This window comes from Rhopilema esculentum, chromosome 12 (assembly GCF_057945365.1).
Source record: "Rhopilema esculentum isolate cy_ngs chromosome 12, ASM5794536v1, whole genome shotgun sequence".
Taxonomy (NCBI): domain Eukaryota; kingdom Metazoa; phylum Cnidaria; class Scyphozoa; order Rhizostomeae; family Rhizostomatidae; genus Rhopilema; species Rhopilema esculentum.
The window spans coordinates 791,365-1,035,157 of NC_142826.1; the positions used below are offsets into that span (position 1 = coordinate 791,365).

Consider the following 243,793-nt stretch of genomic DNA (forward strand, 5'->3'; position numbering starts at 1 on the left):
AAATTCACCTGTGCATTTCATGTTTTTTACAGGGGTCAGAATCCAGCCGCCAAGAAGCTTTAAGGTATAAACGAAATCAAATTACAGTCAAGCCAAGGCTAGGATGTTGGTAACATAAAAAATCAGGGAAAATGGATTCTAGGAAAATACGAGTCTCATTAACTTCATTAGTCTGCTTCACTCTTCAAGCATTTTCTAAAAACTATAGCAGAACTTGGAAATTGCGTTGATTGAAACACTCATTTTTTTCAGTGTAATAGGAAACAGTGCTTTTGCCTTCCAAGAAAGAAAGAACGAAAGAAAGATATGTTCATTGCATCTTCTTTATCATAAGGCTAGCTTATAGTACAACAGAGGTATGCAAAGATTTGGACAGAAAATATTGATCTAGCTTTTCACGCAAACATGACCATTTCCTGACACTAGGTTTCTTCATCTTTACTGATAACGTTTTAAGAACAAACATACAGAGACGAGACAAACAGAAACGAAGCAAAGAAGGCAAGGCCAGCGTTACAAATGTTGACGTGTATGCCCAGTTCATAAACTGGATCGTTGTTAGAAATGACGACGTTGAACTCTTGATTGCTTGTCGATTGTTTCGTTAGTTCAAGACTTAACGACTAATTCCATTTTCATTGGTTTTTAGGGTTAATTTGTGAAATTTTTCATGTTTTTTTTAATTCATCGGATTTCCTTAACAAACTGTCAATAATTTTCCTATTTCAAAAGGTGAGGCAAGGATGTTTGACTTCCAATTCTTTTAAATTCGACATCTGGGACTCTTTCACACAACTCAAACAGAAGTGCAAACGACCCTTATTCACTCTGCCATTTACATTTTTAATCATCATTGTCCTACTGAGCCGAATTTCAAGCCAGCAAGTTCAATATTAGCAGAGAACTGATCAAAGACTTTGAAATCCCCAGCTCGAAACTTGTCAAGAGATAAATCCAAATGCTAAACTCTGAATTCTAGACAAAGGTGTGTTTGCTGTTGATAAGAGCGACGTCAATAGCAGATTCTAATATCGTGTATAAACAGGCAGAGGGCTTTTCCATACCCAAAGGCAGACACGAATGCATAAAGTCAAGATTTTAGCGTGAAGTGAAAGAAAAACTGACGGCACTCCTTAGTCAGTCTGCTATCAGGGCCCTTATCGACGAAAGCATTTCTAGCAGTTTTGTGTTGACCCTGTCTTTGGCACGTACAAATGAACGGCTACATGATTGCATTTAACTTGATTTTGGCAGTGCAAAAAACTGATAATACGACATCTGACTGCAATCAAAATCTACATTCGCCATCTGACTGCAATCAAAATCTACCACAGAAAAAATTAAGAAAAAGTGGCAATCACATTTCAGGAAATTAGAAGATTGACTTTCAAAAGAATCTTTGCAGATAGACTGATGAAACTTTAAATTCATACCTATCTTCTTAAGTTAACCAATGGCTTTTTCTCAATTTCAAACCCACAAAAAATACATAAAAATAGAACTAACTAAAAAGTGGGGCTTACAAAATAAAAAAAAGTGCAAGCAGACTCCCAAGAAATATCGGCCCAAAAAGAATTTTCCAAAGAATCATATATATTGATAAAAGATAAATGTTGACTCGTTGAATTAATCACTGAAATGTTGACTCATCTTCAAAAGAAGAACGAAAGGGTTGGAGGATTAAGAGCAAACATTTAGTTTTTCAGTTTAGGTCGTTTTCATTCTCATAATTACATCACGTTTTGCATTTATACTGTAACATAGTCTGTAAAATAAATGACAAATTTAAAAAGAAAATTAAGCTTTTTAAATGATGCTTTAATGCACTGTTGATTAGTTCAAGAAAAAATAAAGAAGGAATAATTTCTTCCTGCTATAATGTTCCCATTTGAAAATTAAGTGATTGCTTCCTCTGAAAAATACCACATCATTATAAGAAATCTTAAGGTCTTAAAGGCAGTTGAGTGTGATATGGTTTTCGCATGAAGAGGCCTAATCCGATTGAGAAGTTGCTGAACACTAGCTAGCGCCTCGATTGCGTTTCCTGATTACGAGATCAAAGAGTTGCAGGAGAGCGTGCCAGGAAGTTAATTTATTTGAAGCTGTTGCGATACCGGCAGTCTTTGCACCATCAAATGCTTTTTGAATGCCTTTTTTAGTGGTTTGAAAATAGCTGCCAAATTAAAAACAACCGAACGCAAAACACACGCATCTGCTAATGCTGGTTTTCGCATTTTTCTCAGTAAAAGCTGATAAGGACCGGGTCGTGATCTGTCATTATCAAATTTAAGACTTTTCTGGATCAAAACTTTTATTCAGTGGCCTTGAATAATAAATCTTGAAAAGATCTATCTCTCCAATATGTAGAAACAGAATGAAATCTAATCAACAAGGTTACCTAGAAAACTGGCGTCAGCTCAAAAAAACTGAATGACGGGGCCATGTGCGTGAGTCAATTTGTACGTTCATTGTGACAGTTTTAGATCCACGGTACTCCTAAAATAGAATGATATCATGTCACGCATAAAAAGAGTGGAACATGCTGCATATGAGGGCTAAACACAGTGTGTGGTCTTCGAAGTCATCTTTATAACGATATTGACATCGAAGTGTAAAACCGAGAAGATGACGACGACAACGAAGATAATGATGCTGATGATGCTGAAAATGATTACGATAATGACACTGATTGATGATATAACGATGGTTGATGATAACGATCGATGATTAATGACGCTGGTTCTGATGATGATATGAGGGTTGCCTATGGTCGATTAATAACGATTGACGATGTACGATTATCATTATGATCTATGATTCGTGATTGCGATCTATGAATAAAATTCTTTGATAATGATTTATGATGATGATGATGACGATAAATACGAAAGCAGATGAATATGTAGTCTGACAATTCAAACTGATCTGCGTTTGTCCACAATAACTACCATATTAACAATATAAAATATTAAACTGTTTTCAAAAACTTGCATTTGATTTAAATCGACATGTTTGATTAGCTGCAAAAAAATCGAAAAATTCTGAACAATAAACAAACATAGGACAATATGGAATTTAGTTAGAACGGTTATGGGTAAAGTCTCTTCATTTTCTGTGTCTTTGATCTTTGATAGCAGTTTACACAGCTGCAAACACGTTCAAAGCAAATTAATTCTACATATAAGAAGAAATTTGATGGCAATTTCGATTGAGTATAACTGAGTAGTGAACTGCTCTTTTTGATTATTTCTCATGGCCAACGCAAATAAATTTCACGACCGTAATAAACATCTGCTTGGACCTGAATTAAGCAAAATTAGCACGATGCAAGAGTTGCTGCATGCGATTCCTTGAAAAAAATGCCGTTTAATTTTAGTGGCACTTGGTCTAGCTGAATGAAAGCTCATATTAAACTCATTTAGAAATTAGACGATGACATTAGGGTCTTTGTAAGTCCAACTTTTTCTGTAGTTTGAAATGGAAGTGGTAGCTACCATGCCTGACTTTTTCAAGCCTTAACAAAGAAACTGGGGATCCTGATAATCTTTAATGACCCTTTTAAGAGTCTCAGAAACAGCATTTTAAGAAAATAAATGTATGTTAAGACAATTTTTTGGCAGTATTTCCTTGATGAACAATGGAGCTATGTTATACGATGACAACGAAGATAGGAAAGGAATGAAAAGGAGAATATAGCCGTGTTTTAGAACACCAATATTTTGAGCTGCAACGTGAAATGCTTATGTCATTTATACATCACTGACCAATCTTGCACAATACCCAATACTTTTGCTATTGATAAGAACCGGACATTGTAATGGTCAGACGCTGGACACACTTCATCCAGGTTTATCCACTCTGGCAACTGAGTTTACAGTCCAAAGGAAAGAATTTCAATAATTATCCAGATGGTTCTTTGACTATAACACAGTTATTGCCGTTAATGTGCAAACACGCAAAAGTACCCTTTACCCTTCGTTCGTAACATTTGGGTCTAATCTACATGTATACTTTTACTTTTGCGACTCCATTCATCTCTAAACATCTACTCGCCCTGTCCACACATAAACAAAGTTTCAGTCTACAATAACAGTACACCTTTGAAAACTTTCTCCAAAGATTTCGTAATAAATGATGCTTTTGTCAACTATGACATCATAGCCCCTTACATATTTGTAATAAGAGGCTACAATAACAGGGGGCATCAAGATAAACATATCATCTCGCTGGGCTTAATTCCTACTTCAACTTCAGCATCCAAACCAACATTTCCCTGATAGGCTTGCACAGGGACAATGTGTGAAAAAGAATTATTTCTTTCAGAAAATGTTTGCCTCAAGAAGCAAAAAAACCACTGAAATGACTTGGATGCCTCTAAGACCTTTGTTACGAATGATGATGCAGATTTTGTCTGATTTAAACAACCTGTCGATTGAATTGACTACATCAGATGAAAAAGGAAAAAAACGCAAAAAGGAGCCTAGAGATGCAGATCACAATATGTCACTTGCTCGTTTGCACTCTTTTTTAAGCTTAGACAGACTTTCTTACTCAGTTGAGTAAAGGTTTTTGCCAATTAAACCTCCACAGGGTTTGGCAAAATTGTGGCCAAAATGACAAATCATATTTTTCAACTGAAATGCTTAAATAAATTTCTATTTTGTTTACAGATCCCAGAATTATAAAGCAATCACCAGAAAAAAGAAAACTTATGTGGAGAAAAAGTATTTTTTTTATTACAAGGAACAGAATTATTTTCGAGAAGTATGCTTCCGGTTTTCTCTGGAACTAGAGTTCAAACAGTGTAAAAAGTTTATAACTCAAACAGACACAGTTCATCGATATTCTAGAAGAAGGAAAAAAGCTTTCTATTAAAGATTAACTAAGGGTACCAAGCAAACTAAAAACACAAACAGTACCGTAAAGAAATCACAGGCAGACACAAGAGTAATCCAACTAGATCTTTATCGCAAGGCATCTATGCGCCTCCGCAGTGACGAGAGAGAACTCTGAAACTTGAAGCTACAGAATGCGAATTCTTCTTCTATTTGTCTGCTCGATATAAAGCTTTTATAGTTATCATCGTGGTGTGCGCAGAAATGAAATGAAAGGTGATCCCGTTATCAAAGGATTTTCTTTATTAAGAAATTTTTCGCCCTGGTTGCAATGTTTGAATGGCTCTGGGAAAATCATGGCACGGTGTTCCTTTGATATTGAGATGAATCATCCTGGGATCACTGAGGAAACTCGCAAACATTGCCATCCCTAAGCCACCAAGATCTAGTCTTTCATATCGTAGGAGTGCGCCATTTTGTTCGTCAAAGCCACAGGATTACAAATTGTCCGAGTGAGCTAAATTTGAAGAAACCCTGAGTAAACACAATATTAATTCAGATTTTGGGGATTTCAGGATTAAATTATCAGCTGTATACTCCTGAGCATTAGATTAGCCCAAAATATGCGACTTCGGATTGGAGAAGCTCTCTTTCTTGGCTAATCTAACACTCACTTTGCTAGATTCCTCAGTCAACACAATCCACCTTATCTTTTCCAAACATTCTTAAGACCTCAAACAATCAAACCAGAGATGTGCCATTAAAACTTTACACCTTCTTATTCTATATTGAGACAGACCATTGAACCAACACTAACAGCAACTGTCATTTTCACGACCATACTCTAAAATGAGACCACGAGAAAGTGCTCTCGGAAGTAATTCTCCATACACCACCTTTGCTACGTTTTAATGGCTATATTAGACAAAGATTAACAACACACCTGGATTAGCAAAAATAATTGTAAATGTCATACAGCTTAAGTTGAAAATGCGCATGATTTAATAAGCAAACAGGGTGAAGGTAGAAACATGCTAAAATTACGAGCCGTTGAAAACAAGGTCAAACATAAATCTAACAGAGAATATCTATCAAAATCTTTTTCGAAATCATATCTATGGATAACTTCTTGACTCAAATCTTTGTATAAATTTAGAGACAATTTCGAAAAGGTACCTCATTTTGCCAAATTTTAGCAAATGCAAGAAAATCTCAGGAAACTTATTCTTTCTACACTCCATATTCTTATCATATCTCTTCTTCGGTTGTCAAAGTGTATTTTTAACAATGAAATTGTTTAACTCCACTTTTACGTGTGCAATTGGTTACAAGCAATGGTGAAATAGGAAACATGGAGCTTAAAAAGAATCACCAGGATTTTGATTGCATCGAAAATATTTCGAGGAATTATTAATATAATTCTGTATACAATGAGGGATCAAAGAGATTCGGGACAAAAACAAAGCGGATTTGACTCTTCAAAAGTTAAAAAGATTTGTTGAGATTGGCCATAACAAGTACCAATTCATAATTTGGATTCCGAAGCATTTAACATTCTAGGCATCAAAACCAAACACCGACTAGCAACCTTCCTACCCTTCAGAACATGACATAAACAGAATTTTAAAATGCGATGAACATCTTTAAAAGACAGCAAAACAATTGTCCTAAAATTTCTTTGCAGTCAAAGCCTTATCAGAAACTTCCATGTGCCCATTATGCGAAGGCTCGACTTCGTAAAACAGCAGTTTATATATTCCTTTCTTGTTTACAAAACGAACCAGATATCAGAGCCACAAAATCAGGGCAACAAAATCAGAGCCACAAAATCAGAGCCACAAAATCTGAGCCGGTACCAACTGACCTCATTTGGCGAATAATGTCCCAATTTGGAACAGCCATGCCATTGCTGTTCCAAATTGGGACATTGGCTCCAGCTGCTATCGCTACCCCAAAAAAGAACTTTTGTGCTAACTTCCACATCTGTCCCAGTAAGGACCATAGACCTATATTGCCACTGTGAAGCAGGCATCCTTGCTCATACCAGTATAATCAGATACAAAGACTGTGAAAAGCGAAATTTGGTGTGACAAATAAATTACCATACAGCACAATTCCGAACCATACCATACCATACCATACCATACCATACCATACCATACCATACCATACCATACCATACCATACCATACCATACCATACCATACCATACCATACCATACCATACCATACCATACCACACCACACCACACCACAGCAAAGCAGAGCAAAGCAGAGCACAACACAGAACACACTGTTACAGCAATGAAATTCAAACTGATAGTGTTGTGTTCAATGAATTTATCATGCAAGAGAACAAGAACTTACTCGGCTCTTTGATTATCTGATGATTTTCTTTCGTTTACTTAGAAAAAGCCAAAGACAGAAAATCTCAGTAGAAAGAAATAGAAGAAAAATACCGCAATAAATAAACCATTTTATATCGAAAACATTGAACTCGAGATGATGCAACATTGTCTGATAAAATATTCACTGTTCCAGTATCTTTGATTGTACAGAATACGAAGTGTTGAAATTGCCCTGGTCTGATGGATTTGAATTACACTTCACATCAAAGGGTATTGAGAAGTGGAGGCTTAGCTGGCAAGTTTGATGCACGTGACATAACCATCAACCCAAACCAAACCCTTAAAGGCCTAAACCAAATGTCACCTTCACCGCAGTGATTACGGCCGTTTCCAATATGTAAGAATACGATAAAGCACAATAAGTTCACTCTAATAAGTTTCTTCTCAACAATGAAAACAAATTTTAGCTATAACGTGGGAATGGGGAAAATAGACGAACCAAACCTAGGCAATCGCATGGAATTTCACGATAGGAAGAAATTGGTAAACAAAGATGAACAAATCCCCCAACAGCCTAAAATGGCAGCAACCTGAGCCATCAGGTTAACTAAAAGAATTACAGAAAAATTTTGCACAAGAGGCGACTTATGAGGGTATCAAAAGGATGACGCATGGTTGACCGTTGTCCCCAAGATACGATTCTCAATCGATATGATGGATGGCGTGGAGCTCTGTTTCGTCAGGAAAGATTATTGGGACTGGATTAAGGTTATGGTGTAGATTAAGAAAGGAATCTTGGGATAGAAATAGGAGAATGTTTGACGAAGATAATCACTGCCGTTACTCTGATTTAGCAGTGTAATCAAAGGGTTTTGTTATCGAGCCTCGGAAAGAAAGCATATTCATAACATAAAAATATCTAATCACAGATGAAGAAAGAAACGAAATTTGATCATAAGCTCCGGTTAAACATTAATTTGCTAATCTGCAGACTTTTGAAACATTTGCTAATTGACCTTGCAAAGGCTATGCATTTAGTAACTGAGACATAGCAAAGTCCTTAATGAGAGTTATTTCGGGAATGACGAAACTGATCAAGACTAAGAGACAGAAATCTATACTAGGCGAATATAGGAAACAATTCTTATGTTCACGAAATAACGGTATTTAATCATTTAAGGGTGGAGAGAGGGAAATAAATTTTGCAGGTAATACACAGCTACGTGAAGTCACTCACAAAAAGCTTTTCTAGGTGGATTTCAAGACCGCTAAGGCCGAAGTCGAAGCAATTTAGTTCAATTCCTAAGGGAATGAAATAAGCCTTTGAAAAGATTATCGGAGATTTTACGGCTAAAGACAACTGATATGGAATGAGGGAGAAAAATAATGAAACATCCAATAACTTCCTATGGATTTGTCACGTGATTTCGAGGTCTTTTATATAAAAAAGCAATTTCGCATGGACATGTGCAAGATGTGAAAAGATTCTCCGCCATTATGTCGGTATCATAAAGACAGCGGATTTCAATTAAAAAGGGTGATACACGGTTAATGAAGGCCATTGACTGGTGCTGTATCAGGTTTCTCAAAAATAGATAGCAATTATGCAGAAACAAATCAGAGTTTAAAAACATGGGGAGCCTTAGGGAAGAGCTTTCTTTTTAAGTTTGTTCAATAATGCTGGCTAAAAAAGAATCTGCCAAACATTTGCCCCGAAGGAACAAATTGATTCTTCCGTTTCTCATATATGATTATAGCAGGAGATAGCCTGAATTTCTATATACTACTATAAACACTTTGGAATTCAGAGTATGGACCCCGAGGTAACATGTGCGTCTTAGCAGTACTTGTATCGTCAAATACAATATGGTTTGCTGGCCAGAAAAGGGAAAAACTAAACACAACAAAATAGCCATATCTCAACTACAAGTCATTGAAACAGATTCACTTAAATCTTCCGAAATACGTCTGATGCAAAAAGTAATCAAATTTTCTGTTTTCATTCATTTTCTCAAAACGACATTAAAATCATTAGACAAGCAAGTTTCTATGAAGACAAGCAAATGGTCTAGTGACGAAGTATGCGAGTTTCTAAATTCTCGGACGTCCTTTCTGACACTCACCGTTGGCTCTGGCTGAGGGAATGTTCCAACCTGGAACCGCTCGGCTCCCAGTCTAGAGCTTCACCAAATGAATCATTGGGTCCAGATGATACATAATATTCTGCAGAGGAAGGCATAATATGTTATTGCTTGGCACTTTATGTTACGGTATGTTACATGATGTTATGGTATGTTACGGTATGGTTTTGTATGTTGCACTTTGTTACGGTATGATGCGGTATGTTATTTTATGGTATGGTATGGTATGGTATGGTATGGTATGGTATGGTATGGTATGGTATGGTATGGTGTGGTGTGGTGTGGTGTGGTGTGGTGTGGTGTGGTGTGGTGTGGTGTGGTGTGGTGTGGTGTGGTGAGGTATGGTGTGGTATGGCGTGGCGTGGTGTTGTGAGGTATGGTATGGTATAGTGTGGTGTGGTGAGGTATGGTATGGTGTGGTATGATGTGGTGTGGTGTGGTATGGTGTGGTGAGGTATGGTATGGCGTGGTGTGGTATTGTATCGTAAGGTATGGTATTGTATGGTATGGTATTGTATATGATATGGTATGGTATATGATATGGTATGGTATATGATATGGTATGATATGGTATGGTTTTGTATAGTATAATATGATATGGTTTGGTATTGCAGTGGCGGAAATTTTGCAGAGTTTAGGAAATTCTCCTCCCCCAAATCAATATGGCTTGGAAAATCATGACATTGGATATGCGACCCAGAAATTCACCGCCTTTTCCCCAATCAAAGCCAAATTTCTGCTGTTGAAGTATGGTATAACTTTAAAGCTGTTTAATTAGATTGAATGGTACTATACATTTTTGTGTGATTTTATGATTGTTTGGCATTGAATGGTATTGCATGGAATGTTATATGGTATGGTGAATGGTATCGTATGTTGTATGGTGTTGCAAGATATGGTATGTTATTAAATAGTTTCTGTATTGTACGTCACAGTACATGGGCATTTTTTTCAGTCCTACTGGAACAAACTTGGCACAAAAGTATCATTTCTATCTTTTGTTTTTATTATGAAAGTATGCCCACTCCCTTCTTTCGAAACTTTGGAGTAGGTCTGTCCTTTCAAGGCCCATTAACACCTTTTGCAATACATTAGACTAGAGCTGTCTCAAACACACGAATCACACGAACAATTCGACAATCAACGTGCTTTGGTGCTTTCGTTTGTATTGCGTCAAATCAATAGTAAGTCATCCATTCATGCAGTTACAACAAAACATATTTTCTAATAAATTGCGACAAAACCCAAAACTAATTTATTTGCAAGAAAAAATAATTCAGTAAGATTCGTCGGGTATCCCTTTAAGAATTAGGCGGGATTTGACACAACGCTACAGTAACCCTGCAATAGAATTAATTCACTCATGAAAAAGATTATTAGACTCCTTGTTTATGAGAAAAGTTTGATGAAATCCCTGGAAGAAATTTAAAGGGAAGAAGGAAGAAAACGTAGGTGTGAGAAGCTTATCCTAACAGATATTTAATTACGATCAAAAATTGGAAGCTACCAAAGTACAACTTCTAAGACCCGTTTGAATAAAAAGTCACAAAAATTGTTAGATGCTCTACTAACTTCCACAAACAAGCACAAAAAAGCACGACAGAAAAAGATTACAGGCGCAAAGCACTATCTGTCATTGAGTAGGGATTATGCTAAAAAACATATCAAAAGTGCAATCTATGTTGGTTATAGCTCTGTTTTTAACACAAAACTTTGTGATACCCATTAAAAGAGAGGTATTGTGCAATGTTAGTCTGAGAGATTTTGTTATTTCTAAGGTGGTTCTGTGGCTTTTGGAGCAGGGCGGTAAATGGCCTACATTCGTTAGGCAAGACACTGTAGCATCTCCAGTGACGTAATACGACAGCGGTGAAAATCTGGCTATTTTAGTTTCTGGTGCTGATGGTTTTGTACGAAAAAGTATGAAGAAGGAGCACAGATTGGAACAAAACTCTTCTTATATCAGGGATTTAATGGTTCCGAACAAAAAAAATGCAAATCACAGTCTATTAGAAGGAGAATATAGCATTGCACCGCTGTAAGAATACAAGGGACAAACATGGTACCAAATGAGGAGCAAATCACTTCTTAAAACAGTGTATTACGAGCTTTTGTGATTTAAAAATCAAATGATTTCTTCTGTGATTTTTTTGCGATTTAGTTGATGTGATTTCACTGGCTTTTTGTGAATGTTAGACTTTCTATGATAATTAAATTGATCGTAGGCTCCAGGCTTTCCCATCCACAACCGCAAACTTTGGGTTTTTCTGAGCCTTGGTGAAAAAATTAAGATTCTTGTTTGTAAGCCATAAAATATAAGAGAATTTTAAAAATGATGGCAACAAAGGAATTTGGACTTAAAATATTTGATTTCATATAACATCATATGGTTTCTTTGACACGTTTTGACTTGCATTATTTTCCAAAAACTTTTGCGATCTACTGATTTCGTGGTTTCCTGTCCTTTACAATTAGTCCATTATTTCTTTTATGATTTCGAAGAGAGTGTTGCGAAGAAATTAGCTTTTTGGGTACAGTTTAGAAATGAAAAATGTTTCATATGTGCTGTTGTAGTTCTGCTTTTTGATAGCTTGCTAGCTTTTGTTGCATCTTCCAATGAGCAAGTACTTGGTAAAACTTTATGCTCAAAGTTCTATCCAAATAATTGAATTACTTAGTATCGATGATGTTTTAATCACCCTAAAAATAAAATATACTGTCTTATGCAAGCCTATTCCCTCTTCCGCAAAAATATAAAACCATCTCAACCCCACTCGAGTTAGATGTCCAATGTCCCCAACTGACCGACTACCACCACGAAGGCTTCATATTCAAAACTTCGTCACTTGAAAAAAAGGTAGCATACCCTAAAAATTGTATCAGATTAAACGCGAGTAATAATTCTTCCTAATGTGCGAAGCTTTTAAAGTTTGTGCCGCTTTATCACACATCAAGTCGTTAAAAAACGTTCCTCCCTATTTTCATAAGAAAGAAAATCATTTTAATATTGCATAATATATATATAATTGATCGCCAAGGTAAAACTAGACGATAAATCTTGTCTAAACAATCTTTACTGCAAAAAGTTACCAAAGCCGATTTAGGATTAGAATTTTCACGCGCAATTATAGAAATATTCACGATGGAAGTTTTAAATACATTTCGCAAGATGTTAAAGAGAGGGCGGGCTGAATAGTGCGGCGGCAGTTGAAAGAATTCAGTAATATAAGAAAGCTTCGTTGGGGAGCTTCTTCTGAGGCCGGCCACAGGCTTAGGCTGGACGAAAAACGCATTTCAACCATTTCCTTTAGCGGATTTGGTTTTTGAGTAATGCGAATTCAATACAGACAAGTTTAATCTGCCTTTAGGAAAAAACAACTATGCTGTGCGTCAATTGCAGTTTAAAATGCCTAAAAGATATCACCATTTAACGGGGATTGTTTATCGCCAGTATCTGCATACAATCACGGCGAAAGAATAATTTCAAAAGCACGTTAGATAAAAATCTTCAAAAAAGGTTTTAAAACCAAACAGGGAATATTCACAGTGAAGACACATCAGTGTTATATATGAGGACTCGCAAAGCCCTGTTTAGAAAAGAAATTAGACGACAAGGGATAAAATACCTAAGTGTTTTCAATTTACGTGAACAGTTTGGCAAAAATACTCACGAAGGGTACAAGAAAATGGGAAGATTTTGGTCCAACTCTCGTCATTGTGATAAATAGATGAATAATACAAGGTGACGGAAAATGACAAATTCAAACCCAGGAATAGATAGAAAGAAGCAGATAGGACACAGGACGTGTCAGGCTGACTTGGTCTCCCTTACTTTAGTACGTCATTTGAAGTAACAAGCGAAACAAAAACACCACACCAACACTAAATAATAAATACTAAAACACTAAATAAGTAACAAGTGATAAAAGATCACTTAAAATACCAAAAACACTAAATGTGTAAGAAGTGATAAAACGTCACTTGCCTGGATGAGGACATTTCGATGGTGTACCCGGAGCTAAGGTTTCAGAGGCCGCGAAATTGGGGATGGCCTAAGGGGGCTTTTGCCCCCAAAAAAGTTTAAAAATAGACTTAAAACCATACAAAAATTACTATGCTCTTGATTTTTAGCATTTTTAGCCTCCCCCCAAAAAAACGTTTTAGCCCCCTCAATCTGTAATATGGTCCGCGGTCCTTCAAGATTTGACTTGGGTTTTTCTAAAAAGAGTTCGTTATTCCATTTTTTACCATTTAATACTTTTTACCCTTTTGATAATTTTCTCTACTCCCTATTTCGTCGATATTTTGGCTGGCAAAAAGGCTGATATATCAAACCTTTATTAAATTGAAAAAAGGTTTTTACCCTTTTAAATACACCAATAAGCATGATATGCATTGCATGCGATTGCTGAAAAGATGAGCCTTGGTTTTATTCAGTTCAGGATCTTGTTAGTGGAACAGAACGTAATAAATTTTGAGGTTTTATCAAAATATTTATTAGTACAGCTCGTACTTTAGGCCTTGGGCGGTCAACTAAGTCAAAAGTTTCCGGAATCAAAAGTCATTCATAGTGCTGTAGTTATTTTTACATCAGAAGTTTCCAAATAGAACAACTACAAATTAATAGCCTAAATTTATTCATCTTCTCTCAATTCCGACTGCAAACTTAGATATTTCGTCTGAACCATGACTATTGTTAAAAATGGCGACATATAAAAAATATTCCAGTTAGGAGTACAAACAAATGAACTGCCTTATGAAAAAATCAAAACCCCTGTTTAAGTGTACTGCTTACTTAGGAAAAGCAAACTAGCACTCTCCTCAGAATAAATAACAAGCCCCGGGCAATATCAAATACAAATAATTTACATAGAATGGAAGGACTTGCCAAGGTGCAGCGTTACAGATGGAAAAGGACTGTCGCACCGGAGGAGCCGAGCCTTCCTGAAGCCATTGGATGGCATTTTGACACATCCGTTACTGAAAAATGCGATTTTATAGTAAACACGGTATTTGTTTGTTTTTATTCAATATTAGATGTTTAGTTTGGAATATGCAGCAGGAAAGCGTATTTTCATTGAAGCTTTTGATTTCTCCGTTTATCTCGAATGTGTAAGCTGTGTCGCGCCCAAATTCAAACATCAACCACATACGAACTTGATGTAAATACGCGCTGAATGAGTAAATAACGGTGCCAATGTAATCAAACTTACCTTTGAGGGACCGGGACGGATTTCTTGCATCTAAAAAAAAGATATAAAACACGATTTAAAGAAAGGCGCGGGCTCTACGCATACTAATCAATAACGTACATGTTGTATAACTATTAATTTGACGGTGGTGTAAACACAAGCATAACGATAACACTTGCATTTGGTATCTTGTTAAATCTTAATCCTCCACCAATTGACTTTGCAAACATGTTAAAAGCGATTGAAACCAAGCTTTATCTAAGTTAATAAAGTTCAAACTTTGCGGGATCCCTGACTGAACAGATTTTTCCAAATAAAATCAACATTGTAGCTCTTATCTCTTCAAGGTAAATCGCTTTAATTTGCCCAAATTCTAAACTTCATCAATTGGACTGAATATCTCCCCCATTAAGGATGTTAATCTTTCATGTTTTTGCTTATCATTCAGTGTGTACAAAGCATAATCCGAAAATCAATTTCTTGAGATAGTTAGTCTTTAATCTCATTCATAAATTCGATAGGATTGCTGTTTTGCGTAAAGTTTCTTTGAAAACTGATTTTCCGTTCAAATGTAATGGGGTTGCTAGCAAAAAATGGCACGGTCCGACAGTGCCTGACGATCAAGAAAGCTGCCTTTAAAGATCGATTCGAGATCAATGGGTCTCTGCAAGACCAATGGGCAACGGTCTAGGACAAAGGTGTGGGGCAAGGGTCGTTGATAGGGCCTGGAGAAAGTGCCTTGAAAATGGCTTGGAGAACGTGCCTTGAAATGTTCCTGGAAAGTGCCCGGAGCAAGGGCCTTAGTCAAGAGCTTTGGGCAAGGGCCTGAGTCGAGGGCTTTGGGAAAGGACCCGAGGCATGGGCTTGTGTTTAGCTTTGCTCTGATGCACCAACCCTTATTATTGCAACCCAAAATACGTACTACCAGTCCTAGAAATTTGATATACCCCTAACGCTCTAGCGGCTGCCAGCCATTGATCTAATATCTGCTCGAAAGAAAACGAATCACTGTATTATTCGAAAGGAAAAAAGGGAAAATAATAAGTTTCATAACAATAGGAATTTTCACAATTTTCACATTTACCAAGGGAGCTGATCAATAAACGAAACCCCATTCACCTCAAACCAAAGCTAACCCCTTGCATGGCCACGAAAGGAGACCTCTCGCACAGCAAAAAAGGACCCCCCTTGTACTCCCAACAAAAAAGAGACCATGCAAAGCCAGTAAAGGAGGGCTGTTGCATCGTAACCATGTCAGATTACTCGCAGTACGCCAAGAAAAGACTTTCATTCAATGCAATAATGGCGATAAATACACTGTCACAGAAAACTGTCATATTGCATGGTAGAAACATCAGTGCATCTATAGCCAATGAAGTTGTGCGTGTTGTGCGTCGAAAATGAACAAAATTTGGTACAATAAAATAACGGCGTAGAACATATAAACCGTATATATAATCTATTTGTACAGTTGTATTAATCAAATAAAATTGAATTGAATGCATATAGTGAAAGAAGGAGCAACGTCTCCGCCTACTAGTCCTCTTTTTAACCAGGGGTAGATATATGAAATCTGGTTAACAGAAAGATTTAGAAAAGTATCGAGAAAGATTTGGTTTGAAAATGATATGTGTGTTCCTGACGCTGTAGTTTATAACACATATAGAAACATTACTTAGCAACAAAGAAGGTAGTAGCTATGAATTCGTCTGGGGCAATTTTTGAGAAAATATCAGACGAAATAGACGAATGATGGAGACGACACGTTCGTAATTCATTGTAGGTAAACTGTATTAATATAGGACATACAACTTGCAAATTTATAGGAGAACACAAGGAGTCAAGTATAGATGCAGAAAACCCGTAATTGCTGCCACTGAGGTATTGCCACTACCACCACAAAAGGGCCTAGAGAAAATCACTTTTGAATATTGTGCTTTTCTCTAGTTAAGCGAAGAAATGTAAGATAAATACAAAGCTGGTTTGAAATTTGAATTGATTCGTTTGGCATTGATACAACGATACAAAACGTTATCCCACAGCAGATTGCTTAAATGGCAGGTGCCCTTCTGCCATTGGAAAAAAGAAAGAAGGCGGGAAATGGCTTGTACAAATCTATCACCAATAAGATTATCGAGAAAAGGTTTCTTGGTGCATCTAACAATCAGCACTTCAATAGTAACAAAACCAATGGTGAATAGTTTGCTTCCGAGTTGCCCCTCTCTTACAACTGATGTTGAAACAATATATAACGAACTGTGTGATACATTGTGCAAACTCTCTGTTGTCTTCCAGCATTTACATTAACGACAATTTTCTTCATTTAAACAAAAGCAACCTATGCAGCTATGCAGATGACAATACAATTTGCCTGTCAAGTACTGTAATAAATGAACTAACTGATGACTTAGAATCAAAAGCAGCTTTAACTTAGGAATGGATTTGTGAAAATATTCTGATACTCAACGGGGATAAAAGGAAGCTAATAACTTTAAAACCAACCGATCCAGTTAACAAGGAGCTAAAGTTCAAATCGATTGTTATATCAAAGAAAGTAAGAATGTTAAATTATTGGGAGTAGCGTTGGATCATCAACTTAGATTGGAAGAGCATATTAAAGATTTTGCAAAGTAGCTGGAAAAAGGAAAACACCGAAGCCAGGATTGCTTCGTATAAAGATAATTATTTTCCACTGAATAGGCGAATAAACAGGATTCATAATGAATATCCATCAACTTTTGAAAAACTTTTAATAAAGAATAAAACAATAACTTATAAGAAAAACTTCCCAAAAGAAATAATAAAAAAATGTCAGGGTTAAGATCCAAATTTTATGGATGAAATATTTTCCATACATGATTGCCCATAAATAGATGTAGCCAAATATGGAACTTGATCCCAGGCAAAACAAAATACTCCCCAACTTTAGAAATATTATAGAAAAAAGTAACACAGTTTCATCATGCAACTGTACGTGTGACCTTAGCAAGAAAAATATATGCAGCATTGGCTATAGATGATGTATATCATGCCATGGCTACTTAAATTAAATCGTTATAATTAGATGTAATTAGCTAGAATTTGTACCAACTTCAAATGAATACAGAAAAAAGATGTGCTTTTCCATTATGGTTGGCTTAGCATGTAGTTAATTAGCTTTTTTGTTCTTTGAAATTGCTTGTTTTTAATGATTTAAGGAAAAAAGGGGAAAATTAAGGCTCATATCTTTTAAAATAGTATCTTAGCTGTATAACAGTAGATTATAGCTTTTTGTTCGTAATTTAATTCCTTGATTGGCAGCACCAGGGCTCATTAACAATATTTTGCGCCTGCGAGGGCAAAGCCGAGTAAAAATGTGCCTCCAAGTAAAGTAGGGTGCAATTTATAGTCAGATACTGATAAATCGAGAACCTATGTTATGCTAAATTCTGTTACACCAACTTGCCTTTGTCAAAAGCAGATACCATATCAATATCATCATGAACTACATTTCATTTCATCTAAGGTATGTGAATTTTAGGATTTTGCTTTCGCTTCTTTGGCAAAGGTTGCAAGAATTTCGACATTACACTGGGCTTTTCTCATTTCTAGGAAAGATTCTATTCCCAATTAATTTCGTTGAAATGTCTTATTACAAAAAGTATCTTTTAAGGATACTCCGTTTTTTAGCTTTGAGTTTCTCATGCTTGTAAGATTTGATTATTTTAATTTGAAAATGCTTTTACTCCATAAATTGAAGACATAGAGGCTTGTTTGGTTATAATAATAATAATAAACGAATATTTCAACAGGACGAAAGCTTCAACAAAAATATTGCCGATTTCAATGCCTGTCCTGCTTAAAAGAAAAGAAAAGAAATGTTAAAAACCTAACTTACAATTTTATAACTATGAAAAAATATTACGATAAAATTCCTTGATTATTATTAAAAAGCCTAATTTATCACAACTATTCCGTTTTTAAAATTAAGTCCAGTTTTTCTTTAAAATCCTTTTTATTTTCGGCATTTCTTACGTCTATAGGCAAATCCTTGTATAACTTAGCCCCCATGTAATTAAATCCCTTTCGCGCATATTCAGTTTTAGCGTGGCAAATAGAGATGCGTGGCAAGTGGCTAAGCATTTGTTGTTCCTTGTGGTCTTGATGTGTTCATGTGTAGCGAAGTGACTCTGCAAGGCATCACATATATCATTGTTTAAAATGTTATGCAACAGGACACAAGCTCGTTTTATATTTGATTTTTCAGGTGACAGTACACTGCATTCCTTTGAGCTCATGCAAATTATTCTTATAGCACGCTGATGAAGATCAGCTAACTTTCTCGACTGACCAGTAGTTGGTTTCAGGTTTAAAATTCCACAATATTTAAAAGCAGGTACAATCATAGAGTGATAAAATTTTTCATGCTGTTGTGCTGTCCAAGAAACGCCTTAACTTCGATAGTAGACGTAATCTGCCAGAAGCTCGTTTATAACATAGTGCAAAGTTGGTGTTTAGATTCAAAGTTGAATCGATTTCCACTCCCAGATATCTATATGAAGTAGTAGTATTGATTTTTGTCCCTTTGTATTGAACACATATTTCCCCACTCTGTCGCTTTAGACGCTGGGCAGTCCCAGAAACCAACACCTCTGTTTTTCCTTTTTTTGCATTTAGAATGAGTTCATTCTAATCCATCCATTTTTCAAGCTTTGTCATTTCATTCGTAAGGATTTTGCTCAGATTTGTAACATCCTTATCTGCCCAATAAATAACCGTATCATCAGCATATTTGACAATGTTTGTCTCAGTTACATCGGTTATGTCGTTAAAGAATAGCACAAACAGAAGAGGTCCAAGGATTGAACCTTGTGGAACTCCAGATTTTAACTGCTGAGCTTCCGATAGGACGTCATTGTAGCTCACTTGTGCTGACCGATTAAACAAGTAGTCCTCAAACCAGGTAAGTTCTTTGCCGTCAATACCGTATGATGGTAGCTTGGTCAACAATTTGGAATGGCTGATAGTGTCAAAGGCCTTACTAAGATCAACAAACACAGCACCGACTAGTTGCCCTTTGTCCATGCTTCTCCTGATATCATCTAACAGCAGTGTTGCTGCTAGTTCTGTTGATATTTTTGCTCTGAAGCCAAACTGCCTAGTAGAAAGTAGTTTGTTTTCATCTAAAAAATTCATCAACTGTTTGTGTACAATCTTCTCTATTACCTTTGACACTTTAGGTAGTACGGATATCGGCCTATAGTTATCAAAGTTAGTTGTCGATCCTGACTTGTGCAAAGGAATGATTTTAGCCTCTTTCCATTCCTGTGGAAATTGGCCTGTGTCAAGAGACAAATTTATTATATGAGAAAGTGGCACTGAAAGCACGTCAGCAGCATCTTTGATGAGACCTGGGGGGAGATCATCAATTCCAGTGGCTTTTGGCGGTTGTCACAAATTGTCGAACATTTTGTTTTTGATTAATTATTTGGAAGTGCGGCATGAAATTTCAGAAATCGATAGCTACCAGATTCAAAAGCTTGAAGACGAAGTAAAGAAAGCTTGAGAAGTGTCCTTTCTTCAGCCTACTATGCACGAATGAGATTAACAAGTTATAACATAATACTCTGAAAAAAATGATACAATAATTGCAAATGATCTCTTCCACCAAGATATAATAGAGGAAAAGAGACAAACAGCCAACTTGATTTCGAGAATCAAATGGCACCTTTAGAGTAAGGACCTTCTGTCATTTTGGTAATAAAGACTTGCAACTACTACCTTTTATATTCTATTTGACCGTTCAGTTTCAATACCAAGAAAGATGTTTGAAAAAGCATGACTCTAATACAACGAAGGTAAATAAAAATAAATTTAGAAATGTGCCTGCAGAAATTCCTGAGAATGAGCTTTTGTGCCTGTGAGCGCCGCTCACGCAGATTAATGAGGTCTGGGCAGCACCCTGACAGAAAAGTGGAAACTTAAAAAAAAAACAAAACAACTAAGCGGTTTTTGCAATGAAGTGCCTCTGTAAAAAGAAGATAAAGGAAGGACTGTTTGGTAGTAGACAAAAATAGACTTTAGGAAAGTCTAGTTGGGTAGGTTTGTGATAAGCAATCAAGTTTTAAATACTGACTCCTTTGGTTACGTCAGGACGTAAACTAACAAATTCAGGGTGAGAGAGGTGTACAAGATTTCTGACTGACAAATTTCAATTGTAATTTCTACTAAATTGTACCAAGTGTTCACGAAATTAGTGCTATTCTATGTTATTGTCTGATGCATAAAAGCATTGAAATTATGAATTTTTTAAAATTTTCAAAATAGATTTTCAGATTGTTCTCAAATTGGCTGACTAATTTAAAAGAATTTCAAACAATGGGGTGTGAAACACCCCGTTTTTGACTTTTATCGTTAGAAACGTTTTATTCAATGGCCTTTGAAACTTGTGACATGGCCTTTGAAACAAAGAAAGGTGGCAAAGCAAAAAATGACTAGGCATGGATTCTCCAGTTCAGAAAAACTCTTCTTTGAAGCAAAATAATGTTAATCTTTTGTGAAACTCGTGAGCACTGGGTATATAAGAGGTGAAGTGGAATTTCAAGTAGGCCAAAGGATATCAGCCAGTTTATGTGCAAGAGTATACCTGGATGGTGAATCAATTGAAGTTGTTCAAAAGTTGTGCTACCTTGCTGATAACAATATTGTAGCAGGATATACTGATGCTAGTATAATAGATAGATTTAGAAGTAGATGGAGTGAGTTTAGGGACCATTTACCATTACTAACCAGCATGTTGTTATAGCTGCTGAGTTTCGCCCATGTCTTCTTCAGCCTATTCATATTGCTCCCACTTTTGGCTATTCATATTGGCCGCTATTAAAAACTTGTGCAATGGCATTATTCATAATAATTCTTCTGTTTAAAATGCGTTCATGTTTGTCAAAGACTGCCAAATTTCAAATACAAGAATTTGAAATGTAATTCAAGTACAATCATTCATTAGCAGAAAACTGAAGATGAAATGAGATCCAAAGAGGAAGAATTCAGTGGATCCATCAACCCATCTTGTCAAATAACTCCTAGAAGCTGGTTGTTTATCGATTGAATGGGTGACTCCTTGCCTGCACGAGCTTGTAACTAACCTGGCAGCTAACTAACAAGCGAAATCGCATAACTGACAAGCAGGTCCTAAGCTACCAAAGTGTGTCTCAGATTTTTTAAATTCCTCCTCTTCTTGAAACTATACCCTGTTAAAAATTGGCAAATAATTTGGGTATAAAAGACGGACCAGAGAAAATAAAAAAATTTTGAGACACACTTTGTTTGCCCAACGTCTGCCCTGGCCGTGTGAAAATTTTCGAGCCATTTGATTGGTTCCTTGGGTACATAATAGCTTTTCGTTCCTGCATGTAGAGGAATTTTGAGTCCGGAGAAAACGGGATTTTACTGATCGCACTTGCAAGATACACTCGTAAACCACAGTGTAATCCGGGTCAAGTCACTTGAAGATTTAAGATCAATAAGCCGGTTTAAATAAACATGGCCGGCCCTACATTGGATATATGGATGTGCCATGCGATATTGTAAATGAGACATGCGACCACAACCGCAAAGCAACGATAATCGGCTTAAGAGGTCAAGAGATTTTCAGGCCTCAACTAAAAGTTTTGATAAAGAAATTATGGAAACCTTCGTTTACATGGGATTTTTTCCACTTTCAAAATTTCTGTTTGTTTCAAATTTGGTATCATTGTGTGCCTTGAAAGTTCAGCTACTTGAATGTGAAAAAATCGAAAAAATGATGTTTTCATCCAGAAAACGTTTACCGTAACCTTAACTAGCGTCTTTGTATTTAGCAATTTGAACACTACAGAAATTATCTCATAGCGACTGAAGGCCTTTCATAAGATTGTGCAGTGTGAACACAGCCTAATAGATTTGTCAAGTGATGACGTCACACAAATCTATTTTTAGAACTTTTGAAATTTGTTTCCCATATCCTGAAAGAGCATCATGAAATACCTCAAAATCTACAAAATCAGTTAAAGTTATTACAAAATAGCTGAGGTATGTCCAGATGAGCACAAGCTCTGGCCCCATCAAAGCTCTATAATTTGGTCTCAGTTAACAACTTTATGAACTGAGCACAAATAACAGTAATCTGTTAGCAAACTCCAGATCTTCTATTGGCCATAGCTCACTGGATTTTTGACAAATTTAACCGATTTTGCATAAATAAGAGAACTTTATGGTGTTTGGTCAAAATTTGAAACTTCTAAAAAATTTTTTTGTAACGTCACACTTGAGAACTCTATTAAGACCCACAACAATGGCCTTTATGTTGAACGTAGGAGCAGCAAGGAGATAACCTGCAATTGCAGGGAAAAGGATCAATGCCTCAATGGAGCTTGCCAGACTAACAGCATCTTACAATACTTTTTTGGTCTTAGTAAAAATACATTTTTAACCAGTGTTATTAAGTATAATGATGATATAACATGGGCATCTACTGCAGAACATCAAATATGTCATATAAAAAATACCGTTCCTATTAAACTTGAAGAAAGAAGCCTACAACTAATTGAATCTAAAACGGAAGAATATAACATCAAACTAAAAAGAAACGAAGGATGGAAAAATTCAAAAAGTTTACTCGGTTCAGGAAAAGGTATCAACAGAGGAAAGATTTTGGCAACTAATGCTTATAAAAGCTCAACAGAATTTTCAGCAGAAAGAACAACTCTGTTAAGATCAAACTTCTTAATGCCTATGTTGCAAGTGAAATGCCTATGTTGCATACAGTGGTGGATTTAAGGGGGGGGGGCAGCTAAGAGCAGTTGCCCATCCCTAGGCTAGGGACCCTAGCCAATTTGAAGCAAGTCTGGCGTCCTTTTTTGGAAATTGTGCGCCTCTTTCGAAGAATGAAAATCAGGTGACAAAGGTTTCTGAGACTTGAAGGTTAATTTACTTCAATGATTACCTCAAAGTATGTAACAATTATTGTGAAAATTTCCTTTCAAAGGTAATAGAGAGCCTTCTGTCAGTAGAAAGGGTCTGAAAATGTTGCATACAACCTACGCTCGTCACCAATTCTCGAAAATTGCCCCTGGTTGCATATGAGGAAGCATTGAATCAATAATATTGACTGGATCAATAACTGCATTCGGCTTTAAAACCGGGCTCAGTTTCCATTTATAAAATCACAAATGGTTAGACTATATATGACCACAATTTCCCTACCTGAGCCAGTTCCATATTTGACCCCAAACAAAATGAATAGGCATGTTTTGCAAGCTGGTCTGCAAAGAAACGTCTTCGTTAGAAGTTCATATACTTACATTCTTAACAGTCCCTGGAAAACTGAGCGGCATATTGGATTCCGTTCACACTTTAGCAAATAAAATAAGCGAAAAATCGGCCCTAATGCTCTAGTGAACACTACACTGATCTCGAACACTGAAATTGTCACGAACAGATTATTACCGTTTCAGCCATTTTGAAGAGTTATTCAACTCGAGGCTGAAATCGTGGTTCAAACGCGAGGCTATCGACATCAAGAGCCATTTTGGTGTCTTGGCGGAGTTTTAGTAGTAGCTTGCGTTAAAAAAGTATTGGGGCAAACTTCGAGATTTCGAAGCATTTTAAGCAAAAAAATTAGCAAGGCACTTTTAAAAAGGCACTGCAGCTATTTCCATACAATTTTCGCAAGGCATTGATGATGTTTCGAAGTTTTTTCCGTACGCCGAACAATTCAAAAAATGTCAACCATGAAATTGTTGGCTGCTCAATAAGTGCAGCTTTTTGGTGTGCAAAAAAGCAATGAGATTCTATACACCTCGTTGGTGAAAAGTCTTTCCGTACAAGTAGAGCAAAAAATTTACCAAAAGTTGGCAGATTGAAGAAGTTTATGACGAGAGACGAAAGGTACTTTGATCAACCTTACGAGAGAGGTATACTAAATCTTGGGACCAAAGCAAAAACGTGGCTTTAAAAATCATAAGAAATACCAATTTTCTTTGAAGGAAATGCTTTCTTGAAGCAAAAGTTTATCGTCGCCGACGAGTACTGTGGCTTTCCTTTTAGTGTTATGCAGTTCTAAAAGTAGCTTGAGTAAATCCAATAATTTCATAAAATTGTACCGTTTTTGTTGATCCAGTAAACTTTATTTGAAACTTTCTAGTTTGATCTTGTAATTTTCTTTGTAAAGTTCTTTGTTGTGCAAATGTAAATCTAAAAATTGAATTCGTTTGGACATCTCTAAATTTAGACATATCTAAATCATTGCCAAGGCCGATAACAAAAGTTGAACTGCTTCCCCAACTTTCAACCACATTTTGGTGATAAATAGACCTAGATTATTTGTAAAAAAGATTGTTCATATCTGAACAAGCTTCCGTTGCCAAAGTGAATCCAACGGAACGCCATAGTTCTTTCATCGAAAGTGTTCAAAAGCACTACCTTTTGACCAGGGTTGCCAGGTTGTCTGGGTACTATGTAGCCAAACTCTTTATGAAAACAGGCGAAATCACGTCAAAATAGGCCAAATTTACCCTAAAATAATGACGTTATATTGCGCAAGCGCAGTAAAAATATTCTTATATTCCTTACTACATGGTGGATAAAAAAATAAATTTAGAACCGTTACATGCAAAATCACCTCTAAACAATGCATAAACATAAAAAGTTTCCAAAAATTAACAAATGTATTCCAAACTCTATTGACGAAATCGATTAATAACTTTACATTTGAATGACATATTGTATGGGTTACACCAAATATTAGTAGAAAGAAGTTATCAATAAAAGAGAGCATGGCTTATACTACATTTAAAAAAAGCAAATCAGCTAAGGTATTCAGAAATAGTAATGTCCTCTGATAGGGTCTGTGTGCCCTTCTTTCGCTGCCTACATTTTAATTTCATCCATAGATCAAAAACTCGAGAAAAATAAAGGCTTGCTCACTATCTATTTTAACTTGTTACACATGTGTAGATCAATCTCTGCTGTTACTTACGCGAGTTATTGATTACTGATATATTGCTAATTCTTTTTCAATAGGCTATTCAAAGAAAATACTAAAAACGTTAGTCAATCAAGTGTTGAAAAATATGCTATAGCGATTACTTCACTACCCAGGGTATCAGACCCTCTTTTTTTTCATATAGAGTAAGTCTGGTACCCAGGGCAAGACTTCACGTCATTGCATAAGCAAATCAGACGTTCATTACACTTAGATTAAATCAATACCACCTCAAGTGTCTGTTTGGCTCATAGGCAGTGTCCCTCGACAAAAACTGTTATGTTCCAAGATAAATTATTTTTTAATAAAGGGTATATACATGTTATGGCCATCTATTTTTTTGATTTCATTTGAGGTTTTAATCTCATTTTTTCTCAATCTCATATGCTTTAAAAGGCCACAAAAAAGCCAAAATGAGGCCGAAGGCCAACGGTGAAATTACGTAGCCAAACATTCTTGAAAAAGGCCGGATCTCTCAAATTTGGCCTCCCAGTAGGCAGTTGGCAACCATGTTTTTGACAGTAAGTGTATTTGATGCAACTTTGAGAGAGGTATAGTGATTGCCTACTGATGCATTAAGTGGTTGTTCTGTGCTCATCAGTTAGCTTATCATAGTTATGAATGTTGAACATAAGTCTTCAAATTCAAAGCATCTATACCTATGTTTGTCGAAAGCAAGAAATTTGGCTTCGTAAAAATTTGGTAGATGCTGCATTCGAATAACCTTGCACTTGCATTTGCCGATTAGTCGTTTGGAGATTTTGGTTGTAGCAGAATACAATTTTTGGCATATGATAAGATATTTTTTTCTATTAAGTTGCATTCAACAGAGTTTAAGAAAATTCTGTCTATGAACATGGGCTTTGCATTACCTTGAAATTGTCTTGGCTGGGTAATGTGATGTTTAAAGAAGTTTAAGTTTTTTTAAACATTCAGTACCTGTCATTCTTTAAATAACCGATTAATTAGGCTGTTTTCTTATTCTTTTTATCTAACGAAGACTGCATTTGATAAATAGTTAGAATACGCTTTCTTCCCTTTTCATTAAAAATTTTGTGAAGTTCTGCAACTAGATAGCCTTTCCTTGATGACATTCCTAACTCTATCTTATTTTCTTCAAACTCACAACCCTTTTAGGAAAGAAGAAATTTAGGGCGGGTCAAGATGAAAATTTAAGGCTATTTGTGACAAAAAACGACAATAATTCTTTAAACTAAGGCGTGCAGCACCATGGCATTATGATACCAAGAGAGATTTTGAAAATAAATGATAAATTTGTCATTTCTGGTAACCCATGTTGTTGTAACGGCCCTGCTCTTGTAACATATATTTATCGACAATAAGTCTGATTTTTTCGAGACTTTTATTGAATTAACAAACTTTTGCATGTACAGTTTATCTTGTTCTTTACAAATAGCCAAATCATGTTTTGATTAGAATTCAAAAATTGTCTTATGAGCTGTTTAATTTGATTTTGTTTATTTCGTTTTTGGCGACAACTAAGATTTGCTTCATCAGTTCTAGCACAGAGAAAATTGAAAACGAATCTATTTGTCAAGCAAAAAAAGTTCAAAACAACTTTTTGTACTTTTGGAGAAAAAATAGAGCCCAACAGTTTTCAGCTTCTATAATAAATAACTTTTTTGATTAGCAAATTTTATTAACAATTTTTATAGCTATGAAAAAGTTCTAATACTTGGAGACATAATATGGAACCCTGTTCTTTTCATAAAAAGCACTTCATGGAAGTTTATAATCAAGAATATCTGGTGAAGGAACCAACATGCCACTAACGTAACCCACTAGAATGTTATCACTTGATCTTAGTAAAAGAGAAACACATCCACTTAAACAGCGGTTTTTATCAGACCACCATAAACTAGCTTATACCGTACAAAAAGTTGGGTTTAACTTGACCGATTGAAGTGCTTCGATAAAAATTTAGATAATTAGTATAAGGACAAAGAAACATTTAACAAATTTCCTAAAGCTAACTTTAAAAATTTAACTCTCGAAGATATAAGAGGAATCATTTGCTACCTTGAAGAAGACAACAGAAGACAAAAACATTCCGACGAAAGGTCTCAGAATGGCAATAGAGATCGTCTCTGCGACACTAGCTGATATATTTAATCGACTTTTTTCCGATAAAACGCTTCCTTTTCTTACGAGAAGGGCTAGTTTATTCCCTGTTTTTAAGAAATGACACATCATAAGTAAACAGAATTATGGACCAATACTTTTGCTCCCATCAGCTTCAAATATATTTGAGAGAATCATGTTTAATGCAACTGTTCCCTCTGCTTTGAGCATCAAGCACACCCTATAACGACGTACTGAAGATTCGAAAAACTGCCCGAATCAAAGGGATGAGCTGGCGCAGTGCTTGTGGACTTATCAAAAGCAAAAGCATGGACTGTTTATCTCATATACTGCTACCGTCGAAATGAAAATTTTTGGTTTCAGCAAAATCACAATTAAATAAATGCCTAGAAATCTAGATAAAAGAGTACAACGAGTTAAATAAACTTTGAGTCTAGTGATTTGATGGAAACAAAGCAGGGAGTATCTCAAGGATCATTATTAGGTCCATTGCTTTCTGAAATCTACATCAGCAACATACTTCTTCATTTCAACAAAAACAACCTATGCAACTCTGCGGACGAGACTTCAGTTTGGCTGTCAAGTACTGATACAAATGAGCTAACTGCCAGGGGAGAGGTAACTTTAACAGGCAGAGAACAGGGGTGTGCCATTTTGGAAATATGAAGACATATCCTAAAATTCATGATCTTTTCAATAACCCTACCCGAAAACATAGATACAATATGAAATGCAAACCCTTAAATTTAATTCAAATTTGCAAAAATCTAACAACTCAATCGAGTAAATGAAGATATATTACTTTTCTATAAAAATGATACCCCGAAATTTAATGTCATGGTGAAAATCAATCCCAAATTTATGACCATGTTTCGTATTGCCAAAATCGATACCCTAAGATTTACTTTAGTTTATTAAATCCACCTTTATTTTTTTGAGATTAATTTTTACTTTAAAAAAGGTTTCTCAAAAAATGGCAAATCCCGTGGATTTTTTGCGATAGAAATGTCTAAAGTTTAACGGTTTAAATCCACCTTTTATAGATGGAATATTTTCCATGAGTGATTGGCCATTTTATTAAAAAAATCCCCATTTTATAACAACGGACCCATACTGGAAAATATATCGATTTGATAACGTTTCTTATAGATGAAGCCAAATATAGAACTCAAGACAAAATTATAGTTCAAATGATGACTCTCTTTTTAACTTCATTTATTGTGTTGAGAACAAGATGTTCTCAACAAGAAACGACCGAAGAAGTCGTATCGTGTTCAAAAGAACAAGATACGACCGAAGAAGGTTTTAAAAATATAACTTTCCTTCCAATTAGATATTTAGTTGCATAAACATTGTATTTTTTGCTTCTTGGTTCCTTGACGCATAGCTAAAAATCATATTTTTTTAGGAAAAATATTCGCTTCCAAATTTAGGCTGGACAAAACTTTCAGCGGAAAAAATTTTGCTTTCCTTAAAGAATATCGATATATTTCAAGATAAAATTCAAGCATCATGCCTAAATATAAGTTATCTGGCATTATTGGCAGATTAGCAAAAAATGTTGACAAAATTTTTCTATAGCTTTAAAAAAAACATGAAAAATCTTACTTCTACAGGATTTTCTGCTACAACGCCCTGAATCGTCTAACAGATGAAGCCCTTGTCACCATCAGTCGTTCCAATTGTTTCACGGTTTAATTGGTGTCCTTCTTCAACAATTCGTCGTAAAGGTCGACCAGAAACTGAGATCCACGACAACCAATCGATTCGTCTCATTTCTTATACACATAAATAATTGCAGAGGTTCCAAGTCTCTGGTATAGAACTCCAAAGACTACACGGTTAAAAAATGTGCACCGTGGCCGTGGGTAAATACAATTGTCGACTGAAGGTTTCTGGACATCTAAGTTCAGAATTCAGCTTCTTCAAATAACCAGCAAAAAGTCCTTCAATACCGCCCCAAGGCATAACACGGCTCTCGGCATTAAGGCTCCTCCGAGTGCGATATCCAACACAACCTTTCGCTTCATAACTAATAACATAGTCAGCGCTGGTTTTGTGCCTTTTAACACAACGAATCAAATACAGCACGATCAAAAGTTCGAAAAAGAACGCTTGCATTACCCTGGGAATAGATTGATGCTTCAAAATTACATTAATGCCACGCCAATCTCCCAGAAGACGTTTTGCATGTCTACACGACGAAAAGAAACTTCCCAAGGGAGGAATATCTCTTTATGGCTCAGGTTGAGGTGGGGCACAGCGAATTTATTGGCATTATTGAGGAGTGAGCCGTTCTTGATTGGGTGCTTGTACAATAGCGCCCATTTTTTTCCGGAAAGGTAACTCGGAAAAAGGCTTCCAAAATGAGCACCAGGAAATTGAGACGAACAAAAGGAAAAACTCTGATAAGCGATGGCAATACTTTTTTTATCCCCATACGTATAAAAGTTGGAGACCTTTTCGCATCGATGAAAAAATAATAATTCTCATCCACATGTCTTACAGTTACGAGAATCACTCTAAATGAACATAGATCAAAATGGGAGATCAAGTGAATAAAAATCGTCGTATTATCAACGCCTTTCAAATATTTTCAACAAATGAATCGCATTTCTAACCTATAAACACTCTGATCAAATCCAGGTTGCTAATTGACTTTTGAACAACAAATATAATTGTGGATACAGGACTTATACTAATAGCAATCTTTATATATTACCTAAGGTGTCTATATTACCTAAGATTACATCCACAGCTTGCAAGGCCAACATAGAATTACATTTTAGTTTATACTGATATTTGAAAATGAAGTTGATTTCTCAAATCAGAAAAGTAAAGGTTAATATATCAACAACTTTAAAACACGAGAACTATTTACATTACATGTAGATTGAAGCAAAGCTTCTCCACGGTAAAAGAATCGAATGATTTCTTCAGACATGTCTTCGCAAATTTTTGTAAAATTAACTTTTATAGACGTGAAAGTACGATAATTTGACTGCCTTACAATTTATCCAAATTTGAACCAAATCAGAACTAAAATTTTCTATTAGTATGAACTTAAGATTATAACAAAAATTTTTGCTTTTCTTTGACTTTAAAAATTATCAGTAGTTGACGTTGACTATGTTATAACCATTTTCGGATCAGTTTAATTTAGTGCTTGGACAAAGGGAATAGAGATCTGGCCATTTTCTTAAGGGGATATTTTCTGGCAATTTCTGTAATAACCTGCTTAATTATACAATTATATTAAGAAAAAAGTATTTCAATGAACAGCTTAATAATTTTATAGAATCTTCTTTCACACTTACAAAGATATCTATATACGGACGAGAATTATAAAGGGCCTGAAAAGTTTCCTCTAGAAAAAGCAAGCGAGACCATGGTCGTTTTCATAAGCCAGTCAGGCTTGAATATTTAAAAGCTTAAATCGATCAAACAGCCTAAAGTGGTAATCTATGTAATCAGAGGAATGGTAGTCTGCACGATCTCTCGTTACTTGTGCAAGAATGTAGAATGGTGTGCTACTGAAAGGAAATACGATGGGGATAATTAATACCAGTAGAATGTAAAGCAGGGTGTAACCTATTATCGGAAACTTTCATAAGTAGCAAAAATCTCATACGGTCAGAAAATGACAAGAAAACAAAATGAGTTTTTTATCATTTGTTTGAGGATTTTTTCAAGATAATGAAAAGTCAAAAACATGAAACCATAAAAACAGTATGCTTGTCATCTTTCTGTCTCTATGAATTTTACCGGTATGCTTGTTTAAAAAACCTTCATTTTGATTTGTGAACAGCTCATGTGACTGCAAAGGACGTAAAGCTAAGATCTATGACTGTAACATGATGTTAAGCAGTTGCATTCTAATATAAAAGTTTACCTAAAATGTACTAGTTCTTACCTATAATGACGTCATATCACTGTCTCTCGGTCTATGTCTGTATCATTGTGACTATCGAGCCTTGACTCAATGAAGTCATCAATAAGCGGGATTTCCTCGTGATGTGGTGTAGAGAAGAGCTTCACTGCTTTGTGAATGCCAACGCCAATGCTTGTAAATTCAGTGCGAGACTGTCTCAGTAACGGTGTATTATCGTGTGCTTGAGCACTAGGGGTCAAGCAGTTTTCAAAAAGACTATCAGTGTCTTGCGTAGCGCAGCTCCTTCTTAAAACCATATCTGTAAACGGATTGGACGTTTTCATCAAAATTATTTCGGACGTGTGCAGTCAGTTACAATTTACATTTACAAAAGACTACTCGATCAGCTACATCTTCAACTTCATTTCTTACGGTATGGCGAAACTTGATTTCTGACCATGTTGCTCACTCCCAGATAACAAAACAAGTCATATCCTCAACAAATTCGGCGCTACAGCTTTGACCAGCAACTTGGTACATATGTATTCTAGCTTAACATTCTCGATTATTATTCTGACCTTTTGAAAGTGTCAGAAGATAAGCTTTGGAATGTCTAAAACGGTTTGCCTTTTTTGCAAAGCCATGCCCAATTTTATGGCCTAGCCATTATACAGACACAACTTCGGGCGATGTATTCTCTAAATGTAGTTCTACTTAACTTTCTACCATTTTTGAACAAATCAAAATAAAACTATTAACAACATGATCAACTTATGTGGGAAAAAGGGAAAAAACCGTGGCAAGGGAAAGAACGAAATTACTGTATTTTAATGAGTTCTGGTAACAAAAAATTAGCAAAAAGTAAGAGCCCAAATTATTAATGACATGGCCAAATACAATATAAGACCTACAGATAAAGAAACCCAAAGAACAAAAAAATCGAAAAAAGGTAGGAGAAAATTAGTGAAAAACTTTCTATTTGAGGTCAGAAGGCAAACAATTTATTGTTGTGAAGGATGCACGGTTGTGAAGCAGGTAAAATTTTTTCAACCTTGTTATTTTTTAACGAGGCTGTACTAAACCACGAATCTCTAACGAGGACAACAATAGAAGATATCTGACAAGTCTGGTCAACAGAAAAACATTCTATCTCTTGAAAATTTTCTGTTGTAGAGCATCATCCATTATCAAATTTGGAAAAAAAATTTATTTAGTTTCAATGGAAACACAAGTTATGATCTTTGCTCGTCAATAAGGTTACAAATTTCGCATGCACCCAAGCCACGTTTTTCACAAAAATTCTGCTTGCATCATGGCTGCTATTTTATTGTATTGATAGACAAATATCTTGAGGCCGTCAAGGTTTCCCTAACAGACATTGCTACAATAGAAGTCAAAACATGTCTCTTGTTTTATTGGCCATTTCCAAGTACAATCATCGCCAAACTTAGGGACAGCAGGATCTTTTTCAGCACTGAATTAAATTACCCCATTTTCCGCTTGAATCAAGTTTGCAAACCCTACGCTTTATTGAAATCATAAGTTGTATGATGCTTATCTATACAACATTGAATAAAATCACTGTGTACCGGCCTGTCATTAAGTGCACGATGCCATATAGGCAAAGCTTTTTGTGTTATTTTCAACGTGAAACTCAGATTAGCATGCTAGAGCCGTCCTGTTCTATACACCAAAAGCATTTATAACATTCACTACATATTTGGGGAAAAAGATAGGAGAGATATAAATCAGTATCAGATTAACAATCAAGAAAATAAAAAAAATATAAAATATATGAAAATATATGATGATCAAGATAATTTTGGCAAGCATTGCGTTGGCAAGCAAGGCATAAACAATAACTGAAGCTTGGAAATGTAGATTTGTTGTAAGCTAAGTGCTTAGGCATGCGTATTTGCTTTGCAAAGTAAATTATGATAATTTCAAGGGGATACTGTCGCAAATCTTTAATAGCCTTAAAAAAATTGGATTTATGTTCAGAATGGTTGCTAACTTCAGCAAGTCTCCTTTACTCTGGCAGTGGTATGGTGCAAAACTGTAAACTGTAAAGTGAATATGGCAAACATGTCTTTATAAATAAGAAAAGGTAATAAAATGTTACAGGCAACTTACGTCCATTAGACGCACTGGCACTTTTCTCTAGATGAACTTGGTGGAGATACAAAACTGAGCCAACAGGGTCATGTGAAAATCCTGTCCTCTTGGTAAGAGACATTAATTTCTTGGTGACATCTTGACAAATTATTGAATTAAAAACAGTCCTTAAGAACTTGTCCTTTTTCAACAGCTTATTTAGGACTTCAAATTTCCATTCAACAAACAGAATGTCACCGTGAGCAACCAATGTTACCTGTCAGAAACAAAAATACATTCAATATCTATAGGAAAGTCGTACGTGTGAAAGACACTACAACAAAGACCACACTTACAAGCATTGTCTTCTTCTCTTCTCTTCTTGGCCCTACTTTTGCTTGCTTATCGAAAATTAAGATACAGCACTAGACCAGGCGGTGAAAGGGGGGTATCGTCTCTAAGTACGAAAATTTGGAGACCCCTGACTAGGTCACTTTAAGGGCGCTGATTCTGTATATCGATGTTATACGGGCAATATCCGGAAATATTAACCTCGTTTAAGCAACTGAAATCTTGCTTGCAATTATTTGGAAAGCAGCAGCTCAGTGCATAGCTCAGTGAACTACAATGGATAAATATAGTGTCCCACAGTACAATAAAACTAGATTATATAAAAACAGCTACTTCCAAGCTATTTATGTCAAAGGAGCTCTAAATCTCTAAATTTAATAGCGGTTTATAGAGAAGTCGAGATTTAGCACACTAACGACTATAATGTGCTTTGTAGCCATTTACTGGCTGGATAAGGTTCATCAAGGTCTTAGATGACAGAACCTTAATCACAATAAGTTACAAGTTTAGAAGATGTACCAGTACAATAAATCTTACAAGTGAACAGCAAGAGCTGAATGGAAATTTCACAGTTACGAAAAAAGTTAGAAGAAATCATCGTCGAGATGCTCTGTAACATCCCTTTCAACTTCCTTATCCTCCTCTGTGTTATCTTCAGCCTCGTTTTCTTCATTGAGATCAATAAGTAACTCTGTGATGACTTCCGGGTAGCGAAGACCGCTCCACACGATGCTTCCATTTCGTCCTAAAGAGTTCTTGGTATAATTATCACGTTCAAGTATTAAACAACTTGCTCTGCGAAAATTACAGGCATCATAATTTGCCCACATTGGGTGCAGCTGTAGATTAGCTTTGCAAGGTGGTAGGAGACAAAGGGCGAGAATTTTCCCTTTCTTTTAAAACTTTTCAACAAACATCTATTTTAGAGGAATCACCGATCCCATTCTTTGGTTGCCGTACAGGTACAGAAACTAATTGCTCAACCAGTCAGAAGGGTCAGCTATACAACATAACTCGTGAAACATTTATGCGTGATCAGCTCGCTTCAGCGTTGCATTCCAAACAGGCACCTTTCCCATTCTGACAAAGCTCTAAACTATGGAGACCTAGTCCAACAAGGGCTTGTATGGCAGTAAGGAACTTTCCTTTCGTAACAGCAGCAGCAACGTCTAACCCAATTGACTCTGCCAGTCTGCTGACGCTACCGAAAAGCTTTATGATGCCATTTTGGTGCAGACAGTAAGTTGATAAATAATCACTTCAAAATCCCAGGCATTTTGTTCTGCTGCTAGTCAAGCACTTGACAGTCGGCCGCCACGGAATATCTGATACTTCTGGAATTTGATCAAAGAATCTCACAAAATCTGGCCTGCCTTTTTGACAGTGTTTTCCCTTAAAAATTAAAGCGACTTGGATCGTGTCTGAGATTCACTGCTAATTGCAGGATTTGGAGAGTGTGATACTCCTGAGTAAGGAGGATAAACTTGTGCCCAAATGATTTGCGCAATCATTCCGACAACTGACGCCTGCTCTATCGGGACCCGACACCAACGCAATACGCAGTCTGCAAGGTCTCTATAGACATACACTGTTGGCCAACCAAAACGTTTTCATTCAGGATGACTCCACCAAAATTTGCTTCATCGCCACTCCCTTCTTCATCGGTTCCTTTACGCACGATCCAACTGCGCTCTCGTAGGCACATCTCATGTTTCTGTAATCCTTTGGCGATCAAGTCTGCGTCTGTAACTTCAATTAGCAGTTCAGCATCAGTTCTACATTTGGCAGCTTCCTTATCGCTTAGTGCTGCCGTCTCTGTTGTGATTTTTGCAAGTGGTTGGCCTTTCTGCTTTACTTTTAGGGTCTTCTTCTTGCATATCATGCATATATCAGGAACAGTCCCCTGGTATTTGATGTGCAGGATAAGGAGACAGATCCTCTAGTAGCCTTGCTAACATTGTTTTTGCAACTTCCCCGTCTTTCATGCTACCATTTATGTCCGTTTCCTTTTCATCAATGCTCTGGCAAAAGTAAACTTTTGGTAGTATTTTCGTCTTCTCTTCCACTGGACTCCACGGAAACTTTCCCCATCTATGCTTTTTCGTTTGTTCTTGCACTCGATGAGAGTGTCCAGGCTTTTTTGGTGAGGTTTCGCTAAATGATCGGAGAAAACAATCGAGGCGTATTGAATCAAGCAGGTATTGACATTGCTTACTCGTACAAAATGATCGTTTCGTATCTATGTCAGCTTCAAAGACAAAATTGTGATGTAATCAGCGATGCTTGTTTCAAGAAGGATCATGGTGATCTTGTCTATAATTACCGAGACCAACTTAAGCATGGAACGAGCATTATGAGAGACTTCTCAATGAAAGGTTTATTTGGAACAGCAATCACTTAGACCCGATTGATCCTAAAGACGATCCCTCTCCATGTATTTCGAAAAAAAGTATTAAGACAGCTCTTTCAAAGCTAAGTGATGGTAAAGCACCTAAGGCCTCCGGCATTGTAGCTGAAATGCTGAAAGCTTCCGGAGAAAGTGGTCTGGTACTTCACACTGATCTCTTCAATAATATCATTAGCCAAAACAAAATACGTTCTGACTGGGAACTTAGTGTTATCACAAATCTTTTTAAAGGCAAAGGAGATGCTAAAGAACATGTTAACTAGAGGGGTCAGAAGTTATTAGAACACGCAATGAAGGTGCTTGAAAAGGTCATTGAAAATCACATCAGAGAGTAAGTTGAGATTGACTCAATGCAATATGATTTTAGGCTTAGAAGAGGAACTGTCAATGCAATTTTAATTGCTCGGTAAGTGCAAGAACGTAATACGGAGAATAAGGAGGAGTTGTACTCTGCATTTGTGGATCTTGAAAAAGCGATTGACAGGGTACCTCGAAAGGTTCTGTCGTGGGCATTAAGAGTAGTAGGTGTGGATGAAGCTATGTATGCTGATTCTAAAAGCGTAGCTGATATAAATGGCAAACTTGGTAAGGCATTTCCTGTCAAGGTTGGGGTTCACCAGGGTTCAGTGCCTAGTCCTCTGCTATTCATAATAGTTTTAGAGGCTCTGTCACGTGGATTTAGGAAGGGGTTGCCATGAAAATTACTGGAGGCTTCCGTGTAAATGCTGCCAAAACAAAGGTTGTGATCTCCTGCTACGGCTGTGATACTTAAAATAAACCGGTCATCACCCGTGCGGAGTATGTAATAAAGGTGTCCGCAGCAATTCGATTTTCTGAACCTCTTGTAAACGATGGGTCCATGCTAACTTTAGTGGCGTCAGAGGTCAACAATCTAAAACAAAAGATTTCCGATGAAAAAGTTGTACTACTGATTTAGAGGCTAGATATGCTCTGACTGAGGTTCAACTTGGAAACTGCAATCTCGAGGTCGTTGACAAATTCTGTCACCTTGGCCAGTTCCTAGATTCTAGTGGTGGAGCAAAATCTGCGGCAGCGCAGCGGCTGGAAGAAATTCCGCGAGTGGCTGCCTCTTCTGACATCTAAAGCAGTTTTTTCTGAAAGTTAGAGGGCAGTTATATAAAACCTGCGTCCGATCTGCCCTACTCCATGGCTGTGAAACATGTCAAACTAAAGCTGACAATATACAGGAGCTTGACCGCAATTAAATGGCAATGGTCCGTTGGATATGTGGTTTTTCTCTCTGCAAACGAAAATCATGCAATGAATTGTGAGCGAATTTCGGTGTTGACTCAATCAAATCAGAAGTACCATTTAGACGCCTTCGCTGGTTTGGTCATGTAGAGAGACAGGATAAAGTTGCTGGCTGAAATGTGTTCAACGACTTGAAGTGAATGGCACCACCTTCAAATGAATGGCACCAGAGGACACAGTCGTCCATGAAAAACATGGTTACAATCTGTAGAGTGAGATCTACAATGCAGACGACTTACATGAATCTGGAGCAAGACCGAGTGGGATGGATGGACAATGATGATTATGATGATGACTCTGTCAAATTTAACATGATATTGACATTGTTTCCTAACAACAAGATTTCTAACAATGATCCAAGTTCGTGATCTCTGTAAAATCTTTGTATTGCTTGTAGGTATGCATTCAACACTTCAATAACCAAAAATCCCTGGATATCTATAGTATAAATTCAATGTCAAGAATCAGCTTCCTAAAATTGACCAGAATCAGGTGGTCTCAGAAATTCAACACTTGGCAGATGATACCCTCTTTTTCACCATCTGGTATATGCTAGTTTATGACCAGTTGTCTCCCTATTGTTTCTGGCCAGTGCACTTATTAACAGACTGTTTCTGCTAATCAAATAAACCCATTGGAAAATAAGAACCTGGACATTAAACAACATATGACAGCTATTGATAATATTCAGCATGTGTCTGTTATTAAATCTAATATAGCTAAATTTTCCTATTATCAAAGCTGATATAATGTCTGTGTTTTAGAATGTGGCCTACTGTATAACCATATTTCAAAAAATCTACTGCCTGAGAATTATTGTGTTCTTTAAAATAACATGTACCTACATCTGAACCCTTCGACTTACTTTCAAAATTGTAAAGAAACAAGAAAACCCTTTTTGAAAGAGAAAAAATATAGCTTGAAGTTCTAATACTGTAAATTCTCTTTTAAGCCGCCCTCTCAATTAAGCCCCTCTTTCTTACTAGCCCCCTTTTCAGAAGGAAACATTTAATTAGCCCCCTCTCAATTTAGCCCCCCCCCAAATTTTCACTGATGCCAAAATAAGTTAACTTGACAAAAATCAGATCTGTTATTCATTGGTCATTCAATACTTCACATCAAATCACACCATGCCTCTTCCAGTCATGACAGATCGGAAGACAAAGATTTAATATGCATTACTCTGAGGGATGAAGTCGACCTTTTCAAATGCTCGATTTCAGAAGGCGACATGGCCAAAGAAGATATTTTAGAATTGATAATTGATGACAATGACAATATTATTGATATTGAAGGCTGATTTTATGTTATTTATTTTGCAAATAACAAAAAAAAAGTTTACCGGTATAAATGGTTGTTTATTACAAAACACTTATTAAGCCCCATCTCTCTTATAAGCCCCCTTTAAAGTGCTGAAAAACAATAAGCCCCCGGGGCTGAAAATTTGTGGTAGATAAAACAAAAATTTAAATTCTTGAATTATTGTCGCAAAATTGATGATGAAAAGGAAAATTAAAAACATTTGTAAAAAGGTTTAACAAAAACCCTTGAGTGACTATCAGTCACTGTGCACCAAAATATAACGATAAATGTATGATTAATGTACAATGTATGACTACATTGTAATGAACCATAATGAAAACTTACTGCGAATTCAGCAAGCTCATCTTGTTTACTTGAAGCCCATTCTGGTGAGTCCAAAAATTCATAAGGTTCTGTGATGTGCACAGCACAGTTTTCATTTTTTACTTCAACACTGTAAGAAATTTCATGAAAGAAAAGCTAAGATAAAATCCTGGATGATCACAAACATGCATTTATAAAAATGTAAAAGGCAACAATGTTATTGAAGTTCTAAGCATATACTTTTTTATGATACTCAATCAGCTGTGTATTTCCTAAACTTATAGGTAGTCAGACTTATTGTGTGATTTCTCTTTATTAGCAACCTGCGGCCCACAGGACAAAGCTTGCCTGTAGCAAATTTTGGCATTCAAAGTAATAACACTGAAAAGATTTTTTGTAGGAACATATTTTGCCCATCCTTTCCTGGCTCCATCTGTTCCTCTAGGGTATGAAAAATTGGAAATTTCTTTGGTCCTTTGGTCTATAAAAATTCCCCATCCCGGGCAGCAAAAAAAATTATTCATGTTGATGTCTCTCCTCAGAATGACAATCAGTTAAAAACAGCCGTAGAAATCCTATTTGAAACCAAGAGATCCATGGTAGTCACAACAAAGACATTCAATGGGAATTAATGCTGAATCCAATTAAGACATAATTGACCAGCACAAGATTTGTTGACAATTACAAAAGCTGAAATCACCTGGAACCAAAAGCAATCACCTGGAACCAAAAGCAATCACCTAAAATCACCAGCAAATTATCTGTAAATCTCCTGAAAGTTGGCTAGAGACTTGGTTGGGAGGTTGGTTGAGGAAAATGGTTGAGAGGAAAATCACTCCAGCCAAAGCTTTTTGTCTGAAAACTCCTTTAAATCCTTTGATTTAAAAGATCAATTAGCAAGAGTGAATTGTCCCTGGACAAAAAAGAGTGAATTGTCCCTGGACAAAAAAAATACTCACAAATATTGATGTCCCCTGTAGTCTTAAGTGAAAGTTTTGGTCAGTTTCCAGTTATGTTCCTGTCTAAGGCATCATTTGTGAACGTAATCATGTCTTTCATTGTATCATTGTAATTAACATCTTCCATTTTCTACTTATCCACAAATGTAATCAACAACAATTTTGTAGCATTCCCTTGTTTTATTGTTTCATGTGTATACACACTGCATTGTAATTTAGTCAGTAGAAATCATCTTACAAACTGCACAAAAAGTTTGCATCTCTCTGGCTCTGTGTCCTCTGCACGTTTAATAATATCGCACTGGTTGGAAACAGCACATTTTTCATTTAATGGACATTTTAGACAATCATTGATCGATGTTGTGATGAACACTAAAATGGTAACCATGATGTGACTACCTGGTTAATTCTTTACTGTCATTTCTACTCTTTTACACGTTAAGCATACTCTTCCTACACCCAGGGGCAAAAATAGCAGGGGGGTGTTTCCTTTAATCTTCTAGCAGTCACATCATGGTTACCATTTTAGTGTTCATCACAACATGGATCAATGATTGTCTAAAATGTCCATTAAATGAAAAATGTGCTGTTTCCAACCAGTGCGATATTATTTAACGTGCAGAGGACACAGAGCCAGAGAGATGCAAACTTTTTGTGCAGTTTGTAAGATGATTTCTACTGACTAAATTACAATGCAGTGTGTATACACATGAAACAATCTCCTGTAAATAATGATACAATGGAAGGCATGATTACCTTTGACAACCATCACTACAAGTTCAGGTCTTGTGTGAACAGAATGCCTAAGTGAACTATTTTGGAAGCGGTCTCGTGTAAATAGGAGGAAGTGAACTCAACTGGATGAAGATCTTTTTTTAACTGGTCTTATGTAAAACAGTGTCTAAGTCAGCAAGGTGTGAAATATTTAAAGCAATTTGAGAATTTTGGATAATTCCAGGTGATTCCAGATAGTTGTAGGTCAGGTGATTTGCTGATGGTTTTGGTTGATTTGCATGCAATTTCAGGTGATTTCAGGTGATTTTAACATTTGACACATCGAAACACTGTTGGTTCTCTTTGCACTTTTTTCTCTTAAAATTGTCAAACTTCAATGTATTGTAGTGGCAGAGTATTTGGTTTAAACTTTTTATAGGTATTTTAAGGAATAAGAAGAAACTGTGTAATCAATGCCAAGGTGGAATCCATGTGAAGCTCATGCCAGACATATGCCAAAAAACAATAGAAAGATAATGTGAAATTGTTAGTCTATGCCGGATATCTCTGGCGTAAGCTACATGGATTCCACACTGGAATAAATGCACAGATAGAATTAAGAACCACTTCTGTGTTTTCTGTGCACTTTTGTGGTCAATTATATCAGTGAACAAGAGGTTCCATTTAACAGAATTCTGAAAATGCAAAATGATTTCATTCATACCGTCCTTGTAAAAGTATAGATATCCGCTCTGCCTTTTCTCCTATAGCTCCATAAATTTTTCCGTCTTTTAAAGTTCTAACAGAACAATTATCAGCAAGAACTTGAAACTGAAATCTTTGAATCCCCATTGGCTTGAAAAATTTTTCATAAACAGTCTCGACATGTTCCAGAAATTTTCGTGGTCTTTTGATATGAATAAACATGTACAAAGCATGCACAAAGTTCCCAATCATAAACACAACATTCCACGCTAGTGTGTCAGGAGCACATATGTTCCACCATGCCCAAAGAGTAAAGAAGAGGCCAGCCGATCCCAAGAAAAAACGAAGCATGAAAAGTCCATTGAGGGTATCGGGAACGACATAAGTTAAGCAAAGCATTAAATTTGCAAGCTGGAACAAAAAACCGTTCAATGGAAGCCAATTGCAGTCATATGGATTAAAATGGTATTCCATGTCTTTTTGATTTTTTCACTGCATCTATCCGTTCATTGTTCATTCGAATTTAGGCCAACGCACGTCACGAAACATATCGAATTAAAAAGCAACTACCTCATTTAAATACTCACAAATGACATAGGTTTATGACATGTAAATGGCATGTAAATACGCACTATTGTATCAAAGACAGGACGGTAAAGCCTGGTACTCACTGGACGATTATCACGATTATCACGTTTATAACGACAAAATATTTCTTGACAGTAGGATGTTCAGCTAAACTCACTGATGCGTTGATCGTATACTCAAAATGACTGTTCACAGGAATAAAGCTCCTTGCAACGATGAGCGTTGTATTGTATACATCTTAAGAAAACGTAGACAGATAAGAGAAAAAGAAGAGAAGGTTGTAGGTCAGAGATATTTTCAAAAATAAAACTTACAGCGAATATCATGAATTGGCTCGAGAACAACGACTGGACGACCGGGAATTTCATTACATAGCTTCAGAAAGTTTCTTGTCGAATTGCAAGTTCTCACTCTCCATTATGAAATCAGAATGTTTGATAAGATATCCTAAACATAACGCACACCGAATGACTAAAATGAAACTTTATTAAAATTTCATTTGCCTTCATAAATTCTTCACATTATTTTGAACAAAAGGACTGGCGTCATCGGCTCACGATTAGAGGGCTTAAAACGATTAAATTTCATGTACTCACTGTGGATAAACACGATTACGGCCAACCGTTATCGTGAAATTCGTGATAATCGTCTAGTACCAGATAGCACATAAAGCCTAATGCGGCATCTTTTTTGATACTGTATTCCACATTGGGAGATTTATCGTGTCATCAGCCACAACGTCTTTGTTCTTGGGAAATTTCGGAAGTTATAGTCCATAGACCATACACTATTTAAATGTGATTGTCTGAACAGGGAGTAAAGGAACACAAGAATGTCCATCTATAATCACTATCATACGATATTCCCGTGTTCTACAGATCTTTCCTCCTCACCCTTACATATAAGTTCTGACATATGGTATATATAGTTGCCTGCTACACTATTTCATTCCCTTTCTTTCAAAAACATGATAAAAAATTTCTGCTTGGTTTCTTTAAGTATGTATAAAGCAGTTTATGAATGTCTTTATTCTGTAAGCGTATTATTCAGCAAAGTAAAATACAGTTTGTGGTCTATGGCATTAGGAGTATCTTTTTCAGTTGTTCTGATTATAGCAATGGAAGTCAAGATTGATGCCTCAAGCGCTTTAATCCCATTTGTAACAAAATTTGTAGATGATCGCTTGCTTTGTTGAGCCAAAAACCATAGACATAGAATTTCAAAAGAATAGAGCCCTACGCTGATCCTTGGGGTACTCCTGATATAATTATCAGAAAGGACGTACAAGCTCCAATGCAAAATGCAATGACATAAAATCCGAGACCTGTTGCTTCCAGGAGACTGCCTTCGACATTGGACGGAAATAGTTTTGAAGGATGTTCAATGAGAAGCACGGTAGATTATGATGGCATCTCTCGTCCAATCGATATTCTGGCACCTTGCCAAATCTACACAAAATTTCAAAAATAATTTCAAGAAAAGAAGCTAAAAGGAAAGTGCCATCCGGAGATGTGTTGCCATGAAAGAAAATTTTTCAAAAAACTATAGCAAAAGTAGAAAAGGGCTTATTTTTGGATTCCACTGTTTTGTCAGGTAAAACTATTTCAAGCATTTCTGAATGACTGTGACTCAAGTTATGACGTAATGGCTCAAATATGATTGGTTGTGAGATTGATTGATTGTTTTCAATATATGTTGAAGATTTTCCATCTTGTACAGCTCAAGGTGAAATAGATTTGTATGCCGATGATACAACAGCCTACTGCATGGGCAATTCCATTGATGAGGTGCATGAGTCCTTAGAGAAAATGTTTAAAGATATACAAAGTTGGTGCTCCAGACATAAAATAACGATACACACTGGCAAGACAAAAGTATTACTAATAAACAGACAAAAGTTTATTAGCCCCTTGAATGAATTAAAGATTGGAAACACATAAATAGAATAAGTAGCTGAAGCTAAATGCCTTGGTGTAAAACTAGATCAGAAGCTCTCTTGGCGACCTCAGATCAACTTTATCACCAAATCATTTAATGCAGAAGAGTGTAAAAACTAAACGTCACCATTGCAGTGGTACAAAGTTGAATGTCCCCGAGTACAGAACTAAAGCAGGGAGAAACTCTATTCGCTATTGATGACCATTACTATGTAATGCCCTGGGCGAGGATCAAAAGGAAAATTTTATGTATTTTTAACGTTTTATTTTTTTTCTTAAATTGTATTAGCATAAATTGTATTCGTAGACAACAGGTACCCATCAGCTGCAAGCTGCCATTAGTTTAATCTGAATGCATGTATGTACGTATGTATGTATGTATGTATGTATGTATGTATGTATGTATGTATGTATGTATGTATGTATGTATGTATGTATGTATGTATGTATGTATGTATGTATGTATGTATGTATGTATGTATGTATGTATGTATGTATGTATGTATGTATGTATGTATGTATGTATGTATGTATGTATGTATGTATGTATGTATGTGTGTGTGTATGTGTCTATGTATGCATTTATGTACACTTACGTGACAAAACTATTAGGACGATGAATAACAAAATGGCGTCTCCAAAACTTGGGTCTAGCGTGTCATTTGTTTGCTGAAACTGCAAGAGACTGGCATGTTATTTACAAGAACAATAAGTTAACAAGGCCGGTTAAATTTCAAAGAATGGTAGACCAGTACAGGCAGACTATTGGTTGGGCCTAATGGCATCGGCAAGCTGGTGTTGTGGGCGAAGTCAATAAATGCTGAATAATATGTCCAATTATTCTTGGAAAGCCCCCGGTACAGAAACAAGTAATGATTCTTTGCAATGATCATTTATGTTTAAGCAAGACAAGAAATCTAGTTATGTTGCAATTGTGACATAAATATTCAAAATCAATAACACAATGGTCTTTCAATAACCCCGTCAAAGTTGAAGCCTTGGTGTAATTGAAAACAACTGTTTTCCATTAAAAAAATTGAATCTTCTAAGACCAAAAACAGGCTCTTTTAAAATTTTGTTTACTTTCTCTTCTGTATTCGAAGATATTTCGTTGGAAAATTATTTCAGTGAGTTTCAATGCAAATGGCGGCTGCCGAGATTCTTGGAGGTCATCTGACAAAATATAAAATAAACCAAATGCTACTTGTCTAAAAAGTTTACTTTTTTACACTTTATCAAGTCCGTTCTTATAAAACTCACAAATCGTTACCCAGATTTGTCAGAAATGTATAGAAGTATTCAAGAAGTTCTGGCAACAACAAAGATGGCTCTAGTTAAAGTCGCTGACTACAGACCCAAGGCCCTGCGGCTTGAGTTTCTAGCATAACACTTTCTCTCGGAGGGAGGAGAGTCGCCAACTCTCTTGTATTCCAGGCGTAGGAATCACAAGGTGTAGCCAAGCCTTAGGAAGAACAAGGGCACTACTCGCACAGCTTCTCAGTGTTCCAGAAACTACCTTCTGATGTAAGGTAATAACAAATACCAATAAAAACCGACAAAGACATAAAAGAGTTAATCTCCTTCCTCAGAAGAAACTGAATTCTGCTTTTTAAAGTTTCGAGTAGGATCGTCAAAGTGAAATTACTTGATTTTGCTACAGGGAAGATTGTAGCATGACATAATCAGCACAGTTATATACATATGAAGGTTGACAAAAATAGAAGCATGGTATTACGCGCACAAGTAAAATGAACCAACGCAAAAGACACCCCTAATTTCAATATTATTTCAACATTTATGAACCAAAACTTGTTATCGCTTGCGGATTTTCAAAAATGGCTAATAAAAATAAAAAAGAAGTTAAAAATAGCTTGAAAATATCTTGTCCATTAAGAAGTACAAAATGTTTATTGAAGTCAGTCACTAATTCGAAGGTAAGCTATTGCAAATTTTTAGATTTAAAAAAACTTAAACGCAACTAATCGAAGAATTTCAGACCGATTCGGTGTTGTGATTGCCTGATGATCGCCCACGTGGTACAGAATCAGATGACTTAACACCCAGCAAAGGCACCTTCTCCATAGTGCCATCGAAGTTTCCAACGTTTTCAGGGTTTCCTTGTTGGGGCTCGGAGAATGCTGCGAAAAAAAGAGAAATGCTTGTCAAATCAAACTAAACCCTCTCTTACAAACGATCTAATTTACGTAGGCTCAAAATTATGAAGGGTTCTTGGTACTCGGGCTCTTTTCTGTGGACCTGTGCTATTTCCAGAAGCTGTTAAATGCAGGCATCATGTTTTCAATGGGTCAGTATTTCAGATTGTCTATCAAAATGGTATTTAAGGTGGTGGGTAGTGGGGTGGAACATCGCCACCAACAAGAGAAAGTAAGGCATCTCCTTCCCTCCACAGCCAGTGGGAGACCCTTGGGCAAGGTCGAGTACCCACTAAGCCCCCCTGATCAGGGTGCGTGAAGTCACGGCAGGCAGGTGACAGACGGACTGTTGAGCAGCCGGATAGTTCGGGAACTGGTCAGCTTTCCAATGTGTTAGGCAGATAATACTATTGACAGTGAAATGGCACCCGCTCTGCATGAGCACTGCCCCTATAGCAAGTAACTGCAACCTACTATGGGTATTTACTGTAAAAAGAATATCATGGTGAAGCAGAATACTCGGAATTCAGTCAACAGCGTTAAGAGGGTTTCCAGTTCCTCTGGAGATCCCTTGCTCGGTAGGGTGGAGCAGTATGTGCGGCAGGTTTCCCAAGACTGTCATCCAGCGACTGTCCGCAACGGAGAGAAAATGAAGATCGGAACATGGAACGTACAAACCCTTCTCCAAAAAGGAAAAATAGATAATATAAAACAAGAAATTAAAAGAATGAGACTTAACATACTCGGACTCTAAGATGTGAGATTGAAGGGATAAGGTTGAATAACATCGGACGATTAGACAGTTCTTTATTCAGGAGGAGATAAACATCACTATGAAGAAGGAATTATCTTAGTTACCGAAACACCGAGAGCCTTAAAAGGTTTCTGGACTATTAATGACAGAGCCATAACAGCAAAGCTCAAAGGTACACCATTTGACATCGGAATTATACAAGCATACGCACCAACAGCTGACAAAGAAGATAAAAAAGTCAAAGAGTTCTACGAAACCATCGAAAAGGCAATGAAACAAATGAGATCTCAAGACATTAGAATTGTTTTGGGTGACTCCAATTCAAAAGTTGGAAAGAAAGGGAGGAAACTACAGTAGGCCCATTCGGAATAGGAGAGAGAAATAAAAGAGAAATATAAGATCTCTATAGAAAATCATGCAAAGGAGAGAACATTTAACAAGTTGAAAATTTCAAATACCTCGGCCACACTATTACACCAAATGGGAAGAATGACACCGAAGTCAAGAACAGAATTGGTATCACAAACAGAATTAGAAGCCTCTACACGAAAATCCGTACCCTGAGTATTTATGTCTGGTCCGTCTTTCTCTATGGTAGGGAATGTTGGATTTTAACAAAAGACACAGAACGTCGGCTAAAAGAAGTGAAGATGTGGTATAATCGAAGAACCCTGAGGGTCTCATGGACAGGGAGAAAAACCAAGGAAGTAGTAATGAGAATGGCTAAATACAAGAGATCACTACTCAACACCATCAGAAAAAGACAGTTGAAATTCTTAGGACATATAATGAGGGTGAACGGACTAGAAAAAAGCTTATTACTGGGAGAAATCAACGGCAAGAAAAGCAGAGGAAGACAGCGAATAAAATTCATGGACAGCCTGAGCAAGTATACATGCGCGAGGAACCACCAATACACGACACATGAACCCATAAGGTTGACTGAATGCAGAGAGGGATGGAGAGTCATGATTGTCGATGTCTGCAAGTCCCAATAAGACACTTGAAGAAGAAGATCTTAAATGAGTTTGTTGTGGAAATAGAAAAATTTCGTATTTTCCAGAAAAGTGATCATCGTTTCTCCGGACAATTTAATTAAGCCCTGAGAATCCTCCTAAAAAAAGAAAACGGGCATTGGGAATGTTGTTTTGGTTTTTTTAATTTTTGTTGGCCTTCCTCACGAATTTTATAACCTCAAAATAACATTTGTAGCATTTATAACAAAATAAAAAATAACATACTGTATAACATTTATGTAAAAGTGTTTATATAATGAATACCCAATAAAAAGGAAGCGGATCACCAGAGTAGGAATCAGAACACAATTAAGGGTAGAAATTTGGCAAAAGCATTTCAACTATTGTGCTATTACCTATCATGTTCCATATATCTTCATAGATATGAGCCATAGGAAAATGTCCTTGATTACACGAGTTCTAATCCATTCTTGAATCCAGTTATTAAGATACATCGACAGCGTGATTATATTGCGTATATTTATTATGTTAATCATGCTAAGACATTATACTACCATCGCAGCAAAAGTGAGCTGCCCTTACCTTAGGTGAATAATTTGCTGGTAAGGTAGCAAATTTGATCAGCCCCCCCCCCCTCACTCCACCCTTTCCCAAGAAAAAACCATCACGAATCTTTAGTGACAAACTGTAAGACAACACAATTATTGCTTTGATAAGACCAAATTTGCTGAGTGTTCATAAACATATTACCGTGTAAGTATCCTCCAATATAATCTTGATTGCCGTAGATCTTTGCAACAGCTGATGGCGAGCTGGGGATCTCGTAACTGTGATCCAAGCAAAGTAGCTTCTGTGTCACGTCCTGACCAATCAAAGAATTGAAAACGTTTTTCATAAGTGGGTCCATCTGAAGCTTTCTCCGCAGATCAGTGCTTTTCCATGTGAGAAATTTGCAATCTTCTTTCGCAATAAGAGTTACCTGAAAAACAGCAACAAAAACTTTCATCGTTTGTGCTGCCCAAAAAAATAAACAAAAAATCAAGGCAACAGATATCTCTCTCAATGTAGAGAAAGAAAATGCGAAATGGGGGTAAATAGGGAGTGAGGTGCGTAATGGAAATTGGAGGTGAAAATGTGGAAGGAAAGCAAAAGAAATTGCACACAATTAAGAGGAAAATGTCACAATTTGGCTTGTGTTTTATAAAGTCTATCCAAAAAGGTTTTTTAAGAAAGTCTATATTGTCTTCCATTGAAGGTTTTTAATAGAGACCCTCTGTCGATCACAACAAACGACTTAAGGCCGAAATACACGATCAGTTTTTTCTGTCAGTGTTTCCCAAAAATTTTTTACATCCGCTTTTTCATCAGTTTAGCGGAAGAAGCACATGCTTACACGATCAGTCAAAATTCTTCAGTTTTTCAGTTTTGCAATGCGACACAGAACGTGCTGCAGCTGTAATTATTATTGCCACAATTTCAAAACTAAAAAGAAGGAGAAACAGGGATTCACATGGGTAAAACCATGGCTACAAAAACGTTCGCAGCCTGGAATGTTCGACACATGGTTGAGAGAATTTCGCCAACAGGAGAAGGATGAATACAAGAAGTTTTTAAAGATAAAACCAGTTTCCGATTCGGATAAAATTTTGACTGATCAGTTTGACTAAAAAGTTGTGCACGTCAGACTTTTAGAAAACTGACAGTTTTGCCTTGTCAGTCGAAAAAACGTCACATAATTTGACTGGTGAGAAAAGCATACGAAAAAACGGATCGTGTATTTCAGCCAGTCCGGTGGAGGAAAAGACGAACTTGTTCGTTCGCAGGGATTACATTATCATTGTATGTCAAATTCAAATGGCAACAAATGCATAATTTTGTTGATTATTCTTGTTGTCGCTGCAACTACGAGATAAAGTAACTGTGTTACAGTGTGTCATGTGGTATATAAACGAAATTATGTTGCCTTACCCCATACCGAGATATCTCCCCAGCTCTGAAAACAGCCCACTCAGGGGAATCAAGAAATTCATACTCCCGGATTGCATGTAGCAGCTTTCCGCCTTTCTTTGCTTCAACCCTAAAAAGAATCAAGAGTTTTTCTCAAAAAGGTTGCCCATAAGAATCAAAGTAGCTGCAAAAAACAAAGCCAAGTAGCTGCATTGTATGAAGTGTTGGATTCATGGTTTATGAAAATGGCACAGAGCTATTGCGGACAAAAGAAAATGTATCGAAATCGTTATAGCGTAAAACGTATCAAGTTATTTATGATATGAATCTAAGTTGAATGTTGTGTAAATCCAACTTGGGATGGACAAAGGTTCAATCAATCTTTAGCGCATGCACTCTAATTAGTTAAAGCGTCTACTGACTTTGTTTGTCGTAAAAACATATACATTGTACAAGCCTTTTTGTTGCTTGTTTTCTTTCTCTGAAAATTTGTACGTAGTTTGGATTCGTAAAACTGAGAAATCAGCATTGACTTTTGATCTCTGGTAGCAAATTTTCACTTTTCATTTTGTCCTATTCCTTACAATACAACGTTTGGTTTGAATGCAGAAAGACCAAGGTCTGTATGTAAAATCCCATGATTGTCTCCTCAATTCTCAATACAAACAAATGCGGATACACAGGCTGTTATCAATATGGGCTCTCTTCAGTTTGGACTTACACGAGAGAAACTATTTTTCCAGCTAGATATGGATTCAACCTAGAATGAGGCCAGTTAATTATTGAGGCCAGGTTCCTATCCAGGATTACTTTGACACAGGCAATTCTATGGCGCTGATTAATAAAATCTTGATTAAGTTTTCGAAAAAAAACCTGTGAGACAACAAAATTTCAACTTTAAAATTCAGAATTGGAGACTAAAAGTGATACCAGGGTTGAGCGACAAGTTGTCTTGAATCAATGGTAAATCAAATTCTTTACTTTTCTGTTCCATGACAATTTAGAGTATTTCATGACAGAAACTTTCACCGACACGAGCCTGACCTACTGGCCTAAAGCAAATGGTAGACTAGGCCTGATAAACAGGCCTTAGCTACTGTAGGCTTTCACTCAGAGTGCTTTCACTAGACTAACGAACTCTATTTCAATAAAATTTCTGCCGAGAAGTAAACGAGACGCATAACAAGCTCACATCTGATGGTTTCACAAACAGGCATGAATAACTGTGTAACAGAAAACAACCCCTTTAATGCTCTTGTTCACGAAGAGATTCTCCTTGCCGGCTTATATTTCAAGGACAAGAACAAGGCAGTACGAACTGCTCTCACTTGTGCAATGAAGACAACAGTTGCTATTGTATCAGGAAGTTCCTTCACAAGAAACTAACACCTCTTCAGAAAAATCAAGCAATAGGCCGGGCCCAGGGGCAGCCCAATGCTTGGAATCCAACCTAAAATACATTTGATATCGACTTTAAATCCATAGAATTTTCTTTATGTACTTGAGATTTATATTCCTAAAGCATTTTTAAATTTTCTCAATGCAAATTACCATGATATTGAAATAGAATAATTTTTATTGCACAATGAGTAAATGGTTTTCTAGAACAATCTTATTTTCATGCTTTGCAGTTTTTGAGAATTTTTCTCCCAAGCTCCATACTGAAGTCATTTGCAACTGGTTTATAAAAAACCCGTTAAAACCTTGAATCAAGTACACATATGTTGGGCTATGTGCTATTTCAAGACATAGTGGGGACTGCGTCATATCTTTTTGGCAACCAAATCATGTACTTGCAGCACGATGCATGCTTTTATTGTGTTTTGAAACTGATTTTGGAAAAAATCCTTAAAGCCTGGGATCAAGTACCCCGGTCTAAAAATAGTTCAAGGGGTAATTTATGATTTTGGGAGAACTTCCTATAATTTACAGCGTAACAAACTATGTATGTTCCCCAGTTTCATGTTTTAGCATGTTTTGCGGCTGATTTATTGAAAGGCCTCCCAGTCTAAATATAGTTCGAGGGGGCATTTGCCAGTTAGGGTCTGCACCCTATCTTTTTCAGCGTATCAAACTTTGTAATTTGACAAAGTTTCGTGCTTTTATCTTCTTCTGCAAGATTTTCTATTAACGTCAATTACAAAGGTTCCAATGGATATAGAAGGAACGTGTCAAACCTATTACATCACAGCGTCGATCTGTCTGGGTTCGAATGGCATCACTTTTGAAGGTCCCTTTTTCGGGCTTTCGGGCGCCATATCTAGATAGGTTCAAACGTAGAAAAAAACGGAAAATAGTATCATGACAAGCAAAAAAGCTCTACAAAGTATGTGAAAATTGTTTTTCGCTTCATAAGACCTTTAAAGGTTGAAGAAAGATTGTTTTGGGTTTCCCACAGAAATGTGAAAGACCATACCTTTTGAAATGAAAAATGACAGAATACCGTATTAGTATAAATGGGGAATCTTAACTACCTCCATACATGTCTCTCAGTTACCTGACGGCCCCCTTGCTATCTACTTTGAAAACACCATGAGTAGGGGCGCTGTCGCTAGTAGTCACTTTTGACATCATTTTATGATAAGCCACTCTGCCATAATTTTCTGGAGCAGTGGCTCTTTTGGTTCTCTTGCAATACCCACTAGTTCTCCGACTCCTATGGTCCTGATGTACGGGGTCCAAAGCGTAAATATATCATATATTTGCATGTTGTATTCTTCCGCGCTGCGGAACTGGTAATCGCCTTACCCAAAGTTAAAACTATACAATGATGATGATTGATAAATTGAAAAGAACACGAATATAGAAACTTGGTTGAAGATGAACAGTGGGTTGCGTCACAGACCATAATCGAAGTTACATATTCTTCAAACGAGACGTAAGCGCTTCCTTTAATCAACTTTCTTCGAACTGCAAAACTCACAGTGACGCGCGCATTCCAGACAGACCCTAGCTCCTCCTCAGCTATGGTCTGTGACCCAGGATAGATGAATGGATGCTTTTCTGGGGCCTCCCCCTGGTGAATTTCATTTGCAAGGCTACAAACTATACATCAGTCGCGTGCAATTCAAATCATTAGGCAGGAGCGGATCCAACAATTCCTTTTGGGAGAGGTAGAGATATGATTTTGGCCGACAAAAAGGGTCTATTTCACTTTTTAAGGTGTTGACACAAGATAAATAATATCATATGTTGCATTAAGGCTGCGTTTACACGTATCGGATTACTTTTCATATCGGATAGGGGTCGTTTACATGGCCCCGCATCAATCCAATACATCCCGTACCGCTGTGTAAGTGGTATGAAAAGTGATCCGATACGACCCGTACCACATTCCATCTCGTGTAAACGGGTGAATCCGATACGCTTTCACTCCGGAACCTCGTTCTGAATCTCAAGGAAAGTTCTCATCAACGGATTCCGGGAGGTCCGGGAGACCATGGCTTCCAACTTTTTCGCAAAACAATAGAGTTTTTTCAAAATCTTTTGTTATGAGTGTTAAATTCTTCCTTGGCTCCCTCCCCCACTTTTCAACCTATGTCGGATCTCATCCCATGTTCAGCATTCGAAAAATTAAATTTCAAGTATCTTTAGTGCCATGCTAGAGCTACTACAGAAATGCTACAGGTTGAAAAATTCGTCTTTTGCCCGAAAAACAAATTATTAGGGGCAGGAACGTAAATTGGCACATATTTTTTTTTGGGGGGGGGGAAGGGCTCAAAAATTCCGACTGACAAAGGTCAATTCTAATTTTGTATGAGGGTCTAAACCCCCCCCCTCCAAAAAAAACACCCCCAGTATTTACGTGCCTGATTAGGGGTAAGGCGTCTCCCCCTGGCTGTATTAGGGGGTCCCCATACCCCTTTTCTTGGCGACCATCTTGTCAGTAGGAATCCACTGATAACAGTAGGACAAAGTGATAATTAGGCGTTTATCACTGGCAGAACAAGAAAGGCTGAATTCACCGTTCATTCGAAAGAAGAGATAGAATTTAACCTCGGGAAAGAGGGCAAAAATCCCAACCCTGTGGTAACAACTCTCGTGAAATCAGGCCCCTAAAAGGCTTCTATTCTTAAATTCCTCGACGATATAAGCATGTTTAACCACGCCTTAGGAGGAGATTAATCACAGTTGCAAAAAGAAATGAAAACAAAATTACCCTCCGGAGAGAAGTATTGAAACCCTCTCCACCGGTGTTTTCTCCCTGCCATAACATTCTCCTGCCTGAATGGTAGAAGCTGAGCTAAGGTTTGCAATTTTCTGAAACTGGTAGCGTTCCACTCCAAGTGGCTCAAAAAGATGTATATAAACTGATTCAGCTTCACTAGAGAATCGCCGCGGCCTCTTCACTTTGTAAATCAAGTATGCTAAATGTCCGAAGTTGAAAACCATGAATAAGACATTCCAAACGAAAGTGTCCGGCGCACAGAGAATCCACCATCCCCAGAGTGCAAAGAACAAACCTCCTAGGCCAAGAGCCCCTCGCAACATAAACAAACCATTGAGGCTATCGGGGGCTAAGTACGATGCAGCCAGACAGACATTCGCAATTTGAAAAAGAAAGTGATTCGCAGAAAGCCACTTGCAATCCGTGAAATGATACTCCGACATCTCACCGTAGTCCTAGAACAACCCTTATATTTGTTTCACTTTCCTAAATAACCTTTCTTCTCGTTTAGATTCATACCAATAACGACTGTGAATGTATTGTTTCGCCTAACTGTTAACAATGCATTCCACAGCGATTCACAAAGGCACTCATCCCATTAAGGCTGCATGCACTAATATCTGGACTGAAAAGGTTGGTTCAAGGTCAGAGGCCATAGGCCAGTATGGGAATTTCAACTTCGCGCAATAGTCGTAAATTTCCATGCTGCGTTGCGTGCGCTGAGGGTTGAAGGGAAAATCTTTGGCTGCTATTCTGTAATGCTTTGAAAATTTTATGACCAAAGTTTATTGAAAGATTCCTTGATAACGAGGGAAAGGTGAGGACAATATCACATCCGAAGTAGCTCTTAAACATTTTTGCATGCGTGCTTGACTTGACTTTTGTTCGCACCTTTGCAATTTCCGTTACTTCCTGTTGCTCTTAATTCTGCAGTCACACCAATCATTGGCATATTTCACAACTGGGTATATATACAGGGGCGCTTGTGCAAGATTAAGGTAGGAGGGGCAGTGCTGGTACTGAGGGCAAAAACTGGAAGTTTTTCCACTATCAAAATCGATTATTTGTGACGGGAGGGGTGGTGAAATTTTCAATTATCAAAGACCGACATCAAAAAGGAGGGATTTTTGATATTTTCTTGAATTTATAATTGAAATTAAAACAATGAGAGTGGCTAAACTAGTCATCAAATCTACGAGATTCTAAAATCTTTTCTTGGCAGTTGATATTTTAAGGCACTTCTTGCCCCTTCTGTCCCCTCTTGAAGAAGGCAAGATAGGAGCTGCCCCTACAGCCCCTACAGCCCCTCCAGGGTAGGTGCACCTGTATATATATTACCTAGCGTAGAGTTCTCGATCTATGTTCTTACGTTTTCTACTCTGAAAAGTGTCCGACAAAAAGCTTTAGTATGTTTGACAATGATTGCTTTTTTTCAGAGCCATTTTTGAAAAACAAAATACAACCTTTATAGAAATTAAAAAGAAAAAAGCCTAATAAAAGTTCTCAAGGTAGTCCATGGATTTAAGATCTTTATACAAAAAATCAATGCACTAGATGTTCTGGTTTTCGAGACCGCTAACGCCAATGCAAAAAGCAGTGATGGAAACTCAAGCTTTTTGCTTTCAGAAAATTGCCTCCGACTTTGGACGCAAATAATTTAACTGAAAGTGGGGGCAAGTTACACTCTACAAGCAATGAAAATGGTAAGTCTTTGAAGAAGTAGAGAAAGTATATTTAAAGAGAGTTTTATGTATTGCTGAATGATATGAAACAAAGAATTTTAAAAGAAACTTCAGGATGGAAAGGTTTTTGTTAACATCTTTTGTCAGCGAAGATGTTAAAACCAAGCACATGTATGGGATGAAGGTAAACGTCAAACAAGAGGATAGTAAAATAGATTTAGAACAAAAGGTAGCAAAACAGAAATACAGGACTCGCGGTAAAAATCTCACATTTTCAAGGCCAATAAATACAAAATTGCATTTCCACTTACAAAAATATTAAAAGCCTCCGAAAAATTTAAAATTGCTCATTATGAAAAAGCATTAACTCAAAAACCATACTTCAAAATATATGAGCCAAAATACTGAAAATTAATCTGACACCCTCTAAACTTTTTCAAGTTCTGACGTTTCGCAATTAATTGTGATATCTCCCATTTCAGTACCAGAGTTGACAGGGAAAGCGGCATTATGCTTCTCAGGTTCTTCTGAAGAGAAAAAAAAATATTTCAATTTAGGCTGAAATATCGAATTACTGTATAAATAATCATTACATTAGAACTTACTTTATAAGGAACAATGAAAAAATGAACAAAGTTTGAGAATGTAAAACCTTCCTTTATTAAATTGATTTTAAATATTTTCTGGCGTCGCAATGCAGCTCATAAAATTTTTGCTAAAATATCAGTAATGGTAAGAAAGTTTGTGGAGACGAGCCCTTTTGCCTGAGAAGAAGTAGAAAGCTATAACGGGGTTTTCATATAGCTAAGTAATTATCTACAAATCCGTCAGTTTTAGCTCATGAAAGCAGTGGAAATGATTTGTAAGCAGCCTAAAAAGTTGTAAAAATGGTAAAAATGTGCTTCAGGGAACTTTGCAAAAGATAAAAAAGAATACATTGCTAACGAATATCCGAAGATAGGGAAGGGTAATAAAGAACGATAGGAACTAAATCTCCTAAAATCTGCATTCAAAGCGATTAATGATAAGTCCTGGTCAAGATACTTGCTTCTTGACAAGAAAAGAATTACCAGAGAGCTACGATCAAGCAGAGCCAAATCACTAATTATACCGAAAGAAACCGGAACCCTCCAGCAAGACTCTTCAATTCTTTGCCAGAAAACATAAGGAATTGTAGTGTATATAGTAAATTTGTATCATTATCGAAGGACTCTTTAAAGAATAAAATCGCAAAGATTTTAATAAATTGAATAAACCGTTTTTAATTGTACAATGTATTAAGTTAGCTTAGGAAATTGATTTTCCTTTTTTTTAACGTATTTAATAGACACTTTTTAACACCTTTTCAGGACAATATCTTTCTTACTATTTAACAAAGAATAGCCATGTTATGTAGATCTGTTAACATCCGCTATTATTATTATTATAATTATTATTATTATTATTATATCTGGAACATATCTGGAACAAGGCCGATACACCTGGCGACATAACTCTATCCTAAACTTTCTAGCTACGTCACTAAAAGCTGTCAATGAATCTACCATCTACGCTGATATACCTGGCTTTCTTTCACCATCAATCATAACTGGAGAAAACCTTCGCCCTGATCTTCTCTTGAGGACTAACAACCTCTACATTTTAGAGCTAACTGTTGGCTTCGAATCCAATCTTGAGACAAATGCTACAAGAAAACACAGCATGTATGCTCCTCTCTTATCTGGTTTACAGCGGCAGTTCAAATGTGTCTCCTTTGTTAATCTTTCTATGAGCTCTCTTGGCATCTTCGGCAGTTCCTGCAATTCATTCTTCAAAATGTGTGACTCTCTCTCCATCGATCAGCAACAAAAACAGTATCTCATTTCTAAACTTTCCAACAATGCCATCCGTACTACGTACTACATATTTTGTTGCAAAAATAAGCCATGGACAAATCCGGAATTACATCCTTTTTAACTTTAGTTGTTTTATTTTATTTTTCTCAGTTTTTCCTTTTACCTTACGATTGTTATAGTTTTTTCTTGTAAAACCAGGCTAGCCAATTGCAAATCACATTTGTAATAGTGAAATTTGTAATTGTAGTTTTAATTGAATTGAAAATGAAATGTTTCCATTATTATTATTATTATTAATCATTGTTATTATTATTGTTGTTGTTGTTGTTTTATTATTATTATCATCATTATTAGTGTATTCCAAAACTTACTATTCAACGAGCTTGCAGCGTGATGTTGCTTTTCGTACACAAGAGCACTGCTTTCTTGCACATTATTCCCTTCAAAGTTACGATCTAGGTGTAGAAGCTTGCTTGTTACGTCTTGTCCAATCAGCGAATTGAATACGTTTTTCAAGAACTGATCTCTTCTCAACGAATTTCTCAATGCTGATGCATCCCAACTCAGAAAAGTGCATTCTTCGCATGCAACCAACGAAACCTGCAAAACGAGACAACTTTTTGTCAGTCGAAGGCACCTCTGTCGTAATTTTTTAAACCAATTCTTAAAAGAATCTAAATTTACCTTACCCCATAACGCGATATCATTCCAGGTCGAAAAGTCGCCCATTCTGGGGAGTCGACGAATTCAAACACTTTCATGACATGCAGAAGTCTATCTCCTTTCCTGGCTTCGATTCTAAATTAAAAAGAGAATGAATATAGAATTCTAAAGGTATGATCAGAACTATATAGATATTAAAAGGAAAAATCATAAAATAAGGAAATATATGATAATTGCCTACAAAAAACCAATTCTGAATTTTCGCCACACTTAAGGAGACTTGAGATTTATTACGTTCAAAATAGTGACCTAGTACTTGAATGTTGGGGGTCATTGCCCCTTAGTACCTAACTTTCAGCGGATTCACCACACTTTCAAGGAAGCTTTTCTGAGAAAAAATTCCTTCAAACTTTAAGAAAAATGAAGAAATGCAGCCCAAAGACAACTCTTCATCGGTTCTGGTGGGCAATAGTACCTTTTTGCATTGAAAATGGATGCATGAACAACTTTTCTATGATGTCTTAAGGGTTATTAAAAAAAGACAGGACGGAGAATGAGGAGTTAGTGACATTGCAAAACGCGAAAAAGCATGACATATTTTCATGGATGGAGGGGGGGGGAGTTGTTCGTTCATGACGAAATGCTTTCTACTGATATTGTAAATAAACATGGGACTGTTTTTTTAAAGAAAAGTGGAGGTTTTGTTTAAAAGAAGGTTTATATGATTTCAAAAAGCATTAAGGCTGTTGAGCATAATCTTAAATTAGAAAAAAGTTGTTTAGAGAAAGAGAGCTGCTGTGTTCGATTAACAAACGAGACCGGCGGAGACCCTTTGCAAAGTTAAAAAACGAGAAAAAACCTTAATTAATGACACAATATTTAACAAGCTCTAAAAGTACTTACAATTTCGATGTTTAGACGAAGCCCTTATAGAGGGCAGGGCCACAGAGGGGCAAGAGGAGCTAATTGTCCCATGGCATCGAGGCGAAGGTGGCCTCATTCGATTTTGTCACAAAACCTCCAGCACCTGGAGACGAGGGGCAATTCACTCTTGCAAATAGCGTACGAGATTTTCCCTAAAACAATAGGATTTCTGGGGATTTTCAGATGAAACAATAGGACTTTCACAAAAGGGGTACGAGATTTTCTTGGAGAAATTTGCCCCTCGCCTGGAGGTATCGAGGAGGAGGTGGAGTAATTTGTTGACAATACATAACACGTGATGTTTTTCTTACGTTAAGAAACAATGGCTAAATCAGATTACACATTCCACTACGAAAGATAATTATACAGAACAAGTGGCGGTTGCACACCCGACAGTCTTGTTTTCTCTGGGTTTAGCCAGCTTTCGTGAAAGCCCTCCACAATGAATTTTTAAAGAAAATACGGTTGCCTCTTTAAACCCATCGGTTGGCATCTCAGTATCCATACAAATAAACATCGATAACAGGAACGCTAGAGCAGGGGCGCTGAACGGAAGTATGAAGAATCAAAGATAATGGGCGAAAAACTAACATAAAAATTGCCAACTTGTCTAGAGCCAACCCCATCACCTAAATCAAAATGTGCTGTTATTCAATAATTTACCCGCCAGTCAGCAATATGGAAACACGATCAGCAGGGGTGTCTTCTTTTCCGTAAATTTCACCAGATGAAAGCTTTATCACCGAGCTGAGATTCGCAAGTTTCTGGAACTGGTAGCGTTGTACTCCCAAAGGGCCAAAAAGGTGTATATAAACTGATTCAGCTTCACTAGAGAATCGCCGCGGCCTCTTCACTTTGTAAATCAAGTATGCTAAATGTCCGAAGTTGAAAACCATGAATAAGACATTCCAAACGAAAGTGTCCGGCGCACAGAGAATCCACCATCCCCAGAGTGCAAAGAACAAACCTCCTAGGCCAAGAGCCCCTCGCAACATAAACAAACCATTGAGGCTATCGGGGACTAAGTACGATGCAGCCAGACAGACATTCGCAATTTGAAAAAGAAAGTGATTCGCAGAAAGCCACTTGCAATCCGTGAAATGATACTCTGACATGTTCGCTACTTAAAAGAGATTGTTGTCCTCACGTCTTTACACCCTTGCCTTCGAAATGCTCCATGACTTGATTACTTGACAATACACAAAACAGCAACACAATTTCTGATTTCAGTAATAAAATCCGGACCAGATGCCTTATGCCCTCGAAGAAGATCACAAACAGAACCACAGACATGGCGAGGACGAGAAGCGGAGGTATTATTTTCTATAGAGCAATGCAAAGGGAGTTTTTTTTATAAAAATGGGATCTTTTCATTAATAGAAAGGGCTGTATACTGTTGCTGGAAAATCCTGGGCTCATTCCCGAAAGGCCTCTAGCTGGGCTCCTGAAGGCCAAGGCCCTAGGGCCTTTAGCTTCATTTAAATCGTACAATTGAATCTAATTGCTTACAGAAAACACCAACAAACCAAATTTTAAGGCTATTAAACCGAGACAAAAGTCAAAAGAAGTGTCTTCCTCTGTCATTTTAGCGTCCGACACGACAAAAAATGCCGAATCCTGATATCATGGAAATTGACTTGGACGTTGACACCAAACAAAATTCACAGCAACTCGCCCAGTGAGAATGCGTTATGGCTGTTTTGTATATCTATTACGTTGAATTCACACTGGACGCGGCGCGTCATGACGCTGACCAAATATGGTTAGCATTTTCGGCAGCTATGCGCACGCAGCGCGTTTTTCAGCACGTATATCCGCACGAATTTGAGAGCGGATATCGGAACAAGATTAGTTCACCTAGTAAAGTGAATTAAATTAGTTCGGATAGATATGTGGTACAGTGTTAACGGTTTTATCCGGATAAATTTTACCCACATCGTATCTTGCTCGAAAGCGATTGGCTATTTCTTCCTATTTAGTTTTCACTGTCTCCCAATCAAGACCTTTCGCCATCTTGGCTGCCTTGTAGTCGCTAAATACTCTTGTTAAAAGTGCAATATCTTCATCAGTCCATGTAAAACTGGCATCCTTGTCAGCTTTTCCCACTTTCTTCGCTATTTCAGCCTCATTTTGTTTCAGAGAATGAATTATTAAAACTAACTTTGACCAATGTGTTTGACAACATCTTCGGACTATGTCTGAAAGAGAAGCAGATGATTCTGAAGAGAGAATTAAAAGTCTTTTTACGTTGGCGGGAATTTAGTTGTTATTTTGTTGCCCAGAGATGACTTTGTTTTGGACGTTCTGTGCGCGACTTAAATCACGTGACTGCAGTTATCCGGCACAGTGTAAACGGGAGAGCAAAGTGGACAAAATTTGTGTGGCACAGTGTAAACGCAAATCAATCCGAACAAGTTTTATGTGGATAAAATTTATCCGGCACAGTGTAAACGTCTTCGGCACAGTGTATCCGGTCTTAGGGAACTTCTTCGCTCCATAAATTAGAACCATAAATTAGAACCAGCTTGGTACGAACATTTATAACAACCTCTGGTGTAAAATTATGGAACGATTAAAACCACAAAACATTTAAAAAAGCTCCTTTAAAAAAGATTATTTAAAAACGCTCCAAGCAAATGCTAATAAAAAGTAACTATACTATCTAAACCCATTTGCATTTACTACAATGCCTGCCAAAAGTGCTTGGAACACCCAGCAATTTGCATTGCATTTGATATCTTTCATTCCTTTCCCGAAAAAATTACTTCTCCCATCCCCTTCTCCCTAAAACAATGTTGATAATTTAGAGTAATATCGTAAGAGAAGCGCAAAAGAAAGTGCTTCCTAAAATCCTAATCCGTTTGATAGTAAACCAACATTGTTCTGTAGGGGAGAGGTAGCCTGTGAACCAGACCCAGGCAAGGGACAAGGGGATGAGTGATGTTGACTCTAGAAATTGACGTCAGTGTTCCAAGACTTTTGGCAGGCATTGTACCCCCTTCTGCGTTCTTCTCCCCTTTTGTTTCTTATCCTTTCTCTATATGTGCTTTCTCTCTTCTCCATAGCTATTACGTATTCAGCTGCATAGATCACAAACGTAATCAGTTATTAGATCACACCCAAGCCACGCCCATTTTCTATTGTTTTGTGAGGAAGATTTGCCCTTTGGGGTGTTTTTGTCTGGAGGAAAGTTAACAACTTTTCTGGACTCTGCTTGGAAGTAATATCTTTTTGCATTCACTATTATTATGTAAATATGTAGCTATGTAGTATGGCAATTAGTTCTTAGTTTTGTTATATTTTCGGCGTTTTACTTTAGTATCAGTTCAGTTATGGAAAAGTACGATAATATGATAATCGTTTAAAGGTATAGATCGTCGGCATGAAGTATAGATTTATAGAACACCTATTTGGATTTAGATAATTATTGAGTATGATTCCGAGAATAGTACTTGTGAAAGAGTGGACTGACATGTCGGCAACATTTCGACGTAGTTACAGGACAACAGTAGGACCGTAGAAATAGGACGTTTTTGTAACCTTTTTCAATGAAAGAACCTTTGATAGAAGATACCTGTTGGAACATTATGGGTTTCATCTCTTATCGAAGGATATATCTCAACGATGCATTCATTTAAGCACCCCCTATGACATTCCTAAAATTCGTTTAACCTTAATGTATCTTGCAATTCAAATAAAACTGAAAAAGTTGAAGATGGCACGACGAAATAGCGCAAACATAGCAAACTGAATACTTTGTATTCGTCACTCTTCTGAGTATAAATATTGAATATGGCCTGGCTGGGGGCCCTGGTTCACAACAATCCATCTAGCATTTCTGATCTGATCGATAGACATATTTTTGTAGAATCTTATCTATAACGAATAGCTTTTACATAAAAAGCACAGTTTAAAGAATCTCCATTGCAAAAAAATCTATACGTAACTCTGATTCCAATTTAAGACATTCAAATTTAAAAACAAAAATTGGCCTAACTGCTTCTTCTACGGAGAAAAATCAATTTGGATTATTTACCTAGAGAAATAAAACCTTCTAGAAGGTTTGACTCATTTATTAGAAAATTGAAAAATTTGCTTCCCAAAATATTTATTCTTCTATTTTTATCATAGTTGTTTATTTTTCATTCTCAAGTATTTTTATCATGCTTATCATTAGCATGTTTATTTTTGGAGTGATAAAATCAATAAAAAAACTTTGAAGAGAAGTGGGCTTATAATAAAAGGCAGGTGAAAAAAACTGACTGGTATAGCAACATTTTTATTCAAATTTGAAGTCATGCAATGATGTACAAGGCTTTTAAGCAAAATCTTGCTAGAAACATGTATAAACACTTGGCTAATATTTATTTGCGAAATTTTCTATCGTATGATTACCTCGTAGCAATTTGTAAGGTCATCTACATATATCTTATCAGACTGTGTGGTACAAAATACATTAAAATCGTTTATAAATTGAACGACATTCAAAAGCAAAGAAAAACTTCAAAGCTACCTGAAATTATTTTCAACTCTTTATCTGAATTGGTGAGCAACGTCAAATAATATTATCTTTTACCAGTCTGAAGATCTTCTTCATGACCAGCTCAAATCTGAATGCTAAAATAAAAACTTGCAGCGGAAAAAAGCTCTGAACTAAAAAACATCAAGCTCTAATCTTTAGAGCAAAAGTGTTTCGACTTTCCAAGCTGATGTTGTTGATCGCTCAAAATGAGCATTGATGATGACAGCAGACGTTATAATGTCAGCATCTGGCTTATAATGACTGGGAATCAGGTCGCTGCCGATGCCTTGGGCTTGCAGCACTGATACCTGTCATCCACGGCGTGGGGACATTTCCCAGGCACAGTCTCATATCCTTCGATGCATGGATTCTCTTTTGGTAAGCACATTGTACCAGGACCAGCACATATTGAGCGGCAACACTTTAGGCCCCTTGCATGGCAGATATTTTCTTTGTCAAATACGTCATCATGGTTAGCAGGACAGTGAGGAGTTGCCTCTGCGCACATTGAAAGAGCCCCTACGATGTCGCATTCTGGCATGGTGCACCCTGCCAAAATTCAAAATAAAATTAGAAATTAGGTAACGAAACATAAAATATGTTACTGAAAATGGTAATAAAATTATTACTGCACTGAAGTCAAGATAGAAAAAAAGCGGAAAAAAGACGTACTTTTACTTCGTCGATGACACGGGGTTGACGAGATCAAACCAATTCCTAAAATCATAAATTACAAATTAGTTTGCTATAATAGTTTGGGGATTTATCTCAGCTGAATAACAGTGCACATCATTTTATGGCTGAGACGTGCAAGAAATCCATTCAAGAAATTGTAAGAGAAAATTAGATCAGTACTTACCTAGAATGATTGTTGAGAACAAAAGCAAATCATTTCTCATTTTAGCTTGATTTGTTTCTAAATGGAAGCAAATGAAAGTTTGAAATATAAATTTCGCATCAAAGGCAAAATGATTCGTAATTCTAAGAGAAAAGGCTTAGCGATATTAATGACTATCTTACTATAAGCCATTAAACATTTCCTTATACAAGCCAATGTTTGTTCATTCGACATTTCCTATGCAAATTTTATAATAAGAAAACTGAAAAAATCGTTTTTCTTACACATTAGTCCGCATAAGGAAAAAATTAACACATAACTTAAATACGGATTACATCAAATCAAGTTGCACATGGCTAGATATTGGATAAAAGCTTGTTTGTTAGCCATGGATGCTTGTAAAGAGTTTCAAAAAGTTCAATACCTATATTTTGCCGTATTATGGTGAGTGTAGGTTGTTTCCAAAAAACCCAAGGCTTCCCCAACAATCTCAAAGAATCTCTTTATCAAATTCTTAATTCAGATATTATTAATTCACGGACTTGATACACGAATAGATATACAAACTTAACATAGTACCAACTTACGATAAACGGTCGTATTCATTAACAAGAACGAAAGATGGCCTACGTACCTTTAAGTGAACAACAAAACCTGTCGAATACCTATTTAATTCTCTGGCTAACTTCGAAGAGCCAAACGATGAAACTATTAAAGGAAACACCGATTATCTAGACCTGCATTTCAAGACACATCTTTGCTCAACAACATGTGGTTTGTTCAATTGATCGTGTTCATAAACAAAAGAGGAGCTTAAAGATCACGAAAGACAAATGACGACCCGTCATATCCTTCGGTCTTTCGTGGTCTTCATCAGTTCATGTACCTTCATATTCGCCCATCTAATTATGCTGTCCATGTACATTAATTAATCATTTACATTAATGTCCGACTGGATTTTTGCCATATTTTACTTTGAAGACCCACTTGCACCCGATAGCGTTGCGGTCTTTTGCTGGTTTCACCAGCTCTCAATTTTGGTTCTCTATGAGTGACTGATACTCTGAATCCGTAGCTTCTTTCCACTGTGCGGAGTATTTACTATTGAAGGCTTCTTGGATGGTAGCTGGTTCTTCAATGGTTGATGGGAACACAACATGTCTTGCTTCTTTGACGTCAGCATACTCATCCAAGCCAAATCGAGTTGGCGGTACCCCTTTTGTGGATCTTTGAGATCGTTGAGGATGACATCCGTGCCCCTTTCCGTAGGCTCTGTTTGCCGTTTATTTTCCTTTGCTGGTTCTGGAACCATCTTCAAATAACGTTTTCGAGATCAAATATCATTTCCATTGAAGTTAACGTCTCTTCTAATCACTACTTTCTTGCTCTGCATATCAAAAAGTTGGTATCCTTTCTGATTTGCACTGTAGCCCAAGAATCGAAGTCTGTTGGCTTTCTTGTCCAACTTTCTTCGCTGAGCGTAGGCTGCGCAGCCGAACACATGGAAATTTTTTTTCTTTCTTTCTTAATCTAAAGTTGGTATAATTTCTAGCTATGAATACTCAAGCTAATTGAAACCAACTAACTTAAATTACCAACGTTAAATATAATGTAAATAAAATGTAACTGATGTTGCTAACGTATTCCTTGCAAAGATTACAAGTACAATTAAACGATGTAAATTCTGAGATTTTTTCTGGAATATTTTTAAAGTAGGGAGTACTTTACCTCGTTTGGAACTAACTTCCACAATTGGCTTCATCTGTATGAAGCGGTATTAAATCCATATATTTTGTAATGTGACTTCGCTGTTTTCAATTGGGAGTTTCTTGAGTAATATGGGCATTCATTTATGGAAAATATTTCATCCAAAAAAGGTGGATTCAAACCGTTAAATGTTTTATAATTTCTATCGCAAGATATTGTAAGTGGAAGACATCAGGAAGTTTTCTATACCATCTTACCTACGGTGTCTGACCTGATGCACTGGCTATAACACGATTCTTTGTGTAGGCTGCGATGTTGACTGATTCTGCCCATAAGGTATTGCTGAGTCTGGCATGGTTTATCGTCGCTTTTCCGGATTCAACGAGCGTCTCCAACAATTTTGTTTATTACCATAGCTGGAGTTTCTTTATCTATAAAGTAAAGAATTTTATTCCTTTTTTTCTTTTTTATAAGGTTAGTCTTTAGCAGCAAATATAGCAGTCTTTACGTATGGCCGGTAATTGGGGGGGAAGCAAACTTACAAGGGTATGAAACTTTCTGAGGATAATTTTTGTGGGAATAGAAATTTGGGAAAAATTGGGTTAAGAAACCAAATTAAATTTTTCGAAGAATACTGATAGCTCTCGGCTTTGAGTGTTTTTCCCTTCATGTCGGCAGTCTTCAAAGACATGGCAGTTAAATTTGGAAACGCCTTTCATTAACTTCAAGAATAATACATGCAGTTCTGATCATTTATTTTTTTTATTTCAATTTCCTAATATTTATTTCAACATGATATCTCATCAGAAACCTAAGTACAAGTTATGGTAAGTTAAAAAAAACTAATAATGGATGACAAAAATAAAAGAAATTATCCTGTCTGATTATCCTGGGAATCGTGTTTTAATTCGGATTTCATGAGCTCTTCAAGTGAGCTTTTAATTTTCGTTTGAATTGATAGAGCTAGAGGATCTCCCCTAGTTCTTTGGGTATTTCGTTCTAAGCTTTAAGCCCAAGTTTTTATCTTGCGTAATCACTTAAAAACAATCGATGTAAATTAAATTTTATCGCCACAATTTGATATTGTCTAACAAGCAGAGAAGGAAGCCTCCATTTGCCAGGCAACCATGATAACCCTAGTTTATGTCTTTGTCATTGACAAAACTTTCTGATGACATTTGAAGGTTTTTAAAAACAAAAGCATTTCAGTTAAAAAACAATCTAAGTTGCCGCTATCAACAAAATATCGTTCTTTAATAAATTATTTTAACTTTTTTGCTTATGGGCGGCAGTAATATAATATATTTGATTAAGGGAAGGTAAAAATTCTGATTCCTTCTGCGCTTGAGGGTTTTGTTCAGTTTTATTTCTCTCAATCAATGAATGAATGTAGATTGCTTGAAGATATTGCAGTCGGGATTCGATAGCTTGCTTGATGCACAATGTCGAATTCAAATTTAAAGATAACCTTAAGGTTTACGGATTTCGAGCAGATTTTGCAAAATATCTAGCGCTGTCAAATTGCGGTCGGGACGACTTTCTGCAGCGCTAATTTCCGGGCAAAAGCTTCGCAAAAACCTAAAGATTTGTTGCTTGGTACATTCTGCTGTATTTTCCAGGATTTGTTTGATGATTTGAGCAAAGATCGTTGAGTAATAAAAGAGCTTTGTCCAGTCGCCGTAAGGCATAGTCAGATGTTCGCGGGTTAAACTGCAAGTACCATAATGCATTGCGCCATGACGTAATAAAGGAAAAGGTCTATTTAAAATCAATAGAAATTATGAATTGATATTGATGAAGACAAATTTTACCGAGTACAGCTAAACTAAGTTTAAACGTTGACTTGGAAAAGGTATACCAACACCATGGTCTCAACAAGTAGAAGCCCGAGGTTGAACTATGATAAGAGTGACACTGTCGTCCTATTTAAATCAGCTAGTATCAAATGAATGAGATAACAGAACAATTGGCAATGAATTGTGTATGTAATGAATGTACACGCGCGAGAAATCGAATGCAAATGCGCGGGAAATCGAGAATCAAATTGCGCATCCTTCCTCCAGCTGGTTGTCGCATTGATCTGCTGATGATCTTATGAGCCCGACCTGCATCGCCTAGTAATTAGCAGAAGAGCAAGATGAAGGCCCTTAAAATTTAAAAAAATATATAAATTTGTGCTTCAAACCATAGAAATGTGATCATGAAATTCAAAACAGATTTTAAATTTTGGAAAATTCTAGTTCTTCTCTCTCTGCTGGCTGGAGAAATCTATGGTGAGTGCTTGGTAGTTTTGCAATGTTAGAAGCTGTGTACATTTAAGTCCTAGAAATTATATCTAAAACATTGTAAGGTAAACTTTTTTTGTTATGAATTAACGACCCAGTTTCGTCGCCGAGCCTTTGATAAATGTCTCAAGCCACGGAATAGCTATCAAACGTGCGGTTCTCTTCCTTTTCAATTAAAGTTGTCGTACAAATCACTGCAAAAAAACTGTGCAAGGACTAAACATTTGACTTTAAACGCTTCATTAAATTTAGCTGAAATTATGTTCAAATCACATTCGTTTAATTATCATTTCAGGACGCCCACATCGATATTACAACAGGAGAAATAGTAAAATTGTAAAGAGGGTTGAAATAAGTGGAGCCGGGACGCCATTTAGATCCCAAGTGGCCAGTAGAAGGCAAAATGTCATACATGCAGGGACGGACTACGGTTCAGAGGACAATAGCAAGCCTGAAGTAGATGAACTTGAGAACCTAGGCAAAATTGTTGACTATGACGGGAAAGTTATCGAAAATGATAAAGGAAACGGAGCAAAGTGGAAAGATACAGCTGCTATAAGCAAAGATGTGATAGAAAGAATTAAAGAAATTCAAGATAGCTTGATGAAAAGGAGTGGCGGTAAAAATCTAGCAGAAAAACTGAAACTGTTGCAACCTGAGAAGAATATAACAGTTGCATCAACAGACAGTAACGGTGTTACAAGCCGGAAGATAATACCAGAGGATGTTGTAAACAAGATAATATCGAAGTTCCAAGAACTAAGAAGCCAAGCGAGTGAATTGGCGAAGCTTGATGAGCGTGCCAAACAGGAGGTAGGCGAAAAGGGAGAAAAAGAGGTGAAGAAAGAAGATTCAAAGGAGGAAGAGAAACCAAAGCAAGATTCAAAGGCAGAGGTGAAAGCAAAAGAAGCAAAAGAAGAGAAGCCTTCATCAGCATACGAATCGATAGGGCCTGCAAAGGAAAATGAAGAAGTTCGGAATATAACACAGCATTCGGTGGCTGAGTCAGAGACAAACCTAGAGGGGAATCAGGCAATGCTTAAAGCACCACGAGGTCCACAAGAAGTGCCAATGATGCAACCAAAAAACAATGCCATGTTCCAGCAGAATATGATGCCACAAAACATGCAAGGCAATATGATGATGCCAATGATGCCTGGAAAAGTGCCTATGATGTTCATCAAATCGGGCCAAATGCTTGTGCCAGTCTTTGGAGGACAGAATGGTCCAATGTTTGGAAATCCACAAAGCGGACCTGAGTACCCTGAAAGGAGGGGCATTGACGAGAGACCAATGGAACCATACGCACCAGCTGGACCAATGATGCCACAATTAATGCCACAACAGTCAGCAATGGAAACTGGACAATCTAGATCAGGGCCACAGCTTGAAAGCAGAGGGCCAAGTGGAGGTGTGCAAATACCCTCTGTTCCTTATTCAATGATAATGTCACTTATGTCTGCCCCAGGAATGATGACAAATTTACCTGCTTTGCCGCCTCAGATGAATGGTGTCATGAACATGCCGCAGAACCCAGGGATCAATACAGCAGCTATGATGCAACCGCCTCCTGCAATGAATGAGCCACTAAGTGGAGAACAGACAGGGGTATCCCGTAGCTTCAGATTTCCTGGTCAAAATTCAATGCCAGGAGGTGATCAGGCAGCAGCATTTTATGGAGGGGCTCCTAGCCAGGGACAACCTATGTCAGCGGAACCTATGGGAGGAGCCCCTATGATGGGAGGAGCGCCAATGGCGGGAGGAGCTCCGATGGCTGGAGAAAGAGGCCCCTTGGCCATGGACATGTCTGGCAGACTATCCATGCTTAGTCCAATGAGTTCTGCATTTCAACAGCAGCCAAGTTCCGGACCCGGGCCATTGGCAGCCAATCCGTTTCAGGCAACGCACTCTGATCCACAAAATGGTATGGAGCTTTTTAACAAAGAACAACAGATGTTGAATCCAGTCATGGCCAACCCAGTAAACGACCTTTCTGATCCAATGGAAGGACAGGCTAATCTACGTAACATCAATCCAGATTCATTACTTGAACTGGCGAAAATGCGAAGCACAGAAACAGAAAATCCGGCCATTGGCGATCCGAGAACGCTTCCGAGAAATCCGGACACCTTGCTGGATACATTGCACATGAGGCAACTCAACAGAGGACTGACTGGTCCTGGCGATCCGGAAAAGTTCGGTATGCTGGTTTTAACCTTGATTAAAATGTTTTGATTTAAATAGTCAGCTAAATAATTACGAATTAAGGCCTAATGTTAAACAACAAATGTGATTGAATCTGATCAGAATCATTTCATCAGAGAACTAGCTTTTTAAAAATATTTTCTTAGAATTTTAAATAGTATCACTGAAACTTTTACAAATATCTTGTTGAATTGCAGCCATGGGAAACAGCGGCACAATGCACAGTCCGTTTGATGGAACGAACCCAGAATCGCTTCTAGACATGCTGAGTAAGCGCAAAACAAACGACATGAGTAACCGGGATGTAATGGATTGGGAACGAGCGCAAGAGAATCAAGCATTGAGCGGCATCAAAGCAGACAATAGTGCATTTGCACGCGGGATTTCGGAAATTGGAACAAACGGGATGCAATCTATATCCTCACTTCCTACACCAAGTATAAGAGGTGTAGACCCCAGTTTTGCAGATGTTGTCGGAAACCAAGCGTTTGACATTGCCAATCGGAATTCTGCAGGGGATAATCCGGTCGAAAGTTCTTTTTTCCAGCCCGGAAGACACAGCTATAATGGCGCTGGACGAAACTCGATTTCAGTTGTATCCCATGATGACTTGCGGTACGAGCAAAGTAAAAATGCTATTGATTCGGGTGACAATGCGAGTCCGTTAAACCAAGCGGACGTGTACGTAAGACACAAGATATTTAACCCAGATATAAGTGGGACTAAACGGTCCAAGATGGCATCACTACAAGACGACAACATTGAAGTTAAAGTTAACGGAAAACCACTTGCAGAAAGAGGGAGTTTGAGGAGCAAAATTGTTAACGGCAAAGTAAAGGAGGGACATGGAAAGACTTTAAGCTCCAAGAAGCCAGTTCGGATTGAGTTATCACATTTGAACGATGCTAAGAGAACGAAAGTTGTAAACATTATCACTACAGGAAAGTACAATGTGACAGAATCAAGACGCGACAAGATAACAAAAAAGACAGATAAAGGAAAGAAAAACATCTTGACTAAATTCTACCGAAATTCATAAAGGGGAAGAAGCCGGGCTTGCGTAATTAAATACATGTATCTCACGATATAAAGATTTCTTGATGCAATCCCAAAGGCATCCCAGCCAGAGTAGGGCTTTTAAGAAAATGTCGTTTGGTTTTAAAAAGTCATAAACTGGCCGAACGACTTCTTACCAAAAGATTTACAGACATAATTCATACCGCCTTGGAAGATCCCGAGGTGCTGGAAGCATTTATAAAAAGGAATTGGAGACATTTGAAAAAAATGTTTGAGATACTTCTGAAAAGCTGCTACTCAGCATCAGTTTTATGATGCTGAAGAAAAAATCTTATTTGATTTTGGAATTCACAAACATTACAACAATTTAACTGATGATCTGCTTTGTAGCCTTGAAATTTGTTTAAAATGCTACAGTTAACTCGAATATTTCATGCAATGCTTCGTAAATGTCAAATAACCGTATAGTTGTCGAATCTGGTGGAGGTATGACATAAATTCTTTTGGTCTCTTTCAAATTCCCTTTGAAATTGAAGCAGTACGCGCAATATTTGTTTGTATGTCGCAAAATTTGTAAAATTGTCTTTATATTAGTCCCTGAATATGCAATAAACCTGAAAAATTACATATAAAATTCAGTGTTTACAAATAAAGCAGACATCAAAACTTGGACAAATGTAAATTTTATATTTTTGACAAATAATTTTGTGTGTACATTACGTATGAATTTGTAGTATCCATTCAATTTTTTCCAGAAACGTGTACATAATTATATTCAAACAGAAAACACTCATCTTCTAATGCAGTTCTCTCTAAGTTTATCTGCTGAGCTTCTTCACGTTATCGTAAGTGTATCAAAACTGGATTGGTGTCAATATTCCAAAAGGTCGTGCTCAATCTTACGAGAAACGTTCGCTGGGTAACACCATTTAAAAACGAATGATGCGTTTTGAAGCAAGTGGCAGAAAATTGATAGTTCTACACTGATTGATGATCATCTACAAATACATTGATAAAATATTAAATTTTGATAAAAAATTAAACAAATTTAAGCTCCTTTGACAAATGTGACAAAACATCACCAAAAACATTTTCTTTACATTTCAAATTATCAAACGATAGAATGTGGAAAAGAAGGAGAGCTACTCATGTTCTTTGGTTGAAAGGTGAATTCTTATCCTTGTTCTCTTTCAAGACAAAATTAATTAAAAGGCATGTCAAGACGAACTTCATTTCAATGTCTCCGTTTAGGTATGCATATAGAAAATGCCAATGCCAGAAATCAATAGGCCAATTTTCAAAAGTGGAATTTTGCATCAAAATTGCCACATCAAAATATCTCTTGCTCATAAAAAGCATTTTCAGGCATCGTTTCTTCATTTAACTCGTTTAAAAATGAAAGTCAAAAGACGTGCCAAAAAATGTACCACTCTGCAATTAGCCTTCGTTGATTTCAAGGGCAGAAGAGGCAGTACATGCATCGGAATGAAATGTTAATGGTTTTAATTGAGGTGATGTAACATGACGGAGCTCTAGAATTCCAATGTCCTTGACAGAAGGAATAACAAACGTTGCCTTTTTATAAGCCTGAGTTAGTTTCTTTACATAATCACAGTATAAGTTCGATTTTCAAATACTTTTCGTCGATGTTGCTTTTGAATCATAGCAGCAGGTTCCAGCCAATGAATGGCTTGATTTAACGACAGAGCCGCCGATGGTAGTCACATGTATCAAAGGGATTTCGAAATAAAGGTAGGCCTAGGTTCGCGTAAAGTGAGCAATTTCTCAGTGTTAAAAGCGTTTTAGTTAGGTACAGAGGTAAAGAATCATGTTTCCAGGTATACTTTGTACCTTCCGAAGTCAAAGCTATTTTTGCAAATCGGTGCAACTGGAGACATGAAGTGCAGACACAAGGATGAGTTAAGAACCTTTTGGCAATTTTTCCCTAGTGACAAGAATGCTGATTAGGTAGTTGATGGCAAGGTTTTAAACATTTTTGGAAAATTTTGTTGCTGATGAATGTTAAAACTGTTAATGCAACCGTATTCTGTTGATGTGTTGTGCAGTGAGCAAATTTAAGCGGATCGACAATAGGTTTACCTGGGGACTCAATTATAACGAAAGCGAATTTTACTACAACATTGGTTATGCCAAGTTTAGCTGTTAATACAGTAAGGTTTAGTTTTCGAGGGCTTGGTTGACTTCGAAACACAAAAGCAAAAGCTATCACGCCCTTTAACTATCTTTGCGACAAAGATAACTACTCGAGCTTATTCTGAATTTTCTAAAAAACTGTGCAAGAAATTCAATATTATATTATATAATTTATGTTATCTCTCCAAATTTTATTTGTGTAGTTTTTGTGTAGCCGACATTTCATCGTAATTGTGTAATTCTGCTGAGTTCAATACGTTTCCTAGCAATCTGAAAATAGTTGCCTATAATATCAGGATCATCAGCTGTTGCATTCTCAAGATTTAATTTTCTACAATAGTTCAGGCAATCAGGGTATATAAGGGAAACCGACATTGCAAAAACCGACATTGCAAAAACCGACATGGCAAAAACCGACATTGCAAAAACCGACATTGCAAAAACCGACAGGGCAAAAACCGACATTGCAAAAACCGAAATTGCAAAAACTGACATGGCAAAAACCGACATGGCAAAACATGGCGTCTTAAAACAATGATACTTGTGATGGGTAGTGATGTGGTATACGCAGTCAAACGATCCTGATTAACTGCTTCTACTATTTTTAACAGGTAAAAGGTTATGTTTTAAACTGAAAACAGCAAGGAAAAGCAGGAACATAACATACTAAAGCACTTCTAGTCATTTTGATCCTTATAGTAGAAGCAACGTTAAGATAAATTTAAAGTAAAAGCGTCTAATAATGACCAAAAGGTGAGCAGAAAATTATACCTAGGTGCGGGTCGAAAATATCAATAGAGGGAGATTGGTGCGTTTGGATCGCTTGAACCAATCAAACGCCACTTTATTCCTCTCACGTTACTTTCCATCCACACCTGGATTTAAGTTTTCTTCTTACCCTTGGCCATAACCCGAGGTTTATGCTGTTACGACAATCAGACGAAAACTACTTCGTATGTTTCATATGTGTTAAATTACTTCGTATTTTTCTGCTATTTCTGGCCAACTTCAAATTTATCACGCTTAATTATGTACATTGCACCCGGAAGTACGCTCACCCTTCGGTATAAAAACTTGTTACCGTAGACACGTGAATTATTTATCAATAAGCTCCTTGTTTAAGGTTGGCTACGCAGCGAGTTCTAAGGTCACTGACTCCGTGTGCAGCCACTTGCATCGAACCGAATGACAAATGAGGCTGGCGAAGACTAGGCACCTCTGCTGTAGCTAGTGAAAATATTTAGCTAATCGCAGATAAAAAAATATATGGTTCTATCATTGGCATAAGAAAAATTCAAAACAGCTGCTGAAAGACTGCACAGTTGTGATGGAATCTGAATGAAGGCAGAAAGGAGGAAATAAAGAAAACCACGATGAAACTGATAGTATCACTTCTGTTGGCAACGATGGCAATGGCCAGTAGCAAAGGTAACGATCGCACGGGAAATGATTTGCTCTTATTTCGTTAGAAATGAAAGATCGCGGATCACCTTTATTGCATTTCATGAATATATTTGAAAATAGTCTTTAAAGTAAAAAAAATTTATGCGAAATCGCACGAAAGCCAAGAAATAGGTCACAATGCTTTTGGCAATAAAACTTTTCGTCTCTTGAAAACGTAAAAGTGTGAACTTTTCTATCAGGCAAATTTGATTCATCTATTTGAAACGCGAACAGTTTGTTTAAAAAAGCTGCCAAAATGACTTTGGTTTAAGCAAAATGCCCTTAGGTAAATGTAGCATAGTGAAGATCCATCAAAAGACATTAGTTAGATTAGATTAGGCTCTCATCCATCACTGGAAGCAGTTGATACATTGCTCTACTAAACTATGAAAAGAATAAGCAGGGAATAAATGTTGCTTTTCATTGCAGGCAAGCTACAAAAGAAGGGATTTGTAGTTGAAGTGCAGAGTCACCAGCAAGCCATAAAGCTAGCAAATCCAATCGCAGACTTGGAGCAAACTATAAGCAGAGGTATGAATGACCCATACACAGACCCGCACTTCGTGATGAATCAAATCAACGCGGAATTCTTCGGTAACTCAATGAAGAGCATTAACGCTGGGACAGCAACAGGAGAAAACGAATCCCATAGCAAAGAGCTAATGGCGTTTAGAAACCTCCCTATGAATTCCATGGGAATCAACAGTGTGCCAGAAAACCTTTTACCAAGCAATCCCATAATGCAACACGCTGTTAAGGACAACAATGTGCCTTTGCGCCAACCTGCCGTGTCCATCAATGAAGCTTTGAGCAAAATAATGAAAATCCGCAATTCTCTGACAGCAAAGAAGCATATTGGTAAAAGCAAGCCGCAGCCATTCAATTCTCCATTCGATCTCCAAAAAATGGCATCGTACCCTACTTTGCCATCGAACATGAAAATTGCCCACGTGTCAAGTGACGTAATACACCCGTCTTTGTCGAAATCCGAAAAAGGGAATGCACGTAGTTTCGATTCTGCAGTCGAAACAGGGCTGGCTGACATGGATGAAAATCAACCAACAGAAGCAGCAGTACAGAGTCTCGTAAACTCACCAGATAAATCAAACTACCCGATTAATATCGGAGAAGATTCGCAAAATATTGGCGATACGTTGAGCTCAGTGATTGAGAAAAATGGTCCGAAGTCAAACGATATATTATCAACAAATCCTGGTTCAATTAGTAACAAAGAAATGGAAGAAAATTTTTCTTCAATAAGAGCATTTCTTGATGCTGATAGTGTTTTGAGAACGAAGAAGGTGATGGAGCCCGAGAAGAGTTCATTGGAAGACCTGTTACACTCAAAACACAAAAAACATACGGTACCAAAGGCGAAAAGAACACTCAGAAAAATGGTGAGGCCTCACATAAGGACAACACGTGACGCAGTCAGTCAACAGTAACATTATTACAAGCCTGGATAAACTGAAAAGAAAGTATAAACTTCCTTGTCCTTTATGGATATTATGAGGACAGTACCTTGATCATGTTATTTCCAGGCGAAATATGCAAAAAACTATTGAAATGACCTTTGGAAGTCGCAATAACCTTTTATCATATAGTTTTTTGACGTTGCAACTGTGGAATAAGTGAAGTCGTCTGCGATCAGGAGATCTATGAAGATTTAAAGAGGGAACTAATGACAGATAGTTAATTGACTAGAACACTGACACGTTTTGAAGTAGCTTTGAATGTAAACTTTGTATATTTGACATGATTGATTTAGGTTCCTATATATGTAGACGAATCCAAAACACGTTTAAATTAATTGTTTTGAAAGGATGAAATAAGAAGGAGCGCCACGGGTGGCACATTGGGAGAGATAGGGGGGTTTACGGGGGCTAAAGGGGTGCTGAAAGTATCGTTCGTCAAAACGTAATGAAAAAAGTATCGTTCGGTCTTGCGGTACAGTTGCTGAAGCTTCTCAGAATAAGCTCATGACAAAGTTTAGAATCGCTGTTCAAAATGGTATGTACTCGATTTCTTGGCCTAATTCCTTATCTTGGCCTAATTCCTTATCACTGATTGTTTGGTTACTTATCACCAAGTGTGATATACTAATCAACCAGGAATTGCGTGGGAATCAGCGATCGAGCATTTCAAATCACCGATTCGCTTTTCCAATATCATTCCTCCTTTTACTTACTAGAAAGTTATTGCATTGCTGTTATTCATATGACTATTCAGATATATCGAGAAGACTAGTTTAAAAAAAATGAATATTGGATTACTATCTCCAAGAAGATGAGATAAGAGTAATAATGGTTTGTGATTCTTGCTATTTTATTGTTAATAACTAATCAAAATAATGAGTTATTCGTAGAAGCAATTATTTTTACTTGACTTTTAATATGTGATTATTTATGTGATCTTATCCAATAGCTATGCATATTGTTACGCAATTGGTATGTTGTAATATTTAACTGTAGTATTGTCATTATCAAACTAGAGCCCAGACTTTGTTTGGTTACTTTGCATCCCTGGTTGTAGTAAGTGTATTAAGAATGCTGCTCTGCATCCTCTCTATGCGGATAAAACAATAATAGTTTGAATTGAAAAATTTACTTGAATTGTTGAATTGCATGCTGTACTTTATGTTGGCCTCCCAATCTTCGGTTAATGACAACCCTGGTCCTCTTTTTCATTTAAACAGTGTAATTATAGTAAAGTGTTGTCATTCTGGCTTGTTTTAGCGCCAAAAAATCAAGATGTCATTTGTCTGATGTAGATGATGAAACGAAAAAGAGTTTCAGACTCAGCTATCCACTAGCATTGATGTTTCCTTTGTGATGCTTTGCGTAGGCAGCACACACATAAATAAAACTCGTGAATCACAGGCACGAAGAAAAAATCAGTGATCGTCAAGGGGGGCCAATCAGACTAAAGGCTGCATCGATAGCAAACAAGCGACACCTATAGCTTAAAAATGTACTTACAAATGAAATTCATACCCCCACGGTTGAAGGTGAAGATTCTGAAGAATAAAATATTTTAAAAATGCAATTGGAAGCATATTTGATATTTCATTTAATGTTAGCTTTCATATATATTTAAGTACAACTGCTTTTTGCAAGTTTATTACAATAACATCATGAGCGTTTAAGAAAGTTGAAAGAAACTCAATTGAGAAAGAATGAAAAAATTGGAGCTGATTGAAACAGAGGATCATATAAGGACCAAAATCAAAATGTGAAAGTAGCCATCTTGACTCTTTACATGTATAGCCAATTTGTGCACAATATAGATTGAGAATCGAAAGAGAAAGAACATAATTAGATGTGCCAGGGTAGCTTACTTGTAAAATATAATTTGTTATTTATAACCTTTGATGAATTAAACCGAGACCAATGACCCGAAGAGCCTATCAATACACGACCACCTGCAAAAATTGTTCTTGCTACTTTCCTGACGAAAGAAAAACATGGACTCTTTCAAAAGTAAATACGAAGATAAAAATTGATAACATTATGCGATTGTGGCATGGCTTAGCTGGCTGACTTACATTTGGGGAAAATGTTGCTGAGAAAAAGAAAATGGAGACAATCTATTCTAGTCTTGTTGCTCGTTGCATGGTTTTCAAGAGGATTCTGCAAGGCAACAGGTATCAAAGTCTTGTTTGAAATATGTTTAGATTCGAGCATAAAAGTATTTATTTAAATGTTCTCGTAATCATATAGCAGTAGAAAATCATTAGAGCTATGAAGAAAGAAGAATAATAAAATCATCATCTGTGCTATAGTTACCAAATAAAATTACAAGGGCAGCCCCGATAGGCTTTCATAGGCCAATCCAACTCTAAACACTGCATAAGACGTGTAAAAAGGAAGAACTGTGGGATAGGCTGTCCACCGGATTCTGTGAATCTTGCAATGAGTATTCAAGCGAAAGATATTCAGGAACAAAGCAACACAACGACGAGAATCCCATGTAATGAAATAAATTTAAATTAAATAACAAAATATTCTATGAAACCTTTGTAATAAATTTGACTGTACACTGCAACGCAGAGTGACATGTATTTTCCTTGCTTAATCCATTACAGCTTGTTAATTTAATACCTTTCTTTTATGTCATATTCTTCATATCATACATACATCATGTGTAACTTCAAAAATTTATGCTAACACCGATGCGATAATTTCTTAGCTTCAAAATGTTTTATAAATAATAATAAGTGATGTTAACTGAGCATTTTCTATAAGAGAGGTTAAGTCTTATGCTGCCTGTAAAAAACGTTCGCACTAGTAGATTGAATTCAATTTGATATTGCAGACAATGATAATGATGATCTTGGTAAAAAGATTGAAGAAGAGGGGCAGTCAATAGACAAAGTTAGCTCAATGATTGAGCATTCGACTGAAAACATGGAGGATGAGATCGAGAAGGCAGGTGAAAAAATTGATTCGCCAGATGCAGAGAAACGAATAATGGTGGCCGGAAAAAAGGTCGACGATTTAGCTGAAGAAATGGAAAAAGAGACCGAGCTAAAAGGTAATGAATGACATTTAGAGCCAAGTTGCAACAAGCTCGAATTTGCATCTTATCCATCGCATTTAAAAAACCCAGAAAAAAAATTAAAAAACCCAGCTCAAAATCAAAGATTTGAGATCATTGACATCAGATAAGATTACATTTTGTAAAACAAAACACTGTCACTATAATCAAATCAGTTTGACATAGGTCCAAGATCTTGTCACTATATCTGTTATTACTTCACTTTCAACCAGGCCAAATGATAGAGAGGTTCATGCAGTCAACAGAAAAAGAATCTGGGGACAAGTTGACCAAAGAAGTTGAAAAAGGAGCCAAACACGAAGAAATTGGAAACAACAAGAAAGAAAAAGAAGAAACCGCTCCTGATAGAAGAACATTTGAAATGCAAGAAAATCTGAGACAAAAACTGGAAGATCTTGTAGAAATTCAAGGTAAGATCAATTTGCACTTCTGATCAATTTTCACGCATGAAGGTCATCGAGAACACGCATGACGCATTATGAAATGACCCCAATGTTATCATCATCAATATAAATTCGTTTAGAGGGGTAGATTCAAGTTGATGTGATTTCCTCATTCATTTTTTAATTGCTTATGAGGGATTTGATTCATGTTTGAAGGAAAGAAAGTTGAAGCGATTGGCAATGAAATGGAAAAGAGTAGAAGAAATCTTATACGAAATGATAAAAGGAAACAGTCGCGTAGCAAAGTTCAACAGCGGACGGCCAGAAATCAAAGGTCACATGAAAAGGTCAAAGTTCGGCTGCAGGATAAAGTGCGGAAATTTAAGAATCACGGTTTGAAGTACGTTAATAAGAATGCAACGAAAAGGAGAGTTATTATTCCCGTGAACCGAGGTAAACTCAAAAAGCTAATGCTTTATTATTATATAAACGACAAAATAAAAAATGGTGAACTGAATTCGCATAATCTAGCAAAATTCTTTGACCATATAAAACAGCTATCGCTAGATGACAAAGAAAGTCAGAACAAAGGAAAAGGTTCTGACAAACTTGAATTTACTAAAGACGAAGAAGAAAAGAAAGCAAATCAACATGGTTTAGAAAAAGATACTTCAGATTTAAAGGATATATTGAGCAAATTCTTGAGCGCTAAGAACAAAGAAGATGAAAGTAACCATTCGGATGAGCAAAATGAAAAGGAACCAAGTTTTAAATCAATAATTGAATTATTAGAAAGTAAGGGTGAAGCAAAAGGAAGCATGCCAGTCTCCACTGCTGATGACGACACTCCAGATATCGAGAGTTTGAAAAATACAGTTTCAAAGAAAGAGGCAGATAACAAAAGTGACGTCAACGGAAATATATTTACGAACGATCAGGTGCACAAAATGCTTGATAAAATCAAAATGATTAACGCAACGATATTTCAAATGGAGAAGAAGAAAAAGAAAGAGAAAGAAAAATCGTCTAAAAAGAAATGTCTAGATTCGAACTGCGTCGGGCGTGCATTGATAACAATGCTCGATGACGCGTTGCATGCAGTGAAGCAAGAAAAAACAGAAAAAGTTGGCGGTGACTTGAATCTTCCGGTTGTTCCTAAAGCTATAAAGGAAATGGGTCAAACACGGTCAAAGTCTGATCCGTATGCGGGAATTGGTTTTGCAGAGACACAAGAAAAGACAGGAGAAGCTGATGGAGAGTCAACTGGTTCTGAAAGGCACTTATCGCCACATGGTGTTGACGTCATCGGCACTAGTCATCCAGTTGGGATGCTGTCAGAACGGGCGCATTTGCGATATAATCACCATGACGATGATGACGACGACAATGATGATGACGATGAAGACGACGACTACCATCACGGGGGCTATCATCATTTGCCAATGATTGGCTCTCATTTCCCGCTACAAATGCCACATTCGATGCACCATGTGCATCACCACGTGCATCATCTTGTACATGATGATGATCACCATGGAGATGATCACCGTGGCTACTTTGGTGGCTCCCGTGGCTACCATGGTCACACGATGCCAATTCGAACCAACCACCATCATGACGAACATGGGTACGTGGAACCCTTGAATGTGGATACGGCCCCCATGCCCCATTATCCAGATAGGCATGTACACGATCACCTTGATGTGGATACGCTTCTACGAGGCCACCCATTCAACTACCATCATCACACACCAGACGTCGCACTGGAAGGGCCAATCTCTACGTCATCAGTGTATGACGACATGCATCACATGCTCAACGGCCCAGGAATCCATGATCAACCTGATGTGCACTATGAGGTTGAAATGCACGCACACCCATACCACCACGAGACACACCATGAAGATGACCACGAGGACAATGACGAACATGGTGACCATGGCGACGACGAGTACCATGAGGATGATTATCATGAAGGCCATAATGGAAACGACCATGAAAACAACTTACATGGGGACAAAAGTGAGCCGATTTCTTAGTTACTCCTTTCGGGAATTTTAATTTTGAGCTTCACGAATCAGTTCACGAATCAGTTCACGAATCAGTTCACGAATCTGAGTTCTCTCCTTTCGTCAAGTTGCAGCAATTTTTATCTATTTTCAACCTTAGTTTGGCAAAAGTGCAAGGTGTTATAATGAAATATTACAATGAAAGGCTAACTTGCATTATCTTACGTACATAATAAAAATGGATTATCTTTTGACATTTTGAGTCGAATTAAGAATTATGCTACTTAGCCTAATATATATTTTTTTCTTCCAAAACTTTGCAGAACACACAATAGAAAAAGCAAAAAAGAAAACACAGTTTAAAAGGAAAACAGCAAAAAAGGCACACAAAGTCAACAAAATGAAGAAGAAAAAACGAGAAAGACGGCATGAGAATGAGGACGAAGACGATGACGACGATGATGACGTAAGAGTAGAGAAGGTTCCAAGAAACGGACACGGTGTGGCAAGATTAAGCTATTTGACCCAGAAGAATGGTGAAGATATGGAGCATGAAATAAATGAAGGAATACTTGACGTTGAAGATGTAGGCAGAAGCATTGAAGAAAAAGGTGAGTGAGATGACTACTCAACTTCCTGATGCTACCTTCAACTGTCTTTTTTCGCATCAACTTGCCATTTTCTTATTATTTAAATTTTAATAACAAAAGTTTTGGTCATTCAATGAAGCTTCCCTATTTTAAAGAAAAATTCTAGCAGGTTGTTTTGGGTATTCTTGCTCCTGTTCTTCGCCATACGTAGGAACAAAAATTCACATTATTTTTGATGTGATCATGACAAAAACATGTCGTATTACAAAATATCGTATGAATGAATGAAAGCAAATCAAAGATAAACATTACGGATAGAAATTTCTGAAGAATCTAATCTCTGTTCTTTTTTCATTCCTTAAGACATGTACAAAGGGATTTTGGTATATTATTTATGAGTAAAATTAAATGTAATTTCTCTTGTATTTTTAGTACAACGAGGAGTCAATCGAGTGACTGAAATCAGCAATCATGACGTCGAAGCTCCTGATTACGACAGTGAAGGTCATATGGAGCCAACAATACACAGAGAAGATATTGAAGAAAGCGGGGATGACTAAGAACTATAGCCAAAGGACAAAATTCACGAGTATAATGAAGAATGATGACAATAATTTTGAAAATAAATATAAATATATATTGACGAAGAAGATTATAGAAGAAAAGTCAAAACTAGAAAGATAAGAAAAGAAGTCTAAGGTGATACAGCATATTAAAGATGAAAAAAATTGGCTACAGAACGATGGAATAAATGGTTGCCTTGAATTGGGAAAAAAAGAAATGACTAGAAAACATTCTTTATCTGACGACTATGAAATAGAAGAATCGGAGGGAAGATAAAAACAAATAAGATTACATAGGAAACCGAAGATGACGTGGAACATTAGATGAGATGGCAGGATTAAGAAAATTTTTTAGAAAATAAAAAATGTCTACAAGGTAGATTTCCATGAGCTGAAAAACTCACTGCAATGAAAATTTTAACAGCAAAATTACCCTTTGCTTTCCACGATGATGTGAACATTAAGATCACTAAACATAAGCAGTCTTTTGCTCGTCAGGAAGATTTGCATTCTTGTAGGCGAAGCATTATTGAAGGCGAAGAATTATAAGTCACGAAGAAGAAGGAGCAGCTTCAATGTTCCCGGAAAAAATATATCATTAACAGGAGTAAACAATTAAACTTTCCAACCTTGTATATAATTAAGTGCCAAAAATTCCCTGATTGAAATCTGCCTTTACGAGCCATAAATAAGTAAAATCCAGCAGATATGATCGAAATAAGCACAAAGTACGCCAAAGATCTTTGAGATTTGGTTAATAAGAGTGCCATGTTTACTTTTTGATAGTATTAATAGTTTCAAATAATTGTTCTAGAATTTAAAATTGACATTTAAAGTATATTGAATCATTCAAACATTTTGTGTAATACGTATTGATTTTGTAAAAAGAAATTTGGTAGAAATTGAGAAGAAAAATGAAAAATTGCAAACCAATGACTGAGATTTGTTGCAAATTCCTTACAATTAAAAGTTGACATAGTACAACAATTCCTTTCATATGAGCGTACATTTCGTATTCCTTTCATATTTCGAAAGTACATCTGCCTGAGGCAGCTATTCTGGGGAGAACCTTAAAAAACCAATCAACTTAAACTTTGACAATAATGGATGCTGGACTAGCATCACCAATTAGCATCATACATTTTTTCATTTTATCAAAACATCCAAAATATAGAGAAAATAACAAAATACAAAGCTTTCATAACTTAGTTATGAACAATATAGTATGCATCAGAGAGCAAGTATTAGGTAAGTGTGGGATTAATATAAAGTAAAATAAAAAATCAAGGATTATCTAAATTGTAAAACCATTGAAAAACAAAGATTATCAATCAAAATTATCAATGAAAAGCAAGAAGAAGATCATAAAATGTCTTTACCACGAAGTCTTGATTCCATCAGTTCAGTTTTCCGACGGCCTCGTTTCCCGACAGTCTCGTTTTCCATCAGCCTTCTTTCATGCAATTATGATTGTTGCCGGCGAATGCCAGGCTCCCACTATTGCATTTTTCATATCTTTGGCAGCTGAGAAGACTTTCGTATAACTCGAACTGACTTTTGCTAATAAACCCACAGCAGTCATCGATATCACAGTAAAAATTAGGTCCTTTCTCTTTACATTCATGAACAGCATACGTCCTGTTCTCCTTTCTTTTACCACTGCCTCCATCCACAAATTTAATACCGGCTGAAATCTCCAAAAATAACTCGTCCTTATCTTTCCTTTGTTTACTTGTCAGTTTATCAAGTTCCTTCAAGAACTGATAAGCGTCTTTATTTTTGTAAATGACACCTTTCTTCAAATACTTTTGCAACTCTTTCTTTTGTGGAGCCATCGCAGCACGGATATAAAAGTCGAGGGCATACTTGTCGTTATTCGTTTGCAGAGTCCTCTGAACACTTGACCACATCTCCATGTAAAACTCACCACTAGGCATGGGCACGGGTTGAGCCCAATATTCTTCCCATTTTTCAAATTCCTTTTTTCGATTTTCAGTGACGTAGGCAATGTCGTAAATATGCCCATTGAATTTTTTTAACTGACCAAACTTCTTTTTCAGCGCAGCAAAATACGGATTAACGTAATGAAGAACACGAGCGACTGTAGTTGAAACAAATATTTTCACCTTTTCTGAAGAAATACACCGTTGGCGCTTACCAGGATCTTTGTTTATCAGCGTTACATTATCTGGTTGCCAAGAACTCAGTGCGAACGAGCAAAGATTTTCTGGCATTATAGGAATGCCTTCTCCCACAATTTGCTTCCACAATTCAACATTTATACCTCCCTTTCCACACATATAACCTAAGAAAAATGCCGCGCCTTTGGACCTCTCGTAATGTTGCACAAGTTCATTATCTTCAGGCTTATCCAACGCCATTACGTTTCTCTTAAAATGCATTCTTTGGTGAAAAGGGTCCTTCTTTCTATTTTTGAAATCCAACTCAGCCGTTAACGGAATCATTTCGTCGTTTATCAACGCCAGATGTGTTATTTTGCGGTTATGCAATTGTTTGAAAAACGACCGCGCTATGCCAGATTTGAGCCGCTCGATCCAAAATAATTCATCGGCATCCATGTGCAATAGCCAGTTGACGCCGTCCGCTTTTGCCATCACGCCCGCGCGGACAACATTGAGCTGCTGACGAGATGAGTGATCTGTTTTTAAATAAACCCCAAGCCTTGGTAAAAGTAATTGTTCCGGATCTTTGGACTTTCTACTCTCGTCCGGGGTCCAAAACCGTTTCCGATAGGCATTATCGACTTTGATAATAGTGAGGAAAGGCTTGTACTCAGATGCTGTGCTAAGGCTCTTGATCAAATCCTTGTCTGCCACAGGGTCGTCGAAAAACAAATAAAACCGAGAGAATCCGATGCCAATGTGGTACCGAAGCCACGAGTTTGCCCAAGAATCAGAATGTCCACGCCACGTGGAAACAATCGCTAATATCATTTCAGATTCATTTTTCGCCCCTTTCACTTCAATAGGTTTTTGGCCGACATTAACAAAGCCTTCATCAGCTATAACTCTTTCTAGAAATAAAAATGAAACGATTCCTACAAACCCAACAACACCCATTTGGAATCTGATGATATTTCTCGTGATGTGTACTGGTGATTCTTCAAATTTCTTTTTGCCTGCAAAAAAGAGAGGGAAAAGTGTTTTTTCATCGATATTTACTTTAGTGTATTTTTTCATTAACTTTTACAATAATAAACCAAGCTAGAAAAAAGTTAAATGTTGATTATGAAAATACAAATACACGCTTCATCCTTGCACAAACACTTTTCGGACCACTAGTCGCCAAGATTGGGATGGTGGCGTTGTAATACCAAATTACTAAATTTGGACGATTTTCTAAACTGTTGGTTTTTAAATTATACCGTTGATAGTTGGGCACAATTCTAGATGACAGCCTTAACTTCTTCTTTGTAAGTCGATGCTCTAAACAGGGAAATTCAGCTTCGACACAGGTAACTTAATCTAAGATATTTTTTCTTGCTCAGTAATTTAACGTACGAAAACTTAAATCGTAGCAAAAAACAAAAAGTAACAAAACTTAAACATCATTCTTTAACTGGCTTTTCAACAAAATTATGATTAAATGGAAACAGCTTTGAGTCTTGTCACTTTAAAAATATTTTCCAGCACTTTAATGAGAATGTCAATCTCCCAAATTCAAAATTGGTTTCACGATCTTTAGAAATTTCTGTAGTAAACACATACAAGCTAAAAAAGTTTTCCTTGATTTATTCTTGCTTTGAAAAATACATGCGTTTTTATCAAAAAACTAAACTCAAGATTAGCACTCAATTTCTTAATTTCCTTATTGATAACCAAGTTAAAGTTTTCTAAAGTTTTCGTTAATACCCAATGCTAAATAGCTACTTTTTAGAATCACAAAATACGTAAAATAAAATGCAACAACCGATGAGTCACAAAGAGTTTTTCCTTTTATTGTAAGTTAAATTGGAAACAGGTTCCCAATTGTCGAAAAATGCAATTTCAACCCCACCTTTGAAAGAAGGATTTCCAAGTAGTTTCTTAAAGGGGAATTCCGGGGTCAGAACAATATTGGCCAATATAAAAGTAGACTAACCAGTAATAACAAAATGGAAGTTGTTTTTTTCAAAAACAAAAAAGTGGCAAATCATTGCCGTTCCGTGTCTGTTATGGAAGACGCCCTGTTTCCTTCCTCGTTGCCAAATCCTCGTTATCGGGGTTAGGCCTGACATCATCGATGTAGGTTGACTATATGGTACTGAAGGGACAGCCAATCTGATTTCATTTCTCGGCATTCCCATTGCAGTTTTCTGATGCCCACCACAAATGGTTTGTGACAAAGTTTATCCAAGGACCAATAGCAGCACACTCTTTCTTCTTAATCCTTTTAGACAAATTTTTTAGATTTTGTAACATGCCACAGATCATATTCATACTCCTCCTTACCCCTTTCATTCATAACTTTTGTTATTCCTGGGTGCCTGTCTACTGCCAGTAAGTCGATCTGGATGTTCTCCGATTCTAGTTCTGCTGAGCATCTCTTGAATCCTTACTTTTCACAGGCATTGGAGCTTTCAGCCTCTTTCACATGAACAAGCTGAGTTGTGACAACATTTTTGGATTTTTGGTCCATCAAGCTGCAAAGATGGAGCCATACTTTGCAGAATATCCGGGACACTCAATCCTGGCATCACCACTGACCAATGTTGCATTACCAGTTGATTCTTCTTTAACTTTCTTTTTTTGAGCTTCAAAAGTGTCACTGATTGCAGGGACAGGAATGTCTCTTTGAATTTCATAAAATTGGCTGTGTCCTATAAACTCCAATTTTTAGAAATATAGCCCAGTTTGCAATGTGAGAACATGTTTCTTCTGAATACAATTCTGTAGCACTGCATAACAAGTTCCCAGCTGCGATTTTCCTCAGAAATGTCTGGGATTTTCAGTCAAGCATTAAATGTCCTTCTAGGCATTCTGTCTGAATGTGAATCGCTGTTCCATTGACATTTATTCGAACTTTATACGCTCTCAAGCCACATAATGGACATCTCAATTCCATGATCAAATTATCCAGAGCGCTTTCAAATACTATGACTTTTTTCTCATCTACCCCTCTGTTAGGTAAGTCCTTTTCATCATCAGGTTTCGACTCTGACTCTGTGTAATCTGACACATGGAAGCTACTGTCAAATATATCAGTGTCATTTGCCATGGACTGTTCTAAATCCTCCTTTGCACTTTCTTTTGGTAACATTGGTGATGCTCCTGTATTTGTTTGGGATAAATCATCAACGGAAACTTCATTCCCATTGTTGGTTTTTTCTGGCGATTCTCTGTTTTGTTACCTTTAAAGTCACATTGATCCACTTTTTCCTCTACAAAAATATTTTCTTGCCGAATTTTCAGTTTTTATATGATAGATTGTTTATGTGGAGACAGGGAATAAGTGTGATCATGATTTGCAGAGGCAAGAAAGTGTCTAGGTCGGTAAAAAAGATCTTCTCTAGGTTCTGTCTGTGTTCCAGCTTCGACCATGTCGTATTTTGGCTCTTCATCTGTCTTACAGAGATATTCATCGATGTTGTTGTTGCATATGTCTGTATTTGTATTTCACTTTCTTTCAATTGAGAATTGTTATAAGAGTTTTGTTTCTGGAACAAATTTTAAAAGAATCTTATCATTTTGAAGAATTGAAAACGAAGTAAAGGGGATAAATAATAAGATGATAGAGCTATGGCAACCATACCCAACAGCCCTGTTATCTATAAGATGAACAATTGTGCATTGCAAACACACTTACAATAATGGCAAAAGGCCATCAGGAGCGAAGCTAAAGAGAATCATTTGGGGGTGCACATCCAAAAATTTGCAGACAAACATAAGGTTTTCCTGGGGGTATGGACACCCTGCATACAGAGCCATAGCAAAAGATTAAAAAGAAAACACCATTATATTACATCAACTTGCCAACAAACTGAATGTGCTGCACCCCTCCGCACCCCCTTTGGCTACACCCTTGGTAATCGTCAATACATGTTAGGTAATTGTCCTCCTGAAATTAAATAGCAGAAAATAATCAACATTTTTACCTCTTTGAAATACATACAAGGGTTATTCACCCTCTCCCTCCCAGCGACGCTGGTCCAGCATATGTTTTGTGCCTTTTTGAAAATGTTGATGATTATGGATGACCCCTTAATCATTGCTCATCAACAGCTTGAATATTGATTTATCAAGGTTATGATTTATAAATATCTGCTAAGTCAAGAAGAAGCCAATTTTGTCTCTACCTTTTGCTTCTTAGAGGATTGTTTTGAAATCTTCTTGGTCTTGTTGGTTTAAGGTGACTGCAGTAGCTGGCTGATGAGCTGAAATTAAAAATATTTTTGAGAATTTGAATGTTTGATTGTCTGAAAATAAATAAATAAAGTAAATAAATAAATAAACAAATAAGAGAGTTGGACAGAAAAGAGAAAGCCTTGGAGGCCTTGGAGAGACAGAAAAGAGAAAGCCTAAGCAAACATACCTGTTTTCTGTCACGTTTCATTGCTCTTTTAGTACTAAAAGTTCTTGGGTCAGTGGGCTTTTTGCAATGAGGAAATTGAGTAGGCACTGCAGTTGGCTTGAGTGTTTTACAGGATGGCTCATATCCTAAAAATTTGGCTTGAAGGTCTTCTCCAAACATTTAAGGCTTGAAATGCTTCTCACATAGTCTTCTGTCCTTTGTAAACTTCAAAGTACCTACAGCAAATCCACTCTTTAGGCAGCGCAACCATTTCTGGGCCCTTTCCTTTTCATTTTTAAATTATTTGCTGTTTCTGTCCTAAAATCTGAAAGGATCAGGAATCTTGAATGTCGACATGTTCGGGTGTACACCAGTCTTAGTACTGCAGCCAAAAACCATAGGCATCTAGGAGATCGGATGTCAAATCGCTTTTACAGTGCCTGGCCTAACCCACGATGAGGTGATGTTGTGGTGTTGAAATCCTAAAACCATGTAAACGAACAAATCCGATCTCAATGAACGAGTAGTCACAGATTTACCGCCAAAAATTCAAAGTTGCAAGACGATGACGTCAAAATCCGTTTCACAAAAACGAGGCCAACCGTCGAACCAGCGGGTATTCAGCAAAATGGCGTCCGGCATAAAAGGCAGAATTTGGTAACTTTGTTTGTCGATGGATTATTACCAGAGAAGTCTTGAAGAAAAAGGATGCCCATTCCGCTATTACTGGTATGTGTACTTTTTAAAGGGCATAGATTGTTCTGACCCCGGAATTCCCCTTTAAGGTTGAGGCTTTTGAGTATTATGGTAGGCCTGACACACCATATGCTCAAAAGACATGTATGTTTAGTTAGAGTGACGAGATGCAATTGCAAGAGTATTCGGTAGGAATATGGATACTCTTTCCTCTCCATTTCGTCATCATTAATTAGTCATATAACCAGTAAGGTTCTTATCTATCGAAAATAACAACTGAAGATCACAAAATAAAATAGCACCCAACGTTGGGCATGACAGAGGAAAACGAGAAAAAGATATATTTGAAGGAATGTGCTTCGACAGTAACAAGTTTAGAAAACAAAAACTTGCAATTATTCAAAGCTCGGACTGCAAAGGTAATGATAAAAAATCATTGGGAAACTATTGAAGGAAAAAATGTGTGCACTAACAATAAACGTTAGTAACATTTGATATGTGAATTCTGGAAAGTATCGTTGTTAGCAGCATTGAAACAGAGGTTTTTTGCATGATGAACTGGCAATAAAAATTAGTGTAGAAAATTGAGTGCAGCCTCGCTTTAATCTTGTGTATTATTTCTATTCTTTGCTTTTGCTGTTTTTCTGTTCTGTTGAGCCCTGGCCGCTATAGTGAGGTCGAGGGTCGAGGGCTGGTTGTGTGACGCTTTTCAGTCTGGGATTCGAAGTGAAGGGGAAGTCGTTGGAAGAAGAAGGAAAGTTGGTGGGAGAACGAAGAGGTTTCTAGCGGACAAAGAAGAAGAAATTCTAATGAGACATTGAACTATGAAGAACATCGAGGTGAAATTGTTTGCGTTGTAAATGGTTTATGGTATTCTTTCTTGTGTTGGTTTTAGATTTACTTCGTTCGCTGTTAATTATAATCCCCTTATACAGTCCTATTCTATGCTGAAATAACTATACAGTCCTATTCTAGATCTTAATCTTCAGAACTATATTTGCGAATACCTATTTTAGGTATGTCTAACCTGTTACCCTAAAGTGGGAAATACACCTAGAATTCCTTTCCTTAGGCTAGAAATTTGAGTCTATGCAGGAAAATTCACTATAATTAGATCGTAATTGGCAAAATAAATATATTACTTGTTAGGAAAGATGTCGAAAACACGGATGCTGAAACAAGTTGTTTTATTTTGATTCTGAAAGATTACGGAGGCGGAAACTAGACTCGTAAGCCAAAGGTCAATCTTCATCGATTAAATGGAGATGTTCCAAATATCATAACTCGTTATTAGGTCATATTTAACAGCACAGTACATCGATACGATGAACTCTGGAATGTATAATGGAATTCAGATACAATTTGGTAGGAAGATTTCCATCTGTTTCCCCTACTGTTTCATCTGTTTATATGGAATCAACGCCTGTAAATTTACCGCAGAAAAGCATGTCCTTGATTCATCATGTAAAATGTTTTTGTACCTTCTTGTAAAAATCCTTAAAAACTTTTTCAATAATTGTAACAAAAAGGACTTTCCCCTAATTCTCTCGAGACAAAAGCGCGTAGCATTGTGAATCACTCCTGGGCCCGAGCTGGCTCTCGTGGGCCCTGCTGACTGCTGTTCATTTCGAAAATCTGAGGCTGGATTGTGCTAATTCGTTCTTAAAGGAGAACTGACACGCAAAAATAAGTTTGGCTAAATCGGTAGTTTGTGACAAGCAAATTCCGGGATCGAAAAAAGTTTTTAAATCATAGTTACCGTTTTTAAAATACAGGCGTTTTAAGTTGAGAAACGACAATTGTTCCGACAACTTGAGACTCGAGGCGAAAATCGTCACGAGTGGGCGATCATCTTTGACGTCACAAGTGACATGTTCTCAGCACGTATTGTGTTTCTCTATAGAAACCTTTAACAAAATGCTGCGGACAAATGTTTATTTTGTGCATGTGAGAGGTGCTAATTTTGCATTTTTAACACATAATTGACTTTTTCAATGGTTTGGGACTCTGAATCGGAGTTTTATTACACTGATTTCGAAACAAATGGAGAGTTTCAGCCGTCTGAGTTTTTGCTACCAACCAGCGCTGCCGCTTGGGCAGACAGTCGTCCCATGGCTCAACAGTGACGATGTTATGAACAAAGAACAGACTGGAAGTACAAACTGATATGGAATTTCTATTAAAAACAATGCTATTGCTACCATCTAAATGATATCAGGTATCGTAAAACTGGAATTTCATTTCAGATTGAGGCGTCTTTGTCCAGACTGCTTTGTCTGTATGGCCTAATTCGCTGAAATGCCTATGATGCTCTAAACGGAAGTGCAAGTTATTCATTATTAATGTAACATTCTATGATTGTTTTTCAATGTTTCAAACGCGTTAACTGTATTGTGATATTAAATAGTAAAGGCGGGTTAAAAGTCGACTTGTGCGGATTTTATGCCATTTTCACCCGGCGTGAAGGGTTTCGGGAACTGATAAGTTACCTGGCAGTCGAAAGATCTGGATTTACGAAATAGGCTCTTAGCTCGTAGTCAAAGAACTTGATTTCTTAGTCGAAGAAAATGCTGTTTAGCTGTCATAGGAATATCAACTGGCGCATTATATTCTTTTGCAAGCAACTTTGACTTGGGTGGGGGATGGGCTTTTTGCAAGACTAGGTTATTCCCTAGTATCTCAACCTCTGTTAAAATACAATAATCAAGTTCAGTGAAATTATTTTTTAGTCACACTCGCAGCTCCCATCAACCAAGGTTTTTTCTTGAATTCATATTTCTGCACCCAAAGCAGGTTGCAGGATCGCTTTTACCGCCGTCTCCACTAGATTTCATTTGTTATTTGGCTATTGCTTCAACCCCCCCCCTCCCCCATGTTGTGATTTTATTTGTAATTATAAAAGTAAAAACTTTTAAGAAACGGTATCAGTTTTCAAACAAAGTCGACTCCTTTTTTCTCAAGCTTAGAGGTTCTTTCAATGTTTCAAAGCATGCTGGTTCGAAGATATCATGGCATAAAAATAAATTTTATGTGGATATTAGCGTCTTAGCAGACAGGTAGCTAGGATTTTCTAGCTTCTATATACTTATAAATAAAATGCCTGACAATTTTTTGTCTTTTCACCGCGGACTATTTTCAATAAAACACGAAACTTCATTTCTACTTTCACCGTTGCGGTGAAAGCCTTTACAACGGCATTGTTAACATGTCACTTGTGACGTCAACCGAGAATTTAATAACTCCTGGCGATAATCTTGTTTCCGCTTCGGGAAATTCCCGAGTCCTGGCTGTGACGTATTTGACGGATAAAAGTGCAAATATCAGAAAAACGGCGAATCTAAGAAGAAAACTTTTTCCAGATTTGAAGTCAGCGACAAATTTTGCATCGAATAAGCCAAAGTTATTTTTGCGTGTCAGTTCTCCTTTAAATTAACAGGGCAGGGCCGTAAATCCCGGGGGGACGGGGGGGACTGGACCCCCCAAAAAATCTGGAGCAAAACGATTTTTTTGGAGAAATTAACATCATTTTCCTTACAAGAAAGATTTCCCTGGTAGCCGGGTTAGAACCAAACTACGTTTTCTGTGTTATTGCAACAAACCTCAGCCACCAAGGTTATCTTTGTAAGCAGAGTGGTTTTTATAATTTTAACAAGATAAAAACTTACCGTTTTTTTACCGTTTTCTACTGTTTTCCGCCGTTTTACTTTTGAAAACAGAGTATGAAATAAAATGAGAGCAATCTGTCAATTTATTTGACCTATTTAGTAACTTATTCACGTACATTTCTATTATTTGTCTATTATTTACTTTTATTTAGTAAATCACTTTTTGTATCATTAAAATGTATTCATTTTTGATGTGTAAACATGACCTACTAAAATCAGTCAAAATAAGGAAGACGCACATTTCTGTTCAGAAAGTAAATTTCTACCAGTCAATACAACAGCGTCCCATATTTCCCCAAAGTCTGTCACTAAGTTTTAAGCATGATTCTTCCCCTCCAAAATTTCACCCAATAAACAATAATCTGTGTTCTTCTGAAAAACGCCGAACTTTCTATCCTGAGCGATTCTAGTATTTTATTAAATTTAGTCTGGGGGATGCTTTTTTAGCCTTTCTAGAAATTTCAAAAATTTTCTTCCGCAGACAGTACCTTGATTCTTAGCTCCCAAGGTTCAATTTCCTGGGGCCGTCTCTGAAAAATGTTATCCATCCAATTATCAACACAAGTCAATGTACTAAGGAATTCTGTAAATACCTTCTATAGAGCAGAAAGAACAGAAATCCAAAAATATTGACTTTTTTTTTAAAGTAATTTGCCCCTCAACTGTTTCCATAACACATACTATAAATCCCTTGTGGTGCCATGACCCACTGCATACTTTATATTCATTCGCTCTGTTGACCCCCCCCCCCCCCCCCCTCCCCCCAATTCACATGACAGATTAACGGCCTTGTAACAGGGTGTAAAACGTGCGATTGCTAGCTTTTTTGCTACAGGGAATGTCCAAGCCTCATTTGACAACAAAATGACTGAGACAACTTTCATTTTCTTACAAGTTTGAAAATTCATCGAAAAAGAACCCACAAATGGCTAAAAATCCCCTTTGCTTAAAATTATATTTTACAATAGCTCTGCTTCAGCTTGATCTTAATTTGTTTTTAACTTTTGACTCGTGTTCTTATAAAATTGTTCTTATAAAAGAGTGTGTACGAAAAAGCATATGAAATAAAATCGAAAACTCGAAAAAACACAACTTACGTGTTATCGTGACAGAAAGCGAGCCAATAGCATCGAGAGATTTAATGTAATTCTGAAACGCGAAGCAAAGACACAGTCGTTAAAAGATCTGTCCAAGGCTTCTCGGCGATGGCTGGTTACAAGAATTCGTGAGTCAAAAAGAGTTCCCTTGCTTCTCTAATCCAGATTATTTATTACCGTCATAAACGTGATCCCGCAGAGTATCTCTATGTCTGACGTGATTCCTTCGATCACACCAGAAGTTGCTCAATCCTAACAACAAGCAACTACAATGCCTGCCAAAAGTACTTGGAACACCCACCAATTTACGCTGCATTTGATATCTTTCATTCCTTTCATGAAAAAAATTTGCTACTTCCGCCCCCTTCCCCCTCAAACAATGTTGATGATTTAGAGAAATATCATAAAAGAAGCGCAAAAGAAAGTGCTTCCTAAAATCCTAATCCGTTTGATAGTAAACCAACATTGTTCCGTGGGGGAGAGGGGGATGATTGGTTTTGACCTTGGAAATTGATGTCAGTGTTCCAAGACTTTTGGCAGGCATTGTCTGAAAATTTTCTCGAAAACAGCAATCTGCGATATCAAAACATTGTGCTACCCTAGGGTTTTCGATGGTGCTGATCTCACTGCTACTAATTAAAATTCGAAATTTTCACTCTTTACACAGTTAAAAGGGGGGGAGGGGGTTGGGACTCTGAACGATTGATATAGTAGATATCCGAGTATTGTTATTTGTTACAAAAAACATTCTACTGATTTTTTCCGTCAATATCATTTAAATCATTATTGAAAACAAGTATTTTGTGCAGAATTCGATCATCGGTTTAAGAAATTTATCAATTTTCAAAGGAAAAACAGTACAGTTTAGTACCTTTGAAAAAGTGTTTTTTCTGAAAAGTCCCCTTATTTATGGTTTAATTATTGATGAAAAAACAAAAAAATTCATGAGAATGTCTACAAACCATACATGATCTAAATAATTGCGAACAACATGCTGGTGAGAAACTGTTCAAATGGCTCAATTTTATCCACCATAACCCTCCCAAAACCATCTACGAATTTAATAAATTTGCTTAGGCTATGCTCCTTCGCATTCACATGTGGCAACATGGTAGCGCTCATAGACACCCCATTCCCTATTATTTTCTATCTTCCCTTGTCCCAATAATTGGAAAATGGTTTGTGCCAATTATAATTGTTCGTTTTCCATTGTTAAAGTATGCTAGGAATTGAAAGAACGCTCCTTTCCTAATGGGCACGTGATGTAGTATGAAAATGCCTATTGCCAATGGTTACCAACGGTCTACAGCCACGGTCTACACATTTAAAATGTTCATAAAAATCGTATTTTTCAAAGAAAGTAGACGAAACCTCGTCAGTAGGTGTGCATGGCTAGTATAAAAAATATTGTAGGTTTTCAGATCGATACAAGTTGTAAAACTGAAGAAATTCAGGAAAGTGTGAACGGTCTACACTTTCTGAGAATTGAATTTGAAGTACTCTAGATCTTATTCTCCTTTTGAGTGTAGACCGTGGGATTTTCGTCATATTTTGCCGTTTTCTTCATGGAATTCATACAAAGGTTAATTTTATCTTTGAGGGGTATTATTATACACCTTTTGGGTGATTTTGGGGGCAAACCTCCCCCTGACAAGTCAGAAAATTGCGAAGAAACAGCCACGGTCTACACAACGGTCTACAAGCGTTCATTTCCGAGGGTGAGAGTTGCCTTGCGGGGCCTTGTCCTTCACATCGACGCGCGCTACATTCGATGAAATAAGATATTTTGTTATGGCAAATGTCAAGCAAACATATACAGCAATCAATTAACGATGAAATAATCTGCCTTGCGCTTTATGAAGATAAATATAGCAGGTAGAGTCTAACTTAAAGGCCATTTTGGCAATGCAGTAACAGTAGGGAAGAGGGCTTTCTTTGTAGTGCTTCTGGGCCAAGCATTTAGGAGCGCAGGAAGGCGAGTGGATGTCAGTTTTATTTCAGTTCCCTTACCAACCAACATGGAATAGTAGATCAATCAGTTGGGAACTCTGATGTGGGAAACACGGGGTTCCTTTCTACAATTTAGGTAAACACTCTGAAATTTGTCATTTGGGCACTGAATTGCACAACAAGGGCCTATATGAATGGCAACTTGTAAATCCGTGATAAAAGGAGAGCAACTACCCGACATAATTCTCAAATACGACCTTATCTATAATTAGAAACATGAAACAGAGGAATCGATGTCACTTTTATAAAATTGCATCCTTTCCATTTTTAGATTATTTTCTAGCTGCCACTCATATTTGTCTCCTTCATCTATCCCATTATTTCTTAGACAGCCATCTAGCTACGAGCCTTTGAAAAGATTCAAAATACAATCTTGATCCTATTTATTGGAAATCGATTTTGATTTTAACAATTTTAACCTTAATTGAAATATGGCATTTAGTTTTATGGGGGTAGCTTACCCCCACCCCCGAAAAAAGACAATACCCCCATATCTCCTTATCGGTAACACGTACGATGTTGAAAATGGCAGAAATGGAATCAGCACCATCAAAAACCTATAGGAGGATATTGGTTTTGGTGGTATATCTAATAAGCTTCAAAATGAAATTCAGACAATGCCTGCCAAAAGTACTTGGAACACCCACCAATTTACGCTGCATTTGATATCTTTCATTCCTTTCATGAAAAAAATTTGCTACTTCCGCCCCCTTCCCCCTCAAACAATGTTGATGATTTAGAGAAATATCATAAAAGAAGCGCAAATCATCTTGTGCAACAGTTAGATAAATGGGCCTAGCAGGGCCGTAAATCTGCCATGTGAATTGGGGGGGGGGGGGGGTCAGCAGAGCGAATGAATATAAAGTATGCAGTGGGTCATGGCACCACAAGGGTATGTGTTATGTTTTATGGAAACAGTTGAGGGGCAAAGTACTTTAAAAACAAAAGTCAATATTTTTGGATTTCTCAAGACTTTCTGCTCTATAGAAGGTATTTACAGATATTCCTTAGTACATTGACTTGTGTTGATAATTGGGTGGATAACATTTTTCAGAGATGGCCCCAAGAAAATGAACCTTGGGAGCTAAGAATCAAGTTAACTGTCGTAGGAGGACCCACCATGGTTGGGTCCGACGCGGAAGAAAGTTTTTGAAATTTTATCTTCTAGAAAGGCATCCCCCAGACTAAATTTAATAAAATACTAGAATCGCTCAGGATAGAAAGTTCGGCGTTTTTCAGAAGAACACAGATTATTGTTTATTGGGTGAAATTTTGGAGGGGAAGAATCATGCTTAAAACTTAGTGACAGACTTTGGGGAAATATGGGACGCTGTTGTATTGATTGGTAGAAATTTACTTTCTGAACAGAAATGTGCGTCTTCCTTATTTTGAGTGCTTTCAGTAGGCCATGTTTACACATCAAAAATGAATACATTTTAATGATACAAAAAGTGATTTACTGAATAAAAGCAAATAATAGACAAATAATAGAAATGTACGTAAATAAGTTAGTAAATAGGTCAAATAAAATGACAGATTGCTCTCTTTTTATTTTGTACTTTGTTTTCAAAAATAAAACGGTAAAAAACGGTAGAAAACGGTAAGTTTTTATCTTGTAAAAATTATAAAAAACCACTCTGCTTACAAAAATAACCTTATTGGCTAAGGTTTGTTGCAATAACACAGAAAAACGTAGTTTGGTTCTAACCCGGCAACCAGGGATTTCTTTCTTTCAAGGAAAATGATGTTAATTTCTCCAAAAAAATCGTTTTGCTCCAGATTTTTGGGGGGGTCCAGTCCCCCCCGTTCCCCCGGGATTTACGGCCCTGGGGCCTAGTAAAAGTATTCAAATTATAAAATGTTTTGAAAACTTATTCTACTCAAGCAACAGATGAAGCAAGCATTAGCTCATAAGAAAAACGAAAGCTCCTTACGATTAGCAGGTGAAGAAATGTGGTCAAACGCAGTTTTCGGAGAACAGTGTCAAAAATAGATTTTAACAATGCCTTTGAAAAAAGCAAATATTTTACAACATCCACTGATTGCACTGATTGGCCAACCTTAACAGTCATGTGCTCGCGTTTCTGATAGGCCCATTTTGATCCACAACTGGGTATATATATTTCCTAGCGTAGAGTTTTCGATCTATGTTCTGGCGTTTTAAACTCTGAAGTGTGACAAACGAAAAGCTTTAGTTTACCTAAATGTTTGCTTTTTTCAAAGCCATTTTCATATTTTAGATGACCCAGTTTGTACCAAACTCTATAATGACGACATGTTTCAAATGATTGTCAGAGCCCGGTCGTCTTTTTATCTATCAGTTTTGGAATCAATCTACATGCAAACGAAAAAGCTGTCGTTGTGTAGACAGAAAGAGTTTGTTTTCTCTCTATGAATCCAGTGGTAATTTTTCTATAGGCACGCAGCACTGATTGGAAAACTATATCAATCACGTGCTTGCATTTTTCCTGATTGGCCCATTTCGATATTGGTATATGTTTTCCATCTTGTGCTCTCGGACCCTTATTCTGACGTTTTATACTCCGAGAAGTGTCAGACGAAAAAGCTTTGAGCATGTTGCAAAATGCTTGCTTTCTTCAAAGCTATTGTTAAAATGATCTACAGCCAAAGAAATGTTCACAAATTTTACCAACAAAATGAGCAACAATCAAACGAAAAAAGACGCGCGACCTACTTTGGTGGACCATTCACGACCAACCTTCACGACAAATAAATTGACAAGCGTATGTACCTCTAGGTCCATTGTCAGCTGGATTTTCTTTTCCAGTTCAATGTCTCCATTCAGTTTTACCTGAAAACAGTAGAATTTCATTTACTTGATTCTACAAACGACTTTACAATTCGACCTAGAAAGTGACTCAACAGCCCTGACTACCTCGGTGCTGGATCCAGAAAAGAGCTGGCCGCCCATCAAATCGATACTGTCTAGTCAACGGCAACCTGTCTAACAAAATCTTTCATAACTGTGGTCATTAAAGCTACAAGAATCTTAGTTTACATTAGTTTCAATCTGATTATTCAGTTTCTCACGGGTGTTAATCTTGCTTTACAAGCTACAAATTTTGTGTAAATAACTTAGATACACGGCAAACAACAATTTCGGACAAAACTGTTGAGAAAAATGCAATTTTCTACATTTGAATTCGAATCCCTCTTCCTATTGGATCAATATTGCATTAGAAGCCATGTTGTTTGAGCTCCAAACATGTATTAAACAGTGAATCGGGGAGGGGAAAGTTATTTTTCAAAGGGAGGATGAAACAACCATTCTTGAAAATTGTCAGCTTTTTGTCCAGGATTGTAGGTAGCTAGCTGCAGAATGTGCTTTACTAGAAGCATCTCCAAAGCATTGAAGCGAATAATTCAAATCCCTTATCAGAAAATTATATGGGATTACCTAATTCCACTACTTACTTTAAAATTTTTGACCATTTTTGTCATATACTCAATTTTACCTTTATCAAAATAACACATTGCTTGAGAAATTACCTTAGAACAAAGAAGTACTTGCCTTACTAATTTAAGTGTATCGAATATAAAGAGAATAGTGCTCAAAGTTGCCTTTCTGTTGCTAAATCTGAATTGCAATCAATATCACTCACCTTATTCAAGTTTATTTAAACAAACGGTTTCTCTTTCTATACCCCAACCATACACGGAATCCTTCTCTGAAGAATCTGCGCCTGCTACAAAGAAGCTTTCTGACATCACAGAAACAAATTCAGTATCAGTGCCTCCAATGACTCCATGCGGTGTCGTGAACAGCACTAAGGATAAAAGAAGACCAGTTCTCCCCCCCCCCCAAACACTTTATATTCGAAAACATGAGTTTCTGTGTCGTAGACATGCATATCACTGATGCAGAGAAACCTTCACAATCACTCTTATCGATGGATAGAATCCGCAAGGACCCCGGGGCATATAACAGATGGAGAACCAAGAGCAGGGAAATTTTTTGTATGGTGTTAAGTACATTTTGGAAATAATTTGGGAACTAAATTCCCCGTAGCCCTCCCGCTTCCACGGTCCTTGAGGTTCAGTAAAGGCTGCTGATCAGGTACTGGCTCAATGTCAGATTGTCTACAGGCGGAGCTACTTAAAGTTTAAACACAAAATTTTTCTTTTGAGATTTTACACCTGTCATTTTCTTTATAAATACCAAGCCTTTGTCCCATGTTCAAACAGTAAAAGCATTTTGCACTTGCGTTCTTTGCAGTTTTTGAACTTTTCACACAGCTCTGGTGCAAGTCCCTTATACAAGAGAACCCGCAACACTTTTCTTGTTTGATGCTTTGGCACTAGAACTACTACTTCCATCAACTGTGGCGATGCCTGACTACTGCGATTGGCGATGCATCCATTGATCTTTTTAATTCATTCTAATAGAACTTTGTCCGTAAAAGTAAGGGGCTGTACCCTAAAAATCTATCAAATGTTGACATTCCAACATGCTTACTGATGTTTTCCAGACAGCCTAAACTCAAATGTCTAGAACACAACAACAAATTGGGAAAACAGCACTTCCTACAGATATAAACATTTAAAGCGCGCAAATTTTTTTTAAAGAATTGTGCACAATAATACGAAAAAGTAAAACATTTTTGAAACACGACAGTTCTTGAAAATGAATTTAGATCATCTGTACAACTACTATCTGATCGAGGCTCCATGGAATTCGAGATTAAGCGAATTCACTTGCAGTGCTTTATATGTAAACAGCTGAAGATGTGAAAATATAGAACTGAATATCAATGACTTTGGGCCAGCAACGATCACAGACTCTCTGATCGCATTACGATTTAATGGAAAACAAGCTTTAGGGTATTTGCACCACATCTTCCACGTTTACGCTTAGCCTTGCACCAACTTAGTGAATAAAACTGATCCTTAAAAACTTAGATGCATGTGCAATCAGGTAAAAATCCTTCATTATTGGAATATTCTACTTTGCAGTATCTAATGGGATATTATGTTCGTTTTGAATTTTAAGTCTACAGCAAGAAGCAAATTTTTAGCCAGCAGCTGTTTAATTCGTAAACTCGCGAGCATAATTGTCATCTAGAGTTCCCTTTGCTCAAATAGACCAGGATAAAAAATTGGCAGGAATCCGGGTTGACTACCGTATTAAGCAAATGCAGTTTTCAGTATCTTCAAAATGAAATATTTTTCTGTTTTTATATTGGATTCTTGAACTGATTCCCTGAATCCGACGTCATCCATAAAGCTATAGTACGTTTTTAAATGCTAGCAATCTTCAAAGCCATTTTGTAAATTTTGCCACTAAAAAATTATTTTCAACATCAAATATCAAAAATAAAAAAAAGCAAAGATTCTCTGTACTACATTTTATTGATTTTGGAAAAGCAATTTGGTAGAAAACAGAACGAAATGGAAAATTGGCAAACCGCTCGAGGCAGCAATTCAAGTAACAACCTTATTTACACCAATTTGCTAAACAAAATGTTAGCGTTTGATGCCCAATTTTTCTAGCTGTTTTCGGGCCATTTCTATGAGTAAGGATGACTGAAAATTAAGAGCACTGGGCCAGCATCAGCAATTAGTATCATACTGCGCCATTGCACCAAGTACATCCAAAATATTGAAAAATAACAAAGTGAAAAGCTTTGACATACTAGTTTTTAAAAATTGTCTACATTAAGTGGCAAAAATTTTGGTGGGATTCATTTTCGATGAAGCAGGGCAACCAGAAATAAATATCCATGTACACTGGTAAGAGATGTGCCATTATTGGAACACAATTTTCTTGGAGCATGGACATGACCTTAATTTTGGGGTATAATTGTTGAAGAAAGGTAATATGTTTTCCTTTACTTTATTGAGTTGTTGGATGTTTGCAAATTTGAATTAATTTCAAGGATATGTATTTCATATTGTATCTAGGTTTTGGGGTAGGGTTTTTTGAAAAATTTATAAATTTTAGGGTATGTTTCATATTAAAAAATGGCGCACCTCCGTCCTCTGCCTATTGTAGTCCCAACTCCTCCGGGCGCCCTCTACATCCAAGAAATTTGAGTTTTCTATGAGCTGAGCGGATGCTTCTACTGGCTGTTTACAATTTCTCTCAATTTTTTTGAGAGACGCTCCAGCAGTTTCAATTGTAGGACGCTGCAATTTTTAGCACACAACCGATTAGAATTTTTAAAATATTGCGAACAGTAAACGCTTCCAATTAATTTTCCTCCATAGGTAATAAATATGGAAATAAAAAAGACCTTCTCTAAATAAGAAATTTTGACATTCTTGCCTGCCCTTCAGTTCCTTTCATTAGGCTGCCATTAAAAAATTCGTTTTTTGTTCCATTATGACTGCGTTCTAGATAATATTACGTTGAAGATAAAAATAACGTAGAAGTGCTTCATTTCTTTATTCCTCGAAACCTTTTCTTTCCACCGAAATTTTTTTAGTTCTCACCGAAATTTACACCGAAATTTTAAAAAGAAGACTGAAAGTTTTTCCATCGAAAATTAATCCACCGAAACTTTCGGCACCGGATTTTTTGCTACTCAATATGAAATTTTACGATATAAATAAGTGTATGATGAAATTGTGAATATTAATCTAAAACTAGAAAAGCAAAACATTGCAAAACAAGAATAAAGGCAAAAATATATATTCATACTAAGAATAAAATGAAACCTGAGGATGACCCTTCGCCGAGTACATTGGTATGTCACGTGAGAGGTTGTTCATTATCCTGAGGGTTATATTGACTGTTCTCAACATGTGTATAAGAAAGAAATATTTCGAGAAAAAAATTTGCTGCTGAATTTCTGGACGATATGGTAAGTTGGTTGCGACTCTTTTGAGTTAGGTGCGGTTTAGCTCTGTTCTAGAATCGATCATTTACGTCGGACGAATGGGAAATAATCAACTAAGATCGAAAGTTTTTTGTTGTTTACAGGGAGAATGTTTTCAAAAATAGTATTTAAAGCAATGTGGAATGATAAGAATTCTACTTTACTTGTGTTGATTTTCTAAAAAGTTGCATCTTTGCATATCTGCTCCTGACAATCGTGTTTAGAAAAAAGAGAATTCTTTATACCGATGTCATGTTGGGATACATGATTAACGCAATTCACAACTCGCAATTCACAACGGTCCATACCAAGCAGATTTAAGATTCACATTTAACTGACTGCAACTTTTGTCAACATTAATTAAAATTTGAGTGGATATTTCATTGCATAAGCAGAAGTTCAATTTCAATTAAGATAATGTCTTAATAATCATTTCACATATCCATTAAGCCTCGTTTTCCACAAGCCTCGTTTCTCGTCAGCCTCGTTTCTCGTCACCCTCGTTTCTCGTCATCCTCGTTTTATGCTAGCCTCATTGTGGCCAGCGAATGCCAGGCTTCCACCATTGCATCCTTTCATATCTTACGTAGCCAAGCAGACGCTTCATAAATGTGAATTGAGGTTTACTAACAAACCCACAGCAATCATCGATATCACAGAAAAAATGAGGTCCTTTCTCTTTACATTCATGAACAGCATACGTCCTGTTCTCCTTTCTTTTGCCACTGCCTCCATCCACAAATTTAATACCGGCTGAAATCTCCAAAAATAACTCGTCCTTATCTTTCCTTTGTTTACTTGTCAGTTTATCAAGTTCCTTCAAGAACTGATAAGCGTCTTTATTTTTGTAAATGACACCTTTCTTCAAATACTTTTGCAACTCTTTCTTTTGTGGAGCCATCGCAGCACGGATATAAAAGTCGAGGGCATACTTGTCGTTATTCGTTTGCAGAGTCCTCTGAACACTTGACCACATCTCCATGTAAAACTCACCACTAGGCATGGATTCAGCTGGGGCCCAATATTCTTTCCATTTTTCAAATTCCTTTTTCCGCTTTTCGGGGACGATGGCGATGTCGTAAATATACCTATTGAACTTTTTTAACTGGCCAAACTTCTTTTTCAGTGCAGCAAAATACGGATTAACGTAATGAAGAACACGAGCGACTGTAGTTGAAACAAATATTTTCACCTTTTCTGAAGAAATATACGGTTGAGGCTTACCAGGATCTTTGTTTATCAGCGTAACATTCCCTGGTTGCCAAGAACTCAGTGCGAATGCAACCACATCTAGTGGCATGATAGGCATACTCTCTCCCATAATTCGCCTCCACAATTCAACATTTATACCTCCCTTTCCGCACATATAACCTAAGAAAAATGCCGCGCCTTTGGACCTCTCGTAATGTTGCGCAAGGTCATTTTCTTCGGGCTTATTCAATGCCATGAGATTTCTCTTAAAATGCATTCTTTGGTGAAAAGGGTCCTTCTTCCTATTTTTAAAATCAAACTCGGGTGTTAACGGGATCATTTCGTCGTTTATCAACGTCAAATGTGTTATTTTGCGGTTATGCAATTGTTTGAAAAACGACCGCGCTATGCCAGATTTGAGCCGCTCGATCCAAAATAATTCATCCGCATCCATGTGCAAAAGCCAGTTGACGCCGTCCGCTTTTGCCATCACGCCCGCGCGGGCAACATTGAGCTGCTGACGAGATGTGTGATCTGTTTTTAAATAAACCCCAAGCCTTGGTAAAAGTAATTGTTCCGGATCTTTGGATTTCTTACTCTCGTCCGGGGTCCAAAACCGTTTCCGATAGGCATTATCGACTTTGATAATAGTGAGGAATGGCTTGTACTCAGACGCTGTGCTCAGACTCTTGATCAAATCCTTGTCTGCCACAGGGCCATCGAAAAACAAATAAAACCGAGAGAATCCAATGCCAATGTGGTACCGAAGCCACGAGTTTGCCCAGGAATCAGAATGTCCACGCCACGTGGAAACAATCGCTAATATCATTTCAGATTCATTTTTTGCCCCTTTCACTTCAATAGGTTTTTGGCCAACATTAACAAAGCCTTCATCAGCTAGCACTCTTTCTAGAAATAAAAATGAAACGATTCCTACAAACCCAACAACACCCATTTGGAATCTGATGATATTTTTCATGTGGCGCACTGATGATTCTTTAAATTTCTTTTTGCCTGCAAAGTAAAGTGGAGCTAATCATCGAATTTTCGATATTACTTATAACTAATGAATAACTTTCTACGAACTATCGTTTAACAAAAACAATACAAATATCATAGACAGGGAAATTTGTAGAAAAAACTAGCAAACTGACTAACCTCAAATTTTATTTCACATTATTACTAAATCGACCATGGAGATTCCAAATCCAAGATGGGCCAAAAAATATTATCACCGGAAGCTACTTTTTTTGATGACGTCATCAAAAAAATGATAAAAAATCTTTAAAAATCGGCCAAGGACTCGAACTCAACTTTTTTGCATTTTTGCACTAAATTAACTATGCAGATTTCAAATCTGAGATGAAATGAAAAATATCTCAAACGGAAGTCAAATTTTGTGATGACGTCATCAACTTGGAGAAAATTCACTTTGAACCTTTTTAATTGTTTTCTCGCAACTATCATTGTCAAATATGTTCCATATTCGAATTGCACACATTCAGTGCTTTTAAAAGATGTATTGAATTTCTATTATACTTACTTTTAAACGTTCTTTCATGACGTCATCATCGTTTTATGACGTCATCGCCTTTTAAAGGTAATTGAATAACGCGTGAAAGGATGCCTAGAAATCTTTAGCTAGTTAAAAAAGTCATTCAAAATTGAAATTTCGTTGTATAGAAAATGATATGGATCCATTCATCCTTCATCACTGTCTCCTTTGCTGGAACTCCAGAAGAAAATGTAGTTCCACTCATCATCGTCTGCTTTAAGCTGATCACCTCACCATAATTTTTCCCATGGCCTAGTCCTCATTGGTTACGGAATTTTCTTCGATTTCATCACTAGAGCGCTGCAGATCTTACAGCTTTTTAGTGGAGGGTGTGCGGGGCCCTGCACAAGATGAACATAATTTGTGTGAAAAAAATTTTGGAATTATTTTGCTGACTCCAGTATTTTCTGCAGATATTCACAGCTTTTTTAACGTTGACGATCGGATATTTTTGTCTTCAAGCCGTTAAGAAACGTTTTTCTCTGTATATCCTCTTCGTGCTATTTCTTATTTATTTATCAAATGTATTTTCAAAATTAGAATATGTAAAGAAATTTTTTTCCTATAAACCACACTAATACCACCTGTAGGCCAGATCATTCTTTCCATCGTATGTCTAACCAAAGCTTAAAGGCAATTTCTCTTACAATCTTCTTTTGATAATGTAACCAGTAGTAAATGCTTGTGTCAACCAGTATGGGTCTGGTTGTAGAGCTTCTGGTTATCTGTTTTTCATTGCCTTGCGAATTCTTACTCTTATCTGCACAAGTGTTTCATCACATTTCCCTTTGTATGATTATTTTTGCACAAATTTCATCGCTTTCGTGAGAATGTCTTTGCAGATTTCCTGTCTCATCGTAACTCTCTCGAGCAATTTTCCCTTTCCAGAACACTCCTAAAGCTTTTTAAAATGTTAGCTTTCCTTACAACAACATTACCGGTGTTGTTTCGCAGCCAATAACTGCATGAACAGCCGGTAGATTTTTGGAACTATCTAAACCCAGGTAAGATACGACGTTCCAAAATTAACGTACTTCTCGTTGTCAATCTTTAAGGAATATTTCCTTGAAGGCTTTTCACACAATAAGCAGTAAAAACTACATTAGTGTCCTTTCGACAACTAATATATTTTATCGATGAGGAAAGGATGGAATATCAAGTGGATGTCAGCCTCTTCATAGCTGCAATTAAGCAAGTATGCCGTGGAATCTTTGATTATTTTTAAGGTTTGTTATTTATTGGTAAACATGAGTGCTTTCAAAATTAACTGCTTTCCTTCTTAGCCCTGGTAGAGCCTTGAACTAGCTTTAGAAAGTAAGTTTGATACAACAAGAACCAGACCAGATAATACAAAATGTTCTTGACAAGTTATCAAGTAGGAACCGAGTTCTGCAATGGGTTATCGCAGAGATAAAGTGTTATACCCGCACTAAACCTATCTTATATTCCATTTCAAGGTTTTTGTTGCTGTTAGTGATGCTTGGCAGTCTTCTGCATTGCAAAGATCAAGATAATCCAAAGGCTTCACCAGGGCTAAGAAGGAAAGCAGTTAATTTTGAAAGCATTCGTGTTTACCAATAAATAACAAACCTTAAAGATAATCAAAGATTCCACGACATACTTGCTTAATTGCAGCTATGAAGAGGCTGACATCCACTTGATATTTCATTCTTTCCTCATCGATAAAATTTATTAGTTGTCGAAAGGACACTAATGTAGTTTTTACTGCTTATTGTGTGAAAAGCCTTCAAGGAAATATTCCTTAAAGATTGACAACGAGAAGTACGTTAATTTTGGAACGTCGTATCTTACCTGGGTTTAGATAGTTCCGAAAATCTACCGGCTGTTCATGCAGTTATTGGCTGCGAAACAACACCGGTAATGTTGTTGTAAGGAAAGCTAACATTTTAAAAAGCTTTAGGAGTGTTCTGGAAAGGGAAAATTGCTCGAGAGAGTTACGATGAGACAGGAAATCTGCAAAGGCATTCTCACGAAAGCGATGAAATTTGTGCAAAAATAATCATACAAAGGGAAATGTGATGAAACACTTGTGCAGATAAGAGTAAGAATTCGCAAGGCCATGAAAAACAGATAATCAGAAGCTCTACAACCAGATCCATACTGGTTGACACAAGCATTTACTACTGGTTACATTATCAAAAGAAGATTGTAAGAGAAATTGCCTTTAAGCTTTGGTTAGACATACGATGGAAAGAATGATCTGGCCCACAGGTGGTATTAGTGTGGTTTATAGGAAAAAAATTTCTTTACATATTCTAATTTTGAAAATACATTTGATAAATAAATAAGAAATGGCACGAAGAGGATATACAGAGAAAAACGTTTCTTAACGGCTTGAAGACAAAAATATCCGATCGTCAACGTTAAAAAAGCTGTGAATATCTGCAGAAAATACTGGAGTCAGCAAAATAATTCCAAATTTTTTTCACACAAATTATGTTCATCTTGTGCAGGGCCCCGCACACCCTCCGCTAAAAAACTGCAAGATCTGCAGCGCTCTAGTGATGAAATCGAAGAAAATTCCGTAACCAATGAGGACTAGGCCATGGGAAAAATTATGGTGAGGTGATCAGCTTAAAGCAGACGATGATGAGTGGGCCTACATTTTCTTCTGGAGTTTCTGGAGCAAAGGAGACAGTGATGAAGGATGAATGGATCCATATCATTTTCTATACAACGAAATTTCAATTTTGAATGACTTTTTTAACTAGCTAAAGATTTCTAGGCATCCTTTCACGCGTTATTCAATTACCTTTAAAAGGCGATGACGTCATAAAATGATGATGACGTCATGAAAGAACGTTTAAAAATAAGTATAATAGAAATTCAATACATCTTTTAAAAGCACTGAATGTGTGCAATTCGAATATGGAACATATTTGACAATGATAGTTGCGAGAAAACAATTAAAAAGGTTCAAAGTGAATTTTCTCCAAGTTGATGACGTCATCACAAAATTTGACTTCCGTTTGAGATATTTTTCATTTCATCTCAGATTTGAAATCTGCATAGTTAATTTAGTGCAGAAATGCAAAAAAAGTTGAGTTCGAGTCCTTGGCCGATTTTTAAAGATTTTTTTATCATTTTTTTGATGACGTCATCAAAAAAAGTAGCTTCCCGTGATAATTTTTTTTGGCCCATCTTGGATTTGGAATCTCCATGGTCGATTTAGTAAGAATGTGAAATAAAATTTGAGGTTAGGCAGTTTGCTAGTTTTTTCTACAAAATTCCCTGTCTATCATAGTTTATTAAAAACAAAAAAACTACAAAAAACATGTTTGCAGGTTTACAGTCAGTTGAGTGGCCTGTTCGTTAACCAGCACCTCTAAAAGAGGGGCTTCTTTGCCTGTTCAAGGAGTTTGTTTTATACAACCTTAGGTCATTGGTCGTAGTTCAAAGTTATCGTAGACCAAATTGGAAGTTTACCAGCATTTCGCTACTCCATGAAGGGGCTACTCCGTCAAGGGAATTAAACACCAGTCTTTTTATTCAAAAGCAGTTAACTATCTTTCGACCCAAGGTAAGTACCTTGCCCGTGGCATTAAAATTGTGGTCACTTATTACTCATGCAAACACCAATAATCTCACTGCAGCAGATGAAAGGATGGAATGTTCCATATTTTATCTTACATTATCAGCAGTTCCAGCTACATTACAGTATATTCATCGGTAATTCACATGTCCAGAACTAGCAAAAACTTTTTAGGACATTGATAATACCAGTTGCTTAGCAACTGGGTATCCGTTACTAAGCTCAACACCCTATAACACAGGATTGCGTCTGCACAAATGAAATACATTAAGAACTGCCTGCAAGATTCTCTGGGAAATATTGTGTGCACAAACGAAATCTGTATTGAAAAATAAAGGTTGAATATTTCAGCTAGTTCTGAAAAAATACGACCATAGAGGCATGACACAGAGAAAATGATACAGAGAGTGCTTTAAATGGCGGCCAAGTTGTGCCTCGATGTGCAGAGAAAATCAGTGCGAACAGAACAGCCACCCGCTCGGTGAAGAATCAGTAAACAAGATAACGGACCATTGCGCAAGGGTCAAACAGGTCACTGACGCAAACTTCAGAATTTTGAAACGAAATCCTTCGCATCTGCTAAAGGAAAAGGCTAAATTTAAATATTTAAAGACATTATTTCGTCTTTTCGGGATTTTCTCTTGCTCAAGGTATGTACTTTACAAGATTTGTTTCGATTTTTCAAAGGTTTTGAGAAAGGCATTCAGTCATTATCATGCCATGCCCGTTTACTTAATGATCATGAAAGATAACCATTATAATAAACTAAAATGAACGCGGATGAAAATAATAGTAACACCGTGTCCGTTGATCTCTGGCAAGCAAAGACGGTGCACAAGACAGTGAAATCGGCTTGACTACTACAAATAAGCTTGCTATCTTCTGGCTTGAATTGCTACAGTGCATTCCCAAGCTGCTCAGTATCACTATTAAGACCAGTGGGAAATGTATCTAGTGAAATATTGCCAGGAAATAGCTACACAGATTTATTTCTTATTTTGTTCCTTTGCTTGTCTGTCAAGAATAGGCTATGTGGGTGAGCAGATGAGTATATTTAAACTAAGTGATATTCAACGAAGGACATATGCAGAACAAACTTGCATTATAAGCAGATTGATCAAATACTTTATTCCTTGCATTAACCGTTAAAATAAACAAAAAAACACAACTCAAAATAGGTACTGCTGCAAACAATACAAATGCAATTTTATAAAAATGTTTCATATTAAAATCAAGTATCATTTTCTCGGCTGTATCAAATTAATAGATTAAAGTAGTAATTGGTTTAATTTTTAACAGGCAGAATTTTCAATTTCAACCTAATGACATTGCATTCTTTAAATCTCCTATAAGCATCGAACTTATTCAAAAATATTTTTAGGGATGATAGTGGAAAAGACGTTGGAAAATGTGTGTTGATGCGAAATGATATGCAGAAAGATGAATCTGTTTCTGTGGCTCATTTTTTGCAGCCTCGTAATTCAAGGTAAATATTCTTTATCCATAATATGTTTTAATACACCTACAAAAAAATCTATTTAGTTTCACTACAAATATGAAATAATATATATTTTACTTCAAGAAATATTGAGCGGTTTTTAGTATTCAAGCTATATTTATTTTTTATCAAAACTCAAAGCTTTGCCACGTATCGTGTCCTGTTTTAACAATATTTACTTAGAATGCATTATTCTGGATTTTAGAGTCTCATCAACAACTGGAAAAAAAGCAATTCGTCAACTTAGGAGACGCATTTGATTTCGAAGGAAATGGTGGAACAGAGGAAGGTTTCTCAAGAGCTCTCAATGATGCATCATTAGGAGGCGAACTTGGAGCCGAGGACAATGCCAATGCCCAAATGCATATATCTGAGAACAATCAAGGAGGCATAAGTTTGGGACAAGGGGGTGATGACCTTGGGTCCCTAGGTTCTCTGTTAGGAGGCAATAACTTGAATCCATTTCAGTCACTGTCTTCTTACAACGGTCTTGGAGGGGGAGACGACAGGGGAGACGACCTTGGGCTTGGGGCAGGGAAGGAAAGCGAGGGATTCGATAGTTTAGGGGGGATTAAAAGTTTATTAGGCACGGGAGACCAACTTGGAAATTTTGGAGGCGGTGGAAAACCAGAAGGAGGAGACGATTCGAACAGCTTGCTAGAAGCACTTGGGTTAACAGGAAACAATGGAGAAAAAACTAGTGAAAGTTCATTGGACAGTTTGCTTGGAGGAAACAAAGACCAATCATCTTTGATGTCAATTTTGAAGCTTGGAGAAGAAACTGGAAAAGCAAAAAGTGAAGGGCATTCCTTGCTGGACGGATTAAATCTCGATGAGGGTAACAACAACAACAACATTGAAAATTCCGCAAACCTTGCAGACACACTAAACACTGGCGGAAATACGGATTTATTAGGGCTGAATAAAAACGATCTGGCGAGTTTACTTGGTAACGCAGGGGGTAATATGCAAGGGAATTCAAATGCTGGGGCCACATCGAAAGGCGGCAAGCAAGAAACTGAAACATCGGATGGATCACTAGGGTTGTTGCAAAGTCTCATCAATGGACAGGAGACTTCTGGAGGAGACAGGCAAGGAATTGGTGAATTTGGAGGTAAGAAAAATGCGTCCTTAACATGAGAAAATGCAGTTGTAATTGGGTTGCTAAACTAAGTGAATCTAGAAATAATATGTGCAAAGAGAATTACGACGATGAATTTTCTTTACAGCACTGTAAGTGCGTTGGATTAAATACACCGTGTGACAATGGCGATATTCCTTTGACCCAAAACACAAGAAAGAAGCACCAAACTTGTTAGCTTCTAAAGTTGCGTGCATATAATCGTCAAATGCTTTCCCAACTATCGTCATAACATTTATTAATGACTTTGCAAAGATTCATATTCTATGTACATATTTCAAAGATTCATATTCAGCAGATTAGAGCTTATGGGAAACGTTCAGGATTTTATCGTGAGAAACGGTTATGAAGGCGAGGATTGGTATTAAGTAAAAATGTCTAAAAGAAAGATTTTTTTGCAGGCGGCGGCTTATCAAATGAACTGAGCCAATTGGATACGACTGATGAAAAGCTCGAGAAGATGTTGGAGGGCTTAGGGAAAGTGGATTCTGGAGCAACCCAGTCTCCGAATTATGGCGATGCAGTAAGCAGGCTAATATATTTGAATTACGAAAATATAATCAGCATTTTTCATGAACTATATTTTGCATGAACATTTGTTATCAGAAGTTAAGTGTAGATAATAAGACGCCAAAAAGCAAATGTTATGAGCACCTATCACTGCTAAAGCGTTTTTACTGATCGACATCTATGGCTTATCAAAAACAAGACTGATTTGGACAAGATTTATTAGGAAGAGCATGTGTATATCATATATAATCGTTAAACAAATCTGAACTTAAAAGAAACTGACGTTAGGCTGTCTCTTCACAGTCTGAGATGGATGCACAGCCTTCTGAAGCCGTGGACGAAATGCCTTCAATGGGTTACCATGGTCACCAAAGTGGTATGCAGTCGATGCCATCTCTGCTGGGAGGAGACCTCAGTGGGCTGGATGGTCTGTCTGGGATGATGAATGGAGGTGGAGGAATGGGAGGACTGATGCAAGGTATGGGAGGGGGTCAAATCAACCCCATGCATATACAGCCAGGTGTGACAGTGCATGCGCACGCAAGCGACAAACCAGGCAGTTCGAGTCCCGTCTCGCCAGCAGAAGCATCGAAGACGGCAAAACAAGCTCAGCGAGTTAACGAACAAGAGCATCAGAAGAAGCTCAAAAGACTGAAAACGAGACTGCAAACTTTGAGGAAGAAACTTGAAGAACTACAAGAAGAACAGTCAAAGAAGTCACACAGTGTAAATTCACCGACTGGAAGAAGAAAAGAAGCAATCAAGAAGCTGCTGATTAAAAACCTTAAATTGGCTGCATTGATAGCATCAAAAGAAATTCAGCTGGAGGAAGCAAAAGAAAGTGGTGAGAATTTTAATCGTTTATGCCAGCTTTTGTGTAGAATTTTCAAACCTGGAAAGATATTTGAAAGACATGCTTATCACGGAATTGCCTATAAAAATAAGAAACAATTATTTACCTTATTGCAACGCAAAACAAATACCAAGTTTAAGAAGACTCTTTGGTAACTACAGATTAGTGAGACAAACTTTGATTTCAATTTCATTTGCTCTATTGCAGCTTTCACGGGGAAGAAAGAATCGGATGACCTCGGCCTTGTCGATGTTCCCACGAATATGAAGGAAACGCCAAAGGAGCCTGAGAATGAACTCGCATTTTCGAAAACAAAAGCAAAGCCTTTGACAGATCTGAGCAAAAAAGCGGAAGAAGAAGTAAACCATTTGATAAAAGCACAGGGAAACTCTAAAACGAGGAGAGACAAGTCAGCAACGGCAGCAAACGCAAGCAAGACAATTGAAAGCAAAGTTCTGAGCAACGCAACCATCATCAAACAGATAAATGCTACGTTGGCGAAGCTTAGCGCCGAGTCGCCAAACAACGTAACAGTTACGCCGAAGGCGTACAAAAAGTTAGTGCAACGAATAACGCAACTATCTCCGAAGAAGTCAGAGGCAGTTCAAGAAGCAGGTGAGAATTAACGGTAGAAAATAACGCACACGAATAAGACTGGCTATAAAAGGAAAGTATTAAGCTGGATCCAAGGTGAAAAAACTTAGGACTTAGGTTAACTGCTTCGAATCGCGGCGTATTGACAGAACTTCAAGTAATATAGCAGGTCAGCATATAGCAGGTTATAAGTAATATAGCAAGGTATATAACAAGTAATATATGTCAGATAATACGTAATATACGTAATATACCAAAAACTCAGCATGCTCCTCCCGTAACCTCCGGAACACTGAGACTGATTTAAGGATGCCAAAGAAAAGGTCAGCAATCCTCCCTGGGTGGTGTCAAAAAATCAATACAGGGTTGACTAGTTCCTTTTTTACTGTATAATACCATATAATTGTAAATATGTTTTTAATATTATGGTTATTTATTTGAAAAACAAACGAAAGCGTCAAAAGCCTCTCATAAACCAGCTTAATGTAGGCAGCCAGAATAGTTCGTGGTTAACTTCATACGCACCTAAATGAGCACTGTCTTCTTTTTTAGCATTGAGCTCGTTGTACAAAGCGCTGATGAAAACGAAGCCTACGAAAAAAGGAGGCAAGTAAATTCAAAACGACTTCACATTTAATGCAATGCATGTTAAACAACTTTCATCAGTAACAAGGACTTTAAATTAAACCAGAAATGAAACAGTCTAATAGTTTTTATAGAAAATCATCATTGTTAATATCTTTACTTGTTGATTTGGGAACTATTGCAACTTTAAACATTGAAATTTTGTCTTCTTTTCAGGAAACGCAAAAAAGCTGGAAATAAGTAAGTAGCGTTTAGCAAATAAAATCTTTAAAATAAAAAAAATTGAAAAATAAAGTATTCTCTCCAATTAACGGACACTCTAAAAAGCGGACACCTCTGATTAACGGACAAACCTTTTTCCCCGATCGTTTTTTGGTCAAAGTCTCATAAAAAACTTTCTAAAAAGCGGACACTTAATTAGCGGACACTCTAATTAACGGACAATGTTTTTTGCACAAATAGACAATTTGGCTTTTTTTTCTTTCCAATTAGCGGACATTACAAAAAAGTTAGGAGCCAGCAAACAAAAACTTTGACGAATGAATATTTGTTCAAATATATATTTCAAACACTTTGACATTGGACAATCTAGTTGGTTTTTTACTGTTTTGAGCTTCTTTAAAGCCCATTTTACTATCTTTACTTGTCCATAAAAGTGGAAAATTACTGGAATATCCAGACCATAGCCACCTCCACGATTCAACCTCTTTCCAATAACTTTCTCCGATGGGGGGCTAGATGCTTCCGACGGAGCGGCTGTATCCCTCCCCTGGCGCCACCACTGATTACACCTTTAAAAATACAAAACTCAGGTCTATTTTCCAATTTGGGACTTACATTGCAAAACTTTCCAAAAGGCGGACATTTCCAATTAGCGGACACCTTGCTCGAGCCCCGACGGTGTCCGCTAATTGGAGAGAATACTGTACAAAGGCAGCCAAGTCTCCATTTTGAAGGAGTTACTTTTTCGATCAGGCAACTGCTTACATTAGGATGGACGTTAGGTCTTCGGAATACTTAAACATTTGTTCAACATTTGAAGTGAGCTTGAACAGAAATTATAAACTTGGACTGAAAAAGAGGCATTTGCAAAAGAGGCACAATGGACTTGAACATTCCATTCAAAAACAAGTGTTAGCAAATAATCTTTATCGTTATCTCTTATGATGATTTATTTATTTTTGTGATTTTCAGCGGTCTTTTGGGGCCATCAACAAAGGAGAGAATATCTTTTAGCGTGCACGACAGAAGATAAAATTTACCTTCATACCCTATCCAACCACGTTTTTTTTTCAATAAAAAAAAAGTCAACTCTCATTTTTCATGTTTTAGAGTATGCTGATATGGGCTGTTTTAAAGACACTGACAAAAGAGTTTTGGCGAGCCTCGAGAGTTCATTCAAATCACCCTTGGATAGGAACTACAAAACAAGATTAAATTCATTGTACAAATGCGCGAGAATCGCAAAACTGAAAGGATTTCCTGGATTCGCAATGGAAAACGGAGGACAATGCTTTGGAGAACAAGACATTTTGAAAAAATATAAATCATACGGAGCAAGTCCAATGTGTGGAAACAAAGGGAAAGGCGGGGTTTGGTCACTAAATGTGTACAAATTTGTGTAAATTAGAATTAGCAGAATGTATTTGAAACAAATCACACACAATCAGTTTTGGTTTTAAAAAGCAATAAACCGGTGAAGAAAAGTAGCTGCTTTTCTAAACAGAAAAGCGAAAAAAGAATGTATTTACAAATAAAAGCAATGGGCAGTGAAGTTAGATTGCAAAAGTTGATCGGTAACTCTACGTGAGTAGACGGATATCAGTCTGTGTCTGTGGGCAGAAATATAATGAAATATAAAACACTCTATAAAGGGTATAATACACAGAGTTAGTTAGTTGCTAGCTTCTTAAGATTAACAAAAAACTCCTTGAGAGAGTAAGCAAAAACAAACAAATGAACTTCAAGGGCGACATAAAAACGAAATTTCAATTGCATTGAAATCGTTATTTCTGTTTATGTTTGATTTCGACAACAAAATTGCGACACATTCGATCTAATAAGAAAATAGCAAAATCATAAGATGTCAAAGTATGTTAGAAAATCATTTTACAATTTTGCATTAGATACTTAGACTTTTATATTTGATGACAAAAAATAATTTTACTGTTCTTAGATAAATGTGTGGCTAACAACCAATTTTTTATAAACGACATAAGAATTAATGTAAATAGGTTGACGATCGATTTATATGCTTATATTTTCTTCTGTGCTAAATTCTGCAACAGATTCTAAATCGAGCGAAAACTTAAGAACTATTTTGTTGAAAATGTAATTTATTTTAATCATTAATATTTGTCTTATTACCTTAATTGTCCTTGATATGAAATATGAACTGAAATAACAATAAAAAGGTTTATTGCTCAACCTGATCTAAACTGTAACTTTGAAAAATCATGGTATAAAATTTGCAAATCATGCTGAGTGAACTTTACACAAACGAATAAAGGTAATAGGATACTAAGGAATCTCCAAAGAAAAGAAAGCTTAGATGATGAATCATATTAATTCAGTATTTGATTTATGTTTCTCATTAAGCCATAAAGGCGCGTACAGAAAAAGGTTGAATCAAACTCCGATCAAAACGAATCATACTCAATCAGTCAATCAGTATCATAAATCATCCAGATGCATAAAGTCAATATGAAGTGTTCAACTTTTCACATATTATCAAATTATCAAACTATTATCACCAATGGCTGGTAACTATACTTCAGCCATTCCGCGGTAATTTTCATATGATTTTAAGTCTAAGAATTTGTGTGCGAGGGTAGCTGTTTAAACATGTATGTACAAGAAATACAAAATATTATTAAATAGGAACTCTTACTAAGTTATACAGATCGTAATAGTCGACCATTAATAATCTATATCACTGCAATAGCACTTATGACAAATCCATTTTTAAGCGAAAGGGCATTAATAACATGTTTGCCAGGCTTGAGGTTCGTGGAGACAATTTCCATCAAAGTTCCCATATGGTAGTCATCCGTGCTAATGCATATTGGAGTCTGATTGTCCACCCAAACCTGCGCAGAACCACTATCTGCGTGTGAAACGACAACAAGACGCGAGAAAGCGCGAGGCAGGTAAATTGCAAATTGAATCAATTGTTCAGCTACATCAGTCTTCATGCCGCATAGTTTATCTGCCCTGATTTTAAATTGCTTGTATATATTGTACCTGAAATTGTCTTGACGTGTAACTCGCGCTGTCAGAGTGTTATTTGGTTCATACGAGTTATGTCTCATATATGTAAAGCAAAGTGGCTTCTCAGTTAATGTTTCCTGGTACAAAACTCCAGGAATATTGTAAAATTCAAAGTTAAGTACTCTGGAAAGATTCTCTGCATTGGTTGCCTGTCCCGCGGGGCCTCGAAGGGCTCGCAGAAAAGCATTACGTAGGTAATTGATGACAATAAACGCCATCTGAGCGTGTCCTAAGATACTAGGGTGAAAGCAGTCAGTAGAAAAGGCCTTTTCTTTTCCAAACTGGACCGAGTTTTGCTTGATATAATCACAAATAAAATCTCGCCAGCTCAGTGATGTAACGTTATAATGAACAGCCACATCGAGGCCACCCTCGTCTTCGTAGTTGTTACAGTAGCCTTGAGCGATATCTGCACCTCTGAAAAAGTTGATGAATAGCAAACCGGGCCTAGAGAAACGCTGCAAAATGTTTCTAGTCAATTGCTCGAAAGGGCAGCCAGGAGGGAATGGTTTGTCTTTATAGCGACCTTTGTCATTGGCTGAGAGTTCCCAAATGATAAGTTCCGGTGAAAATTGTTGGTTCAAATGAGGATCGAGACAATATGCGAAATAGTCCGATCCGACGCCACCAAGAGCGATGTTTTGAGGCTCAAGCTTGGATCCTGTAATATCTTCAAAAATGGTATTCCACCAGTTTGCAACTGCGTTAAAGTAAATTCGGTGGCCTAGTCCATTTTCTGCAAAAGGTGCACCACGAGATATAGATCCTCCTATAATTGGCATCCAGACCTTTTCCCCCTTCAAGGCATTTAGCAATAATCTTCTAAGCCGAACTTCATCACCTAGGTTGGCGACAGACCTCTGAATAAGTCGCGGAGTCGCCCCGATCGAACTTGGGCTGAAGTAAAGATCTTTATACGACCAAAAGCTGGTGAAGTCTCTTGTCAAAAAGTCTTTCAGATAGCTTATCTTGTTCTGAAAAGAGAGTCGAGGAGATCCTGTTTGTGCAACCGTGTATCTGAGAAGCACCATTTGGATAAGCCAGAACAGATGATATCCACATGATGCCATCTTGCTATTAAACCCAGTAAAGCGGTAGGTCGGGCAAAATGGTTATACGAAAATAACTTGAAAAACTCGCATTTACTTTAAAGTTTCTTATTTACATGTCAATCGAATTTCCATAAGGTGAAAACCAGTGAGTTGCAGCTGCAGTATCCCATTGCATTCTGTTTGAAACAAACAACCTGTCAGCCGGGTTCTGGAGCAAAGACGTGGTCACGGATGAAGGATTTCATGCTCCACCACGCGCAAGTGCCTTTCTTGCCATGGCAACCGTATGTGCATCGTTTAACCACGTGAATAATAATCTCTAGGGTGAACGAGCTTAGCTCTCCTTGGACTTGCTACAAGTCTCTCTCTTTAAAGAAAGGGAAAAAATAAAAAATGGGAGGGAACGAGAGAGACTTGTAGCAAGTCCAAGCTCTCCTTACAGCATGACGAATGTGGAATAACGATTCTACAACTTTCCCAGACTTGCCAAGTTACTGGGCTCTCTCTTTTCCAATTGAACTTCCCAAAGCCACTCTTCAACTGTCACATAACTTGCTTATATCTAATTTGATTTTCCAATTGTTCTCAATATTATGTTCACCTTCTATAGTAAACCATTTGTTTTTTAGTGATTTTTGTTTCCACTACTTCTTCGTGCTACAAAAAACTGGTTTTTTTTCTTTCCAATTTTCACTAAAAACCCTCTTGAAGAAAATTATATCTAACGTTTACTACAGAATTTGAGTTTTTCAGGAACTTACATCGCCTTGAAAAAGCAGCTGGCGTGCAAACTGTAAAAATTATTTGCGATAGTTGAAAGCACCCTCCAAAAGATATGTCATTAACCATCTGTGTCATGATAAAATTAATTTGCTGCAAAAATGTGCCAAAAACACATTTTTACTTGATGAAAACATGCTAGATATCTCCTAGATTTCACTCTCTATCAATCCGATAACTTTTCTTAACCGTTCATATCTTGTTTTAGTATTTTTATTAAGAATTCTAGGATATCACTCTAGATGCACAATTGATAGGTTAACCCTATCGCACTACTAGCCAAAATACGTCTATTTCTATGAATTTGAGTGCTATCATAAGGTTTATATCTTATCTTATTTATAAACGTTGTCTGGTCACCGTATAACTTCTTTCCTCATTCACAAAGTGTAAAATAGCTTTACTTTCACAGATCTTTGCTAACCGATAGCTTGATGCTTTCGTAACGTTGTGATGATCAATTCACAGATATCAAATTAGAGGTGAACAGCTAGCTAACAGGCCAATCAATACTACTTTGCTAGAAAATGTAACGAAAGCTCTGCCTTTGGCATGACGCACTTGCGCATATGACACAAGACGGTATGATAAGATGAATATTGAAACAACAAAACTGCCTCCTAATCAAATGAGGGGAAGCATCGAAGGAGGCGAACCTTAACGAGGCTGCAAAAGAGCCTAAAAAAACATCATGACATCACCAGGCACTGTCTCCTTCACAGCAATTTCATTATTGCCATGATTCATCAAAAAGCTTGCTTTCTATCAAGTCAGCAACAACCAAACTAACAATGATACTTAACGGTTGGTTACTAGCCCGCTCCGAAAGAAACATGTGAAGGAATTTAAAGGACAACAAACAACAGATTTTAATCGGGATTTGATCCTTCAAAATCATAATATTACTGCTTCTTGCACCCAGACCTCCCCCACCCTTCCTCCCACCCTAAAATGAGCACATGGAAATTTCTGGGATAAAAAGGCTTCGCAGATCAGCATTACATTATCCAGAGAACACAGCCAATCAAATATTTAAGTCAAGGTACCATGAAACAATAATAAATTATGATGAGGTCTTACGTTACTTCCAGGGCAAGTTTCCAGTCAGTAAACACAGACATGGAAGTGATAAGACTTACTCGAACAATCAAAATGTTCTTTGAAAAACAGTAAACGTATGCAGGTACTTGTGTCTGCTGTTGCCATTGCTTCTCGACCCGTAGGACTTTGAAGATCACACGCTCGACTTAACACAACCGTCGCACAACAGCAAAGAGAAGTTATCTTTTATACTTAATGTTTACAAGCCGCCGCTTAAATGATATCAAAATTTGAAGCAGTGGCCTGACTCAACAGGAGTTTGGTTGACAGTGAGTTTGCAGCTTATTCGAATCTTATTTGATGCTTTGCTTCATATGTTCATTCTTTATATACAAAGCAAATATTACTTTGAATATACGTCCTTACAAATAAACGAATTCAAGAAGCATCAAACAGTAAAACAACATTTCTTTTCTCAAATTGCAAAATCACGAGATTGATTCATTCCTTGCAGAATCAGAACATGAAATGTTTAGTTCAATCAAAATTTCTGTTAGGGATTTGCAAAAACACCTGATCAATTAAACTAACGGAAATCGATGTGTGAAAATGAATAAAACGACAGCTCTTTTCGATGTATTATGTCTGCATATTGCACATAAACATTGTTCAAGAGGGGTACCATTCTTGTTTAGTACTAAACATTTTATCATAAAATTTTCTTTAAGATTGTTTATTTTATGATCCTGATTCATTGTGATCATGAATGTTTTTTGAAAACTCACTCAAAACCTAAAGTTAGGCCTACAAAGTTTAAGCACAATTAGTAGCAAAAAGTTCCCCACTGCGGACAGTAAGAGTCTACAGTCCTTCATGTATACTATGTTAACAGTTCAAAAGTATCGGGAATTGACCCATTGGTTCATATAAATACTTGAAAACCATTCCAAATATATTTTTTCAAGGTAATATGGTGAACGAAAGATATCACAAATCTATCACATGAAACTATAATTGATGATACTTTTTCAATCTAGTATACTCTCCTTTACTTCAAGAACTTTATCTTAATATCGATCAAAATGTTAACGCAAACAACAAATAAGATCCTTACTTCAATTAAATCAATAAAGAAATGCAACCCAAGGACATTTGTGGTAGAAAGAAAAACAATCTTGGTGGTACAAAATAAAAAGCCCTTTCGTCTAACAATCTTCAAAGTATAAAGCGTCAGAACATAGATCAGAAACTCTAAGCTAGGAGGAATAAAAAATCAACCTTATCAAAATGCTGGCTCATAGGACACAAAAGACTTGTGCAAAGCCAAAACTCAACTCGGGACTTTACCAACTAAAAAGATCTTTCTGGAGAACAGCAATCCAGAGGATGTCATTGCTACTTATGTTAAGGAGGAATTTGCAAGCTTTTCGGCTGAAATAGAATTTGGTTCGGAAAAGAGCTCGGTTTATCTGAAAAAACCATGGGTCGGAACATTCTTTGAGTTTTGAAAGTCCGATCAAATGAGCCATAATTACAAAATGCTTCCTTGCTCTTAATCCTCGTGTAGTTTGCAGCAAAAAAAGGCAATCTCAACAGCCATGTGTTCGCGTTTTCTGATTGGCCTATTTCGATCCACAACTGGGTATATACATTTCCAAGCTTGATCCACTTTCTGATAATTTATGTTCAGATAAGTATCAAGTGAAAAACTTAAATAAAAACATAAATTCATTCAATCAAAACTAATTATCTATTAAAAATTTGGCTTTTATTTAAAATGAGTATTATTTTACTCTATGACATTTATTACGTCTCTTCTTGACAGAACAACCACTCAATGAGACAGCTAGCATGGCTAAGCATCACTGTAGTCATTATAATACTCGTCTATATACACCGAATTCTTAACAGTTTGGTGCCGGATTACCCCAACAACCTCCTAGCTAAACCCCCAAAGCCTGTATTTGACACAAGCCATCAAGAACAATCAAACTGCAAAAATATGCTTCAGACATTATTACAAGGTCAATGGAGACTAAAGGAGGATGTAACTTTTAAAGACTTTCTTTTTCATCGACGAACAGATATGCAAATGCGAACAAAGAAAGGGTGGCCTCCTTTATTGTATCATGGGGATCTTCGATGTGGGACAAAGTTTCCTTTACCAAGAGTGACATATACAAACAGGACAGAAGGATATTACCTAGACATACCTTCACAATGCGACACAGTTAGTGACTCACCCTGTTGCAGAGATGACGTAGGGTGGTGTGGCAATGGAAAGACATTTTGTGAGTGTGAAAGTTGCATTGATTACAGGCAGTACATACCTGCAGAGCTTGCTGTATGGGAGACTGATAGTGGCTGTAATGTGAGAAATGTAGACACCATCGAAGCTTGCCATGAATTACAAAAACATTTCACCTCAGTTACTTTTATTGGTGATTCCTTAGTCCGCCATCTTTTTTCATCATTACTTATATTAATGACAGCTGACCCAGAAAAAGGTGCTTTAAAAACTGAAACAAGTCAAGTTGATAAAGAAATTTGTGCTGGAGAAAACCAGTTTGTGGATAGTGCATGCCATAAATGGTTGTCAATGACATGGGATGATGTTGAAAAAAATGGCAATTACTGTGTTGGCATGCCTGAGGGACACAGGCCAAGAATAGGTTTTATTGAAGCATACAATATAAAGCAATTGCATAAAGCAAAACAAGAATTAAAAACTAGACTTAAAGAGAAGCGGCCGCTTGTAGTTATAGGGATAGGGGTACATGAAAATTTCAATTACTCGAGAGTTATTGGAGAATACTTGAAACCAATAATTGAAATGAAAAACAAATCAAACAGCAAAACAGAATTGTTGTGGCTCAATACACACTCATCTGGACCACTGAAACCCAATCAATTCAGGGAGATTCAAGGGAATACAAGAATTAAAATATTTAACAATATAATGAGTGAATATTGTAAGAAAAACGATATCTTGGTGATGGATACATTCAATTTCACAAGAGGAGTAGACAGTTTTGATGGAACTCATTATGGCTACAAAATTAACCAAGTAAAGACGCAAATATTGCTAAATAGTTTAACCGAAATCAGCCAACGACCAAACAGCCTTGATTAGCCTTGTTGAACCTATAAGACTGGCAAGTTGTCATCTTTTGTAAAATTGACTATTTTGTATGTAATTCATGTTTCTTACAAAGAAGCAGTTGAGGCCAAAAATTGACACCTACTTGTTTTTGAAAGCCACTTGCTGAAAAGAAGCATTTAAGTACAGTTGACTCTGCTTAAAGTCACACTGCTGGCTACAGTAACATCAAACTTAGGCCTAAACATGAAAAAACTGTTCAATTCATTTCAGTTTAAAGTAAAAATTTGGTTGCCTGGCCGTTGCCCTGAGTTACAATAAGCGGTCTCCTGCTTATAAAAAACAGCCGTGCCAGGTGTGGGAAAGGCCGAATTGCCTACCCCTGTTACTCTCCAAACTTTTCAAGCAACAATTGGTGTGACTATAAATGGAGTCAACTGTAAATTATTAGAATTTTGTAACAGGTAACTTTTTATACAAACATGACATTGACTTTACATTTATAGCGATAGTTTGTTAGCAAACAATTAACATCCTAAAAAATATTATCATTGCACATATATTGAAGAGTCCTTGTTTGCATTCTGAAAATTCAAAAGTCTTGGCACAGACTTGGTGGCATGTTACCAGCTTGAAAAAGGTAAAAACTCTAGCCTTTAACATGTGGCATTACTTTTCGTCTTTATCGGAAAAATGACAGTCAAATATTCATTGGTCACACCATTTTATTTTCTCCCAACAGTGCTTGCCAATCAGCACACATCAAGATTCTGACAAAAAACCCTTTTGAATTTTTCAGTGTTTTTTGCCAGACTATCTACAAAAACATAGATCCCAAGGAATCTGGAGATGCCCTCCAAAAAAATTCCCCAGTTTTTATGGCCAAAATAGTTCAAAAGCCAACAGTAAAATTATATGAAAAGGGAGGTGATTTGTAGACATTTAGAGCTTTCATATAAGAAAACGCTTATGATCAAAAGCTACATTTTTTAATTCCATTTCAAAGGTTGTTAGGCTTTTTTATAGAATCATCTTATCAACCTTTACCTAAAAGAGTCTCACACAAAGTTAACTAAAACTTAAAGCAAAGACTTGCTGACATACAAAAAAGTTATTTTTTGTTAACTGGTTGTATTCCAAATCACATTGGCTAACCTTTACTTGCAAAAAATCCTGCAAATATCCTCTTTTAACAACTTACATCATTATTTGAAAAACTGCATTATTTGGATGTGTAGCACTGGAAAGGATTAATAGGAATTATTTTCTAAAAACGGCACATTTCCAGTGCCATCAGAACAAAATTCATATTGGGGGCTGCCCATTGCTTTGCTTCCCATTCAGTTAACTGTTAAAATGATGGAGATAAAAATTTGAGGGGTGCTCAGTTTTTGGTGAGCTTTGGGCATTGAGGGGTGGGCTTTTGGGCATTCAGAAATTAAAAAAATGCCCAGTTTATCCTGATTTGTCTATCTTTGAACCTCAAACAGTTGAAATTTTAGCAAGAGCTGTCAATAATTGTTTGAAATAATTGATTTGCAATTAAAAACAATTACTTGTTAACTTCTGGTAATGTGCCATTTAAAATGAAACCAATCCATAAAATAACTGCAATACAACAAAAATGATAATAAGAAAAAATTATAAACTGCTTTTCTCTTAGTTGAAACAACTAGTTTGTTCCTACTATAGGTATGATAGGTGTTAATGAAAGGAAAATTTGATTTTTTCTTTCATCATTCAGACAATTATATCAACCTTTGTAAAATACAGCTACTTCCAAAAGATGAAATAAATATCATTAATGTTTTTGTCAGTTTATGTACTAATATCTGGTTTATGATTTTGGGAAAATAGCAATATTCTATAGGCAAACAATAGGTCTGTAAAGACTGAGTTCTTGGCTGTTTACTTAATCAAGAATCGTTGGCACTTGAAGTCTCGTAATCAAGTCTCAGAATCACTAAAATATTTTGTGGATTACACCAATCAGAAATGTTTTCCAAATCCTTTATGAAAACAAAGTTGGAAAGTTGCATTCGAGAGATCTATGGACAAAATAACCATTTTTTTATTTAAAAAATGTTTTAATGCATCTAAGATTGAAATTATTTACCATGCTTGGCTTAAAAAAGGCAAAGAAAATCAGGATGCTCACAAAATATATGTTTTGAAAATTTCTGTTAATAATTTGAACCCTATTTAAATCTTAGAAAGTTAAAGTAAAATTGTTCTATCAGTCCCCATCCTGACCTCTTACTAAACCCCTCACTAATACCTGCTCAATTACTTTGGAAATGCTCATTAAAAACTTTTGGAATTCGAAATAACACCAATATCAAAATCATATATTTAAGAATCAAGAAATGGTAAGGTGTATGAAATGATAGAAATGGTAAGGTGTATGTAAGAAATGGTAGAAATGGTAGACTTGACAAGCAGTTCAGTTTCTATATTTTTAAGAATTCAAGCATTTCAGCACTTTAGTAACATTCTATTTTACAGGGATTGTCTAAAGAATGTGAAGATCTTTTCAATATAAGACTTAAAAAAAATGTAAAAATGAGAGGAACTGAGAAAGCTCCAAATAGGGACAGAAACAGCTCCTCTGTGAGCAAAGTGAGCAAAAATATTTGTGGCCAGAACTTTTAGATTAACTTGAAATAAAATTCGGAATATTTCCTTAGTTGCTTTCTTGCAGAAAAGAAAACGTTTTACTTTTCCCCAAAATGTCAGATATTGCCCAAATTAGGGTTTGTCCCTCTTGCATGTTACATGTGAGGGTGTAGTCAGCACCACAAAATGAGGGCATTTGTGCATACAAACTCCTTAGCCTGATGCAAGATCTGCTAAATGGCAACATATGGCCTGGTTTGGGAATTATGTCCAGCATCTAGGCTTCCAGGCACAAAAGTTCATGCTCCCAATTTCTGCAGGCACTTTTCTGAATCGAATTTTATTCACCTTTTTTAATTTACAATCATGCTTTTTCTTAACATCCTTCTTGGTATCAATTGAAAGGTCAAATAGACTTTCAAAGGATAAAGTTGTAAGTCTTTTTTACCCAAAATCATTACTCTAATTGCACAAGTTTGCATGTCCTATTGTCTATCTGTCCCTTTCTTTCTATTTTCTCTTGCTGAAAGAGACCACTCACAGTTATCTGATCTTTCTATTTCCGAACATAACGTATGCCTTCAAGGGGCATATCACTTCTTGAAAATCTCATACACCTTTGGCAAAACCCCTTTGTTTTCAAGAAAAAAACTTCAAAAAATTCTGCTCAAAATCCTAGAAACTTCTTGGAAAAGGTGACACACCCCTCGCGCTCCTTTAAGCTAAAGGTGTCGAGTATAGCATCTAGCAATTAACGCGTTTGTGGGAGTAAGGGAAAGAAAGTAAAAGGCAGCGTTGGCATGTAGAGCAAAATTACAAGGTACACCTCTAATACAAGGTATACCAATACCATGAATCCTCGAATAAGCCCCTATGCTCAAATAAGCCCCCTCTCTCCAATAAGCCCCCATGCTCAAATAAGCCCCCCTCGAATCAGTTTATATCACTCACAGAAATTATTATTTATTAAGTTTTACATGCAGTTAGGGGTGTGGCTTTCGGGGGCTTATTGTGATCGGTAATCACAATAATAAGGGGATTAGAGATTCTGATCGAGCTTGAGTTGAAAATTGAGGTGTCCAACTGGAACCGCTCGGATGTTAGAAAGAAATAAATGATGGGAATTATTTTTTTTTACAATAAGGCTTGGAGGCAAAAATGGCCCATCGCCAACACAATTACTATACCTATAAGTTAAAATAATTACAAATTAACAATAAATCTCAGAAAACAGTAAAGAGCCAGTAGAAGCATTATTTCAGGCCATATGGATCTAAAGTTTCTTGGATGTAGAGGGTGAAAGGGTAAGAGGTAAAGATGAGCTGGATATCTAATTTGTTGATGACAAAGGAAAACAACCGGTCTGCAGAGTATGGCACTTTTCGACGAGATCTCCGGTGTGCACGAGCAAAAAGCCTGGTGTGCCGGTGTGCACCACCAAAAATGTCTGGTGTGCTGGTGTGCACCAACTATTTTCCCCTGTTGTGGTTAAAATTTGTGAATTTGCATTTCACCGTAAAAATGCGTGTGAAGTATATTGTTGAAGATAGCGCAAGTTTTTATTTGTATATTTGTCAAGTAAGATTCATGATACCTCAAATTTTTCATACAAAACTGTGCTTGTTTTTATCAGCTGACATTTTCTATGGGACTACACCAAGCCACACCCATCTTAGTTGCCACACCCAAAAATACCCGGTGTGCAACAGATTTTGCACAAAAATATCTCCGGTGTGCACATGCCATACTCTGCAGACTGGGAAAACAATAAGCTGGAAACTGATACGTATTGCATGTAAAGAAAAACTAAGATAATATCAAGGAATATGTTTCTTGCTTTTTTGAAATTCCATTGGTGAAAAACAAGAATTTTCAAGCGTTTGAGTAAGAAAAAACTCGGTGGCATTGATTTAAGTTGGTGTAACATTACCGAGTGGGACTCAGTAGAGAGGAAGATTCGCAATTTATCAATACCTGACCATACGTTGCACCCTATTTTACTTGCAGGCACATTTTTTACTCAGCTTTCCGCTCGCAGGCACAAAATATTTTTAATGAGCCCTGAAAGTGGGCGCTTATGGACGACATATTATATAAATTATTAACATAAATAAGACTGCAGAAAATGTACCTTACCTAACAGAACCGAATCTGTTCTCTGGCCACTCGCTCTTGTTCTCGAGGCAGTGCGTTCCAGATAGCATTTTCGGCATGACTGCGTCTATTTGAATTTGAAGCAAGGGGGCGGAAAAACAACAATTGCAACAACAACAACAACAACAACAGCAACAATGAAAAGCGTCGGTAGCCTCGATAACATTTATCTTACATTTCATTTTATTTTATCATAAACCATTGCCAAATACAATTTAAATATGTATAATTTGCATGCAAAGTAACTCTACATTAGATAACTCTACAAAACACTAGTTACACTACATTAACCTATCTGGTATCTGGTTAGGCACTCATGCAACAGGGGCAGTTGACCCCCCCCCTTCTCTGGTGTTCCTGACTACAAGCAGAGGGTACTCGTAGCAAGGACTATCCTGTTTACTCCGGTTTAAATGCTTGCAGCTAACCCTTAATTGCTGGAAGAAACGTAAAAAAATTGAAGAAGTTTGTTAAATTTGAGGCAAATGTTACACTAATATTCGTTCAAATTTTTTTAGGATACTCGTGTTTTATAATATTGTTTGATACAAATGGGTGTTTTAGCAGAATCGCCACTTAAAACTGGTTTTTTGGCTTCCAATCTGGCTTAGGCCGCACAACCCGTTGAAGCGTGTGGGTTTACCTGTTGCAGAAATTCGAATCATTTCAAATTCATTGACAATATTATTGAAAACTGTTAGGCTAGTTTTGGCAAAAAGGACATCAAATCACGCGGTATACACAGTAATGAAAAGTCTGTAGCGGAAAAGAAACCACGGAAATTCAATTGCAGAAATGTGAGTATTTTTTCTCTTAAGAGCAGTGATATGTTTGTAAACAAATGAATAAACCTGTCACTATTAATTTGTAAGCTTTTTACACCATCTCCTTTCGGCTCTTGCCAGGAATAATTGATTGTAATAATTCCTTCTTGGCAACATAGAATAAACTTTTATCTTATCGTTATATTTCAATTTTACGTGATAGTCGGACCAATTCCAACACTTTTGTTTAGATCCTACGCTCAATGGGCATGTCTCCTTAAATATTATAAGCACAATTTTTACCACAATTCTTGTGATACTTGAGAAAACCCAGAAACATTGGAAAATAAAGACAATTGTAGGAAACAAACAGATATCCTTAAGTATGGTCTTTTCGGATTTCCAGTTGCTTACATTGTTTCAGCTTCAAAAAACTTTCATTTTCTTTCAGAGTCCAAAAATGAATACCTATCTTGCTCATGTGCTAGCACTTACATTGTGCGTCGGTGAGTTTATTTAACCCAATTCATATTTCCATGTCTAACGCAAACTTTTCAATTTTGCATTCCTTAAGAAGAGTCCTGGCTCCATCAGTGCTCCATAATGTTTGATTTTCATTACACAGATCAAAGAGCGAAAGTTGTCTTGCCTATTTCCTGACGAGTGAAGAGTCAGCAACAATGGAATTATTTGAGTCTAAAGGCGAATTTTATTAATCGTAAAAACTTTGCTTTCAACTCTTTCGGTTCATAATAAATTCGTAATAGCGGGAGTTCGTTATACCGTAGGAAGATACTCTTGAAGAAGTCTAGACAAATGAGCAAGTTTACCTCTTCAATAAGGCTTGATTGGTGCACTGCATCTTGAATTTTATCCCTCGTAAATGTTTGATTACGAAACATGACTTAGTGAACATCAATGATCGGTTGGACGTATTTTGAAGAAATCAGCAATGTATCTGTCGTTTCTTGCTTATTGAATTCCCATACAACCTCGACTGGGAGTTATTCATTTTTTATCCCATTTCACTCCACCCCCCCCCCCCCCTCCAATCAGCGCAAAAGAAGCTGTATAATTGAAGTACATTCAGGCTTTTTGCCTTTCACAATTTGATTCTCCGTATGTGGGCCGGAGACTTGCATGCACGTGCGGCAGGGTAAATGAGGGATATTCAAGTAGCTATTTAGACACACTAAAAGTTATGCATAAATGGTTGATTAGACAGGTGTGTTGATTGGAGTCATGTGATTGATAGTAGAATAAGAAACTAAAAGTGACGCCAAAATGGTGCGGCCTTTTCAAAGCATTTCGATTCCATTATGAAACCTCTCAATTAACGAAACAGTATGATTGTGTACAAGGACGTGTTCATCTATCCGTTGATTTGATACGTAGGTAAAATATTGTGCTCAATTTGTAAGAACCTTGAGCTCATATATTTCTTTCTTAAAAGAAGAAAGGTCGATTCATTATTAGCAACTACATTTTCAAAGCAGATTTCATCAGTACCTTATACACAATGAAACATCCACTGTCATTCGACGACAGGTTTCGTTGCATCCAGAACATGCGACCGTTTCGGAGCCATATCTGGATGTTCAACTAACTGCAACACCGGAACAGAAGACGTTGAAGACGGTGGTGTATGCGGATCACGACGATGTTGCAGGACGAACTGTGCAGGACCACGAACATTTTGCATTGGAATTCGACAGTCGTGTGAGAGCACCGGTGAAGGCTTCGATGAGGTCGATGGCACATGCCCGGACGACGACAACTTCATTTGCTGTGCCCCAAGAGACGCAGCGCCGGTAGCACAAGGGCCAGCGCCTTATCCACAATACGAGACAACACCCCCTCCACTCCCAGTTCAATACACTACTACTCCAGCACCACCTCCTCCAGCTCCCGAAACTCCACCACCACCACCGCCGGCCCCAGAAACCACCCCAAGCCCACCGGAAACGGAAGCACCAAACCCGGAGCCAGACAATCCTCCAAAACAGCCCCCAACCCCACCTAAACAGCCTCCTACGCCAGCCCCACCACCAACTCAAGATGATCAGGACAACCCTAGCCAGGCTCAAACGCCACCCGGAAAATCAACAAAATATCACAAAAGCAAGAAAGAAAAGAGAAAAGGAAAGAAAAAGAACATGAAGAAAGCAAAGAAGGCAAAGGTTGGGAAGGGAAAGAAGAAAAGCGGCTGAACTAATTCTCAGAACACAAGATACTTTACACAAACGCCATTTGTAAATTTGCTTTTCTAATACTTTCCTTCTTTGACGCATACAAAAGATTATGGCCCCGTTTAAACAAGAGTAAAATGTACAGATCCAAATAAGTCGGTACTTTTTGGGTACAACTATGTTACATTGACACGGGAACCGATCCTATTTTGTGACATTGTTTGGTGCATGCGCAAATAGCATACTAAATTTTGACGCGCAAGTGCAAAGCGTAGGTAGAAGCTACTTTGCAATGATGGTAAGAATATAATTACCGTTCATGCAAGCTCCAAAATATTTCATTTATCCTGATTTGAATTACATTTTGTGAGATTTGCTGTCAGCTTTAAATTTACAGAACAAAAGTGCCACATTGAGAATGCCTCTTAATGTCAAATAATATGCCTCGTTTAACTATCGTGCCCATCTGATCCATTCCCAATTATTATACGGCGCACTTAGGGGTACAGATCCAAGCGAACCCTTGTAAATGCAGAGGCTTTTGTCGTCTGTTGGATCCGTTCCTGTGCAAGCGGGCCTACATTGTTTCGGGAGGAAGCCTGCGCGGGCTCGGCCCCGCGATTTAATAACGACATCGACCTTGTGCAGCTGTTCACCCAATGCCGTTGAAATGTAAAGTAAATTCATACATATATATATATATAAATAAATGTATTTTTAAAATTACATGTTATTGGAATATTGGTTCTTCAGCGGTAATCATTACACAGATGATAGCTCAAAAAAGCAAATAAATAATAGCATATCTTTTTATCACTGAAAATCTTGAATATTACACAATACCTTGAATGAAGCTATAAATGATCCAACTAATGCTGGTAAAATACCCATAATGACATACATATCAAATTCCTTTATGAAACAGTCTTGCTGAAGTGCCGTCGAAAAGCCACAGAATTTACATGTTTTGTTAACGAGTAACTATCAAAGTAATCTGGGTTCGAGTTGCGAACTCCTGCAACGTCGTAATACAAAAACTGCTGCATTTCAAAGCAAATGAAACATTTCAACATTATTTCAAAATCTTACTAAGTTCTGTGGTTTTTTCAACGACAAATACTCGCAGCATCAAAAAATTATCGAAAAATTAAAATATCTCTACAAATCATCGTTTAAAAATCGAACATATTGTCTCGATACGAAAATACATTTATCCGACTGGAAACCTGATTATCTGAATATCCAATAGTTTTTTATCAAATTTACATCAAAAGGGTGCTTCGAAAAGTTATCGTTTTGAGCTGCAATGATTTTGCAATTATGCGGGCATTACAACACAGCACAATTTGCCTTAAAGGATCACAGCACATCATTCAATGCTGGCTATAAATTCCCTCAAAAGATCTGAAAGTAACTAACGAGGTTTTGGAAACTTGAAATAGAAGTGTCTGACGAAAATTTAGCAACTTTAGAAAACGAAATGACTATTTTAGTAGGGCTCCAAAGTTTTCCGGCTGAATAATACAAAATGATACAGCTTGTAATACTCCAGAAATTGCTATGCAAGTGTAAATTAGAAAAGCAAGTTGGATCAATTTGGCTGAAAGGGTGTCTCAAATTGATCATACATCGACATTTGCCTTAATTGAAATCGCTGTTACCTGTTTACAAAAGTAGACAATTCATTAAGTTGATTCTCATTTGCTTATACGCCGTTTCCAATACTTTTGCCAATCGTGCAAAGAAATGTCCTTCAAGTCCCATTATCTGGGTTAAATTCAAGCAATGACTTTTTACATTTTAATTCCAAGCAAGCTGTCAATAAATTCGACAAACAACAAACATTTACATCTAGCAAACCGTTCCTATAGACAATTATTTTATAAATTCGACGCTACTCATTAACTGTATACTTCCCCTTCCAAAATATTTTTTTGCTAAATTTGTCCTTTGATTTGCCCTCCTTTTTAGAGTCCCTCTGTTTTCCATCGCTGTTAGCTTTAAATTCCTTGATTTTTCTCTTAATCAGATCTCTATGATTCCCGTTCAGTACGCCAAGATCCTTGAAAACAATGACACAGATCGTGAGATGATCAAAGCATAACAAACAGCACTTAAGTGGGTCATGATTATTAAAGGCATTCACGGCGGTAACAAAACTAGTTGCTTGAGTGCTGTCAGAGGTAATTCATCTTTCCTCGGACATGAACTCAAAGCCTGGTTCAAGTGCACGTTGCTACACGACGACTAGTTCATTGCTCGCTCCGCCAACCCCTGCAATTACATAACTTACATTCCTTTACAGCAGACTTAAGCGCAACAACTCTTGTCTTTTAGCAACAAGACCTACAGCTGACTTATGTTTTTGTGATCGGCGTTTTCAGAAACTTCTGCTTAAATCAGTAAAACAGATCTGGCCTGATTTTTTAAAACAAAGTAAATTCATTTCAAGAAAGGACGAACGACGAAAGGAAACAGCAAACAAATCTGTTGCAATGTTGTAGGAACTTATGAAAAATGATATACTCACATGCAGAAAGTAATGGCAACAATGTTGATGACGATCGTGAAATAAATATATTGGTTAGAATAGGCTTGCTTTTAACTATATAAGCCAAGTTGGGCCTAGTCTATAATTATTCAACAGAAAATTACCAAAAAAGAAGTGCTCCTGTTTCCTTTAAATGAAATTTTCCTTCAAAGGTTACTTTCTGTGACTTCATAGGTTGCTTTCTGCAACTTCAAAAGCTACTTTTTGTAACTTCAACTTTTACTTTCAGTAACTTCAAAGGTTACTTTCTGTGACTTCAAAGGTTACGTTCTGAGACTTCAAAGGTTACTTTCTGTGACTTCAAAGGTTACTTTCTGTGACTTCATAGGTTGCTTTCTGCAACTTCAAAAGCTACTTTTTGTAACTTCAACTTTTACTTTCAGTAACTTCAAAGGTTACTTTCTGTGACTTCAAAGGTTACTTTCTGTGACTTCAAAGGTTACTTTCTGTAACTTCAGTGGTTACAGAAACTTCATTGATGTTAAAACCATACCTCGTTTGTTCAAACTGAAAAAAGTTAATTTTGCAAAAAGTTTTCCTCTTATTCTATTACGTATATACAAAGAATTCCCTTTTCTAAAAGTTCTTACCTTTAGCCTTGCGCCATTCAAACCAAGCAATTCTTGACCATCGATGTTCTTTTCTTGGAATGCTTTTGAGTACTCTTCCATTCCCATTCCGATCAGCCAAAGCCCAACCTATCACAAACAAGAAGCCGATCTTCTGTGCACACAATTTCATGAACATAACACAGGGAGCACGGTTGGCTGAATTTAACAAAAATTACAAAAACAGCCATACTTGAAGTTACATTTTCCAATAAACATTGCAAAATTGCCGACACCGAAGACACGGTTTGATCATGATGATGATTTATTACAAAATGTTTATGCTGACAAATTTCCATGAAAAACGCACCTGTCTAACATCCCACTCCATTACTGGTCTTTGAGCCCAGTTTAAGGATTCATCTCTAGGCCCATCTTCAAGATCCTTTGCTGTAGATGAGGAATAACGGACACATTTTATAATTGTATATATAGCGCATGAAACATCACAAGAAAAAATTTATGTTAATGAAATTATCATTTCAGTTTAAAACTTGCACAATTTTGTTGATTAACACTCAGAATAAAGAAAAAGAACATCGTAATTTTACCAGCTGAAATGTTTTCATTTGAATCCTCCATTGCATGTGAAATTACGGGCGAGGCCAGAGTCGATGATGGAGCTGAGTCAGATGCATCAGAGGAAACCTTCAAAGGAATGCCATTAGAATGTTAAAGGGAATTCAAACGTTGGATTATGAAAAAAGCATCGATTTTAAACCAAACAAAACGACAATCATGTTATGTTATCAATAGCACTTACTCCGTTGACGACATGTGTGTCTACACCTGAATCGGCGCTTATCCGAACTGTAAAGGAAAAACCAGACATCAAAAGATTTTATCAACTTTGAGAGAGCAACTCTTTGAGCATGGAAAATTGTACCGACTTTCATACAAAGAATTTCATAAAACATCTAGCTTCTGTGATGCTACAAATTCAAAGAAAAGATAAAAATTCATTAGTAAATACGATAGAAAACCCTACCAACATCAAGGCTTGCATGCATGTCAAGAGGCACTACACCCTCCTCCACATCCGCAGAATCTCGCTCCCCTCCCCTTTCTTTTTCCAGTGGCACGTCCTTCGCATGGGCAGGGTTCATTTCTTCTGGTGCTAATAGGTTTTCCATACTTTTCTTATGCTTCTTCTTTTTGCCGAACATTCCTTTTGGGAAAAAGTTGAAGTGTGATTTGCGCTTCTCTTTTTTCGAGTAATCAATTTCAATGGCCAGGTTTTCTGTCGATGCAGAGACGGCACCTTGATAAGGAGCAGCATGTTCTGCGTTTCGTGGCCTCTCAGGAGGATTTTCCGTGACTGGCGTCTCTTCCTGATTGGTCTGGAATACAATCGCCGAATATTTTCAAATAAATTTTGTGAAAACAGTTAAAAAGTTGCGGTTGATTAATTTACAAGCCTTTTCCTTTCCAACGTAGAAAAAGGCTGCTAAATTTGTAATCATTGGTGCATTTTCGTTTAAAAACGTAATGATTTTTTTGATAATAAACGATTGACAGAAATTCCGGAAAATGACGAGGGACAATCCAATATGAAGAAATCTTATTTGTTCCTTAGATTTCAATTTAGAGCTGTGGTAACGTTTCGTTAGACCTTTGCTTACCAAATAACTGTAATAAAATAGATAATATCGAGGAATAACAACCCAGCCATGGTCACGATGCTATCAACAGATATTGAGATGGTTCTTACTTTTTGTTTTGACTTGGGTGATTTCCTTGGAATAGCGCTGGCTAATTTCAATTTGTCTCGTTGGGCGCCACTTGGCAAAACAGTAGTTGCGGGCAAATCATCAAAGTTTGTCGACAGAGGACGCTGAGCACCTGAAAGAGACGGTTCAATAACGAACAGTGAGAAAAGCTTGGCAAACAAATGCCACAATCCCGAGGTAGAAAGTACGTGTAGGTTTAATTGATCGATTCTCCTCCTGGAAATTTTATCAGCTGCTAGATACAGGGAAGGGGATTCAGTCACCTCCAGCGGCAATTTACTGCAGAATTGCATTTGTTTGCAACAGAAAAATGTTGTAAATATACGAATATGACAAAATATGACCCCTCCCCCAACATTTTCTCATCAGATTTAGACGAAATGCAAAACTGATCCTACCAAGAACTGGGGGGGACGTGTCCCCCCCCAGTCCCCCCTCCCCCCTTGTGGCGCCGCTACTGATGAAAACGCATCAATAACATTTATGAATCCCCTTGTTAACAATATTTTAAAGTTGAACATTGAGACAACCCTGGCAAAATTAAAAGCTTGGCTAACAAATTGCCTGATCAAAGTGTAGCAGCAAATTGTTACTGAATGAGCTCGAACCTTGGTTTAGCGTCAGTTCATCCATTTTCGCCTGCTCTTCCAAAGGAGACTCCACAGCAACCGACTCGAGTCTGTTAAGTGGCGAATCAGTCTCGTCTAAATCAGCCTGCACTTGTGAAGATTGCAGATAGGACTCATCCAGCTTTAGGCTTGTGTTCAATTCGTTCTTGGTGTGCTCTGAACCTGCACTCGATGAAGACGAAGATGACAACGCCCTCTCTTTACCTTCCACAACCTTTCGAATGAATAATTGATATCTCCGATTATTATATTGCTATTAAATTTGCAATTTCTTGTCCCAAAACACTTATTTAAGGTTGCCAACCTCTAACAAAATGAAACGAAACAATAATGAAACAAAAGAAATACAAAGACCAAAATCAAAGTTCTGTAGGCCTCTTTGCAGAGCTTCAAAAAAAGGCTTCCCAAAAACAACCAGCCCACATTTTTTGTAGTTTAGGATGGATGTCGCTTTTGAGTGACTGAATTAAGAAAGAGTACCCGTTCTGCAAGTGTAGGGCCTTATTTCAGGAAATCTAAAAACAAGGCTGCAATTAGAACACAATAAGCGATTAAAATATTAATCAATAGTTGATTAAGTAATAAAACGATTGTTAAATGACTTTGACAACTGCTAAAAGCCAGCAATTCTGATTTTTATTGCGATATTGAAGAAACATTTGTCATCAATGCTGCCCAAAATGATGTGGATATTGACGGCTGAGTGATCAACAGAAAACCACATTAAAAAGGAATGCATTATGGCCTGGAAAATTAAACAGCAAACAATTTCCGTATTTTTGGGGAACTGACCAAGAAGCACGGTAAAACAATATCCTAACCACTGCCTATCTTAAAAGAAATATAAAAAATGAGGAAGGCAAATAGGTCGTCGTGGAAAAAATAACAAACCAGATTCAATTTGCCAGTTCAAGAATCAATTTTGACGGAAAACTTTGAAAGAGAAGCAACACACCCAGTACAGCATCGTTAGGAAAATATGTCGGAACTGTGTGAGTGTTCATCGAGTCGTGATATGTTAGTTTGGGTCTAAAAAAATGAGCTAAGCCAAATACCTTTGAGGCTATTTCGTCCGCTTGTTCATCTTTCTTCTCCTGTTCTATAATCGTGAATTCTCCGTTGAACCAGCTTCCAAATGCTGGGTTCTTGCTAAAAGCCTCTAAGAAGCTCGACCTGTCCTGCTCAGCTACGCTTTGCACGTCTTCATTAATCTGAGAAGGCACTCCTTCGGTCGCTTTAGTGTCTGCATTGTCAATATTCTCAGAACTAACAACCTCTGTATCTACTGCGGCAACAACAGTAGGCTGATCAGATGCTGTTCCTTCCATATTTGGCTTGGACCCTGCCCCTCCTTCCCCTTGATTCGTGCCCCCAAGTATTTCACTATCACTGTCAACTGATGACTCCGGCAAATCCTTTAATATTTCTTCATCAAACGGCTTTTGCTCAAACTCCTCAACTAAACTGCTCTGTATAATGACATTGTAATTAGATGAGCGTTTTACTTTAATATTCTTGCTAACATCTATGAACTCATCCACTTTCTCGTGTTCGGGAACAACTGTTTCTTGTAATTTACCATTCAAAGAATACGATCGCAAGTGAATATCTTGGCCAACCTGCGCAACATCGCTGTACGTTCTCGGTGGCTTTTGCACAGGGTTCACGATACTCTTGATTTCGTTCACACCATCATCAAGACCTCCTGAAATGTCAGTATTGTTAGGCTCAGAGACATCTTTGACAACTATTGGGACGGGGGCGTCCATTTGTTTTTCAGCATCGTCTATAGGAACAGTTTCCTCACTATCAATTCCCTCAGCCTCTTTGTCCACTTCAGGTACCTCTGATCCACCTTTAGCAACAGCCAAAACAGTTTCCTCGATTTCAATTTTCTCAGCCTCTTTGTCTTCTTCCGCCTCTTTTGTATGAATAGTCTCCTGTTCATCCTTCTCAGAACTCGAGCTGCTGGAGCTGCTGGAGTCGCTATCCTTTCTGCTTCGTCCTTCTGTCACAGACTCTACGCTTGCAGTCACTACAGCAGTATGTTTTTCAGCTTCAGCGGTATGGTCAACCTCATAATCACGAGGAGGTAAGACGTACGGTTTTCTTCTTTCTGTAGAAGTTTCGTCCGTTATTGCAACATCATTCACACCGTATGCGTTTTCAGCCACAGCCTCACTTTGAACTTCAACCGTTCTTTCAACTACTACTTCTTGTTCAATTTCAGGAAACAATTTCCGTTTAGGCTTTTCTTGTTGCAGCCCTTTCAAAGAATTAATCTGCAAAAAAAGAAACTCCGAATACAGGTTTGAATTGCTTACACGTTACCGGTTAAAAGACTGACTGGAAGAAGAATTAAAGGGGCAGTAGCATTTTCAAAGGCATACTAACGGGAGGGTCCGCGCTTTTAGCGACATAGCGTTTCATAACAGCGTTTTGAGCAATCTGCGTTTGTACCTGTGTCCAAAAAATTGACAGAGCAAATAAATCACTGATAAAATTACTAGCATCGTTGTTATCATTTTGTAAAACATTGTTATAATGCCAAGCAATACTTTCAAAAAACAAATACGTGTTTTGGTGTTTTGGTGCAGGAGCGAAACATCGGCCTTGCTTTTCCTGTGCGTAAACCCAAGCTACAGCCCTTTGAAAAATGTTGCAGACAATGAAAGTCATATACTAAATTTCAGGTTATGGCAAATTTGTTAGTGATCATCAGGCCAAAGGAAGGAAGTCGAACACAGCAAAGGAAGGCACTAGGCAGACTCAGCGATTCGATACTCAAAACACCACTATTTATCAGTGACATAAGGCAATGGCGTTGGCAATTTAATATTAGTTACATAAAAGACGAGAGAGATAAAACTTCACTATATTCGGCACCTTTAGCAAAAAAAGGCCCACGGCAAGGAAAAGAGTCAGTTTGTTCGCTTGTTAGGGAAATGCTATCGTCGCTATTAGGTCGTGGAACGATGATACTGTTTCGTTGTCAATTGATTAACCAGAGAGTTTGTTCAAAAACGGGACAATTTAGACATCACCTTGAAAAGCTGGGGCGTTCACAGTTAATTACACAAAATGCCTCCCTGGCTAAATGTAACGCGATCCATTTTAATCAAGAGATAGTTCGCCATAATTGAAGTAAACCAAACAAAACAAGATAAGATAGCGATAAGATATAAAAAACTAGGCCAGAACATCACGTGGAAAGAGAACCATTGAACTCACTGTTTGTTCAAGATCCTTAATCTTGTTTTCGTATGACATCATCTTTACTGCATACTCAATTTCCCTCTTTTCAAAGTTTTCATTTTGGCTCTCGCAGCTACAAAACAAACAGTCGTGATGAATTTCGATCTTCAGAAAATCAAATACTATGGTTCTACTGATAAGGAGACGGCAATGCAGGCTCTACTGTTGATTAGGACACATCCCAAACATGGTCACGACGGTACTACATGAATTCAACATTTTATCATAACCTAAATTTGAAGTGAACAGACACAAAATATGATTAGAAAACTTACGAATCCTCAAGGCTTCCTACAAGCTCTTTCAGCGTGTCTCTTTCAGCCACAATTATACTTGCAAACTGGTTCCTTAACTCTATTTCTTCGGACAAACGATCAAGTTCTTTTTGCAGCTTTTCCGCACGTGAGTTTGCAACCATAACTTCAGCAGCGTAGCTTTCCTCCACAACACTAGAAGAATCTGCAACTTCCTTCCTTTTCTCAATGTCTTCTAGCAGCATTTTGGCATCTCTGGAATTCTCTACTTCTATTTCCAACAATTTACATCTTTCTTTGAGCTCCTGTATCTCTTCAATCCTGACTTCCTGATCCTTATTTGCAGTAGCAAGACATTCTTCAAGCTCGCTAAGTTTTTCTGCATTTTGTCTCTGCAATGAAACGAGTTCGCTATTTTCATTTTGCAGATTTTCAAAATCGTTCTCTTTCTCTGCAAGCGCGATTTGTAGCTCTTCAATCTTGTTATCACTTTCGCGTTGAACTTTGTCAAGGTTCTCCTCTGAGAAACTCAACTGTGTCGTTAACTTCGACAAAGACTTCTCTAGGGTATCAATCTTTTCACTGCTCTTCTTCTCGTGTTTCTAAAATAAAAAGGTTAAATAAGCCAAGATTTTTATTAAAATATCCCAAAATATGCAATCATGAAGCACACTTCGATTATAAGACGAGAAAATGGAGAGATGATAAAGCGGAATGTTTTTAAACTTGGTTTGACGGAATCTCAGGTACAGGTTTAACAATTTACCCAGGTTTAGTTTAGTGCAACTTTTAAATATAAAGAAGGAACTGAAATGAGGACTGGTTTATTAAAAATATTAACCATGGCTTATAACAGAATGTACCAGTGGCTGCCAGAATGCAACACTTTTTCCAGTTTGACTAAGACTTGGTTTATGAAATCAAAGAAAGTTGTGACTCTTACAGGTTTCTTTATCTCGTTCTTCAGACTCTTATGTAGATAAAACGGTGACTGTGCAGAAAAGAAATAGAGACATTTGGAAACAGCTGATAGACTGAAAGAAATTTTTTTTAATCCAGTAATCCTTTTCTGGCCTTGATAAACTGGCCTTTCGATTTACAGAATTTGCAATCTGAGTTATCAATAGTAGATACATTAAGCGATAACCAGCGATAGCTTTTGTATGAGCTTGTTCTCTTGTCAAGATATGTTTCAAAACGTTTCATGTTTCAAGATTATATGCTGTAAAGTGCTTTTTAGTTCAATTACGATAATTTAGCAATGTTTCTACAACTTTCTACTGCACAAAAAGACACTAATGATCACTAAATAAAACAACACTGAAAAAATCCTAAATTCGAGAGAGCTAAGTTCTATGTTTTCCTCTGCTATTGAGATCTGATTGTCCAAATTAACATGCCTCCCCCCCCCCTTCCTTCAATATTGAGGATCAAGGTTAAAATATGTAAAAATTTCAATATAATGGTCACAGAGAAGTATCTAAATTTTATTTTTCAAGGTTAAATAAATCAACAAGAGATGCTAATTTAATTTTGATTTCAGTTAGAGCATCAATGCCCGCGCAAAGTGCGACAGTTGGTTTTATCGATTAAAAAGAACTAGCGTTTTGAAAAAAAAGCAACAAAAACCTAAGCATCTTTATCAAACCAATGTGCTTCATTTGAAAAAGAGAAAACTTTTAATTTTTCTAAAAACCACCGTAGTAGGTCGCATTGCAATTTATAATTAAAATGCAAACACTGATAGAGGAATGCGGCGCCTAAAAAACCACGTAATTTAAAACATCACTGTCTTTCGGATCGAGTGCATGGAATTTTCGGGCGCCTACTAACTCTAACAGCAAGAAATTCTTGAGCAGCATTAAGTTAATTGACACCGTAAACAGTCAGATATAGACCGATTTCCTCGAATATCAGGGCCTGGTCAGTAAAGCTAAACTGAAGATTAAAGCTGACCCAGGGTGAGCAATTAGGATGTCAGTGCCAATGAGAGGTAGTGTAGAAAAGAAGAGAACGCATGAGACTCGACAAACTTGATATCCTCTTTAAGGAAATAAAAACGAAATTAAAGGCCGAATGAAAAATCAGAAACAGCAAAAATAATATTTAAAGATGAAGCTAGATGTAAAATAAAATAATTTGCCAAGCATACCTCTTTCATATAATCTATCTCATTCCTGGCTTTTTCAAGTTCTTCTTCTAAAATTTGTCGTCTTTCCTCCTCCTTTAAAAAAAATTTCTTCTTTCAACATAAACATTTAGAACACTGCAATTGACTTTTTTACTTTTTTACACTTCCATTTGCTATTAAACATACACAGTTAACAGATCATGAACCATTATGCCAACAGGTTTCAGCTTACTGAAATTAACATAAATTATAAATCTCAAAAGTTTTAGATTCAAACTTTTGTAGCTGACAAGGGTAGAATTTTATTAGCAATATTAAAACAAGGTTATAGATGTATCAAATACCTCCAAGAAATCATGACGGCATACAACGGACTACACTTTTGTTTTAAAAAACAGAAAATTACAATAGATAGTATAGTATATACCTCAAGTAACGACTGCCTGACTTCTTCGAGATTGTGCTCAGCAATGGCAGCTCTATGCTCAGCCTAATTATAAACAAAAAAAAAAAAATAAGTGATAATTATAACCATCCTAACAACATTTGGAGGCGACCACCAACAAACTCATAAGCAAAAAGGCCATATTGCTCATGTCCTTAAGCTTAAGGCAGTCGTACCCTACTATTTACAAACTACTAGAAACTAAGAACTTTGATTGTGCAGTCATTGAAAATTGTTGGACACCACATAGAAAAGGATGCAGACAATCCTTGTGACTAAGATAATATCTGTAATTTTTTACTGAAAAGATTAAAAAGCTGTTTCTGTTGATGGTATGCCATTCGATACGAGTGAAGTACTCTATTCAGGATAACTTAATTTCTGCTTTATCAATTTTTTTGTGTGGCCCCGCCTAAGTTTACATCGTTTTTTCTGATCGTGTAATAACATATTTTCAGTTTTTTCATCTTTAGTTTAAATTTGTGTATTATACAAATACATTGATACATTGATGCAAGCAGATTCTGACAAAGAATAAAAATCGGTTTCATATGGCGGTTTTGATACATCGTTTACTTGTAACAAACAGTTTGAGACCTCCCTAAGCCCCGTCCTCTTCTATACCCTAGAAGGGTGTACAGCTTTGCTACCAGATGTCTATAAATAAATATGTCATCGAACACTCTGCAATAGGCCGGCAAACAATTGCCTTTATCAAAACCGATAAATAATAAAAGCCGAGGGCCAATTCATTCATTCTTGGAGACAGCGCAAGAGATTTCCACGAAAAAAAGGATTTCCAGTAACTTTCAAATAAAAGTAGAGTTCTATCAAAGGTTTACGAGATTTTCATGGCGTAATTAGTCCCTAGATTACAACTAATGAATTAATATCTACTTGGAAAAATTTTCTTATAAAAGGCATCCATGACAATCATCGAAAGATTTTCGATGTGCATTAGAATTTTTCGAGCATGCTGTACCCCTTACCTTTCGGATTTTAACGTGGATTTCTTCCAACTCCACATTGTGCTTCCTTTCCAAATCCTGAAATCAAATCAATTAGTGCATCACAGAATACTGCATTGTACCGGTCACAAAAGCAAGTTTACCAACAAACAAATCAAAACAAACATTCCCTAAAGTCGACGATTCTTTCCATTTAATCTCTCGCTGACCAGCCATAAAGAAAAAAGGTCGGAGAAAGATGATACTTTGCAAATAGAGCACAGCCAGATGGGGTGAAGGTGAAGGATCCGGTTCGGATAATCCAATTAACCTCGTGTCATACACGTCAAGGAGTTTTTTGACTGCATCAACGGATCACAGGTCGCCTAGGGTCAGGGAACGCTCTCCTAGAAATATGACATCAAACAAAACATGGTAGCTCTCCGGATTGTTCATGTCCGCCCCCAGTTTGAATAATAATAAATATTAGCTTGAACCCATTCGAAACTCAGAGCTCAATCCTGGGCAATTTTATGGCATAGAGGTTTCGTCAAGTTGCATCTCAAAATGGATTCGTTTTTTTTCGGTTAGAAAAACTCGTTTATTCGAAAAAGGTTATTCCCGTGAAAACCTTTAGCCTTTATATCTCACCTTTCATCATTAGGCGTCCATGATGTGCTTAAATGACGAGGGAATTGTTTGTTGCGGGCCTAAATCTTTAACTCACAACCCTTACATGAAGTAAAATACAGTTTAAAGATTAATTGCAAATTATCCATTGATCTCTTATAAAACCCGACTGAGTAGGAAATGCAGGATATAATAAAATCGGATTGAAGACAGCACCAGGCCTAAAACAGTCATGTTTTAACAATTGGCTTCTCATTACTTGTAACATGTATAACTGGCAGACATGGCATATTTTTGTTTAGTAAGCAAAAACACCTCCAATAAACACATCATGAATAAACATGTTTCTTCAAATTATTTAAGAAAAGAAAGAAATAAAGGTAAGTTTACCGCATGATCCATGGCTCTCGTGAATTGTTTAAAAAAGATTACAAATCAGTGCTTCTAAACACGGAAGTAGTAGATACCTGCAGTGTTGGATCAGCTCCAGTGGCAGGGGCCTGGTAATGCCTCTTTGTTTTGTCTCTTCCCATCAAAAATCTGGAATACAAAGAAATGACGGCTATCAGCTGATGGCTCCAGGGTTGGCGTTGATGGCAGCACGCGTAAACCAGAACATGAAACAATGGAAGGCAGGAACAGAGCAAAAGGACGACGAGAAACCGATGTGTTGTAATATCATTTTACTTTGTTTCAGCCTATTACCTTTATCTTTACTCATTGTAAGATTCACAGAATCAGGCGTACAGCCTATACTGCGTGTCTTCCTTCTACCACATGAAACAGATCTTATAAGGATTTATAAGTGAGAAATGAATACAAAAATTTACAATATTTACTTCCAGGTAGGGGGCCTATTCGAAAAGAGGAGGCTTCAACGAAAGAATGAGGGGGCAATTCGAGGGTTAAAAGAATGTTCTCGAATGAGGTTTTTCTCAGAGTGGAGTTCCTCTCGGAAACAGACACGTGAAAAGGACTGTGCATTTTGTAGCAGTTTAGGAGACTGGACCAACCTGACTTTTCCTGACGTATTTCTAAGCGTGTGGGCGGCAAAATCCTGAGTCACCCCAACGAGTGAGATTCCATTGACTTCGAGAATTTGATCCTGCACTTGTATCCTATATTGAGAGGAAAATTTGATGAGAAGTAATAAGGATATAAGAGTACTGTGTTTACTATCAAAATCGTATAATTATACTTTCTTTATTACAATTACATATAAATTTGTCAAAACAAATTTTTCAGCAAAGCAGATTAATTATAGTAAACAAATTGTTTTAAGTGAGAGACATGCCATACTTCCTCTAAAGAGCGCTGCGGCATTTATCACAAAATCTAAATTTACCCTTGTCTCCGTCAGAGTCTTCGTCCCAGTGACATAACTTTCATAGCCTTCGAACAGTAAGCGTACAAACTACTCGTTACTTCATGTTTGGTGTGTTTTCTTATGAACGCCACTTTTCAAGATGCGGCGTTCAATAGAGAGCGGCGTTTATCAGAGTGCGGCGTTTATCAGCGAGCGGCGTTTCTTACGAATGGTTGGTTGAAGGTGCGGTGTTCAATGGAGGGAGGCGTTTATCAGAGTGCGGCGTTTATCAGCGAGCGGCGTTTTTTACGAATGGTTGGTTGAAGGTGCAGTGTTCAATAGAGGGCGGCGTTAATCAGAGAGCGGCGTTTATCAGAGGGCGGCGTTCTTTACGAATGGTTGATTGGAGGTGCGGTGTTCAATAGAGGGAGGCGTTTATCAGAGTGCGGCGTTTATCAGCGAGCGGCGCTTTTTACGAATGGTTGGTTGAAGGTGCAGTGTTCAATAGAGGGCGGCGTTAATCAGAGAGCGGCATTTATCAGAGGGCGGCTTTTTTTACGAATGGTTGGTTGAAGGTGCGGTGTTCAATAGAGGGCGGCGTTTATCAGAGGGTGGTGTTCATTAGAGGAAATACGGTACCTATTTTAAATTTCATCAAAAACCGCGTGGTTTCAAACGACATTAAAAGGACATTTTGCTAGCGAGACGAACCAATAGACCTTCTTTACCTCCTGTCTTTATAGGCAGCTCCATTTGGAGTGAGAGATTTCACAAATATTCCGAGCTTTTCGACTCCTGAATCTGTTCCTACGCCGAGGCCGATGATACTTAACCCAAGGCCACCATCTCCTGCAAGAAATGACAAAAAGGAATGAAATCTTCGACATCCAGGCGCTATGACATGATCTGTGAGCAACCTTTAGGTTTGAGCAGATGCTAGATTGATAAAATATATCAAACTGGCATTGGGAGGTTTCTAGTTCGGTTCGAGGGTATCACATCCCACATTCAAAAACAAGGCATAAAGCAGGGACGCCGAAGTAAATTTTGGTGTGAGGAAGCTCTAGACAAACTGGCAAACTTTTAATATTTCGCAAATATTTGGCGAAATATTTCGCAGCGGTAAAATGAGAATTCTTTTCGAAGTCAAAAATCAAAACTGCGCCCCCTCCCCCTCAATATCTTTACCAGCGATTTGGCTGCAAAACTCGCCTCATGGAAATTTAACCCGCGCAGTGTGTGCTGTATGGGCGGGGAAGTTAAAGAAATGAGGAACTTTTTAATGGAAGACTACTGTTTTGCCCTGAATTCTAGTGCTCTGCAGCTGCACCCGGCTCTGCTCCATGCTCTGCCCACATTGTCCATTAGGATTGGTGTGTCTGTCATGTGATAAAAGGCATGGCTCTGGGGGAGCCGCAAATCATGAAGTAGTTTAAGGGTCCTTTTTGGTTCTTCGTAGTTGATGGTCTTAAGGGTCATAGGGGTCCTAGGATCATATGGTCTGGTTTTTCCAGTATGCCGCTTTTCTTTGGTAGACACCGATTGAATATTAGATTTAACACTTCAGACGTGTTCATAAGGTTCTAATGAAGCCCTAAAGCGTCTATCCACAACTGAAACAAAAAACTTTTCTTTAATCATTTCGCGAAACCCCCTCCCCCCCCCCCCCCCAATTAAGGATAGCTTTGCCTTTTGAATCAGTTACATTTAGGTCTATGGGACTCGTGTGTACCGTTTGAGATTTTCAAGACCTTTTTTCAAAAAGGGGAGGGGGGGGATACTTTTTCAAAATTGCCAAGCGAACATAATCAATGAAATGCATATACAATTAGAGTTAGCTTCTCACATTGTTCGAAATATTATCATAGAAGTAAAATGTATTGTTGGTTAGAATGAAAGGATTGTTGTTGCGAATCCTAGACGTACAGACGGAGAACAATGAATTATGTTAGTTTCAGGCTTTGATCCTTATTACCTTTTCATTGAAGAAATTTTTATCTTTTCATACTTTGACAAATGAAAGCTGGTTTCAGTCGACCACAGAGTTACTCGCTGCCATAAATACAATTTAAACCGACGACTAGACAGATCATTTGCATTTTCCTTTATAATTTATGTAAAGAAACTTTTGAAAAAACCAACTCTTTACTATTTCAAAAAAGAACAAATGAAATATTTCTGCATCAATGCATATAATCAATTAAAAGTAACGATCACTGCTTCATTGTTTATTCAATACCGGAGTTTGTTTACATAAACCGTTCAAAACCACAATGTGTAGCATAAGGGATCTGAACAGTGGCAAGAATCTGAACAGTGGCAAGACATAGTACTGTTATGTTAGATGTGGCAATTTTAATAAACCATTTAAAATTACGACGTTTGGTTTTGCTATAATAGATTAAGGGCCATTTTGGCCAATACATCTATTATCATATATAGTTATTCGTTGATAAGACTAGGCCTGACCATTTGCAGGAATTTCAAAAACCCCAGAAATATTTCCTTGTCTAGAAATAAGGCTGGGTTTCTTATAAAATCTAAGATTGACATCGATAGACGTGGAACACAATATGTTTTCCCGTTGGCATAAATCTTCATCTGAAAAGGAGGGGGACCATCACACTCATAATACTGCAAAGACGTTGACTGACAAAAAACCAAGTAAACTTCGGACAAATTCACACTAGGGCCTCTGTTCGCAACAATTTTTTGAATATTCTGAATTTCTAACCCAAGGGAAAAACTCTTATTAAAAAAGTATCCATGTCCTGTACTTTATCAACGTAGAGATTTTTGAAAAAGAAATTAAAGAAACCAAAATCCGTCTTCAAAAATTCAACAAAAACATGTAAGATCTGCGGTTCTTAAACAGATTAGCCAAACATTCATGAGCCATTCTTCAAAGGATATACACCATCTTATACTGAGCAATTAGAACATGCATTAGCATGACGTCTTCTTGCAACAAAAGAAAAAAGTAGATATTATCAGGTTTGCTCTAAATTGTTTTAGGCAAATGAAAAGAAAAATTCAATACTAATTTCAATCAAACCAAGTTTTGTTATCAAGTAACCAAACAAATGTTTATAGAAAACTTTAGATTGATTTCATATCAGTCTGTTTTAAGTATACCTGCTTTTTGAAGCAATCTACAAACAAAAGTTTTCAGCAAACCAATTCAAAGAAGAATCAACAAACGTGACTTGAAATTCAGCACCAAACTTGTTGCTAAGCAAGTTGGCTTGTTTTTTGTATATTCAGGAGGGCCAATACTGTCCCAATATTTATCAAAGGGCCCTAATATAGCAAATAAAATCATTGGCCCTCCGGAATAGCTAAAACAGGCTATACTTAACTTCTGCACAGGTTTTAGAGTGGATACTGCGCACAGAAACAAGCAGGACCTTTGTAAGACAGGTTAGTGAAACTGAGACTAAGCATTGAGCTTTTAATTATGACTCTTGTCAAGAGCAAGATTGAGATAGCACGTTTTTAAGAACTTTTAATGGTTTATGAATGATTGCTTAAGACTTTAGCCCAATAGCTGTTGCTGGGATTTAAAGCAATTAGACTCCACTATTTGTCTCATAACTTTGTTAAAATTGGGCAGCTAAAGTTATTTGATAGCCTAGATTGGTAATTCCTTACATTTTAGTGGCTTACTTATAATCAGCTGAAATCTTAGTGCAGAAATCTGATACAAGCTTAATGCCTAGCATGTTTAAAACTTTGCTAGACCACAAATTCTTAACATAGCAATAATCAATTAAGTGTGTGCATAATTGAAATGGAAAGTACAAATATTTGGCCACAAAATGAATGGCATTGGATCAAAGACATTGCTTATGAGTACTACAAAAAAACAAAAATATTTACTCCAGATACAAAAATAAAATTGAAAGCTAACTCACTTTTGTCAAGATCCACTGTAAACATGTCCTTTTCTTCAACTCTCTTTTCTAATTCCCATTCTGCAGAAGCTGTCAATGCATCAATTTCTCTGTTGCTTCGATTGTACTCTTCAGCACTGTATGTGTAGATGATACTTCCCTTATCATTATCAAAGTAAACTTTTCTCTTCTTCTTATCAGCTCCTTTTCCTGAAGACAAACATGAATGAGAAGGAGCAGGTGGCAACATCAATGGATCTTCAGCTTCAACAACTGTGCTTTCATCTTCTTCATCATACTCATGATCATCCTCTGCTCCATCTTCTTCATGTTCCTCTTGTTCATTTTCCTCAATACTTTCTTCCAGTTCCTCTGGTGTTTCATTGACTGAACTATACAGTAACTGACTGTCACCTTCCACAGCTGAATCATCATCAACACCAGTGTCACTGTCATAATACTCATCATCTAATTCAACTGTATTTGGTGTAGAATTATCCAAAGCTTCTGTAACACTATCCTCTAACTTCTCCTCTACATCATCATCTTTTGTCAAACCCGAAACAGAAGCAATGATTGACATTTGAGAAACTGGAACTGACTCTTCTTCGTTGGGATTCATTTCTTTATCTGCATCTTCAAAATCTTGCTCTGAATCTGAAGAAACCGTATGACTGACCTCTTTCTCTTCAATATTTTCAGCATGCACTATTTCATCTTCATCAGCAACCAATGAAGAATCTGTATCATCCTTTATATCCAAATCTACAATTGATTGATCTGCAACCTCCTCTACATTTTCATTGAAATCATCCTGCATCTGTTCATCTACAGTACAAACAACCACATTTTCACCAATTTTTACATCTTCATTGGCATTTTCAGAAATCTCGGCATCAATGTTGTCCTTTTTACTTCTAACATTCAAGGCAAATGAGTCAAAGCTGTCATATCCTGGCATAACATAGTCACTCTGGTCATAACTATCTGTCAAATTATCAAGTGCATTGAAATCTAACCCTGCTTCGGCATCGCACTCTTCCTGAGCCATTATGATATCTTCATCCACAGCCAAACTATCATTTCCATTTATCTGTAATTCTTGATCAACAGAAAATGGCTTCTCTTCACTAGAAACCTGTTCTTTTGAATAAATTTCTTCAACTATTGTTTCTTTGTTTCTCTCCCTAGGAGCATCAACATCAAAATGTTCAGTTTTATTCGCTAATGCATCTTGTTCACAATCATTATCATCTACAATCGTGGCAGCCTTTCTATTTGTCTGTGCAGAATTATCAATTGATCTCTCACTGATCTGTTGGTCTAATGGCTCAACAACTGCATCACATCTTATCTCACCAAGTGATAATGATTCTATAGCACCATCTGTTCTTTGTGTGTCATCTTTAGGAGTTTCACTTTCCTCCTCTTTTGATTCAGCTACTGGGTCTTCTTTTGTTGTTTCTAAACCAAGTATCATATTAATATCAATTTTATTTTCTCCAATAACTTCAACATTATCCTCTAGGCCTTCAAACTCAAATGAAGAAGAACGTTTCTTAGGTAAAGATCTCCGTCGTCTATGCATCTCCTCAAATTCATCTGTTGGTGGAGGTGAATGCGTAACATGAAAAGCTCTTTCCTTTGTATCAACTTTGTCCTTATTCTGTCCATGTTCCAGTGGATAAGACCTTCTAAATTTTGGGATCTTTTCTTCAGAGCTTCTTGGGGATTCTCTTTTTAAGAGATCATCTAATTTAACAGGGGCAGGTGGTGCAAATAATTTTTTCTTTTTTTCTGCTTCAATCTTCTCAAATTTTGGCCTTTTTGTTTCTAGCTCATGCTTTCTTTCCTTACTTACATCTACAAGACTTCCTCCATGTCTACCATTTTGACCCAAAACTGAGCCTGGCAGGGTTGTCTTATTAGCAGACGAACTTTTTGGAACCACAGGGGCAGCATTTCCATGATCAAACAGTGATCTTAAGCGACTGACAGCATTAAATTTTTCATCGACAGACTTAGTGGGTGGCGATGATAATTCCACATAAAGTGCCCTTGTTTCAGCAGAGTCTGAAAACTTTCTAGACCTAAGGCCATCTTCTCCTTTCTCACTATTTCTTCTCACCTAGAATTAAAAGAATCATCCCAGATATATACCTTGCAAACAAGAAAGATGTCAGCTTAATTTGGCACATATATCAACACTCTTGACAGATATTTATTGATATTCCAGACTATTAGACCCAAAAATATCAGTTTCATCTATATACTGTCCCAAAAACATCACAAATTGCAAATAGGATAAAATAGTTTACAAAGCAAACTTATTTGACATTTAAAAAACAGTTCTTTGATAAAGATAGTGATTTCTGTCACAAACAGAATTGTATCTATTATTTTCAGATCCAAAAATATCATTTACTTAAACACCTTAAGAAAAAATTTCAAAGAAAAACATGACTGACTCCCTTGTATGGCTTTGTGCCAAATAACCCCCCCCCCCCCTTCCCCTCTCTTGGTACTAAGTGTGAAGCTGATAATAACTTATACTAAGAAAGAACCCTTGAACCATCTTGACTGGACTTTAGCCACCTTCCAAATTTATGGCATTTATAAAGAAATTTTGTAAACATTTTGAGAAAATGTTACATGCTCGCAGATCTATGATTTAACAACTTCCTCTGCAAATCCTCTGGGTTACTGGATGGTCTAAAATTTTCTAAACTGTGTGAATAGACGGGCAATATTGAAAAACTTCATTGAAAATTGGAAGGCAGTGACAGGGAATGATTTGCGAGATCACTTAGGCCATTTCAATGACTGTTATATTCAAAACAAGAAAAGATAATACTTTTTGTGGTTTTTGACAAGATTAACATGTCCATTTAGTACCAACATCATTTAAGCGGCTGCAAATGGCACTAAAACGTTGAGTAACAGAAAATGTAAACCATAAAATTCTTGTAGTGTATCAGTTACAGACACCACATTTTACGTGCTTTTGAAACGGGAACCTAGGCCCGTCGAAGCTGCAGTCCGAGGTTACGCAGTTCAGCTTTTAAATAACCGTATTAACAGAAAACTAAGATGAAAATGAGATGAAGTCCAAACCTTTTCCTTGTTCATATCATCGGTTTTTTCACCTCCACTCGAAGACGCAAACAGTTTATTATCGTCAGGCCTCGTTGGCGATGTGGAATTCTGCCTTGAAGTTGAAAAATCCTTGCTGAGGCTCTCATAAAGACTCAACGGGCGTCTTGGTTTGCTTTCAATATTTTCTTCACTCGTTCCTGTGTCTCTTATTCCCCCTGAACGTCTGTCATAAGCAAACTCGAAGCTTCCACCGCCAACAAACGAGCGGGGCCTTTGCCTCTGTCCTCCTTCCTTCTGCATATTTTAAGTGCAGCAAACGAGCAAGTGATTTCCTTAGCGCTTTTCAAAACAGCATGAGTGTGATAATATAAATTGTCTCATTGAAAAAACGTACATGAATACCTAAAACAATGCTTTAAAAGCACAGCAACGAAATTATAATCTGCTTTCCCAGTTGAGATTTCAACTACACTGCTCGAATCGTATTACAAACTGCGAGGGCACGGCGATATGAGAAAAATTCAGGGATGATTTGCATTCGGCGTTGACACACACCGCAATCATATCATAACAAACGATACAAAGAAACAATGTCTGATTCAGAACCAAAGAATTCAGCAAACAAGTTGAGTTCCGGGATTTGTTCACCGGTTAACTGCTCTTTTCATGTTATTTAGGTAAACTTGACAAATCATGCCCCACGGCGTTTACAGTTCAAGATAAGAATGATTTTCCATCAATGTCTGCCCGAGGAACTCCATTCACACTTCCAATCAAGTTCAAAACGCATTCAGAAAGGTACACGTTTTTTTATAAGAATCCTAGCTAAAGCTTCACTGTTGAAAGTTTCTTAATTTTAGGGCATTCTTGGACACATTTTGCCAGCAAAAGTTTATTAATTGGATATTGGAAAAAAACGCACACATAGAATTAAAACATCAGAAGGCAAGTGAAAACAAAATGAGGTTAGTCTGGAAAATCGATTTAATATAATTGTAAGTCTAACGTTTATCATTGAGCTGAGCCTCATATCTACTCTATTGATATCGGCATGAGTAAGATAAAGAATTCACTTTTGTCTTGAAACAAAACTCTGTATTCCTCAATCTTAGTGTTGAACCACTTTATCTCTCCAGTATGCCATTTGTCATGAAATACAGATATTTTGCGTTTGATGATATCTTGTTCATAAAACTGGTTGTTCACCTCAGCGTAAAACCACACACAGTTGTTGTCTTCCGTATTTCGAACAAGAATAAAAAATTGTTTGGTCTTTAAAAGAATAAAAAGTTTCTTAGCTATTTTTCATTTCCAAGTGGAAGTTTCTTAAATTGTTTGGCCTTTTACAAGTGAGTTTCTTATGAAGCGGTTTCTTATAAAAAACGTGTGTATGGAAACCACTATGGCGTTGCGTTTTGTTTCCGAAAAATTAAAATGATAAAAGTTCTACCGTAATGCCTCGAATAAGCGCCCGGGGTGTATTTAATTGTTCAAGCTCCAGGGTGGGCGCTTATTCGAAGAAGGTGCTTAATCGAGGGGGCGCTTATTTAAAAAGTAGATTTGGGTGCAAATTGTGTTGTTCATTAATCTTTCTTGTTGAATTGCCTTCCAATTATGTTTTCGTTGTAAATTCGATTGAGCGCCGTTTCTGAAGGTTGAAGGATGGGCGCTTATTCAAGGGAGGCGCTTATTCAATAACTCCACCTCTTGGGTGGGCACTTATTCGAGGGGGGGCTCTTATTTGAGGGGGGCGCTTGTTGGGGGCATTACGGTACTTGGTAAACTGAAGTGACGGGGCGGAGAACAGTGTAGCAATACCCCATTTCCCCACCCCACTCCATTAAGTATAGAGGAGCCCCGTGCCCCCGCTTCCAACGATCTGAAGCAGGGGCGTCAAGGAAGTGGGAGTACCTGTTGTAATAACCTTAGGGTCAGTAAAAATTTGCTTTATTAGGCTTTATTAGATGTTAGCACATGTAATGTCCACCTCACGGGCTGAAAAAGAGGCGAGCTGGCTCCCAACGGCTCTGAAAGTCCTAGAGGATGATGTCATAAAATAATCTTTTTTAGCATTTTCACATTGACCATATAAACTAAAAACATAATGAAATGTCTAAAAATATGGAAAATCGGTCATGTTTGTCTGTAACCGGGTGAAATATCGCCTATATAAGATTTAGGTTTGATAACGGAAAACTGTTATTTGGCTTGCTTTTCGTTCCGTTGTGTGCAACAATGTGCTGTAATTGCACAGATGAGCTCAAAAATGCTCTGGGTACAAAAACAATCAGTTTAAAACCTACCTAAGCAAATGTTTGTTTTAGAATATTTTCAAAGCGAGCTGTGTGTTCCTTGTGCCTTAGCTATAGATTTTCTATAGAATCGTCACCGCCTTGGACGTATATCCAGGGCCCATGCAACAAATTTGAAAATGGGGGGCCCAAAGCTAGCAAAAGTAGAGGGCGAAGGCTTCTTTTTCCTTACAGCAACTTCAAAACTACTTGCGTCGCAAACAGGATTATGATAGACTTATTAAATGTTTATTTTATAAAATCAAGCTACGGACAGCAAGAAAAAATAAACTGAGATTAACATAATTGATAAAAAGTTATTAAACAGCAACAACAACAAATACAATCTTTACATCAATGGATAAGAAAGTCGTTTTTGACACCTGCAAAAGCTGATTTACAAAGTGAGCGATATTAGCCCAGCTTTTACTATTGTTTGTTGTTGTCATCGAAATCCTGAATTAATTTTAATTGTGCCGTGCTCTTAAAAGAGTGTCATTTATGTGGTAGAATTTCCAAATTGGATGGGACCCTCTTAAAAAATGGGTAAAAAACTTTGCTCCAAAACTTGAAGTAGGGTTTTCAAAGATTCTCATTTCCGCTCGACAAAGCATTAGACCTTCCTCGGCAAAGCCTTCTAGTCTAAAACCTTCCAGTGTGTTTTCAGCCGGCAAAAAATCAACATTTTGGGTGATTGATCACGAGTATTTAAAAACCGATTCCAAAAACACATTAAGGTTCTTTGATCGAATTCTCTAGATTGCAGAAGTGTTTTCTTAAAAATCAAAATAAGTCTTTTTTCAGATTAATTAACGAAAGATTAATTATTTTTTCTAGGGTAATCATACCCTGGGTGCCAGAGCCTCAGAGAGTCAAAGGATGAAGAACGGGGGAAAGGAAATGCGAAGGAGAATGGAAGAGGAAAGGGGAGAGCCTCGTTGGGGGACGACTGAAGGCAAGACAAATAATCATTTATCGAGTACCACTTTTCTAAATTTTTGGACATTCCTTTTGTATTCCTCTACCACCCCAATCCCTCCCTCCACACAGTGCTGTTTCATGCAATGTCAACAGGCTCGCGTGGTTAAATGGATTCCTTTAAATGGATAGCTGTGATGTTCAATTTGAAAACCAACATTGTTTTTGCCGAGCTTTTTTGTGGTTTCGTACATTTTTTGCCGGAAGAAGTTTATTTTTTAAAACAAAACTAGTTCCAAGAGCTTGTACCAGAGATTGTGCTTGAAGTAAATCATGTAAAACATATCTTTTGACAATTCAATAATGTTTCATATATAAAATTTGAAAAAGTCTAATTGCGAAACACTCAAGCGAACGTAAAATTGATTCTTTTTCTAGCAATCTCGATAAAATTGATTCTTTTTCTAAAAATAAGGGTTGTCAGTTGTCCCCTCGTGGCCTTGCTTTCCTGACTGCTGCAACCCATTTCCTACCCTTGGTACCAGACTCACTTGGTATTCATTTTCAATATCCGAAAACCTGCCTTAAAAAAGAAAACCGAGAAGGACACTTATGGTATTGCTTAAGTTTCACTAATGGTTAATGCTCACTAGACTCTGCAATAGGGTTATCCGCCTTATGTTTCTGATAAATGAATGCAAGAGAGGTCGGGGGAGATAGGGCAAGAGAGACAGGTCATGGGAGATAGGTCAAAGAAGATAGGTCAAGAGTCACGCTACAATATACTACCTCAGAAATTATAAGTTTTCGCTTATTACAGTGATGCAACGCATTATGAAACAACAAAACGATATCATATGACAAGCATAACATGTTTTATCGTGTATAACACGTTTGAACTTCTGTACAATTAAAACATTGAGCACAATGGTGCAGAAAAATACACAGCAAACCTTATAGACATATAATAAAGGTTACACATATCACTAAGATATAGAGAAACGAAGCTAATATTTGAAATCTGTTTCAGAATAACTAATTTCATTTTTACATAAAATGAAATATCATAATTATTTGTTGAAATAGTGCTATGTAAAAACAAGGTTCTAACGCAGGAACAAAAACAGTGTCAGTGTTCCTGTAAACAGTCAAATGAGATTTCTCCACCCCCCCCCCTCTCATCCCCAAAAGCATGCGAACCTGGGAGCTGCACCCAAAGAATGATACTTTACAACCTATTGAGGTTACAGTTCGTTTGATATACTTTTAAGTCGAATTAGATTTCATAGTTAATCAAAGATCTGAACCAAACAACCATTTTTTGTCAGACAGGGCTTCCTGAGTTGAGGTAAAAACTCCAAACCAAACGAGGATCATTGTAGGCAAGCTTGAGCTGCATGCCACAACTTCTTTGGTAGGGGAGATTTATCTACCAAAAATTGAAAACCTAGCTGCTTCTTCAAAACTTACAGCTCCAGGCCCCCCAAAAAACAATGTACGTTTAAACATGACACGGTTCAAGGATCTACGAATTGCTTTCTTTGATACAACTCTGTAATCAATGTGAATGCCAAAGACCAGAAAGAATTTAACATTTTTTGTCCGATTGTGAAGTTCAATATCAGCTACATGAAAGCAAAAGCCAGGCTGATATTTTACTAGGGTTCGGAGACTAGATCATAATCATGGCGACCAAAGCCTACGATAGGCCCAAACAATTTCAATGACATACAGCTATGCTTATACAACTAAGATCTAAAGCGATGAAATTGTTAATGGCTGCCCTATTTTATCAGGGCAAGTTGGTGTTAGCATTTTACTAGCCCTTGTAATGCATTTCCTTTTTCCTTAATTTAATTTCGCATACATTGAGTTATACTGATAAAAATGTGCATCCCGCTCGAGCTAAATCTAATTCTTTGACCAACAACCAACCATATCTAACTTTTGCAAACTGTATTCTCCAAGTGCCAAAAATAAGATCCATATTGCAAAAAGGGCAAGGGAAGGTTAATTAAAGAATATACTGCTTTCTGTAACGAAATCTTGCTTACTTTCTGCATCGACAGAAGGCTTTTCTGTGATATGGAGAATTCATTGCTTGATGACTGCGGTTAAAACTGTCCACTGTTCAAAACGTAATATGCGCCTTTCTTTTCCATGAGCTCAGCATGGCTTCCAGCTTCGATGATTTTCCCATTCTCCACAACAGCAATGACGTCAGCATTTTGAACCGTCGATAAGCGATGGGCAATGATAATCGAGGTTCGTCCTTCCATTGCAACATCAAGGGCATCTTGCACGACCTTCAAAAGAAAAGAAATTTGCGATGTTATGGATTGATTACAACGCACGTCAGTATAGAAGTAAACAACCCAGTTGCACTGTTGTTAACATTTGAGTTGATTCAATACACGATTCCTTGAAAGGGGGGCAAAGAAAAGAAACAGTAATACGTCAAAGTGGTCAGCAATATGTTACAGTTTTGCATTTGGCATTGTTAGAAATGATTCAAAAACGACGAATTCAAGCAATGTGAAGAAAAACAAATTTCTCGGTTTGGCAAAAACTAGATCAACTGCAAGAAAATGCTTTCACGGATCAATCATCAAACGGTGTAGCACGAGGGCCGTACCTTTTCACTTTCCGAATCCAAAGCTGACGTTGCTTCGTCCAGTAATAGAAGTTTTGGGTTTCTGATCAACGCACGTGCAATAGCAATTCTCTGTTTTTGTCCTCCTGATATCAAAGTGCCCTTCTCGCCAACTAAGGTGTCATAACCCTTTAAATATTAACAAAGAAGAAAAATTTAAAAATATTCTTAGAATTTTTACAGAAATAAAATAAAGATTCCAACTACCAATATTAAAAAAGAAAAGCAATTATAAAGATTGAAAGAGTTAGAAAAATACGATGGTACAATGTATTGACCAACGACACTACTTTCATCATAAATCTTCGTAAAAACTAATCGCCATACCGCTTAAAGAATAGAAATGTGAATGAAAACAAATCTAAATGCCTCTTAGTAATTATGAAATCTTGGCAAAAATGGATCTTAAAAACAAAACCGACCCTCTTAATCAACTTACGTTGGGAAGAGACGCAATAAAATGGTGTATGTTTGCTGACATGGCAACAGCCTCGATTTCAGCTTGCTCGATACTTTTCCGCTCCTCGTCATTAAGACCATACGCTATGTTGTCACGTATGCTGCAGTTGAACAAGACAGGCTCTTGAGCTACGTAGCCAATTTGGGAGCGCAGCCAACCAAGGTTCAAATTTCGCACATCTAGCCCACCCAGTTTCTGTATAAAAAAAGATTTTCAGACCGAGGAAAATCATGAGGTTTAATTTAATTAGATGAAAAAAAGTTTAATTTTGAAAAAGCTACTCGTTGGACCTCGATACTATGAATAAAAAAGCCAGAAAGATTATTAGAATAAAATCTAAAGAAAAATAAGTCTAAAGAAAAATGCTGGTATATTTTGGAATTCCTGTTATTGTTATCTGGCGTGAATAAAACATTGACTTACAACTGCGCCCGTTGCAACATCGTAAAATCTTTCGATCAGCGAAACAGTGGTGCTTTTACCACATCCACTTGGACCAACCAGAGCCAAAGTCTCACCAGGCATTACTTCAACAGAAAGAGACTTCAATACGGTAACATTCGGTCTACTTGGGTAGCTGAACTGAACTTCACTGAAGCTAACGCTTCCGTCCATTGTATCCTAACAAGAAATTATTGGACATTCAGAGAAAAGAAAACTGATTATTGTTAACCGTTATAGCAATAACCCTTTGGTGCTAAAAACATCAACAAATCTTCCACCAATATTAGTTTGCTAGGAAAAACGTTGTTACACCGTGTATGACCAAAGCCTGAAATTGGGCTACGACAGCACTCGTGGAATAATAGAAGCAAAGCAGAGTTTCTTTTATTACTTTTGGATTAACTCGTCTCTGAGCATAAAACCGACTTTACGTTTAATATCAATATGATTCAGCAGTTAATAACTTAATACCAGGAACTATCCAAAGAAAAAAAGGCTTGCTATATGGATATTTTGCAATATACCCTCAACTCAGGGCTAGTTACTTACGGGTTTCTCGCCACTTTCACTGTAACTGTCAATAGGCGGGACAAGGTCAAGAAGCTTGAAAATCCTTGCAGCCGAGACTTTAGCCTTCAGATAATTTGGCGCAAACGAGGCTACTTGTCCAGCAAACATGGCGGCAAAAACCAAGGCAAATACAACCCTTTGAGAAATGTGATAACATGACATTGGGAGTGATTATTCTATTACAGCTAAAACAGTTCACTATATCTCGATTAAACAAAAAGTAGCTGTAATTCTTACTATTGGCGATATAAAATCTGCGGGGCGATTTTTCCAAGAAACATTATGTAAAAAAAGCTGGCATCGACGTTAGTAAAGTTAGCAAGTAAAGCATGCTTGTTTTGAAATAAATTAACCAATCTGGCTGAAGTTGCTTTTTCGCTAATCGTTGTAGTGATTAAAGAAAAGATAAGTGACTTAACAAGATGAAAAAAATTAATCTAAAAGGCAGTTCCGTTAAAAAATCATTATTCTCGATCTCATATAAACACCAACGTGTCGCTATCGACTGTGTTTTACTCACTTGAACATGTCCGCAAAATCGACTTCATTTCTCACAACCAAGTGTCCACCTAGGCGAAATGCGGCTGCATTGACTAAAAACCATATGGCATATGACATTCCAAAAGAAACGCCAAAGAAATGCGAATTGTATTGTGCTTTCCTAGAAACAACATAAAGTAACAGCTTGAAATGCTCAAATTGCTCTAAAAAGAATCATTGGCTCGTTGATTATTGAATTAACTTTATGCAGTCATTTATTCATTCACTAGATGTGCCTATCAGTTTGTAATCTATGAAAGTCAAAGCAAAACCATCATATTTACTTGTAAGGTTGGCTCAGCAGCGTCACGTAGCGATCGAAAAAGAATTCTTCAACGCCTAAAGATGCAACCGTGCGGATATTTGTAGTTGTTTCGCTGGCAACCTAAAACAGCAGAGTATTCTCATTTCATTATATCAAAAAAGGCTATGAAAAAATATAGGCCAAGCTAGTTGAAAAGTAAGAGGCATCGAAAGACGAACCTTCACCAAAGACCCTGAAGTCCAGCCATATATTTGCTTTAAATGTAGGTCAACTCTTTAAAAGAAACACTGTCAAACCCACTCTTCAACTATCAGAAACTGGGTTCGGCTTACAGTGTTATTAGTGTTTTTAGTCTAATAACAGTTTTCCAAAGCTATAGGCTTGTAATGGCCGTCATTGTTTATTTTCATACACAATGATTTGGACTCGTGCTCAAGGCTCCGCATGTCAATAGACTTTTATTGTGAATGTGACGTATTCGTCATAGAAAACAGGGCGTAAAGCCATTGTAGTTTACTCGCACGTTATTAGCCTCCTCGGTCTAATAACGCATTCCGGGATATCGGGCGCTTACTCCCCCTTACTTCGTAAAACAAGATCGCAAACAAAATAACTACCATAATTCAAATTGGTTTTGTGCACTCGTTTGTTTCTCAATATTTTCCCCGTAATTTCAGCAGTCAAAAGTCTAACGATGAACAACTTTTTCGCTTATAAACGATGGCCTACCCAAAGACTTCGATTCTCTAATAAAGATCGTTACAGTGTTAACGAGACATTCCCATGGATTTGAGGGAAAGAAACAAAAAAAACTTATTTTCGTTGCCCAGGTCTTGTGATGGGATATTTTCAGAAGGTGAAATTATAAAGTCTTTTTAAAAGAATTGTTTAGAGCTCTGTTATATCTAGAATGGTCTGTTTTTTCTGTCTTCAATGGCCCCGTTATTAGAAAGCCACTTCTAATAACGCAGTAGCCGAAATGTTGCTGAGGGCGCATTGATAAAACACATGAGGCATCGAAGGTCAGCCATGCCCTTAAAATGCATTTCTGTAGTTTCTAGAGTTTCTGGTCGACTTTTCTGCCTAACAAGAGGCAATAAGATAAAGAATACAGATGACGATAAGATAAAATATAAATGCGAATCAACAAATTTTGCGAACCAACAAATTTCGCGAACCAACAAATTTTGCGAACCAACAAATTTCGCGAACCAACACATACCGCGGAAGCCTGTACCAATGTCTCTTTCTCCTTTGCTGCAAAACTCGTGTTTATTGATGTGTACATGGCACCAGCCAGCAGGAGGAAGGGAATAAACGCGAATATAAGCAGTGTCAACTTCCAAGAGTATACAAATGAAACTATTATGGCAGAAAGACCCATGACAACTACTTGAACCAGTGTTGACAGCCGGATACTCGTGGCCTAAATGAGAACACAAAACTACAGATGGTAAAGTATTGAAACGAGCTCAGTCACTTGCACTTCATATAACAACATAAAATAACAGCACAGAATAGATTTCCTTAAAAGCACAATTTTCCTTAAAGGTAGCCTAGCATTTCTTATGAATTTAAACTAGGTGCAAACAGTGCAATCAAATTTGTATAAATACTTCCAAGACTAGAAAGATATTTTTGCTATCATTCATATTCACAGTCTTACTGTTTTGCTCAGAAATATGTGCTTTGGTAGCAGACTATTCCACTGAAAGCAAGACAAGTTGAAACTCCTATAAAATAATCAAATTTCATTGTTCAAGGATATATTGGTATTTCTTACATACTAAATAATAAAGTTCAATAATCCAAATATAAGAAATTTCTTCATAACATATAAGAAAACGAGCTCCTTTTGTCGGATCTAAATTTTTTCTGCCTCAAGACATAAAAAAAGACAGTCTCGGCAAACATTGCTATAAACTGATCAGGAAGCAGAAGGGAATTATACAATTAAATCAAGAGTAAATCTTAATTTCAGATTACCCCCTGAACGCCCGAGGCATCGGAAGCCAATCGTGCACTCAGAGCTCCTGTTGAATGAGTAGGCTCGTCGAAAAAAGATATATCCTGAAAGAAAATTGCGATAATATTGATATATTGTAGATGAAAAGCACTGCACCTACGTACACAGATTAGAGCATTGATAGAATATAATCAAACAGGCTCAAATGGTCTAACACTTGTTTGCCTTTTCTGAAGAATTGCTAATGTTCAGCCAATGGCCTAGCATGGGATTATTAGACTTAACATTCAACGTGTCTTTGAGCATTTACGTTGAACTAAGAAACCAGCCTGTGACCTAATAAGATTAATTTTACATGGTTAAACGTCTTGAAAAATTATAGTAAAATGAAAATGACATGCAGAACGACACGATTTGCATTCAAAGACCTTGCAACCAGTTTCAATGCCACTGCAAGTTGTGAAAAAGATAACAGTTGCTAATAATATAAATTAAAAAAAGGAATATGACTCCAACTTGTGTTTCATGAAAGGGAGTATTGAATATAACAGGCTGTTATTGGATAAACCGCGCTTCAACAGTCAAAGCTGACAAAATCATAAACGTAGGGCATTTTGACTTTAGGATCAATGTTATCTGAGAGATATCAAAACATTTTTAAAAAACTCTGAGCCACTCTGAGAGTTCAATAAGATAGCTTAGTACCATAATGCAGGTATTGCAGATTTTATACACGCTATTGCAGCTGTTATACATTCCATCCACCCAAGTCTTGGGAAAATAACTCCATACTAGTTTTGGGAAACTAAAAACCCTAAGTTGACGTTCAAAGTGGAAAAGGAAGTGTATTTCTAGAAAAAAACAATCAAGCGGGGAGGTCATACTAAAAACCATAAAGGGCCAAGGTACAGAATAGGAATTAGGCAGAAGGGGAACTCCTGCCCATCAGGTGAAGCCTGAAAATTCTAGCGCATGAGTTAATTTATACGAGGCTTTGCATGTAACTGTCGGGGAAATTAAAAAAAATGATAGTAGACAATTTTATTGAGATGAAATGCCCCATGATACTAAACAAGTACAGTTGTGTATCAAAATTAATTTACTGTCTGATAAATGAACGACAATTTGCCATGGCTAAGTTTTTCTGATGAAATCGAGGTTAAAGGGGAATTCGAAAATTCTATATTCACTCAGGTTTTAAAAAAACAATAAAGGAACCGACGAGAGTTACCCTTGTGCCTATTTCCTATTCTGTGGCCAAGTTACTGATCACAATGTCAAACAGCATACCTTATAAGCACTAGAAATAAAGGGAAAATAAAAAAGTGATATTTTAAAAGATAATAATGTTATCCTACCTGACGTAATATTGCTTGGAACAAAAGCTCTCGCAATCGCCTTGTTAATATTTCTCCAGCGACAGAGAAGAGGTAACTCTTAAAGAGGAAAACATATGGTGAAAAATTATAAAAAATGTGGGATAAATGTCAATAAGGAATCAAACACACTAATGATTTGAAGCGGTTTAGTAAACATAAAGCGGTACATTAGGGCACGTGAGCATGTTCAAGCTTTGAAAATACATCATAATTATCATTTAATAAGATCTCCAAATTCTAATTAAAATAATGATGGATATCAGTATGTTCTAAATCAAATGTATTTAACAAATGCATTTTGTACAGTCTTCACAAACTGAGAAAATTGTGAAAAGCACAGGCAGGCATAAGTCCTTTGAATGCATAATGAGGAGCTAAAAGAAGAAACCTAATTTATTTATTCATTAATCATAGAGGATCATTTAGAATTATAATCATGTAACAACGATTCAATTGATCTTACAGAAACAAGGATGGCAACACCAGAGCCAACTCCGAGGACAACAAACATCAGGGACCAGAACTCAGCCTTGCTTCTCATTTCTTTGACATTGCTTTTGAAGGAGAAGATCTGCAAGACAAAATTACTCATTTCTCTGCATTGTTATTTGATTTCTTAGCACTCTTATTAAAATACCATAGCAGTTATCCATATGGCATAAAACATTTAGAGCATCGATCGCTTATTTTATGGAAAATTAGGACTCAAGCTCCAGCTATAGTTGTTTACTCAAAAGCTGTCGACTTATAAAACAAAGCTTGGTCATATTTAAAAGAAGCTAATTTCTATTGGAACAAATGTTGTCTAGAGAAATTCCGATCGCCAACTAGGAGAACGCTGATCCTTGCCTTGATAATTTCGCTGATAATGACAGCAAATCCAACAGGAAATGCACCAGCCATTCCAGCAAATACACTGCCCAGTGCCAAATATGGCCACTCGGTTATACTGAGTTTCATAATTCTTGAAAGCGGGGGAATTTCTACTTCCTCTTCTATCTCTTCTTCAGGTTCCTCTTTCTTCTTCGTCTAGAATGATGGAATGAGTTTCACAATAATGAAATTAAATAAATCAGCAAAATATACATAATAATGACTTGACTGTTCTCAGATTAGAATATTAATTGTATATAAACTTTATAAAACAAAAAATTACGAGCCTAGGCCAATGATTAAGTTGAAGCGACACTAACAGTAAGCCTCGTTAGAAATACGTGCCTGACACCTCAAAATTGTGGCAAATAAAACAAGATTGTTGAATGAAAATGAAGAGTTTTCTTCAAGATTTTCTTTCCAAACGTAATTTGTAAATAAACACACAACCACATATATTCTAAAGTATCTTTGCAAAGAACTGCTAAAACATACCACATGTTTCTCCTCTCTTTGCGTATGCTGCCTGGAGTACTGTTTTTGCAATGTCTTCTCTAATTTCACGATTTCATCTGCACTAGTTTCACTTGTCTGTGAAATAACTGAAAACTTTCGACTAATTTTTTCAGCCAGCCTCAGAGCTACAAATGAAGTGCACAGACTGTTAAAACCTTGACAGATTGTAAGGAACATGTCATTAAATGTTACGTCTGAAAGTTGCGTAGAACAAAAGATCACCTCCTGACATTTATGATTGAACAAAAGCACAAAATCAAGGGCCCTCAAATACTTTGGGAGGATTTCGAAGGCTAGATTTTCTAATTTTCCCATAATGAAAAGAAAATTGCGGCAAAATTATCATCCGAAAAATGCATAGAACGCTCTCTGATTCTGATGTCCTGCTTTTGAATAACCAAATGCAACAAGTCTCCTGAATAGAAACGCTACCATCGCCTGAGGCAACATCCTACTGATAATTACCCTTACCTTTCTCCTCGTTACTTAGTACTGAAATGTTGTCCGCCTCATTTTCAACTTCTTCTGCTATGGTTTGCAGCATTACGAGTTTGTAATATACATCTTTCCGGCTCATTAAATCATCATGGGTACCCGTCTCCATGACAACACCGTCTCGCATGGCAACAATCATATCTGCGTTGCGTACAGTTGACAAACGATGCGCAATGACAATGGTTGTACGACCTTGGCTGGCCTGCAAAGACAAATACATCCTAATAAAATACATATAATTTTAATAAAAAATCATTAATAAGAATCTCTAGCATCCCCTTTTTTAAAAATAAGAAAGTCTTTTACAAACGACATGTAGCCAACAAAAATGTCCATTTTAAGAAGTGGCGTTAAAATATCTCTAAACAAGCAATCCCCGAAAATTGCAATGAAGCACAGCTTTCAGAAAACGGTTTTACCTGTTCAAGAGCTGCTTGCACGATCGACTCGCTCTCTGTATCCAATGCAGATGTTGCCTCGTCTAGCAACAAAATTTTTGGCTTGCGGACGAGCGCTCGTGCGATGGCGATTCGCTGTTTCTGCCCACCACTCAACTGAGCACCTCCCTCACCAACTTGTGTATCGTAGCCCTGATAAGCAAGAATGTAAGTACGTGTATAATGAAGTGAGAGGGTAAGTAAAGACTTAAGGCTGATGGTAGAGAGGCAAATATGTAAGCAATTAGGTAGATAGAAAGGTGAGCAAATAAGGAGCTACGCAAGTGAGGAATGTAGCAAATTGGTCAGCTACTAAAAAGTTAAATCAATAAAGAAAAATGCAAATAGGTAAGTAAAAAATGGCGAGTGGTGGTAACAATGTAAGTTGGAAAGGAAGCAGAGAGGTGTGCGGGTAAGCAAGAAACAGCGGTTGGCTGAAAAGCTTTAGTGAGTTTATTGAAATGTATTTAAATGTATTGAAATGTATTAGAATTGATTTCAAATTTGTGCAAAGTTGAAACAGTAAGCAAGAACATAATTGGAAAAAGTTGTTCCGTAAGAAGATAAGCGACCAAACTGACAAGCACTAGTGCAAGTATGAACAATTTGAAATAGGCTCATACGATGGAAACTATCTTTGCTTTATCATAAATGAAAATCATGTAAAACTAAAGAATTCCTTTTCATTAATAAGAAAAAACTTGCAAAAGTCATTCTAATGGTATCTTGCTAAAAACTGGTCTTGGGGGAAATAAACTTCAAAATAAAAACCTTTTAAAGCCCCCCCCCCCCTTTAAACATGTTCTTAAATTTTTAGGTTCCTCTTTTCCGGAGATTCATTTGAGCAGCGTGTCAAGAAAATAAACGTGTGAAATATAGTAATGCAATGGGCATACTTGCAAAAGTCATTCTAATGGTATCTTGCTAAAAACTGGTCTTGGGGGAAATAAACTTCAAAATAAAAACCCTTTGAAGCCCGCCGTCCCCCTAAACAGGTTCCTCTTTTCCGGGGATTCATTTGAGCAGCATGTCAAGAAAAGAATCGTGTGAAATATAGAAAAGCAATGGGCATACCTTCGGTAATTCTGAAATAAAACGGTGAGCATTGGCGTCGACGGCAGCCTCTTTGATTTCGTCATCAGTTGCATCACGTTTACCAAGCCTTATGTTTTCCGTGATTGTTCCCTCGAACAGCACCGGCTCTTGGCTGACTACGCCGATCTGGCTACGCAAATATCGCAAGTTGATCTTTCGCAAATCGTTCCCATCTAAACATACCTAAATGATCGAAAGTAAACAATCTTTATGAAATGCTTAACTGGGTTATTGAAATGTGTGTTTTTCATTGGATCTGTAGTCACCATATACACCAACCTATATGTTGATCCCACATATATGTCGACCACCCAGATATAACTAATTGGTATCAGGTACATCCCTAGTCGACTTCTTAATTCAGTTAGTTAGATACAATAGGATCATAAACAACAACAGTCGCAACATTTCTTTCTAAATGCGACTGAAATAATTTCAAAATGTGTTTACATCTTCTCCTCAACTTCCAGCTCTATTGCCAAACAACTGTTCAATAAGAACGAATCAATTTCTATACAATAGCTGCCTTTTCCCGTCATTTAACATAACATCAGTGGTGTAATGCTTTAAAAAAATGGGGGCTCTCGCACAAAATGTTGCGAAAAACAATAGCAAATGCTGAAATTTGCCACTTTTCGGCATCAACAAGAGGGGCTCAAGCCCCCCCCCCTTTAGTACTACACCCCTGTATAACATGGTATAGACTTTTTTCCAGCTACATATGGTAGGTGAGCAAATGAAAAAGACCTTTGTGGCAAAAAACTTGTTATAAGTCTCGCGTTATACATTGAAGGTCGAATTATAAATAGATAATTATGGTACTTACTTATGCTGAAAATACTTTTATTAAGCCTTTTAAAATATCTCAAATGTTAATAGTCTGTCGGGGGTAACAATTGCCATGTGATTCTCCGTTGTATTGTGGATATAGAGATTCGATTTCAACAACCTATCTGAGTGATCAACTGAACTAAATTCCTTTTGGAATTAAGTTGAAAAAGGTTGTGCCAGGAACTCGTTTATTCTGGCAAATTTAAAAAAGGAAATTGTAACCACGTCATATCTGTAAGAGAGATTTAAAAAAGGATATGACTCAATAGATTAATCAAATTTATTAAAAGACACAGATATCGTAAAAGAAGTTACCAATCCTTCTTCAGGGTCATAAAACCTCTGTACCAGCTTGACAATGGTACTTTTGCCACACCCTGACTCACCAACTAGCGCCACTGTTGAACCACTATCAATCTTCAGTGAGAATCCATCCAAAATCTAGAAGCAATTCGCATGTAACAAAATGCTATGTAACAAAATTTGTAGCCTAGAATTTTCCGAAACGTCCTATAAACATTACTATTATAGAAGATACACTTATTTCTTTATAAGAAATAAAGGTCGAAGTTGAGTACTCCAGTTACTTAACGCTGTGGAAACTTCCATACTTTTTGTTTCTTAAGAGTTTCTTAAATATGACGTCATTTATTTTAATATTGGCTTCCCATTCTTAATTTCTTGTTTGATACTTGGTTGATAGATTTTTGTCGTTGCAAATGTCCATGTTTTTTATTGCTTTCAAATGCTCGGGCATTTCATTCAAGGGATTTTCTTCCGTTCTAATGCTGCACTTAGATGAGGGAGTTTTTGACTTTTTCGAAAGTTTGGAATTTGCAAGATTGCGTCGAGTACTGAAGTTTATTAATTTTTTCAGATTGCCCAGTACCCGTTTCTTATAGCGATTTTCTTATAAAAAAAATGAGTGTAAACTAGAAAATCTTGCAAATAGAGCAAAATAATGTCACATCTAGAGTATATATAATACAAAGGTAGATGAGTTTATGTAGGCACAAATCCTATGTTGCATGTAGAAATTGTACCTTAATTTCTTTCCTTGAAGGGTATCGGAAATGGATGTCTTTGAATTCGATGTTACCATTAACAGGCGGCGTTTCTCCTTCAGTCGACATCGAGTTGATTACACATTTCTGCCAACAAACAAGTGCTCGGTAATCATTGGTAAATCATCAAAGGACACAACAAAATGTTTTAAATATTTTTTGAAAACAACATTGATAACGATTCTACAGCTTTTTGGTTTATAATGCTTCTTGCGGCCTACATGCTATTTGTTATCAAACTCGTTGCTTTTACAAGTATTCTTACTCACATATACAATCAAAACCCTGTCAATGATTTGCTGTCCTGTCGGCAATTCATTTTCTAGTAGAAATTTCTATCACAAATAAAGATTTCTATTAAAAATAAAGATTTCTATTACAAATAAAGATTTCTATGACAGATCACGTACATGGTCCATAAGGTCGTATATATAGTAAGCAGCCCCTTTTGCGTTTGCTATGTCCTGTATGTTTGGTGCAGCTTGACCAATCTGAGTTGCTCCGACAATGATACAGAAGAAAACCTGATGAATTAAAAATATCATTTATTAACGTAGCATTAAAAAATAAGACAGAAACAAAATATTGAACCCTGGATAGAAAACTTAAATTTCTTGAAATCAATACCTCTTGAAAGCAAGTAGTAAAAAATAGCTGATAAAGTTAGCTTGTAATTGTAAAAGTTTAGAGTGTCGTCTTAAATCTTGCATACTCTCTTAAAATTTACCAGGACAACTTTGGCAGCATGAGCCTTTTGTAAATTTTCAAAATTTCTAGTATCAAAGACCTCTTTAAGTTGTCTTGAACAATTGTTATAAGGCAGTGCATTCAGAAAAAGCTAGCCCATTTCTATGAAAAAAGAGCTTAAGCTTGAAATTGAATTACATACGATCATGACATCAGCTTCATTTATTATTCCATCAATGATAAGCTCAGCTCCGTACCTAGAAATGAACAATATTAGATAACAGAACAATAATTTGTATTATCAAGTAAATGCCAACATAGAGCGTAAAGTTTATGGAGGGTGAAATACATTCAAACATTTCATTTAGGACAAACATTTCTGGTAAGAGAAATAACTTTTGGATAGCATTCAAAATTTCATATTCCGCAGACCGTATACCTGATGTTTGAAAAAATGGACGAAGAAAGTACGCTTATAAAAAGTTCAGCCATTTATGCTATCTATTGGAGAGTGCACGAGCATTGCAAAGTTCCGAAAGGTTTGAACAGGAAATGAATTAAATAAAGGAGTCTTCGAATTACTTTGTAACCTAAACCAAAAAGAGGTCGGACATTCTTCGGATGGATTCAGAGAGATTTGCAGATACTGAAAAGAATTCCGGAAAACCTTGATAGATTAAGGAAACTTAACATCAAACATACAAGCATTTAATATAACATTGCAAGATGGCCTTTTAACCAATTTATTGCAAAAACTACATCCTACTAGATCTAGAAATATTTCTTCTGACAATCAGTAGGCTCAAAAGGGCTTACCAAAATGCAACAGCATACGAGCAAAACGTAACGAGCTGAAATAGGCCGAAAGCCAAACCAGAATTCAAGCCCTTTCTTATCCCAGCCTTCTGCGAGTCTCCCAAACAGGCTGTATATCTGTAATAACATGTAAAAATGTTATCTTAAAACATGAAAGTAACACCAACATATCAAAGCAGCTAATTTATTCATTCCATATTTCTTTTATTGAGTATTTTCTTCCTGGGGAAGTTTGACTGTTAGCTTACCAGTGAATATTACAATTAATAAACAAGGGCGGTAATAGACCTTCCCAAAATCTATCTTTTAAATCCTCAAGGCAAAATATTCAGCAACATTCGTACCCTCTATCGTATCTCCTTCGCAGTTCAGATCCGTCCTCGCAGTACGAAACATTTTGCCTTGCGGATTCGAAAAAATAGACGTTTGGAAAGCCTAGTATGTCTTTGAATATCATGCGGAATCTATCTAAAAACTCAAGACTAAAAGCATCCTTTAATCTAAAATGATTATTATCCAAAAGTTTTGGAGTCTTAAATTCAATTCATTCAATAAGCAAACAATCTTTACAAGGTACAAAATTTAAAATGACCTTGAAAAGTAGCAAAAATTTTAAAACAACAGGCTTTTTGTCTGACACTCTGAAGAGGACAAAAGGTCAGAGCGTAGATCGAAAACTCTACGCTAGTAAAAAACACCCAGTTGGAGAGTTGGGGATACATATATTTTTGCCCCTGTCAATTCGATTTTGAAATACCCGCCAATCTAAAGCCCCAGTTAAAAGTTGATATCGAATTGCAGTAGAAGGTAGGTCGTTTTACTTCAGGTCCAAGCTATTTGTTTTACTCATGGTTTGAATCGACGATTATAAATAGTTATCATCTATGCTTGCTACATATATACTTGCTACTGAAGTTGAATGGAAAGGGCATTCCGACTCAATTCTTTTATTACCTTTGAAGCTCTCGTTTTTCACCACCAAAGGCAACAACTGTTCTTATCGAACTGAACACTTCCTCTGCAACACCCCCAGCCTTGGCATATGCAGCTTGCTCTTGGCTCGTCAACTTGCTTATTACCTAAAAGACCCAAAAATACGATTACAAAAAGCGTGAAATTATCAACTTTATTCATATATTGCGAATCACGTCAGAGTTTTGGGGCTGCTATTTTCATTCAAAAGAAGCTAATGAAAAATCTAAGAAAATATATCTGCATCTACCATAGTTAAATCAGCAACCACAATGCTGATGGTTTTTTCGACGAATTACGACTGGTCACTGCAAGTACAGCCATGCGATAAAACTTTGTAGAGTTCAAATACAAGGAAGAAAGCAAGAGGTTGGCGGATAAACCGAGCATACTTGCAGGAACTGAGCTTACAAGTATTCGAAACAGCATTATTCTTTCCAACCCAGCGACGAAATGACCAAATGTTACCTAGCGATCTAATTAATTTTTCTTTTAGCTTCAGCGCGAAAATCCTTAAAAATCATTATGAAATAGCCATACAAGAATATTGAACAACAATAATAAACATCTAAATTTTACAAGAAACTAAGAAAGTTTAGTTTAATAAGCTGCAGAAAAGTAATAGCGAGACTTGTTTCTCTTACAAATCCAGTGATGGCAGTCGTTATGATAACGAGTGGTGTCAAGGCAAGAAGAACCAGCGTTAGCCTCCAGCTGTAAACAAAGCCAATGATAAAAGCTGCAACGAACATCGCAACGGAGTGAATCAGCATTCCAAATTTGTCACCAATCCCATTTTGCACCTTGGTAACATCTCTGCATTGAAAGAGAATACTGATTTAAAAAGAGTTAATGCTAGTTTGTTGTGATCTGCAAAATAAATTGAACTCCAATCTCTCTCTACTCCAAATGTAAACAAGAACAGACAGATCTAGAAGAATCCGTTGAGAAATCTCAATACGTACAATTTGAGTTTCGTAATCTCCTTTTGCAGTACTACAGGTGAAACATAAAAAGTCCTACCAAACTAAAGAAGATATTACTGTTGCAGATTTTGACGTTTAAAGAAGATCATTCAAAAGAAAGGTTAAGAAATAGCTTTGCCATGCAGGGCATGCTATCCTACCTCTTGATATTAATTAGCCCTTCAGAAAATGATGGCTACCTCGTTTAGCCATACCATGAAACAACAGCATGTTTCATTATTCATGTAGGAAGCTGAATTTTTAGCTTGCAAATAAATGGATATTGGAACACTCTCTATGATCGCAGGAGATATATGCCTCCCCATATTAGAAATTGCATTTGAGAAACGGGTAATGGTGCAAGGGACTTACTTTAACCTTAACTTCAAACGTCTGAAATGCTACAGTGCCCGGTAACGATAAGCTAAAATTTCCAAAAATACTGCAGTGGAAAGAAGCAAGACCTCTATCCAATCTAGCTATGCAGCCTTGTCTACTATGCCTGCCCACAGTCTGGGTACACTTCACTAAAATTTGGCATACTTTTATAGACATCCCCCTTTAGTGAATGTAGTATTAGCCCCCCAGATACGTTTTCGACCCCTTGCTTGCATAAATAAGTCCCCCTGCTTTTTCTCCACACTCGTTCCCTCGGCCACACAGCACCGTTATATCGGTCCTGTCTGTGTTAGAATAAAACTCCTACCAGATGCACCAAAAATTTAGTTTATATTTCTTGATGGCATTCATTTCATAAGATACTCTCTCCCTCCTATCATCTGCCGATAATAACTTTCGAGAAACTTGTATCCTGCATCGTTTAGCACTCGTATCAAAGTCCTGTAGCTGATATGAATGATCTCGCATTCCTTTGGCAAAACTTTTCCCCTAGTGTTTTAATTTCTATCTCGCATCTTCTTGAAGGCTACAAAGAACATAACCTTGTCTCTTCTGCTCAATAATGGTGGTCTACCTGTCCTATTTTGAGCGCTTATGGTAACAGATTCTTTCTTACAAATACGCACCGTTCTTGACACAGAAATCTTATATAAAGTTCAGCCATTTTCCGACACAATAATAACTTTCCATTTCACAGACAGCCGCCCAAAGCTCTTTTTGTCGCAAATTTTGCAGTGAAACACCATCTTTGCTATGCCTCTTTAGCTGCAAGTGAACGAATGCTTTGGTACTAAAGTCAACCAGTGGCGTCGTCAGCTCGAAAAAACTGGGGTTGGAAATTTTCTCGACCACGCCCTTCAGACTCTTTGAATAGCCTTTTTTAGCATTTTTCTATCTATTTCGAAATCTTTTGGCAAGCAACTTTTTCAAGCAGCTTTTTTGGTAACGGTGGCTTTTTTGCAAGTGCGAAAATCGGAATCGATCTGAACAGCACACCGCCAACGGATTTAACGGATTTAGAGAAATTAGAAAATCGAATTCTGGGAAACTGTACATGTCCACCCCAGCCCACCCCGTGGCTACGCCAATATAGTCAACAACAGGTGGATACCCGTCATTGACATTTCAGCAATTCCTTAATAGAGATAAAGCTAAGTTATGAAATTTCTACTTAAAATAACTTAGAATTCAAAATCTATTAAATCATAGCCACTAAAAACTCCTACCCCCATTGCGCAGAATTTCATGCAGCCAACGGCTTGAGAAAAGGGTTCAGATATTAGCTGCCAGAAGTCTTGGTACAATTCGCTAAAATTCCGTATATTTTCCGTGACATCTCTTGCTCTCCCTTAAACCAATGCTTAATAGCATCGGTTTCAGAGCCTAAAGTTCATTTGATGTAGTTTCATCAGAAAGCATAATTAAGAGGCTTTTCAATCGACCTTGCTTTTAAGGGGAGGGAGATTTTCTGTGTTTTACGACCGTAAAATTGCAATCTTCCCAAATATTTAATCGACTGCCTGCCGTTACAAGGACTTTTCGCTGGGATTGTAGTTTCAAAATTCATTGTGCACAAAAAAACAAACAAAATGTTCTTCACTTACTCTGTAATTCTTGTGCTGAGTTCTCCAGCATCAATTTGATCAAACCATCCAATATCCTTTTTCAGAATCTCTTTGAAACACAATTTTCTGATTTTATTGGCTTGCCTTACGCCAGAAAGTGACCAAAATGCTGTGTGAACATAAGCAGCTAATAGACAACCAAATCCGATCAAACTATAGTACTCGGCAAATTTCACCATCTGTCCTTCTATGTCGAAATTAATCGAGGTAGCGTTGGCCAGTCCCAATGAAACATCATACTGTTGCTCGCCATACTTCACAAAGTCACCAATGAGATCACCAAACATGATGATTGTCAAAGGCTGTGCAATCCCATTGCCTATTGCGAATATTGTCCCAATAACCATTAGAAAAATATCAGTTATATCCGCGTGTCGAAACTGTAATACAATGAAAGCAGAAGTATCAGAAAATATTGATAACTATGAATATGAATGAAGCCAGGAAAAAACAGCTACAGTACTGCATAACGCATTCTCTATTAGGATATGCTCGTGTCTAAGACAACTACTAAGAGCATATGTTATGTAAGAGCATTAAGCATGGTAGAGAAGATAAGCACAAAGACTCTATGGAGTGAACTTCAAAATGTACAAAACAGGTACTAAACAAACAAAAAACCAAATAAAAGAAAACCAAAAGGACTACTGGAGGAGTTCATTGAAAGTCTCTATAAAAGCAAAGGGAAATGAGATAGCAGGCCTGTCAGAACCAAGGGATTGGGGGGCTGGAGCCCCCAATTATTGTCAAACTGTAGTATATTTCCTTTACAACAGTGTACTGAATGAGAAGGAATACAATGGACAGCCTCCCCCAATATAAATTTCGTTCCAACAACACTGGGTAGTCATCCCATCCCCACCCCTCAAAAAAGATAAGGAAATTAATGTCTGAGAAAAGGGCAGATATGTAATGATGTCATATGCAAGCAAATGACCTAGGTCAATGATATTTTCAGAAAAGGATGTTTTCTGGTATCAAAAGGGAATGGTCAAAAAGATTTCCCCAAGAACCCAACCTAGGCTCATTTTGCTTTCCTGTGCCCCCTAATCTTGCTACCTTGGCTACGCTACTGAAAAAAGTTGTTTCTAGAGCAATGGTGGGAAGACTTGAACTAACAGACTTGGGGTTCTCCAGATATAGCCAAACAGGGTGTTCAAGTCCGTTTCAGGGGCTAACCAAAAAACTACCAAATCCCTAGCAAATGACCACATTTGTAAGTAGTTACTGCCCCTGAAGGGTACTTCTGATTGATTCTTTATAAAACTGTTAGTAAATGTCAGGTTCTGTTGCATAAAAGAAATTTCTTGTACTGGCATGTATTCCTGTAAATGACAAAGCTTTGGTTATTATGTGTGAATGAAGAATTTACTGATTTATGTGTATTTATTGTTGTCTATTCTTGGCCTATTGCTGTGTTTCATATTTGCTACATTTGGTTATTATGCTACCATTTGTGGGTTACTATGAAAAATACAGCAAAATTTGAGAAGAATCTTTAGAATTTTGGCTTCAACCCTCTTCAACTCTGATTGGCCTCTCGTATCTGGCCTAAATGGGGGGGGTACCCACAACCCCTGAGGCTAACAGAAACCAAACGAAACCAATTGAAAGAAACAGAAAGGAGAAAGATGGAAAATGATGCAAGTGCTCAGTAGAGTGGGATGCTAGGGGACTGAAAAATACAATTTAATATGAGACTGCTACAGGATAAGAATAATAAAAATAAGTTCTGCTACATTCTTGTACTTAGTGGGAGCTATTGACTGAGAACTGGTGGCAGATTTGAGACCTAATGTTGGCAAATGTTCCAGAAATTGAGCCATTAAAAGTGCTGCAAAAAGACTTTTTGTAATCATTTTCCTAAACCTTAAACAAAATGAAAGAAAAATTGGATTCAAATGTGTAAAATGACCATTGTAATTGCAGCAACTTAAGCATGCATAGCAGCATTAAAAGAGAAGGGATATTATCAAAAAGATACCAACCAGTTTTATGAGAGACACTTGTGGCTGCTTCTCATCTTTTTCCTTCTTTTCTTTTTCTTTGTTATCAACTTTCGAAGATGAATCTTCTTTCTCTGAAGGTTTGACCTTTCTAGTAGGAAGATGAACAAGCATAATGATAGCACAAGCTTTACACATTCTACGCATGTCATTTCAAATACTTGATTGTTTGAGCATACAACTAATAAACGTTTATTAACTGGCTTTCAGTATACTGTGCTACAGTTTTCCAATAGCTTTATATGCAGTGCAAAAGCTTGACATTAACAACAAAACCCTGCTATTTTGAAATTACCATTGGTATAGCAAAGAATTTCAAAGCTCCATGTTTCTAATACATTTTGAATTTTCATGGCTTTTGTGACAGAATTTACTGACTCTTAAATCTTTTCTAAAGTTAACCAAATAAATCATTTCAAAGTTAGGTATCACGACATTCCTACAACGGTAGGAGCAAAGCAAGAAAGGGGCATAAAATCTGTGCATGAAAGGGCGATTAGGTAAGGGGTAGCACATAGGACCTGAACTCACTGGCAGAAATTCATTTTGCAAGTGGGGGGCAATGCCCACAAAAGCAAACAAATTTGCCAACAAATGACATAATTTTACCAAGAAAACCAACAATTTAGCAAAACCTGGGGGCGGTTGCCCCCCTACACCTGCAATTTCCACCACTGCTTAAACTGATGTTTTATGGTGAGCTTGCTCTAGTCTGGGATAGATTCAGCTTATTACATATAGAAAAGAGTGACAAGGGACATTTGTTTGATAAGTTTTAAGATTGGGATTGGCTCTGAGGCCTCAGTGATGTCAAATTCTTGCTGATCATTTCGCTGATATCTGCTTTTGAAACAAAGAAGCAAAATTTCTGCATTTTCATGGATTTGTGACACCCTAGATAAAACAACAATAGGTCTACAAATACAAAGGGCAATATATGGCAGGAATTAGGGTTTAATTCATGCTCTACTTTCTCACTAACGATATCAGACTTGACGGTTCTTCAATGTTTTGTGTCATTTTTTCTGGATTTATAAAAATTAAATAGCTAAAAGGCCAGATTACTAGGTCTGGACCCACATGGGTCAAGGGCATGCTCCCCCTCCTAAAACGTCATAATTTTGAGAGATCAAACCTTCATGACATTATTTTGGTGTTAATTTGATTTCTCATAGGATATTGTGTGAAATAGACCTGTTTAGTGGGGTAAGAAATAGAATCAATCCCCTGAAAGAGTTTGGGATTCAATCAACAAAGCAAAAAAAATTGTGAAAGGATTATGGCCCCCTTCACCCGTTGATTCCGTTATGTTCATATAATGGGCTGAGACATTCTCTTTTTTCAACTGAAAATTGAAGAAAATTGCAGAATTCAAGGGGACATGATTCAAACCTGTAAACATCTTCAAGGCCTTTATGAAATGGGTGCTAATGATTTCTTTCAAGAAAAAACTAAACATTTTAAGTAGCTATACTCATTTGATTCAAAATAAACAATTTCAAAAAAAAACAATTTTTTGGACCTGTTTATCCATAATAAACTAAAAGTCCTTTGCCTAAAACATTAAAAATGGTATAGTAAAGTATTGGATATCTGGGACAAGGGGGAAAACTTTTAAAGATTTTAAATGGAGCAAACAATTATAGTATTTGTCACATCTCTTGGTCTGGAAAAGGATTAACAATATAACAACAGATCAAAGCTATCTTGAAAATTTGATTCAAAATTTTGCCAATGCCATTTCGGCCTTATAATAAAAAAAATTGCTAAGTGAGCCCAATAAAAATTCCCATAAAAAGGTTGTTGATTTAATTAGACCATTCAAGAAACTAGGGTCTCTAGGAAACTAGGGTTTCTTCTTATCAGACTTTGAACACAAAATTAAGAGAAAAAGAAGGAAGGAAAGGGTTAAGAGAGAAATTAAAATATAGATTTTCCACAGCCCTCAATGCATGGTTGCTTGGTGTTTGCTTGCATCAACACAGCTGCTATTTGGCTGGTTAACTTCTGTTAGGAGAAAATTTCTGCTAGCCTTAGCAACTTCCATAACTGAAATGATGATTTTTCGCATCGTTCATTGATTGATTTTATATCAGCAATAGCCATTTGCCTTGTAAACAAGCTGTCGCCACGGCTCTTGGCACATAAGCTTTTAGGGTAACACCCCAAAGGCCTAATGTTATGCAATGCAATTCGAAGACACATCTGCTTCCTTTTGGCAACCCCTTTCCTTTATCTTTCCTTTAAACCAGTAAAAGAAGAAAAACAACTTGCCATTCGCTCTTTTATAAGAAAGGAATAAACAAATAGAGTCCACTTTCATTTTATTTTACCTCGAATTTTCGCCATTTGAGAGGTCTTCCTCTTTTGGAGTTAGAACCTTTACCATAGGTACGGCAGATGGACTGCCTTCAAAATCGTTTTCCAACCGTCCTTCCCAAACCATTTTGACTCCACCGCAAACAATCAAATCTAGTATGAAATAAGCTATAGTTCGACTACTTGTGAGCGACGATTACAGCTGTGCTCTACCGGCTAAGGGGCACGTCCCACATCATTAGTAGCCGTAGTACATTAACAATCGACATACCTGTCTCCCTTAATCTTCATTTTGAATGCCTTTTGTTTATGGCCAGCACAATGCTTCAATTAAAGCAATCAAAGCACGATGTCCGATATCAAGTCAGTAGACCAAAGCAAAACAAATGACCAAAGAGCTCCATCATAGAAATCGGAGGACAGTTGACGCTGCTGGATGTGTTACTATGACAATGAGTCGAAAATCTTCTTGTGGGCGACCTCTACTTACATTGTTATCAAAACTAGTAAATTACATTGCTATAATATGAGACAATCGTCTGATCTTGGTTTTTCTCTTCCCTTTATCTCTACAAACTTCAAAAAAAACTTTCTGACATTTGGTGGGGTTAAGCATTGGAACTCCTTGCTAAAGAATATCCGCAACAAAAATTCCTTTAAAAAAATGATGAAACTATACCTTTTACAGAACTCCTAAGCCATAAGAATTCGTTATACATTTTTTAAATATAATATATCTCTAACTAGTGAAATTTACCAGCCTACCGCCTTTATAAATATAAATATTTTTTTCTCTATACTCTTACATTCTCAATTTTTTACTCTCACTGTTATACACTACTTCAAAATGAAATGGAAATTATAACCTTGAGTTTAAATGCGTCACATGACTCGATAGCTCCTCGCGAGTTTTTCTCATGTGTCCTTCACCATAACAAAACCAATTTATCTGATGTACTTGATTAACTAAATTTTTGAAATTGCTAACTTTTGTATTCTAACTTTTAATTCTTGGTAGATTGTAATTAACATTTGTTTTTGCTGATAAAGATTTTGAGTTTGAGTACTTTGAAAATTGAAAGTGTTATCTTTTCCACCATCCGCGTATTGTGTTCTCGATAATGTAGATATTAAGATAAAAGGTAATGTAGATGACAGTGTTTATGTACAATAAATTTTTTTTTGTTTTTGATTGTAAACATTTGTTGCTGTCATTTGCTTAGTGACCCATTTAATTTTTCAACGAACATCTGCAAAAGAAACAAAAGGGAATGCTCTTTTTCTCCAAGTAGTCCAGTCAAGTAGTTCATTTTTCAGGTAGTTTTCTGCTTATAATCATCGAAAACTTGTCTGATAGAACCACGTGTTCCAATTGAGACTGCGTGTTACAATATGCTGACTCACAAGATAATTACTTTTTCAGTATTTCAAGTAAGTATCGCATGAATCCACAATAGAGTGACTTTCTCTGTACTATATTGTATTATATTGTGTCTGCATCAAATAACATTGCTTTCCATTACCTTCGCGTTAAATTATGAGGCATCTCAAAAAGCAATAATGCAAAATCTCGTTAATAACAGCCTTTTTGTCTATTACTAGTGCAATAAAAGTGTACTAGGCTACATAATTATACCTAAATATCAATTCAAAGTACAACATTTACATTACAATATTTGTATCATTCAACAAAATTGTTCGACTTTTCAAAATAATCATCAGGGTCGATTTCATGATCGATCTCTTCATTTGGGATGAGCCCTTCCAGAGACTTCCTTGATTTGCCTCTCTTCCATTTTTTGAAGAACCAAGCCAGAGCAAAAATGATAACTCCAATTACTAAAAAGATAAAAACAGTTTAATAAGAGAAGTATTTTGAATAACGATACAAGCTTTAATGTTGTGAATTCGAAAAAATGATGCTAGTTGCATTTCTCTTGCTATGTTAGTCGCTTCCATAACAGCATTTTCAAATAAGAAAGCCCTAAAAGCTACTTTGCTTGAAAGATACATCAAAACAACCCTGCTTAAGCTAAAAGTCAGTTACTGGGCCTAAAATCAATAATTTTTATAACTCTACAATTATGAAGAACTTTAGGCCGCAGTCCTTTGTCAACAAACGAAAAAGAAAACAATGACTTAGAAGAGCAGTTAGCTAAGTTGATTATATTCAAAGATCGACTTTCTGTAGAACTTGTTACTTTGAGACCATGCTATTCTATTCAAATCCATTACCATTTTTCAACTAACGATATGCCATATTTACAGACCCAATTTTTTTCAATTACAGACAAACAGCTCCCTTTCACAATGTTTAGAATTTCACGTAAATTTTCATTGCGTAGTCGATTAAGGTTTTTGGTTTAGTGTAATTAGGCCTTAACTGTATCTTGTGATGACGTGTGACTTGTTTACCTTATTTTCTAATTGCTTCGATTATAATAATTACACTTTCGTTTGAGCTAATTGACGTAAATTGAATGGAGCATCATCATTGGCACTTTATTTTGAATTAATTAGTTTACAGTATATATATAGAACGTTGAGGTTTTGTTATTGCGTGCGTGCAACTGGGGGTGGTTGTGCGAACCCAGCTGTGATTTGCTGAATGATATGAAATGAGAAAAGCTCAAATGACTTTTTCTTCAGTGTTTTCTCTGGAATACAAAGTTTAAAAGAATCAGCAAGATAGATCCTGAAAGGTCTAAAAACACAACTCCACAAAGTGATTTAGATCAATTTATGTCACAGGCTTTGGTCAACGTTTGTCCAAAGTTGCCGTTTGGCAGAAAGTCAAGGTTTGGCAGTTTAATAGTTCATTTAAACCTTCGAGTTACCATTTGAAATACATATGTAACGGGCCCAAGAAAAAAAGAAAAAGGCATCGATCTGCAAACTTTTGTCGTTTGATTACTTGGTAATTAATTTAGGATACCTTAATTACCAAAATTGGCAGAGAAATTGGCACCAGCACATTTTCCAAGCTAATGGCTGCTAATTTTTGGCAGCAAACCTCTTGGGAGCTTACCAAAACCGGCACATTAAACAAATCACTACAATGTTTTCGGCGATGCCATTCAAACGAAATTAGTGTACTGTACATGCGAGACAAGCACCCTTTTGTAACAGGCCCACTAATGTGCGATTCAGTAAAGTTTTCAAATTTGATTAAAAAAGATATATTGTCATCGAACGCAACAAGTACAGCATTTCACTTGAACCACACCCATGCTAGACAATACACCCTCGTCCAGTGGCGTAGCTTGACCTTCCAGATTAAGGGTTGGATTGGATGGAGGGTCATCAGTAGCAAAATTTTACTGCTGACGACGACGACGAAATAAATGAAGAAAAATACTGGTGCTATTTTACCTACCGACAGGCAATTTTACCGACAAATTAAGAATTTTTGGACCAACGGAAAAGTTCTCGACAAACCCATGAAGAAATGGGGGTGTCACGCCCCCCTACACTACCCCCACGCTAGCTACACCTTTGCTTTTATCACTAAGAATACTTGGAGTATTTGGCAATTAACTGAATAGCAAGGCGTGCTGAATCCAAATTCAATAATTGTCATAATTACCAGCAATGCTCAAAGCGATGACGACAATGATCATAGGGTCCAGGCAGTCATCTTGAACGTCAAGAAGCCCAGTTGGACAGTAACAATCAAACCCACCAATTGAGTTTTGGCAATTTTTCGCAAATGGGCACGCATTGGCAGATTCAATGCATTCGTCTATATCTAGAAATAAATGCATCAAATAGATGATTTTGAATAATCAACGTATTTGTTTCTTGGATTATCTTGCAAACTAAGGAATGAGCTTCAGGGCAAACAAATGTGACAGATCACAAAACTTTACACAATCGACTCCGTTTTTAGTCCACCCGCTTAAAGTCACCCTACCCATTACAGTAACAAAAGATTTAGACCCAAATAGGCAAAGCTAACCAATTCAGCTCTGCTTACAGTAACACCCCGTTTACAGGAGTAACAAATTTTCAAGGCACATTTAGTGTGAATATAACCGGAGTCTACTGTATCACTTTGATTGAATGGCAGCCTTTTCTCATGTACGGTATTTCCTTTAACATTCCTTCAACATTCCATATTTCCTTTACGCAATTGAACACTTAAAAAAAGATTCAAAATTTTGGTGAGCGTTTACAAGAGGGGGCGCTTTTAAAAGAGGTGCTAGCTTACATCAGAGACGGAAAAATGCCAAGGAATTTCAAAAGGGAGTGCTAATTTTATCCGAAACATAGCCTTTGCAAACTTTCTTTAAATAGTAGATTTCCTAAGCTATAAAGGGATAAAATATGTAGTCTCTATCTCTCTTACTCTAGTTTGTTGCTTTGAATCGAACTTTTCATTCTATTGGACGTCAGAGCATCTTTTAAAGGACCTTTCACTGGTAGGGCAAAACTTCCAGAGAGGCCCATCCTTTACTATCAATTTTAGAAAAGAAATGAATGTTTGGCCGAAAGAACCCATCATTAGTGGGGCAAAACAATGGTTTTCATTTCCAGTGCTTGGGCAGCAAGCTGCATTAGATGGGTCAGTGGCGTATTGATAGTGTATGTATGTCGGTGGGGATAGTACCTTATCGACGTATTCATCCTCATTCTCATCTGAATCATTACAAATATAAACATAAAGAAGACTCGGTTACTGGTACCACAACAAGGTACCTGAAATCGCTTGAACGAGATCAAGATTTCTTACAAACACCCGCAAATGAGCAGGCTCAGTTAAGCCAGGTGATTTTTCTTGGATCGCGCATGCATTTGTATGTGACCAATGATAGTTTGAATATCCACCTGTGTAAACAACCCACTCTTCCTGGATAGACGGGCCAGCCCACAGCATATAAACAGGCACAAACTACCTCTTATAGAATGGCAAAATGACAACGTCATTGAACTCATTTTTTGAATAGAATTTATAAATTCATAGACATTGAATGCAAAACCCTTTAAATATATTGCAAACTGACTGAAGTATCTAGAGCGAAAAACCTGAGTTTCAATAATGGATAACTTTTCTGTCCAGCCACTAAACAGAGGTGTTCGGCGGTTACTGGGGGGGGGATCCAGTATTAGAAAGGGGTGAAAACAACTTTTACTTAAATGATCTAGAGATATAATTGAGATATGAGATATGTGTAAATGTGAATCTTTGTGAAGATAATGGAGTTTAGCAACAAGCCTTGCCCAAGTCAATAAAATATCACATTGTTTATGTATGAAGAATCAAATTGATTCCTGTCAGTTAGTAAAACGTCGATTTAGTAAATACATGACCCCAAAGTTTCTTCTCTAAAATTGGTGATAATCTGTTTTATGTCTTATATGCATTTATTCATTGTTTCTAAAATCAAAATAAGAGAGATATGCACATAATTCATGGCATTGACATGACCAACCTACCCTCACAATTTTTATCCCATGTCTTTTTGAATCCATATTTGCAAGCACAGTTGTAAGACCCAGCCGTATTAACACACGTTTGATTTGTGCTGCATGAGGATTTCCCCTGTTTGCATTCATTTAAGTCTGAAAATTACGAAAGCAAAAAGTTTTCAGTAATGTTTTGCTTAAATAACATAAAGTGCGTTCTGCCGAGTAATTGTATGATCAGAGTTTACTCCTGTGTTATTTGCAGTGTGTGATTTAGGGTAACTTTTCTCCTAAATATTCTTATAGGTGAAACACGTTCTATCTTTGCCAAAATTAAAACTAAATATTCAACGGGCGTAGCTGCAAATAAAACGTCGTTGATATGTGCACTTTCATGATATTGAAAATTTGTAAAATAGAACACAAAGACAGTGATAAAATAACATTTATTGCCATGAATATTGCGGTTTTCTGGCATACTCCTTCATCAGTAATAAGGAAGTAGCGTAATTGAGTTCAGGGGAAAATTGCAATGCAAGAATGCGATGCATTATAACTTAAAAGAAAAAAACGTTTATTTAATAGAGTTCCTAATTTAAAAATAATTCTTATTACTCATTGAATGGAAAAATAAGTCTTTCTATTAGCAACATCATTGTCTCCGAATAGAGTTCCAAAAACTGACATATCATTAACAGAATATTTATCTGGGTTCAAAAGTTTTGAGACATTGGTAATTGAATGTTCAAGTTAATGATCTTTATTACTTCTTCTTTATTACTGATGAGCATTTTTGATGAAGAACAGGTAAATGCAATAGAAAGTAGAGAGATGCATGGGGGAATCTGTTTCACGGAAAATTTGGATTCATGGGGTGACTTAATTGTAGGTAATCATACATAGAAAATATACCAAGTATGACTTTGGAATTGTAAAAATTTACCAATGCATGACTTGTGTTTTAGATCTGCAATGAATCCAGATGCGCACTGTGGAGCGAAAATGGAAAAAGACATGACATCAGACGAGCTAAACGACTCAAATGTCGCTACAAATAGAAATCCTTACAGGGAAAATGATCTGATGTAAATGAAAACAAAACGAGATCGATCGGATAATAAAACCTCGGAGCAAAGTTGGATAAAAGGATTGAACTTTCACGATTTCTTTAATAGCTATTCTCAGGCTACTTATGTCGCCAGGTACCTTAAAAAAATACCCTAAAAGTTGGTTGTTTAAACAAAATCAGCTGCAATAAAATGAACTCAAAATCTGGCAGCCCAGGCAGAGGTGGCGCCACGGAGAGGACTGGAGAGAACGTGTCGCAGACAGTGGTCGCAGATAATAAAAAATTGACAGGGTAAAGGAGCGTTGTTGTAACAGAGACTTGTGATGTGGTCCCGTACATTTTCTTCCCGTACATTGCATGATTTTTAAAAAGGGCTGATCGCAAAAAATACTGCTCCGCGGTGCCTGTACAGATGTGAAAAGTTGCCCTAACCTTTTTGCAACGATATGAACCGGCTGTGTTGAGACAGATTTCACTCGGGGAGCAACTGGATGTATCAAGCATGCATTCGTCTTGATCTTTGAATGAAATGATAAAAGCAAGACATTCATACTACAAAAATTATTTTAGAAACAGAAACGGTATTATACGAAGCTGCTGCAAATCAATCTTAAATATTTGAAAGACTTGAATTGTGAGCGGTAAATCAATTACCTACGCATGCCTCGTTTTTTATAACATATCCCACGTTGCATACGCATGTGAAGCTCCCGTTAACAATGCCACATTTTGTATCTGGTATCAGACACTGGGAATCTTCGCAAGTATTGCGATCTGAAATGACAAAATAACTGGAATGAGATCAAGTTAAGGACTAAATGATACGAACTATATAGAAAGAGCTATTTAAACAACCTAGCACTTTACTCAACAGTTTACCGAACATTCCCGTCTTTTGATTGGTCTTGATCGCCTCTCGTGGCAGCTTATCCACTTCCAGCAGAATCAAGAAGAGAAGGTGGCCTAGCGCTTCCCCGAGACGACCCAGACTGGTTATCTTCTTTAGCTGTCGTGCTGAATATGATTAACAACTGAACTTGTACTCTAGCCGGATAAACTTTCAGTTGAGTAATCAAAATCAGATCCTTTCCTTTTTCAATCGTATCCATTGCAACGCTGACAATTCTCGGCATTCAAAATGCATCATCCCAATTAATTTAAGGATTGTTAATTGTAAATGAAATAGCACTTAAAAAAGGAAAGAGAGCATGCAAACATACAAACGCAATATTTCCCGTGTAAGCTTCTCGCATACCCTGGTTTACACACACATTCATATGACCCAGGAAGATTTCTGCAGTTTGAATTTTGTGGACACTTTGCAGTTCCCTCTTTACATTCATCAACTAGGCAAAAGAAAACATTTGGTTTAGATATCTTGTCAGTTGCTAACATATTTTTCTGATGCAAGTGGCACTCTCAGTTTCAAGTGGTTGTGAAATCAAGTCCATAAAAAGAATGCAAACTATTTTTCGCGATCATCGTTTTCTCAATGTCCTTTCTTTGATAGAAGAAGGGAATAACGTTGAATAACGACAAAAAATGTACGCGGAAATCTATAAACAAATTCAGATCAAAAGACACGTGAGTACCGTGAAAGTTTTAATACTTATTTGCGTGTATTCGGAGGCAATGGGGATTAGTTGTTAATGACTGCCATGCACTAGAAAATTAAAGACATCTCCTACCCACCACCAGCCTGGGGCATTCCCTTTGCCAAGGTAACGGTAAAGCCCTGAAAGGGTGATAAGGTCGAAAAGAAAATCTGTCACAACATCTGGGAAGGCGGATTGGCCCTTGCTGCCTGGCAAGTTAGTAGGTCTACTGAGACGGAGGCTAGCTGGAATAGAGGTTAGCATCATCAGTGAGGGCATCCAGATATCTAACTCTACTTTTATTGGGAAATGTGCGCCTGTGCAACAGCACAGCAACATTAACTTTTACATGTGGTATGGAACCTTGGTTTTTCTTTAATTCTTTCGTAATTTCAAAGTAATTGCATAATAAAGGAGTTCTGCTTCTATTTAATTCCGTGCTTTTAATTGATACTTCAAATTGAATTCGGGCCCACAAAATACTCATTATGCTAGCCTTGATTCTTTTTACGATGGGAAAGTTTTTGGAAGGTAACGTAATCCCGGTAGCTTAGATCTATTATCTGTTTTGCTTAAATATCAACCAACCTGAGACAGATACAGAGAGTTTCCATAATGCATTACTAATTAAGAATTAAATTTTTACATGGTCTAGTTAGTTAGCCACAAGCATTTATCAAAGGAATAACAGTACCTACTTTCTTTCCTACACTCAACTGGTTTGTCCTCGCTTTTTCTCCAGCTTCCATCTGCCATACACTTGTCGGGGTCACCAAAAAAGATCGTTCCATCACTACATTCATACTCAGCATCTTCATAATGTGCATATATTCTCTGCTTGGCTTTGCCATCTTTTGGATTATTTGGGCTAAAGCACTCTATGGCAAAAATGTTGTCCCAAATTGGTAGATATCAAAACTAAATAATGAATTGAAATGCCAACATGGCGTGAAAAAGCTGGAGAATAACACATAGGATTAAAATGTGTTTTCAGACAATGCCAAAAAAGTGAGCAAATTTTATATCCAGGAAAAACAGCGAAAATAGCTTGACAGAAGAATTATCCACAAGCCTAACTTTGACACATGCGTTTTCGTTTTTCGTGCTTTTTCGTGCCATTTGAGAACGTAGAAAATACTTAGAAACAATTTATGCAGGAATAGATTTATTGTGGCTTCTTTCATTTATCTCATAGAACAAAAATGAAACTCGAGAATTCTTATCAGATTATGTGAAAATTTTGCTCGGATTATGTATATTCTTACACCATGCTTTAGTACGCTATGGTGAAAAGAACAGGATGGTATATTTAGTTGTAACTTCATGCTTCGTCAGGCAACGGGTACATCGAGCACTTTATGGCAAGCCGGCAAACAGTTATTTTTATTACGTTCATAAAATTGGTATTGGACCTTGCTATTGGCAAACTTGATAACGATATTTGACGAATGTCAAATTTTTCATCTGGAGCATTTTTTCAAGCATTCGATTGAAATGGTGCAGTGTCTGTCCTTGTCTGTCAGTAGAAATCCAGCAGTTTGATAAGACCTTCATTGAAGACCTGAACTATTAGGTTTATGGTAGAATCTTTTTAGATGCCCACAAAAAACCGCTGGCTACATGCATCGTTTCAAGCTAAAATTATAACGATAGGCAAATTTTCTCTAGTTTCAAAAGGCTTCAAGAATTACTGCTTTATATCTAACATTTGAAAAGAAGTAGATCTTATATTTAAACCAAACTACCTCTTGTTGCCATGGGAATTTTAGTTTTGATAGTAGCAGTGCCAGTCATCTTAGGGGCCTTCTTCTGCTGCAGCCAGTTCGGTTTCACTTCTACGCTCATGCCAATGAAGGCATACGCGTCATACAACGCGTTCAACGCCACTGGCTCTCCTATCCAGACCTCCTACAATATGAAAAGGAAAGCTGAATTATCAAAAAAGGCGATTAATCTTTACTGTAATCTATCCAAAATCATGTTTAGAAGTCTATAAATAACGCTGGTTTATTGTATTCTGAAAAGAAAAAAAAACGATTCAAAGCTTCTCAACTGAAAAAGCAAAACTCTCAAACAAACAATTCAAATTCTTGACAAATGCTCTCTACAAGTTTTAGGACCTGGTAACAAAAATAGTTCGATTGTTTGCCAGTATCGAAGATACATTCGAATTCGTTTACTAAACCTGGTACTAGACTTATGTTGCTGGTTTGTGACATTCTTTTAAATTTAAATCAAAACGGTACCTCTTAGGTTCCAAAAATTAAGACAGTAAAGAAGCTATTACCTCCAAATATTTCAAAGACTTTTCTGTCAGTCGCCTAAAAGCATCTTCTTTAACCAAACCCAACAAAATTTTAACTTTTGGAACAGGCTTTAAAACGTCCTCAAGTTCCACCGCAGTGCCATGTGTATCGGCATGTAATACCTGTTCAGCCTTTCCATTCGCAGCATTGAGAGCAAGGAATGTAAAGCCACGCCCTTTCGATTCTATGACTTGCCCATTTATTTTAAATAATGCACCAGTTGAAGTTGCACATGAGCCTGGCTCACATGACTTCGAAATAATCTCGACATCGATTTCTACAAAAGAAACACAATCGAATATCTAAAGAATAGACAACAAAATTGCATCATTGAATGGGTTGTGTTAAAGAAAGGAAGTATTTAGGCCCCAAATAAGTCAGAAAAGGACATCAAAAGACCCAAAATTATTCCCAGATTGGCTTCAGGGTCATACAAGAATTAGGGGAACTCGTTTGTCTGTGAACTTGTTGCCAATGCGTGAAGTTTCATTTCTTTTTTAATAGGAAGTTTCTTTTCCGATTCCTACATGAAACAGTTCAGTAACAAAATGTGGGATATGCTGACTTGATTTCAAATATTCAGAAAGGAAATATGCTTGACGTCATACATAGTGTTTTAACTGGGATAGAAAATGATTTGCTTTCCAAGGAGCCCTTTTATTCAAAAGACTTGTCAAACGGATAATAGGCAAAGATTCCATTATAAGTGTCTAATTGAAACCATCTTATGTTGAACTTTTGTATCAGGAAGAGTAGCAGGTTACCGAGTGCTTAACTCAATAGAATAGCCTGCTAAACTAATGAAGAAGTTAACCTTTATTATTTTGTTAGAATTATCTTTTTTTAATCAAAACAGCGATCAACTGAGCAACACCGAAGCTCTGAAAATTAAGTAAAACTTATGTGTTGCAAGACATGAAATCGTATGGGCAATTTACACAAATCTTATTATATATTTGGCTGATGATCGCATTGAGCATGAAAATCGGAGTAGCAACTGAGAAAAGTCCTTTTCTATTCACCAAAGCGTGTAGAGCTTTGCCTATACGGCATCGATTACTTTATGACTGACCCATAAACAGTAACTTCATTAGATGCAACTCAATGAATATATTGGGATTGTTCTGGGAAGCATACCTCGCTGTATCTGTAAACTGATCGAAGTTGTGACACCGCCCAAGTACCTATCTGCAGTGTTGAACTGTCTCAAGCTTCTTGCTTCTTCGTGGAAACCCTCAGTTGCACCATGAACACCGATAAAGGTGTACGCTGACCTTAGTCTAAAAGTTGGAATATCTGTTCGGCCAAGAACGCTTTGCTGGAGGGAGAAAGAGCGGAATAGAAGCAATGAACAAATAGACATAAAAAGCAAGGTATAACCCATTTCGTTACGCCTAGTGTACGTTTGAAATTTTTGTCACCATTGCTTTCCTATTTTTTGCTTAATTTTAAAGTCAAACATGCTATGTAGATATCTCCTTCTGTCACATGCTGTAAAAAAATTGTTTCTCTTTATCGTAAATTTGCGATGTTTTCTGCAAGAAAAGCGGCATTCTCGTCTACAAATATCGCTAAAGTGTGCTGGCTTTACATGAAAAAATATCCAATTTGAAAAATTCTGTTATTCTTCACAATGGCTTGAAAAACAGGAATAAACAAAAGAGAAATAATGCAAATAGATTGGATTGTTGTGTATGACGTGAGTGAGATGTTTACAAAAAAGTATAGTATAGAACTGATTTTAATTAACTCACCAAGACCTCCAAGCCCATGACACCAAAATTCTTGCTTGCATCCCCCTTAACAGATCCCAGAACGATAGTGTTTGGGGGTGATGAATACACAAACGAGGCAAACCTCGATTCTTCTTTCTTGTCCTTTGAGAAGTCAAATGCCTCGGTAGCAAATACGTGCCCAAGCTCTCTTGACATAAATACAATGTTCAATCCGACTTTCTGGGGCGAATGATTAATTCCGTTGATTGCTATTGTATTTAAAACGTCATGGCACACCTCCTGCTTCGGGCGGTGTGGCCCAGGATCGTCACAACCAAGAGAAGAAATTTTTATGTTGACCACTGCAAAGATAAAAACACCAATCTGAAATCAAGTGCATCATATTTAACTTAAACTTTGCTACTGAAAACGTTTGACCTCGTGATAAGTAGAAAAAATTGAACAATTTTCACACATCAAAATGAATACAATCTTCACATCATTCTGGTCTTTTTTCGATATTTGGATCATGGATAATCGAAACACTTTTCCATGTTTCAAGTTTTCCTTTTAGCAAAAGTAGCCTCCATCCCCTCATTAATTTCACTAGTACTCCAACAAATCAACTAAGATGAGTCATAAGACCTCTTGCAAAGAATCTTCCTTTTTAAAAGCTTCGGAGTTTCCAACCAATGTAAAGAAGTACAAATGTGTGTTGTATCTAATGTTATGTCATGTCCCGAAGTTATGTCCCGAAGAATCACTTGAAAACCTTGTAGCACAATGAAAATAACTGCAAAATCTTCCTTTGATTGCAAGATTCTTTGTTCATTAGGACTTATTTTTAAGTGATTAAATAAGGTTTTGAAACAGTTTCGGCTATCTTCAAATATTAACTTTTTTCATATATGTTTCTAATGTACTTCAAAGCTTTTCTCTCTCTTGAAAAAACGGGACATCTCTGAGGCTGTTTGACCAATGCGAAGTGGATCTGATGGTTTTGATCCGTATACTACGCTCCAATGGAGCGAAATCTGGATAAAAAGAAACATCAACTTTACCATTTGGCGTAACTGCTGCCAGCGTTTGATAAATGCCAGGTCCTCGTTTCCGTTCTAGAGCTTTTTGGAAATCTGGAGGATTTTTGTCATCTCTTAGACGTGTGTGTCCCTGAAAAAAATATGCTCCTCCGTAGTAAAGTTTGTGCATCGCCTCTCCAAGGATTCGACTCTGGAAAACACGAATAAGAAATCAAGAGTATTTTTGTGATGATACAATTAAATCATTTGGTTTGAGAACCTGGGAGCTTTATTTATAAATTTCTTATATACCCTATAAATTGAAAACACGCAGACTATGTGAGATTTTAGTCAGTTTAAATTGTCATTTAAAAAGTATGGTAAATATTGTTTTCAAAATGATGATTTTCTCTTCAAGTGTTTTGACCTTGTGTTCCTCCTTTACTTTTTCCAAAAAAATCTCTTCACCCAGAGATAAAAAGTTACCTAATAGAAGAGCTTGTTAAGCGAAAAATATGAAAATTAGTTAACATACGAAAGCTTTGATGAGCTCTTGATTACCATCTGTGCCAACCTGGCCGTCTTTGTAAACACCACCGAGGACTATCCTTTCTTGGGGAAGTTCATTTAGAAACCTAGCCAGCTTTTTAGTGTCCGAAGAATTAGCAACAGTGGCATCAAAACTAGAAGAATAATTTGCTTTGTGATGAGAAAAGTTGAGACCAAAGCAGGTAGAACATTATATGCAATAGGAAAGGCAAGGTCTAATTGTATCACTGAACGCTTTCTAATATTCGATTGAAAGGGTCATTTCATACAAGAAACATTATGGTCTTAAAATGCACAAGATAGATTATTAGATTTAAAAGATTTGGTTATTGTCTTAAAATTCATACAAGATTAGCAAATGATACTGGCTATCTCAAAACTATCGATGAATCAACAGACTAGTTAGAGTGTCAAAAGAAAGGGCTAACATCGACAAAGCCTTTCCTTTCCCGTTTCCGCTACCCACTTCTCACCAGAGAGCACGTTTTGGCTGCTTATCAGAGAAGTCATTTATTTGGCTGCTCATAAAGATTTTCAAAATTATACATTATTTCCTTTTACAAACTTCTAGCTGAGCAAAAAATATATTTATATTCCAAAACAAAGTGTAAATGAACGCCTTCCTATGGTAAATGCTCCACACATAAAGGTTTTGGTTTTATTATACCGATAATAAGGATATTGTTTATTTCCAACACCATTCTTTAAAAATGTATGGGATGTCAAGGTTACATAGCCGTCGTGCTAAACTATATTGTAATGAATACTCTTTTCTGCCTGAAAACCCAATTGGTCTATTTTTTGAGTATTTCCCTTGAAGTACCAGTATTTAATTTTACAATAAACATAAGATTCTTTCAAATGTCTCCATATTATAAACGCCAAGGAAGGGGAAATATTGAACTTTATATTTGATTATGAAACAACGAAGTAGTGAATCCTGAATCCAGACGCAGCATGGTTCAGGACCTTATCAGCTAATATGTGTTTTATTTAGTAAGTTTTTTGGTAACGAGATTGTTGAGGGAAGGCACTTACCTTTTTTCGAACTCGACATATCCACTGTATTTATTTATTACAACTATCAAAAAGCCAGATTTCAGATTCGTCTTTGTTTTATATTCGTACACATAATTATTGCTTTTTTTGCCATAAACATTAACCTTTGACAATGTAGAGCCTCCGTTGGCTGGATCGTCTATGCCGAATGAGTAAACATGAGCTTTGAAGGAATCCAAGGGCCCTACAAAATATTAGGTTGTTATTTCGTTAGTAAATTCAATTATTATCCCCATTCAACTAGTGAATTCTTCAGCATAAAAAGTCATTTTGAAAACTTTCTTTAATTTAAAACAGATTTTCAAGATAATTTTAAAACATCATGCATCTTCACGTAATCCCTATTGCCTTTTAACAATAGGTGTTAGTCTGCTATGTAGCGTTTCTAGTGCGCCCAGCAAAACTCGTTCTTGCTGAATTTGTCAACTCAAAGGTTCCGTGGAAAAAGCTTGCCTTGATTTTCAATATTGACGAAGATAATCCCATTTATCTTCCATACAAGTGCGTACGGGCCCTTATTTACTTATTTACCAAGTGCGCCTGTGCATTGGTGATAATAAACCATGATAAATCTTTAAAATAATCTCTAACTTTAAATATATTCATTATGAGGAAAAAATAGCTCGTAATATATAACAGTTAAAAAGCAAATGAATGCAAACAAAAAGGAAGCTTAAACAAAAAGCAGCTTCACAGTTTTGACAACATTTACTATTATGGTACCAAACTCAAAATCAGAATATGATATTGAGTCCTCCAACCTTACAAAATAGGATTAAAAATGTTAGATCGTGAAGAAATACTCAGCAAAAATTTAGTAAAACGTTTGATAACATACCTATTTGAGAATTTACTCCGATATCAATTGCTAATAAGAAAAACAATATGATCTTTGCAGCAATAATCGTTTTAGGATTCTTCGCACACATGGCTCGCAAGGATTTTTAAGAATTATAAAAAGACAATGAGAACCAATGCATTTTGACTTGTTGCGCTTAAATCGTAAAAGTTTGAATGGATACATCAGACGGATACAGATAATCCTGCGTGAACTTATGTCATATGACGCAAGAACGAATATTGATTAATTCAATTTTGCGTCAGATTTTATATCAAAGTCGTTCAAAAAAGCACCGTGACTCTATAGTGACGATTTGACAAATAACAACTATTTAGACATTTTGAAGATTTTTCTGATGTTTACAAAGTTCTCTGATTCGCTCTGCTTTTCTTTTCCATTTGATCGATACATGATAGGATCAAAGAAGACAAAATACTTTCTTTCTTTTGCGAGGGTATATTTTCATCACTCTCAGTAAAAGGAAAATGAATTTTCATTCATTGTTTGCTAATTATGTTTAAGCTTATTTATTACAAACCAAATCTTTAATATTTAGAGTGCTTCATATACATTTTTACACAAAAAACTTTAATTACTTCAAGTTCTTGCAATCGCAAGCAATGACGTCATCGACGTAACAGTCACAATCATTGAGCTGAATTGTAAGGATGACGATGACGACGAAGATCCACCTGCGCCTCCACCAGCAGCTCCTCCGCTTCCACCAAAAGAGAATCCTGCAAGTAAAGTCCAGTTGTTATGGTCGATATCTCGGCAGTTGGCAAAAGCATTAACAAGTATAACTTATTGAAGAAGATACAATGAATGTCAACTGAAAAAGCTTTCAATATTCGATGGAGAAAGAGCGGAAGCTAATCTAAAACTCGAGTTATCAAGAGTCCATAAATGCTCAAGGAATTGAAATAAACTTTATTCAAAACTGTTTACCCAGACAAGATGGCACTTCTCCCGTCCACTTTCCCGTTTTACTGCATGTTTGTGGCCGCTTGTTTAAACGAAGCCCTGTCTGGCACCTATATTGTGCTTCTTGAGTGACGTCATATTCGATTTTTTTGAGTTTGCCGTTGGTAGGAACAGTAGGTAACACGCATCCTACAATAAGTAAGATTTGTTTTAAAACGGAATTGGGCTGCACTATTTGCCGATTGATTTATGGAGAGAAGTGTCTCCATAAATTTATAAAATTGCAAAAATAAAGTTATTAGAATTCATTGCTATCGTTGTTCAATTTCATGACAAAACATCTCTTTTCTTTGCACATATTCCTCCTATCACTTTTTTAAGAAGCATCGACAGATTTGCAATGAAGAAAAATATAATATGTACTTTGTACAGTCTTGCTGTTGGCATGAAAATTATATAATTGAAAAGCACACTGCAATAACATTTTGGGGAAGAAATTTTAAGGATATCCATCTTTTTAAGAAAACCACAGGTTCCAAAGCCCTTCGCAGTCTGCATTTGAAGCAGTAATTTGAATTCGTATTTGAATTCGGGGGATGCAAACGACAAATTTATAAACTAATGTTTTTTAACTCCTGGAAGCCATTGTTGGGTAATCACCGCCTCATATTTTCATCATGCGCCATTTTTATTGATTTGATTTTGGCGCCAATGCCTCTCCTTTTCAAAGCGACTGTCAGCGATCGCTTTACATGGCCGCAAGCGGCCAGCTGGGATTTGGAGCTTCAATATAGAAAAGGGATAAACATAGAGTTCAAAAGCCAAGCAGCGACTTCGGGTTCACAAGCGAATTTTGAATGTAAAGAAAAAGGTGAGTTTCATAAACTTATGCACAAAATTGCATAACATTCTGCTGGTGATTGCTGAAAAGCTCAACCGAGCTGAACCACTAAGGTGACCAGGGGGTAGCGTGCATGCTTGCTGTTTGCTGCTCGTTGGTTTTCGCTGAGATTTGCTAGAGAAAAGAACATCGGAAATCTGATAGTGACCCCAACTTTTGGAAGTTAACTTGTTATTTAAAGGGTTTGAACAAAGTAATGTTCTTCTGACCAGCTAGATCCATCGACAAATTTCTGATTCCTTATTTCATCTTGCTGATACTTAACAAACGCCAGCAAAAATGAATTTCCAATGGGTCATCCAAATCTATACACATGTCTCATTAAACGGTAAGTTTGTGCTGTAATAAAATACTGTTTTAAGTAAGATCAAAATCACACCTGACTCAATCAATGGGATGCCCAATTCTAGTTTTGTAGGACCTGTGAATCTTTGCGAGCGCTTCTCTTGTACCCAGTGATACTTTTTTCTTGAAGTGGAACCTACAAAAATGTATGACTGTCGATACGCGTCGAATGATATCATCCGTTTGTGAATCAAAGATGCCTGAAAGCAGAAGAAAGTTTTAAGGTGAACAGAGAATCAATGTAATAGTTTTCAAAGCCTTCGATTCAACATAAGCATCATGGCGGAGTTATGACTTAACAGGGGAGGGGGGAGATTTAGTATATGCCAACAAGTCAAGACGCTAAACTCTATTCACGCCCAACCATGGCATGGAAAACACCAAATCTTTGTAATGTATATCATGCCATAAAGCTTGCAGAATTCATATGAACGCAAAAAGGCTGTAGTGATGATTTTGCGACTGCCTTATGGCGACTGCCTAAATAATCAACACTGTTTTGGGCGAAGGGGACAGAAGTAATGATTTTTAGGAATGAAAGTATTATCTTGTACAATGCCTGCCTAAGTATTTCTGGCAGGTATTCTACAAGAGAGAGAGAAAGCATTTTCAAATATACAAAATGTTTTGTTTTTGGTATATTTTTGTGATTGGCCAATTACAAAATATCATGAGGTAGGCTGAATTTGATAACAGAAGAACATTACACTTACAATGGCTGTCTTCGCCCCCATTTTCAAATTTGTATACCCTTCGTCTTTGATGACACCAATCACAATTTTGTTCTTTTGTATTCCTTTTATAAATTCCTCCATTTGTTCTGAGCCCTTTCCGTTGCGATCCCACGTGTCAAAATTGGCAGTCTTCTCGATATCGCCACTTCCGAAATCAATAACGGCGAGGTTGAACCCGCGACCATTTCTAGAGTAATCTTTCCCATTTATATTGATGATGTTTTTGTTAAGGTTGCAGTCACCAGCACTATGATCGTCGCATGTCATTGATTCAAGTTTAAGCGTCAGTTCTGCAAAATAACAACGCATGCCACACGACTGACGTTCATGAAAATGGCAAAACGACATTGGAACATTGGGGGGTGATAGGGGTTACTTGGGTGTTTCTTGAGAGGAAAGCGGGTATAAGGGTTGTACTAATGTACAACATACAATGATGTCTGGCTCAGCACAACAAAAATTGGCTAAGTGGCTTTCTGATGTTGTTGACCCTGTTCTTTAAAAATATTCAAAACATTGTATCAAGAATTCCTTTACGTTCGCTGAGTTCATGCAAAACTTGAACATAAAAAAGATCCAACAGTCGCATGCAATAGCCTCGTCATGCCATGCAAGATATTTTTTTCCCTTTTCAAAGCTTAAAAGTGCAGCTTGTCTTTTTTTCAGTTAAATTTGGCATGACCAATGAAATTCCCCGCATCTTTGAAAATCTTATGTAAACAAAGCCTTACCTGGACGTAAAGGAATTTTCGCTGTCAAGTACACGCCTCCTTTTCGATGAGGTGTGTGTTTTTGTTGTACCCAAGCCTCTTTAACTTTTCCTTTATATCCAATAAACGCATAAGCTCCACGCATGACAAATTTAGCTGGTTCTTGACCAAGTAGTCCCTTCTAAAAAATTCAAGCGAAATTCGTTCCAATGGAGACTGATACATTTAACATATTAAATCATTATAATAGGAGAGACCAGAAGAATGTTTACACCGTAGAGATGTGAGAATACTCGAGCATAGATAGATAGATAGATAGATAGATAGATCAACTTTATTTACAGAGGATAAACCTGGTTAGCCTAATAACTAATCTTCCCCAGGGTCCTCTCTACTAACTACAAAATAAGAATATAATACTATTATTTTTAAGTGTCCTTTAAGTTTCTAAAGAGCCTAGTAACAATTTTGTTAAAAGTAAAGTTTAAGTATTATCTGAAACGTCAAGGTAATGCTGATACACTTTTCTCTTGAAAATTTCCAGTGATGTTGACTGTCTAATGTTAAGTGGAAGTTCATTCCATATTTTACTTCCTTTTATTGATATTGACTGATCAACCTTTTTCAGTTTTGATCTGGGCACATACAAATTTTTGTGTGATGAACTTCTCGTCAATCGCTGTTTAATCTGATTTTGATGAGTAAACAAATCAGTCATATATTTTGGAGCTAGTCCATTTAGAGCCTACTAGACTACTATGGCTGTTTTGAAGTTAATTCTTCGTTGAATGGGCAGCCACTTAAGTTTCTTAAACAGTGGACCTGAATGTTCACGGTTTGGAAGGTCATATATCAACCTTGCTGCTCTCTTTTGAAGCTTCAACAGCGAGGATATCTTCGTAGAAGACCCCCAAACCACACTGCCGTAATCAAAATAGACTTGTATGAAGTTTTGATAGAACAATTTTCTTGTATCAAATGGCAGGTAAGACTTGATCCTACGAAATAGAGCAAGGTTGCGGCTTACAGTATTGCATAAGTTTTTAACTTGATCGTTCCATGTAAGATCTTGGTCAATAATAACTCCAAGGAGCTTTTGTTGGTGAATCTGAAGTAATGGCTGCTCATTCATTTTCACCTCAATTGCTTGATCTTGTTGGTTTCTTTTCAGCTTCGAACGTTTTTGCTGTGTCGTGACCAGAAGAGACTTTGTTTTCTCTACATTGACAGCCATCTTGTTTTCATTGCACCACGTTGCGATTTGTCTAGCGGATGTGTTCAACTTTGTTTCAATCTCTTTGACAGTCTTTCCAGAAACTGATATAGTGCTATCGTCTGCATACATCTCTAATTCACCTTCCTTTATTTCTAATGGTATGTCATTCATGAACAAGATGAATAAAAGTGGACCTAAAATTGAGCCTTGTGGTACCCCTGACTTCACAACCTCAGGATCTGAGATGTTATTTTTAAAATTAACCATTTGCTTACGTTCGTTCAAATAGGAAGTGAACCATTCAAGTGTTTTACCGCAGCATTGATACAGTTTTAGCTTTTCCAATAATAATTTATGATTGACAAGATCGAACGCTTTTCTCAAATCGAGCAGAATAACGCCTGTCATGAGGCCATCGTTCATAGACTTCAACCATCGGGTTGTTAGATTGAGAAGAGCAGTTTCACATGAGTGCATTGCTCTGAAGCCTGACTGAGCTACATAAAGGAGACCATGTGTGTCCAGGTATCTGTAGAAATGACGGTGGACATGTTTTTCAATTATTTTACTTAGCAGTGGAAGGACTGAAATTGGTCGAAAGTTCCCAAAATCATGGAGGGGGCCAGACTTGTGTACTGGAGTGACTTTCGCGGTTTTCCAAACGTCTGGAACGATACCAGATGTAAAACTTTTATTCATGATCTTGGTAACAGATTGAACAATCTCGGGAGCTGCTGCTTTTAACAATTTACAACTTATCCCGTCGATTCCAACAGCCTTTTTCTTAGGCATGGCATTTATTTCCTTTAATACATATTCCTCTGTCATTAATGGTATTGTGAATTCAGTAGATCTGTTAATTTTTGATTCGATAAAGGATTTAAGCCTCTGCAAGTTTGGCATAAGGTTTCCTGACACTTCTGGTATGTACTTTTCAACAATGTCTACAAATGCTTATTAAAAAGGTTGGAGATTTGAGCACTGTCAGTTATATGCTTTCCATCACTGCTCATAAATATTGGCTCTTGCGATTTTTCTTTTGGTGTTAAATCCTTAAGGTAGGACCATAATGCTTTGCTATTTTTCTGCTGATTTTCAATCATTGTATGGTAGTACACCTTCTTTGCTTCTTTTATCAGCCCAACAACTTCATTGCGCAATATTCTAGCCTCGTTATGAAAACCAGCTGCTTTTAATCGGTCTCGCTCATTAATAGCCTGAATGATATCAGGAGTCATCCAGTCAGGTTGTTTTGGATGTCTTACTCTTCTACTACGCATTGCTGCATGACAATCGACTATATTCATGAAAAGGCTGCTCCAAGCACTTAGGGCATCATTTGGGTTGTCAACTGTGTCCAGTACATGCCAAGGTACCTCTTTTAAATCTTCTCTAAATTTCTGTTCATTGAAGTTCTTCATGGATCTATATTTTATATGAGTATGCTGTTGCTTTTGGGAAAACTTAAGCCTCCAGACAGCACATATAGGATAGTGATTAAGTCACTCGTTATTTGGGGGTTGGAAGAAACCTTGCAAGAAGTGACAGTAGTAAAGATTGAGAACGCAAGTGTAAGAAGTAGTTATTTATGAAAGATTCCTAATGGAAGTTAAGTAGAATAAAATAGCATTTTCGGTTAGTTTGCTGGATTGTTCAAGTCGCTTCGTCACAACACTTCCTCGGGCTTATGGCTCCAAAAAACAAAAATAATAGAAGAGGCATCAAGAAGAGGAAATGGAAAGGAGGGAGGTGAAATTCCAACCTCGTATGCGAGTTGGTTAGGACTTCAACCAAATTTGACATTTATTGATTATCAGAAAACCATTGACTTCTGTCAGATCAGCTACGAAATTCTGTGACAGACAATAGGAAAATGGGATTTTTTTTACATCATTTTGTTACCCATCTTTGTTGGGTTTCAACCGACTATGAATCAAGCAACCTTGGAAACGTCAGGACGGTTGTACATAGTTGAAAGCGGGTAGGGATTACGTTCAGTTTGCTTCATGGCTTCTATGCAATCAAATTTCTTTAACGAAACCAATGAAGCCAATGAAAACACCAGGAGATAACGAAGTTAGGACAACAGTCTGAGTGGATACACATAACCTTTGGATAAATGATGACCCTCACTCTTTTCCATGGCCCGTTTCCAACCATTTCTGTATCTTTTTGCCAACTCTTTTCTCCATTCTATTCCAACTATTTTCACTCTTTCCCCATCCCTTTCTACACTATTTTCTTTACCCTTTTTTACCCATTTCTCTATGCTTCTCTACTTCTTTTCTCTTACTAGTAATTAAAAAAGCAGAAACTTTTCAACCTGAAGATATGAATGCAAAGCATAGAAAGTTAGTCTGTACCATTGCACTTTTCAACGCTGCTGTGTGCGCATATTCGTACGCATCACCTTTAACAACACCAAAGACCACTGCAGAAAGAGGCAATGCCATGATGAATTCCACCATCTTTGTAGCCTCGGAATGGGCTCTCGCTGTGTCGAACCTCTTTCTGTTTAGAACATGACCCGATATTCGGCTGATGGCAACGATGTTAATGCCTCTGCCATTTAATGCCAGTTCCTTTCCATAGACTGCAATGGAGGAAGCAGCCTCGTGACATTTCACACCTCCGATTCTGTGGGGTCCTTGGTCATCACATCCCGTTGATACAAGCTTTACGGTGATCTCTAGACAAATAGTAAGACATAATTCATTGTTCCTTTTCAGAACGCACCAATTACTTAGATGGGCACAAGGGTAAAAATGTCTTAATAATGTGTGAAAATTAATCGACGTGGAGGTGCACACTCAGCAGATTTTCTGCGCAACTCATGAAACATAAATCAATATCCTTCCAGGGAGCAACAATTAAAGTGCATTACAAACTATCGAAGAAACTTATAAACTATTGAATTTGGAGTATCTGGTGTTATTGCGGTACCTTTTACTTTAGACCCGAATCCAATAATGGGTGACAGTTTGGCAGGGCCTTTCCATGGCTCGACAGCAAGCTGATCGACGAAAGACGGCTTTTTGCTTGTTCCAGTGTAAGTCGAACCAATAAACGCGTAGCTTGAGCCAGTAGTTTTCAGGCTAGCTGGAGCAGCTATCAGTCGACCCTGCAATGAATCATTCCAATCAGAATAACCAAAATAGCCAATATTGCTGTTTATTCTTCAAAGGATTTACATAATTAGGTTATCTACCATCCGTATGTCACAACCAGTGGTGTAGTGCTATCAAAATAACAAGGGGGGCTCTTGCCCAACATGTTGCGAAAAACAATAGCAAAAGTAGTGATCTGCCAATTTTCGGCATCAACAAGGGGAGCTCAGCCCCCCCCCACCCCCCCTGAGCACCCCTTGCTCTACACCCCTGGTCACAACTATGGACAATGCTAATTAATCACTACCACAGTTCATAGTACGTGATAGAAATGGATTTCATGTTCTCACATTTGTGTGTCATTGCTTTGGTAAATCAACTAACCTAGTAAATAAAGAATGAATAAACAATCAATGATAAAAGGAATTGATTGTGAAAAATATTAACAAAATATAATATTTATAGCGCCATGAATGACCCTTTTGGGCGTACGTTGTTCTTATCAGCTGTTGTTGTAAAATTTGAGATACTGGTTACACTCACTAGGGCTTGTTGGGCGTCTGCATTATTTTGAATCCCGCTGTATCCGTCGCCCTTGACGACACCAACTACTATTCGATCAACCGGCAAATTGTTTAAGAATGCAACCATCTTGCTGACGTCAGTATTCATTTTACTTCGGGTATCAAAACTGCGAACTGCTTCTAATGTTCCAGTCCAGCCACTCAAAACTGCGATATTGAAGCCCGGTCTCAAGTCGCTCGATAAATGCTTTCCTTGTAACTCTATTTCTGTCGTTGCAATACTACTTTTTGTGAAGCCGGAAGACACAATATTCACTGACAAGAACGGTGCTGTAATAGTACAAATATTAATTAAATTGGAGCTATTTGTATCTAAGTAATTAAATGTTTATCTTGCAATGTAAGGAAATTTTCAAGCATATCACAATTGCTTCTTGAATTATCTAGACTGACAGAAGGTGTTGTGTGAAAGAAACTGCTAAGGGGCGACACTCTAGCAAAATGCCGGTAGCAAAATGCCAGTAGCAAAATGCTCAAACATCATTGTAAATCAAATAACTGCAGAACAACCAAAATCGACAATCATGACAATGAAAAATCATAATAGCGTAAAGCTACCATGAATCGTTGCTATTTCGCCCCTTTTCTTCTGCTCCCAGCCCTAGACCACAAACATCTTTGGGTGCATTTTCAAGTCTCTTTTACCTCTTTATAATGATTCTTACATTAGGTGATCCTTGATCACATACTACATAAAAATCAACTATATGCACAGTAATAGCAGTACATTCGTATAGAAACAACATACGTGCAGGCAACAGCTGAAACCGAGATTTGACGATTAACGGCCCGGCATAAAGTTGTGTTGATTTTGCTGCAGCCCATGCAGGGACTCCTGGTCCAGAAAACCCGATGAAGGCAAATGCACCCATAAACTTTGATGGAGCTTTGACACCCGTCAGTTGTTTCTTGAAAAAGATGATATGAGACAAAATCTAAATCAACTTTAGGAAAACTATATAAGCTATTTAAGTGTTCATGGTTCTCGAGTTTGTCCACTCTCATTCAGAGATGCCCCATGCTCATCCAGAAAACCACTGGAAAAGGGGTGTCTTATTCCTCAAACCTAGGAAAGTGAAACTTGGGAACCTTTTTGTAATTTGGAAAAAGTAACTGAAAATAGGGTGTTATTTCAAAACGATTCTAGGTCAAGATTCCTCTTTACTGATAATATCACAGCATCTGATACATAAAATCAAATATGTGCATGAATTTCGCACATTGACTAAATTATGAAACCAAAAGATTCTTTCGACCTAGATTGTACGACAACGTACCACTTACTAGATTTGATTCAATAAAACATTTGGAAGTACAGACTTTTGTATGTACAAGGTCAATTGCAACTTATAATAGAGATGTTGGCAGTTATGTTTCACAATGTCTTCCTTTTTCACTTATTACCACTCTAGACAAACCTATAAACCTACAAAGATAAGAATTATGGAACTAAAACGTCAACATGCTCCAATAAGTACAATTTGGGGGGAAAAGTGTGACAGAATCAATGATGATACTTAGAAAAATATCTAACAGATTAAATAGCTTGTTTTGTATGAAATGATATCAAACAACGACCAGATAAGGGCAAATAATACACCCATAATGTCTAAATAATGGCAGTGTCCATGATCCTCAAAAAGCAATGACATATGGAGCAGAAACATGGTCTCTGACCAATCCCCAGGAAAATAAGATGGCTGTAGTCCAAAGGAGCCTGGAGAGAGCAATGATAGGAGAAACAAGGAAGGATAAAATCAAGAACGAAGTTATAAGAACAAAAACCAAAGTTGTAGACATACTTGAGAAAGTTAAAAGAAGCAAAGGTCAATGGGTGGGACACCTTACCCAAATGAACACCAACAAATGGGCTGAAAATGCAACTGAATGGACGCCGATGGATAGAAAAAGAACCAGAGGAAGGCCAGAACGCAGATGGAGGGACGACATAGAAGAGAAAGTAGGAAAGAAGTAGGTGAAAGAGGCCCAAGATCGCCACAAGTGGAGTCATTTGTGGAGACCATCTGCCAGCATTGGCATGACGGGCTGAGATGATGATGATGAATATCGAAATGACTAAATCTTTAGATTATATAGATTCAACATGACATTTGCTTTTCCATAAGTTTCAGAACAATTTAAGCACTGCTTGCGAGCAGTGCTTTGTCACCACAGATCGAAAAACATTTTCAACATAGAAATTGCACCTGTTCTATACTCAGTGAATATCAAAGTCAAAATGACAGTTAACTGTCATCAAAACGTACTAGACATTCTATTGAGTGGAAGACATCCATTTAGATATTTTTGAGAAGGTGTTTATCTGATGATCTTTATCTGAAAATACTGTTAATTAGAGAAAGTACTATGTTGTCAATTAATCCTTATTCAAATTTATATATCAATTACGGAACTGATTAGAAAATTACTCACAATCATCGTCCATGCAGTAACAGGCACATGTTTAATTTCGTCACTCATTACAGCACCAACAACAATTTTCAATTTTTCCAACGTATACAATGCATATACAAGCTTGTTGCCTTCATTTTTATCTCGCCATGTATCAAATGTCATCGATTTCTCGATATTTCCTGTTTGACTGTTTAGAACAATGATTTTAAACCCCCTTTCTTGCTTACGCAACAAATTATCTCCATCCAATTCAATCCTGATGGGCAACTTTTTGCAAATGTAATTTTTTGGATTTTTGTGAAAACAATGTGATGAGTATACAGCAATACTGACGTCTATAAAAGAGACAAAATGAGCGTTAAAGCCCTGTTTACACTATACAATCTAACTAGGGTTAGTCTGCGCCTCAATCCACAAATGTGGCAACCAGGGTTCGCCCTAGGATTTAAGTAACGCAAATCGAGCCTGAAACAGTCAATTTTGTAGTATAAACGGAATCAGAGGCGAACCTTGGTTAGTTTGATAGCAACGCACGCGTAACACAGAAAATCGAAGAGGTGATGATAAGCAAAATGGCGACCGTCAACGTGTTTAATTTTGTGAACTTTATAGAATACAATAAACCGCCAATTATTTGAAAACAGGTATTTTAAGCGCGGGCTTCGTGCAATGGGAAAACCTCGCATTCACGCTTTGCGTTGTTTGCATTCGGCGCCATTTCTGTCGTTACACATGCGTCCTAAAGTAACTAACCCAGGTTCGCCCCAGGTTTTTTAAACTAACCAGGTTTCGACCTAGGGTGAACCCACCTTCCAAGAGGGGTTGTTTTAACCTGAGGCGAACATGGGTTAGTTTGCATTTACACTACAAAAATCTAGCCTGGGTTAGTTCTCTGAAGATGAGAGAGCCTGATTTTGTTTAAACGAGAAACGTATATAAAAGAAACATCCCAGGGCAGCCGTCTGCCCAATAGAAAACAAAAAACACGAAACCGCAACATAAATATAATATAAAAACACCATCAAATACTTCTAAATATGCAAGATCAGCTAAATATATTAAATTTCGACTGAGATATGGCCAATGAAAGATTTGAAGTCTGCTAACGGAGACCAAAATTACAGTTGTTGATGGGAAAAGAGCCTATGCTCATGTGGCCATACCACACCCAATTCATGCCTCATTTGCCAAAAAAGTATTCGAATAGAATTTTATTACGTTATAACACGTCATCCAAGAAGTACCTTTGCAATTTACTCCATGCTTCGCCGTATCGCTATTTTTCCCACAGTCACATTTGTAAGAACCAGCTGTGTTTATGCATTTGCTTATTTTGCTACAAACTGCTGTTCCATCTTGGCATTCGTCTATGTCTGCGTTGATGGAAAAGGAATATTTGACAAATATTCAACAAATATTTAATGTAGCAAATCATACCCTGTTGATTTCTTAAGATCCTAATATCGCTGAACATCTGCAAAACTGGTTACTTGTTTTAAAGATTTCGTTAATATTATATATATATCTTCGACGAAAACATCCTACAAAGTCATCAAAATACACACCGACACAGTCATTTTGTACTTTTTTAAAACCTTCTTTGCATGGACATTCATAAGAACCCATTGTGTTCCGACATTCTGTGTTTGCACCACACATTGCTTGTCCATTGGTGCATTCGTCAACCTCTGCAATGGAGAAAATCCCAGGCAATCAATTTCTGCAATTTTTACCCTAACTGATCAGTTTTGCTCTAAACATAAAGTCGGTCCATCACCAAAGACTCTAGCCTTGATCATCTTCTTCCAACTTTTCTAATAAAAACCATCCATTTAACCATTTTTGCAAAGAAGAAAGTATGGAATGAAAACAGTTTCATATGGGAGATGCAATTGGTTTGATATTATATTCCCGTCAAAGTTAGAATTAAAACGAAAAAATGGGCATGCTTTTCCTGGGCTGACATCTAACAAATATTTCTTTGTCAAGGATAACCCATGTAGGATACAGATTTGGCGCAGAAAATCTTTAAATCCTTGAGGAAAGGACAGGAAAAAAACTTCGGCTGTTGCCAAGAGAAAGGCGGCGAACCAACTTAAAGTACACATAAATAACAAATCATAAATTATGTACCTCCTCTTCTTGTGAAATAGTGAAGCTTCAAGAAATGCCTACGCAAATGCTTTGGTTGTATCTTTTTTGTCATTCTTGCCAACGGAAAATCTAGGGCAGGTAACGCTGATTTTCCGCCTGTATAGCCAACAAAGACCCAGGAGACACCAAAATCTTTTGGAAAGGGCGTGAAGGTGATCTTTGACTAATGAAGGAAAACTGTCGTTGTTTAAAACAAAGGTTTATGTCAATTTATTGAAAATGTGGTGTGAGATTATAAAAATGAATTTGTTGGATTCGGAAGTAATATCGACTAAACTTATCACAAAACCTGCAAGGATAACATAAAATATCCCTAGCAACGCAAAATCATAGACTTTAGAACCAAAACAAAGTAACAGCAACTTGATTAGGAAGAGCCAGTACAAATCGGGCCGATTTCCATTAGAAAAAACTCTGTAAAGTGAAAAAATTCCTAGAAGGAAGTGGGAAGAACGCGTACAGTTCATGCATACTAAAACGTCGCAAGATTTCATTTACCTGAGGAAACATTTAATTGAGCCTGCATCAGCCTGACGTTGAAGAGAAATTTTTCAAAAAATCAAACTGGCCATTCAGAATGCCGCTGATAGCATAATTTCCCTTCAACTATAGCGTTCTAACTTATTATGCAAAAACTAATGAAATTTTTTCACACTATTGACAATAATACCCTTTTGTGCACTTGTATTTAGTACATTCAACTTTTATATTACATTACATTACATTACATTACATTACATTACATTACATTACATTACATTACATTACATTACATTACATTACATTACATTACATTACATTACATTACATTACATTACATTACATTACATTACATTACATTACATTACATTACATTACATTACATTACATTACATTACATTACATTACATTACATTACATTACATTACATTACATTACATTACATTACATTACATTACATTACATTACATTACATTACATTACATTATATTATATTATATTATATTATATCATATCATATTATATTATATTATATTATATTATATTATATTATATTATATTATATTATATTATATTATATTATATTATATTATATTATATTATATTATATTATATTATATTATATTATATTATATTATATTATATTATATTATATTATATTATATTATATTATATTATATTATATTATATTATATTATATTATATTATATTATATTATATTATATTATATTATATTATATTATATTATATTATATTATATTATATTATATTATATTATATTATATTATATTATATTATATTATATTATATTATATTATATTATATTATATTATATTATATTATATTATATTATATTATATTATATTATATTATATTATATCATATTTTATTATATTATATTTTATTATATTATATTACATTATATTATATTATATTATATGATATGATATGATATGATATGATATTATATGATATTATATTATATTATATTATATTATATTATATTATATTATATTATATTATATCATATTATATCATATCATATCATATCATATTATATTATATCATATCATATCATATCATATCATATCATATCATATCATATCATATCATATCATATCATATCATATCATATCATATCATATCATATCATATCATATCGTATCGTATCGTATCGTATCGTATCTCGTATCGTATCGTATCGTATCGTATCATATCATATCATATCATATCATATCATATCATATCATATCATATTATATTATATCATATTATATTATAATAGGTAATAGGAATAAGTAATTTTATTTCAATATCGGCTAGGCTCTCGAACCGTCCTCAGGGAGAAATCTTGTCTTTGACAATAAGGTATGAGAGTTTTAAATCGTTGTTAAAGCCATATCTATTTGAATGTGCGTGTGATATATTCTAATAGGTTTGCATTGTTAAGTGTATAGAAATTGTGTTGAAATCATTCTCTTTGACTTACAAAATTATAGTCATGTACATAGGTCATGTACAAAGGTAATTATCAAAATAATTTTGAATAAATCAGCAAATATATATGGACATATATTCATTATTTTTTAAATCAATAAGAATATTGTATTAATAAAGCTGTCCTTAAGGCTTTTATCTTGAGTGCGAAGTACGTAAGCAGCCCGAAGTAACGTTGAGGAAAAAAATCTTCAAAATCTACGTAACAAAATCTTAAAATCTACCAACCGGGTTATATTATGACGATTATTGTCAAAAGAATATGAAACATCGGTTCCAAAAACTTAATAGCGATAGACCCATAGCTAGATAAGCTTCTGTGAAAAAGGGGGAAGCAGGAGAGGTGCATTCTGTTGACAAACTTTGGATCAATCCAAGTTTTTGGATTTCAAGAATGCAGCCCGTATAAATTGCAAAGTTTCCTTTAAAAATTTTAGATACTTCCCAGCAGAGATAAGTAGTTTTCACAGGAAAAATGGGCCTTTAAATACCTCTAGCAATAAGGAGCCCTTTGGGCTGCAGCCTGGTAGCCCTACGGGCCAGCACTTTTCAGGTTCTTCCCAGCATAGATTTTCAGGTACTTCCCGATATTCCAATTTTAAGCAGGGTCGCACCTTGTTGTTGGCAAACGACAGGCCATGCAAAGCGAAATTTCAGATAGATTACGTAATAACTCACCAACACAGAAGGTAATTTTGGGCCTGCCTTACGCGTCACATCAGCAAAGACCGTACCGAGGACTATCAGGTTCCTTGGCAGTTTTTGAAAATAGGCTACGGCATCGTCTGCAGCTTTTTCAAAATCATGGACATTGAAGCGATTTTCATCAAAGATTTTACCAGTTCTATGGTCAATCGTCAACACGCTGAGACCCATTTGCGGGGCTGTTTTTTTCCCTTCATATCTGAGGTAGCCTTCCATTTCGTCCAGCTTCAACTTGCCGTTGTCAAGCGAGCCCTGTGACTTCAATGTAAAATGCATATCTGCGCAAAATAACGCATGCGTATGAACCACAGTAGGACGAAAAGTTCCTATGCTTTACAGAATTCAAGAGAAAATGAAGCGAACAATGATATAGCATATATTAATCAATCTTAAAGCATTTGAAATAGTCTAAATTATGCTAGATTCATGTCAGTTCTAATAAATTCAAATATACCGTTGCCGTATTTGATTTTTCCGACGATCACGTGTAAATGAGCCGGGCCTTTGCCTTTAGGGGTGAACACCCATTCAGCAAAATCATCTGGAAGCGCAAATGAGTCTTTATAGCCAATAAAAGCAGCTGCACTCTGTTTTCTAATTGAGAAACCAGAGCCAGTGATTGAATTCTGAAAGAATAAGATGGTCTCTAGTCTTGTCCTGCTTGTAAGGGGAGGGGAGGGGGAGGTGGGGGGTTGCAAAATTAAGCTCGAAATCAAAAATAAAGCTTGACATTATATTTAACGTAATACAGCTATGAAAGTGCTAGCATTGGGATTGTTATTATTTTGGACACGTAACCATTTGGCCTTTTGCGGATCATCTTAGAAATTCTCTCTTGTGTTTCGAATGCTCTGTATTCATGAGACAACGCCATGTCCCATTCTTTTGCTAAAGGATTACTCAGTGGCGGCTCCAGCCTGGGATAAGTGGGGGGACAAAAGGTGTTCCAGGGACCACGCCCATTGGACCATGCCCCTTTTTCTCTATTTGAAATCATTTCTTCCGGAGGAAACACCTCTTGTCTCCCAAGAAATGTCATTTACATGTGACGATCTAGATAACGTACATACCCCCCCCCCCCTGAAGTTTTCTCATCAGGTTTGCTAAAATCTCAAGGACCAACATTCCAAAAGTCCGTCGTAGCCTACTCGAGGTTACATTTTTGTCGACAAAATAAATTCAATTAAAAATTGAAGTAAATTTATAGGTTCTAATTGTAACCCCAACAATATAAATAAAAATTCTAGAATTTGATCTAAACTTGGTTCCTTGAAAACAAGTGCGCATGCTCGTTTTGCAGTAAGTTATCTGTCTTACGTGATCCATGAAATTCTTTATGTTAGTTTTAATTAGTGTGCGTTCACTATTGTAAAAGGTAACATTAAATAATCTATAAAATACAATAAAATCAATAGGAAAAAGCATATAGGTAAGTGGCTATAATTTAAACAACTTTATTGTTACATGTTGTGTCCTACAGGGATCCTTTCTTGGTTCACTTTCTTTCCCATTTATATAAATAACATTTCAGCCAATCCAGAGGGTGTAAACAAATGGATTGCAAAAGATCAACTGAACCGAACATTGAAATTCAGATAACTTTCCCGCAGTGCATTGATGAACTTACCAATGCTCTTATGCCCCTGTGATCCATGTTATAACCCCATTTGTCATGAGCCACGCCCAACACAATCCGCTTGTTCTTGATATTCGTTATGAAGCTCTCCATTCGAGTGTTAGCTATTTTCGAACCCCAGGTGTCAAAATTCTTAGCTGCTTCAATGTTTCCAGTCCTATGGTCGACAACAACAATATTCCATCCTCGTTTCTTTCTTATTGCGAATTCACCATTGACAAGAATGCGAGTGTCGAGTTCGCGCCTGTTACAATCCCGGTTCCCGCCCACGTTGTCATCGCAATGGAAGGATTGTAAATCAATGTCGATTCCTAGAAAATATTTGAATTGGCTAAAGAGGGCAAGGGTTTAATGTGTAACTTCTTACGGGATAAAGACGGTGGGGGCAATTATAAAGATCATTGGATACAAGGGAAGAACATCTAATCGAATGCTCTGAACAAATGACTCAACAAAGCAAAACACAACCTTCTAGAAGATCAGCAATTATTTTAGCTATTTATTCATTATTTTCTCCAACTTAGATAAAAAATTTTGTAAGATTTGAAACAGCTAATGGAGGATTTTAGGTGAGTATGATTAAGCGAAATAAATGGCGTGAAATTTGCTAGACGTAGGTTTCCCGCCACCAAAATCATAATTATAACTTTTATAAGTTTTAATTTTGTTATGTGCTTATCAACACTTTGGTTTGGTTCTAGCTGTTAACTAATTCATTCCTACCATTATGAATAAAATATTATAGATTTCGAAAAGAATAAAAGCTAATTCAATAACTGTATTCATAGGTATTCAATTATTCTGTTTATTCATTCTGGTTTCTGCAGTCATTCGTATGTTTTCAATTATCCGGAATTTGGGATTATCCGCACGAATCTTGAAGTCCTGTGTCCCGAGAAGACCAGATAATTGAATAAGTACAGTAATTGTAACTGATTCAATTGCAAATGTAGCGCATACAATTTTTGGCATCCCAGTATCGTACTTTTTAAACTTCATCAAGGGCGTTGACATCAGTAAGTTCATTCCAAAACAGACTCCATCGTAAAGTTAGGGAATTTATTCCATAGCACTGACAGCTGAGCGACGGGAGCGGGCAGAGCTGTTCAGTACAAAAGTACCCTCTTAATAACGACGCTTATTCAAGGGCGTGCTCAGGGGGTGCCTGCTGTTTTTCAGCGACTCTCTTCTGCCCTTAGACTTATCATCATAACAATTTATGAACCCTGTAATGGAGAAGTTGCCACCGAATTGTGATCATCAATATCTAAATTGAATGTTTTATAGGCCTTACCGAGATCTGCATAAACAGCGGAGCTCGCAAGAATAACAAAGACTAGCTTCAGTGACATCTTGGAACTTTCATCCGATAGCTTGAACAAAAGCTGCCACATTGCATCAAAAGATACCATGCAAAGTATGTGCATTAATCTGCCTTTTTTTAAAACGTCACAAGTGCGTGATAAGTAGGGAAGCCTTGCAGTAAAAACCGCAATAATATTACGTCACATGATATAGGAGCCGAAGTGCCATGGCCTGGGCCTGGGCATATTCTTAACGGTTTTCAGTTGATTGCCTCCATCAGAACTACAATCCTGGCCAAAAGGTTAGTGGACTGGTGAAAAAACCACTAAAATTGCAACTTGACCCCAACAATATTATCAAAACCCCTCACCCCTGAAGCAATGTTGGTTTTTTCTTAAATACCCAAGTAACAGCAATCGAGAAGAGTAGAAATAAGCGTATCAACATTGACAGTGGGGGGCGGGGAGCGTATTTTTCCAAAAATACTACAATTTTCCAGCCCAGTCCAATAACTTTTGGCCAGGATTGTCTGATTTCTAAGCAGAATGAAAATCTATCATAGTGGTTTGTTATGTATCGGAAAGAGCTACCAGGTGTCTAGACATGGTTGTCCAATGCTAAAAAACTAGGAAGCCGGTCTTTTAGGGCATTTTGTGTTGAATCTTCATAGAAATTAAAGAATTTCGAAAAGCTGCACTTGACGTAGAAAATCGGAGGAGATGCGATATGTCTACCTAAATTGATTAGAATCAAAGTTCTCTACGTATGTGGAGGGTACAAAATTAAAATGGGAAATATATATATACGGGTGTCCTTCTTGGTCAAGTAACTACAAATAATGGGTTAGTATGGGTTTAATAGTCTACACATTGCGTTTTGCCTCAGACTTTGCTATTGTAGTACGTACATTGAATTTGCCGTCGATCTTTGTATACGAAAGATTAGTTGATAACATGTGAAAGTTAAAGAGAGAAAGAAATTGGCAAATGCTATCTGATATCCTACAGCAGAGTAAATGCAGCCAAATTCCCAGCAAGAGAGTCAGTTGTAGAGAACAAAAAACACAATAGCTCCGTCGAGAGAGAAAAAGAAATAATGGCTGTAAGATTGAAAACATTCGAGTTTACCCATGATATACAAGCAGATAAACATAAAACATTTCAAGTTGTCCTCGCTACTTTGCAGAACTGACAATGAGTGACATCAATGTCAACTTTAGTTTATTTGAAAATGTCACGAGTTACCAACGGGTTACCAACGAGTTACCCTAACGAGTTACCTTTTTCAATAGTGGTTTTATATGGGAATACCACGAGTTACCATGACTTTTTTAATAAATATAAATATATTATAATTATAAAGAAGGTGGTAACTCGTTGGTATCTCGTATACATCCATACTGAGGTCTGCAAATGTAGAATGTAACCCGTACGGTAACTCGTTGGTGACTCATGGTAACTCGTGATCATTTTCCCAGTACGGCACAAAAGGCTCCTTTTTTCAATATTATATATTAGCGCATGCGTAAAAATGGATTTGTTGTTATAAAATTCCAAATTGCAAGTTTAGATTTTTTAAACATGAAATTTGAAGATACATAGACACTATATGTCTAGTAGATTTTGATCACCGTAACCCCTCCCCCCGATTTTGATAATCTTTCTGCCCTGAACACTTGTATTCAAGACCCCCTAATATGAAAAAATTAGACTTTAACAAACCCGCCAACAACTTTCAACTGTACCCGAGAGTACATTTGCCCTTTAATAACCATCATTCGACTTTTCTAATAATTTGTGGGTTCTATTTTACCATTGTCTAAGTAGTAATAATTTTCTCTATGGCATCTCTATTCAATTGCTGCTTGACAATTCCAAAAAATCAATTAGATTTAGGCTTGAGCTTCAAGGTAGAATTGAAACAAGTTGTGAATTCGATTCCTGCATGACCTCTTTTGCTTGCTGAATATAAAATTCTTCATGATTGGACCCACCTTTCTTAAATTGCTCCTATTTTAGGTTACAAAAAATGATACTTCTGTATGAGATTTGCAAATTTTCATCTCCTCCCTTTTACCTCTATATCAGACAATCCTGGCCAAAAGGTTAGTGGACTGGTGAAAAAACCACTAAAATTGCAACTTGACCCCAACAATATTATCAAAACCCCTCACCCCTGAAGCAATGTTGGTTTTTTCTTAAATACCCAAGTAACAGCAATCGAGAAGAGTAGAAATAAGCGTATCAACATTGACAGTGGGGGGCGGGGAGCGTATTTTTCCAAAAATACTACAATTTTCCAGCCCAGTCCAATAACTTTTGGCCAGGATTGTCTGATTTCTAAGCAGAATGAAAATCTATCATAGTGGTTTGTTATGTATCGGAAAGAGCTACCAGGTGTCTAGACATGGTTGTCCAATGCTAAAAAACTAGGAAGCCGGTCTTTTAGGGCATTTTGTGTTGAATCTTCATAGAAATTAAAGAATTTCGAAAAGCTGCACTTGACGTAGAAAATCGGAGGAGATGCGATATGTCTACCTAAATTGATTAGAATCAAAGTTCTCTACGTATGTGGAGGGTACAAAATTAAAATGGGAAATATATATATACGGGTGTCCTTCTTGGTCAAGTAACTACAAATAATGGGTTAGTATGGGTTTAATAGTCTACACATTGCGTTTTGCCTCAGACTTTGCTATTGTAGTACGTACATTGAATTTGCCGTCGATCTTTGTATACGAAAGATTAGTTGATAACATGTGAAAGTTAAAGAGAGAAAGAAATTGGCAAATGCTATCTGATATCCTACAGCAGAGTAAATGCAGCCAAATTCCCAGCAAGAGAGTCAGTTGTAGAGAACAAAAAACACAATAGCTCCGTCGAGAGAGAAAAAGAAATAATGGCTGTAAGATTGAAAACATTCGAGTTTACCCATGATATACAAGCAGATAAACATAAAACATTTCAAGTTGTCCTCGCTACTTTGCAGAACTGACAATGAGTGACATCAATGTCAACTTTAGTTTATTTGAAAATGTCACGAGTTACCAACGGGTTACCAACGAGTTACCCTAACGAGTTACCTTTTTCAATAGTGGTTTTATATGGGAATACCACGAGTTACCATGACTTTTTTAATAAATATAAATATATTATAATTATAAAGAAGGTGGTAACTCGTTGGTATCTCGTATACATCCATACTGAGGTCTGCAAATGTAGAATGTAACCCGTACGGTAACTCGTTGGTGACTCATGGTAACTCGTGATCATTTTCCCAGTACGGCACAAAAGGCTCCTTTTTTCAATATTATATATTAGCGCATGCGTAAAAATGGATTTGTTGTTATAAAATTCCAAATTGCAAGTTTAGATTTTTTAAACATGAAATTTGAAGATACATAGACACTATATGTCTAGTAGATTTTGATCACCGTAACCCCTCCCCCCGATTTTGATAATCTTTCTGCCCTGAACACTTGTATTCAAGACCCCCTAATATGAAAAAATTAGACTTTAACAAACCCGCCAACAACTTTCAACTGTACCCGAGAGTACATTTGCCCTTTAATAACCATCATTCGACTTTTCTAATAATTTGTGGGTTCTATTTTACCATTGTCTAAGTAGTAATAATTTTCTCTATGGCATCTCTATTCAATTGCTGCTTGACAATTCCAAAAAATCAATTAGATTTAGGCTTGAGCTTCAAGGTAGAATTGAAACAAGTTGTGAATTCGATTCCTGCATGACCTCTTTTGCTTGCTGAATATAAAATTCTTCATGATTGGACCCACCTTTCTTAAATTGCTCCTATTTTAGGTTACAAAAAATGATACTTCTGTATGAGATTTGCAAATTTTCATCTCCTCCCTTTTACCTCTATATCAGACAATCCTGGCCAAAAGGTTAGTGGACTGGTGAAAAAACCACTAAAATTGCAACTTGACCCCAACAATATTATCAAAACCCCTCACCCCTGAAGCAATGTTGGTTTTTTCTTAAATACCCAAGTAACAGCAATCGAGAAGAGTAGAAATAAGCGTATCAACATTGACAGTGGGGGGCGGGGAGCGTATTTTTCCAAAAATACTACAATTTTCCAGCCCAGTCCAATAACTTTTGGCCAGGATTGTAGCCTCGCCCCTGAAACCGATTTTACACAGGCAGCCAGACTTACAGAAGGGATTCCGAGTCTGTATGATAAAAAAATATCCTCTGACGTGCTTCCGGTTGATTACATCACAAATCGACCACATAACAAAACGTGATAAGCGCATAACAAAACGTGAACGGCTGGTTTATCACCATTATTACAACACTTAAAACATCAAATTCAGCTAATAACAATTTTTTTTATCTCTAAACAAGCACTAATATAATATAATAAGTAAAAAAACTGCCAAAAACTACAAAGGCCGTTAAATATATTTTTGAGCTACATCTGAATATATAGAAAATATAAATGGCATAAAACAAATCAGTAAAATCGTATTTCGTAGAGGCGATAAAAATCAATTTTGAAGAGAAGCCCGTTAGGCAGATAGTTATACTGAATCAATATATAGCTCAATAGACCGAGGCTGTTGACATCCTTTGACATCACTAAAAGCATTAAAGACAAAATTTATGACAAAGGGCTGAGATCCCTACTTACATACAAAGTTCGTCAATTATTTAGAATATAGATATTATCTGATATAGATATATTGACATAGAGCTTTTTCATCCTGACGAAGGGTTACTCTAATGTTCCTCTAACGCAATTTTAGTTAAGTGATTTTTCCAGAGGAAATGGTTCGCGTAAACTCTGTTGAGAAGAATTTCGTGGCCTTTCATGTTTATAGTGTAATTTTTCACTTTTTCACCGTGAGCTAATTCTTTGTACTGATGTGAACTTAGGGGGTGTGTGGGTTTTTCTGACAATCCCACTTCGGTTGGCAATCATTACATGAAAAACGCGCAAACGTGCTCTCGATAACATCCACAATCACAGACAAAAAACTCACATCACTCTTCAATACCAATTTATCATTTGCTACCAATTGACATATGGCGTTACGGTGGGATTTTACTGAATATGTGAGATATGATTCTAGCCTATCAATCAATATTGTTTTCGGGAGTCGAAGCGGCGTGGTGGTAGTTGTACACAGAAATGGAACAAAGAATATTGGGTGTCTCAAGGACTTTCACAAAAAGCGCTGTCGACTAGCAGCAAATCTCCTTTAAAGGCTCTTGCGCAACTGGCATGCTTGGCGGCAGCTGTCTTGAGAAATTGATTGTGTTTTGTATTTTCATGCAGTAGGATATGAGGCCGGTTTTGATAATATAGCTGCAAAGCATGCCGGTTGCGCACGAGCCTTTAAGTGAAATTGGTTTAAGTGACACCATTAACCCTAAGATTCAAAAGTCCTAGAGCTTTGCAGCAGTAGTTTTTTCGAGAGATCAGTTATTTTTAAAAATTTAATTGCAGATTAACATTACTTGAACACTATCCTAAATGGAAGGACGCAAAATTTGATTGAAAGATACATACACGTTACAGTTTAAAACAAGGTTTCTCTCGGCTTTCTTCAAGAACATGGCTTTTCCTTTCTTTAGTGACATATTGCAATGGTGCATTATTTTGATCCATCATCTGTACACCTCGGTGGGGCGCAGATCCCCTAAAGCTGTGCTGCGTTCAGAACACAATAGGCCCCTTTCTTTGCCAACAGCTCACTATGAGTTCCCATCTCAATGATCTTGCCGCCCTGTACTACTGCAATTATGTCAGCATTTTGAATGGTTGAAAGGCGGTGGGCGATAACTATTGACGTTCGCCCTTCCATAGCCACATCTAGAGCATCCTGAACGATCTGAAAAGTAAAGGGGCATTAAAAAACACTAAATCAAGAAATTTGAATGCCTCCATTATCGAAAATTTGCTAAACAAAAAGTGGGAGCAATTTTCTTGAACTTGCAAACCTAAACTTTAATAAATAAGCTGGGAAACATAAACAGCTTCACAAATACTGCTAAAGAGCTGTAAGTGCTTGAAGTAACGAAACTACAGTTATAATGAAGCAATTTATCATGAATGCAGATAATTTTGCTCCCAAACACAATACATACCTTTTCGCTCTCTGAATCTAACGCTGAAGTAGCCTCGTCCAGAAGCATGATGCTCGGGTTTCGTATAAGTGCCCTTGCAATGGCGATTCTTTGCTTTTGTCCTCCTGAGATAAGCGCTCCCTTGTCCCCAGCCGTCGTTTCATACCCCTTTAAAGAGAACATTCTGTGCATCACTTTGTGAACTCAGTCAAATACAAAAGCATTAAGCGATTAAGTCATTTCAAGGTTTTATACTAACCGCTTTAAAGCTTAGTGAATAGCATTTTATGACAGGCTCAAAGGAAAACAAGGTGAATCGCTATCGGTGCTGGAGAGTGCCCTGATTTTCAAATTTATTTTTCTTTACCAATTATGCGGTTCGAGCAGTGGGCAGGAACGCCTACTGTGGTGAGTGGCAGGACCGCCAAGAGGTTCCAGGGGCCTTGGGAAAAACCGAAAAATAAGGCCCCCTAAAATTTCTTTAGATAAGCTTAAAATGAATTTTAGAATATCTTTTGCAGAGATTTCTTTTAATCATTTAAAACGTTTTACTTTTTGTAGTCATACATTTGTTACGTTTGATTAATTCCATTCTCGGAACAAAATTAATTACTATATGAGGCCCCGAAAACCTCGAGGCCCTAGAGATTCCCTGCCTCAATCTTAAAATGGCTTGGATGCAAAAACACTTCTAATGAAGGAATCAACATAGTACGGGGGGGGGAGGGGGGGATTTAGCGACAGAATTTAAAATTTGGGGAGATATTAAAATCCTGGGGTTGTCAACTTTTGAGCGTGAATATTATGGTGCTCCGGCTAATTTTGGAAAGGATTGTGGCTTCAGCTCTAATATTCGCAAGCAGTGGTTGCTTGAGAGTTGCTTGACCTCATTCCAGGCCACAGAACTGGTTTCACATTCTAAAAAACATACACCTAGCGTTGATTACATCTATGAATTTTCAAGTCAAGATTTCACAAACTGACCTTGGGTAAATTTGAAATAAAATGATGGATATTGGCCGATTTTGCGACCTCTTCGACTTGCTCCATGGAAATTTTTTCTTTCTCCTCCTCTGGGATACCATAAAGAATGTTGTCCTTGATACTGCAGTCGAACAAAACTGGCTCTTGTGAAACAATACCGAGATGAGATCGAAGCCATGCAATATTGAGCGACCTTACGTCTGCTCCATCCAGTTTCTATAACAAAAAACACGTTCAACTGGATTCACAGAGTCGAGGTGCAAAGCAACAACAAAGAAGTTAAAAAACAGTTCAACAGAGAACTGGCACAGTCAGCACCTGCACAATAACTTTATTCTCATTGTCAGGTATATTTTCGTTTATTTTTTATCATTAGAGCATTTGCTATCATTCGCATGTGATGTAATATCCTTACTCCATAAGAGTTATGCGTTAACATTAACCGAAAGTACATTTGGAGAAGTTTGTTCCGGCCAGTCACGGATTCAAATCACAATATTTCTCGGCCAAAGAATTACAAAACTGTGGAATAGAGTTTAGGATCTAACAAAGAAACTTTGTTAGTAATATCACACTATAAATCACTCACAATACTTCCAGATGCAACGTCATAAAACCTCTCGATCAACGAGACAGATGTACTTTTACCACAACCACTGCTGCCAACGAGAGCTAGCGTTTGGCCTGGCTGAATTCTCACTGTCAGCCCATGCAAAACTGTCACATCTGGCCTGCTTGGGTAGTGGAATTTGACTTCGTCGAATTCAATTGCTCCGTCAACATGACTCTGTTAAAATTGCAAAACAGGTCATCATTGTACGCCAGATGAAAATCACTGATACAAAACTGACGAGAACCTAAAAATACCTTGAATGTTGACAGAATATCTCACAGGGACGAAGGGTTCCCGGCAACATCAAATCACGGATAGAAGGCCATTTTTCAAGTTCATTTGAAGTACTGGGTCATGTTACACAAATCTATCTAACATTTACCTGTAAAAAATCTGTAAGGATCCTGTAAAAAATCTCTAACTTTCTGTGAACCTATGTTTTAAGTTTTCTTCTTTTAGTTAACCTTTGAAGCATATTGCAACTTAAATATTCACAAACATTTACGGAAGAACGTAAATTGTACAATAAACCAAAAAATGGATGTATACTACAAAGATACTGCAGTGGTATGGTACAGAACACAATGCCATAAAATGGGTTGAGAGTACTAAAAAGTAAAGAATACGTACAGGTCTCTCGCCTCCTTCGTCGTATGCGTCAATAAGTGGCTCTCTATCCAAAAGCTTAAAGATCCTTGCAGCAGATGTCTTGGCTTTGACATAATCGGGTGCAAATGAGGCTATCTGTCCAGCAATCATTGCTCCAAAAGTCAACGCCATAATCACCCTGAATCAAAAAGAATGAATGTTCAGATTCAATGCTTCTCATAAAAATGGCTGGGAAGAGACAGTAAAAAGCAAAGGCATTAGACTGCAACCTTGTAAAGACCCAGTAGACTACAGCATTAAAACATGGCAAAAATCATTCGACAGGCACGGGAGTTGCAGCCAGAAATTTAGCGTCAGTAAATCAGGACACCTATCCTTTTCAAAATAAATTCTTTAGCCTAATTTCATACCTCTTTGAAGTTTTGGATTCCTCTAAAACTTGTGCACACAAATCAGTAAAGCATTTATATTGTGAATGCTGTAATTTATAAAGTTTCCATATCACTCTTTTTTCCATGTCTCAAATAACAAATACGTCTCCTTTAACACTAAAATTACACACGATAATACTAACACAAAAACAAACATGAAATGAAAATATAACATGAAGCAAACATGATACAAGAAAAATGACATTGTGGATTTCTGTTCACCTAGGACTTCTCCTACTTACTTAAACATGTCGTGAAATGCAACGTCTCCTTTTTGAACTAAATATCCTCCCAATCTGAAGGCAGCAGCATTGCAGAAAAACATGATACCCATTGAAAAACCGAAACTGATACCATATAAATGGCATCGCACCTTCGATTTCCTGGAAATGACAGAAAAAATAAATTATGACGCAGTAAACGAACAACGAATCTAACATGGCTGTTCCATCGATTTAGCATCTAGGAATTGTTAGGCTATCTACCTTGTCCAAATTGACAAAAAAATCTAATCAGCTCTATAACAAGGCCTAGTATTGCCCCATACAGGGCCATAGGAAGCATCTTAAACTTGGGGGCACGACACTTTGAGGGCACTGGGCATTTGATGAATAGCGATACACAGCTGGAAAAAGTTTCAAAATTGGGATTACTAAAAAGGAAGTTCTTGACCTGGAAGGGCACTGTGCCTGCAGTCTAATTAAACTCGTTGTTTTACGGAAAAATGAAAAAGCACATTCTGAAAAAGGCACTTTACATTAACTGCAAAATCTTGGGGGGGGGGGGTACGTGCCTCAGTGTCCCGGGTTCCTACGTTTCTTGGTCCATACATAAGACGGTCCATTACACCTTCCATTCTAAGACAGAAATTGAAGATTGTGTATAGGGTTCTGATATATGGTATTTCGGTATTCTAACTGGGATATGAGCCGTTGAACTATGTTGAGAGGGATAAAGGCCTCAAATTTTCCATCCAGACAAATCCCACGTGTTCGATTCAGAAACAATAACATTTGCAAACAGAAGGTGCAGGTAAAACAGCTACTTACTCGTACGGGCCTTGCAATAAGGACATATACTTCTCCCAGAAAAGCTGTTCTTTTCCAAGGGAAACTACAGTACGAATGTTGATAATTGATTCCGTTGCAGCCTGAAACAAAATCAAATTCCATCGAATAACTTGTTGAAAATAATTTCAGCAGAAAGGCGTACGTTTTTCGGATCGATTGGATACCATATTAAGAAAGAGTTCTTTGAAATGGCCAATAACTGGCTACGAGCCTATGTAATTGTCGAATGGGAAACATATTCTGAAATTCAATGTCACTCGAATTAAAAAAGACCCATAGAGTTTTTAGATTATGACATATAACATAAAAGAACTCCATGAAATACTTCCAAAAATGCAAAATCAGGCCAATGAGTCAAAACCGGGTGAGATATAGCCAATAAAAGATTTTCAAGTTGCTAATGGATCACTGTTATTTTGGTTCTGCTCATCATCTGGTCATATCTTTGTCAATTCGGAATACCTTTAAGTGGTTTTGCACATTCAGTGGCATTTCACGGTGCACTTTTAGGTTTTTGGAACAAAATTCAAGGTTTTTTAAAATAAGATTATTGTGACCATATCACTTAAGAACTCTATTGCATATTATTTTAAGATGATGCTCGATTAGAGAAAAGACGACAAACTCACAGCGCCAGCTTCTATAATCTTCTTATTTTCTTCTTCGGCAAAACTAGTCATCATTTTCGTATGCATACCGCCAGCTATCATCAAAAACGGAACGAATGCGAAGATGAGCAATGTCAATTTCCATTCATAGGCAAATGCGATAACTATTGCGGTTAGGCCCATAACACCAACTTGAACCATTGTTGACAAACGAAGACTTGTAGCCTATCCAATCAAAAGACATTGAGTCAAATCAAAGAGTAAGAGAAACAAATTCATAACAATTTTACAAATCAACTAGAAATAGCAGAGAAAAGCAGGAAATGTCATGCTGAAGAATAATATCAGCGTATAATCACCAAAAACGTAGGCGAAAAATCATAACCACATGCGGATTGAAAGTAGAATTGAAAGAAAAATAGTGCATTTGATCGGTTACTTGTTTTGACCAATCAGTGACGACTAATAAACTGACGACAGTAAAAGTGAAATTTAAAAATAGGTATTAGAACATGTACCCCTTGAACTCCTGTGGCATCAGTTGCCAGGCGGGCTGTGAGGGCGCCAGTCGAGTGCGCTGGATCGTCGAAGTAGCCAATTTCCTGGAAAAGAAATTGAAACGGACAATAAGACAATCGGAGCAATGGTATTGAGTTTAAAGAAAAACGCTGAAGCGGGGTCATTTGGGCTAATGGCCAGGTTTAATTTCATTAAGAAACTTATACTCGTTCAAAAACGGTAAATTTGTTCAGGAATAGACATAGGAATGGGATGACACAAATAAGATCACCTGAAATAGACCCTGGAAAACACTGGCAAAATAACCAGGGTAATACATATCGTGTCTTGTCAGTTATAATTTAAGGCATGAGTAAGTCGATCTTACCTATAAATCAAATTGTCTTATATGACCAACATCATTTACTTTTGTAAAATAATTTATTAGACATGGGGTGCCTTGATCCTCGTCAGAGACCCTGCAAGCGTTGATCAAATGCTTTACAAAATATGGTTCCTCCAAATCGGAACTAGTGGAGCTGTTAAGATAAGAAGGTCTCGATAACTGGGAAGTAAAGAAACCAACCTGACGGAGAAGTGCTTTGAATGTCAGTTGACGCAACCGCAACGTTAAAATTTCGCCAGCTTTTGAAAAACAGTATGACTAAAAGCAAATGAAAATTTGTCATTAAAAGCGGAAGTTTAGGCCGCTGCATCGAGTGGGATGATTTCTCAGAAAGCAGTGTGATGAAATCGATTAACAACAAAGATGAGCAGGGACGTACAAAAGAATTGCATTTTACCCTTTGAATTCAAAGTCAACTCCCGTATGGATGAATTTTAACGGAAACAATTAAATATCACGTTTCATAAAAGAACTAATGTGGAAGAAGGCAACCTCTAAACTGAGAAGCAACCATGTGGCCATGAAAATGATTAGCAACCATGTGAATGTGAAGCTTTTGCAAAATTCAAACATTCCAAACTTTCTCGGTTTTATAACGATGTAGCTTAGGATTTCAAGAGACTTTGCATTTATTTTAACTAAAAAACCTCCCTAGATAAAAATATATACAGTCAGTAGTGACGGTATATTTACCGATGTAAAGAGGGACACCCCATCAGCTATTCCAAGCGCCAAAAACATCAGTGCCCAAAATTCTGCATCGCTTTTTAACTTTGCTTTATCAATATCTGCAAAGACCTGAAACAAAATTGCAAATTTGTTAATTGAAGTAAAACATTTTCTTACAGTCCTGGTCTAGTCTGACTACCTATTTATCTTACAGTCCTGGTCTAGAAAAACCGTAACACACACTTTCAAAGCTGGTCTTGCGAATTGCCATCAAGCGTTTGTCCATGGTTTTATTCAGTGAAGTCAAACAACTTTAACGCTATAGTCAAACAACAATATTGCATGTCTGTGCACAACTTAAGCATAGTGCAGCATTACAAGTCTGAAATCTGAAGCAAAGCAAAACAGCAGAGCTATGCGGGGTGACATGCTCCTCCTCAGTAAAATAGGCCAGAAATTTGACAATGCAAATAGAACAGCATATATATCCGTACACGCGTGGAGGTATGGTACCTAATCTTCCAAACATAACAAAAATACAATCCTTCTTGTTATTCGATCTTGGGCAAGAAATAGCAATCAAATTTATAACAGTATTGGATCAAAAAAGCGAACAATGATAAATAAAACAGAAACACTAAAGAGGTATTGTTACCTTAAGAATTTCACTAAGAATTATGGCAAAAGCGACGGGGAAAGCTCCAACAATGGCTGCAAAAAAGCTGCCGATTGCAAGATATGGCCATTCAGTTGAGTTAAGCAGCATGAGTCTCTTAACAGATGGCATTTCAACTTCTTCCTCTGGCACCTCCTCGTCCTTTTTTTCCTGAAAAAAACGCTGGTTTCATTACCACATAACTTAGCCGTTAGAAAGGGCTCTTTCCATAAAATAGCCGTTAGAAAAAGATAGATTATGCAGTGCTAGGATGAGCTAGTCAATGATAAAAATAGCGTGCTATTAAATTACAGGATGCAAAGAACACATTATCTTCACCTTTCTTCTCGATCTTGCCATTTTGCCTTTGGGAAATGGTACACTAACAGACGAAAGATGATTCGAGTTGACCAAGGGAAAGCAGCTAGAAACTATACTTAAACACGATAGAAATAAAACAGCAACGGGTCACTCTCTTTGTAGAGGCCTACCCTGTTCAACCATACGCAATCATAATTGGACAACGGAGCCTGCTCCACTGAGAAACGGACTAAGAAAGGGGAATTAAGCTAGACTACTTTAGTAGTTCTTACTACTTTAGTAGTCCTCTTATTTTATCATGCTACTCTAAGGTCGTCAGATGCCAATCTTGCGTCAACAGTCTCCCTATATTTTCGAACACGACGCCAAACGCTGGAGGTTCACACATGCACAATTGCAGTAACTCTACATACACTTGATCAGGGTTCGGTGTAGTCTGTCTTCAGCGGGAGTAAATCAATGAGTAACATCTTTGAGTGGGAATAAAGCAATACTAGACGGTGAGCTCATTAATAACAATTATAGACTGGGAATGTATCTACCTTTTCTTTCTGACTTTTGGCAGCAGGCTTTGCACCTTTATGAGATAATTTTCTGCTTAAAACTCTTTCCAAAGCCTTGACCTCTTTTATATCCTCTTCACTTCCTTGCGATAGATTTGAGACTTGCCTCATAACTTTCAATGCTATTTGTTGTTCTAAAGATAAGCAAATAAAATAATACTTTAGCTCCTGTTCCTCTTCTAACATAAACCTCTGTTTTGTTACTAAAAGGGATTGTGCAAAGATCGAGTTTGTATTTGCAATGAACAAAACTTATAAATACAGAACAAGTGTATTATCCAATGCCAGACAATTATAACGCTCAAAAATCCACTCTAATCTAAGAAAGTCAACAAACAACATAATCAAATAATAGAATTAATGCCCCTCTTTGCAGCTGGCAAAAGATAAAGAGCATTAAACTCGTTGATAATAAATAAACTATTCCTCACATTGTTATTACTTTTAGATCAACTACCTTATATTTGCACAAAAACTTAAAAGCTTGTCATAGTTTCTCTTTAGCTGGTTGGCTAACGAGGTGATTTGTAGAAGGATTAAATCACGATTCAATGATAAATACAGCTATTCTAGGGTTAGAATGGACAACCATTATGATCTGCCCAACATGGTGCTCACATCGCTCTAAAGACCTTGCAAAAACATATAGATAAAAAAGTAGGGTTGCCATTCATTGCAATTAGGTTACCTCGGTCCTCTTCACTTAGCAAAGAGAGATTGTCCTTCTCTTCATCGTCCAGTTCTTCTGCTAATGTCTGCAACATAACCAGTTGGTAATAGACCCCTTTCTTTTCAATCAATTCATCGTGAGTCCCTTGCTCTGCAACAGCACCATCCTGGACTGCCACGATCAGATCAGCATTTCGAACCGTTGATAACCGGTGGGCAATTATTATCGTTGTTCTTCCTTGGCTGGCCTGAAATTTAAATATACGAAACATTTCTAGTTGATTTACTTTAAACTTCAGACAGCAAAACAAAACTAAGAGACAGGTTTAAAAATCTTATATGTTATGTGCAATGAAAATTCTGCATATCCTGCAACGCTTTACTTCCTCTATCCCGTTTTTAGGGCGACTCTTGCTTTGGTGAATAATAAAAATAAACGCTTTAAAAGTAAGATGCACAGTGGAAAGATTGGTATAAACCATCAATAAATGTTTTCAGACTTAACGGTGGGAAAGGTTCTTGATTGCCGGTGCAAAGAAGGTGGAGAGTGCTAATAAAAATGGTCTAAAATCACAGCAAGTTGGGGGCAAGTTCTTAAAAATCAATTAAACAGTGAATAGAAAATGTCAACGCAGAGAGCAACAGGAAAGGTTGTTGAGGAAATCCCTAAAGTATACGTGTAGCCTAGGCAGTACCTTATCTAATGCAGCTTGGACGATACTCTCACTTTCGGTATCAAGGGCAGACGTTGCTTCATCAAGCAGCAAAATCTTCGGATCCCTAATGAGGGCACGCGCGATTGCGATCCTCTGCTTTTGACCTCCACTGAGCTGGGCACCTCCTTCGCCAACGAAGGTGTCATAACCCTTGAAAAAGGAAAAAGACTTGAAATAAGGCACATGGCAAACAAAAGAAATGATCTTTTAACAAGCAAACATCAAGACCTTGTTGAGAGATATTCCTATTGAAAAACTACTACTTTAAACCTTTATCCTACCTTGGGCAATTCGGAAATAAATGTGTGTGCGTTGGCGTTTTGTGCAGCTTGCTCAATTTCCTGGTCGCTGGCATCATCTTTACCCATGCGAATGTTTTCTGCAATTGATCCTTCAAACAAAACTGGTTCTTGACTCACAACACCAATGTGCCTCCTCAGCCAACTGACGTTCAGTTGCTCAATACCAATGCCATCTATCGTGACCTGCAAATAAAGAAAGGCAATTTTACACATTAACTGGACAAGCAAAGCTGATTTCACGACTCAGCCTTCTCTTCGGCTAAACCTACATCTCAGGCAATTATCTTTCAAAGATAATCACGGCAACCATATCGAAATTCTAACTTTATTTAGGTCTCAGAAAATAATTAAACCGCAATTATACGACAAAACACCCAAAAATAATTCGACGCATAATATTTATATTAAACATGTAAAGCTTTCATGGCAACGATTGAATTTGTGATACTCAGCTTTATCCTTTTGGTTATTCGCATTGTCATTAACACCATCCTTAACTACAAGCTACGAGCTTTCACATCAGAAAAATTTATCTACCTACATGTTCCTGGCTACAGTTGCAGAGTCGCTATAAAAGCAGCGTTTAAGACGATATTAAAGATGTTATAAAAGGTATTAAAAATTGATTAAACATTCAAAATGTATAGCATTGTTGTTTTACACTTACTCCACCGTTAACTGCATCGTAAAATCTCTGAACAAGTTTTACAACAGTACTTTTTCCACAACCAGATTCACCAACCAAAGCAACAGTCATGCCACTTTTGATATCAAGACTAAACCCTTTGAGGATCTGCAAGGAAAAGATTGCACAAATGACTGACAGCGAATTACTTGCACTGCCAAAATGACTGACAGCGAACTACTTGCACTGCCAAAATGACTGACAGCGAACTACTTGCACTGCCAAAATGACTGACAGCGAACTACTTGCACTGCCAAAATGACTGACAGCGAACTACTTGCACTGCCAAAATGACTGACAGCGAACTACTTGCACTGCCAAAATGACTGACAGCGAACTACTTGCACTGCCAAAATGACTGACAGCGAATTACTTGGACTGCCAAAATGACTGACAGCGAATTACTTGCACTGCCAAAATGACTGACAGCGAATTACTTGCACTGCCAAAATGACTGACAGCGAATTACTTGCACTGCCAAAATGACTGACAGCGAATTACTTGCACTGCCAAAATGACTGACAGCGAACTACTTGCACTGCCAAAATGACTGACAGCGAATTACTTGCACTGCCAAAATGACTGACAGCGAACTACTTGCACTGCCAAAATGACTGACAGCGAACTACTTGCACTGCCAAAATGACTGACAGCGAACTACTTGCACTGCCAAAATGACTGACAGCGAACTACTTGCACTGCCAAAATGACTGACAGCGAACTACTTGCACTGCCAAAATGACTGACAGCGAATTACTTGCACTGCCAAAATGACTGACAGCGAATTACTTGCACTGCCAAAATGACTGACAGCGAACTACTTGCACTGCCAAAATGACTGACAGCGAACTACTTGCACTGCCAAAATGACTGACAGCGAATTACTTGCACTGCCAAAATGACTGACAGCGAATTACTTGCACTGCCAAAATGACTGACAGCGAACTACTTGCACTGCCAAAATGACTGACAGCGAATTACTTGCACTGCCAAAATGACTGACAGCGAACTACTTGCACTGCCAAAATGACTGACAGCGAATTACTTGCACTGCCAAAATGACTGACAGCGAACTACTTGCACTGCCAAAATGACTGACAGCGAATTACTTGCACTGCCAAAATGACTGACAGCGAATTACTTGCACTGCAAAAATGACTGACAGCGAATTACTTGCACTGCCAAAATGACTGACAGCGAATTACTTGCACTGCCAAAATGACTGACAGCGAATTACTTGCACTGCCAAAATGATTGACAGCGAATTACTTGCACTGCCAAAATGACTGACAGCGATACAAAGGAACTGTCAAAATGATTGACAACGAATTTATTTTCAATAAAATAACACACAGCTCATTATAGATGAAAATTCAAAATGCATTTACTTCTGACTGGAATTTATTCTGATTAAAATGAACATAAAAGGGTACCTTGACTTCTGGCCTTGAAGGGTAATTAAAATGAATCTTGCTGAACTGTACGTTCCCAAGCATTCGATCTGGTCTTTGTCCTTCCTCAGAAAATGGGTCAATTTCCGATTTCTAATCACAAAAAGCAAGAAATTTCCATTACCATTACCAAGACGCCAACATTTGTCACATGAATCATTTTGTGACTTCAGCATTATCAAGCATATAAATCAGCACGTCTCTATCAATTCGAGTTTTTCCAATTACATCTGCCAATTAAATTTTAAAACACATCACGCAAGACTTCGGGAAAGTAACTCAGATAGGTTTGGGAGTACCAGTTAAAATAAGTATAACCCATAAAGGAAATCGAATCCCAGAATGACTGGTGAAGTTAGGCTGTGCTGTTTCCTTCTTTTAGTAACCATTTTGAAAATAACTTCAAAGGATCAAGTAATGAAAGAAATTTTGGAAAATTCAACTAATTCGCTAATTTTTGCTATAGTTTCCGAACGACTGTATTTCATAACACAATAACCAACTCCGGATCGACAATGCTAAAATTGAATTGACACAGCTGTAAAAGGATTAAAAGATTTCATCATACCACTGCAATATTATAATCAAGATACTCATCACACCATTGCAATTTAACATTTCAACAATGGGAGGGCTTAATTTATATTGACTGAAAAGCCAATGCAAGGATTCCTTAATCTGACAAATAAAACAATGACTAACAAAAATAATTAAATCGACTTCGTTCATGCACCTTGTTTATGACGTAATAAACGTAATAGGCAGCTCCACGCGCTTTTGCTATAGCCTCCATGTTGGGACCCGCCTGTCCTATCTGAGCACCGCCAACCATGACACAGAAGAAAACCTGTTGTGCAAAGAATCATCTTGTTATACAAAAATCCTTCATATTCTTGTTAGATGCACTTTATAACGCAAATCACATTTAACATAAAAGAAAATACTGAACTGCAATAGTGATCTAATGGGATGGCTCTCAAGTGGCTCATACACATGGTCTCTTCTGGATGAAGCCCTTTTGATTTCACTAGACTCAACCATAGTAACTATCATGTTGTGTATTAATTGGTTCATACATCGAAATGCATATTACTAAAATAATCAATACCAAAGGTACTGTCTTTTTTTAGGGTTACAAAAATGTTAATGAAATCTTTCTTGGTTTCACACATTCTTCTCACAGTGTTGTACTAATGGAAATTACCTAAAGATCATGGGAAGATTTTTTGGACACTAGCTTTAAAAAATGATAGAGATTAAAATGCTGAGATACTTACAACAAGAACGTCTCCTCCGTTCAATTCATTGTCAGCGATTAGTTGGGAACCATACCTAGAGAATAATTTTTAAATTTTAGAAAGAAATTTTGAAAGCTTGACTCACGATATGCTTCAATATTTTTCAACGTTGCAGGATATATTTCATGTGTATTTGAAAGAAGAACAAAATGGCTTTAAACCTTATGTCTAAACATTTAAAATGTTGTATACTTCCCACATTTCGCAAAATTCTTTCTTTGATTTGGAGGTTAAAAGAGCGTTTGGTGCTCCCTATTATTTGGTCTAATTCTTTTTCAGTGAGGCTGTGCATACACCCCTTGGATTTGTTATTGATTTGATATGAAAGAATTGAATGACAAAAGGCAGCGAGAACAAAGGCATTCAATTAAATGTGAAAATTGTTAACAAAAGCTGAGTAATAGTGACAATAGAAGACAACAAATCTGTAAATTTGTATCAAGGTTTAAAGGCAGTCTGTCTCGTTGTGGATTGGTTAACGAGAACAATAGCTTGAACAATAGCCTAAACACGATTCCAACGCTCAGCCATATTTTTTACAATGCGATAAATATAAGGGGGACTGGAAACAATAAAAATGTCTTTGTTCTTATAATCAATTTTAAAGGCCTGTACCACATATCGATTAAAAAAAGGAACAATTTCTGTTGACATATTTTTCATATTAAGGCGCATTTGATGAAAATAGTGTTGTTGAAATTGCTCCGTTGAAAGCTGAAGACTAACCAGAACGCCAAAGCATAGCAGCTGAAGATGACAACATGAAAAAGGCCAAACGCGATCCCTGTTGACATTCCTTTCTTGATGCCTGCCTTCTGAGAATCATATAAACTTGACGAATACCTGTGAAACAAATCAACTTTGTTAGACAAGAAAAAAAAGCAATTACCATTAGGATACCCTTAGCAATGCCTGTTTCTCAATTTAAATTCACGCGTTTTTCAAGTAAGCTGTGGCCTTTTTTTTACAGATAATTTTTTCAATGCTTTAAATTCAAATTACCTGGTAAAATCGCGAGGCACAAATTTAGCGTTAGGCCATACTTTTGATCAACTTTGCAATCAAGATCATCTTGGCTGCATTGAACAGCATAATTTTGTGGGAAAACAATTTACCGTTCATATTCTTTCTTCTCTCCTCCAAAGGCAACAACCGTCCTAATTGAGCCCAGCACTTCTTCTGCAATGCCACCTGCTTTTGCATAGGCAGTTTGTTCCTGACTTGTTAAATTCCCGATGACCTATGAAGATAATCATGAAGTTGACTCTCTGAAGGAACCAATGCCACTTATGTTAAAATGAGTAAGAATTAGACTCCATCACTATACAGTTTAACACCGCATGTATTGACAAAATATGACCCTCGCAATGACCCTTTTTTATTTACTTAATTATATATTTTTGAAGACCCTCGTTTTATGTTATGATCCTCATCTTCGAAGCGCAAACTTTGCTTGATACTAAGAGAGAGCATTTAAAGGTCTGAGCAAGACGAAAGATAAAAAATAAGGAAATTATTCCATTCAAATACAGATTTTAATTACAGCAATATTTGAAGAATATGGGAAGAAAATTGTGATTCCAAGTCAAGAAAATGAACAAGAAATTTAGGCATTATGCGTGCTTTTGAAATTTAAAAAAGAAGGAAGATAAATCAAGTGAGAGGAAACTTTGGTTGGACTGTTTGACAGGCTTCCAAAATAATGACATTTGAAGGTCTTTTCTGACAATTGCGTTTGCTAACTTCTGCTTGTAGATGGAAACTTAAAAGATGGAAACTTAAAAGGTAAGCGGATGTCAATTTGAAGCTGACAACAAGTTCAAGCATACTGAAAGTGGTATTTATGAATAAAATTTTGATAATGACAGTGGTAATACCATAATTTAATCAACCAGTTGAAGTGATACCACCATACTGTGGGGCTGAGGCACACACAGGATATTGGGGTTCCAGTGCTAGAAGTAGTTGGTGAACATAAACAGCACTTGACATAGAGATATGTTGTTAGCATTTTAGGGAATTTGAGTGAAAAGATTGTGCACAACAAGTCTATTTTATCTTTGATGTAAGTGTTGTTGTTTGATGGCTCTCATATAGAAAGAATAAGGAGCACCTATAAGGAGAATAAGGGGCAAAAGCAAAAATATTATTATGAGACTAAAAAATTTTCAGTGTCATGATGTATTTGCTCTACTAAAGCCTGCAAACATATATAGAAAAAAGGACCTCAAAATGATTTACAAAATGAAAGTACAGCTAAACCAGTTGTTAATAAACAGGGAATGCTTATGTCATGATATGGATTATTTAACTGTTATCTTTGTTGTTGTTAGAATTACATTGTCTGTTTTCTTATTGGCTAGTTAAGTGAGTGTTTCAGGAGCTTAGACGCATCTGGACATTAAGGCTCTTCATAAGATTTTTTTAATTTATTTTTGTTTGTTATCATGTATCCCAAATATGCAAATAGATTAATGTTCTTTGATTTGGTTGAAATTTTTCACCGTTGTTTGGTTTGGTTTGGTTTGGTCTGGTCTGGTCTGGTCTGGTCTGGTCTGGTCTGGTCTGGTCTGGTCTGGTCTGGTCTGGTCTGGTCTGGTCTGGTCTGGTCTGGTCTGGTCTGGTCTGGTCTGGTCTGGTCTGGTCTGGTCTGGTCTGGTCTGGTCTGGTCTGGTCTGGTCTGGTCTGGTCTGGTCTGGTCTGGTTCAGTTTCAGTTTTAGTTTAGTCTTAGTTATGTTTGGTTTTGCTTGATTTGCTTTGATTTGGTTTGATTTGATTTGGTTTGTTTATGTTTGATTTGGTTTGCTTTTGTTAGGTTTTGTTTTGTTTATTTTTATTTGGTTTGGTTTTGTTTGGTTTGGCTCCTTTGTTAGGCTTTACAACTCACCTTTCCAGTAATGCCTCCGGTGATCATCAAAGCTGGAGTAACTGACAGAATAACCAAAGTCAGTTTCCAGCTGTAAATGAAGCCAATGAGAAAGCCAGCTAAAAACATGGAAATTGACTGGACAACCATGGCAACCTTGTCACCTATCCCATTCTGAATTTTTGTTACATCACTATTGAAAAATGATAAAAAATATCACATATGTATTTCAGAAAAGCAAAATGAGAAAAATCTGGAATTTTTATAATGCTAAGATTAGCTACAAGAAGAAGGTTAACCAAAAGTAAGAAAACCTTACAAAATGTTTTATACGTTTACAAAATGCTTTACATATTTACTTGTCAATGTAAACTTTGTTATCTTTGTAAATCATTGAACTAACTACAGCCCTGGCAATTTGCAGCAACCAATAGCCCATGCCCTGTTCTTTGATTTCCTTGCAAGCCATTATTAGCTGTGAATCACTGCCAGTGTTGAAAATGACAGGAAAATCATCCTCCCCTGACATTGGCAATTTTCTTTAATCCTTCAATATTTTATTAAAGTGTCATAATATCAAAATAATAATGGTGTACATTCAGATAGCGTGGACATCTTTTGGTTGATTTTGTTATGTTGATACCTTTTATCTATATGGACAATAGTTTCTATAAACAATATCATCATTAAAAGTAGCACAAAAAAGTGCTGGGGCAAAAGCAAAATCAACCTTTATCTTGCAAATGTTGATATTTCAAGTAAGGTTTTAACATAACATGCCTAAAAAATAAGAATAATTCATATCTCAACTGTTAAAAAAATAAATGACTAGGCCAGTCCCTGCATTGCTGGGTATATTATGGAAACTCACTCAGTTAGTCTAGTGCTCAATTCACCACTGTCTGTGGTATCAAACCATCCAATTTCTTGCCCCATTATTGACTTGAAGCAATTGGTACGAATACGATGAGCCTGCCTTACAGCTGCTACAGACCAAAAAGCAGTTTGCACATATCCACAAACAATTGTTCCAATTCCAATGTATGTGTAATAAGCTGCAAATGTTTCCATCTCTGAATCAATATCAATCATGGCAATTGGCAGTGGGCTACTTGTGGCATTTCCAGTCTTTGTAGCATTTGCCGCTTTTGCTGCTATTTCTGCAGCTTCAGTTGCAAATGAAATGAACTTGCCAATCAGCTCACCAAAAACAAGAAATGAGCATGGCTGGGCAACACCATTTCCCATGGCAAATATTGTTCCTAATATCATACAAATGATGTCCCATTTATCAGCAAACTGGAACTGAAATAAAATTAAAGTTCAAAATTGAAGTTATTCTAGTGTCTAGGATTGTAAAATACAAATTTAGTTTCAGTTGAAAGTTACTAAAAATTTGAAACATATCAGCATCAATGTATCTACTAGTAAAGGTCTACAATGAATAGAAGTAGAACAAAAATGTCTTACCACTTCCTTGGTTGTAACAAGCTTCTCTGGTTCCTTCGTCTTGTCATCCTTAGATGAGCTCTCATTAGCATCATTATTTTTGCTGGAATTTGATGCAACACTGGAAGAGAATTTGACAAATATTTATAATCATAACACATTGCTATATATTTCCCCATCAAGTTTCATTCTTAATAACTGCTGTTTGTTCAAATTGCTGTTTATAATAGGCAGTTGGTTTAACAACATCAAAACTTATCAGAAGCTCTGATATATAATACTCCAGTGTGCCTAAGGATATCTGACCTAGAGTAATGCTCCTTGTGAATATGGTAGAATACACATGTTTATTTTCAGCATAATAACCTAGACTTCTGGAATACAGTGATGTGGCTAGGTATAAAGTTCACATGCACGCACTCTGGATAAATAATTTCCATATAATTTTGACAGGAGATAGCTATCCAGATTTCCAATGGCAATGAATGGGAGGTTTGCCATTCACACTATAGGGGTCATCTTAAATTTATTAATCTACAGTCATTATAATTTTTGATTCATATTCACCTCTTAAGAACTTGCATTCTGAGGTGAAATACATTCTGAGGTAAAATATGATAAACTTGCACATTCTATCTTTATCATGAATCTTACATTCTGGGAAGTATCCTGATTTGCAAGAAACTTAAACCACAATATACCAAACAACAGTTCAAATGTGTTTTGCCAAAATTTGATTAACCTTCATAGATAATTCCATCCCCATAAATCGCGTGACACAAGTAAGGATCTTCACAAAGAAACACTGCATTTGAAAGCCCCCTATCTAAGAACAATGGTGAACTTTGCTTTCTTTGTTAGTAGCGTGTCTATATTTGGATTAAAATGAAAAAAACAGTTGCGATTGTGCAAATAATTCGCCTTCAAAAATCACCTGCCGACCCTGAATTTTTGTAAAATGGAAAGAAAAAGGACTCAATCACGTCCCCTCTTGCTCCGTCACGTCTCGTTGAGTTGGCATTGCCTACTGGAAGCAAAAGCACCTCAAGCGAAAAAGTGCACAGTTTAGTTAACAACGTGCTAACATCCACACAATCTCGTGTATATAAACACAAAGAAAATTATATAACACGAAAATAATTTCTGACGTCCTCAGCTTGGCTTTTTTAGAAAAAACGGGATCTGAAAAACGTTGTAAAAGATTGATAAGCACTTGTGCAACATATAGCTTTCAACAAAACTGAACCAAGAAATATTCATGTTTCCTATCTGATAGGTGAATCACAAGAGAAGTCGACTGACTGACATTTGAGTGGCCTACTTGGCAATGATTTAATTATCGATCATGGGAACGAGCAGGTTTTAGACTTCCCTACGTTGTTTTAGACTTCAGATTTACCTTTCATTGGCTGCATGCGTCCCTTTACTCCCATTGATAATTTTCACTTCCAGGTTTTCTGCAGCACCATTAGTATCCAAATTTTGCCCAGATACGTCACCATTTGATTGCCCCAAAGTCGAGGATTGCTTCTCCGCGATAGGAGGCATCTTTTCCTTTCAAAATCCGATACAAATTTATGGGCCTTTCACTGGCAGGCCACACTATAAACAACCTTTTTCCTGCCTAATTTTAGTGGGATACAAGTTTATGCCTGTGCAGTGTTTGAAGCAAGTCGAGACAGCCCTGCCTATCAATAAATGGGTCTCTTTGTAGTAACCTTAATAAGATGAAATTAAAGAATATATGGATTGCTGTACATCCAATTTGTCCTTTTGAGCATGTGTTCTGGACCGTTACAAGATATTTTATTGTTTGATGTACATTGCATCATTTTGCGTAACTGAATGCAAAAAGGGACTGGGCATCTTAAAATAGAATGACGTAATTAATACCATCAGATCAGACACATTGAAAAATTTCTTCCAAATTTGGTAAAAGGAAATTGAGGTTTGGTGTCATTTGGTGTACACGAAGAACCTCCTACGCAAATAAGACAGGCTCTGGCAATGATTGGGCTCTGGTTATTTTGAGGACCACATAGTTCTTTCATACTTCTTGTCATGTGCCTGTCCGCGTGCAGGTAAATAATTGTGGCCGCTTGATCGCCATTGATCGAATTAACCAGTATTTTGTTCAAATCAGCGCGGGTTGCTAGTTATTGAGCCCTCGTCAAGGCGGTTGGGTTACAGGGATAAGGAAACTGTCTTAGGAGGTTCGGCTTTCTGAATATCCCTTAAAGAAGCTTTATCCAAATGAGATGTAGGAACAACTTATGACATTAGGGACTATCCCAACAATTTCATATTAGTTTTGATATCTAATGTTAGGTAACGAATGTTCTAGAATTCTCAGCAGGGCAAAAGGCCGATCGGGGTTAAGTTCTCAGATTTGGAAAATGCCTTCCTAACCAGAAAACCCGGGACGTCATCAAAGCGGGAAGTCAAGGCAAGAAGGATCTAGGCTCGGCGAAAGGACTAACATTAGCATGACAAAACATTTTGCTAGAACTAGAAATTGTGTTTGACGGATTGCGATAAATTTGAATGTTTCCTGGAAGTTTTCGATTGACAAGTCGAATAAAGCCAAGATGTACTGAAAAGTGGCAAAACCATTCCTTGGTTCTTTTTAAAAATCATGAATAATCGTGATACGCCTTGAGATCAAACCACCGTTGATTTTCCTTCTTTGCAAACATATTTGTCTTCAAACTGATGTAACACGCCGAAAGATTATGTATATAAAAAGTACGAAAAAATAATATGAAATAAGTAAAGTTAAAGCTCTGATTCAATAATCGAGCAAAATCTAGAGTCTAGCTAAACGTAAAATAAAAAAAGGGGGTAAGCAAGAATATAAAACTACTTTAAAGGAGCTTGTGGAGGATTCGGTCGATTGAAATATGGAATATTATCACCACTCTGGCACAAGTGAATTTTAAAACAGTATTAAGGCTCAAAATTGAGGAATTTAAGAATAGATTTAGAAAAACAGTCAGGATCGAATTTCGTCAAGAGTTTGGCTTTTTATCCGACTCTTTTGACAACACGCTCGAGGGACACTTTTCAAGCTTGCATGTTGATTTTTCTAGAGCGCTTTCATGATGAGGAAAGTCAGTAGCAAAGATCTGCACTTTCTTTCTCGATTCTTACCAAATTTATGCAATATATCTCATAAGAACTTTGAGTTCAAGATCGCAAAATTAGAAAATTAGGGCCCAAAATATCAATTAGAAGGCGGGGGGGGGGGCAAGATGCAGGAGCCAACCAGCTGAATGCCTGTCACAAAACCTGACCAATGGTAATAAATAAATCTTGCTTCCTTTCAACTTTTCATAGTCAATGCTCTGTGAGGTATGCGGACTGCAGAGGTGCCCTGGAAGGGCTCGGGGGGCTAAGCCCCCTTAACAAATGAGCACATTTCTGGTTGGATGACCTATGTGTTGGCAAGTATTTATCATGCTGTAGATTTTCTGTTAATGAGCGATTTTCTATCAGTATTTCTGAGTCGGTTAATAGTTTCATATACATAATAGAAAATCGTTAACAATAATGGAAGCATACTGGGTGTGGTCGTGGGTGTGGCTTCGAGAAGTTACCTACAGTACAGCCCCGTCCGAACTTTTGAGGACGGCACCCCTGGCGGACCGTAAATTGAAAGGAAATCCAGAAAATCTGCAGTCGTGCAAAGGAGTTAGTGGGAGATAGCTCTTCCATTCTTTCCTGTCTTGTGCCCGTTTAAAATGACCAGGACCCACGTGTATAAATGCAAACTAACCTCGTTTTCAACCTCGTTGAAACTTGTGAAATCCATATGAAATTTGTTTACTTTAGATCTAGAAAAGTCTTGAACTGCAGTAGTCTTATCTATGTTCCGATTTGTCAGTCAACGTAAATTCATAAATTTAAAGCGACTCCGAGTGTATGAAATACAGTACGTCTGGATTTTAAAGATGACTTTTTGACAGTAATTCAGTTTATGTAAATTGTGGTTAAAGATTTTACCGGAGCTTTTCTTTCTAAATGCTCACTTGACCTTTAAAAATATGTCAAATTTCCAAGTATGCTACTTAAATGCTCAACATGGTCGTGTTAAATCTTGAATATATTATTGTGAACATTTTGATGAAAATTCGAGAAAATTTTCGACTGAACTGCCGAAATGGGGACCGCTTGCTGTCGATAACTGACATTTTATGATTAGAGGTCTTCAATTAATTTGGGTTTCTCGAGCTAAATTACTTATTTCCGCTCGACTCATCCCTTGGTATTAAAATTTCGCTAATTTCCCTGACTTGAGTATTTCAAAGTAGGGTTTACGACTAAAGTTTTAAGCTTTTCTCTGGCATGTATCAACCGCATGTGGTATGAGAAGCCGACTTGATTATGTAGCTGAGAAATGGTAGTGAATCATGAATAGCGAGCTAATTGAATGCAAAACTACCAACAATCTTTGGCGCCCTGATCATTTCATTTTCGGCACAGCAGGGGCGCGGCGCGCTTCTGTAATTTGCGAAGGCTTACCTTACTCTCCTGTACTCGTCCTTCTTCATGAGTGCATCTTGTTCGGGACTCATCTTGCCTTACGGACCCGCTCCTTGCTGCCTCAACACACGCCCTTTTAGGCCGTTAAGTCAATGTGCTTGTAGGTAATGGATACCTGCTGTCATCGTTACTTCGCATCTGTCATTGCTGGTCGACTGCATGGCTGTATTGATTTATTGATTAACCAATCTATTGATCGTGTTTGCTGACACCACACCACAGGTTTCAATCAGTCCTAAGTAGAATCTTCACACCACCGTTTCGTCGTATTCTCTGATCTCTCGTCGTCAATACCGACGTATGACAATTTGGGTATCAATTTCATTCAAAATCCGAATGTTTACTCTTGCCTATTAAACTTACACAAGGCCTTTATCTGGTGGCTTCATCAGATCTTTTATCAAAGAACTGATCAAATTGGAGATGAGAATGGTGATCAAATACTACACTACGATCAAGTTTGTCAGTAAAAAAGCTCCTTTGCTTCACTCAAATTACATCATCTTATGCAATAATTAAATTTTAGTCAAACCTCTTGATCGCCATTACAGTGCCCCGCACCCCTGATCGCCATTGCAGCTATACCTTATCCTAATTTATCAAGGGCTCAAGAAGCACAAAACTTTAATTCACATCAGAAGAAGAAACGTTGAAGTCACAAAATGGAAAAATTTTTGATTACAGAAACGCTTCCACTGATTTGATTCTGAGGCTACCAATTTGGTTTTGACGCAAAATTTCAGGCAAAAAGAAGTATCGTGTCCCGAAAGTTAAAGCGAGGAAGTGCGCAGAGTAGTCTCTTAAGCTTGGTTTATGAATTAACGTGAGTTAATTTGAGATAATTTTGTGATCTGACATGGTTTAAAAATTATCTCATAGTGGAAACGGTCATTAAAAATTATCTCATGAAACTCACGTTATCTCATGAGCTTGGAAACAAAATTTTTTGATTTCAAGCTCATGAGTTAACTTGAGGTAACATCTTATCAAAAGAAGCCGATGCGTGGGAGGGGAATGTGCTATAATTTGCACTGAGGTTCTTACGCAACGCACTTGCACTGAGTATTACTTTAGATGTTGAAAACAGTTTTCTTTACTAAAAAAATTGTTGTGAAATAAGAGAAACATTTTCTCATTTCTAAGATCCTGTTGCAAGTGGTCGTATTCACCAAACG

At 36.9% G+C, this 243,793-nt stretch overlaps 19 protein-coding genes and 1 pseudogene across 30 annotated transcripts in view; 7 read left to right on the forward strand and 13 right to left on the reverse strand.

Moving 5' to 3' along the window:
- LOC148958677 (uncharacterized) overlaps positions 1–23,994 on the reverse strand; it is a 69,188-nt gene extending 45,194 nt beyond the window's left edge. For 2 of the 5 annotated variants that reach the window (XM_089111836.1, XM_089111835.1), the window contains exons 1-5: positions 23,982–23,994; positions 23,739–23,797; positions 14,538–14,567; positions 14,213–14,304; positions 9,307–9,406 (exon numbers count right to left, since the gene is read on the reverse strand). In XM_089111836.1, coding sequence (XP_088967962.1) covers positions 9,307–9,406; positions 14,213–14,304; positions 14,538–14,567; positions 23,739–23,797; positions 23,982–23,993 — 293 coding nt within the window. In that variant the 5' untranslated portion in view covers position 23,994. Of the gene's footprint in view, positions 58–2,398; positions 2,497–9,306; positions 9,407–14,212; positions 14,305–14,537; positions 14,568–23,738; positions 23,798–23,981 lie in introns of all 5 variants that reach the window. The other 3 variants (XR_016144466.1, XR_016144465.1, XR_016144464.1) reach the window with 3 other exon arrangements.
- A 6,036-nt stretch (positions 23,995–30,030) lies between these two features.
- On the reverse strand, positions 30,031–42,475 carry LOC135681406 (popeye domain-containing protein 1). The gene is made up of 5 exons (XM_065195866.2): positions 41,640–42,475; positions 39,264–39,372; positions 33,626–33,863; positions 31,535–31,811; positions 30,031–31,154 (listed from the first exon to the last, which is right to left on the reverse strand). The coding sequence occupies exons 1-4, from the start codon at positions 42,092–42,094 to the stop codon at positions 31,546–31,548; spliced, it is 1,068 nt and encodes a 355-aa protein (XP_065051938.2). The 5' UTR covers positions 42,095–42,475; the 3' UTR covers positions 30,031–31,154; positions 31,535–31,545.
- On the forward strand, positions 36,884–37,259 carry LOC148958679 (uncharacterized; annotated as a pseudogene).
- A 3,401-nt stretch (positions 42,476–45,876) lies between the features above and the next one.
- Positions 45,877–55,275, reverse strand: LOC135681408 (popeye domain-containing protein 1). Its single transcript, XM_065195868.2, has 4 exons — positions 54,136–55,275; positions 49,998–50,106; positions 48,780–49,008; positions 45,877–46,283 (listed from the first exon to the last, which is right to left on the reverse strand). The coding sequence occupies exons 1-4, from the start codon at positions 54,585–54,587 to the stop codon at positions 46,138–46,140; spliced, it is 936 nt and encodes a 311-aa protein (XP_065051940.1). The 5' UTR covers positions 54,588–55,275; the 3' UTR covers positions 45,877–46,137.
- An 803-nt stretch (positions 55,276–56,078) lies between these two features.
- LOC148958680 (popeye domain-containing protein 1-B-like) lies at positions 56,079–60,470 on the reverse strand. Its single transcript, XM_089111833.1, has 4 exons — positions 59,912–60,470; positions 58,351–58,459; positions 58,033–58,261; positions 56,079–56,353 (listed from the first exon to the last, which is right to left on the reverse strand). Exons 1-4 carry the CDS (start codon positions 60,361–60,363, stop codon positions 56,253–56,255), a joined length of 891 nt encoding a protein of 296 aa, XP_088967959.1. The 5' UTR covers positions 60,364–60,470; the 3' UTR covers positions 56,079–56,252.
- Positions 60,471–60,612: 142 nt separating this feature from the next.
- LOC135681409 (uncharacterized) lies at positions 60,613–66,828 on the reverse strand. Of its 3 annotated transcripts, none has more exons than XM_065195869.2 (4): positions 66,573–66,828; positions 64,630–64,686; positions 64,443–64,487; positions 60,613–64,319 (listed from the first exon to the last, which is right to left on the reverse strand). In XM_065195869.2, the coding sequence occupies exons 1-4, from the start codon at positions 66,646–66,648 to the stop codon at positions 64,039–64,041; spliced, it is 459 nt and encodes a 152-aa protein (XP_065051941.2). In that variant the 5' UTR covers positions 66,649–66,828; the 3' UTR covers positions 60,613–64,038. The 3 variants fall into 3 exon arrangements, with proteins under 3 accessions (XP_065051941.2, XP_065051943.2, XP_065051942.2); XM_065195871.2 differs by lacking the exon at positions 66,573–66,828 and adding an exon at positions 65,243–65,834; XM_065195870.2 differs by lacking the exon at positions 66,573–66,828 and adding an exon at positions 65,196–65,229.
- Positions 66,829–68,392: 1,564 nt separating this feature from the next.
- LOC135681400 (uncharacterized) lies at positions 68,393–72,079 on the forward strand. The gene is made up of 3 exons (XM_065195856.2): positions 68,393–68,588; positions 68,896–70,800; positions 71,003–72,079. The coding sequence occupies exons 1-3, from the start codon at positions 68,516–68,518 to the stop codon at positions 71,842–71,844; spliced, it is 2,820 nt and encodes a 939-aa protein (XP_065051928.2). The 5' UTR covers positions 68,393–68,515; the 3' UTR covers positions 71,845–72,079.
- Positions 72,080–75,137: 3,058 nt separating this feature from the next.
- LOC135681405 (uncharacterized) lies at positions 75,138–77,932 on the forward strand. The gene is made up of 2 exons (XM_065195864.2): positions 75,138–75,404; positions 75,849–77,932. Exons 1-2 carry the CDS (start codon positions 75,350–75,352, stop codon positions 76,862–76,864), a joined length of 1,071 nt encoding a protein of 356 aa, XP_065051936.2. The 5' UTR covers positions 75,138–75,349; the 3' UTR covers positions 76,865–77,932.
- Positions 76,685–102,936, reverse strand: LOC135681403 (uncharacterized). Its single transcript, XM_089111826.1, has 3 exons — positions 100,195–102,936; positions 95,490–95,541; positions 76,685–86,660 (listed from the first exon to the last, which is right to left on the reverse strand). The coding sequence occupies exons 1-3, from the start codon at positions 100,330–100,332 to the stop codon at positions 84,967–84,969; spliced, it is 1,884 nt and encodes a 627-aa protein (XP_088967952.1). The 5' UTR covers positions 100,333–102,936; the 3' UTR covers positions 76,685–84,966.
- LOC135681401 (uncharacterized) lies at positions 78,601–84,449 on the forward strand. The gene is made up of 6 exons (XM_065195857.2): positions 78,601–79,062; positions 79,734–79,952; positions 80,189–80,386; positions 80,576–82,381; positions 82,692–82,979; positions 83,391–84,449. Exons 1-6 carry the CDS (start codon positions 78,975–78,977, stop codon positions 83,516–83,518), a joined length of 2,727 nt encoding a protein of 908 aa, XP_065051929.2. The 5' UTR covers positions 78,601–78,974; the 3' UTR covers positions 83,519–84,449.
- A 124-nt stretch (positions 102,937–103,060) lies between the features above and the next one.
- On the reverse strand, positions 103,061–116,041 carry LOC148958681 (uncharacterized). The gene is made up of 2 exons (XM_089111828.1): positions 115,759–116,041; positions 103,061–106,543 (listed from the first exon to the last, which is right to left on the reverse strand). Exon 2 carries the CDS (start codon positions 106,506–106,508, stop codon positions 104,871–104,873), a length of 1,638 nt encoding a protein of 545 aa, XP_088967954.1. The 5' UTR covers positions 106,509–106,543; positions 115,759–116,041; the 3' UTR covers positions 103,061–104,870.
- Positions 110,682–118,231, forward strand: LOC135681402 (uncharacterized). Its single transcript, XM_065195858.2, has 9 exons — positions 110,682–111,287; positions 112,019–112,123; positions 112,341–113,249; positions 113,678–113,799; positions 114,090–114,630; positions 114,847–115,254; positions 115,786–115,839; positions 116,035–116,058; positions 117,151–118,231. Exons 2-9 carry the CDS (start codon positions 112,063–112,065, stop codon positions 117,441–117,443), a joined length of 2,412 nt encoding a protein of 803 aa, XP_065051930.2. The 5' UTR covers positions 110,682–111,287; positions 112,019–112,062; the 3' UTR covers positions 117,444–118,231.
- LOC135681397 (uncharacterized) lies at positions 115,758–154,764 on the reverse strand. Of its 2 annotated transcripts, XM_089111820.1 has the most exons (21): positions 154,278–154,764; positions 151,185–153,291; positions 147,999–148,119; positions 146,978–147,082; positions 146,432–146,504; positions 145,377–145,433; positions 144,370–144,432; positions 143,964–144,035; positions 142,755–142,802; positions 141,833–142,413; positions 141,534–141,630; positions 139,358–140,584; positions 138,282–138,516; positions 137,655–137,785; positions 136,932–137,283; positions 136,707–136,753; positions 136,495–136,591; positions 136,254–136,333; positions 135,926–136,033; positions 129,814–134,846; positions 115,758–115,824 (listed from the first exon to the last, which is right to left on the reverse strand). In XM_089111820.1, exons 1-20 carry the CDS (start codon positions 154,557–154,559, stop codon positions 134,679–134,681), a joined length of 6,051 nt encoding a protein of 2,016 aa, XP_088967946.1. In that variant the 5' UTR covers positions 154,560–154,764; the 3' UTR covers positions 115,758–115,824; positions 129,814–134,678. The 2 variants fall into 2 exon arrangements, with proteins under 2 accessions (XP_088967946.1, XP_088967948.1); XM_089111822.1 differs by lacking the exon at positions 142,755–142,802 and having other exon boundaries at positions 154,278–154,763.
- Positions 118,746–120,158, reverse strand: LOC135681680 (uncharacterized). The gene has a single exon (XM_065196253.2). It carries the CDS (start codon positions 120,156–120,158, stop codon positions 118,746–118,748), a length of 1,413 nt encoding a protein of 470 aa, XP_065052325.1.
- Positions 122,289–129,821, forward strand: LOC135681404 (uncharacterized). The gene has a single exon (XM_065195863.2). It carries the CDS (start codon positions 123,799–123,801, stop codon positions 125,092–125,094), a length of 1,296 nt encoding a protein of 431 aa, XP_065051935.2. The 5' UTR covers positions 122,289–123,798; the 3' UTR covers positions 125,095–129,821.
- On the forward strand, positions 130,486–133,584 carry LOC135681679 (uncharacterized). The gene is made up of 3 exons (XM_065196252.2): positions 130,486–130,628; positions 131,047–131,101; positions 132,144–133,584. Exons 2-3 carry the CDS (start codon positions 131,056–131,058, stop codon positions 132,803–132,805), a joined length of 708 nt encoding a protein of 235 aa, XP_065052324.2. The 5' UTR covers positions 130,486–130,628; positions 131,047–131,055; the 3' UTR covers positions 132,806–133,584.
- Positions 154,765–158,238: 3,474 nt separating the features above from the next.
- LOC135681398 (ATP-dependent translocase ABCB1) lies at positions 158,239–181,287 on the reverse strand. 2 transcript variants are annotated; one of them, XM_065195855.2, is made up of 26 exons: positions 181,117–181,287; positions 178,509–178,617; positions 176,500–176,900; positions 174,176–174,347; positions 173,514–173,638; positions 172,560–172,676; positions 171,946–172,000; positions 171,467–171,580; positions 171,036–171,143; positions 170,308–170,433; positions 169,141–169,344; positions 168,049–168,219; positions 167,606–167,831; positions 167,114–167,259; positions 166,595–166,774; positions 166,209–166,316; positions 165,725–165,802; positions 164,387–164,470; positions 163,623–163,826; positions 162,420–162,520; positions 162,116–162,256; positions 161,575–161,731; positions 161,005–161,202; positions 160,561–160,776; positions 160,104–160,250; positions 158,239–159,774 (listed from the first exon to the last, which is right to left on the reverse strand). In XM_065195855.2, exons 1-26 carry the CDS (start codon positions 181,134–181,136, stop codon positions 159,583–159,585), a joined length of 3,900 nt encoding a protein of 1,299 aa, XP_065051927.2. In that variant the 5' UTR covers positions 181,137–181,287; the 3' UTR covers positions 158,239–159,582. The 2 variants fall into 2 exon arrangements, with proteins under 2 accessions (XP_065051927.2, XP_065051926.2); XM_065195854.2 differs by lacking the exon at positions 181,117–181,287 and adding an exon at positions 180,860–181,106.
- Positions 181,288–181,448: 161 nt separating this feature from the next.
- On the reverse strand, positions 181,449–196,664 carry LOC135681185 (uncharacterized). Of its 3 annotated transcripts, XM_065195510.2 has the most exons (16): positions 196,402–196,516; positions 195,543–195,747; positions 194,491–194,638; positions 193,998–194,166; positions 192,976–193,298; positions 192,359–192,539; positions 191,203–191,498; positions 190,661–190,823; positions 189,614–189,793; positions 188,541–188,666; positions 187,975–188,094; positions 187,753–187,838; positions 187,195–187,240; positions 186,282–186,407; positions 184,432–184,593; positions 181,449–182,684 (listed from the first exon to the last, which is right to left on the reverse strand). In XM_065195510.2, the coding sequence occupies exons 1-16, from the start codon at positions 196,490–196,492 to the stop codon at positions 182,527–182,529; spliced, it is 2,580 nt and encodes an 859-aa protein (XP_065051582.2). In that variant the 5' UTR covers positions 196,493–196,516; the 3' UTR covers positions 181,449–182,526. The 3 variants fall into 3 exon arrangements, with proteins under 3 accessions (XP_065051582.2, XP_065051584.2, XP_065051583.2); XM_065195512.2 differs by lacking the exon at positions 196,402–196,516 and having other exon boundaries at positions 194,517–195,682; XM_065195511.2 differs by lacking the exons at positions 181,449–182,684; positions 184,432–184,593 and having other exon boundaries at positions 186,283–186,407; positions 187,164–187,240; positions 196,402–196,664.
- Positions 196,665–197,001: 337 nt separating this feature from the next.
- Positions 197,002–219,185, reverse strand: LOC135681184 (uncharacterized). The gene is made up of 17 exons (XM_065195509.2): positions 215,107–219,185; positions 213,804–214,123; positions 212,631–212,802; positions 212,150–212,454; positions 209,474–209,657; positions 208,906–209,028; positions 208,585–208,713; positions 207,359–207,675; positions 205,674–205,833; positions 204,885–205,195; positions 204,178–204,355; positions 203,598–203,923; positions 200,040–200,199; positions 199,288–199,598; positions 198,609–198,774; positions 197,353–197,517; positions 197,002–197,141 (listed from the first exon to the last, which is right to left on the reverse strand). The coding sequence occupies exons 1-17, from the start codon at positions 215,237–215,239 to the stop codon at positions 197,002–197,004; spliced, it is 3,600 nt and encodes a 1,199-aa protein (XP_065051581.2). The 5' UTR covers positions 215,240–219,185.
- A 150-nt stretch (positions 219,186–219,335) lies between these two features.
- On the reverse strand, positions 219,336–242,913 carry LOC135681183 (ATP-dependent translocase ABCB1). 2 transcript variants are annotated; one of them, XM_065195508.2, is made up of 26 exons: positions 242,598–242,913; positions 238,098–238,197; positions 237,499–237,932; positions 236,649–236,820; positions 234,876–235,000; positions 234,487–234,603; positions 233,740–233,794; positions 233,196–233,309; positions 232,445–232,555; positions 230,994–231,119; positions 230,306–230,509; positions 230,004–230,174; positions 229,328–229,556; positions 228,619–228,773; positions 227,756–227,926; positions 227,125–227,229; positions 226,612–226,689; positions 226,046–226,129; positions 225,549–225,752; positions 224,899–224,999; positions 224,092–224,232; positions 223,440–223,596; positions 222,786–222,983; positions 222,197–222,412; positions 221,234–221,380; positions 219,336–220,977 (listed from the first exon to the last, which is right to left on the reverse strand). In XM_065195508.2, exons 1-26 carry the CDS (start codon positions 242,648–242,650, stop codon positions 220,786–220,788), a joined length of 3,960 nt encoding a protein of 1,319 aa, XP_065051580.2. In that variant the 5' UTR covers positions 242,651–242,913; the 3' UTR covers positions 219,336–220,785. The 2 variants fall into 2 exon arrangements, with proteins under 2 accessions (XP_065051580.2, XP_065051579.2); XM_065195507.2 differs by lacking the exon at positions 242,598–242,913 and adding an exon at positions 239,476–239,915.
- Positions 242,914–243,793: the final 880 nt, after the last annotated feature.

Coding starts and splice junctions, on each gene's coding strand:
- LOC135681408 (XM_065195868.2), bottom strand. CDS start 54,587: ATGTCGGAGTATCATTTCACGGATTGCAAGTGGCTTTCTGCGAATCAC. Junction 49,009..49,997: donor GGGAGATATCTCGGTATGGG/GTAAGGCAACAT, acceptor GCTGTTTTTCAG/GTAACTCTTATTGCGAAAGA. Junction 46,284..48,779: donor TATTGGAGGATACTTACACG/GTAATATGTTTA, acceptor TTTTTTTCGCAG/CATTCTCCGAGCCCCAACAA.
- LOC148958680 (XM_089111833.1), bottom strand. CDS start 60,363: ATGTCAGAGTATCATTTCACGGATTGCAAGTGGCTTTCTGCGAATCAC. Junction 58,262..58,350: donor GAATGATATCGCGTTATGGG/GTAAGGTAAATT, acceptor CTCGTTTTGCAG/GTTTCGTTGGTTGCATGCGA. Junction 56,354..58,032: donor CGCTGCAAGCTCGTTGAATA/GTAAGTTTTGGA, acceptor TTTTCTCTTCAG/AAGAACCTGAGAAGCATAAT.
- LOC135681184 (XM_065195509.2), bottom strand. CDS start 215,239: ATGCACATACTTTGCATGGTATCTTTTGATGCAATGTGGCAGCTTTTG. Junction 209,658..212,149: donor CAAAATTACCTTCTGTGTTG/GTGAGTTATTAC, acceptor TTCCTTCATTAG/TCAAAGATCACCTTCACGCC. Junction 209,029..209,473: donor CTATTTCACAAGAAGAGGAG/GTACATAATTTA, acceptor TCTCCATTGCAG/AGGTTGACGAATGCACCAAT.
- LOC135681409 (XM_065195869.2), bottom strand. CDS start 66,648: ATGGGCAGAATCAGTCAACATCGCAGCCTACACAAAGAATCGTGTTAT. Junction 64,488..64,629: donor GTTCTCAACAATCATTCTAG/GTAAGTACTGAT, acceptor TTATGATTTTAG/GAATTGGTTTGATCTCGTCA. Junction 64,320..64,442: donor GTGTCATCGACGAAGTAAAA/GTACGTCTTTTT, acceptor GAATTTTGGCAG/GGTGCACCATGCCAGAATGC.
- LOC135681679 (XM_065196252.2), top strand. CDS start 131,056: ATGAATACCTATCTTGCTCATGTGCTAGCACTTACATTGTGCGTCG. Junction 131,102..132,143: donor AGCACTTACATTGTGCGTCG/GTGAGTTTATTT, acceptor ATTCGACGACAG/GTTTCGTTGCATCCAGAACA.
- LOC135681406 (XM_065195866.2), bottom strand. CDS start 42,094: ATGGAATACCATTTTAATCCATATGACTGCAATTGGCTTCCATTGAAC. Junction 39,373..41,639: donor TCTATACTTTTACAAGGACG/GTATGAATGAAA, acceptor AATTTCTTACAG/TGTTGAAGTAAAAAATGAAA. Junction 31,812..33,625: donor TGCCAGTGCGTCTAATGGAC/GTAAGTTGCCTG, acceptor ATCCGTTTACAG/ATATGGTTTTAAGAAGGAGC.
- LOC135681397 (XM_089111820.1), bottom strand. CDS start 154,559: ATGCAGAAGGAAGGAGGACAGAGGCAAAGGCCCCGCTCGTTTGTTGGC. Junction 141,631..141,832: donor GTAGGAAGCCTTGAGGATTC/GTAAGTTTTCTA, acceptor TTTGTTTTGTAG/CTGCGAGAGCCAAAATGAAA. Junction 134,847..135,925: donor TGAATGGCGCAAGGCTAAAG/GTAAGAACTTTT, acceptor ATTGTTTTCAAG/GATCTTGGCGTACTGAACGG.
- LOC135681401 (XM_065195857.2), top strand. CDS start 78,975: ATGTTGCTGAGAAAAAGAAAATGGAGACAATCTATTCTAGTCTTGTTG. Junction 79,953..80,188: donor AAAAGAGACCGAGCTAAAAG/GTAATGAATGAC, acceptor ACTTTCAACCAG/GCCAAATGATAGAGAGGTTC. Junction 82,382..82,691: donor CAACTTACATGGGGACAAAA/GTGAGCCGATTT, acceptor AAAACTTTGCAG/AACACACAATAGAAAAAGCA.
- LOC135681402 (XM_065195858.2), top strand. CDS start 112,063: ATGATATGCAGAAAGATGAATCTGTTTCTGTGGCTCATTTTTTGCAGC. Junction 112,124..112,340: donor TTGCAGCCTCGTAATTCAAG/GTAAATATTCTT, acceptor TCTGGATTTTAG/AGTCTCATCAACAACTGGAA. Junction 115,840..116,034: donor GAAGCCTACGAAAAAAGGAG/GCAAGTAAATTC, acceptor TCTTCTTTTCAG/GAAACGCAAAAAAGCTGGAA.
- LOC135681398 (XM_065195854.2), bottom strand. CDS start 180,972: ATGGTTTGGGAAGGACGGTTGGAAAACGATTTTGAAGGCAGTCCATCT. Junction 172,677..173,513: donor GAAAAACGAGAGCTTCAAAG/GTAATAAAAGAA, acceptor ATGTTATTACAG/ATATACAGCCTGTTTGGGAG. Junction 163,827..164,386: donor ATGCCTCGGGCGTTCAGGGG/GTAATCTGAAAT, acceptor GTTCTCATTTAG/GCCACGAGTATCCGGCTGTC.
- LOC135681403 (XM_089111826.1), bottom strand. CDS start 100,332: ATGAAATTCTACTGTTTTCAGGTAAAACTGAATGGAGACATTGAACTG. Junction 95,542..100,194: donor GTCGTGAATGGTCCACCAAA/GTAGGTCGCGCG, acceptor TTCGCGTTTCAG/AATTACATTAAATCTCTCGA. Junction 86,661..95,489: donor GCTTTCTGTCACGATAACAC/GTAAGTTGTGTT, acceptor TCTTTTTTGCAG/GCAAAAAGAAATTTGAAGAA.
- LOC135681680 (XM_065196253.2), bottom strand. CDS start 120,158: ATGGCATCATGTGGATATCATCTGTTCTGGCTTATCCAAATGGTGCTT.
- LOC135681185 (XM_065195510.2), bottom strand. CDS start 196,492: ATGTGTGCGAAGAATCCTAAAACGATTATTGCTGCAAAGATCATATTG. Junction 194,639..195,542: donor TATGTCGAGTTCGAAAAAAG/GTAAGTGCCTTC, acceptor TTATTCTTCTAG/TTTTGATGCCACTGTTGCTA. Junction 187,839..187,974: donor AAAAAACGAGGCATGCGTAG/GTAATTGATTTA, acceptor TTTCATTCAAAG/ATCAAGACGAATGCATGCTT.
- LOC135681400 (XM_065195856.2), top strand. CDS start 68,516: ATGAAATTCAAAACAGATTTTAAATTTTGGAAAATTCTAGTTCTTCTC. Junction 68,589..68,895: donor GCTGGCTGGAGAAATCTATG/GTGAGTGCTTGG, acceptor TTATCATTTCAG/GACGCCCACATCGATATTAC. Junction 70,801..71,002: donor TGGCGATCCGGAAAAGTTCG/GTATGCTGGTTT, acceptor GTTGAATTGCAG/CCATGGGAAACAGCGGCACA.
- LOC135681183 (XM_065195507.2), bottom strand. CDS start 239,624: ATGCCTCCTATCGCGGAGAAGCAATCCTCGACTTTGGGGCAATCAAAT. Junction 233,310..233,739: donor ACGGAGGAGACGTTCTTGTT/GTAAGTATCTCA, acceptor TTTGCACAACAG/GTTTTCTTCTGTGTCATGGT. Junction 222,413..222,785: donor ACGTTGCATCTGGAAGTATT/GTGAGTGATTTA, acceptor TTTTTGTTATAG/AAACTGGATGGAGCAGACGT.
- LOC135681405 (XM_065195864.2), top strand. CDS start 75,350: ATGAAACTGATAGTATCACTTCTGTTGGCAACGATGGCAATGGCCAGT. Junction 75,405..75,848: donor GGCAATGGCCAGTAGCAAAG/GTAACGATCGCA, acceptor TTTTCATTGCAG/GCAAGCTACAAAAGAAGGGA.
- LOC135681404 (XM_065195863.2), top strand. CDS start 123,799: ATGAGACAGCTAGCATGGCTAAGCATCACTGTAGTCATTATAATACTC.
- LOC148958681 (XM_089111828.1), bottom strand. CDS start 106,508: ATGAAAAATATCATCAGATTCCAAATGGGTGTTGTTGGGTTTGTAGGA.